Below are 243,994 nucleotides of genomic sequence, written 5' to 3'. Positions count from 1 at the left end.
GGAAACAAAGCCTGAAGGCCAGGAGGAAAGATTTATCTGAAAGGTTAAGTGGCCTGAGCATGTTTTGTGACCTCAGGCTGGCGCCTCAATTTCCCCACCTGGAAAACGCAGTGCGGCCAACCAGGTAAAAGGTCTCTTAGGAACGAATTTCCCAGTTCCCATCCCACAGCCGTTTCTGCGGCTGTGAGGATGGGCAGAATGGCAACACTGTGTTGGAGTTGGCTTGGGCAAAGGTTCCAGGGTTTGGCAATATTCGAAGACCCAGGTGGTATTTGTTTTGGCTGGTGTATCACATGAGCGTTGAAGGATCTTCTCCATTCTTTCCTTAGCGCTTTGCTTTGTGTCTATAAGCCCATTCCTGCCCTGGCCCAACGTTGCGAGCCAAAACGGCCCACTAATGGTGATTTTATACAATTCAGTCTAATAAAATTGCAGCTTTGATTGTGTGATAGGTGCTTTTTGTTGTTTTTCAGTTGAATTGAGGGCGTTCACACTGAATTACAACTGCAGATACATAAGTATATACAGATACTTATCTATATACATATATATGTATTTTTTTTTTTTGAGACACTGCCTTACTACGTAGTTTAGGCTGGCTTTGAACTCGATGTGTAGCCCAACCTGGCCTCAAGCACAGCACCCCTCCTGCCTCAGCCCCCTGAGTGCTGGGATTACAACCATGAGCCACCATGCCCAGCCTTTACATATTTTTTTGAGACAGGGTTTTTGTTAAGTCACTGTGTTGGCAAGTTGCCTGGCTAGGCTCACACAGTCCTCTTGCCTCAGCTTTGCAGAGTGCTGGGAGTACAGGCATGCACCAGGCTTGACAGGTTCTATTACGAAGAAGGCACAAGGGGCTAGAAGGCTGTGTGAGGGGCTGCTGGACAACTGGAAAGAGTGGTGGTAGTAACCATGCATTTTGGTGTGTTTTCAAAGTAGTGGGAATGACCAAAATATTTTGGGATGTGGCTGGGTTTTGGCATAATCAGATAAAATGACCATCACTTTGGAGGAAGAACTAAAGGGAGGGGGTGGGGAAACAGGGAACTAGTAAGAAGCCAATGCAGCTGTCCTTACAGATGTGACAGAGGAGTAGAGCAAGAAGCAGCTTGACCTCTGTGCCCCAGGGCCAGAAACTTGGGGAAAAGAGGCTTCAACTCTAGTTTTCAGCCCAGGGCAGGTTCCCCACTCTGGCTACACAGTCAAAGAGAACAGACAGGTAGAAAATGATTGTGTTTTTAATGATAGTCCTCAGTTTAAAAAAAAAAAAAGGCTTTGTTTTGTACACTGTACACACATTTACATCACTTTGGAGGATACCAGTGCTAGAATGCAGGCTTCAGGAACAAATGGCCTGGACATGTCTGAGGTATGTTGAGGCCTTCAGGCCTCAGGGTCTCCAGGGGACACAGCCCCACCCCGGCTGGCTGTGGACATTTTTGCCTGAACCCTGGGGAAGAGCTCTCTAGGATCAGTAGGCACAAGGTGGCAAGATCCAAGCATCAATCCAGAGTAGACTTCGCAGGAAAAGACCCGTGCTGGAGGTCCAGTGGCTTGGCCAGAGCAGAAGGTCATTGGGGACCCTGACGTCACAGCTCTAGCACCAGTACCTAACAGGAATCTCACAGTAGGGATAGAGTCAGAACATGTAGTTCCCTATCTCTGTTGAGGTCCTACCCTGAGGCACAGTGATGAAAACCCAGGTTTGGCTACGACCTACACAGGTGGGTGTAGCTGGCCCAAGACCACCCTCCTGTATATAATGTCATAGCCTCCCTGATCTGAGACATTTGCTGGCAGGTGACCACGACCTGCGTGGCCCTTCCTGCAGTTGTCATGATGATTGTACCCGTCACACCCCCCAGAGGAGACAAAGTCTCTGTCCCATGCCTGATTCCATAGCCACAAACATTGCTGTGGGCCTCTATCCTGATATATGTAGCCAGACAGGGTTCAGAGTCCCTGAAGGAATCCAAGCTGCGGTCAGCGGAAGGTGTTCGCAGGTTCAGCACAGCCAAAGAAGTCAGGACCCACAAGACGGGGGAAACCTTCTAGAACCTTCACCTTCACAGGGTCAAACTTCCAGTAGAGATGGCCGCGCAGGAAGTAGGCATAGCCTGAAGAGAGAAAAAGGTCAGACTAGGCACTCGGATGCTGGGTCTCATGTCTGCCTAGCAGGCTGTACCCACTGACAGGTACAGTGGGGAAAATGGATGAGAGGGCCTTGGCTACTGCCAAGTTTCTTGAAACCTGTAGGCTCCAGAGATGGCCTTCTAGAATGTGCTTTTCCTCCAGGCAGCCTTTATGCCTGGACCAGAGTCTACTGTAGGGTAACACCCAGCCTGACAGACATCAGGAGCTTGAGGATTTGATTCTTCAGGTACCAGGGATCGAACTCAGGACTGCCTGCTTGCAAGGCAGGTGCTTATGCCGCTGAGCTAAATCCCCAGCTCTGAGGATTTGATTCTTAAGAAAGCAGGTCCCACTTTGTCACCCTACTTCCTCTACCAATCAGACTATGAAGGTGGAATCCTGGAGTTCCAAAGCCTGAGGCCACACTGAGACGACTCTTCCAGTGGATCCCAGTGAGGGAAAGCACAGAAGCAAAGATAGGCTGGCAGGTGAGATCACCAGGCTCTGAGTTGAAGCCTGGCTTTTGGCTTCTGTGCTGGGGGTAGGCCAGGTTAGAAGGTTAGAAGAAGAGACGGTCTAATATGAGTTCTGGCTCCATCACTGTCCATCTCAGTGGCCCCATCTACGGACCTATGCCTCTCTTTGCCCCTTTGAAAACTAGGTTCATAAAAGATATTATATGGTGATATATGCCAATCATCTCAGCACTCTGGGAGGCCGAGGCAAGAAGATAACAATTTGGGGCCTAGCCCGACCTTAACAAGACCCTATCGCAAAAATAAAGAAGGAGGGGCTGGGGATTTAGCTCAGCGGCATAAGCGCCTGCCTTGCAAGCAGGCGGTCGTGAGTTCGATCCCCAGTACCAATAAAAAGGAAAAAGACAAAAAAAAAATAAAATAAAATAAAAAATAAAGAAGGAACGGGGGATGTAGTTCAGTGCAAAGACCATGGGTTCAGTCCCTAGTACTGAATAAAAGAAAAAAGAGAAAGAAAGAAAGACAAACTTTTTTAGCCCTCAATATCTTCATCTCCAGTACGGACTATAGTATCAGCTGGCTACCAGGAGAGAAGATGGTACTGGACGAAGAGCTGGGCCTTCTAAAGTGGGCGCCAAGGAACCCATGAGGACCCAGCCACCACCTGATGTGAGATGCTGCTGCTGTACCCACATCCCACCAACTCCCACCAACCCTAACACACCGTCAGCATCCTGGAAGGCGGCATCAATCTCAGGGGGCACCCCTCGCCAGTCAGTGACCCGGCGAGGCACCGGACTGTCCACGCGTTGGGTGCTGGGGTGGAAACGCCAATAGTCTCCGCCTCGGAAGAAGTAGATCTTGTTCTTCTCAGAGCCCCAGACCAAGGCAGCATGGACTGGAGATTCTGGCAGGCCCAGCTTAGAGATGGGTGCAGGACCCAGGACTGGTTTCTCACCATCGTACACCCAGTACTGAGCACCTGCCAGAGAGTGAAGGCTGCAAGTAGCTGTCAAGACACCACTGCCACTCCTGCCCCCGGGACCTGCTGGGCCACCACTGCAGACTCTCCCAGTTTCCTTGTGTATGAAACCTATGGGCTGACAATGCCTGTCCAGCACCCCCCCACCCCCAAAGGGAGTTGGAGCCAGCTGGGAAACAGCAGGCAGTGAAGGCTGTAAAGTAGCACATGAATGAGATTATTTTAAATGACACAGAACTGTTTGAGCTTCCCCCAGGATTTGGATGCCTATCAGAAATACGGATGACCACTCCCTAGCCCAGCCCCTGCCATAGAAGGTCCTTGGCTGCAATGGAACCCACATAAAGTCTCCCTTGCTGCACCTTTGTTTATGAAGTTCTGCCACCTGGAATGCTCCAGGCTCTCATCTCTGCAGCTGAGCTTGGAAAGTACAAGCTCCAGGCACCAGACCTTAGATCCCTTCTGTACCTTTCCGAGCTGCGCCCTCAAGTGAATTACTTTACCACCTCTAGAACCCCACACCCAAGGCGTGGCTTTGAGGGTAGAGAGCACCAACACATATGGTGCCTAAGTATGCAATACCTTTAGCGCTACTCTGATCTCAAGAGCTGCCTCCTTGGGAGCCTCCCAGCGGAGACTAAGGAGTGAGCCGTGCTCTTATGGCTCTGAGCTTTCAGGACAACTTCTCCATTTGCATCATGTCCCTGGAGAGCCTTGGTTTTGACCTTCCTGGCTCCAGGAAATCTCTTAAGCTACTTTCCAAAACCCACTTACCTTGGAAAAACCAAATATGGCCCTGGGCATCCTCGAATGCTGCATCCACAGGACTGGGCAGTCCCTGCCAATGGCGAGAGGCCAGTACAGGGTACCCAGGCTGTAACTGGCCACCACGCAGCCTCCACACAAAACCTGCCTTGAAGAAGAAGAGCTCGCCTCGGATGGTGGAGACGGCATCAAAGGAGGCTTCACAGACATCTGGTGGAGTTTCCGGCTTGGGTGGGAAAGAGGAGCCAGAAGAGAGGCCTCACTTGAGCCACAGAGGCCAGCAGGAGTTGAGGGTGTCACTCAGACAGGGCCTCACCTCCTGTCTTTCTACCCTCCCAAGTCTCACCTCCAATGGTGCGATCTCATTGGTGTTTATTCCATCTTGGGGTTCCACAGTTGGGGCATGGGAGGTGGGGGCCAGCCGTGGCCGGCCATATAGGTGCTGGATGCCCCTGCGGTCATCTGGGCTGAGGCTCAGTGGGTAGCGGAAGGTGTAGAAAGGGGACATAAGGGCCTTGGCTGCTGTTGTATGCTGCAGCCCCAGTACATGGCCAAATTCATGAGCTGCAACCTGCAGCAAGTCTGTGCCTGGAAAAGGGAGGCGGGTCAGCAATACCCCTCACCCCGCCACACCTCCCAAGATCCTGAGTCCAGCTCAGGGACCATGGCAAGTGCGCATTCTCTACAATCCCCAGTTGTCCCATCTGGAAATGGGTTGCCAGGCCATACCCTGGTTGTCCCCAATAGTCCAGGTCTCATCAAAGTCGAAGTGGACGTCCCCTTCTCGGTGGGTTTTGGGGAAGAAGGCGTGGGCCAGGATGCCCCCAGGCCCATCAAAAGGCAGGTTGTCCCCATGCCAGTAGCTGTGGGTGGGTGAGGGCAGAATCAGTGGCTGCTTGGCAGAGGGTTTGTTCCCAGAGGGGTCCCAGGCTGCAGGTTCACCTGGCAAAGTCGATCATGATGTCAGCACGGCCCTCATGCACCTCGGTGAAGGTGAGTGGTGTTACATCGCTCCACACCTGGAGGGCTTCTGCCACCGTCTTCCGTACCTCCTTCCGCACCAACTGCCATGGGAACCGGAGAATTCTGCAGGGAAACAAGGAGTCTGACCTTGGGGCAGGGAACCCCCTGATGATGAAAGAGCCAAGTTGCCCCTGAATGCTCAATATCTGTGTGTATGCAAGGGCCAGGGTCAGGTGTGCTCTGGGCCTCAGGAATAGCCAGGCAGTCTCCCTGGCCATGTGGGTGCAGTCTTTGTGTTGGCTTGTGTATATTGAGATGTATACAGTTCTGCATTTGGTGGAAAGCATATGGGACCGTGAGTCTTGAGACCTGACAGTTCCATTCACTGTGGGGAGACGCTGGGTCCTTAAGCTTCGTTTTTATTCCCAGTTCACCACCCAAGGAACTCCCAAGGCCCCAACAATGCTGTGTGACACTAGTCCATTCTTCTCTCCCAAGCTAAGTCTCAGCTTCTTAATCACCTGCCTAGGAGCATCCCAGGCCATCCGGTGAAGAGCAGGCTGTTCCCTACCCCTGTTCACCATGGTTTATAGCTACAAATGGCCTAAATTGGGATGGTAGATTTGATCACCATCCCTGGAGGACAGGGCTGTTTCTCACGGAATCCAGGTCTGGCCTTTACAGAAACACCTGTCTCTAGGCATATTCAGAAATACCCTGGATGATGATAGAGGATGGCCCCCATGCTTCTGGAGAGTATAGGCATGTGTTTTAGTCAGTGGTCAGGCTGTTGGTCCATGACAGCTAGAAACACAAGAATAGATCTGTTTTCTATGTAGATCAAGCCCTGGCAGTGTCTCAGGAAGGATGGGTGAGGGCATCAAGCTGTCACACAGACACACAGTCCTGCTCTGATGGCCTCTGGCCCCTACCTGTAAGTGAGGTCTGTCTTCTCCCAGTGCCCACCGGACAGCACAAAGCGCTTCTGCCGGTTGCGGGTAGTCAGCCCATCAGGTGGGTCAGGTACGCCACAGCGTGGAGGTCTGGAGCCACCAGCAGGCCTGGGGGCCTCCTGAACATCAGAAACAGATGCCAGGCTACTAGATAGAGCTGCATGCCACGGCTTCTGCCCCCTACTCACATGATGGTGGTAGTGGGTGTCCTGGGCAAGAAACAAGAGCCACGTTAGACCTCAGGTCCTCATGGCCCCAGGTTAGATACATAGCTCATCAGCACAACCACACACAGCCCCAGCCCGCTGTGTCCCTGGGCAAACTAAGAGGCTGGCAGAGGAGCCTGCATGAAGCAGGGCCTTTTGGCCCTAGGCTGACACTGGTTTCCTGATACCTTGTTCCAAGGCATCAAGCTTTCACCTCCTCCCTTCCCTGCCCATCACCAACCTTGGCTGCTCAGGCCAGTGCGGTCTGGATGAGAGACTGTGAGCCTAAGAACCCCCAGCTGTGCTCTCCACATGAACTCAAAGTGGATCCTAAAAAACCTGCCAAGGATACATCAGACAAGCTCCTCCCGCTCTCTGCACCAGCTCTCAGCAAACTTGTTTTTCCCTCCCTTTCTTTGGATGTCCACTGAGTTCAGACACACCCAGCCCCAGGTATATAAACAGCCTCCGCCCTTTCTCCTGCTCCATGCTCCACCCCCAGCATGGACAGGTTGCTCCCCTGCCATGTGGTCTTGTTTGTCACCTGACAGATGGTGGTAATAATCCCTCCTCTTGATTTGAGGATGAAATGAGATGGTGTGTATTGAACACTTAGCACAGCTCAGGCATCTGGGAAGGGAATCTGCTAACCCAGATCTGATTTCATTTCTTAGAGGGGGTGCTGGGGACTGAATCCAGGGTCTCATATTTTCTACCACTGAGTGACACCCACAGCCTCCTGAGGTCTGATTTCTAACAGAGATGGTTTTGTTCACATCCTGCCAGGCACATGGCAGGATGGGCACATGGTGGGACCTAGATCTGTGATGTACCTGCACCTTTCAGGCAGGGAGGGTGGGGTAGTCAGTTACTAGACATCCAGATCCATCCTGCCCAGGCCCCAATTCTGACCTGAGATGTTTTCTCCCAGCCTCTGCAAGTCCCCAGGGCAGAAGTCATAGTTCTCATCCATGAAAAAAGCAGAAGCTCAGAGAGGTTGCCCAGAAAGGGAACGGAAGGGCCAGGTAAGGATTCTGATGCCCCAGGTCAAAGATAGAGATAGTACACAAAAGCCAAGTGTTTTCCTAGGCTGGAGAAGAGGGATGGAGCCATGCTGTTTGCAGAGACACTTGGTACCTGTCTGGTCTGGGGCTGCCTGATCTGGGTGGTTGCAGCCTTCCCATAGCCATATTTGGGGTGGGAACTTGGCCATTCAGACTCCACCCTCAGCCTCAGCCCCTGGCAGCTCTCCCAGGCTCCAGAGTTCAGATCGGGAGCTCTAAGTTCCGGAGCTGGGGACTCAGTTTTTAGGAATGCTTCACAATGAAGGCGACTTCTAGATCATCAGGGGCACTAGAGTTACTTGGGCCGTGAGGCCCTAGACCAGTTTCCTCCTAATTCAGGGACTGCTTAATACAAGGTTTCCTGGTACAGCACAACCTCCCTAGGTTGTGCCCCTGCTGATTCTGGGCTACCTGTTAATAAGTACTTGTCACTGTGATGGGCTAGGACCCTGCCCACAGCTGTACCCACATGCTCTTAGTACCCAGGGTAGAATTTCTTGCCAATTCTTTTTTTTTTTTTTTGTCTTTTTCCTTTTTATCGGTACCGGGGATTGAACTCACGACTGCTTGCTTGCAAGGCAGGCACTTATGCCGCGGAGCTAAACCTCCAGCCCTCTCTTGCCAATTCTACCCTCACGAAGTCCATTTCTCTGATGAAGACGTGGAGCAACTTGCTCAGATATCTGGCAGAGCACAAACCCTCTGAGCTCCTAAGCTACTCACTCCCTGCTGCCTGCCTTGTTCTTGGAGATTTATCTATTCCCCGGAGGAGGAGCCCAGGCTGACCTCACCTTGGCAGAAGAGAAGGAATGGGAAATTATAAGCACCTGCTATGTCTCAAGCACCATACGGTGGGGATGATGCTTGTCTGAAATCTCACATGGAGAGTCTGGACACCAATCTGTGTAACTAAATGCAAGGGCCTGCCCACTCACTCCAGCCTACAGGATAAACAGATTCTTTCCCTGAAACCTACAAGGGATCTAGTCCCCTGGGAAGCTCTAACAACTTAGAGCCCAGCCTGTCAGCATTACTTATGCCAGAAATGTCTTTTCCCCTCTGCTTCCTGGTACAGCGCCCCATAAAGGGAGGGGAGATCATGGAAGCACACCTCACTGTGCCTTTCTCCCCTTCCTCCATGAGATTTCAAGTCCTCAGTCAGACCCCTGTATCACAATAGCATTCTCAGTGCAGCACAGACCTGAGCTCTGAGGTTCTGAAAGCCTAGTTCTATGCTACTGTGACACTGGGAATGTCACAGTATAAGTCACGGCCTTGTTTCAGCCTTGACTTCTCCATCTGTCAAATGGGGATGTTCCCATGACAAAGAGCTAAGTGATTCCTCTTGTTATGCCCACTGTGGCATCTGGCACAGAAAAGCACTCTAATGTGGCCCTGTTCCCTGCTCCTGTAGATCCTTCCTTTCCAAATTCTTGGAAACTCTCCCAAATTCTTGCACTCTCCCAAATTCTTGGCCTTCCCAGGACTACTTGCATCCAGTGAGGTGGACTGCTGGTCATGGTGGCCTTATCTACAACCCTGACAAGTTAGGGCAACAGCCATTATTCTATTTCCCAGAGCATGAAAAGCATCCAGAGATTGAGAACTTTGTCCAGGGTCACAAAGCGAGTGAAGCAAAAGCTGGGCTCAGACCTGGGCCTCATGCATCCCCTCCAGGGCTTTCCCTCACCACCACCACCACCCGCCAGCTCTTGGCTTATTTCTCAAACCTACATTCCTGAGAAGTATTTCTGCCTCTAGTGCATTCCCTCTTCTTCAACCAGTAGCCTCCCTTTGGCTGCCCCACCCTAGGTGCCTCTCCTCCCCACACTGGAGCTGGAGGCTCCCAGTGTGTTTGCAGAGACCCACAATAGACTAGCTAAGAACCCCTCCACCCCACCCAGCAGCCACCAACCTCAGTGTCTCAGACACATTCAAGGAATTTCTTGGCTGACCTAGTCTCCTGGTTAAACTCAGAGACTCAAGGTCAGCCTCTGTGCCAACTTCTAACCCAGAAAGTAGAGGGGAGAAGGGAGATATAAAGGAAGACCCAGGCTAGGAAACAACTGTGTAAAACCAGGCTAGTTATAACTCTCTGGGCCTCAGTCTGCTTTCACTCCAATGGGGACGGTTAACCAGGGCAATCCCTTTTGCTGCCAGCAAGAGGCAGCCGTAAGAGAATGAACTTTGTCAGGCTGTGAAGTCAGAGGGGCATCACCAGACGGTTCTGTGAAGCATTGTGCCCCTCTGAGGTTTAGAGAGGTCAAGTAACCCGCCCACCCGCACAAACATCTTCATCTTCTCCACACTTGTAACGGCCGCTTTCCACCCACCCCTCTGCTGGCTCCAGGAAGGAAAGCAGCTTTGTCCCACTAGGTTATGGGGCTTTCATCAACCCTGGAAGCTGGGAACTGGGCTGGATAAATATTTACAGAGCTCTTCAGGCCCCGGCTGACATAGCCTAGGGATAAACATGCTGGAGGCAAACCCAAATGCTCCCTGCATGTCTGCAGAGACAAACAATAGACCAGCTCAGAACCCCTCCACCCCAGGAAGCCCCTAATCCCAGCACTGACCCTGCACAAGCATCAGAGAGGAAGCTACAGGTGACACAGTGTCTCCAGCATACCTGGCATTGCTTCATTTCATCCTGAAGACTCAGTAGTAAGCACTGTGAGCCCCTCCTGCCCTCATCCTCTCATTACAGGTGGAGCAGATGAGGATCCCAGGGGGAAGACAGCTTACTGCTTACCTAGTGTCACATGGGTCAAACCGAGATCTCTCCAATTCCCCAACCGTAGGTTCAACAGCTACCCAGGGTGATTCCTTACTCTGGTCTAAGTTTTAGGGGACTGAGAGGAGCCATCCATTCTCCCCCACCCCTCCTTCCCAGCCAGCCCCTTCTCCTACAGCAAATGATAGGCCAAGTTGGCTGGTGAGGGCAGGCATGGCTGAGCAGGCTGTCACACTCTCTCGCTCCCATTGTCACCTGAGCTGGGGGGACACTTCAGCTGTGGGGCACAGTGGGCCAGACCTCCAGGCGCCTTCAGGCCTGCAGTGGTCCAGGCTCTGGCCCCAGGCCATGCTGAGCTGTCCCTGTGACAGTCCCTCCTCTCTTCACTCTGCTGTGCTCTCTCTTCTCCTGTTCCCCACCTTTTGCCTTCTGAGGGTCTCACCCACCCCTTTCTCTCTGACACCCACCTGATGATCACATACGCACAGTCGTGGTTCTCTGGTTCCAAGTCTCCCAAACCTGTCTCCCAGAGGTGCTGATGGGGTGGCATCTCCTACACACACACACACACCCCATTTTTCCCAAGGCTTTGGCTCTCCTCCCCAGCTCTTCCTTTATCTCCGTCCCACTGAACACCTGGAGGTAAGCTGTGTGGCCACACACCTGGAGGCTGACACCTGCCTGGGACCTGCTCGGCTTTGTCCCTGTCATGAATAAGAGGCCCTGTTACCACTCCCTCTGCTACCCCTCCCAACACACATCTCGGCATCCGTGCGGCTGGGGCACGCAGAGCAGGTCCCCAAGCTGGGAGGGGGCGTGCGTCCAGCATGGAGTCCTGCTTCATCAGCCCAAGCGATCCCCGTGCAGACTCCAATTTGCACACCTCTGGGGATGGGAAGCTCACCATCAAACCCACAAGAACCCAGAAGCCGGCTGCAGTACCAGCCGCGCCAGGCCACCCGGGGCGCCCCGGTGGGTTCAGCTCGGCCGGCGGGCGCAGCCCTCCCTCGGGGAGGAGCTGCAGGCCGGCGGCGGGCACTCACCAGTGGCCTGGCATGAGCTAGTGGCTGCGGCGGCGGCAGCAGCAGGAGCAGCGGGAGCAGGAGGGCGCGCGGGGCAGCGCCGCGGAGCCCGGCCGCCCGAGCCATCCGCCCGGGGCTGTAGGGCCTGCTGGGCCGCGCCGGGCAGCGGCCCCCTTATAGCCTCCGCCCCGCCCCCGGCCCGCCCCGGTTCCGCCCCCCGCCGCCTTTTGTTCTAAACTCTCCGGGCTGCGGTGGCCTAGGTGGGGGAGGTGGTTTAGGAGGTGCTGGACCCGCAGGGGTCCGGCTCGGAGATCAGTCCGGTCCCGAGGTGGACCAAGCTCCAATTGTCGGAGCTCTGTTGCTGGCTGTAACTCTAGCCGGCTGGTACCGCTGTGGGCCTCAGTTTCCCCGCCGTGTACAAAAGTTCCAAAGCCTTAGACCTGGTGAGTCCGAGGCGTCAGATTTCACTCTCCCTGAAACCTACGCCCACCCTTGGAGGGCTCATCACCCGTCTAGGTCTCCTTTGTGGCCTGACCTTCGACCTTCTGTTAGCTGGTGACAGGTGGTCCTTCTCTTAGGCAAGTTCTCCCAACCCTCAGAGCCAACTGATCCATGTGAGGAAAGATATTAAAATGTGTCCCAGGGGACACGGAGGCATATGGCAGTGGCTGACCAGTCCCTGACTTTGCAACAGAGACAATTTGTAGATTGGAAAAACCGAAGCTCTGAGAGGGAGGGGCCAGGCTTTTCCATACAGGAGGGAAGCAGACCTCTGGAGAACCTCTAGCTAGGAGGCTGGGGGACGGGGCTGTAGGAAGGACCTAGACAACTGTCTCAGCAGGGCACTGGAGGGCCAGGCTGTCCCCTGGCTAGGGCCCAACAGGCTCTTCTGGATCTCTCAGAAACAGACATCTGAGACATGAAGGAAAGGAGGTGAGAATCAAAGCAGTGGTAGTGTCTACTTTCTAGAAGGGATCCTCCAGTCTCTAATTGGAGGTTGTGCTCCATCCTGCTGTGCACCCCAGTGATGAAGGGCCTTTCCCCTACCCATCACACTAGACAATCTGCCCCATCACCGCAACCCTCCAGAACAGAGACCTAGGCGGTGGCTCCCTTCCACCTAGGCAAGCAACGTTGTGAGGGAGGTGAGGCTGTGGGCTTCCAGTTTGAGCCAGAGGGGTAAGGGGAGGGCACACCTCACTTCTTCTGCAAGACTCCACAGAGACTCCTAGAGGACAAGGAGGGACAAGACAGGGTGAGTTTTAGGACTTAAGAGACTGTGTTTCTCAGTGCCTCACTTTAAGTGTATGGGTTTGCAGTATTGCAGATTAAACCCATCACCCTTGCGCTGAGCCTATGTTCTTAGTCCTTATTTATTCATTCATTCATTCATTCATCTATTTTTAGTTTAAGACAGGATCCCAAACATTGCTAAGTTGTCCATCAAGGTTGGCTTCAATCCTTCTGCCTCAGCCTCCCACAGTGCTAGTTTTTTTTTTTTTTTTTTTTTTTTTTTTTTGTATCAGGAGTTGAACCCCAGACCTCATGCTTGCTAGGTAGGTACTGCACTCCTGAGCTATATCCCTGACCCCGTGATTATATTTTTTTCTTTTTCTTTTTCAAATCCATTTTATTCAAGGACAAAAAGAAAGAAAAAAAAAAACTACAAAATTTCAAAACACATCAGGGTACATTTTTTAAAGATAAGCTATCTTTACTTTTTTATTTTTTTCTTTCTTTTGTATGTGTCTTTTTTTTTTTTTTTTTTTGAGACAAGATATTGTTCTGTAATTTAGGCTGCCCTTGGACTATGTAGCCCAGGGTGGCCTTGAACTCACAGCAATCCTCCTGTCTCAGCTGGGATTACAGGTTTGTGCTACCATGCCCAGGTTATCAATGTCTGCGTCACCCTTACTTTAGTAATATTGCTCACATTTTTAAAAAAATTTAGGACTGAGTTGGGTAAGCTCTTTATACATCTTCTGATACACAAATTAAACATTCATTTGTTTAACTACTTTAAATGGCCTTGAGTGCCTCCAAGGGTACACTGCTGTGCTTTGTGGAATCTGCAGGCCACCAGCCATAGAAATCAAAGAACAAGCATCTAGATGCAGGTCCTGGGGCAGGGACACCATTACTCACCAACAGTGTCCTTAGCTAGATCGGTTAATCTCAGAATGCTTCCTGCAAGAGGAGGGTCCTGATAAGCCTGGCAGGCTGGTTCCATTTGGCCAATGGGAACCCCGAGGGTGGGAACTACAAATGCAAAACAGTGGGGTTGGAGCAGGCCTGGCACATCTGAAAGGAGGTTACACACACAGCTCAATAGGAAGCCTGTGCTTGAGAAGTACAATCACCCTCACTGCAGAGAGAATCAGAGGACTGGGGAGGGGAGGTCCCTGCTGCACAGGCTGGTTGAAAGGAGTAAGTGTAAGAACGCAGGAGTGTATGTGACTTTTGTGAACAGTGTGTAGGGGAAAAGCTTTGCACACTTATAACTGAGTGCCACCAGACATGGCCAATCCTAATAATTCAGCTTTCCACCTGTCCCTAGCACTTCCTCCCTCCCTTTCCTAGAGGGACCTCTGCTCCCCACTTGGCAGCCAAGCTCCCTCTCTCAGATGCTTTTCCTCTTGATGGTTTCCGGTGCCAGTCAGCCTCTTCTGGTACACCAGTCTGTACAGAGGAAGGGAAAGAAATCAGGGTCTCTCCCTGCCCCACTGTCATAGTATAAGCATAGCAGTTACCCAGGGTGGGTAAAAAAAGCTTCAAGTTCCTGAAAGGCAGGGAAGCATTCTAAAGTCACACCTTTGTCATCACTTTAGTTGGGAACCACGGTGGTAAAATCCTGAGGCCTCAGACCCTGGCTTGATGGCCCATGCTGTAATTCCAGCACTCAGGGAAAACAGGGCAGGAGGATCACAAGTTTGAGCGCACCTGGGCAACGTAGTGAGACCTTGTATCAAAATAATAAAGATCTGGGGATGTAGGTCAGTGTGATTGACCAAAAAAAAAAAAAAAAAAAAAAAAAAAAAGTCCCCAGACCTAAGAATTCAAACGCAGGACAAGCACGTCTAGGCACTCAGGCTAAAGGCAGCGTTTGGGATAGACACGCAGTCAGAATGCCGCGTAAACGCTGTCAGGGTCCGGCGCTGTGGTTAAGATCCCAGCGAGCGGGTCCTCTGAAGTTCTCACAAGCAGAGCCTTCTTGCATTCCCCACCGATGCTTCTCGGGTTGTTCGACCCAGGAAGAGTCAAAGAAGGGTCTGGACGCCCCCTTGCGGGAGTTCTTGGATGGATCACTCTAGTCCACCCCAAACTGAGACCACGTGGTGCGCAGGTGTAGGGAGCGAAGACCGACCTTGCATCTTCTTCCTCCGGTTGTCTCTCTCCCTGCCCCCCTGCCGTGGTCCTTCTAACAAAGACCTGGTCCTGTCGCTCCTGCTTCATTCCTCGGCGATCCGCGACAACGGCCGGTGTCCGTACGGTCCTCATAGGTCGAGCCAGACGTGGGGAGGGAGCAATGACCTCTTTGCAGCTGAGACGAGCGTGCAGAGCAGAGGGATGCCGGAAGAAGGAGAAGCCGCGGGGCGGGAACGAGGGTAGGGCTAGGAAGAGTGCCGCCTCCAGGGGGGCGTGTCCTTGAAGCCCCGCCCCGCCCCCTTGCTGGAGGAGCTGCAGTTTCTGACCGAGAGTTACAGACGCTGTCCACGCGCAGCTCGTATCGTCTGAATCCTCTACCATGCCTCGGGGAAGCCGCAGCGCGGCCGCCCGGCCAGCCAGGTGTGAGGAAGACCTGGGTCCCGTGGGGCCGGGGCTAGGGAAGCGTGGGCAGTCCTCCAAGGACGTCCACGGGGTGACCTTGGTTGCTATAGCGCCATCTTGGTGGGGGGGGAGGGGTGCCGCAACCCTTCTTCTAAGACCGAGGTCGCGCGCGTTCCCTGGAGGAGATGGATCTTTTCCGGGAGCTACAGGCGTCTCACACCCCAGGAGTCCGAAAAGGATTAACCCTGCTTCTTTCTACCCCGCAGCCGCCCGGCTGCAGCTTCTGCCCACCCTCCCGCGCATCCACCACCCTCTGCAGCCACCCCGGCTCCTGCTCCGTCGGGCCAGCCCGGCCTCATGGCACAGATGGCAACCACCGCCGCTGGGGTGGCCGTGGGCTCAGCTGTGGGACATGTCATGGGCAGTGCCCTGACCGGAGCCTTCAGTGGGGGAAGCTCGGAGCCTGCCCAACCTGCAGCCCAACAGGTGAGCAGCAGGTCCAGGACAAATGAAGCTGGACTCCTCAAGGCCACTGAAGTGTCCTGGTGTATCCCAAATGCCCTCCGGCTGGGAACTTTGACTAAGAAGGGTGCTATGCTCACTTTGCTGTTGAGCTCAGTGTCACTGGCTCACCCTGCCTCTTTCTTGAGGCAAAGGCTCCAGAAACTGACACCATCCGGTCCTTTTTTTAAAGGCAGTGTGGCTCAGAGACTTGTTCAGGGTCACTTAACTTTAGTGGGAGAGAGGAATTTTGACCTTCTCAAGTCTTTGTTGTCATGCTGAGGTCCAGTATGTGGCCACGGGGGCCAAGGGTGAAGGGTAGTGTGTGACCATGACGCCTGTTCCTTGATGACCTGTCCCTCATTGGGGCCTTGCCAGTGCTGAACCAAATCCAAATGCTGCTTAGCAGCTGGCTCAGGGTCATGAGAATCAGTGCCAGGAAGGTGCTAGAACTTGTGAGGGTGGGGCTCATACTCTTAAGACTGTATGCTTAATATAGGGTTTTCTAGAACCTTCTATTCCCCCTGCAGCTGCCTAACATGCCCATTTTGAGGCAGCAGGAAAATCCTTCTGCATCTGCTGAGTGCCTGTGAGAAGGCTGCTAGCTTACCCTGTTTCACAGATGGAGCAGCAGAGGTTAGACAGGAGCAGACAAGCCCCAAGTCATTCAAGATACCTTAGACCCGTGGGCATCCAGGCTGAGAAATTGGGGAGAGCCAGGCAGCCCTCTCGCAACCCTGAGATGACACTGTTGCTTCTTGCAATGTGCCCCTAGGCCCCTACCCGTGCTGCCCCCCAGCCACTACAGATGGGGCCCTGCTCCTACGAGATCAAGCAGTTCCTGGACTGCTCTACCACTCAGAGTGACCTGTCCCTGTGTGAAGGCTTCAGTGAAGCCCTGAAGCAGTGCAAGTACAACCACGGTGAGCAAATAGACTCTACCCCAGTACCCTTTGGGGTGGGGGGTAGACCTTCTTGCATCTGCAGGGTGATCACCAGCCTGTGTACCCCACCCCCACAGGTCTGAGCTCTCTGCCCTGAAGAGGCTGCTGTGGACTCCTGCATCAGCTGTGACATGGCTCCCAGGCCACAGCGCTGCCCCCACCCCATTCCCTCACCGACAGCCGGACCATGATGACAGATTGTACCTGGGAGTAAGGCTGGGGCTTCTTACCCCACAGAAAACCAAGACACAAACATGTAATTAATTAAAGTGTTTATTTTAGAACACAGCCCTATGTGTACCCTCTTGCTGGCCTGACTGTCAGGAGCATCCTAGCTGGTCAGGGAAATTGATGTGTCATTATGGCATGCTGGGAGGAACCCTGTTGTAATGTACACTGTGGCTAGCCATGGACAGACCACCTTGGGGAGTCCAAAGTAAGATGATAAAGGCATTAGAAGGTGACACTAAGGCCATTTGACTCTGGAGACTGCAGTCCAAGGGGGAGCCTGTTGTCTCTACCTCTAAGGTGTCCTTTCACTCTGACTGTTTCTGCCTCTGGATCCCATTATCCTCACCCACATCTTACCACCACCACCCCAGCCTCACATGTATGTGACCTTGCCCCTCTTGCTGATGCAACTTCTCAGTAATTCCAGGTTCCGCAAGAGGACTCCTGCTGGTTTGCTCTCTGTTTGCACCTGATCACATGAGACAGAGGTCAGAGCCACCAACCTTGGTGGCTTGGCTACTTGGCTAATGTGTGCTAAGTCATGGGGCATGCTGGAACAGAGGAAGAGGCCATTTGAACCCAGTGCAGCCTGCTTCATGCACTTTTTCCTGGTATTGGAGATGGAACTCAGGGCCTCACACATGCAAGTGCCCTACCACTGAGCTACATTCCCAGCACGCGTGCGCACGCACACACACAAACACACACACACAGAATGGTGCTGGGGATCTAATCCAGCCCCTTGTGCATGGTAGGCAAGTACTGTGCTGTGCATTAAGCTCCTACTATGTGTCATACCCTATTCTACATCTAAGCACTGAGGACTTTCTTGCTTCAGGGGCTCACATTCCAGCAAGGTGGACCCATCTCAAGGCACAGTGTCTTCCCTCTTAAGGGTATGTACGTAGGGTTGGTTGAGGGTCTGCCTCTGTATATACATGTCTTTCCCTTGGGCATGTCTTTCTGGGCATCCATACCTTCTTCACAGTGGATTCCTGGCCCCAGCTAGCGGGTCTTGGATGGCAGTGAGCCCACTCTTCGGGACCTTGAAGAAGTGCCTTGCTCCTGCTGGCCTCGCCGATTGCCCGTGCGTCGCCTTCTGCTGTTGCCTGTGGCTGGGAGGCCTGACAGCCAGCGCAACTCCTCTGGAAGGCCCAGGAAGCCCTGCTTATGGAGACTGGAGAGCAGAGGTGCCCTCTCCCTGGGTGCCCTCTCAGCCCTGTCACTCACCTGCTAGCTCAGGATAGCAGTCATCTAGGTTCTCCAGGAGGGACACATAGCGGGTGGGGGCTCCACCTTCTCCTGTGGATATGGAGAGACAGAGGGTCCCTGGCTAGCCTGATGGTCCCCCACCTGCCTTTTACTCTGGATCTGTGCTGGCCTGGGCAAGGGAGACAGGACAGGGTCCTGGGTAAGAATAGGTTGGAGCTAGGTCCTGGCCGCAGAGGACTAGGTAGGGTCTTGGGTTGTCTGTAAACTGCTGTTCTCTTACATTTCATGTCACTGCAGAGGACAGTCTTGAGCTGTACTTACTGATAATCTGCACGAGGACATAGGTCCCTCGCTCATGCAGCAGGGGACGATGGCCCATGGAGGGGGTTGAGGAAGTCCCCTCCACGTCCTCACCCAGACTCACTAGGTGGCCGTCCTCAGCCAAGAGGGCAATGGTTGCTGGAGAGCAAGGAGAGAAGTGGGGCAGTGCTGGCACCCCTTCCTTTGGACTTTCAGCCCCTTCACCCCGGACTGCTTCCCATCTCCTTACCATCGGGGGGTACTTGCCCCTTTTGCTTCAGGTGGGCATTGAGGGTCACCAGGCTGCACCAGGGATTGACCAACTCACAATGGCCAGCTGAGGGGCAGAGACAGAGCAGTTAGCATCCCCTACTTTTTTGTAGGTGTTTTTTTTTTTTTTTAATCGGTACCGGGGATTGAACTCACAACCGCCTGCTTGCAAGGCAGGTGCTTATGCCGCTGAGCTAAATCCCCAGCACCAGCACCCCCTACTTTACCCCCAATCGAGGTCTTTTGCTTCTCCCTCCAGCCCCACCCCCCACGGGGGGGGGGACAGGGCTGTGGCTAGGGCACAGTAGTCCAATTGTGAGTTGTGAATGATTAGGATTCATGCTTGAGGTTCACTATTTAGGTCCCCCCACTATGGCCAGGACCCAGCTATGCCCTGAGCACAAGCTTGACCTGCATTTGCCCAGCAGCCCACCCAGCCCGACGCCCTCCCCCTCCCAGAGAGCAGATCGGCCTCTTTCAGCAGACCTTAGCAATGTGGTCTGGCGCCAGGGGGGCAGGGAATATGCAACTGCAGCTTCAGGTATCTGATGCCAACTGAGGCTAGAGGACCACCGATCAAATGGCAAAGAGATGCTGCAGTTTTTAAAAGGCTGCACTGGAGCATGGCCAGTGATCACCCAGGAGGAACTCACGCAGGACTCAGCCCGGGTTTCCCGTCTCCAGGCTCTTGCTCTGTTTTTCTATAAACCTGCTTCCCCAAACTCCCATCCTTTCCTGCTCTGTACTCCTTCCACCACCACTGCCTCCTCACCACCCCTAGGAATAGCAAGGCACGCCTCAAAGAATGTCCCTTCCCGCCCACTGCAAGGGACCCCACTTACCTCCAAACATCACCGTGATAAACATGGCTGCAGCAGCAGGGAGGAGATAGGTGGCTGGGCAGAGGGTGAGGGGGGATGTTGATCCTCTACCTTTTGACTCCCCCAGCCTGAAAGGGCCTGAGATCTACTCCAGGGTGGGGTCCTGTTGGGGAGACGTGAACATGTGAAGGTTGGATAGGTGGGTAATCTCAGCCCCGAGTCCCAGCTCTGCCACCTGCACAGTTACTCCTAGACACCCCCCCCCCCCGGGCTGCCTCCTGTCCCTTTTCAGCTGGCCAGCTGGAGGAGCTCCCCCTAGCTCCTAAGCTGGTCTCCATGGCACTGGGAGCCGCTACAACCTCTAGGGAGGAAATGCCTTCGCCCCAGTGTCCGGGTAACAGAAGCTGTGGGCGTTCCCCAAGGCGGTGCTATGATCGGATGATAGTAGAGGCTCCAAGTTGGGGGTCCACGAATACTCAGATGTGGACTTCAGAGCCCACAACCTCCAAAAGGAAGAGATGGAGCCCCCGGCCTGGAAGAAGTGGCTGTGTTTGTGTCCTTACCAACCTGTGCAGACTCTACACCTAGGTATCTCCCGTGCTGGCTTTCTTTCCCTCTGTCCCTTTCTCTCTCCCAGCCCTCCACTCTTCCATCTGTATTTCTCTTTCTTACCAGTTTTATTGAGTTGAAAGTTACATACATTAAAATTCGCCCTTTTCAATGACTTGAGGGATTCTTTGGTTTGTTTTTGAAATAGTAGGAATCGAACCTACTTTTGCAATGAGGTACATTTCCGGCCCATTTATTTATTTAATTAGAGACAAGGGCTTGATAAATTACTGAGGAGGCACTCCAACTTGTGATTCTTCTGACTCAAATTCCTAGAGTGCTAGAATGATAGATGTGTGTCACTATGCCCAATGTATTTTTGAGCTTTGACAGATCTCAATATCACCAACCAGGATATAGAGCATTTGCATTACCCCCCAAATTCTTTATGCCTTCGTAGTTAAATCAAAGCAAATCAACCCTCTCCAAAATAAATAAAACCAGAGGCAAATCCCTTACACATATGCCTGACAATAAGAGCTATGCACAACAACTCTGCCGGAACCACAGTCTTGCGCAAAGGCCACCACAATCTCACACAGAAATGCGTCTGCAAGGACATCTGCCTGGCGACTGTGTGTTTAGTCTTGGACTGGCGCCACGCTTGTTATCGATACTTGTAGCCAAGGATTATTGCTGCAAAATATTTTATGATATCCATTTCATCTTTAAAAATTTCCCTTTGCCTCAACCTCCTTGAATACACTCATGGTTTATTATGTGTATGTTTATTCGCATTGCAATGTTACTTTCTCCCCAAGAGAATTTCTCGAGTTATTTAGGTTGACATAGTCAACCCTAGTCGCTGGTGTCCACTGCTCTTTTTTCTGTCCCTGCCTTTCCCAGGATGTTATATAAATGGAACCACACAGTATGGAGCCTGTTATGTCTGCCTGCTTCCATTTAGCAGGATGCATTTCAAGCTGCATGTATGAATAGTTTCCTTATTGCTGAGGAGTGTCCCTTTGTCTGAATGTACTGCAGTTTGTCAATGTATTCAGACTTAGAACCTTTTAATGAATTTTCTAAGAACTCTTAAGCTACACTAAAATTTTTTAAAAAACTACTTTTAATCATCTATAGAAATGATCCCCGAAAGTATAGTCTTACTAATTTTAAAATAAATTAATACTGCTTGTGTGATTTTTTTTACACATATTAAGTGTAATTATAGGAAATATAATTTCCTAATTATAGGAAAGCCAACTAAAGCTTGATCACATTGGGGCTGTGGATTTAGCTCATCGGTATAAGCACCTGCCTTGCAAGCAAGCGGTCGTGAGCTCAATCCCTGGTACTGATTTAAAAAAAAAAAAAAAAACTTGATCACATTAAGCACTACAAAATAAAGGCAAAAGCTAATCACCCTTTAACAGAAATAGTCTGTATGCAAAAATTCCAAGTTTCAAGTGTATGATTTAGTGGCTGACAACTGTCTGCAACAAAACATGAAACAAAATAATTTTACTGGGTTGCTTTTCACTCTTCAACCATCTATTTATCTAAAGTAAAGATTTCTGATAAAACCTGCACTTAGTTTATCCATTCAATTTCTCCTTCTATCATTCTTTTCTTTCTGTCATCCCCCAACATTATCACACCCCCACAGTGATACCACATAATTAAAAACAGAAAGTACCCGGGGTTTATGCTTCAGATCACGACATCATTTGAGTCATGTCAAATGCTGTACTGCTGTGCATGTAAAAAAAGATGTTTCGTGATCATAGTTACCTCAAAAAGTAATTATATTCAAATAATCTGATGTATCATGTGTTCGCAATTACAAAACCATGAATTTGACACATGACAATTTATAAGTTAAGAAATTATAAAATACTAAAAGATGTGAACAGCTTTTCTTCTGTTAAATGTTCTGTTGAAGAGTGCTCCACTTAGGTACTGATTTTTTCAGTTAACATAACCAGCCCACTGTATGGCATGCTAAATCATAAAGTACAAATCCAGGGAAAGTAATATCTTTATAGTTTCAAAACTTCTGGCAAACCAATACAGTATTCTAAATATAGTAACAAGCTGGGCATGGTAGCACACACCTGTAATTCCAGCACTTAGGAGGCTGAGGCAGGAGGATTTCCATGAGTTGGAAGCCAGTCTGGGCTACATAGTGAGTTCAAGGCCAGCCTGAACTACGTAGCAAGACCCTGCCTTAAAAAAGAAAACAACAATAAAAAAACATAAAAAGCCCCACTAAAATAAATAAATGCAGTAACACAATATTGCTACAGGTATTCGTGCTGCAGAGCTAAATCCCCAGCCCCTTCAGTACCAAATGAAAACACTGTAGTTTTGCGCTGAGCAAGTTATTTTTATACAAATTAGTGTCTTTTACAACTATACAGTTTCTCCTTTTAAAGTAAGTTGCCTGTGCACACTGTTCTTGTTTATAGCATCAAGGCCACTATGTGTGTGTCAGGGATGGGTCTGTCTGCTTTGTTCTAGAATTGTCCTAAATCCAGCTACAGTTCCAAGGTCCAAAAAGCTTCAACATTCTACCTTAAGAAGACTCAGGGTCATTACCAATTTCTTCTAAGTACTTTCTAAAGAATCATTGTATTATAGATAGCTAAGTTAGAAAAATAAGGCCTACATGTGTCCCCCAGGGATAAGCAATAACCTAAGATTATACTATAATTGGATCAACTAGTCCAGTAAAGCCCAGATAGGTAACAGTCACCCGGGTGGGTAACCATAGTATCCAGACCCATTCCTTCCCCAAAATGCCTTTGTTATTTCCGTGTACCCTTCTACATGACTACTTCCCTCTTGGATCAATATTAGATGACGGGGGGCTGGAGGTTTAGCTCAGCGGCATAAACGCCTGCCTTGGAAGCAGGCAGTCATGAGTTCAACCCCGGCACCGATAAAAAGGAAAAAGACAAAAAAAAAAAATATTAGATGACAGGCTATACTTGTAATACTATTGGTTGATTACCATTTGACCCATGTTGTACTCCCCTCATAGCTTTGTGCCCACTTCATGATTTTGCTCTATAAAACATTCTTAGAGAAGTAAGCTCAGTGGCAACCCGCATGCAGGTCCCCTTCTGTCTCTCAGGAGCTGTTTCCCATAAATCTTTCCCACTCTTAATCCCTATTGTTCCTTAGACTCAATTGTTCGATTTTGGGGGACACAAACTCAGCATATCTGACATCTAGGAGGTTAGGAGTTATATTTTCTCTTATGTCACACGTTCACAAAAATGTTGGACCTCTTACCGATAGGATTATTTCCAAAAGATGAAAAGTATTTCCAAAAGATGAGAAGTATAAAACAAAAAGAGGCCTTTATTCTGAGAACACGGAGAGAGATGACTGACACCCTGGCCACTGAAGTCCAGCGATCTCTCTCGCGGACACATGGCGTGGGGGAATATAAGTAGCCTAAGCTTAGGGCAGTGCCCTAGGGCCATTAGAGATGCACAGGTATTTCATTGGCACACGTTTGGCGCCAGGGGCAGATTCCTAAGGGTGGGGGGAGATAGAGTTACAGGTAAATCTCTAGGGGTGGGGGAGACAGGAGCTCCCTGATTCCGGCTGAGGTCTTTTCTGGCTACAGTGTCCCATCTGGGCCAAAACCCTTTCACTTACTATTAGTCACTTCAAGCCATACTAGCCCCAAATGATCCCTGTAATTTAGAACCCCTGTATCTTCTTGCTTTGAAGGAAACCATATAGGCTTACTCTAGATTATTAAAAAGATTCCACTTAAAATAGTTGTATTTTTAAAATAACAAATATATTGTCTGCCAGCAGAGACCTAGGGGACTTGATTTTGCATAACAAACTTCCTTATCATTTCTGTACAGAAGCTGCTGCCGCCATCCATGATATGCTTTCTCTTGCCAAAGCGATCCATTCTTCACACACAGCATGTAATTTATGTATTCCCCACTCCACTACTTGGAAGCTTTTATTAGCATTTCAAGACATCATGATTGTCATCAGACCTTCAAGTGAAAGCTGAGGCTGACTGCTTTCACTGTGAATATAGGTTCCTTTTTCAAAACAGTTTTTTCTGGGTTCTGAGGATGTAGTTCAAATATAAATCTCTCCATCCATATTTGTAAATGAAATACTGGATTTGGGTTCCATTGTTTTCTCTACAGAATCGACTACAGAGCATTTTTGCACTAATATTTTGGTTGTTCCTGCAACAATAGTAAACTTCACGATGAAAGGCAGCCCCTAGGCTGTGCTGAAAAGTGTGTAGCTGTGTAGTTTCCGGAGAGATTTACATCGGTCCAATTTGGTTCATAGGGTTTCTATATTTCTACATCAGAGCTATTTTAACAGTGTCCCATGGGTGGTTAAAGACGTATGCTTTAGACCAGGCATGGTGGCACTTGCCTGTGGTCATAGCACCTGGGAGGCTGAAGTCAGAGGATCACTGCAAGTTTGATGCCAGCCTCGGTTACATAGTGAGTTCAAGGTCAACCTGAACCACACAGCAAGACTATGTCTCTGAAAAAAAATGAAGACATATGCCCTGAAGTTCACAATTTCATGATGCCAGCAACCTACGAAACATTGAGACTGCACTAGGGGACAAATGAGAGTATACTGTTTTGATTGGTTTTATTGTTTTCTTCAGGGATGGTGAGGTCAACAGATCAGGAGACCAGTGCCCTTGATGATATTATATGTTACTCTGTTCTCAAGAGAAGGAGGTGCCTATGCTATGGGGGTTTACACCAGGTAAAACTACCATTGATCAGGAAGCAGAGGGAGAGGAAGTGTGGGGAGGAACTTTCGTTATGGTTTCTGCAGAAAGGAACGGGCAAGGCAGGGTAGGCAGGTTTAGAAATTCCTAGATTGAATAACTTTAATGGACTCAGGCATAGGAGTTTTTTCCCAACAGTATGGTAACCGACCCTGGGTGATTAACAGGTGGAGTCTGAGAGTCCAGTATCAGAGGGGATTTTTGGGCTGTGGGCTCGGAATTGGTAGGTTTGCATTTGAAAAATGCATAATAGTTTTGTATCTCTAAAGATAAGATAATCTAAGAGTTCCTTCAAGGTTGGCAAGGCCCCAGCATGGGAATGCAGAAAATAAAAGACACAGTGTATTAGTTGGCTTTCCATTACAGTGACAAATAATTGAGACCATCAACCGGATAAAAGAGGAAAGGTTTATTTGGCTCATAGTTTTGATGGCTTCAGGCCACTGCTTTTGGTCCTGTTGTGAGGCCACACATGGTGGCACAGCAGTTGATCATCCCCATGACAACTGGGAAGAAAGAGATAGAAAGTAGACAGTTTCCCACTACATCATTGAAGACATATCCCTAGTAATCTGACGTCTCTTGCTAGGCCTCCTAAAGATTCCACAATATTCCAGGAGTGCCAACCTGAGGACCAAGCCTTTAACACATGGGCTTCTGAGGAACATTTCAAATCCAAACTACAGTACTTAATATAGTGTGCCCAGCACTGAGCCGACACCTCTATTATTAGGTCTAGAATGTCTCCCTAAAGCCTCATGTGCTCAGAGGTGAGGCTTTTGGGATGCGATTGCATCATGGGTCACTACTCTCATCAGTGGATTAATTCACTGAAGAATCAATTCACAGCTAACTGTGTCCTTAGGGTACAGGGTATGACTGGAAGAAGTGGTCACTGGGGAAATGACCTAGAAAGGTGTATCTCCCTCCCCAGCTTCTCTCTTTGCTCTTTTGTGAGACGAGGTCTCACTGTGTACTTCAGGTTGAGCTTGAACTCACTATGTAACCCAGGCTGGCCTCGAACTTTCAGTGATCTATCTTCCTGCCTCAGTCTCCCAAATGCTGGAATTACAGGCAGGTGCCACCACGCCTGGCCTCCCTTTGCTCTTTGCTTCCTGACTGCCATAGGATGAGAAGTCCTCACCCAGACTCTTTCACCATACATTTTTGCCTTGGAGTCAAATGTTGACCTTGGACTGAAAATGTGAGCCAAAATAAAACTCTCCTTTAAGTTTTGGGTTTCAGCTATTGTGTCTTAGTGGCAAGAAATATCCAAGACCAAGACAATATGCTCTCTTTGCATCTTCACTCTCCTCTAGCTGCCAATGTGCTAATCTTTATTTTCCAGATGAGGAAACTAAGGTACACAAAGGAGGAGTAACTTGGCTGCAATCACACACTGAAGATAATGAGCTCGAATTCAAATCTAAGGTGTAAACCACCTCAGCTGTCCTCCATCTGGAAAATGAAAAGGACTTACATTGTCAAGGCTGGCAAGGATTTAACAGAACTACAACTGTCTTATGTTGCTGGTGTAAGTACAGGTTGGTGCAGCATGTTGGAGACCTTGGCAGTGTCCACTAAATCTAAATGTACACGTTTCTTACCTCCTGGCAGTTCCGCTGCTGGGTGGAAAATGAGAACACGGGTATACCAGAAGACACTGATAGGAGTGTTCACTGACAGGCATGTTCATTGGTCTTAGTCAGGACATAGAAAGCTCTCAGATGTCTAGTAACAAGAGAATGGATCAGCCAGTTGTGGTATCGTTACAAAATGGATTATACACAGCTGGGGAATGATTATGTATTCCCCAGCCTGTATTGTTGCCTGCATGTGGATGACTCTCATAATATTGGACAAAAGAAGCAGGCACACACCTTCACAAATATAGAACACACACTATCATTCTGATACAGAAAAACCAATATCAAATCAAATGGAAGACTTTGCACCAAGGAGCTAGAAGACAACTTGTTTATTATGCTAGCGGGCTGATGGAAATCTTAGTTCCAAATCATCAATACCAAAGCAGATCCTTGTTCAGTTTAAATACAATTTGCAAGCAGGAAGTACGAGGTGTTACTAGATTGGTTATATGGATTGAATTAAATCATACATTGTCAGGTAAACTGACTCTACATTAAAAGGAATTGTTTATCATAATGGAGGAACATTTTGGAGGTGAAGGAAGAGGATTCAAGCAAAACTAGCAGAGTTAAAAAGTATTTTTGACTGGTTACTTCATCCCAATCAAAGTCCTTGAAGCCAGTTAGGAGCAATATATTTTCTTAGGTAAGGGAAACATAAGCTGGACAAGTCAAATGGGCCCAGCATGTTATCAGAAGAAAAGCAGCTGAGCCCAGACTGTCAAGGCTGGCTGAATTCATCGGAGTGGCTATGTGACAAGGTACAGCCTAGGCAGAGGCTACTATTCATCTCTAGCTTGTGCTCTGAAATACCTGTAAGTTTGTTAGTCTACACGTGTGCCCTTACACTATAATTTTATCCCAACAATTCTATTTGTAGTAGAAATTCTGGAGTAGGTAAAATAATTCTAAAGTGATAGAAGGCAGAATAGTGGTTTCCTTGGACATTAACCTTTCCATCATTATAACGAAGGGTGTAAGACCTGAGATAAACATCTTATAAGTAGAAAAGGTTTATTTTGCTCACAGTCTGGAGGTTTCACGGTCAGTTGGCCTTTTTTCTCTTGGACCAAGTCTTTAACAATAGGCCTTTGAGAGACATTCTAGATTCAAGGTATAGTAGGGATAGAATATTACCCTAGAACAGTGAGGAAGAGTTGCCTCTGGAGACACACAAATTAACTTCTTCCTTTTTTTCCCCTTTCTTCTCTTTCTTTTGCTTCTTTTTCTTCTTTTAGTACTGGGAATGGCCTGAGCTACATCCTCAGCCCCGCCCCCCTCCCTTTTTTTTGAGGCGGGGTCTCACTAAGTCATTAAGCTGCCCGTGCTGCTCAAATTTGTAATCTTCTTGCCTCAGCCTCTCAGAGTGTGTGTGTGCCATCACGCCCGGCTGGAAATGTTCTAAGTCTTGATCCAGATGGAGATTACAGTGCTCTGTGTGTACACATGTATGTTATATAAAATCACTGACCTATTTTGTTTAAGGTTTGCATACTTCCCCATATTCTACTTGTACTTCCATACAAAAGTAGATTCTGGGGCCAGGGCTCTAGCTCAGTGGTATAGCATTTGCCCGGCATGTTTGAGACCCTGGGCTGATCCCCAGTGCTACAAAAACTAAAGCAGGTCTCAACCTCCTGCTATAATAGCTCTTAAGGATTTGCGAGTTTCTGCCCACCAGGACCTTGACATTTGGGAAGATGGGACCAGGCTATTGGCCCTAGCCACACCTCTCCTTCCTCAGTCAATGGTTAATTTGCATGCTTTTTTGTGGTCCAGCGGTCTTCTCAGTCCTGTGCCGCTACTCGCACGTGGAGCACAGTCCAGCAGAACATCTCCCTGCCTGTTTCTCTGCCTCTGGTCATGGCTTGTTCCCAGTGCCTGGTTCTCCTGCTGATGGGAGCCTTCCTGACAGGTGAGCCTTCCCATGGCCTGGCTGACCTTGGGGTGGAGTGGGGGATCGCACTGACCTGGGAAGGTCCCTGCAAAGAAGCAAATCAATAAGGACAAACAAGAAAGTCCTGGGAAAGGGACTGAGTTAGAGGGCAAACTGGCTCCAGGCAGTTCTGCCCCTGACCTAGGGCTAGTCACTTCCCTGGGTGGGCCTTGGTTTCTGCATTTGTTAATAAAATATTACTGAGGTCCTTTCAGACTCTTCCTTTGGGGTATCTAAGAAGAACAGAGCTTAACACTTTAATTTTTCACAGGGGAAACTCGCCTGGGCTGGTCCCTACTCCACAGGCCTAACCCTAAGAAAGTCCTTAGTGGCCAGTAGCCTGAGTCTGATCTGATGGGTCATACAGTCCAAGAGTCTCCTGGGGTTTTGTTAGCCTGTAGTCAGAATTTGTAAGGGTCATGAAATTCAAGGGGAAAGGTCTGCAGAGAGAGGGAGGAGGGGAGCAGGAGAATCCTGAGTGCGAATCCTATGTTTAAGTGAACATGGAGCCTTGGGAACTGGGGTCACTGACTCCAAAGCACCCACTCACAAAGGGAAACAGAGGCCTAGAAAGGGTAACCTGAGTCACATGGAACCAGATTTCCTGTGCCAATCCCATTGCATAGGGCTATGGAAGTGGGTATCCCCTTATAGTCCTTGACCAAGTCGTCCTAGGCAGGGGCAGGATGGAAAGGACCCAGGCCTGGGCTCAGTGGGTTTGTATCTCTCAATCTCCCAACCAGCCCTGGCCCAGCCGGATGCACTGCTGGTCTTTCCAGGCCAAGTGGCTCAACTCTCCTGCACACTCATCCCCCAGCATGCCAGCATTGCAGACTATGGAGTATCCTGGTACCAGCAGCGGGCAGGTAGTGCCCCCCGCTACCTTCTCTACTACAATTCGGAGGAGGACTTCCACCGGCCTGATGATATTCCTGATCGATTCTCAGCTGCCAAGGATGCAGCCCACAATGCTTGCATCCTGACCATCAGCCCAGTGCAGCCTGAGGATGACGCAGATTACTACTGCTCTGTTGGCTACAGCTCTGATCCCCAGGGGTGAAGCATGGGATAAATGTTCCAGTCTGCCTCCTATTTCTGCCCCTGAACTTGGATACCCTCTCTCTGATCCTTGCTTTTCTTCTCTGTATAGTAGGTTAATAAAATTCAACATTATTATGAAAACCATGAGTTTTTGACTGAAAAACAAAAAAAAGACTGTAGTTGGTCTGGGAGTGTGTGTGGGATTGTTGCTAAAGAGGAAGCACCTGAGACCCTTGGGGAGTGGCCCAGCCTTACTCTTGGCCCCCAGAGGCTCAGCCTACTGGTCTGTTCTTCCGGTGACCCGAGGCACTAGATGGGGAGAAAAAGGAACCAGCCCTTTTTGCCCCCAGTTCTGCATGGCTGACTGTCCAACGCTCACACAGTCTGGGGAGGCTGGTCCCCAAAAAGCCAATGTTACTCACTTATGAAGGAGCAGCCCCTGCCTCCCACATGGAGTCTGTGCAAAGGCCCCATGGGTCACTGATGCAGCAGGGAGGCAGGTGTGTGTCGGTGGCATGGGGCATGGAGGGAACTGAGAGGCACTTGAGGGCCAGGGCAGACTGTGCAGAAGAAAAGTGGGCAGATACCTGGGTAACATCCCTCTCTACCTGTGTGTTCTGTTGGTCTCGTGTGATTCGGTTGATATCTCTTGGAAGCTTTTTGACAGGATGGGTGGCCACACCTGAGCTGCCATGGGTGGAGGGGCAGAGAAATGGATGGATGGGCAAGTCTTACCCTCAGAGGTGGAGCTGTGTCTGGAACTGGGGCATGTGTGGCTTCCAAAGGCAGGAAGTCCTGGGATAGATCCCTAGAAGCACAAAAACAAAACAAGCTCCCCTTCCTTCCTTTCTGGTGTCCCTAAGAGGCGCCACATGTGTGGAGTTCAGCATCTTGACACAGAAATTAGAGGCTCCAGGGTCCAGGCTACACTCCCAGCCACACCCCCAATCTGTCTCTGTGGGAGTAGGGAGGGGAAAGAGGACTACGGTACCCTCGAGAGAAGGAGAATGCAAAGAGGACTTCTTGAGAACTCTGGGGGTCGTTTCCTCTTCTCAAAACATCAGACTCCTGGATGGGTGGCGCCTGTCTCGCACTTAGACGCCGCGCAGGGGCAGCAGGTGCCCGCTTTTCCTGGCCTCAGTTTTTCTTCTGCACTCCGGCCAACAGTGGCGCAGCTCTGTTTTTCCCACGGCGGCGAGTCACTCCTCTCATCAGAGAGCCTTTTCTGATCCGATTCCTTTGCCCTAGCTTCTGGGTTGTTAAGAGCCGTCCGCACTAAGGCGGTGGGACCACCGAGATGCCAGGACCTCCGCACGGCGTAGAGCGGTCCCGGAAGTGCCCGCAGGCCGGGGGCGGGACTCCAGGTTCTCAGCGGACCCAGGGCTGCGCGTCAGCTGCAGCCGCAGAGCGAGGCCGCGACGACCGCGGGTTGGAGCTGCTCAGGTGCAGCCCCGCCCCGCCCGTCCGCGGCCCCGCCCCAGGCCAGGTGCACCGCCCCGCCCCGGCTCAGGTGAGTGGCAGCGAGTCCGCCAGTGTGACCTGAGTACGACTGACCACCTGTCCCTCTGGTAGCCCCTCTTAGGGCTGGCTCCAATTGATGGGAAGTGTGTAGGCGCGGCGCGTCTTCAGCCAGGCAGCGTGTGCGGGTCTACGGCTGGGCGTGTCTCTAGCCAGGAGACCCTGACCACACTGAGGGTTTGCCCAGTGCCCGGGCCGTGGAGGGGCACCCTGGAAGGTGGGTGACTGATGCAGGAAGAGTTGGAGAAGGCCCCTAGAGAGATAGGAAACATAGGGTTCCAGATCTATCGGTTTTTCATTCAAAAACACCTAACACATTGGAACAGATTAAATGATTACCAGGTTTTTTATGCATAATAGAGTCTTAAGCATGTAGGGGCTACCACATATTGGACATGGAAAATCTGTAAGGAGAGAACGTGGGAAATACCCGGATGTAACAGGTGGGTGGAGGAAGATTTGCATTCTACACATACCAAGAAGGAGGGATCAGAGGGCATGAAGATTGAGAAGAAAACTTTCAGAAACCACGGGAATAAAGTGGGATCAGGGTCGGGGAGCAGTAGAGGCAAGCTCAAAACTTGTGACATCCAGGTAGGCAGTGTGGATTATTCAAAGACGTATTGTCATGTCTTCCAGTTTTTTTTTAAAGACAATGCAAGAAACCTACTGCGTTTTAAAATTGGCAACTAAGGAAAAACTCTTTGAGAACCAAACCAAACGTGTCTATGTGGCAGGATCCCCATGCTGCCAGTTTGCAATTTCTGAAATGTCCCGTGTGAAAAAGGAGATATTGGTGAGCAATGCCAAATCGATTGGGAAAGTGAGGACCAAGAAGAAAGGGATTTGGCAGTAAAGAGGTCATTGGATGCCAGCACTGCATGCTGAGGTCCAAGCTGAAATTGGAAACTTGAAATCTGTCATGATGCTGCGCATAGCGGTATGATTTGGCTGGCCAGGAATGAACATCTAGGGGGATTGGCAGAGAAGATCAGAAGTCAGTAACTGGTTGCCACAAGCAGGCACAGAACATGACACTGGCAGGCAAGTTGAAGAGAAACTCACAGTTGGACCTACTGAGAGAGAGTGTGTAGGACAACGAAGGGATGGGACTAGAAGATGAGAAGCTGGGTGAAAATGGAAGATTATTGGACTCCAAGTTGAAAAGCATAGGCTGAGCTGGGTATGGTGGTACCTGTAATTCTAGCACTTGGGAGGCTGAAGCAGGAGGATCACTGCAAGTTCAAGGCCAGCCTGGGCTACATAGTGAGTTCAAGGACAGTCTTCAACTCAGAGAGATGCTTTTCAAATAAATAAGTAAATGAGACATGCATATGAACTTCTTTTTTTAATGCATATGAACTTCTGGTGCTGCCCAGTACACAGTAGGTACTCATAAACATGACGAGTTGTTATTATGATCGTATCACTTGAGGACTTCTCTTTTATCTAGCACAGAAGCTTCTGAATGGTGCTCTGAGCACCTTCCTCAGCAGTCACTATTGCAGAATGGAGAGCTGAATAGGTTCTAGCATCTTTCCTTGCCTCTGTGAAAACAGACCCCTTTCCACTGGAACAGTGCTGTTTTTATTTTTTACATGTCCTAAACAATTAGTTGACAAAAAAGAAAAAAGTGTAAGAGTTATAGCATAGAGGGCTGGGGATTTAGCTCAGCAGCATAAGCACCTGCCTTATAAGCAGGCAGTCGTGTGTTCAATCCCCAGTACCAATAAAAAAAAAAAAGAAAGAAAAAAGAATTATAGCATAGAAACAAATGGCTTTTCCTCCCTTTGATCATTTAACAGTGCTACATTGAGATTATGCTGTTGTGTTGGGGACTGGGAATTCCACAATTGAAGGAGCACAGAATTTTCTCTTAGAGATCTGGGAGACTAATTTTGGCGACAGTCTTGTAAATATGCAGGATGGTGAGTGCTGTGACAGGGTACAACCAATACCTCACCCCACCAAGATGGCCACGAGTCTGCGAATGCAGAGGCTAAGGGACATTTGGGTCCAGTATGGAAAGATGAGCGGGCTGCAGTCTGAGAGCAGGGGGAAGAACCTTTTAGGAGAAGACAAATCAGTGGAAATGAATTATTGAGCTAGGAGATTAGTGTGTAGGGAACGGGGACTGGAGGGGTTGGGTATGAAGGAACATGGGAAGGATTTGAGCTGCTGCAAGATCCCAAGAAGGAAATACAAGATCAAGCTTGTGTTTGGGTGTTTGACTTTGGTCTCAGTTGGAGATAGGCAGCCAGTTAAGAGGTGATTTTTGAAAAAATCTTGGGGAGTTGCACTGAATCCTGAGCTGCACAGTGACAGTGAGGACAGAGCATAGACATGCCCTGCATTTGGTTTCAGGAAGCAGACAGGCCAGGTTGGGTTGGGTGAGGGTGAGAGGGTCTAGGCTGATGCTGAAGGTGGCACTGCTGTACCCTGTCTTTCCCCAAAATCCCACCACCAGCATCTTCTAGTCACCAGAGGCTTGCCCCCTTTCCACAGTGGCTCCACTTCCTGTTTCTGCCCACCTTTGTGAACACTCATTCTGAGTCTAGACTTCCTAATGTGGCACTTGATTTTGATTTTGTCTCTTTGTCTTCTGGTTGTTTCTAGTAAATGAAATTTGACTCTATTTGAGATTATATCAAGGCCAAGGCTCTTATACTATATTCTTTTGGTCTTTTTTTTTCTTTCTTACTTTTTTTTTTGTGCTGTACTGGGAATTAAACCCAGGGGCTGTGCACTAAGCTACATCCCCAGACCTTTTTATTTATTTTTTATTTTTATTTTTTTGAGACAGGGTCTCAATACAGATCAGGCTGGCCTTGAACTCACTTTGTAGCCTGGGCTGGCTTGAACTCGAGTTGATCCTCCTGCCTCCGACTCCCCAGTGCTGGGATTACAGGTGTGCGCCACCACACTTGGCTTTGTTTTGTTTTTTTGAGACGGGTTTTGCTGTGTAGCTCAGGCTGGCCTTAGATTTGCAGCGATCCACCTGCCTCAGCCTCCTGAAAGCTGGGATCATAAGCAGGTGCCACCATTCCCCATTTAGACTGTTTATTTTTTGAGACAGGTGTTGTTAAACAGCTAAATTGCTCAGACTGGGATTGAATCTGCAGTGTTCCTGCCTTAGCCTCCCTGCTGAGGTTATAGGTATACGCTACCATGTCCAATTCATGTGTTCTTTTCTGCCGTAAATTCTAACATGGAAGGAGGCATCTGTGCGATCCTTGAGTTACTGACTTGACAACATCCCTTGTTTTATTTTCAGGTTATGAGAACAGTGAATGGAGCTCAAAGAAGAGTGTTTTTAAAGACCTAGTCATTGGGATTCAGATTCACAATGGAGGTTCCCCCAGCAACCAAGTTTAGTGAGACCTTTGTGTTTGAGGACAGGTTAGAAACACAGCAAGAATTTTTCCCAGAGGAAGACCTGGGAGACCCTTTTCTTCAGGAAAGAGGTTTGGAACAAATGGCTGTTATTTACAAGGAGATCCCTCTTGGGGAGCAAGACTTGGAACGTGATGATTACGAGGGGAATTTCAGCCTCTGTTCAAGCCCTGTGCAGCCTCAGAGTATCCTACCAGGGGCCAGACTCCAGGACGAGGAGATATTTGGCCCAGCCTTTCTCGAGAAACCCGACATCAGCGTGTGTCAGATCCTCCATGGCGAAGAGTGCAGCCCACGAGCTCATGAAGAAGCAGGCAGGGAGGACGTGGGACCTAATGCACCTCACAGAACCCCACAACCAGTGAAGCCCTATGCATGTCATGAGTGTGGCAAGGCCTTCAGCCAGAGCTCACACCTTCTGCGACACTTGGTCATCCACACTGGGGAGAAGCCCTATGAGTGCTGTGAGTGTGGCAAGGCCTTCAGCCAGAGCTCTCATCTCCTGCGCCATCAGATCATCCACACCGGCGAGAAGCCCTATGAGTGCCGGGAGTGCGGGAAGGCCTTCCGCCAGAGCTCAGCTCTCTCGCAACACCAGAAAATCCACACTGGGAAGAGGCCCTATGAGTGTAGGGAGTGCGGGAAGGATTTCAGCCGGAGCTCCAGCCTCCGCAAACATGAGCGAATTCATACAGGAGAGAGACCTTATCAGTGTAAGGAATGTGGGAAATCCTTCAACCAGAGTTCAGGCCTGAGCCAGCATCGGAAAATCCACACCCTAAAGAAACCCCACGAATGTGATCTCTGTGGAAAAGCCTTTTGTCATAGGTCCCACCTCATCCGGCACCAGCGGATTCACACAGGGAAGAAACCTTACAAATGTGAAGAGTGCGGAAAAGCCTTCAGCCAGAGCTCCAACCTCATTGAACATTGGAAGACCCACACTGGTGAAAAGCCCTACAAGTGTCATAAGTGTGGGAAGGCTTTCAGCCAGAGCTCCTCGCTGATAGAGCACCAGCGGATCCACACTGGGGAGAAGCCCTATGAGTGCTCTCAGTGCGGCAAGGCTTTCTGCCACAGCTCTGCGCTGATTCAGCACCAGCGGATCCACACCGGCAAGAAGCCCTATGTCTGTGAGTGCGGCAAAGCCTTCAGGCACAGGTCAGCTCTCATCGAACATTATAAAACGCACACCAGAGAGAAGCCCTATGAGTGCAATCTGTGTGGCAAATCCTTCCGAGGGAGCTCACACCTGATCCGGCATCAAAAGATCCATGGTGAGGAAAATCTCTAGAAGGAGAAGCCCCGTCATGGAAGCTTTTGCTAGATGGAGTCCATATCCCTATCACTTTGTCACTGAGACAACACCTACTTCTCTGATAACCTTGCAGGATGGACACCCTCCAACGGGGCCCTCCTGAGCATCCCCGATACCAGGAAGCTCCGTGTGGCACTGTGGTCTCTCCCAATTTCCTGGGTAGAAGAGAAGGGGCACAGGGGGAGGGGAGCCCTTAAGAGAGCTGGCTTTGAGCTTTCTTAGTCTCCCATTTGACTCTCAAGCCTGCAGATGAGATTCTGTTTTTCTCTGTCTCTGCTCTCTTTAAGAGTCTAGAAGATGTCAAGAGGCAGAAAGTAGAGATAAACCCAGGAAATTTTAGATTTACTCTTTAAATCAGGTAGCAGACTGGCACTTTCAGAAGACAGAAAACATATTCATAGTCCAAGTCAAGTCAGTCAAAGAAAGTAAATTCAAAAGTAGATACGAAAGGGGCAAAATAGAATTCTCTGCCTGAGTTAGGCATTGATGGTAATAAGCAAAACATGTTACCAAGCCAGAGAAGGGTCCAAAAAGAATAGTTTGGGGTTGGTGAGAGTGGTGATGCCCTGGGCATGGTCTCTTAACCCTCTGGTTACCCTGAGAGTGGAGTCTTTCAATGGATCTATCGCAAGGGGGCAGAGGTTTGGCCCTGTTGCGATCACAGGATGTTTGACACCCGTGACTCAGCTGGGTGCTGGGTACTGATGCCCTCCAGGAACAACAACTCCCTGAGGCCTGGTGCTCCAAGAGCACAGTGTGCCTTGGATGCCAGCATGGCCCACTTCGGGTCCGGCAGTTACACAGATTCCTGTCTTTGCTCTTTGGTGTTGGGATTTGGGAAGCAGGTGGTACGGAGGAGGAAGCCAAGGTTCAATCAGAAAGTCTGATTTCGGGGCTGGGGATTTAGCTCAGCGGTATAAGCACCTGCCTTGCGAGCAAGCAGTTGTGAGTTCGATCCCCGGTACCGATAAAAAGGAAAAAGACAAAAAAAAAAAAAAAAAAAAAAAAAAAGAAGGTCTGATTTCAATCATTATTTTCCTAGTCTGCAAAGAGTGGGTTTCCTGTATAGAATGCTTTCCTGAGGCATTCTGACAAATGTGGTTTTTAAAACTTCCCAAGTGTGCTTTTTAGAAAAATTTCATCTGGTTATCCATAAAGCAGAGCTCAAACTAAATTTCTTTCATGGTCTCCCTACTTCATCCATGTCAATCAGATTAACATGTGTAATTCTAAAAAAAAGTCAGGGCTCAAAATCCAGTGCTGCCCTCTCCTATTCGTTTGACCTAGGCCCCACAACTTCCTAGGGCTGTTTCCCCATCGGAGTGATGAGACCTATTCTAAGGGCTTCTCTCAAGGCTTCTCTGTAGAATGGGGCCACCCTTAAAAGGGCAGCTGAGCAATCATGGGTGGCGGCTGAGAATGGAGATCCTGAGCGAGCCCTCTTCTACCCTGACGCAGGTTATCTGCAGACCATAGAAGGGTCCAACACACTGATGTGTCCTCCTAGACTCTCCCACTGCAATGGTGTCATCCATGCTCCCGTGAACTTTCCTACCTTCCTAACTGTAGCTCACCTGGGGGTTAAGAAGTGCCATGTCCCACCTTGACCAATTGAATCACCAGTGGTAGATGCCTGGTATGTTTCTGAAGCTCCCTAGGTAGTATAAGTTACAGCATGTGGCCAAGCATTGAGCCCCGCCCAAGCTGGGCTTTCACATAGCTAGCTCCTACAGCTTCCTGTGTCAGTCTGTTTACTTTGACAGAGCAGAGCTTGAAGATTGTTCTCTCACTCTCCTGACACCATCCTTGGGCCCTGGGAACAGGCTAGGCAGTGCCAATTGTCTTGCTAAGAGCATTCATCCCATGCCAGAGATCTCTTTTTGTAGTGTTGGAAATTGAACCCAGGGCCTTGCACATGCTAGGCAAGAGCTCTACAGAGCTACGTTCCCTGCCCTGTGGGGAATCTCTAGTACTGCCCAGACTCCTCAAAGGTAGGAGAGAGACAGTCAGGGATGTTTTAAAGTTTTCCAAGAGTTTATGTTTGAATCACATGACTGTATCATGGTGATATGGCCATTTCAGCTGGTCAGAAACATGGTGTGGTATATAGTTTTGATGAGTAAAACACAAAAAGCCATATTTATTCCTAAATGAGGCCCAGTAGACCAGAGATTTCGTTTTGAGGCAGGGTCTTGCTATGTAGTTCAAACTGACCTTGAATTTGTGGCAATCCTCCTGCCTCAGTCTCTTGAGTGCTGGGATTACAGATGTGTGCTACCACACCCAGTTTAGGCCTGAAATTTTGAATCATGGGCTAGAGAGATCCCAGTGGGAGTCTTGGTTTCTTCCAGCAGCCCGCTGTCCCTCAGAACCCACTGTATGGCCAGCTGGATTGTGGAATCCCAGGACAGGATAGGTGGCCCTGGGCACTGTTGCAGGCAGCTAATAAGAAGTTCTCAGTCGTGTGTCAAGAGTCAAAAGGGAATGCCACGACTCAACTGGGATAGTAGGTACCGTTAGGTAGGGCCCCCAGAACATCTACCTCTTTGGCCCTCGCCCCATTCTGTCTTGGGTAGGCCTGTCCTTATCCAGCAAGCATCTGTCACCTACCTTGGGGCTTCTCCTCCTTGCCCTTTCTGCACACCCAGTCAAATTGATTTTTTTTGGTCCTGGGGGTACAACTCAGAGGCTCTATACCATGCTGAGCAACATCCCCAACCCCTTTTAACATCTTCCTATAAGTTGCCCAGGCTGACCTCAGATTTGTGATGCTCCTGTCCTGACCTCCTGAGTTGCTGGGATTTTGGGGATGTGCCACTGTACCAGCGCAAGTTGATTTTTAAAAATTTTTTGTCACTACTATTTTTTTGTCACTACTATTTTTTTTTTTCTGTCAGTTAAACCCAAAGCCTTCTCACACACTACATCCTCATCCTTTTTATTTTGAGACAGGGTCTGACTAAGTCACTAAATTGCCCAGGCTGGACTTAAACTTGTGATCCTTGACTCTGGTTCCCAGAATGCTGAGGTTATACTGCTGTGCCATCACACCCAGCGCTGATTTTTACAGCATCACTTTGCACAGGTCAGTACTCTGCTTAAAGCCAACGTTCAGGAGTTGGCTGCGTGTAGGCTCTGCTTCGGCCAATCTGGCTCATTCCCTGTGCAGGAGGAACATGAACGTAGGGGTCGGGGCGGCCCCTGCTAGAGGCCGTGTCTGTCTGTGCCTGGCTTCTTACGATTCACTGGACGCTGTTTTCACCTTTTGCAATGTGCACTTTCTGCCTCCTCCTCTTCACCCTCTGCCTTCTCTTCCCTCCCATTTCTTCTTCTTACATAATATGGGGATAAAGACTGCTCCCTCCTCCCAGGATTAACAGATTCTTACATAAAAATTGTTAAGAGCAGGTACTTTTTTTGGGAAATATGAGCAGAGCCTACTTTTATTTAAACTCTTTCAGTCTTACTGTATATTTTTAAAAGAGATCTCATTTAGATTCAGTGTAAAATTATAAAAGATAGTCTCTGGTAATATTTTGTTTTGTTTGCAGCTCTGGGGATGGAATCCAGGGCATTAAGCATACTAGACAAGCATTCAGCCCCTGGCCTACACTCTGACTCTTTACCATCTTTTAGTTGAATTGTTTGCTTTTGTTTTTACTATTTCACATTTTTTCCTTTATCCAGCAGTGCTTTACTTAGATGCATTTGAGTTTTATAAAATGCCAACTCTTGATTTTTGTTTACTAATCTAAATGTTTTGTTAAAATGTATCTGCTTCCCCCTTTTGGTGTCATACTTTTTTATCGGTACCAGGGATTGAACTCACGGCCATGCGCTTGCAAAGCAGGCACTTATGCTGCTGAGCTGAATCCCCAGCCTCAATACTTTTTAAGATTATTTAGAAATAGTTAAGCATATTTTTAGAATTGCTAGTGAATGTAGATATTTTGGTTTATAGTTTTTTCCTTACATAGAGCTTTGTCTGGTTTTCATAAATTTTCACATGTTTTTTGCTTGTTTTTATAGTCCTAGGAATTTCCTTTTGGCCCATGTGTTGTTTTTTAATATTTACAAGGGATGAATGCTTAGGTCAATGCCGCTTACTTCTAGTACTATGGTATCAACATTTCCAGATGTCTATGGAACTTTTTTGAGCCAGGATACATTATCAACTTTGTTAACTCAATTGCTTAAATTACTTAATCATGCACTAACTTCCCTTTATTTCAAAGTTCTTAACCTGGGATCTAAAGATTGCCTTGGGTTAAGCGTATAGGGATTTTAGGGCGTGTGGATGCATAGGTGTGGAGCAAGATGTGTGAATTTATGCATGCACGAATGGGGAGGCCTGTCCCATTGATATTTTTGTAAGGGCTTTGTGACCCCAGAATGGTTAACACTTACCTGATCTAATGTCTGAGTTTATATGTTTGTCCTTTTGTTTGTTCCTATTTTATTTTTATATTATTATTGTTATGATTTTGTAGTTGGTCTTACTGTGTTGCCCAGGTTGCCCTTGAACTTCTGGGCTCAAGTGATCCTCCTGCCTCAGCCTCCTAAGTAACTGGGACTATCAGCATGAGGCCACTAGGTACGGCTTCTGTTTCACTTTCAATATCTGTTTCTCTTACTTTTTTTTGGTCCTGGGATTAAATTTATAACTTTTCGCTTGCCAGGCAGGCCACCAAGCTGAACCCCCAAACTCTCTTTTTCATACAGGTTGCTGTGTTGATACAGTTCTCGCAAAAAGTCTTTGCAAAACAGGCAGGGTATAAGTCAATGTGAAACTGTGGAACATATATATTAATAGTGATATATTGGAAGACTGTGCCTTTTGGTACCCCCTTTTGCTTCTTAATGCTTCTAGCTTAAGCTTCTCTTTTCCAAATATAATTAAAACCTCTCGCTTTTCTTGCGTTTAGCTCAGCCTCTGATTTTTTAAATTGTGTGTATATTTTGCTATTTATCTGTAACTTATAAGCAGTGAATTGTCAGATTTCATTTTCTGATTCTTTGTATTTTTCTTGTTACATAAAATTATGTTACTAATGTTATTGTTGAGCAAGGCATTTATTTTAACTTTACTATATTAACTCCTTTAACCCAAAAAAGGCCATGCTTATTTCCTACCCGTCTCTATGGGTTACTAACTACGTACGGAGCGTCATTTCTGGGTGGACTAGAGGTCTGACATTGGACTCACCTGCTCCTCCTCATCTCTGTTTCTCACTGTTTTTGGGCTCCTCACATCATAACCTGTGCTTCAGTGTCCTTAGCTGTAACTTGGAGGAATGAGGCATCTCGCAGCCTCGTGGGGCTCACAGGTGTAAGGCGTACCAACATATTTCACACTGTTGGTGTTTTGAAGTTTGTGTGTGTGTGATACTTGGGTTCAAACCCAGGATCTTATGCACGCTAAGTATACATTCTACCACTCAGCTACACCCTGAGACCTAAGGTATTTCTTAAAATTTCTGTTCTTAATCACTCTCGAAGTTCTCTCAGCGTAACGTAGAATGTTACATTATGCCCTGCTTTTTAGAAAACACTGCCAGATATAGCAAAGAACAGTGATAACAGATCCATCCCATCTTCCCTGAGTGAACATGTCGAGTCCTTTGATTTCCTGATCCCGGTGTCTGTCCCTGGCCAGTCCTCTCCATGTCAATCTCCCTCACACCCGCAAGACACTGCTTGTGTCTGCTTGGGGGGGGGGGTTGAGGGTGGGAAGAGGGCTTACCACTGCAAAGGCTCAAGATGGTCACTTTTGGCCACTATGGTTACAGATTGGGGAACTGAAGTTGGATGAGTTGCTCAAGGTCTGAAATGCATCCACCCCACAGCCAAGGGGAACAATTCTGGATATTATGCCGGAGCCTCAGCCATGTGCAACCAAGACTTCTCAATGGGGTTCAGTCATCAGGGGCCTCGGTGAAAACCAAGTGGCCCCGGTCCACTCAGAGTTGCTTGGTGCTTGGGGACAAGTGGATTTCCACCAATACCGTATAAGCAGGATGGATTGATTTTCTGGGAATGGGGAAAGAAGGCCTTTTCTTCTGGGAGGACTACCCAATCTTTAGTATCTGGTAGCAAGTAAAGTTGTCTGGTGAGTGGGAGGTTGGGGTACAAGGTGGTACAGGATCTTGTCCCAAGATGCCTTGCGGGGACTGCCCCTTCTGCACCACAAAGGCCAAACACTTGGCGTTATCTTCTGAATGCTGGGGGTGGGGCAGTGTTGGAGACCCTCTGAGGTTCCCTGGGCTCAACTGTTCTTTGCTTTTTCTGCAGTCTGTTACAGTTACTGCAGTCGGGTGGCTTTGTCATGCCTCCCTCCTGGTGGTTGGACATGAGGGGAAGTCTAGAGCGCCACCTGGTGGCGGTCTGTGACCATTTGAAAGGCACTTGGGAGATCCACACCTGAGGCTTGTTGAATTCCCTTCTCTTCTTTCTCCTCTTCTTCTCTCCTCCTTTTCTCTCAACGTCCCTCATCTTCTTTCTCTCTCCACCTCCCTCGTCTTCCTCCTCCTCCTCCTTCTTCCTTTCCTCCCTCCCCCCGCTCTTTTTCTGGCTGGCTTTAAAACCCTGCGCTCCTTTGTCACTGCCTGTAGCCAGGCTAACTTGTCCTTCCCCTGGAGATGGCCAGAAGCATCTTAATGTCTCTCTACTCATCTTCCTTTCTGCCTGACTGGGCCTGAAGGGCAAGATCTGCAGGTGTCACTGCGTACTGAATCCCTGCTGCCCTCCGCCAGGATTTGCTGTGTGAACCAGCAGCTTTTCCCTCTTCTACATCCACAGGATGCATCTCAGGTCTCCTATTGCTTGCCTTTTTCTCCAGGCTTTTGCTCTCATGCCAGAGACTAGACTCCCTTGCCTGTCTGGCCTCCTCATTTATCCTTTTCCCCCAGTCCTGCTCCTGCTTATCTCCCGGCACCACCTCCTCCTCTCATTTGTGCCCACCTTAGTTGAAGCTGCTATCATCTCTCTGCTATCATCTCTCTCAGTCTCCTCCCCAACCCAATTTTCCATCTTTTTTCCCCTTTTTGTAGCCTGAGCAATCTTCCCTTTCTGCAAGTCTGATGGGGTCACCCATCCCTCAAAACATCCCCTTAAATTTTTGGGCATCTCTGTTTCCGGATCAATCTGCAAGTCCCTTCTGGTTTGAACCTACTCTGCCCCACCCCAAGTCCTCCAAGCTCCAGCCACATAGAGGTACTGTGTTCCCTGAGCTTGCCTTCCTGTGGCGGGAAGGATGCCCTTTGAGAAGCTCCACTCTTGGCCATTGAAGGACCATGGGGTAAAAGTGGAGGTGGGGGCCCAGTCCCAGGCTCGCTACCCTGAGGAGGCCTGGTGCCCTTCACATGCACCCTCCTCTCGTCCTGTGCTGAATTCTGGGTGTCAGGTGGATTTGAACCAAGGAGGAAGCCAGTACTGTGGCTAGTGGAGAGTGGGAGAGTACAGAAGGTCCAACCCTATTTTTTTTGTATTATGCTTTTCTGTTGTCACTGAAACATTTAACACATTTACACTTTTTCTTTTTTTTTTTTTTTTCATTTACACCTTTTCTAAAAACAAATTTCCCCAAGCACTCCAAACATGATTTTCTCTGAGCCCACGTTCTCTAAAAGCTGGTTCCCAGCCACAAGACCCCAGGCCTAACCAGACCCTCACAATGGGCAAGGTTCGCCTCCCCATTGTTTTTTTCCTCACTCACGGGGTCAGGGGACCCAGAAGCCCAGCTCACAGAAGAGTAGGGTGGGAGGAGCTTGCAGTTAATTTCAAGATGACAACAGGACACCCTGTCATTTCGCTTTCTCAGTGGAAGAGGCTCAGGAGCTCACTTTCCCATACTACATGGCAAAAGGGAGTAAAAGAGAGGGAAAGGAAAGACCTGATAGATCTACTGACACAGATAAAAACAGGACAGGGGACAGTGCCCTCCCGGCCTGCCTCGGAAGGGGGTGCTGTCCCTCACGGTGTGGTTTTGACGTTAAGGCAAGAGACCAGCAGGCGGTGCCTTGAGCCTGATGGGCTGAGCTGGGGCAGCAGGATCACAAAACCCCGTCTGGTGCTCGTGTGTCTGTCTCCTTCTCCTTGTCATGGCTGTTCTGCAAACCCCAAGCCCCGTTCCACCCAGGAGAGCAAAACTCCAGCTGTTGAGACTCCAGAAAGCTGCGCTTCGGGGACTCCTGTCTGTGCATGGATGCTCCCCGATTTTTACACATCTCTGTAATTAATGACATAATCATGAGGGAAAAAAGAGAATGTTTGAACAAGGCAGTTAATTTAATGGCCTCCATGGACCAAAATAAGATCTAAGTGCAAAAGTGTACATTCTTTTCAAGCATACAGGGTATGAGCAAAATCTACAGTGAATGATTAAATTAAAAATATATTACAGTAAAATACATATCAAAGTATTTCCTGTGTCTCCTTGCTTCAGATATACATATCCCATAATTTTTGCCACTTTGTTGTTTTTTCGAGACAAGATCTTACTATGTAGTTCAGGCTGGCCTTGAACTTGAGTTCCTCCTGTCTCAGCCTCCAGAGTGCTAGGAATTATAGGCGTGTGCCACCACTCCTGGTGTGTCTGCAACTTTTGAAGCAATTCTGGAAGTTCTTTTTAATGCCTTTACAAGGTTTACTAAAAATTGGTAAATGCGGCTACCAACTGCTCTCCAACAGAAAGGAAGGCCCACAAAAGCATTACAGTGTGTCCTCACCCACCTTAGTCATCAGAGCTGGCATTGCGGGACTTCCAGTTCCTCCCCAAAGTCAAAACGACCACGAAAGGTGAACATTTTGTAATAATGCTTTTTTTTTTTTTTTTTTTTTGGTCTTTTTTGTTTTTACTGGTACCAGGGATCGAACTCATGACTGCCTGCTTACAAGGCAGGCACTTATGCCACTGAGCTAAATCCCCAGCCTCTAAGATGAACATTTTGAATTAGTTCAGGGCACCAAGGCAACCATGGCTGCGCAACTAAAGCCATGAAGATTTCCAGAGCTGCTTGAGAAAATGGTAGGAACAATGGCCTATGTCTGTGAAATGAGGAGGGTATGTGTGTGTTATGTGATAAATTTTTAAAAAGTTAAACAAGAATAAGAAGTGCACGTATGCTGGGCTGAAGGGCTGAAGTACAGATTATGCCTGGGGTGCAATGGAATGATGCTAGAAATCAGAGTGAAGACACAGCCTGACAACCATCATGCGCTGCCACTTCACCCCTAGCCAGGATTTAGGGGTCCAGAAATCCACTAGCAAGTTTGCTTCCCAACCAGGCAACTTTGGAGCCTGGTGGTTTAAATGTTTGAGTTCCTCGAAGAGGAATGCTTCCACCAGGGCATGGTAAGAGCATACGCTTTGGACCCGCTGGCTTCTCATGCCAGATAACAAGAGGTGGATGGAGCTTGACTCCCAGAGAGATGGAGCTGTCATGCAGTGGGGACTGAAGGGATACGTTGGGAGCACTGAGCACCCCAGGGGTAGTGGCTGCTGCCAATAACGACTGTTTATTTCAGGGAGGAGCAGGAGCAGTTTAGGTCCCCAGCAATCAAACAGCCCTGATCTGCAGAGCTGTCTGCTGCAGGCAGAGAGAATCCAGAGCAGCTGCGATCACAGGAGCAGTCACTGAAAGGGGATTGTAGTATTTATGGCTACTGAATCTTTGTTTCAGTATTAATACATTTACATTTGGAGTATGGAACCAGAAGTGTTTGGAATTTTAGATTTTGGAATATTTACATGCATATAGTATCTTGGGAATGGGACTCAAGTCTAAACATAAAATTCATTTATACCTCATTCAAGGGATGATGGAAAGATATAGTGTTTAAATTTAAAAAAGCAACCTTACTGTCATAAAGCCAGGTGGGCTGGGGATTTAGCTCAGTGGCACAGCACCTGCCTGGTAAGTATCAGCTCCTGAGTTCAATTTCTATACACACACAAAAAAACTACAGGTGTGGTGGTTGCATGCCTGCCACCTGTAATCCCAGCACTCAGTGTGGGAGGGGGCTAAGGCAGGAGAATTAAGTTTGAGACCAGCCTGGCCTACATAGTGAGTGTAAGGTCAGCCTGGCTACATAGAGAAACCCTGTCTCAAAAAAAAAAAAAACCCAAACAAACAAAAAATAATAAAAGACACATTACAAGCTGGGCATGGTGGTATATAACTATAATCGCAGCACTCAGGAGGTCGAGACAGGAGGACCACTCCAAATTCTGGACTACATAGTCCAAAGGCTGGACTACATAGTGTGTTCAGGACCAGTGTGAACTACAAAGCCAGATTCTTCTAAAAAACTCAGACAAAGAAACCAAAAAAACCAAAAAAGACATTACAGGAACAATGTGATAAATGTTTCAAAGTGAGAGGGAGCCAGGCATGGTAGGGAATGCCTGTAATCCCAGCACTTGGGAGGCTGAGGCAGGAGAATTGCTATGAGTTTGAGGCCAGCCTGGGCTACAAAATGAGTTCAAAGCTAGTCTGAACTGCCTAGTGAAACACTGTCTCCAAAGAAGGGGGTGGGGGTGGAGAAAGTATTATGAGGGTAATTAATGGGAATGTCTATTATTGTAATAACTGAAAATTTAACAGTACACTATATTTTATCATCATTTCTTCATTTGCTGTCAAAAAATATGATGTGTCTCATCTACCTTATTTATTGATACCATGTGACTCTTGGCTCTTCCCCAAAGTCAAAATAACCATGAATGGTCAAGAAAATTAAATACAAAGAAACCCAGCTCTGGGAGGCTGAAGCAGGAGGGTCACCGCAAGTCTGAGGCCATCCTGGGGCTACATAGTTAGTCCAGGCCAGCATGAATTACACAGGGAGACTCCGTCTCAAGAAAGCTAGGAAGGAAGGAAGGAAGGAAGGAAGGAAGGAAGGAAGGAAGGAAGTTAACTTTGGTTAGCTTTGGAGGTTCTAGTCCCTGACTGAGTAGACCCATAAAACACTGGGTTTCAACAACCCATCCCATAGTTTTCTACTCTAAATTTGTACTTTAACATAATAGTAGCCAGCTATAGTTTCAGTAGCTGTACCTGGGGGATACAGGAAGCAATGGTCACATTTACCCACTTGGTGTGATGAATGACATGTGTGCAAAAGTGTCAGACTGGGATTTCTACCCACATAGTTCTCCAACAATTTTTGTATAGGTTTACTTGAGTATTGCAGGGGTAAAATATGCCCATACCAACCTTCTGTTTTGTAAATATACATTTTAAAATAAATGGAATGTGTGTCTCACTGTATCTGCACATGGGGAAAGCAAAATCCATCTGTGAATTTACTCACTTGGCAGAGGAATGACAAGGTGTGTACAGGAGAGCTAAAGTAGCAACCAGTGAGTTTTACCCGTGAAACGCTAGCTACAAAATTTCTGTGCATTTAGGTTGTTTTAGTACATGTGCTGCTGACGCAAGCACTAGGATTTTTTAAAAAAGTTTTCTTTTGATTTTCCTGGTGGAAATAGCCTAATTCAGTACAATGGCACATAAAAAAACAGGATTTGCCAGTTTTGGAGGAGCTCAAAAGTGAATTATTACATCATTCACGCATGGGTGATATAGATGGTAATTACTTTGATGTTGGCCATGGGAACTGAGGTTCTTATGACAGTGAAATGAAGCAAGACCAGACTGATGCAGACACCAGGAATGCAGACCTCCTTGATTTAGAGGACAAAGAAAACAGCAGTACTAGTAGAAATGGAAAAAAATGGTCATACAACCAAATGGAATGATCCAATGATAGACTTAGATCTGAAAATATAGTGATTATCTTGACAGAAGTGGAAAACTATTGCTGTCCAATAGCCATTGACATTCAATGTTAAAAATTGTAACAGATGAAATGCTACAAGATGTTGTGAAATACACACATGCTGAAATGTGAGTAAAATGTTCTACATGTACCAGTAGCCATACTCAAAAATGTATTTATTGTGACACCTCACTAGCTGAACTCAAAGTGTTCATAGGTCTGCTGTACTTTGCAGGGATTTCTCATGGTAATCACAAGAATGTAAAAGATGGAAAATCGATGTGTGTAGGCTTGACATTTGAGGAGATTTTGTTTCACTCAAAATTGCCTGAGATTTAATGAGAAAACCACCCACCAAAAAAGAAAAAGAACTGATAGTCTGGCTGCTGTCCACTCATGGCTTGAGAGATTTGTAGGTAATTATCAAGCAATGTACACACCATCTAAATACATAACTATTGATGATCACCTCGCAGCATTTCATGACTGCAGTAGCTTCAGGCAGTATATATCCCCCAAAACCTTCAAAATATAGTATAAAATTCCATGTCCTTGTATATGCCAAGACTTATTATTCTTGCAGTTTAGAAACTTACACTGGAACTCATCCACCAGGTCCTTATTTGTACAATAATAAACCAAATGATGTTGTGAACAGACTTGTTGCTCTCATCTCCCAAAGTGATTGGAATGTCACATTTGACAGTTGACCTCCCAGTTTCCAGCTGATGTTACTTTTGCTAACTGAGCAAGTTGACTAGTATAGGAACTGTGCACAGGAACAAAACAGAACTTCCAAATGAAATGTTGTAATTTCAAAACAGAGAATTGCATAATATAATCTTGGGGTTTAAGAAAGATATAACACTGATGTCAGATATGGCAAAGAAAAACAAACTGGTGCTGCTGATGTCAATATTGCACCATGATGGAAATATTGTAGGGAAACTTCAACAAAACAGAAGCCTGAGATGGTAACTTTCTACAACAAAATGAAAAGCAGAGTAGCCGCTGTTAATGAGCTATACATCAACTGTGAAGTCATTCAAAACACAAAGTGTTGGCTAATGGTTGTATTTTACTTGATCCTACACATGCACGACATGGATAGTTTGATAGTTTACAAAGAAAATTACAAGTGCAAGATATCACAGAGAAATTTTCTTAGGAGACTGAAACTGGCATTCATAAGAGATCATTTACAGCAAAAGAGAAACAAAGTCTTTCTGCCCCAAGAATTACACACACAAAATATTGTGGACCACGCTGGTGAGCTAACAAGTGAACAGGCAGGCACAGCATCACAAAGAGTTAGTAGGACAACAGGAAAACCAGAAAGATTGCCCTACAGGAAAGGACAGGAAAACAAAACATATGTGCTTATAGTGTAAGCGCTACCTGTGTGGGGGGCATGCAATTGTCACATGTCAAGACAGATTTGGGGGTGACAGGTAAAACAAAGATTATTTCTCTGTTTGTATTTACACTGTAGTTCATATAGATTTTTATTTCTGATGTCAGCTTTTAGCTTTTGTAAGCAAGTACACAGCTAAAATGTGATATTTATTCTAAACGTGCAAAACATATTAAGAATACTTAGCCGGACATGGTGGCACACACCTGTAATCCCAGCACTTGGGAGGCTCAGGCAGGAGAACCACTATGAGTTTGAGGCCAGCCTGGCTTACAAAGTGAGTTCAAGGACAGCCTAAACTGAATATCAAAACCCTGTCTCAAAAAGACAAAGACAAAATGCATCAACAAAAATTCACTAAAGGATGTAATACTTTATTTTATTGATATTTTATGTTCCTGCTAACCATACACTGTATAATATATTAAGAATTTCCTGACAAAGCAGCAAGACTAGCAAGATGTCAAGTATGTCCAACAAAAAGGTTAGGAAGACTAAACTTGTGTGCTGTCAGTGTGAGCGATGTGTGTACAGACCATGGGTTTGTCGTGTGTGAAGACGGCCTTAGGTACGATCATTCAGGTAAAGTATTTTTTGGTAGAGTTCTGTTGGTATGTTTTTTTTATTTAAAGAAAAGGAAACGAAAAAAAAATACATGGAGATTAAAAAAAAAAGGGTAGAAATAATACTAAATTACAGACAAACAAAAGGTAAGAAATTGCCAGTTGATGAGTTACAAATTGTCTTCTTCGAAATGGCTGTTCAGGTTATAGAATTAAAGTATTTAGAATGACATTCAAAAAAGTGACCCTACAAACCATTCTGCTTTATGGCTGAACAAAAGCTCCGTAATATGATTATCAGTCCCACCTATTTGTTTTACATCTCTAAGAGGATAAGGTTAACCATATCAAAACAGAACAGAACATTTAAAAAAAATAAAAAACAATTTAAAGAAATACAGATTTCAAAGCAAGTCCACTGGAGATCTACCTTATCTAACTGTCTCTAGCTTCTTACAAATAGTTGTCCCTAACTTCACCCACTTTCTATACTTATTGCATATTATAGAACAAATCAAATCATTACAGGATGATGGAGTCTTTTTAGGTCCTCAAGTTTCAGATTAGGGAAGACATTTCCAACTACCATCGCATCTCTCATTCTCTTTGTGATAGCCGTCCCCATCTCTGCATATGCTGAAGTTGAGCTGAAGAAACCAGTCCAGAGTCATTTTAATCAGCAAGCAATAGATTACTAGAATTTATATTATAATGCTACAAAATAAGCCTCGGGTTTTTCAGGTCTCTTCCTCAGAGTATTTGTTCCTATCCTCTCTGTATTATAGGGAAAACCAAGTCATAACAAGACAGCGAAACAATTTCCTAGATAAACATGCAATGGATAAGACTTATAAAACTATAATATAAATGATCTTCCGTAGCTACTATGTTTTCTCTTGTTATTTTCAATAGATTTGTCCACAACACTGGCTTATTATAGTTAAATATACTATCACCTATTTTTATAAAAACTTATCTTTGACTGCATTGTAGTATTTGAGAGCTGTTACTGGTTCATACCAGTATGGATATCCTTTACATCCTGTCATGCTCAGAGTAGTTTCCTCTACTTTTAGGGTTGATTCTAACACACATACCGATTTCAAATAGGATCAGTCAATGCCAACCAATAGTCTTATGATTCAGATACAATTAAGATCAGTCATAGTAAGACAATGTAAGTAATACAGGATTTCAGCTTAAGTCAATAGGAAAATAAGGATAGTTACCATGGTATAACCTGCTATTTTTGGTTCTAGAGGTCTGTGTCCTCAAATCTGATATGAGTGGACAGACCAGAACAAATTTAATTCAATCTAAATATGGCACTAGGACTACTGTGTCTTTTAAATCGTTATACACCATTAGCAATGACCTCTGCTTTTTTTTTTTTAAATATAGTTTCAGAGCTGTCTCTACCAAAGACTAGCTTACCGTCTCTGCCTCATGTCTGCTACTCCACTTTTCTGCTATAATTTGTCCACCTTATTCCCTCATTCCATGGTCTGCCCCGTACACTGAGGCCTCTCTGCCACTGTAGCTGTAATCCTGATATCTCTTCCTCTCTTTCTCTGTAATGTCCTTCAGCGCTCTCTGTAGGGTTGGATTGGTGGCCACGAACTCCCACAGTTCCTCCTTGTCTTGAAAGTATCTTATTTCTTCATTAATTTTTAGAGAGAGTTTTGACGGATATATGAACTTAGGTTGCATATTTTTTTCCTTCAGGACTTGGAATATTTCTCCCCACTCCCTTCTTGACTTAAGAGTTTGTGTTGATAAGTCTGCTGTTATTTTGATAGATTTCCCGTTATAGGTAACCTGCATCTTTTCTCTGGCTGCTTTTAATATTCTGTTTTTTTGGTGGATTTCTGGGATCTCGATTATTATATGCCTAGGCGTAGATCTGTTTTGGTTGTAGGTAGCTGGCGTTCTGTATGCTTCTTTTATCTGGATATCATTTCTTTTTGCTATACGTGGGAAATTTTGCTTTAATATCTCTGTGAATATTTTTTGTATTTCATTTTTGGATGTTCCTGCTTCCTCACTCACATTCTTTATTCTTAGGTTATGCATCTTTTTATCATCTTCCAGTTTTAGAATTGCTTCTTTCTGGTTCCTTGTTATTTTTAAGAGGATTTTTCTTTCACGTTCATAAGCCCTAAATCTCTCTTCAAGTTTCAGAAGGTTGTCTTTAGTTTCTGTCAAGGCATTTTGCCAATATTCAATGGAGTTTTTAGTTTCCTGATATTCTCTTTGGATCTGTTTCATGTATTCTAAGTTATGCTTAAATTCTTCTTCAGATGCTTCTCTTTCTTTTCTGATTTCCTCAGTTCTTCCATCTGTGTTCTCTTGGGCGGGGCTTGTCATTTCTTTAATTAATCTTTATATCTTGCCTCACTTGGATCAGGAGTACATCTTTAAATTCCTCTATGAGATCATGTAAATACTTTTTAATTTCGGCTGATGCTGTGTCGAGCAATGGATGGTTACTGTGTTTGTTCTCTTCAGTGTTTAGTTCTCTTGGGTTTAATTTCTCCTGTTGAACAGCTGGAGATTTTTTTTTATTTTTATCTCTTGTCATGTTTCTGGTTTCTTTCAGACTGTCCTGGAGTTCTCTGGCCCTCTCCGAATTGCTTAGGGCCTTTCAGAAGCGTGCTGGCTTGAGTTTTTGCTGTCCTCCCCAATTTGCTGTTATCTGGGGTAGGCTGGGATGCAGGGGCGGTACAGTCTAGTCTCTAGCCTCTGTGTCAGTTAGTTCATAAATTAGGCTGTACTTTCTGGTTGTCACTGAGTTGTGACCATTCTGCATCCGCCCATTGGGCCCCAAGCAGAGGCCTGGTCTAGCCCCAGTAGCTCCTGCCAGTTCTCCCTGAATCAGAAGCAGCTGGGTAATGGCACAGGATTCTGCCCAGGTCCCAGCCGTTCTCTTCCAAACCTCTCTGTGATAGGTGCTCTAGAAAAGCAGATCTGCCCAAAACCAAGATGGCTCCCACTAAGTTCTCCGTGCGGAGCTGAAGCCAGCAAGCAATCAGACTCTGCCAGGACTCAAGATGTCTTCCACCAGCCCTCCCTACAGGGGGACCTGATGATGTTACCAAGCTGCGGTTTCTGCCGCCAGGCTAATATGTCTGCACCAGATTCTGTGTTATTGATTTCCCCGTGGTGGCGGGCCAGCTGTTCTCTGGTCAAACCCAGCAGCCGCGGGGTTTTCTGTACTCACCAGAGTCCGGTGCAAGTCCCCACTCCGGGACCGCCGCACACCAAGCCGTCCACGGCTGGGACCTGAGACTAGACTGTACCGCCCCTGAATCCAATCTGCCGTCCCCTCCTCTGGGACCCACCTCCCCACCACCTCAGGTCCTTCCATGTCCCCACTGTGCACACTGCAGCTTCTGCCACCAATGCCAGGCTCTCAGCCAACACGGCCACAGTCTTGGCTCCCTAGCCAGGGTCAGACCTCACTGTCCCCTTCCGTGGACACCTCCGCCCCTTCCTCCCCGCTCCTGGGACCTCCACTGGCTCCAGTGGAACATTCTTCCCCTGTGCCCAGGCCCTTCTGACGGCCCCCGTGTCAGCCACGGACACCTCCAGCCTGCCTGAGAGATTCAGCTTCTCCACCCATTTAAAAACCTTCCGTTAGATCTGGGGTCTCCGTCCAGTCCATATTTGGGGCTCCTGGTGGGTTGCAGCAGCACAGAGACTCAGACCTCCCAGTCCTCTCTAGTAGGTAGGCTCCAGCCCTGGCAGCAACCTGGCACTCCAGGCAGCCAGCCTGTCACAGCCCAACACAGGCAATGCTTGGGAGTTTTACAAACCAATTCTCTTTTATGCACCTGTACCAGTACCAAGTAGCCTCTGCTCACACTCTTTGTCTCTGGATCTGCAGCTGCTAGTGTGCCTGGTGCTGTGACTGACACTCAGCCCAATACTAGGCAGCCCTGTTCAATACTGGTGGGTTGAAGCCCCCTGAGGTCAGCAGCTTCAGTGGCACCAATGGGTTTTGTGAGGAGACGGTGCTACTGGGCCGGAGTAGCATGCTTTGGAGGAAGCTAGGTCCTGGATGCCTACCCTGCCCTGGCTGGAGAACCTCCTGGTGAAAGGACTCAGAGCTAAACATAACCCTGTGTTTGCAGGCTCCATTTTAATCCCATTCCTGGAGGCCTGCACATACATAGAAACCCCCAATTTCAATTCAAAGGCGCAGTGTCACTCCAGCTTCAAGTCCACCAGGGCTTCAAGTGCTGGTAAACTTTTGTCTTGGATGGGCACAGGAAGGATGATCCCAGCCTTTGTGACCTCTTTATCATCTCTCTGGGTGGGACAGGGAACTATGGGGCATCCACTCTGTCATTCTTTTCTGGGTTGGAATGTAATTGGTGGCTTGAGAGAAGAGTATCCCCTTCCTCCCAGACTGGCCTCATGTGGACCCTGCTTAGAGGTGAACTCCAGGTTTTGCCCTGATCTGTACAATCCTGAAGCTAACCGGAGGATCAGAGACACAGCATCCCATTTCCTCAGACTGCCTTTCAGATTTATTGGGCGTCAAGAGGTCACTCCTTTGAGGCCTCCCCACCCCAGTTTTGGTGGTAAGGGCCTTGTGACAGTAGATGGAGGCCTTTCCCATGTCTCTCCTGTGCTGGAGCAGGCAGGACATCTCCTGGTCCTTACGGTTGACTCCCCTCCCCAACACCCCGCTTAGAATTCTCATGCATCTTCTATGCAATGTGTATTGAAGCATTACTCTGGCTCCTTTATGTTGCTCTCCCCTCTGTGTCTGTGTTCTGTAGATCCAGGGTAAGGAAGCCCTGGTTGTAGGAGCTGTGACTTAGGAGACTCGAATGCTTACAGTTTCCAGGGTCTAGCTTTGGAGTGTGGGCAGTTGCAGGCCTCCATGGCTACAAGGACAGACACTTGCATATTAAAATTGTATTTTGAGTTTATAGAATGGACGCTCAGGACCAGGTGCACCCAGGGGAGAAAAGAGAGGAGTTCACCCTTACCGCTGAGTAGATGCCCACTTGTCTGACGTACAGTGGGCGCCATCCCCCCTCATGTCCCCAGATGGCCACAACTCTAGGTTTCTTCCTTCTTAATGTTGCAGTTTCTTTTTTTGACCCTTTTGACGTTAATGCATCTTGGGGTGGTCACTGAAGTAGGAACTGCATTGAGATAATATTGGCCTGGCTTTAAAGCTCCCAGGACAGGAAAGACAAGAAAACTCACTTTGCTCTGTAACTAAGGAAGCTGTTAATTCTAGGATATAACATTCTTGAATTTGGGTCATTTATTTAAGAAAGGCAGGTATATCACGTGGCTATATTTCTCCACTTTACTAAATATAAAATACTGTTAGAAGAGGATGTGAGGCTAGGAAGTGTGATCAGAGTATACTGTGAAAGTTTACATTAACAATCCATTACAACAAACTCATATTGCCATTAATCTCTCTCCAAATATTCCCCGTCCCTTTGAACATATTTATTCTATCATTTTTACCGTTTTCTGAAGTTGTTCCAGAAGTCCTTTCTCATGAGTGTTTTTACAAGGTGTGATCAAAAAGTCACTCAGTGGAAATGCAGGCTCACAAAACAGTACAATGTTTCTACCGTATTCGCAGTCATTATTCATTGAATCTGGCACCATGTGACCTCTGGCTATTCCCCAAAGTGCAAATAACTACAAAAGGCCAATGCTTTGAATAAACTCAGGATATTGAGGCAGCCTTGACACTGCAACTAAAGACACTCACAAAAGTGGACTTGCAGGACTGCCTCAGAATGTGGCAAGTGGGTTCAAACATGGGAGATCATGTCTGAGAATTAATGACTCTGATTTTTACAGCATCCCAGTTTTTAAAATTAAAAAAAAAATTCACTGTACTTTCTGATCACACCCCATAAGACTTCCACTCTGCAGTCCAATGTGTCTTAGACTTAGAAGGCATCACCTCAGCTTCACAACCTGAAGAAAGCTGAACAAACTTGCATCCTTAGGCGCATCGGAGCACTGAGATCAGAGGGCAAAGCAGGGCTTTGCAAATTGCAGAGACGGGGATGTACAGCAAGTCAGAGCCTGACTTGGCAGAGGTCTCTGCTGGAGCCAGAAATTGGGTAGAAAACTCAAACTGTAATTGACTAATTTCCAGAGGCTCAGTGTAAAACTCTAGGTAGGGAGCGGCCGTGGAGTTTTACATCGTGCACTCCACCACATTCTCAGGGTAAGGATCAGAGGGAGATTCCCTCATGCTTCCCTGGGAGGGAGACGAAGGGCAATCATTTTTTGTCTTTTATTAGTATACGTTTGCAGTACACCATGTTTACATTCATTGTGGGAAGTAGATACATGTACATAATACAACTTGTCCCCCTCCCACTCTTTTGTGTTTAGATTGTGTGACTCATTTATTTCACTCAGCATTTTCCAGATGCATCCATTTCCTATAAATGTCTCAAAATCAGCCTTTTCACAGCTGAGTAGTATTCTATTGTGTATAAATACATTTCCTTTATTCATTCATCTATTGATGGGTGCCCCAGCTATTTCCACATTTAGTTATTACGAATTGTGCTACTATAAATATTGATATGTGTGGATGGCTATAGTGTGATGTCTTTAGCTCTTCGAAGAAGATACCTAGAGAGGGAATAGCTGGATCAGATGGAATTTCTAGTTTAGTTCTTTGAGAACTCTCCACATTGATTTCCATATTGGTCATACTAGTTCAGGATGTAGGCAGGGTTCTTTTCACCACAGCCATGCCAGCATTTGTTATTTTTTGACTTCTTCATAATTGCTATTCTTTTTGGTGTAAAATGGAACTTTGTGTTGTTTTTCTTTCTTTTTTTTTATCGGTACTGAGGATCAAACTCATGACCGCGCACTTGCAAGGCAGGCGCTTATGCCGCTGAGCTAAATCCCCAGCCCCACTTTGTGGTGTTTTAATTTGCATTTCTCAAACCAGGCAAGCCTGGTAGTGCAATTAGAGAATTTAGGAAGTTGAGGCAGGAAGATCACCGTGACTTTGAGGCCAGCCTGGGCTCTATAGTGCGTTCAAGGCCAGCCTGGATTACATAGCGAGACTTTCTCAAACCCACCTCCCCAAGTTGCATTTCTCTAGTTGCCAAGGATGTTGAATATTTGTTCATATATTTGTTGGCCATTTGTAGTTCTTATTCTGTTCATTTCACTTGCCCAAAAAAAATCTAGAGAAAGTAATACTAAAATTCATGTGGAACCAGAAAAGACCCAGAGCACCAAAAGCAATTTTGGGCAATTAAGAACAAAACAGGAGGCATCACAGTACCGTGCTTCATTCTGGACTGCAAAGCAGCAGTGATTACAGGGCTGGCACTGGCACGGAGACAGATGTGTGCGTCCATGGAACAGAACGGCAGACACGGAAACATCTTCAACCATTTAACCTTTGACAAGGAGACCAAAAACATATAGTGGAGAGAAGACAGCAGATCCAGCAAATGGTGCTGGGAAACTGCATCTGTTTGCCCAAGATTTAAACAGCATAGCTTTCAAATTAAAAGTGAATCCGTGATCAAAACATTGAAACAGAAACACTGAACTATTAGAAGACAAAATAGGTAAAGGACTTGAAGTCATAGATACAACAAAAAGATTTTTGGGGCCTGGGGATTTAGCTTAGTGGCATAAGCGCCTGCCTGGCAAGCACGAGGTCATGAGTTCCATCCCTGGTACAAAAAAAAAAAAAAAAGATTTTTAAAACAGAACCCCAAGCAGACATAGTGGCACACGCCTATAATCCTAGCACTCAGAAAGCTGAAGCAGGAGGATCACTGTGAGGTTGAGGCCAGTTCCGGCTCCATAATGGGTTCCAAGGCCAGTCTGAACTATATTGAGAGACCCTGTCACAAAAAAAGGAAAGAAAAGGAAAGGAAAAGCCCAACTTGGTGGCACATGCCTATAATCCCAGCACTCGGGAGGCTGAGGCAGGAGGATTGCTGCAAGTTTGAGGCCAGCCTGGGCTACAAAGTGAGTTCAAGGCCAGCCTGAACTGCATTAGTGAAACTCTGTGTCAAAAAGACAAAAAACAAAACAAAAACCAAAAACAGAACTCCATTTGCCTGAGAAATAACAGCAAGAATCCAGAACAGAGACTACATCAAATTAAAAAGCCCCTGCAGCTACAAACGCACACTGCCTGCAGGGTGCTCCTCTCCGCCTGCACGCCTGGCTTGCCTTCCCGCCGAGGCTTCAGCAGACCTCACGGAAATGCCATCCCAAATGGAACACACCACGGAAACCATGATGTTTACACTGCACAGATTTGCTGGGAACAAAGGCTACTTAATGAAGAAGGACCCTAGAATGGACAAGGACTTCCCTGGATTTTTGGAAAATCAAAAACACCCTCCCTCTGGCAGTGGACACAATTATGATGGACGCGGACCAGAACCGAGATAGCAAAGTGGGCTTTCAGAGCTTCTTTTCACTAACTGCAGGTCTCACCACTGTGTGCGATGATTATTTTGTAATTCACGTGAAGCAGAACGGAAAGGAGGAGGCCGTGTTGAACATTTACTTCCGGCCTGATGACAGTTCTCCCAAAGGGCCACTTCGGTGGCTGTCCCTCAGTTTCCTCTTGTACACAGATTTCGTGAGCAGATCAGGACCCTTAGAAAATGCACAAATAACATCCACCTCTCATTGGGCAAGCAGAGAAAGGAAAATTAATTAAATCCTAGATAAGCTTTTGATTTTTATTTTCTTTGCATCCTCTTGCCCTCAATAAATAAGTCTTTTTTTAGTTCTGAATCTGAGACAGAAACAAAAAATTAAAGAGCTTCTGCACAGTTAAGGAATCAACTAGTAGCATGAAGAGAACTTATCGAATGGGGGGAAAATTGCAAGCTATTCTCAGACTCAGGAGTAATTTCTAGAATATAGGAAGAACTGAAAAATTTAGACTACCTAACATAAAAGACCCAATCAAGAAGTGGGCAAGTGAATTATTCAGAGTCATGAGTTTCATTTTGGTGTACTGGTACATGTGTCACCAGTCAGACTGGGGGGCCTTTTGTTCACTGTGATAGAAATCATGAATGAGTAACATGTAGCTCCCTTGATGTTAATGGCACCAGGCTTTGCTTGGCAGTGGTTCTCAGCCCTTTATGCCATAGCTCTTGGCAGCAGCTCCCAGCAGCCCATATAAGCTTGACAGCCATGACTGCTTTCTGGAGAAATCCCAGCAGCTTGTGCTGCCTCTCCAGGGTTCTCCACAGGTAAGTGACTATCAGCTAACTTCAGTCGGCACTGCTGGCCTTTACCAAAGTCTGTTGCCAGTTGCAGCCCATATCTGTCAGGTGCTGATGGCTCTGCCCTAGGACCCCAGAATTCTTCAGCCCTGGCAACCCCTACTCCTACCAATGTGAGCTGCTCTGCCTGCAGCATGGGAGATAAGAATCAGAGTCACTCACCTGAGTGAGGCTTTATTTGGATTGGAGCACAGAAGTAGCAGTGTTCCTTGAATGACCCAAGGATATGAGAGAGATGCTTATACAAAGCAACGCCATGCATGCCCACTTTTGCATACTTTGCTGACTTGCTCGGGAACTTTGGAAGTAATGACAGAGATGAAAGCTATCTGGAGGTTACAGGATGGAATCATCTGGGATTGGCTTGACTTTCTGTGGCCAAAATAAATAAATGCAGATAAAACCTGAAGGTAAGTGACTGGGTGCTTCATAAATGCTACTTGCACAAATGTTCAATGAGTTTGTGTCTGGAAGAATGAACAGAACCTGATACCAGGGCCTCCAGTGGAGGAGATGGGAAGCAAGTCAGGGAAGGTGGCCCTGTCTTTCCATCCGGCAGTGTCTCATGGCACATCTCTGGAGGTACAAGGTTAGCAGAGCAGGAGCTGGGACTCTGATTTAATGGATCAGGGCACGAACATTCAGAGAGGTTAAGTGACTTCCTCAGTGCCATCCCTGGACAGTAATGAATATAAAGCAGGGAGTGTAGTTTGTTCCCTGGAGACTGAGGTCCCTGAGGCCCTGGGACCACTAGATCCTACCCTAGACACAGAGTAGAGGACCTGCCTCAGTTCTTCCCCCAAGGCCTCCTGCTCTGTGGTGGCCACAGGGCAACCACAGATGTTACAGAGGGAGTACCTTACCCTGAAGAGTGGACTAGATCCTGACTCTGCTTTCAGTTCTACATTTTAATCTATGACCCCCAAGACAAAGCCTTTCCCCCAGATGAAGTCCCACTGGAGTCTAGGGGGTTCAAATTCTCCTCCCCAAAGCACTGGCCTCTTGTGGTCTGGTGACCCCCCCCCCCAACGATCAACATTCTGATCAACTGCCAAACCAACTGCCAACTGATGGTCGTATAAATAGCTTTGTTAGAACCAGCTAAACGTAGACGAATGGAGCAGTTGACCGGAGGCCTGGAGGTGGCCTGCTGGGCTGGGGTTTAGACTGTTGTGGGAAAATTGAGTTAACAGTAGCCAAGAGTTGAGGAGAAGACAGGAAATTTTATTGAAGCTAGCTGGTTCCAGAGGAGTAATCTCCAAATCTGAGGCACTGATTACAGACAGGTGGTCTTATTTAGAGGGTGGCAAACAGAAGTTACAAAAACAAGATGAGCTTTAGCTGAAGGCCATGGCACAGTGAAACTCTTCTGGTGAGCACAGTTGAGCAAAGTTGTTCCTAGCACATTCACAGAAGTCTCACTTTGATGAGTAGTGGTATGATTTAGCTGAGTTCGGTGGTAGAGAACAGAAGGGCTGCAGCTTCATTGAACAAAATGGCTGAGGTGAGGTCAGGATTTCTGTTTCAATACTGCGTACAAATCTTTGGGCTCCTAGTGCCTCACTGACTTAAGATCGGACTGGCTGCTGAGCAGGTAGATTGAGGTCTTCCTGAGACCAGGCGGGGGCTGCAACTACTCTGAGCCAGCACCTCCTCGCTTGTGTCCCCAAAACTTCAGTCCCTGCTATGCGAACTGCAGTCTTTGCTCTCTCCGACCTCTGCTGTGTGACTTCTTAGGCACAGAGCCTGAGGTGGGGCTCTTGGAAGGGTTCATGGCTCCCCTAATGTTGGCCAGTTGCCCACTTCCAAGCTGTATAACTTCTACTGGGCGTAGGCAGGTGATTTCCTTGACCCCGGATTCTTTTTCTGATATATTCTATATTTGAACTGCCTGTCTTTACCCTTGAGCCATGATCTTGGAAATGTTGATGTGCTAATATCTCCTCAGGTGCTGTTTCTGGTCTTCGTTCCCTAGCTACCTCAGAGGGGCTATATCCGACATAAGTTTAGGCAGAAGGTTCTTGCAGCGGGGTGCAAACTTAAAAGTGCCCACTTGGGCTGAGTATGGGGGGGCACAGCTCTATTAATAGGAGGCAAGACTGTGGGAGGATCAGGGGCTGGTATCTGGTGGCCAGGGATCAGAGCTCACCTAGATTCCCATTTTCTTTCTCATTGCTGAGACAAAGTACCCATCACCTTCAAGTTAAAAGAGGAGAGATTTATTCTGGTTCACAATCTGTAGAGGCTTCCAATAGTCAACTGGTATCATGGCGGGATGGCATTGCAGGGAGCCGTGAGGTATCAAGACAGGAGGAGAGATATATATCCTTCCAGGCCACATCCACAGTGACCCATCTCCTCCACCAGGTTTCATCTCCCAACATCACACCCAACTATAATCCCATCAGTGGACTAATCCAGTGATGAGTATCACACACCCACGACCCATCACCTCCCAGAAACCATACCTAAGGTGCATGAAGGTCGGGGTGGGGGAACTAGATATAAACCATAACATCCGTGAGCCCAGGAGAGGGACATCCCCACGTCCTGTCATCAATCCCCTTCTCTACTGTGCAGAGGGCCTGATTCTTAGTCTTATGCTGTGACTAATGGGACAGTGTCTGGTGCTTCATACAGGCACGCATGCGTTCAAATTTTAAAAGTCTAGAGAAAGGAGCCAGACATGTCGGGTGGCTCCCTCCATCCAGGAAGCTTGGCTGGCTGCAGGGAACAGCACAGAGAAGCTTACTTCCCAGCCTGTGGGTGGACTGTGCAGTGTAGCCCAGTGAGTGTGTCTGTCCTCACTCCTGCCATCTCCCATCAGCCCTGTTGGTAAAGTGACTTGTCCAGAGTGTCACCTGGACAGCAGATGAACCCAAAATGGGTCCACAGAGTTGGGGGAACCCGTGGCCTCCACATCATGCTCTGGACTCCTGAACCAGGGGCTCCCCTTATCAGTGTCTCAAATTTTGTCACCCTGATTTCACTGCAGGTAGAGAAGGGTCTTGCTTTCATGACTCACATTTCTTCACTACTATTTTTTTCTTGTCTTCTTGTTACCAAACATAAGATCAGTGACACGCCGTCTCCTCAGTCTGACTACCATGTTTCAGCATTCCACATGTATGCCTTTACTGCTCAGTAATTCACCTTGCTGTCAAATGGCCAAGCCTCCATGTCTCTGGAATATGCATAAAGGAAAATTCAAAGGCCTCATGTGGACATATTAGAACTTCTTTCTTTAATTGGTGAAAATATATAGATAGATAGATATCCATGTAAGTGTGTGCACTACATATCTCTATACATATGTGAAATTATTATAATTTATTTTAAAAGATTGGGTCTAAATAGGTTTTCTTTTGAGTTTTTGCTTATTGAACTCCTGTTGTTGACTCATTTGTTGGCTGGCCTTACTATCCTCCTGGGCCCTCATCTCTATACTACTCTTCCAATGCCAATGTCTCTTGGACAGGACGAGCTCTCTGATCTCCAGCACACGACGGGCACGCTCTCTGGTCTCCAGAACACTTCCTCTGCCTCTAGTTCCAAAACCCTCAGCAGAGGATGCATTTATCGTTCTCTTCCTCTAAGAAGCAGACGTTATGTCTATGACTTTTTCTGTGCACCATGGACTGTTTTTCTCAACCCTTCCTTCACCACCTGGTTGCTTTCTCTGAAAAATGCCTTTAATTTCCTTTTTCCTTGTCAGCCTGCAGCAGTCATAGTGTTCTGCAGTCTAAGAACCCAGGAGGATATACTAAAGAGAAACTCCAAACACTCCAAGAAATCGGGGATGCTTTCCTACATGGGGAACACTTGCTATGGACTGGGGTTCTGTTGGGCTCTGCTGGGCTCTGTGGAAGTTTATGACAACCAACTGCACACATTGAATGACTGTTTTATGCCTGGATAATTTTAGGTACTTGGGAAATAATAAATTCTCATACTGCTCACTCCTTGACATTTCCTGAGCCATTAGAAATGGTGAACACAAGTTTAGAGGGTACTGTGTTGTTCAAATCCCCTAGCTGGCAAGTTTGGGCCAGAGGACAGGACACAGGCAGGGGGCATGAAATGAAGTCGATAGGGAATCTGATTTGTTCTTTTCATGTTTAAATGACCCAACAAAAAGAAGTACCATGCCCCTCTATTCAGAGTGTGCTATATTTGTGACCATGCTTTACTCTGGTATACAAACATGTTCTTTCCCAGATGGCCAGACCTTTCCTACCTTTGTCATAGCAAGCATCAAAGTCTTGGGATGTGTTTATTAGTACCTCCTAGGAAATGTGCACAAGAGGTTTTGGTTTGGGGTTTGGGCACTGACTCACAGGAGGAGGAATCTGGTGGAATAGGACTTTTGCACTAAGTTCTGTAGCTCAGGCACCACTAGGGAAGTATGTTTTAGAGAGTAAGGATTTCCAGGGCAATCTTAGCATGAGAAGTTTGTCTGGGTGATATCGTGGGTTTGCTTTCACACCTTCACATATGTTGATCGTCCCTACCCCGAGGGGCACCAAGAGTGTGTGGCCCACTAGATAAAGATGCCTCTGCTTGTTGAGAGGCGACAGTATGGTTCCTGCGAGCCAGGGGCTGATGCCTGGTGGCCTGGGTCCAGGTCCTGCTCAGAAGCCATATGAACCTAGGAAAGGGACATTGCTCCTTAGTACTTTGTTTCCTGCCTTGTTTCTGTCCTGTGCTATGAAGCTTAAGCTAAGCAAGTACAGATGACATTTGGGGGAAATGCCTGGCGCTTCATAAGCGGACATACATGTTCAATTCCTTCTTGAGAAAGGAGTCAGATATGTGGAGTGGTTCTGTTGTCTTTGTACCGGGGAGCTGAACTTAATCTCAGGGCTCCTTCCTAGACTGTTAAAAAGTCAGACAGGAAACAAAGTAACAAGGTTTTACATTAATTAAAGGCAAGAAAAGACAAGAGAAGCACTCTGAAAAGACATGCATTGCAGAGTGAATATGGGGAACTCTGATTGGTACCAAGTGCAAGACTTGGGCACATGTCCTGGATCTCTGTGACTGACAGGTCAGACCCACTTGCCCAGCTGCTTGGCCTCAGGGAGTTATCTCCTTCAGCTCCCTCCTCCATCCAGGATCCTTGGATGGCTACAAGTCATGGAAGATGGAGAACACTGCTTTCAGCCTGCATATGAATGTGATTCCTTCCATCAGTCCTGTGGGTAAAGTGACTTGTCCAGTCTTTCACATAGTGGCCTGATGTACCCAAGACAGGACTCATAGTTGGGGTCCCTGGGGAGAGAGATTCCTGAGCCCACGCCCTCTAAATTATGCTCTGGACTCCGGGGCCAGGAGCTTTTCTCCATGTTACAAATTTTCTCAACCTGGAGTTGCTGTGGGGAGAGAGTACATGCCCTTAAGAGGCCATCTGGGAGGGCCATGAGAAAGGTAGGGAGCTCTCTTGGTGCCCTGCAGGTATCCACTTTCCAGGGTGACCTGAGACCCCTACCTATAAGGCTCCTGGGAGGATGAGCTGGGCCGGGAAGCCTGGGACAGGGCAAGATATTGAAAGACTTCTCGCATGGTGGATCCATGGCTACATAGGCCTGCGTGCACAACGCCTCCCTGTGCCTAGGCCGTCTTTCCTGCTTCTATTGTGTTTACAAGAAAATATTTAAAAATAAAACTAGTAGTAGATATGCTTGGTTTGAGGCAAAAAGGTCCAAGATAAAACAGAGGACATGTTTCTTATGTGAATCGTTAACCTGTACAAAGCCCAAGAGATGATGAATTTATTTTGATTAGTGTCATGTATGTTTGTAATATATACTAACAGTGCTCGTTTTGGGGAGAGATAGCAGACTACAGGCAGCCCGCATTCATAAATTACTATGGGTAATTTATTTATGAGCAGGAGGTGGCTCCTAGCCTTTGAATTCACTGTTTTATATGAATTGGGCTGTTTTCCCGGATTCTCTTGTGCCTCTGAGTTCCAGGGGCACGGGTTCCTGTCCACATGTGTGTTGGTGCAGGAATCCACACCACCAAGACATCTGTGGGGATACTAGGGAGACTGAGAGATAGGGAAAGAGGACCTGGCTGAGGAGGGTGTGCTAGAATCAGAAGGAAGTGCCCAGGAAGTGAAACCTCTGTCTCCAAACTAGAGAGGGCTGGGAGGTCTGAGTCTCTGTACTGCTGCAGCCCACCAGGAGCCCCAAATATGGACTGGATGGAGGCCCCAGATCTAACGGAAGGTTTTTAAATGGGTGGAGAAGCTGAATCTCTCAGGCAGGCTGGAGGTGTCCATGGCTGACACGGGGGCCGTGAGAAGGGCCTGGGCACAGGGGAAGAATGTTCCACTGGAGCCAGTGGAGGTCCCAGGAGCGGGGAGGAAGGGGCGGAGGTGTCCACGGAAGGGGACAGTGAGGTCTGACCCTGGCTAGGGAGCCAAGACTGTGGCCGTGTTGGCTGAGAGCCTGGCACTGGTGGCAGAAGCTGCAGTGTGCACAGTGGGGACATGGAAGGACCTGAGGTGGTGGGGAGGTGGGTCCCAGAGGAGGGGACGGCAGGTTGGATTCCACGCACTGTGGGTTTGGGGACTCCGTTCTGGAGGTTCTGGGGGTGGTGGGGCAGGCAGACCTGGAAGCTGCGCTGTTCTGCCTGAGGGCATGAGGCCCTGGGGTCCTTTCTTGTAGCCATATATGCGCTTCCATTTGATGGGGTGGGGCAGGGAACGGCTGCCCCAGCTGAATGGCTGCCCCAAGGCAGGAGTTGCCTCCACTATGTCATCCTTGCCGGGAGCAAGGGAAGCTGCAGGGAGTGTGAAGAGGAGCCTAGAAGAGGCTCTGAGGAGAAAAGGAGAGCAGGGGGGCTTCACTTCCTCTGAGATACAGAAGTGGTCACTGCAGTAGACTCTAGGAAGTCCTCCTGTCCTTTTTTCCTTCTAGGTATCACACTTTCTATCAGCTTTACCCCAACTCAGACATCATACGTGGTTATATGTATTGGGCTGGCAAACAGGATGCAAGTGGAGACAGGGACAATCTCTGTAAGTGTTTGAGGAGCATAGCACCCTAAAATGGAGGCTGGACTTGTAGCCATACCTGTCCAGCTCTAACTGGTACTTTCTGGGGCTATCTAATTCCCTTGACATGAGACCTTTGATTTTGTACAGAGTTCTTTCACTGGAGTTCTTGGGGAACCACATGGCCCTCTAGAGCCTGAGGAAGTCGACCGTGGACCATTTGGTTCCCTTGGAAGAAAACTGTAGCCTGTAACAGAGTTATGAGACAGCTCAGCAGAGTTAGGAGCTACACACTGCTTGTAAATCATGTCCAGAAAAGAATATATTCTGCCAAGATAACAGCTCACCTCCGTGGGCTGAAGAGCTTGGGGTTTGAAGAGACTGAGCGGCTGGTGAGACAGAAAAGCAATGAGATGCAGCCCACAGAGACCATGAAGGTAAAGAACAGTAATGAAGCCAGGATGGAGGCAGAGCCTGCTCCTGGGGCTTCAGGCCCAAATGTGGTGCCCTTGCCAGAGATAAAAACAGAATCTAAATGCAAGTCAGAGCTAGAGGTCGAGGCCACTATAAGGGAAGCAGCCCACTGGGCTGCAGACCACACACAAGAGACTGGCTTATGACAGCAGCACAGGCAACTTAGAGGGACTCCAGGGACTGCCAGAGACCTTGAGGACATGAAATAGGTGCAAATCATATGAGAGCTCCACACGGAAAGTCACTGCTTGATGAAAGTAGTTGGCCAGAGAGGCAGTTGGGAGGCACTTGATCAAGGCTGCTGGGACAACCAGAGTTGGCCCAACACCGGGAGCCAAGCGGCAAACCGAGCATTGGGAGCAAGCCCAAGGCCGGGAGGAAGAGGCAGCCACAGCACTGCTGTAAGAGACACTAAGGACAAGAGAAGGTGCCAGGAGTTTGGAAGGTGAAAATAGAAGCCGGAGCAAACACAAAATAGCCAAAAGATACACTGTTAATCCTTTAAAGATAATTACACCCTATTCAACAGTTCCAGAGGCAAAAAAAACTTCCAAGGGAACCAAATGGTCCAAACCAGGCTATAAACTTACAGGACTATACCGCCTCTGCAGATGTTGCCATGCAGGTGTTTAATTTTGACTAGAGGCAGGCTGAGGTGCCCAGTTAAGGGGCATGCTGGAGGAGCAGTGGGCTCATGTTGTACTTGCCACAAATGTATGTCTCATGCTCACAGCAATGAACATGAGACAGACTGCACATTTCCTGGTAAGGCAAACTACATAGACAGCTATGAGGGATGCACCATCAAAACAAAACTGGCAACTGTGACTCTGAGTATAGACCATCTGCCTCATAAATTTGTATCACGGACCTTCCTAGTACTTGGTGCCTCCGGGGGCTGAGTATCCTCCAGCAGTTGAAATTATAAAGATATTGCTATCTCAAAGCTGCTGAGAATCAAGAACAGTTTGCCTTCATGCAAGAAAAGAAGACAATGGACAGTCACTGTATTGCCACAGGGTTACTGCACAGCCTTATTTTGTGCCATGGGTTGCTGGCAAAGGACTTGGCTGCAAGTGAGTTCTATTGGATATGCAGTTATTTCATTGTATTGATGATATGTTAACCTCTGATTTATCAAGAACCCAACCAAGAGTCCCGATTGTCAGTCTCAAGAATGCGGTGAGAAAAATAGAAAAATAGAAAGCAGAGGCAAGTATAATATTCCAACAATGGCTGGGAAGTCCATGTCTCTCGATCTCAGCCGCTTCACTCCCAAAGCAGCCACTATTTATTCTGTGTATCCTATGATAGGTGGGGCTAGTAAAGGATAACAGTTCATCCCAAAACTCACTCAAAAGGAGGCAGATAATCTCATGCTTAGAACTATCTCGACCTTGAGTGTAGTCCTGAGATGACTCAAGAAGGCATAGATGATCTCCTGATTAGAAAAGTCAACAGGAAATTCCAGATGGGTTGTACCAACAATTCCAATTCTTCTTTTCATTACATAGGAAAATTTGCAAAACCAGTCACTGTGAATCTGTGGTCCCCAACGCTGATTTGCTTGCAGTTCAGGATTACTCTGCTGATAGCAATGAGGCAAGGTCCAGAGATCTACGCTCTCTGTGAAGCTTGTGAAAGTTGTTTGGTGGTTGAGACAGAGGCAGTATCAGAAGCCATTAATGGGAAAACACAGAATTGTGCTCACCTTACTACAGTGAAACAGTTACAGATTTTCTTAAGGCTTCTGGAGTATTGGAGGGCTTCTATTCCTCCACTTATCCCAGATATTAAAACTCCTGTACAACCCGAGCCAAAAAGATATAGCCTGAGATAGGACAGAAGACACTGAGCAGCCAGATAGTTTCAGATGCCAAGCGGACTGGGAAGGGAAGTGATGCCAAGCAGACATTCAAGGCAGCAATGTGCGGCAGGTATAAGCGCTAGGCCCTTCTATAAACTGGTTGTTCATGTAACACCTAGACATATGGTTGGTGTTTATGACAGCACACAAAACAGCTGTGCACGCTTTGAAGATTTTTGAAGGTTTTAGTCATAAGTATAGAAGGAGGTGGAGGTCCACTATTATTTCATAGAGAAACAGCTAGCGGCTGTATATGCAGCCTTGCAGGCCTGTCGGTCATTACTGAGGGCGGTGGGCCACAAAGGTGCCAACTACCTATGCAGTGGTCAGTTGGCTACCTCACAAGTAATCTGTCCCAAAGACAGAGACCATTCAAGTGCCAAGGCTGTCCAAATAGCACACTTAGAGTAATGGTACAGAGCACAAGTTCCCTTTCTGCTGAGTTACAGCAGGTGTCAGGGTGATGAAGTAGAGAGACAGTTTGTACCATGGTCCCATCCACCTGAAGAGCCAGAGAAAATGCTCCCCAAGGAGGGTCAGTTTCCTGATACTTGCAACTGCCTGGTACACAAATGGGTTGATCCGTGGGCCAACTGCATAATACAGGGCTGTAGGTATGCAGCCGGAAACAGGCCATGTTTAGTTTGACACTGGTACTGCTCAGGATGATCAATGAGCCTCAACTGAGGGCCATGAAACTAAAAGGACTCCCTTATCACATACACTGATAGGCAGTATGTAGGTCTGACTTTATATCTTTCTAACGGGCCATAGCGTAGCTAGTAGTGAGTCATTGGCATGTGGAGCCAAGCCATACGTGGCAAGGCCTGTAAGGAGGGAGGGTTTGCAGAAGAGAATAAATAGTAAGACAGGCAAGCCAGGGAACGGCCAGTACAAGACCTACAGAAAGAGTCACCTTGGATAGTTTTACTGGTTGTGCGCTACAGGAAAGTCCACAAGACAAGTTTTTACCTAGAGAGATACACTTCCTATTCCCTACAAAGGCACTGTCCAGAGCAGGGGCAGCTCAACAGGAAAAAGCTCCTGTGTTTAGCTCCTTGGAAATTCCAGGTGGCCTGGGCCCAGGAAAGGAACTACAGACGCTGACTAATAGCCAGAGAGCTAATTTGGCTCCCAGCCCTGGGCCAGCCGAGCATGTGTGCCAGCCTGGCTCTCCAAGGTGACTGTGCACATGGAGGTACAATAACCAGAGGCTCTCTTATGACCTTTGGTGTGTGCTCCTGACATTTCTGTTGTGACAAGTAGGTATAAGGATTGGTCCTGTGGACCCGAGTATACCCTAAAAAAGTCACACCCCAAAGCCTGAACGGGGTGGAATGTAGGGAATGGCAAAAACACAAGATGGTGGTATTTCAGTTCAGGCTATGAAGGAACAGGGGATCTGAGAGACCAGGGATTCTGCTGTCAGCAGGACGCTTGGACAGCAGGTGAGTCTCCTGATACCTCAGTGGAAATAACTCCTGTAGCCAAGGTCAACGCTGCCTGGTGTAAACAACTTATGTAACCCACGTTATCACTGACCGATGGGCACTGTTGTGCAGGCCTGTGTCAATCCGGGCTGCTGTGAGGCCTGGGGGGCTCCAAATTGCTGAGGACTACAGGTAATGTGCAGCGGTGGCTAAGCAGTTGAATAAAGTTGTCAGGTATTTTCACATCTCCATGTCCCTTCTTCAGACTGCCTGAACCTCAAGTGAACCTCCCCAGTCTGAACTGGCGAGGACAAGTGTACATAATGGCTGATTTTGCATGGCACATTTGTCATTCTCTTTTGCAGGGTTCGCACTCGTAGATAGGTGGTAACATCCTGCTTGTAGAAGATCCTCTTGCTTTCCTTTGCAGTTGTGGTTTCTTTGATAGGGAGGCCTTGCAAATATGATGTAAGAGACAGACGTTGGCATTTTGTGGCACAAGCCTATAGGCTTAGGAATAATTAAGAATATTTACAGTTCCAACTCTTAGAAATAACAGAGTGAGGGGAGCAGACAGCACTTATCTGGCTAGAGCAGTGGGGCTGACGGGAGCAGTGCCCTCCTGACCTCACTGCCCAGTGGGTCCATCTTGGGTCTAGTCAGTTCCAGGAGTTGACCCCAGCAGGAGCATGAGGGCTGGTGTGCAGCAAGGCCATCAGCCCCTTGCCACACAAATGTCTGGGACTCTTGACTGATGTGGAGGGCATCGCGGGACAGTTGCACACAGAATTTTTTAATGGAAGCAACGGAGATTTCATCCACAGCGCCAGGATTTGAGGATTGGGATAAGGAGCAAGGAAGAAAAAGTAGTCAAAAGTTATCATTTCCGCCACTCTTCTCTAGGCGGACCCAGCAGTATGTGAAAACCCAGAGGAATGATTCTTTAACCAACCAACCCTCTTTAACACAGGAGACAGTAAGGTCAGAAAGTGCCGCTGTAGGGCCTGGAAGCACTCTGTCTCCCTGTTTCCATAGTATATGCTGCCGAGAGGCCTTCAAGGGACACTGCAAAGAGTGTTGAGTCTCCTTCAGCTGAGAGGAGCCGAAGGAGTCCCCATTCCACTTCCCCCTGCCACGGGCTAACCTTAGTCCGCACATGGGGCTATGGGTCAGTGGAAATGTGGCTCTTGCGCTGAGTGTATAATTTTGCTTCTTCAACTTAGACATGGAGACAGTGTAGTGGCTACCGCGTTGGCTAGCACGGATTTAAGAGATCCAAAGTGAGGAAGACATGACCCCTCCCTGATGTCGTCCTGCAGAGGAATTCGCAGGTCTGCTTTATTTGCTCATTTTCTCATGTCCCCGGTGCACACATAACAGTGTCAAGCACTGCATGAGACATAAGGGACACAAGTGGCCCGAGAGCAACATACAGGCCACAGGGATTTCCAGCAGGGCCACATGCACACAGTGGTGACGAGGAGGGCCTTGCAAATACTGCCTAGGTCCTGCTCACCACAGCAGGAGTTGTGGTGCTCAGTGACACAGTACTCTCAGGATCCTCCCCGGTCAGTACTCAGGCCAGACAAAAGGCTGTGTTCACTGCCACTCAGAAGGTGCCAAGCCATGCTGGGTTATGTCAATTGATGATGTCAAGCGGAAGGTCCTGACCTGCATCCTTGGAATCTTACCTCCCATCTCATGCTGGACAGCCTGGAAGGTCCTCCTGCTGCCTTTCTACTGTTCCTCTGAAGGTCCAGCCCAATCCTAGACTTTAACTCTCATGATATCTCAGTCAGTGCTTACTAGAGAAACAGGTTTAATACGAGACACACAAATATGTAAGGATTTACAAGACTGACTTACAATGGCTGCCCACAGAGTCAGGTATGGAAAAATGCAAAAGGTTTGTCTGCCCAGGGGATGGAACCAAAGGATCCAGTGGAAGGGGGCTGAAGGCTTGAAGCTCACTGTAGTGTCCAGTGCAAGTCCCACATCAGAAGGCCAAAGGGTCTGCTAGGGGAAGCTGAGGGTTGCACTGGGAAGCCAGCAGAAGATGTCCAGGGTAAACTTGAAAACTGGAGCTCCTCCAAAGAAAGAGAAGTGGGCCTTCTTTGAGTTCCTTTTAGAGCATTCTTCTTGGGGTTTTTCTGGAAATTTGTAAATTAAGTTTATTGGTACATTTTAGATACACATAATGGTCACATTCATCATAGGGAATTTGTACCTATACACGTATTTGACTCCTATCTCCCCTTCCAGCCCCTCCCCATCCCTATTTACAAAAGCTTTGCTTGCCATTTTTCCCTTCTTTTCTCATTTTTTTCTTTTCTCTTCCTAGTTTCCCTTCCCATTGGAATATTTTCTTCCTATTTCATAATACCTATTATACACTATTTTCAGTTTCTTACACCAGACAAACTATGTGGTATTTACACAAGTGTGTCTAATTTATTTAAAAATATGTTCTTAAGGTGCATCCATGTACCTAGAAATGTCTTGAGATTATCTTTATGCCTGAGCACTCCACTCCGTATAAGAACCACGTCTTCTTTATCCATTCATCAGTTGATATTGATGGACATTTGGGCTGTTTCCAAGATTTAGCTATTACAGACTCTGCCACTATAACCATGATTGTGCCTGGATTGGTGTGGTAACCCTTTCATAGGATGCTGACAACACCCATCCCTAGAGTGGGTCTCCCACACCCAGAAGAATGCTGAGCCAATTTAGCTGGCCGTTTCTTACCCAAGGTGTAACAAGAAAGCGGCACCCATGGATATTACCGTAAAGCTGGCCATGACTTCCTGGGGCCTGTGTGGCGGGAACACTTAAATTTTATCTTGAGCTGACACAGCAGGATTTCCTTCAGAACCCTGAGGGAAACTTAGGACCCAGAGAATATGGATTTCTAGGGCAATCAATGTTGTCTCTGGCGCATAGTTTGTGGGGAAAACTGGCAACATTTTGGGGTTCATTGGCACTGGCCTATAGTATTGCCATCTCAGTCTTGGCATATCAGGCAGAACAATTGTGTCACCTTGGCTACAACAGTACAATCAGCAATAACAATAATGTCAAACAGCCCAGAAAAATGACACACTGTGGTAACCATGAATTTGTGACTTTGAACCATATGAATTAGATTTGTGGTTATATAATAAAATCTAAAACAAACCAGAAAAGTGTATACTGTACATTTAGGTCCTTGGTATGATGATTTTACTTTCGGGGGGGGGTGGAATTTAAAAGGAGTTAGGAGAAAAATAGAGACATAGAAAAGAGATTACAAGCAAGTTTGAAGGACCATCTAAAGGAAGGTTACACAAATTTTGGGAAACTGGTGAAGAAGCTCGGAGGGCAACAGAGAAGGAATAAAGAGAAGAAAACGACAGCACAAAACCCAGAAACAATGTCCATACTCATATAAAAACAAGAACAAGCATGAAAAAAGAAAAGAAAAAATAAGGAAAAATCCATTTCAAAGGGCGTCTCTGCTGTCACTGATAGAGTGGGCAGCGTCCAGATCCATGTGGATTAATCCCAGTGAGACTCACATTTAGTTCCACTGAAGTTCAGGCTGGCTTCTGGCAGTGAAGCTGGGACCCAGTTTGTTCAGCCCGTAGCGCTCCGTGTGCTTCCTGCCCGCTTGGACTCGGCTCCTTTACTTTACTGACTTTAACTCAGGTCCACCTCACCCCGACACTGAGAGCTTCTCGATGAAGCCAGCCCACAACTGCTCTGAGTTCTGAGCTCAGTTGTTCTCTCTCCAGATTGGTTTCTGGCCGGCCCATCCTCTGCTGGGGGATGTCTGAGCTGGAATAACTAACTCATCAATCACTGCAGCCCACTGCATCCACTGCTGCATTCTACTACGGCACTGCTCCCTGGAGGCATCTGGAGTCACCAGGAATCACTGATAAGGTGACCAAACCTCACGCCAAGAACCAGAACACACACTGCAAGGTCGACACGAGGGGTTTTAATCAAAGGAAGCAGAAGTGGCACTTCACCCAGCGGACCAGGGCAAGATGCCCCGGGCAGGGCTGGGCAGGACTTTTATCGACAGTTAAAAGGTGGGGGTCGGTATCGTTTAGTCACGGGCTGAGAGCTGTGGCTGGCTCTTGTACTTGCTGCGTAACATGTCTTTATCTGACAAGGTTGGCAGCAGACTCTCCGTGACAGCGGGTATTTTATTGTTCTTGCGATTAGGCTCCTGCAACATGGCGACAGACATTTTGTCCCCGTGTTGGGGGTTTTACAGTGGTGGGGGGCTGGTCACTGTCTGCCAGATCTATCAATTACCGTGTGTCTGCAGATTTGAGACACCTGTGCCGCACAGTGAGTCAAAGCTCGGGGAGAAAGCACTGCCTGTCACCTCCTCTTCATTGGCGTCTCTCTCTTCGTTCTCTCCATGGGCTTCAATTTATTTTAGGATTTTGATGAGTCTCAGGGACCCAATTCCCTCTTCCTCCGCCTCCTCCTCACATCGTTATATTCCAGTGTCCAGATGCCAAATCTCGGGAAGGCTCTTTCTCTGCCATTCACTACTCAGCATCTTCCTGGAAGTCCCACGGATATTATTTTCAAATCCAGCAGCCACCTCATTTAGTTTTGTGGAAAACATATGCATACCTCAAGGGAGATCCAATTTTATAAAAGTGTAAAGTGTTTCCACAGAAAGGATATTCCTACAGGACACTCAAAACACTTTTTGGCTTACGTGTGTTCATTTTGACCTTGTTTCCATGCAGTAGACTTCATGGGATACAAATACTTTTACACCCTTTCCCAAAATATCTTTGTCACCAATTTTCCAGTCTTGTTCCTTCCAAGTTCCTGACTATCCAGACCATTGGCTACATCTCATGAATCAATACACAGTCACATTATCTATCCACTGTGAAGCTTTCCCTTTAGCACTTGTCCTTAGGGGATGTTCTGGAAAGAGGTTGTAATGCTGTAGCTGTCCACTTGCAAGTTTGTAGTACACAGCTAAACTGAGGATTGCTGCCAACAGCATAAAAGAACTGGAAAGGAAGCTGGTATGCTGTTGATTCTCTTGGAGCAGCTTGTTACCTGGTGTTTTTGATATGAATTCAGCTGTTCTTTTCTTCAGAGGAGCTGGAGTCCTCATTGTCACTGAGGATGGCTGCAGTTCTCTTCATGGGCTCTCTGGTCCTTACCTTGAGCATCACTTCCTGGCTCCAGTGCAGATTCCTCAGCCTGCTGGCACAGATCCTTCATCCTCCTGGTGCAGACTTTCTAGCCTCCACCACTGACCTTTGGGCCCTCCCAGTGCAGATTCTTGATACAGACTTGCTTGAGACATTGTTGTGGGCTTTAGGCCTCCAGATTCACTCATGGAGGACATTGCTGTGGGCTGTGGGTCTTTAGCTGAATTTGTGCATGACATATTGCTGTGAGCTCCAGGTCCTCAGCTGGGTTCTTTGGGGCTCTAGTGCACGGAAAGATCTCTTGTGTTCTTTTGCATTTGACTTTTTGGGTAAATGTTATAAAATAAACCTATGAATTATGTGTCCTTTATTAAATATATTCCCTTGTAAACTCTACTTGCATAACTAGCAGAACCATGAATAAAGTAGACCCTAGCCTTCTCTTCCTCTGACAGCTGATCATATGGTGTACCCCATGAGTCCATGCTGGGAAATAGAAGGCAATGTAACAGGAGTAGGAGCCATGGGTATCTGGGAAATTTTTTTTCAACTTCTTTTTTTTTTTTGTACTGGGGATCGAACTCATGACCTTGTGCTTGCCAGGCAAGCGCTTATGCTGCTGAGCTAAATCCCCAGTCCAGTCCCCATTTTCTTCAACTTCGTATAAGTTACTTTTATACTCTGGGTCTGCTCCAGCTCAAATATATATATATATATATGGATGGCCATTTAATGATGGACCATTGTCATACATATTCAACCTTATGATTTGGTGGGTCAAATAATGCCCAGTTCATGATAGGCAGCTCAGGTCACACGGTAACCTCATGTCCCATAGTCAAGTGTTCAGTTTCCACTAAAGCCCCGTGGCAGGCCAAGAGCTGTTTTTCAAAAGGATAGTAGCTGTCTGCAGAGAGTGGCAGAACTGCGGTCCAAACTAAAAACCCACTGTTGCTGTTCACTCCACCTGCCAGGGACTCAACACAGCGTCCCCTACATGTCATTGACACTTCAAGTACCACTGGATCTACTGGATCGTAGGGCGCCTGTGGCAGTTCAGCATGTTGCGGAGCCTTTTCTTATTCTGGGCCCCACTCAAAATTAGCAGTTTTCTCAAGTAAATGGATCAGAGTAAAGCACCTAAATACAGAATACGTTACCTCCTAAATCCAAATATGTCCACTAGGTGTTGTGCCTCTTTTTTGTTCTAGGGGAAGTCAGATGCAACAAGTTTTACCTTATAAAGGAAACGCTACATATATCCCACACCACTGACTCCTAGAAGCTTTAGTGAGGTAGAAGGACCTTGAATTTTAGTTGAATCTATCGCCCATCCTCTAGATCTCAGACACTTCAATAACAAACCCAGAGTGGTTGCTACATTCCATTCACTTGATCCAATTAGCATAGCATCATCAATGTAATGGACCAATATGATACCTTGTGGGCAAAAAAGGCGACCAAGATCCATGTGAATTAAGTTGTGACACAGGGCTGAAGAGTGAATAGAACCCTGAGGTAGGACAGTGAAGGTATAAGACTGACACAGCCAACTGAAAGCAAACTGTTTCTGATGGGCTTTATGGATAGGAATGGAGAAGAAAACAGTTGTCAAATCAATAGCTGCATACCAAGTACCAGAAGGTGTGTTAATCCTCTCAAGCAAGGAAACCACATCTGGTTCTGCAGTTGCAATCACACTGATTCAGTGAGTGGTTGTCTACTGCCATTCTCCACGATCCGTCTCTCTCCCATACAGGCCAAATGGGAGAATTAAATGGAGGTGTAGTGGTGACCTCCCCCCGCCCCTGCATCCTTCAAGTCCTAGGTAGTGGCACTAATGCTCACAAACTTTCCAAGGAGTTCCTCTTGGTTTTTCTAACCATAACTGTTGGGAGCCGCGGCTATGCTAGGCCACCATGCATAACAGCCATGGGGCCTGTAGGAAAGAGCAAAGCCTGAGCTAGATTACCCCTCCCATCGAGGGCGCCAAGATGGCGCCTGCATCCTGCTTCCTGGGTGTCCTTGCCGCGTAAACAGCCTGCCTCACAGAATAATCTGCCTAGCAACAATTGATGTTAGCCAATTAGCTTGCATTACCCGCTTCGCTTTGATTGGGTGCTGTGACTGCATATAAGCGAGTGCCTCTCCCGCCACGAGGGAGAAGCACGGAAGGAGCCGCGGGGAGCGGACCGGTTGAGGCTTCGGCCGGGTAGGATCCCGGGGCAGACTGTGAGGAAGACAAATAAAGAAAAGCCTGACCACCGCCAGATATTGTTGCGTGTTCTTCCTGCCGGCCGGGAGCGACACCGACACATAACAACCCTCACGCTACAGGTTAAGGAATCAATGTGAGGATTCTTCCAAGTGCCGAGTAATTCTATTCCAATTATGCATTCTGGAACAGAGGAAATGACTACAAGATGGCCTCGAGGACACACTGGACTCACTGTGAGCCGGACTTTTGCTAAAACTCCATTGGATACCTGACCTCCGTAGACCTCCACTCTAATCAGAGGGCCACAATGACATTTTGGATTCCCTGGAATCAGCATTAGTTCAGAACTAGTGTCCAGTAGTCCTGAAGTACCTGGTCATTTTCCTCCCTCCAGTTTACAGTCACTTAGGCAAAAGGCCTCAGGTCCCTTTGGGGAAAGACAGGAGAAAGATTGACCACATAAATTTTTGGTGCACCGGGGTCCTTCCCCACGGGTGCCGGGCCTCCCCTTCTTATCAGGAGTTCTGGGTCTGTAAGTTGGCTAAAAGCTGGGAACCGAGAATATTCCCAGTTACTACAATTTGAAGTAAGTTTCTGCTCATTTTCTCTTAAAATTTTCCAATTACATAAATCTAGTAAAAATTCTGTAAGCTTTCCATCTATTTCACTTTTGGGAACACTGGCTAATCAGCCAGTGTCACAGGTCTATACGTGTCAGACCATTCTGATCATTGTTCCGCTTCTGCTGTCCACTAGAGTTAAGTATTGTACTCTCTGTTTGCCAATTAAGCGCTGCCACTCAACCTCTGCCATTCTGGGATCCAGTGAAACCCACTACCCTTACGTTTTCCAGTTGAATAACATGGTCCTCTCTGTAAGGTCTGGCACACAGAGAAGACTGATAACAGGGCTCTTCAGGGATGCCAGAGCTCACCTGACAAATCTGTTTCTCAAAGTGCTAATTAAGGATAAATTTGCCAAAGTACCCCACCATCAGCCATGGCAATCAACTTTCAAACTTTGTATGCATATCTAGAGCTAGGAATGTGAATCTCTGAGCTGCTTATTTTCATTTATTTATCCTCATGCAAGGCTTTAGATTTCCTATGGATGTTTTGAGATCGTTTGCCTTTACTAGTTTATCCAGAGATTCCTACTCTGCCAAAAATATTCATAGACGGAGCTACTAAATTCCTTATGTCTCATACATGGTGAATTAGGGTAGGGGACCAGACTATGCAAGGGCTTACTTTCTGACCACAAAGGGACCTCTGACTGTTGAAAGAGCTCATATGCACAGTGCTCTGAAGTCAAGATGACACCACAGCCGAGGCATGGGCTGCTGACACTCCCTATTCCAGAGCAATAAAGTATCAACCTTAGAGGCCAAACAGTTCATTTTAATTAACCAAATTGACCGCCTTCATTCTAACTTTTAAGGCTTAAGCTTTTACACTCCACTTCTGCGCCCCCCCCCCAATCTATGACATAAATATGGACTCTCAGGAGAAGTTCTCGACTCTATTCTTGGAGAATTTTGACCTTCCTGAAATCCCCAGAACCATACTACCTGTCTATTTTTATTTAGCCCTTGCCTAAACTCATTTTAGGAGGCTGGGGGTCTGCTCAGTCCCTGATAATAATCAAGTGGATCTACATTGAGTATTACATTCAAAGCATTCACGTCAAAAATTATCACTATTCCCATGGTATTAGAAAGACATGCTGTTGCATCTTTAGGTCTCATCAAATTAAGACAGCCATCTCCAGGAACCCCTACAGTCACTACAGAATTTGTGTTACAATTCTGTTTCTCTAGATCCACTCTAGGTACCAAAATCTGTATCAGTCCATGCTTATTAGAAAAACAGATTTAATAAGAGAGATACAAATATATAAGAATTTAAGGCAACACATTTGGGGTCCCTCTTGTCTCTCAGGAGCTATTCCTATTCCCCATTCCTTTTCCAAATAAATTTTCCTACACAAAAAGAAAAATAAATGACAAGATTGGCTTACAGTGGCCGCCCACAGAGTCAGGTGAGGAAGAGTGCGGAGGGTCGGTCAGTGCACACAAGATCTGAAGGACCCAGCTGAAGTCTTGGAGTGCACTGTAGTGTCCCATGTGAGTTTGTATCAGGCTGAAGGGTCTGCATTGGAAGCCAAAAGGTGACATCCAAGGTGAAGGCATAGACAAACTCCCCAGACAGAAGCAATTCGTTCACTTTGTATCAATTCTGCCACAGCCTTCCCTAAGATGGATTTTCAGAACTATAGTGAGCTCGTCTAGATAGACATTTCTTACACAACTTCACACAATCAACTATCACAGGAGGGCGTTCCAGAAGGAAGGGGACTTGAAAAGCTGAAGTGGGCACAGTCAAGCCTCCTTAATAAAGGGGATCTTCAGGTGGGCTAGAATCTGATTGGTTATTATCTCAGGCCTGGTTTTGTGGCTTTGGAGAAATCCTTATATAAGCTTGAAGGGCAATTTGATTTCTGGTTTTTTGTTTTGTTTTGTTTTTTGGTGCCGGGGATCGAACTCACGACCTCATGCTTGCCAGGTGGGCCTTAAACTGCTGAGATAAATCCCTAGCCCGGCAATCTGATTTCTTTGAGGTGATTACTTTTGTTTAGGGAGCAGTTCAGTTTTGTGAAGGCTTCACCAGAATCCAAGTTGACTGCAGATTTAAAGCAATGACCTGGGGACTTTCCCAGGGTCAATCCAAGTGGTAAACACTGAGAGCTGAAGGTTCCTGCAAACTTTTAAGCTGGGTATCTTCAGTCTTGAAGGAAGATGAGATAGGTTAGGTAAATTTAGGGCTGATAAATCTTGTTACCAGTTTTTTGTTTGTTTGTGTTTTGAGACAAGGTCTCAGTATGTAGCCCAGGCTCACCTAAGGCACACACTGATCTACCTGCCCTAGCCTCCTGGGAGCTGGGATTACAGGAGGGTGCTCCCAAGCCTGGCGTATTTATCAGTTTTTGACAGACACATCCTAAATGATAAGTGTCTCCTGCCTGCAGGGCTAAGCAGGGATCTGGCCCAAAATTACGGATAATAAAAAAGACAGATACAAAATAAAGCCAAAGGATGCCAAGCTTTATACTGTTTTAGTTACACATTGGATGTATATAGAGAAAAGTGAAGAGTTACTGCTTTTAGCAAAGAGCAGCTTTCACTCCCTGACTGCCTTGGAAGAAAACACAAACGTTTTGTAACAGGTTAAGGGCCTGGGAGTTCGTTTGTCCTCTGTCCCTCTGTGATGATCCCCAACAGTTCTTTTTCACCTAGTTTATTTCTGGACACTCGATGGCAAGGGCATCCCGGCTTTAAGGATGCACCTGAGTTTTGAGGTGGACAAGATTGTTTGGGAGGCTGACGGGCACAGGGAGGAGGAGATGTCATACTTGTAATGGGTAACAACTCCTTAGTTAAGCCCAGGAATATCTTTATCCTTTGTCATGGGAGGTCTCAACTCTTTCTCAGGCACCCACATAATTATTCTGTTTTTGAAAATAAGTTAAATGAGGATAAACTAATCCCAACATTTTTCATTGATCATGAAATTTCAGTAAAGGGAGGCAAAATTAACATTTAGGAGTAAAAGTAGCTTCCACTTCTGACTTGAAATACTACACTTATTCATTTCCACCTTTCCTGAGTCTCTAGATATTTCTGGATCAAAAAATTTAAAATTTACTCTATCTCAAATAAAACACAAAGATGATGTACTATGATGCATTTTGAGGGAAACTAGTAATACTATATTCCACTTAGTTGATATTCAAAAACAAAGGTCTTCCCTGAATTCTGTACTGGTTAATCCAGGCATGTGAATGAACCTTACCTCTTCCAAGACACCTAATGACTGGTGACTCTTTTTGCCCAAGACCTGACACCCTGAGCCATCTCAACCCATGAGAAGTCACGCTTGAAGAGAACTAAAATGGATCTTTAGAAACAAAAAAGGGGAAACTTATGTAACATGCGGTCAGTTATGAGAAAAGAAAAATAGTAAGACTATATTTAAATTGTTCAAAATTTGAAAACAAAGCTGTGGTGCTCTCGATACACAGAAGGAAATTAAAAGGAAAGCCTAGGAGGTGATTTCAAATGAGAAAACACTGTGAACAATTTAAGTACATGATCACTGTAGAAAATATTCCATGTTCTCCAATTTGGTCCTTGGGGCTCTAAATTTTTGTTACTCTAAAAAGTTTTGTTACTGTCCGTTCCTCACACTCTAAAAGAGTGCCCCAAACCACTAGGAAGTCAATGGTCATTTGTCACATTTGTTATTCAGCACCAGGTATAAGTAAATGAAAGTAAATAACAATTTAAAGTTTTTTCAATGGGATGCATGCACCTGTGATCTTTGTCGGATGTATGTAAATTTTTATTATTGAATAAAATTATAAATATGATTGAGGATTATAAACAGTGTCTGCAGTATCTAATTCATACAGAGGAATCATCCCTACTTGGAAACGGTGGGGAAAAAACCTCTAAAAGTTGTACAATTAGTATGTTAAGTGTAATCTAACATAAACTGATGGCAACGTAATAGTAGGTTTATAATAAAGAAAAATGTAGGGTTGGGAATGGAGATCAGTGGTGAAGTGCTTGCCAGCATGTGAGAGGCCTCTAGTGATCCATTCTCCCAAGCACCGGAAAAAAAAAAAAAAAAAAAAGGAAAAAAGTGCACTGTCAGCAAGGTGTGGTGGTGCACGTCTGTACTCGAGGCTGAGGCAGGAAGATCACTGTGAGTTCAAGGCTGTCCTGAGCTACATAATGAATTCAAGGCCAGCCTGGCCTACATAGATCTTGTCTCAACCCCCGCCCCCGAGAACGTACTCTCAATTAGCAAAAATTGTGCCTCAGATAAATCTTATGGGGTACGACACTGCGGCTGTGCAGAGCTCTCTCTCAAGATTATTTGACTAAGATTATTGTCAGCTGAAGAAACATCATCAATTTAAAGCTCTTCAGTTATAATTGAACAAAAAATTTAATTATATTGAGGAGGTATGGCAGGGGGTGACCAGAGAGGAGTAAGAAAACTCACAGACGACCTTCCTGTGTCCCTGACCCAGACCTCAGCTACCATGGAAGGTGCTGGAGAATGCAGTTTCTAACTAAAGAGGTGAGTGCATTATTGTTTCTTTGGTGCTCCCTTCCCAGATGTCTATAAATAGCAGGTATGACAGTGAGGTGAAAAGAATTTGATAATTGATGACTTCTTACACATGCTCTCTGCCTGTCAACCCAGCGTTCAAAACTCAGTCACACTGGATCCCTCACTCTAAAAGTTGTGAGCAGTACATTTGCATTCGATTCCAGGGTTGCAGGAAGGATGCAAACTCTTTATTTTCACAAATCAGAAATTTAGTTGGGTTATTGTAAGAGAAAGTGAGATGACACACATTGCTACTTCTAGTGATGATAAAGTTGAGACAGAATTACTGTACACATGTAAGCACTGTCACTGTCACCACTGAAGTCAAACAACTCATGGAAATTTGTTCCGTTGTACATTTTCCCCATGCGGACATGGAAGAGCTCTTACTAGAAGTAAGCAAACACCCCACCTGTACAATCCGTCTTGAAAACCAACCCATCTGAACTGTGGATTTATCTTCTGCTTCTGCTGCTGGGAGTCACTGTGGAAAGAGCCCCACTGGGAGGCCTTATGTGCTACATCTGCTCTGCAGCCTCTTGAAAGAAGGACTTCAGGACACTTCAGCAGCTGGGAAAAGTAGTTTCCAGGATCAAGGACTGGAGCCTCAAGGGAGAGCTACTATACAGTGCAGCCCAAGGGTGTGGACGTTCCCATGGGAGGCATCTGCACCTTCCTCTTTCCACCACAGGACCATGAAAAATCACTTTGGGGATTCACTCTCCATTGCCATATGGAGATAGCTCATCTCTGGCACCTGACGTTGTGACTCTTCTAACATCAGTGGCCCTCAGTCCTTATAATATATAGAATAACTTTTGGGGTTGTTTTTATAGAAAAACTTTTGATATTTAACAAAAGATACCAATGCCTGGATCGTGACTTCGGTAGGAGAGTCTCAAAAGTTAGTGAGTTAAGGTTACCTACGGATTTTATTAGAATGCATATTCTCAGCTAAGAAATTTTAGGATTGTTGATACTGTTGGATTTGGGGACCACATTTAAAATAGCAAAAATTGGTCTGAGGCTATAGCTCATCAGCACAGAGTCTGTCTGGCAAACATGAGATCATGAGTTCAATTCCTGGCACCTATAAAAGAATAAAAAGTTACAGCTACCAAATCTGAGCTTCTGTCTGGATGAGATGCCTACCTCTCATCTAATGTAAGAGGTCTTACATTAGAGCCTCAGGGAACTCTTTAACATACAGTGCATGCTGGCCCCCACTGCATGTAGCCTGGGTGCTGGCCCCCACTGTAACTGTAGCCTGGGTGCTGAGCTGGTCCCACACTGGAGTTCATGCCTCTCACCTTCTCTGCAGCTAGATGGGCTTCAGCGGTGCTGGTCACGCCCGGTGACGATACCTCCAGGCGAAATGAGTTCTGTGGCAGGCAGCATTCAGCCAACAGCGGCTACAGCAGCACCAGTTGCAGGAACTTCCAGGAGAGGTGAAACACGGAACCTGGTGCCTATCCTGACATCACTGGCCTCAGGCCTGGGAGCCTCTTGTGCCTGGGCTGAGCCTATGTTCTATCCCTACTGAGCTATGTGCTGGTCAGTCTGGCTCAGAGAACTGCACAGCTAACTTCTATACACTGCATCTCACTGATTCCAACAAGTAAAGGTGGTAGGTTTATCACTAGCAGATTGGGAAAAAAAACTATGGAAAAAGAAGTGTTTCTCTGCACATTTTAGGATAGCATCACGCCAATCGTGAAAACTGTGCCCCCTTCAGTCTCACACAGAAGGAGCCCAACTATCATCCAAGCGGTGAGCAAGACTAGGACCAGGAGAGGATGCTGTTCTCATTGTCATGAGCTTCCCACTCTGGAATCCAAGTCTCCCATGTATTTCATGGCCTGGCCACCCGTCCTGTCTTCCTTCTCACCCTCTAATTCTTGTTCTTAACGTCTATCTCAAGAGTCTCAACCTGTATTCATTCTGTTATAGACGGCGAAGCTAAGCAGAATGGTGTAGGCAGTCAGATAGGGCTAGGCCCTCAAGAGAGCCAGGACAAAGACGCCACACATCTCAGCTGTGGTCAGAGACAGGTCTATTGGAGACCAGGCCTCAGGATAAACACAAGATGCTGTGCGTGGTAGAGCACACCTGTAATCCCAGCGCTTGGGAAGCTGAGGCAGGAGGACTGCTGTGAACTTGAGAGACCAGCCTGAGTTGCAAAGTGAATTCAAGGTCAGACTGAACTAAGACCAAAGACAAAAAAGATAATGAGATGATCATGTCTGTGTACTTCCTCAAAAGATAAACAACAGCCCTAATGAAGACTAGATAGACATCGGTCACCCTAGTAGGTGATCAAGACGCATCTGGACCCACCATTTCCTAGAAAAAGTCTTTGTTCTTTCCTTGCATCCTTGTAATATGACTTAGTTTCCCCATTAGCTCACTATTACTAAGCAGCTATACTTGTAATCTTATTGATTATAGCTATAACCCACAATGTACTCACGTGGGTTTTGCTCTATAAATATTCTTATAGAGTGGGGTCCCTGAGAAACCTATTTGGGCCCCCTCCTCCCTCTCAGGGGCTACATCTCTGCTACTCAAATATCTTTCTATTCTTAACCTCCATTGTTCCTAGAATTCATTCTTTAATTTTTAGGGAACACAAACTTGGTGTATCAGATATCTAACTGGTTGGAAGTTATAACATTTTTCTTATATTTGGAAGTTCTGATATCAACCCTGTAACACTTTCCCTCACCCATGAACCCTATGGGCAGCTACTTGTGAAATCTTAGATCCTCGATATTGGTAACACTGATTTTTGGCCTTTAATCACATAGACCAGCAGTCTCCTTTTATATCACTAAGCAACTGTACAGAGAAGAATTTCTAGTACACTGTGGTCATGAGAAGATAGTAAACTAGTGAAATTTTTAAAAATAAGTGGACTCATTTTGTAGGGAAAAATACGGACATGGACAATCATATATGATTTGAATGCAATACAGTTTATACAGGATTCATTGTAATACAAGATTTATTAGTCCAAAATTTATCCAGCCCACCTCATCTACCTTCAAGCACACCAAAATAAGATGTTTTAAAGATTTTTAGGGACACTCTTTGCCATCTCTTTTTCTTTTTTTGTTTTTTGTTTCTTTGGTCTTTTTGAGTCAGGGTCTTGCTACGCAGTTCAGGCTGGCCTTGGGCTCACTTTGTAGCCCAGGCTGGTCTTGTCATTGTCATCATTTACAATGTCCTGTTCCAGACTTCTTGAACCAGTGCGTAGAAGTCTCCAGTCATTATTCTAAACCTGTAGCTACCTTGACTTCTGGGGAAAAAGCCTCACGGATCACCCCGTGATGAGTTGAGGCTGCCACCACTCCCTCAAGCAGGAGCAGTCATTCCCTGGAAACCACATTGCTTACTTGAGCCGTAAAGACTTTTTGGGAACCCATCTTGCAGAACGAGTCCTGAGATAATGACCAAAACATCATCTGTCAGTTGAGGTTTCTTTTGCTCAACTCAGACAGAAATCATGAATCAGCTATGTATACTCTGTGGGTGTCCGTGGTGCCACCAATGGACACCAGTTAATGCCAATGTTGTGGGTCAACGGTGCTGGTTGCTGATCACTGCTGCTGCTGGCCACTGCCCAATGACACTAGCTTGTGCCAGACACCATCAACCAACTCTGTCAGTTGCTGGTTAACTGCTGGTTACTGGTCTGCCTGCTGGTCTTTGTTGGCTCCTGGTTTTTGGAGCTCTTCCTGGCTAACGGCCTCCGGTGTTCACGGATTTTTCTTTTAATGCAACTTCTCTGTTCACACTACTCAGAATGAAAATTTCCAGAACATTCCAAGCACACACTGACCTGAGAAATCAGAATCAGATTTACATAGCCATTGTAAGGCTTTATTTGAAAGGACCTGTGCTGTAGCATAGGGGTGTCAGTGCACAAGGAAGAGCCCTTCTAGACCCACCCAAGGGGTACGGGGTGAGTGCTGCTTATATAGCCACAGCAGGACTGTGATTGGCCCAAATTTGAGTCTTTTGTTGTTATAAATTTGCCTAAACTCAAACCTTCTGATGTGCACTTACTAATTCCTCCAAATTTAATTCTACTCTTTAGTTTAAATTTGGGCCTGTGGGAGTCAGGGAAACAGAACAAGCTCAAAATAACCTAATTTTGATATCAGAAAATGGAAAAATATTCCGTGATCATGGATAGGGAGGACCAACATAATGAAAATGGCCATACTTTCAAAACTGTTTTAGAGATTTAATGCAATCAGTCAAAATACCATTAGTGTACCTCACAGATCAGAGAAAACATTCCTGAAATTCATATGGAACCAGAGGAGCCCTAGAATGACAAAAGCAATTTTGGACAACAAAGGCAAGGCAGGGGGCATTACAATCCTGACTTGAAATTATACTACAAAGCTACCGTGACAAACATGGTATTGACAGAAAAAGAAGGAATAAAGAAAGAAAAGAAAGAGACTTGAAGACCAGTGGAACAGAATAGAAAATGCAGATGCAGCTCCAAACACACTGAGCCACCTTATCTTTGACAGAGAACCAGACATGTTCACTGGAAGAAAGATAGCCTCTTCAATAAACGGTGCCGGAAAAACTGGCTCTCCATATGTTGAAGACTAAAACTATCCTATGTTTTACATGATTTGTAAGGACTGGAAAATGAACCTCAGATTCTCACTTTACCTTTTGACTGTGTGACTACTTCTCTCTGCAACAGTTCCATGATTTTCTGGAAAACTGATGTAACAGATCTTGCCTGGAAGGCTACTGTGAGGGTTAAATGAAATGAGGCTTGTGTTCCAGCACTGAAGCTCAGGGTTGCATCGGCCGTATCCTTATTCTCTGCCAAGACTGAGAAGTTTGCAGTTGGGCTGTGCATCTGTGTTCACATCTGTTAAGTTCGTATCCGATGACAAAGACTGTTCTGCCCCTTGTTTACAGCGTTGGGCTTGACACAGCATTAAGTGTCTTAATAATCTGGCAAAGTCAGTTCCAAAATAGAGATGTAGATTCCTAATTATATTTGAATATCAAATAAACAACAAATGTGATATTTTGTGCAATACATGGATGTACTTTTAGAAAATGTTATTGTTTATTGGAAATTTAAATTACCTGGGTGTCCTGAAACCCTGATAGCGGTTTATAATCCAGTTAGGTAAATGATGTTTAGAAGCCACCAGAATACAGGATACAAACAATCAAACATCAAATGGTCAACTCTGAGAATCTGGTGGCAGAGGGCAGGTTTAAGTCTGCATGGTCCACCGTGTTAGCAAAATCTCTACTAAAGACCCCCACATGCTGCTGTGTTTGCTGTGCTAGCTATGTTAATACATCTTCCTGCCTTGATTGGTTGTCTCCAGGTCTTACTATCAACCAATGACTTCCTCAACACTCTTCCTCCATATTCACTTAACAAGTATGTGAAGACACTGCTCTGTGCGGGGCATCATTCCAGCACCAAGGACAGAGCATCGAACCTGATACTGTCTCCAAGTTTCCAAGGAATTTGCTGTTAACGGGTGGGGCCGGGTGGACAAACAACAGAAAAACAAAACAAAAAACCCAAAATGCAGATAGTGATGATAACTACATAGCAGGGGACGCAACGCTGTGGAGAGAGTGACGGTAGGGGTTGCTCTGAGGGACTAGGAAAGAGAACTCCACGCAGAGCAGCCATTCAGGCTGAGGCTTCCTAATGTGCAGAGGCCTGCCGTGTGCAGTTGTCAAGGAAGGACACCGAAGGAAAAGGGAACAGCAAATATCCTGACTCAGGAACAGAAAGAAGGTTAAAATGCCTGGAAGCTGGCCAGGGATTTGGCTCAGCGGCATAAGTGCCTGCCTGGCAAGTGCGAGGTTGTGAGTTCAATACCTGGTACCACAAAAAAAAAAAAAAAAAAAAAAAAAAAAAAAAATGCCTGGAAGCTGATTGAGCAGAACACATTCTCTTTAAACAACCGCCACCCTCCTTGCTTTCTTTTGTACATTCTTTCACTGAAGGAAATTTGAATGTGACATAGTTAAATGTTGGGCAGCACAGAAAAAGATAAATTGAGGCATCTCAATAATCCACACGGTGTTAGACTAATGATTTCTAAGGTGCATTCCGAACACACTCTTCCAAGGCAGATTCCTCAGAATAATATAATAGCTAACATAGATCACTTAAAATGTGTGATGTAACGACATGCATTTTCTTATTCAGTTCTCTTAACAATTCACAGGCCAATTCTCTTAACATACCCATTTTGTGGATATAGGCACTGAGACTGAATGATGACGGAGTGCCAAGCAAAACTAGAGTTGGAATGCTTGTCACCATGCTCCACTATCTGCTTCTACTTTGAAACATGTAATAAACTTAGGGGCATTAGTATGAAGTGACAGACCCATCAGGAATAACTCCCAAGAGAAATTAATGTCAGGGCCCTACTCTTGTTGTTGTTGTTGATGTTAAGGAGCAGTGAATCTAGGGCCTTCAATGGAGTTACAACTCCAGCCCTTTATCATTTTCAAATTTTGAGACAGGGTCTCATTAACCATTATGTTGCCCATGCTCAGCTTGTGACTTCCTGCCTCAGCTTCCCAAAGTGCTGGGGTTGCAGGTGTGCACCACAGCACCTGATCTTGTCCACAGAGAAACAGTCTCTTTCCCCCTTCTGGAAGAACTTCTTTCAGGCTTACATTGCCCCAGTTCTCAGGGCTGGAGCTCCACAATGGGACTCCACCAGCCTGATGGAATGTGTCTCCCTGGTGTCTAAATTCAGCACTGGGTTATTATTATTCTTTATATCACCTACCACAATTTTAAGTTACCTAATTCTTTTTCTGATCATTTGTTAATTATTTGGCTTCCTAACTAGACTGGAGATTACTGAGAACAGGGGGAAGGTAGGCACTTAGTGTGCTTTTTTTTTTTTTTAAACAAATACATTCCCCTTTGGTGTCATATGTGTTTGGGTATAACTATCTGGGGTTAACAAAATGCTCTTCATGTCTTCTTTGCATTGTTCAATCACTTTGATGTGGATATTATCAATGCCCCAGCCTCTGGATTACAAACCATACTGGGTCAAATTCTAGCCCTGTCTCTCTTCATGTGTAACATTGTGCCAAACAAGTAAGCTCACTTTCCTCACTTACTCAGCAAACATTCATTGTGCGTTAACGTGCAACTATTGAGCAATCACAAAGTCCCTCGCGGACTTTACATTCTAGGATGATGGCAGATACTCAGAAAAAGACAAAATACGTTGAATGTATAAGGTAAGTGGTGCTAAATGTAAGGGTATGAGAATGAAAGGGAGATTTAGTAATAAAATGCACGGATCCGTGGGTAGGTGTGTGTGTGGGGGTTGTCCATAACTCCACAACAGACCTACGAAGGCTCCCACCAAATGAGATTCTCTTGCAGCCCAAAGGATGAGGAAACTGTTAGGGTAAACAGAGGCACAGTTGAGACCACCGAGACAGGCAGTTTAAGCAATGTGTGAGGGCTTTATTGCCGACCAAGTGCAGCCGAGCCAAGAGTTAACAGGGGTGCATGTTACGGGGCAGCAGTTTTGCAGGGGAGGGGGCCTTGCTGAGAGGCTCTCGGGCTAGCTGATAGGGTAGTGCTGGTGCGGGGGTGGGGTGCTGGCGGTCACAGCGCATCTCATGCTGTTTTCACGGAATCAGCTCTCTGCAGGTCGACTGCCGGCCGCGCTCCTGCAGGCGTGAATAACAGATCTGCTCGGGGAGTTTTTCTCTCCTATCTGGGCCGGGTCCAGTTCGGAGACCTCAAAGAAACATGGGTCACAGCGGATCGATAATCGCGGTGGCACGCGGCCCGGAAGGAACGTTAGTCGCGGCGGAACTTTAATCCGCTACAAGCTTTGTCTAGGCGTACAGTTACCAAGGCAACAACGTTGGCCCGGAAGGCGGGGGCAGAGGCGGAGCTTGCGGCGGAAGTGGCTTCTTCGCCGCTAGGGGCGGGGAAAGATGTTGCCTGCGGCGGTGTTACTGTGTCTGCGTCTGTGCGGCCTCCTGGTGGGGCTGGTGGAGGCCCCGAGCCCGGTGGAGCCGCCGGAACGGAGCCGGCCGTATGCAGTGCTGCGCGGGCAGAACCTGGGTGAGAGTCGCGGGCTGCAGGGCGCAGGGTCGGGCCTGCGTTTCTCCCGCTCTGGGCCGCGAGCGCCGGGCGGCGGGCGTGGTGGCTGCGGGGTGATGCGTGAGGCGGGCGAGAGACCTGCGACCTCTAGGAGCCTGGGGGAAAAGGCTTGAGTTTACTGCTCATCCCAAGGCCTGATTAACCGGTACGCTCCTCCGTGTGTGCTGTGCGCACCTAAATAAACGGGATTCAGCTGACCCGAGGCTCAGGGTGGAGCTACCTCCCGGCTGTGTGGTCAACAGGACACGCTATACTCCAGCCGCTCTTGTTTGCTCAGTGGACCAGTTATAAGGGTAACTGGCAGTTCTTGAGCATTTTCAATGTACCATATGTTTTGTGCTAAGCATTTTGTACGTGCGAATACTTTTGAGCTCACAGTAACACAATGCCTGCGGGTATGGATCACTTCGTACCTTCCACATTATTTTGGTTAGAACAGGGTTTCTCAACTTGTATATTACTGCTGTGTTGGATCAGATGATTTTTTTTTCTCAGATGGGGGCGGGGAGGGTAATCCCGAGCAATGTAAGAAGTTTAGCAGCACAGTTCACTTTACCAGCTATATACTACAGCACGGCCCACTGCCAGCAGAGATAATCAGAATGATGACACACATTGTCAGTGTCCTTGAGGTACAAATTCTCGTCGTTTTTGAGACCACCTCTGTAGGACAACTCTGTTTACAGGGGAGTCTGCAATCTGGACGTTTTCTGCAAACTGACTTAAGTTTTGTGACTTAAGACATTAAGAGCCTTTCAGAAATTAACAAGGTGATGTTGCAACATCCAAACAGGTGATGGTGAACTGGAATCTTTGTAGTGGAAGGGAGCTGCCAAGGAGGCATGCCCAGCAGGGCTACGCTGTGGTCTTGGACAGACTAGAAATTATAAAAACCAGTCTTCTGCCCTGAAAGTTTGAAAAGCACAGATCTAGGCAGCATATACAGTACGCATTTTTATCTCTCTCTTTAAGAGAAGGAAACAGGTTGGGTGACCTGTGTCAGGTCACGTAGCCTGTAAATGAATATGGAAACCTAGATGGTTTGGCCCTAAACCCTTAACTCTTGGCCACTATGCCGTGCTTCCTGTCTTGGCCATAATAGCGGGGCACTTATTTATCATGTGTTTGTTGTATGTGTGCTTTGTTGAACACTTTTTTTTTCTTTGAGACAGGGTCTCGCTACGTAGTTCAGGCTAGCCCTGAATTTACTGTGTAGACCAGGCTGGCGCCTGAAACGGTGGTCCTCTTGCCTCACCCTCCCAAGTGCTGGGATTATGAGTGTGAAAGTAACTATAGTTAGGCCTCAAGGAAACCCTAAGTGGGTTTCATTTGTCCCATTTGATGAGTGCAGAAAATAAGGCTTAAGTGACCATAAAGATGGACTGAAAAAGGCTGTCAAAATTCTGCCTGGGCCTGCCAACCTGGCAATTGATTCTACCTGCAAAGTGCAGGGAAAGGTAGATGATCAAGGCTCATGATTGGCAATCTAAATGAATGTGTGTTTGTAAAAACATAGTTTAAAGCACTTTTTAAAAAGTAAATTTCCATCTCCCTCATTCCTGCCTCAGAGTTTTTGCTTGGGAGTGTTTTGTTTTGCAGTAACGGGGGTTGAACCGGGGCCTTTCTATTGAACTTCGTTCTCAATCCTTTATTTTGCACTTTGAATTTTTTTTTTTTCTCTATTTTGCACTTTGAGGCAGGGTCTCACAAGATGCCCAGGCTGAGGTTAAACTTGTGATTCTCCTGCCTCAGCTTCTCATGAGAGTTTTGTTTTAAGCCCTTGCAAAATGCATGAAAACTGTTTATCTACAAGACAACTAAATTCAAATAGAGTCAGAACTTTAGAAACTTAGTATTCAAGACGTTGGAAAACAAGGGCAGATATTTAGTTAACAAGGGCTATTTTGAGATAAGACATTTAGCTCATGTCTGTTGTAGGTTTTGTTTTGTTTTAATCAGTACCAGGGATTGAACTCATGACGGCACGCTTGCAAGGCAGGCGCTTATGCCACTGAGCTAAATCCCCAGCCCCTGTAGGTTTTGTTTAACAAGACCTTAAAATTACTTCTGGCCTTTGGAGTTATGACATACCATCTTTGTCACTTTTTCTACCCTTCTCCCCCACGCACCAAAAAAAGATGATCTTTCCATATAACTAGTTTAAGTGTGACTGCTTACAGTCACACTTAAAGGAGGAGTGAATAATAGATATTCTGAAATTACTGATTAAAAATAAATTATGGCCAAATCTTGGTTTTTCAGAGAACAGCAACCAGGTTAGAAAACAACAGTTAGGCCCCAACTGGAACCTCAGATGGACCCTTGTACTTACACACATGCCTGTTTGCTTATCAAAGATACAGGCATTTTGGGTGCCATGCAAGAACTCTCAAATGAGTCACAGAAACAAGACTGCACATCATGGCTACTGTTGAAAAACCTTTCTGGCAGGTGGATAGGTCTATCAGTTTAGATCTTGGTTGTAGATTCCGTTTCTCACCTGAGCACCTTGAAATTTTTAGATGTGAACTTTACTCCCCCAGGCATAACAGGTTTGTGGTTAGTTGTCTCTCTGGTCATGAGGCCTTTGCCAGGACTCACCTAGAGAGCCAAGCAGGGTAGCGCAGGCCTGTAATCGTGGCGCTCAAGAGGCTGAGGCAGAAGGATTGCTGCAAGTTTGAAGCCAGCCTGAACTACACAATGACCTCCTGTCTCAAAAAAAAAAAAACCAGAAAAAGACAAGGGGGGAAAAAAGAGCCACGACTTAGCTAGAGCCCAAAATACTTTCTTTTTTGAAACTCCAGATTTCACTGGGGGCTTTATAGATGTAATTGGACTCACTGTCTCTATTTTTATCTATCTATAATCAGATGGTTCTCCCTCCAGACAGCAGTTGAGGGATCTTTTTTCCCAACTAAATTTCTTACCCACATGTGCCTATAGGCTCCAGAAACTTCCCTTTAAATTTAGGGGTAAAAACCCATGTTTCCTTCACAGTTGCCAGTCCCCTGCGCCAGCTGGCTCCAGCCTTCCTGTCTGGCCTCTCCTTTCACTCCTTCCTTCTCCCGTGTCCTTTCTGCTTGGTGACTGAACTGGGCTTGTTCTGGCCTCAGGGCCTTTTCTACTCCTCAGTACTGCAGGCTTATTCCAACCTTTCACTGAGGGCTTAGCTTGTGTGTGTGTGTTTAGCTGCCCTAGCCCCCAGTCTGTCACCCAGCCTTCTCCCATCACCATCACATTAGTGGGTGGTGGTGGTGGTTGTTTGCAGTACTACAGGTAAGTCTAGTGTGCTAAGCTGTGTCCCTTGCCCTTTGTATTTTTAGTTTGAGATGGACTTTGCTAAGTAAATTCCCAGGCTGGACTTGAACCTGTGATCCTCTTGCATCAGCCTCCCAAGTAGCTGAGATTACAGGAATGCACCACCACTGATAACAGGCTAGGTGAAAGGCTCTTATCTGTCTACATTTTGTTCCCCCACATACATACAGATAATTTGAGACAGGGTCTGTTCACAACTATTTCCCCTGCACCTGGCACAGTGCCTGGCAGCAGATGGCAGGTGGTAAATCATTGTCAGCAGATGGGTTAATTACAGAACCTGGAGCAGCCGTTACACACCCTGTTTTCCCTTTGCAGTGTTGATGGGAACCATTTTCAGCATTCTGCTGGTGATAGTCATCCTCATGGCATTTTGTGTCTACAAGCCCATTCGGCGTCGGTGACAGCCAAGCAAGTTCTGCCACAAGTTTTTGGAAACAGAATAAGTTGTGACGTACATGGACCAATGGAGAACTTGGAATCAGAACTTTCCTACTCAGAAATGACCTTCGGTGTGGACAGTTGGTAAATGCTAAGTGATTTAAAAGAAACATCTACTAGTAATGATGCTTTCCTAATGTCATAATGCAAATAACTGGCTGTGGAGTCTGCTTATCAGTGTCCTGTTTTGTATGGCTATACTTCAGAAGTAAAGCCTGCACTCCACCTTTAGTGTGAAGATGGATGTTCATGAGAAATAACATTCTAATCCTGCGACTGTAAGAACCACACTGGAATGCTCTAATCATTAATGCTTGAAATAGAAAAGGCAGTCTTAACATATAGATATTCCCTGCTTTAAAGCCATTCCATGACAGTGAATTAAGAAGGATACGTTTTTTATTAGCCTGAGTTGACCTAGAACAATGTGCCTAGTGGGCTAGTTGTGTCACTGAAAGCTCTACAAGTTTGCCATCACTGACCTGGAATGTCCTATTTGCAAAGCAGTGTCCACTGCATGGAACTCAGGCCACCATTCCTCCCCTGCACCTGGCTCTGTACTCAGATGCCCCCACTGTAACGTCAGCGTTGCATCAGGTAGGCCTGGTCCTGTGTGTGCCCTTGGCCTGGGGTTGCCCCGGAAATGTTCCTGGTTGGCCCATCAGGACATGGGCTCTATCCTGCTCCAGCGTTTATCTGCCTTGTACTGTATTTTGATTTATGTAGCCCTTGGCTCGAAACTTGTGGTAGCTTGTTAGATTGGGAAGCTGAGAGACTCAGCAGGATCCCTTCTCCATCCTGAATGCGGAGGGCTCAGCGAAGAAGTGCATGTGCACTGTGCTGGTTGGTGTGTTTACACAAATTTAATTTCAACTTTGAAAATGCTGCTGTTAGTTTGCACTGTTGGTAAACTGGATTTTTTCCCCCTTGTTGAAATGGTAACTGTCATATATAATAAGTTGTTAGTAATTATTTTAAAGGTGCTAGATTTTTGTAACGAAATTGAAATGCTTCTTATGCTCCTCTGAAGCACAGCACTGATTTTTTTTTTTAACATCCTGTACTCAATGTGAAGTAACTGATGAGGTCTACTGTAACTGTTTGACCCAAAGTTTTCATTTGTAAGCTTGTAACATTGAGCCATTAAAATTTTCACTGTTCTGTGCATTTGAGCAAAACGTCAATTAAAAATAAAATTCTAGGGGCTGGGGATTTAGCTTGCAAGCAGGCAGTCGTGAGTTCGATCCCTGGTACCGATAAAAAAACGAAAAAGACAAAAAAATAAAATTCTATATAGGATTTTATGCCTAATTATTATTTCCTAAGTGTGTAAAATGTGGGGATGTGTGTTTGATGCTGATCTAGTCCTTTTTAAAAAAATTTTTAAGTGTAGTTTCTTAAGCACTGTGAAGTGGAATTTCAAATATGTGAAATAATACTATTGCCATTAGACAAGGTATTGAGCCATGTCAGACTGTTGGCCTTCTGACCTGGGTTCTGTTCCTGTTTCCAATTATTAACAGGCTTAACTTCTCTAGAGCTTCATTTTCGCAACTATGGAATTGTGATATACACACTAATTGTTGTGCAGATACAGTGAAGTGAAAAAAATCATATAAATTTAAAGGATCCACCCCATGTGGACTGTCCATAGAAGTCCCCGGTTGTTTTGTTTGAGTTTTGAGACAGGGTCTCCCTACAAGGTGAAGACTGGCCTTGAGCTCACTTATTATGTAGCCTGGGCTGGCCTGGAATTCACAGGGGGTCCTCTTGCCTTAGCCTGAGTATTGGGGTTACAGGCATGCACCACCACACCTGTAGGATTTTAAAGGAACAGTAAAAAAAACAAGCCCATAAACCTTGTGACTTGCTGTCTGGTCAGTAATATAAGCCATGGTTGACTCATGTTCCAGTTTTGTGAAGTAACATTACAATAGTTATTCTGTACACAAATCTAAAACCCAGTGTAAACCTTTATTCCAATTTTACCATCTGTTCCATATAACAATTCAAGCTAGAGTACATAATCTTTGTGGAAAGAGGCTTATTACAGAGGGATGTATAAAAATAAAAAGCATCAACTCGAGAAGAGAATTATACCAACTAGTAGCTGGTCAACTAGTACTTAAGGTGGGTATTTTCCTGGTGCATCTTTGGAGGGGTATGAAGCTGATTAAACCCTAAACCTTATAACCAAACTATACTATCTGTGCAGGCAGATAGACACATGTAATTAACCTGCAGCAACTAGATGAAGTGAGTTATGTTAGAAAGCACTAAACTCTTAAAATTGAGATTAATAAGTCTCCTGGTACTGCATGAAATTTGGAGGCTCTGGAGCACTGTTAGCATATTACTGTATATTATATTGCATATTATATCCACTTGGACCTCAATCTTAAACCCACATATATTTCTAGACATAAATCTAGAGTCCAGTTAGGCTCCAGATTAGGCAGCGAGGCTAACTTTGAACTCAAGAGTCACCTGAAATTTCCATTGTGGGCTAAAGGTACAGCTCAGAGGTAGAGCACAGACCCAACTTGCACACTGCCTGGATTCCATCCCCACTACTGTAAAGAAGGAAAAACTTCCCATCATCCTCTTTATCCTTCTTGATATTAACCACGTGTTGAGCAGGAGGGTGGGAAATTTCCATTTCTTGTTATCATTTAGAGCAAATTTCTGTTTCCTTGAAACCACATTATGTATGGTGTGACAACTTTGTTTATAGAATGGAACATCTTAGCCATTTTTTTGTACTTAGTTCCTACAATATCTTTTGAGTAGAAACTGCTCAAAGCCCAGCTAAGGTTGAATGAACTTTAAGGTTAAAAAAAGATTACAGTTGTTAAATCACCTGTAGATGCTGTACCTCTTAACCGCAAGTTTTTTGCATAGTACTCTTGCAGCTCAAAGTATTGTTATTCCCACCTCCCCCACCCCCTACCAAAAAGCAAAGCAACTGTCACATGTTCCTGCGTGTCAGCCTCATTTCTGCAACTCAAAACTTCTGCTGGCCACTGCCTTTTCTGTTTCATACCAACTTATTTAGGCTTAGGGTGAGTTTGTAAGCCCTCATCATCTGGGTGTGTAAGAACAGCCTCATAAAGCACCTTGGCTTCAAAGGAGAGCGCAGAGCTGACGGGGCGCACATCTGCAGAGGTGTCATCAGCAGCCCAACACCGGACACTGGAACAAGTTGCGCGATGTGTACTGTGTAACCTGGGCAGGTAGCTAATGCGAATATGCCACTCGTAACTACATACAACTGAGCAACGTGCTGGCACTTGTAACTAGAAAATGTGCAAAGAAACATGACTCACTGTCCAGGATACGGTATATAGAGCACCCTCTAGGGAAGCAGTCTTTATTTGCATTTTAAGAGAGAACAGATGAAAAATGCTGTGACAGGTTGACATGATGGTCAGTCCCTTTTTGAGTAACTTCCTGGGACGAAGTCACAGGCCTCAGGAAGCAGAACAATGGAATGCAAACACAGAAGTTCCCTATGATTTACCTTAGTGAGTAAACATTGTGGCCTACCTGCAGCCATTCCCAAGGGACCTCACTCATAGTAAATGCCAAGTAAACAAAACGCCAAGCTGCATATAAAAATGTGGTTTTTGCCTATACTGGCCGCTTGTATACAGAAGAATTTTGGTCAGACCATGACAAAAAAAAAAAGGCAGATGGCTATGTGGAATTAAAAGCACAGTTCTTTGTGTCTAAGAATGTTTACTGGTAACACTAACTGTATGATACAGACATTAACTGGGACAGTAGTTTATGTTTCTCTCCCTATCCCAAAAGAAGTGTTAACAGGAAACAGGTGTGAAACAGAGGAGATCATTTACCAGGTTATTTCAGTGCAGCCTATGGGAATGAGTACGAGGTACCCTCGCTGTGTTCCCAGGGGTCGGTTATGTACTAAGTATTTACAGGAGGGTTAGACAAAATAGTCAACTACTAAAGGTATCCAAAAAAGGCCTGAGAAAATCTGGTTAAAATGTATAACCTCGTATTGCTACTGATGGGAATAGTTACTTTTATCTTTTAAAAATAATAAAAAGATTCTGTTAAAAAATATATTTATCCAGAAAGATGTTGATTTGAACTCTAAAAAGCAACATGGACTATCTTTTTCCCTTTTGAATGAAGTGCCACTGAGCTCCATGTTAGTTCCCTTTCTAATTGCAAATCCACCCCTTTCTCTCATGTGAAACCGGAACACGCAGCCAGGTCTTCCTGGGCTCCTTCACAGAGATCCTTCACCGGAGCAGGTGCTGAACACAGGTTTGGTTTGGTTCAGTGTCACAGCCAGCTTGCCCACTTGAAGAACAAGCCATGGGTTCCCCTGGCTATTCCTTTGGGGACAGAACTAGCTGCCTTACGTTCAGCCTGGAGGATCCTGCTCTCAGAGGAACTGCCTCTACAGATTCAAATTGGGACTCTCAATATATAGTGAGGTGGTTTAAAACGATTAATAATTTTTTTAAGGCTAAGGCAACATCCGTGGTCATCTGTATATCTTAATTTGATGCAAATAGTTAACCACAATCTAAAATAGATCCTGTATATATCTCCTCTTTAACTGCAGCTGGGGAGGGGAGGAATGGAATAAGGTGGAATAAGGTGGCGGTGGAGGAGGAATAATGACAATGTTCTAGAAACCCTATATAAAGGTAAAAATAAAGAGTAGATCGGCACAACCATTTCTTTGGTGAACAGTACAAGGTCTTAAATTCTAAACCATTCTACAAAGGCTGCTGCTGCTGCTGCTGCTCTTGTATATAAAAGCACCCTGACTCTGCAATAACTTGTCTTGTATCTCCTTGATAAAAATGTACCTATAAACCTGCGGGCATTGGGGTTTTCGTCTAAAGCTGGTAATAAAAATGTGACCTGCAAGCCTATACAGCTATGGATGATGCTCTCCTCCCCTGAGCCTGGAGATGGGACCTGCCAGGCCCCTCTTCTCCATTCTCGGGAGCATCTGGATGGGCCTGGGAGTCCCTGGTCTTGCACCTCTGTGGAAAGAAGGGGCAGCTGCCGGCGGCACCAAGGGTAGGCCCTCAGTTCCAGGGCTTCAGTTGACATAGCACTCGTGTGCAGCCCAGGGCCTCTGCTTTGTGCAGCCTGTGGGCAGAAAAGTCTACTTCTCAGTGAGTGACAGCTGTAAGACTTGCCGGAGCTCAGCCTCCTCCTCCTGCAGCCGGAGCTCCCGCTCTTCCAGCTCTTTGGCAGAGAGCTCAATGGCCAGCTGCAAATCACTGTCAAAACGGCCTGTCTCACTCAGGGTACCCGGGCACAGACCTTCGGTGCTGGTGAGGAGGCTCTCCTGGATTGCCCTGGTTGGAAAACAGGAAGAAACAAACAGTCGTTACTATTGGCATCATGGTGACAGCACAACTGCATTTTCTATTTTTCTTTTTTTCTTTTCCTTGTTCTTTCTTTCTCTCTTTCTTTCTCTCTCTCTTTCTTTCTTTCTCTTTCTTTCTTTTTCTTTCTTTCGAAACAGAGTCTGTGTGGCTTAGGCTAGCCTTGAGCTTGTGGTGCCCCTCCCGCCTCAGCCTCTTGAGTGCTGGATTACAGGTGTGCATTACTGTAGCTGGCTCTAATAACTGCACGTCTTCACTGCTTACCAAATGCACACTGTGCCAGGCACAATACCATCTACCCTGGGGAGAGGGGGGTAGGTGCTGCATGTGTGTGAAAAACAACGTTCAGAGATCTAATCAGTACTGAGGCTGCAAGCCGAAAGGTCAAACCTGGGTTCTTCATCAGCTGTTCTCCCACATGCAGCACTTCCGTCACCACTCCTGGACACACACTGTCAAGATTAGAGCCAGCTTAATGGGTAGCTGCCACCGGAGGGAGCAGGAGGGCCAACCACTTACATCTGCCCTTGTATTAAGTGGCCGTTTCAACCTCAGTTTGACGAGAGCCACATCATCAAAAGTCATATCAGTTACCTCTCATACTGGGCTTCATAGCTGTGCGTTGGGCTGATCCCTCCATTCGAAGCTGGTCCTGAAAGTTCCTAGTGAAAAGGAAAGTGATACACATGAATAGATGACACTGTTGCCACACTGATACAGAAATGAAACCAGCAAGGACAAAATGAACATCCACATGCATATTATTGACATTGCTGTGCAAAACACTAATAGGGACTTAGGAGCTGGGCATGGTGTTGCACACCTGTAATCCCAGCACTTGGCAGGCTGCGAAAGGAGGATCACAGCTGGCCACCCTGGGTTATGTAGTGAGTTCAAGGCCAGCCTGAACTACATAGCAACACTTGTCACAAAACATCAAACTAACAAACACACCAACTAATAGGCACCTGGGTTACCTTTAACATGACCCCTAAATTTCAGGTCATATTTGGTATAGGGCAGTGATGGCAAACCTTCTAGAGCTTCCAGTAATAACCAACAGCCTGCTGCGGCACATATGCTGTAGGTTCGCTACCACTGGTCTAGGGTGTGTAGGATACACCCTAACTCACGGCCAACACCTGCTTCACACCTAATCACTGCTAAGAACAGCTAACCTCGGGGAGTAAAATGATTCAGGGTTCGTCATCTTAAACTTTGACTACTCACCTTGTCAAAACTTATGGTCTGCAAGGTTTACACAGATGTGGAGGAATAAGATAAGCTCACTTCATGGGAAAGGGAGAGCACTGGGCTGACGGTGATGTCTGGGGAAGCACAAAGGGAACATGTGTAGGGCCTTCGGGCCAGCAGCCTCGGGAACGGCACAGGTCTGAGAGTGGGAAGGTGACTCTCATTACCCAAGCCCTGAGACTTAAGGGTAAAACTGGAAGGTAAGAAGCTTGAGAGTGGCAATATTGGAAGGTGGGTGCTATCCTCAAACCCTGGCCGTCCCATGAAGGAAGGCCTGGGCCTGCCTCACCAGCGAATTTGACATTCTGTGAACACCTACAGAATGAGCAGCGGAGGAGGAAACTAGTGACCAAAGAAATGGACAGCAGGCACCAAGGACACCAGAGGTGGAGAAAGCAGACCAGACACACTGGAGTAGAGCTGAGTGCCCAGAAGGAAGGGGACAGGAGAGGTATATGGTGAGGAAGAGGACCTCAAGCCTCAGACTGTTGTAGCCAGGTGGGGTCTATAAGGACAACCATTTAGGACATCAAAAGGCAACTGCCCAGGTGTGTCCTGTCTTAGCTCTACATTTTGGGAGACACTTAGTTTAAGAAGATGATAGTCCTTGCAATGAAATACCACATTTGAAGAACAGAATTTATACAATTTTTACAAGCTGGATATGGTGGTGTATGCTTGTAATCTCAGCAATTGGGAGGCTGAGACAAGAGGACAGCACTTGGGCAGTTGAGACAGGAGGATTGCTGCAAGTTCAAGGCCAGCCTAGGCTACATAGTAAATTCAAGGTCAGCCTGAACTACACAGTGAGACCCTATCTCAAAAAAAAAAAAAATTTCACAGAGAATCAATAACCATTTGCATCTCACATGATGTCTGGTCTTCACTGGGGAGGAGGGAGCTAAAGTCCACAGCACTACCTTCCTCTAAGACCACTAACATTTGTAATATTTAGGAAAATCTTCATGGTGTAAATTAGCCTGAAATCTACTTTAGTATTAGAAAATGATGGGCTGGGGATTTAGCTCAGCAGCATAAGCGCCTGCCTTGCAAGCAGGCAGTTGTAAGTTCGATCCCTGGTACCAATAAAAACGAAAAAAGACAAAAAAAAAAAAAAAAAAGATAAAGCACATCTCAAAAAATACACAATTATTAGCTGCATTGGTGAACATAAGGAAAAGAAGGTCTGTCTGAGACACTTTGTGAATGACGCTGGCTGGGGTTATGCAGGTGGTCTCAATACAGTAAGCTTTTGTTAAGAGTCCAGGTTCATAAAACATAAAATGATCTATGTAGATACCATGAATGCACCAAGCAGGCCAAAGCAGAGGGTGGCACTTCCCAAGCCCTGCTGTTTACTCTAACAGACATACTTGGTTCCTGCTGGACTCCAACAGGCTCTGCTGGATGGCAAACTGCATTATCTCATAATCTTCATCTTGCAAATGCACATTTCTTCCATTGTCTTGAATATGGTAAGACTCAGGAATTTCAAACACAGATTGATCAACCTCAAAGTTTGTGAGCTGGGAAGCTGAAGCACAGAAGACAACAGGGTCTGACCTAAGTAAAATACATTTTCACTTTCAACATTTTTGGGGAGGGCGGGTAGTGCTGGAAATTGAACCTAGGGTCTAGTACAGTGATGGCGAACCTTTTAGAGCTTTCAATGCTACAAAGAGCCGGCTGCAGCACGTGCGCCATAGGGTCACCCCCACTGGTCTACTGCATGATACACAAATGCTGTAACACTGAGCTACATCCCCAAATAGGTGGCTATTTCCTCGCCACCTCTGTGACACAGGATCTCAAGATATTCCCAAGCTGGCTGCAAACCAGCCTGGCACGTATCCATAAATCCAGCTGCTGGGGAGGCTTAGGCAGAAAGACTGCAAGTTTGAGGTATCCCCGGGTAATTTAGCGTGAACTTGTCTTAAAATAAAAAAAGTCTGGAAATGTAGCTCAGTGATAATATGCTCTGGGTTCAATTCCTCATGTCCAAGAAAAAAAATCAAAGTGGTTATAGTCGTATTATGTGAGGAAATTCTGAGAATAATCCACACAGTAAAAGGTACCAGAATATAGGTTTCCTTCTTGGTGCCTTGATTTTCTTAGTGAAAAAACACAACATAGTCAAAAATATAAGGTCATAAAATGAAAAATGAAGATTTCTCTCCCTAAGACAAATCCATTTCCAAACACCAAAGATAGCTAGTGCTTATTTGTATTCTCTGAAGACTGACATACACGGGTGTGTACTGATGTGGGTGAGTATGTATGTGCCTACACACACAGTCACACACCAATCTTTCCCTTCTATTATAAAATATAGTAAATATTTAAGCATACAACATATCTTCACACTTAAAATACAGTAATAATAAAATGTCTCTGTATCTTTCTTCTAGGCAAACACACAAAACATTACCAATACCACACCCCTTCTTACCAGTATCTCCCTTCTGTTTCTCCACAGACAAACACCTAATTAAGAATATTGGTTTTACTATCTAGCTCTTCCCTGGAATTTTGCCACACGTGCACAGACTGAAAAGTGTTTAGCTATTTTGTAACTTTACATAAATGGACTTGTAGGGAATTTACTCTTCAAATTAGATTTTTTGGTTTTGTTTTTGAGATTTACCAATTCTGATACACTAGGGTATTTTTACTACTGCAAATTATTTTATTGTATTAATGTAAAACAATTAGTAGATTTATGATCTCAGGACATGTGGCCACTTCCCAGACTGTTGCTATCATGAACAATGTTACTATATATTATTGGGGTCTCCTTATACTTCCATGCATACATTTCTTGGGGTACAAACCTAGAAATTGCTAGGCTATAGGATGCACATGTCTTTAATGCCAATTTTTTTCAAGAAATTATACCAATTACTTTTCCAACTAAGAGCAGATGAATGTTCCTTTGCTATACAACTCATGAGTGTATAGTACTATCCAACTTTCTTGCCACATTGGGGTGTAAAGTTGTAACAGAAAATGCCTGGCAGTCAGTCTGCTAGTTGCCCAGGTAACAGTTCCTGTTACTTCTGTCTCACAGAAAGCGCTGGTCACTGTGATGCACAGGTGGTCACTATGCTGCATATGGTAAGCACAAATCAAAGACAGCCAAGTACTCTACCTCTGTACTTACCCGTTGCAACAAACCCCATAAAAACCTTGCTCCCTGAGCCTTTGGGGCCTGACATTTTGTGGGATAATTGATTCCCTATCAGTGCATGTTCCATGTTAAATAAATCTGCCTCCAAATCCTGGGTGTTGTTTCAGTGTTTCTGCTTGCTGTTGCAAAATTTTGTATTATTGTTGATTCTAATTTTTTTCTTTTGGTTTTTCTGAAACAGGGTCTTACTAGAACTCACTTTGTAGCCCAGGCTGGCCTCAAACTTTTAGTGATCCCCCTGCCTCAGCCTCCCAAGCACTAGGATTACAGGTGTGTGCCATCATGCCCAGCAACTCTAATTTTTTTATTTGAAGTTTTAATTCACATACACTAAAGTATTACTTTTTAATTCATCATACTGGTAAACTGAAAGGAAGAAAACTATCATTACCATCTTGTACTCATATAAAAACCAGTGGATAAAAATTAATACTTAACAAGTGCCTGCCTGGCAAGTACAACGTCCTGAGTTTGATTCCCAGTACCAAAAAAAAAAAAAAAAAAAAAAAAAATTAAAAATGTTAAAAACTCCCAACAATGGATTTGATCTCCAGCATCACAAAAGAAAAACCAAAAAGAAAAAATTCAACAAACTAGGAGCATGGAGGAAGAGACTCCTCAATATAATGAAGGACATTTATAAAGAATCTATATCTAACACCATACTTAATGATGAAACGTAAAATCAGGAATGAGAGGACAGAGATACAGCTCAGTGGTAGAGCACTTGGCCAGTATGTATGAGATGGCCCTGGGTTCAATCCCAGCACCACCAAAAAAAATCAAAGTCAGGAACAAGGCAATGACATTCATTCTTCCTACTCCCATTCAACACTATAGTTGATGTCCTAAACAGAATAATATAGCAAGAAAAATAAAGGGCTCATATAACTTCCAAGGAAGAGTTAAAATTGTATTGACTTACAGATCACATAATTATGTAAATAGGAAATCTTAAGGACTGTATAAAAAAACTACCAGAAGTATGCAAAAATCTGTTATAGTGCAATGTACTGATTGCTAGAAAATAAATCCACTACAGTGGAATCCAAATATATGACTGGATGGATAGCAAAGGAACATGAAGAAATTTGGAGGCATCTAGAAATGCTGTCTTGACTGTGAAGGTGTTTTGACAGATGCATCTGTTTGTTAAAATGCATTGCCCTATTGCAGTTAAAATTAGACCATTTGAGTACATGTACATTACATTCAGTAGAGCAGATTTATAAGAATATGCTTTCTAATACAAGTGACACCACAGATTCTACAAGTTGTTTTCTCATTTAATCTAAACTTTTCTTATCTAACACAAAAACTTACTTCATAAAGATTCCCAATTTCAAACTAGAAAATTAGCATAATGATTGAATATATAAATTGTTAGTGTTAAGTCACAAAGCTCAACTTTTTTGTTTTTTACCTGAATCAGCCTGGGTCCCTTCCACGTTCTGAGATACAGTTTCTTCAGCAGTACTGCAGCCATTAACATTTCCAAATGTAATCCGTGCATTTAAGACATGAAATAAGGGAATTTCTAACAAAATAAAAGCTTTTATAAATAAGCTTTACTAAGAACAATAATAATAGTAATCATTTACTGAGTGCTTACTAAGCTGATGCTATGCCAAACACTTTTGATCAGTATGACTTAATTTACTCCTCCTCATGTCCCTCAGTGGAGAAAAGGGAGAGCTGAGATGCAAATTCAGACATAAGCCTTTTCTTTCAGATCACAGTAACTAAGTGTTTGAGCCTGGATTCAAGTGTCACAAACATACAACTATTCAAAATTAAAATTTCTCATAAATAACAAAACAGCAATACTGGTTTGTAACTTTATATATCAAAAGATATTGATGTCAACTGGCTTCTTTATTTTTTTAAAAAAAATTTTTTTGTCTTTTTTTCATTTTTATCGGTACTGGGGATCGAACTCACGACTGCCTGCTTGCAAGGCAGGTACTTATGCCGCTGAGCTAAATCCCCAGCCCCAACTGGCTTCTTTAAATAATTATCTAACTGAAGTTTTACTCGGGTAAGGTTTGACATTAAAGCAATGAATATGTCATACTTTCATGCTTTTTTTATCCTGTCAGCACCATCTATAGACAGAACTCATGGCTGGAGATCTCTCAATTTTGATATGCAAAACAAATGAAGATCATGATACTCCTTTAAATCAAATCAGAGGATAATTCTGATCTCTTCCACTGTGTTTATTGTATGATACCTTGTGCCTCATGAGCTGCACTTCTGTTGCCCAGAGCAATGAGCACAACTTGTACTGCTGCTATGTTTTATTTAATGGTACCTATTTTGACAGGAAATCCAGGTGGGAATTCCAGTTTGATGAAATCTCTCAGTCTTGCAAAATGAGCACTAGTTCGAGCCATGAGGTCAATTATGGGAATGACCTGCTCCACAAGGGAGAGGGGAAACTCTTCACACATCCACAGCGTTGCTTTAAACCTGCAGGGTTAGACCAAGAAAAGACAGGGACTGTAGACTCTTGCTATGGGGGAGGGCTGGCTAACACCAGCCTCCTTACTCCATACAAGTTCACATTACTGTATCTCTTAATTAAGAACGATTAAAGGACTGACACAAGAAATTCAGATCAGCCTGAAATCTGGCAACTGGATAAATGGCCTGGATTACAGCCTACCCCCGAGACAGCATTAACTGACAGGAAACAGAAACTGACAGCTGACCGAAATCATTTCATTTGATTGGTCAAGACTTCTTGGTGGTAAAGGAACCAAAATAAAAAAGAATTCTTATATCTCATCTATATACTATTTGAAAAGGGTTAATCAGAAAGACAATCTACTGTGGCTTTCATCAGATAAAGTAATTTAAAAATTCTTCTTAAAGAAAGGGGCAGAGGGGGACTGGGGAGGTAGCTCAGCTGGCAAGTGCAAGGTCCTGAGTTCAACTCCCAATACCCAAAAGGGGGAAAGGGGCGGGAATGACTGACCCTAGCAGCATAACTTCTTTTTTTTTTTTTTTTTTGTCTTTTTCCTCTCAGGGACCGCCTGCTTGCAAGGCAGGTACTTACGCCGCTGAGCTAAATCCCCAGCCCCATAACTTCTGAAATAATCCGTAAATTGAAAAATAACAACCAACTGTCTCTTACTTTTGTGTTCTAATTGTCAGCTCTTTTGGCCTCCCGATGTCTCTGTCTTTCAGATCAAAGTCTTCATCGAAGTACTCATCAGGCGTGATGGCTGTCGGGTTGTTTGCGGTAGCAAACTCCGTGGTGAGGTCCTGCTGAGCCAGAACTCAGGAGAGTCAGAAGTGGCAAATGATGCTCACAAGTGGAGGCCTATGGCACTTGGTCTCTGAGGTAGACATGTTAACCAGCTATAGATCAGGAGGTTCTAATCACTAACTCTTTAAAATAAGTTATTGCATGGAGCAAGCACATCTAAAAAGTTGTTACAAAGCCACATGGCAAGTGTAATGCATTTTCTCACTGAAAAATACTTCTCCACTCTCCTTTGCTTTTTATCCCGTTTATGGAAAAAATAGAAATTTGAAAGTGTGAGATTTAAACTTGGATTTAAGTTCTACCTCTTGTCATTGTCTACCTTAGACACTGGGAAAGAAATTTCATTTTCCTGACCTCATCCTTTGTGCCAAGAGCATATAGTTATAATAGGGATCAAGTAAAAAAATGTTCAAGTGCTCTGTTACAATACAGAGTCCTGAATTCTTTTTAAGTTTCATGTTTACAGAGAGATCTCTAGTTTATTGGGATCTCATTTGACTTTCATAAGCAATCCTCTTTCTAAAATCTTTATTTTCACACTTACTCAACTAATTCTCTTCCAAAAGAGTATCAAATTTCCTTTTTGTTTGTTGTTTTGGTACCAGGGACTGAACTCACGACCTTGCGCTTGCCAGGCAGGTGCTTAAGCCACTGAGCTAAATCTCTGGCAAGATTATAAAATTTCAACTTGAGAGTTTTCTAACTTTTCTGATACAGTGGCCTTCTTCTGACACACGTAAGCGCTATCAGAAGGACACAAAAGTTCATTCTCTTCATTACACTGCACTATAAGAACGTGGTTCCAACTTACCCCTTGAGCACCAAACTGATGTTCCACAGTTCCCAGCAGAGATTCCAGTGGGTTCCTGTCCGCTACAGATGGGAGAAAAGTTGAATGTCTCATATGGCATCTTACTTGTTGCTATTGAAAAGTTCCTTATCATATTTTTAAAATTAGTGATCCAAGCTAATTATACTAGAAAATCCTTTTAGAGACAGGCTGATAAAATTATCCACAAAATCTAATTTATTCCTTATAAATACTGTTTATTAGGAACAATTATAGAACAATAGAGGAACAATTATAAAAACTCAAACAGATTTAAGGCTATGCACCTAGGATAAAACAAAACAAAACAAAAAACCTCAAACAGAATTGCAGAGTCTAAATTTAGGAGTGAGCCAGGTCTCTATGCTTATCTCGTCTTGGCCCTTCACTGCTGTGTGTGCTGAGCTCAGTTCCCTTGTCTGTCAGCTGGAGCTGCAGTAACAGTTGCAATGGTGCTAGTGGTTACCACAGGCTGTAAGCACTATTCAAGAGGTTTACATGTGGCAACTCCTCTAATTCTCTCAGTTACACTAAGAAAAACACTGTAATCACCTCCATTTTACTGCTGAGGAAACTGAGGCACAGCGGGTCCCTACTTTCACAAGGCCACAAAGCTGACAGAGCCAGGCTATGGCCACTATGTACTGGCAACGTTTTGGCTCAGAGCCTAAGTTCCATTCCAATCTTTTATCACAATAATTTAGACTGAATCACTCATTCTAATGATAATGTTTTCCAATATTCATATCAGCTTTCTTGGTTGAATGTAACAATTGTTCATTAGAACAAATAAACAAGCCCTCATAAATGCTTTTAATTATAGCTGAACCCAACTATGGGGAAACACTCCAAGAATAAATCAGTCTAGGGAAATCTTTATCATAAGAAGTTAGGGTTAGGATTAGCATGTCCCAACCACATTATCCAAAACTTAACAGTGCAAACAAAGCCTCTCTATAGACTAAAAATATAGAAGACAAAAAAAGAAAAGAAAAATAGAGGTGGGAGGCAGTAGTGATTACCTTTGTATCTCTTTTTTTCCTCCTCAGTAAGATGCTCTGTGCGTATTTTGGTTATCACACTCACATTGTTTACTGTGTAAACCTTGAGAGATGTGTGCAAAAGAAAACAGTGACACAGGGAATCAAAACTCAAAAAGTAAGCACAGCACGAGCAAGAATGCTGAAGCAAAAAAAAAGAAAGAAAGAAAGAAAGAAAAATATCCAGCAAAATAAAAATGAGAAATGGTTAACAATCATTAGAATCCTTTAGAGGAAATACACAAACAGAAATATATCAGCAGTTTAATGCCGAGCAGCTAACAGTGACAGGCTGCATCTGCCTAGTTGCCCTTCTTGTTGCTAAATGGTCTCAAACAAATACTCGGTAGGTTTCCCACCTGGGTTCCTATTGCACTAGAAGACCCAACCCTGTCTCCAGTACTTCCACTCATCTGTGATAATCTTCTAATAGTACTAATTCAGACAGCCACCTGCTGGACAGAAGGAGAAGGAATGAACACAGGTTCTCTACACCTGTAAGGTTGAGAGAAAACCAGCAAGTCACTATTGAAAAGATGTTGGGTCTACTGGCAAAAAAAAAAAAAAAACTATTATAATTGCCAGAAGAGATCATCTGAAATACAGTGATCTGAAAGGAATACAGTGATCTGAAAGTTAAATACAACAGTTAACAGAGAATTAACTGTTTATGCCATATGTGGATTCCCAATGTTGAAAGCTGCAGAAAACATACTCAGCACTAGCAGTAATGTTTCTAAATGCATTTGCTGAGCATGATGTGAGCTCTGCTCACCCAAGGACCCTGCAAGCCATCCATCCCTGCTGTACTGCAAGACTCAGGAAAGGTCAGCAAACAGATGTCCAGCTGACAAAATGCCAGGTTACTACACAGTCATCTCCACTATGACAGCAATGTTTTAAATTCACTGATGTCATGTAAATGGGCTGTGAATCTATTGGTTACAATTTGGCTGATTTAAAAAAAAAACTTAAGAGTTAAACAAAAAAAATGTTATACAAAAGCAACTATATACATATTCTTAAAGCCATTCAAGTTATAAAAAAAAATTAACAAGCATGCTAAATCTAACCCTTTCTTTTTTCTTTCTACTTTAGCTACTTTGTCTCTTTGTACTTATTTCTTTCTACAACATTGCTTCTCTATGGCACCACTAAAGACCTCCTCAGAACAGCTATCCTATTTTTTGAAAGTCAAATAAGATAAAACATCCAAGTGAGACACACATTAGACAATACTTATTCCCCAGGGGAGCTTCATGGCACAGATGCATGAAAAAAAATCTGAACAGACTCCTCATTTGCATAGAAGCTAATAGCTATATTAAATCTTATTTTAAGAGTTTCCTTTTACCTTTGCTTCGTAACCATTAACAACTTCTGCTTTATCTGTCCTCCAGCCCCAGAATCCGGATTTAGTTCTGATAAAAAGTGAACACCACAAATTTCTACATGTACAATATGCCATTCAGATTTATTCCTGCAGCCTTTACAATTTTTCCCCCACCTTAAGTTAGTGAAGGACACTTGGAAATCATGGTCCTACTATTGTCCACAAAAGGATGCTACCAATTGACAGATGGCTTAAACATCTCCCACCCTCCTCCCACAGTTAATCAGTTTGCCTCATTCCAGGCACAGAAAGTCTCCATTCTTGGCTTCTTTATAAAAACTGCCAGCATCAGGGACAAGGGTAGTGACATTTATTGGACAGCTGTCCTAAAGTTAAGTGAGTGAAGATGACCAGCCTCCAAAGGTTCACCACAAGGAGGCATCCAGGAGGTATCACCAGAGCACTGATCTGGGTTATCTAAACTGTGGGCATGGGTATCAGATGCTCAGTTCCTATAAGCAGCCATATCTCCATCCAGCAATCCTCAGAACAATGAGGCAGGGTATTTTCCTCTTCAGAACAAAAGGGGATAGAACAGGAATTCCTCACTGTGTCTGCCAGGATAAGCTATTAAAGCCTGCAGAATGGCTTGTGATTCATACATTTTACCAAGTTTAGTGCAATAGGGAGAAATGATATTAAAATGATTTTTCAACCCAGCTGCTGATTCCAGTCTATGGAACTGCTTTTAAAGTAACGCAGCTTTCCAATGGCAGCTGCAACATTGGTTTTGTGCCCACAAGGCCCGTTAATTTAACTCTACATATTTCTGGAAAAAATATTTTTAGGACTCAAGAACAGCCAAGAGGTTCTGATTCGTTTCAAAGAACTTTCCCTGGGAAAAGCTACCACTCTAAGGGGAGCCCTGCCCAGCCCTGTCCTTTGTCTAGGACATCACATCCTAGCTCTTGTCAGCCCTGTAAAGGGCAAAAGCCTGCCTTCTGTTCTGACCCCTGAGTGAAGGCAGATGTCATAAAGAAGCTCAGGGAACACTGGCAGGTTAGCAAAGTTACAAAAACACTCATTTACATTTTGTGTTTCTAAATGCTTTGCTTCCTTTCTAACAGAATTTGGTTAATGAAATTAATCTAGATGAGACATAATGAACTTTATGTGTAATTTTTAACCTGTGAGAGAAAGAGGGAACCAGAGCTTTAATCTTCCTCTTCATTATCTACAATTCAAACAACAGGACCCACTGCCATGGAAAAGGCAAAATCTTAAAGAGATTACACCAAATGATAATTTACACTGCAGAAGCAAAATAATTAACAGCTACAGGGCTGAAAGCTAAAACAGGGCCTCACCAAAAACTTACTGATTAATAAGGCACAGACCCCACCTATCCATCAATTGAAAATAGAGATATTCCTTGTAGCTAACTAATTCAATCCTCAATTCCTTGTCTTCGCATTAAGCCCCTTTTGTTTTCTGGCATTTGATCCTCTGAGGGACCAACATATGACAAATCTGTTCCACTCTGTCTTTCCTACACACTGAAAACGAAGCTTTGTTGTTCTCCCAAGGACCCAACAGACTCTTCAGTCATCTACATCTACCTTATCACAATCCTGGCTCCTGCTGTCCTTTGCATAGCCACTCAGAGCAGTTTAGTTAGTAAACTCAGAGTGTCTACACCCTGTTTTAAAAACCAATATTTTAACAAGCCATTGGCCCCCGAGTGACGCTGCATGTACTGCCATCTAAGGGTGACAGAACAGCAAGCTTCCTCCTGCACATTTTCACCTCTACCTGTCTCCCAAGGCTACTTGGCAGGTACTATGCAGGGGCAACTGCCACACAAATTGGAGAAAAGGTCTGAAATGGCAGAGAATGTTTGATTTCAGATAAATGGAGCATAATCTTTCGAAGAGAAAAGCTTAAAGTGTAATCACAAAGTATACACTGATGACCAGACGATCATAGAAGATCATCAGGGAAGGGTAGTAATTGCAAGTATCAAGTTCTGAGTAACAGACTGGAAGAAATGGACAAAAGCAACTATGATGAACAGGAGAAAGCCACTCTTCCCACATTCAGTCAAAGAAATGCTCGTATCTTGTTAGAAGCAGCTGCGCACACATGTTGTACAAACATCCTCACATTCAAGGCTGCTCAAATCCTTGCTAGATGAAAGTCAAGCTCACTCTGATTACACATTTAATTCTGATCGTAAAAAAAAAAAGTTGTCTTCCAGAAATTCACATTCAGCAGCCTACTGTCAACTGCAAAAGGAGAGTTAACTGTAACTTTTTGAAAATTCTATGACCGTGCAAATACACAATATCCTTTCATCCTCAGTGCAAATGGAATGTGCTATCCCATCTGCACTCCACTGGGTAAAAACAGTAACTGGCACACTTACTAGCAAACAATGACTAGCAACTCTGCTAATGAACTACTTAGGGAACAATGTCTCTTTGCGTAACAAAGTCACAGACTTTAGAGTCTTCATTTTGAGACACTCATGTGTTTTCTTTCCACTAAGGAACCAGAAACCAGAGCAATCAAGCATGTGCCCAAAACCAGAGCTGTGCTGCTGGTGCGTGGCCTCTCCCACTCTCCCCTCACCTCATCTCAGGCAGTGAGCGGGCTGCCTTCTCTACCTCCTGTGCTACAGAGAGCCCTAAGCTAAAGGTGTTCACTCCGTCTGCAGAGGCTGTGCTGATGCCTGGAGATACCATCCCAAGACTCTTCCAGGTAAAGGCACCTAAACCTTATTGTCCCTGCAGGACAACAGCTGTCAACTGCTAAGACTGGTGGGAGGAGGCTGGAGAGAGGACCTCCCTGCAACAGGGAACCTTACTGTTCCTATCTAAGTAGAAGCAGCCTCTGGACACCACACCGGCTGTGGGGTTTGCTTTTTCCTCCTGTTACTAACACATACCTAATTCCACTTAGAAGAAAAGGCCACTTAAGTTACATGTTTGACTGAACAGAAATGTCAAAGTATTTTTTGTTGGTGGTGGTGTTAGTTTTTTGTTTGTTTTGTTAGTGGGAATTAAACTCAAGGCTTTTTTTTTTTTCCACCACTATACTAATGAGGAAAACTCAAGGCTTTTGCACGAGCTACATTCCCAGCCCTCTCTCTGTTTCATTTTTGTTTTAGATAGGGACTTGCTAAATTGCTCAGGCTAGGCTCAAAGTTTTAATCCTCCTTCCTCAGCCTTCCAGAGTCCTGGGATTACAGGTGTGTTCCACTACAGCCAGCTTCTCAGGTTTTCATTTTTTTTATTTTTCAGGTACTGAGAATTGAACTCAGGACCTTGCACTTGCCACGTAGTCATTGTACCACGGAGCTAAATCCCTGGCCCTTCTCAGGCTTTTAAAAACTAATTTTACCTCAAAAATAAAGAAAAGAAAAATTTTAAAAGATGACAGCATATTCATGAAGAGAAAAAGAATTTCTAAATTCAGGATAACAGTGTCCATGTCAGCTCAGTTTATGCTACTTGGTTTACAGAGAGCTAGATGTGACATCCTAGGCAAATACTAAGGACAATTATGGATTCCCCCAGTTCAGTGTGTTCCATTACAGAAATCTTATGAAAACTTCTACATTCCTGACACTTGAAGGCCCCCCACAGCCCCTGTGTAATATCCAGATAGTGTTCCCATCTGGGTTAATCCAGGTACAGAATTCTCCTCACACAGTCTGGAACAAAACTGAATCCCCCACATGTTTGTTCTGAACTATTAGACCTCATAAGTGGGAGAAAGAACCATATCTAATTATATAGTAAGAACAAATTTTACTGGTTAATATTAATACAACCAAATTCAATACAGAGTTAATTCTTGCTTCTAGAAACTAATAGCTCTACAGTTTGTGGCTAAGGAGTATTGTGGGTCCAAAAATGCCATAACAAGGATAAAATACACTAGATAGGGCCCATATTAAAAAACATGAAGACATTTATTCAAGGTTTAACCAATACTCTATAAAAACGATAGCCAATGTAAGACATCATCTATGGTTTATATTTGGTTAGAGATAAATCTTAAAACCCACTAGTGTTTATGTAACAGTAGAAAGAAATCCTAATCCACCATAATTTCTGGTTAACATATACATATCACTCAAGATGTCAGGACAGGGAATAGACATTAAAACCTGGAGTCTACATTCATACCTTTCAAAAGCAATATTTTTAGTATCAAGGCTGGTGTTAATGACTGGGTTTGTGAGCCGCCTCTCAACTTCCCTGCTCTTTGGCTTCATCAAGTCCAGTGTGAGGCGCTCCATTTCTTGGGAAAGATCAAAATGTTCCGTAGTGACCACTTTATCATCGTGGTTGACTTCCATCAACTCTGCCCAATTGTCTGTTAGCATAACGCAAGGAAGACACACAAACAAGTAAGTTTCCCGTGTTAAAACGCACCATTCACCTTTCACAGCTTTGCTTCTGGATACTGGCTGATAAAAGCTAGAGTATTATTTACTATTGATTTCCTATTTCCAAAGGGCTTATATAGCTAGGTTTCTAAACCTCATGTTTCCCAAAGATGCAGATTTTTAAAAACAAACTGCATTCTTTATTAGCAACATATTTTTCTATAACCCTTATAACATATATTATAGAGTTAATGTACCTACTTCACGAGGTGAGCAATATCATTTCTTGTCCTCCATTTGGAGGATCATGCCTAATTACAGAGGGAACATAAAGAAATCTATGACAGAGGCTTGTGTTCAAAGGCTCAGGAACATAAGGAACATAAGCCGTCTCACCTGTCACAAGGGTGGCAGTGTTGGATGGTAAATGAAATGTGCAAGACAATTAACCAGACAAAAACTAAGACAGGGATAGGGCTGAAAAACTAGTATGAATAACCAAAAACAAATACCCCAGACAGGATCAGTCAGATAAGGTGCGTGAATGTGAAACCATTTTGTTGGTTAACATTCACTCTGTAATGTAGTTTAAACTGTGATTACAACAATGGAATCCACTCACCTTCTCCTTTAAATATAAAACTACGCCTCCCTCTTATCCAGCTCATATTTTCAAATCCCAGCAATGTGATATCAACACGCAGTTTGGCGCCACTTTTCCAAATTCGACAGACATCATTTGGGCATATTCTGGAAACCAAGGGCACTGGAGGAGAGAAGTGCATAACTAAGAAAAACCCCAGGCCAAGCAGAACCCAGGCCGGAACTCAGAATTCTGACTTGAAGAGGAGGAGGGTGGCAAGACTGTGACTATCAAACACAGCTGGACTCCCACACTCGGCTCACACACTTACAATACAGGAAGCCACCCTAAATAATAAAAACGGAGGGGCCAGGGATACACGTCAGCGGCACAGTGCCTGCCTGGCAAGCATGAGGTCGAATTTGATCCCTGGTACAAAAAAAAAAAAAAAAGAAAGAAAGAAAGAAAAGAAAAGTGGAGAAGTCAGGGTGATAGTGTACATCTACAATCCCTCCTGCCTCAGGAGGCTGAAGCAGGAGGATCCCTTTGAGTTCAAGGCCAGCCCAAACTGCATAGTGAAACCTTATCTCAAAAAGGTAAACAAACAAATAAATAAAATTAAAATGGAGGAGCTACATATATGTCTCAGTGGTACAGTGTGGGCTTGACATGCTTAAGGCCCTGAGTTTCATTCTCAGCATCAAATAAATACATTTCAAAAAGTGGACCTTCTGTTCAATTTATCTAAATGAATTTCTCAAGAGTATTCTGGATCCTGAACAGAACCCACTTATTGATCCCCATGAGGGCACTGAGCGTTTGCCATCTGGCCTTTCTCATTCACGTGTGCTATTCTTGCCATATGGCTTATTGTTATATCCACCACTGAGAATATCAAATGTCTACAAGATCCTACTTTCCAACAAAACCTGAATTCAGAGCGACTATTTGCATTAGAAAAGAACTCCTTATTTTCTCAGAAAAAATGTAATGTTCTTTTTTATAGTTCTTACTTCATTTAATTAGGTATTCCATTATGTGGGGGCTTTTTGTATTTTTGTTGTTTTGGGGATAAAATTCATGACCTCGTGCTTGCCAAGCAGGCGCTTATGCCGCTGAGCTATGTGTCTGGCCAAGTATTCCATTATGAATATGACTTCTTGCCTGAAAACAGAAGTCCATAAATAAGAATGGCTGACGCTCTGGGAGCTAGGTGTTACTGTTAACTGGCTGACAAGGAAAAGTAGACCATGTATGAAAATATATTATATAACACTTTGGAGACATATATCCATTTTGTAAAAAACAAGCTATTCTTATATTTGCCTCATCTTCCCCAAAATAACAAATTTGAAAGAATCAAACTGAATCCCATAAGGAAATGGGCAAGTTATAAGTCTGCTTCCTAAGATTTTAGCAATTTAAAGGAACATTTAAAATAACATTTAAGACACATTATGGTGGCCATTGTTGATTTTTCTATTGTCTGTTTTTTTTTGTACCAGGGATCAAACTCATGACCATGAGTTTGCAAGGCAGGTGCTTATGCCACTGAGCTGAATCCCCGGCCCTATTGTCTGGTTTGAAGGCCTGTAATGCTTTCATTCTTTTGTTTTGATCAGTTTTATACTATTTTGTCTTGTTTAAATTCATTGTGTGTGACAATATGGACAACTATTTCAAAGAAAAAAGAGACATGTTGGTAGCCACTGCTGATTTCCTGTTGTCTTATATTGAAGTTCTGTGTTGTTTGCATTATTTTGTTCTGATCTTCTTTGCTCTGTTTTATTCTCTTTAAAATAAAAAAGTTAAAGTAATATTTAAGAAACAAATCCTTTTTTTTTTTTTTGTACCAGGGATCAAACTCATGACTTCGCACTTATCAGGCAAGTGCTTGCACTGCTGAGCTATATCCTCAACCCTAAAAATAATATTTAAAATATAAAAATATTTAAAATAATAAGACGGCCAGGCATGGTGATATGGCTTATATTCTTCAGCTACTCAGGAGGCCGAGAAAGGAGATTACTCGAGCCCACAAAGCCAGGTGTGCTGGTTCATGTCTATAATCCTAGCACTTGGGAGGCTGAGGCAAGAGGGCTGCTATGAGTCCAAGGATAGACCGCTACATAAGTGAGCTCCAGGCCAGCCTGCACTAAATAGCAAGACCCTGTCTCAAAAAAACCAAAACATAAGAACTAATGAAATCGGGGCTGGGGATTTAGCTCAGCGGCATAAGCGCCTGCCTTGCAAGCAGGCAGTCGTGAGTTCAATCCCTGGTACCGATACAAACGAAAAAGACAAAAAAAAAAAAAAGAACTAATGAAATGGATAAGTCGACAAAACTGTCCACACAGTGTATTTATACAGGTGGGGCAATGCCTGGGGAGAAAGACCGAAGGAAAACAAAGTGAGCCAGGAAGTGGCTTTAATTTTGTTTGTCTTCATTTTTCTCTTTGCATTTCCTAGATCTAGACTTTTTTTTAAAAATACACAAAACTTTTACAAAGCAAAATAAACTTATATGTAGGCTAAGTAAATCTGGAAACAGAAACAAATTACAAGGCTACATCCACTCACCCCAGCTGGTGAACTCCCATTTCATCTGCACATAGAAGTCTGGAGCCTGAAGGACAGACAGAGGGTTAACCTACTTGCGATATTAACATATACAGAGAAAGGATGAATACGGCTTTTTAAAAAATTAAGGGAAAACAGAGAAAATAAGAGGAAACAAAGTACCAATCCACTAAATAGATACTTATTTTATATGTAAGCAGTTATTTTACCTTGAAATAAAATATATCTAGATAGGAAGTTAACAGAAAGTGATGAGGTTGAAAAGGAATAGAATAGGATTTGGAAGCTCAGAAAGGTCCCTAAAAGTGACAGAAATGTAAGCCTTGGAAGATGGGCTTGGTGCTGCTACCCAGGGAGGTCACGGTCTGCTTTCCACAGAGTGAAGGAACATCAGTCCGTCTATTCTGTGGGACTCTCACTGTGAGCTGGGAAGTCCTGCATATTCACTGGGCCGTCAAAACTGAGTCCGCAGGACATCATGTCCTAGGAATTGAATTTTTCTTATAGTTAACAAGAATTTGCCCCAAATTTCTTTTAAACTTTTAGAAGTTGGCTTTTTTGAAGTTTTATTCTACCAGCTGTTTTGTTCCCTCGCAGCCCCAAGGATTTGCTGTGGTTTCTACAGAAGCACAAAGCAGGAAAGCCGGAAATCTACCCTGGAGTGAAACCGGCCAGAATTTCAGTGATGAACTGAAAGGACTTTCACGAAAGGCTGGTACACAGTGGGTATGGGGGTGCATACCTGTATCCCAGCACGCTAGGAGGCTGAGGCAGGGAAATCTCAAGTTCAAGCCCAGACTGGGCAACTTAGTAAGCCCCTATCTCAGGAGAAAAAAAAGAAGACGGGAGGTGTTCTCAGTACAAGGGTTCAAACTCTAGAAAAAAAGAAGGCGGAGAGGCAACTAACATGTTATAAGAAGACACTGTGGGATAAACATCAACAGCAGCCTCTGGTGCCAATAAGTTCACAAGGCATTTATAAGCATATTACTTTAAGCAGAGAATACAAATCAATGCATTCCACTGCTGTGGATCACTGCAGGTTAAAACAGAAAATCCTTTCTACCAAACTTTTTAAATAAAGGGAGACCTCATGTTACATAATATTTTTTTGGTACTGGGAATTGAACTCAGGACCTTGTGCTTGCCAGGCAGGTGCTTATGCCACTGAGCTACATCCCTGATGTCATAAATTTTTTTTTTTTTTGTCTTTTTTGAGACGGGGTCTCGCTATGCAGTTCAGGCTGGCCTTGAGCTCACTTTGTAGCCCAGGCTGGTCTCGAACTCGCAACGATCCTCCCACCTCAGCCTCCTGAGTGCTGGGATTACAAGAGTGAGCCACCACGCCCAGCTAAAAAATATTTTTTAAAGATTGCTCAAATAATGACTATTATCTTTTTTATAACAAAGTTGTTCTTTTTCTACATAGAACTATTAATGTTCTTCAAGAAATGTGCTTTAAGTAAAACTGTAGAGCTGTTTTAACTACTTAGGAATTATGTGGGGAAACTCACATTCATAGATAAGTGCAGAATAAATAATAGTGAAAATTGAACTACTGCTATTTTGTTGTCTCCTATTGCTCTTGGAATATTGCACTTGATTTACTGATAAGTTGGTTCTTTCAAATAACAAAGAGTATCAGAAGAATGCAATCCTCATCCTTGAGCCTAAAGTGCCTAGAAAGAGCCTTAAAAAGGCCTGTGAGAGTTACACAGCCTACACTTCAGTTCACAGGACAGATAAACTGCACAAGAGCCAGTAACTGCAAACAAATTAAGCCAGTGGATTAGATGTTACAAAATACTCATGGCTGGAAATGGCAAAGCTGACAAACAAAAGTCACACGCAGACCCCTGGGCCTCAGCAGGCCCTGCAGACACCTTCACAGTAAATCATGCACTGTAACTCCATTTCCTTCTGACTACCTGCGTGCAGCGTGCTGCTTTTAAGAAAACGTTCATTTTCCTTAAATTATAATTTTAAAATAGCGCTTAAAAAGGTGGCCCAATGACAAGAAACATAATTTTTTGAGAGGTCCCATATTTCAACGAAGTGGACAAGCAAGGAACAGTGCTATCTGGCAACCAAAATATATTCAGTACTGGTGAAACTCTAAGGAAGGTACCTGAGGGTGTCAATTCTAGCTAGTATACCAGCATTTAGCCTAGAAGACCGCATGCCTAGTTTTATGATACCTCAAGAATTTTATGTAGCAGCTCAGGAACCCCCTCGAGGGCCATAGACGTGTTGTGGTAGTCTCGGTGTTGCAGAACTGTGTACACCATTTCGGGATCCCCAGTGCTCACAGCCTCATGTAAAACTGGAAAACCAAAGGGGAAAGTTTAACCACCAAGTATTCTCATCGTTTCTTACCAAGCCACTCTGCAAAATATCAGCGAAGATCATAAACCAATTTGCTACAAACAGGCAGACACTACCAGGTATGACTCAACTCCTGATCTCTAGCTTGTCACTGAATAAAAACAAAACAGAGCACCGTTGGCATCTTGATCAAACCTTTTCCACCCTCTCCCACCCTCCCAGTGCTGGTTGTGAAGGACTGAAAGTGTTTCCAGAGAGCTGGATTTAACTGTGAGGTCACGCGCTGTGGCTGCATGCAAATCGGAGGGCCAGGACTTGCACTTAGGAGAATCTGCTCAGTTGACACAAAGTTAACAGTAAGAGAGTGTGCAAAACAGTGAAATGCTAGGATTTCACCAGAAGAGACTATTTCTATCAACAATTTCTTTTTTATTTTTGCCTACCCTGATGGGTTCAGTAGTGTTTCCACCATGTTCCCAGGTAAACTGGCTTCCGCACTCAAGCATGGTGTTTCTGAAAAGGAACTACCCCAGCAAGGGTTCGAGCTACTGTGCAGCAGACAAGCCAGCTCCCATCTTCCTGCCCTAACCCTTCCCAAGAGAGACACAGCTGGCTGGCAGGGAGATCACAACTGAAACTAGTCTTTCTCAGAAAGAGAAACTGAAATGAACAGCTTTAAATTATTATACAAGTGGGCCGGGATATAGGTCAGCGGCACAGTGCCTGCCTGGCAAGCGCAACATCCTGAGTTCAATTCCCCATTCCAAAAAGAAAAAAAAGAAAGAAAAAAAAGAAAAAGAAATCAATCAATCAATACATAAATTACCAGGGATTTCAGTGGCATAAGCACCTGCCTAGCAAACGTGAGTGAGGTTGTGAGTTTGATCCCCTGTACCGAAAAAACAAACAAACAAACACACAACAAAACAAAACATATATAAATCTACAAGGATACTCACCTGTCCATCCCTGGCGGTTTTCTTTAGTCACATCTGCTTTATGTCGGAGCAAGACTCGTGCAGATTCTAAATGTCCCAAAGACACTGCAAGGTGCAGTAATGTTCTGCCTCGTGGATCCAGAGCCTCCACATTCTGTGAAGGAAACATTGGCATTTATATAATTCTTATAATTATATAAGAACATGAAGATGTTATTGAGAACTACATTAAGCATAAAAAGTAAAAGGCAGTATTTTAATTAATTATGGAAACATATAGGTCTGGCAAGTGTAAGGTCCTGAGATCAATTCCCAGCACAAAAAAAGAGAAAAAAAAGGGCCAGGGATATAGCTCAGAGGCACAGTGCCTGCCAGGGAAGCATGTGGTCCTGAGTTCGACTCCAAGTACCAAAAAAAGAAAGAAAGAAAGAAAAGAAAGATGCAAAGAGGTATGTGTGCATGTGGGCATAGTTGAATTATGAAGGCCAGGAGTGATGGTGCATGCCTGTAATCCCAGTCATTGGGAGGCTGAGGCAGGAGAATTACTGTGAGTTTAAAGCCAGTCTGGGCTATAAAGTGAGTTCAAAGCCAGCCTGAGCTGCACAGCAAGACCCTGTCTAAAAAAAAAAAAAAAAAAAAAAAAAATCTAGGGTGACCAATTAAGACTGTAGTTACTGAACTCCTTTTTTTTTTTTTATTTTGAGCCAGGGTCTCACCATGCAGTTCGGACTGGCCGGGAACTCACTTTGTGCTGGCATTATAGGTGTGTGTCATCAGGCTCAGGTCTAAATCCCTTTTTTTTTTTCATTAAAAAAATGCTAAAGCTGTGAGCTCCTTCTTCTATAAAGTTAAGTACCCAATAAATACATATGGCTGCCAGGCGTGGTGGCTCACGCCTGTAATCCCAGCACTCGGGAGGCTGAGGCAGAAGAATCGTTGCGAGTTTGAGACCAGCCTGGGCTACAAAGTGAGCTCAAAGCCAGCCTGAGCTGCACAGAGAGACCCGGTCTCAAAAAGACAAAAAAAATATATATATATATATATATGGCCATATGCCTCCGATCATACGACACAACCTGAGGCTCTCAACAGCACTCTGCGCCTAGGATTTCATGACAAGCAACTGCCTTCCCACACAATATGGGGGATTTCTCAAGCACATATCAGCATTCAAGTCTAGAACAGGAAGTACAGACAGAACTTTAATCAAAACTGAAAGCACACAGAAGATAATTTGGAGCAGAATAAAAGTTACACCCTGTAGCTGGATTTGCACCAAACACCTCTTTCATGAATCCTGCTGGGTTCCAAGCCCTCTGAAGGAACATACACAGCATCTGCCTGTCTGCCTGACAAGCACACGATGGCGAGGTACATACGTGGGTACTTCTGTAGAGAAACGTAACGACACACTCTATTTCCAATCCTTCCTTCGGGGTTTCTTTCCTGCACTACACAGACAGGCTTGCTTTTATCTCTTCATTGCTATGCTGCTTTCAAGGCCTCCTTTCAGCATCGTATCTCCGCAGCCAAGCAGCAGTTTCTCTGCTGCTTTTAAGTCTCAATGGCTGGATACAACCTGAGAAACAGGTTTCTGAAGGTTCTTCCGAGGACACACTGGACTGCCACAAGGCTTTTAGAACACAAATCCTTTTACTATGCCATAACATTTCTTGTGAAATGTGTTTTATCTTGGTTTGGGATGCTAGAGGTTATGCAGGACTATCTGCAATTTGCAAAGACTGACACAACATGACACTTAAGAACATAAATGCCCATCAACTGAGAAATGGATAAAAAAGATGTGGTATTTTTATACAATGGAGTACTATTCAGCCATAAAGAAGGATAAGCTTGAGACTTTTATAGGTAAATGGATGCAACTTGAGACCATACTCATAAGTGAAATAAATCAGACACCCATGTGTAAACATCATATTGTCTCACTAATGTGAGAGGCTGAAACAATATATATATATACATAGATAGATAGATAGATACACACATATATACAAAATACGCAATGTATATATTATTGTTACCCCCTAATTTTTTTTGTCTTTTTCATTTTTATCGGTACTGGGGATCTAACTCACGACTGCCTGCTTGCAAGGCAGGCACTTATGCCGCTGAGCTAAATCCCCAGCCCCACCCCCTAATTATTGTATTTTAAAATTTTTTTTTTTTTTTGTACCAGGGATTGAACACACAACCTTGTACAGGCACTGTGCTGCTGAGCTATATCTCCAGTCCTGGGCTTCCCCCCTCGCCCTTTAAAATAAAATATATTTGAAAATAAAAAAATAAAATAAAAATACTGCATTGAGGGCCGGGGATATAACTTAGTGGCACAGTGCCTGCCTTGTAAGAATGAGATTGTGAATTTGATCCCTGGTACCAAAAAAGATTTTTTTAAAACCTTGCATTGGAACCCAATATTTTGTAAAATTAATGAATAGTAATGAAATATTTTTTTTTAAAGGGAGGTACAAGGGAGTATGGGTTAACCACCACAACCCAATAGCTATTAAACTTCCCTGTTTTGCTGAAATTTTATCAAGGCTATTATGTACTGAAGATAAGAAATGTTACCAAGGAATAACACAAGTGCTTTACAATACTCTGGTAGCTGAACACAAAGCGTCCTAGACCAGCTGAAGACCTCACTGTTCTCCTTGGTCCTGAAATCCAGCAGCTCCCCCACCCCATCCACGGAGGACACACTGCAAGACCCCCCACAGAAGCCTGAAACTAATGATAGTACTAAATCATGCACATGGACACCAAGACAAATGCTTTTTCTATGCATACACTTACGATGAAGTCAAGAATCTTCACCTTTGTATTTAAAGAAAGCACTTCACAATTTCTCACTGACATAGCTATTTCCCAACTTCAATACTCTTGTGCTGTGGGGACATTACTAAATAAGAGACACTTGGAACACAAGCAATGTGATACTCTACCAGTAGAGGTGATAACCAAAGTGACCACTATGGTAAGTGACTAAGGGGTAGTTGGCATATATAGCATGGATATATTGGACAAAGGGATGCTTCATGTCTCAACAGGACAAGGAAGGACAGTGTAAGAATTCATCATGCTACACAGAATGATGCACAATTTAAAACTTGTGAATTTAGCTCCTTCCTGTAAGTCAGCACCCTATACAGGCCACAGGGAAGAGAACTACATGCCAGCCCTTTCCTGGAGGTTGGCGCCATTTGCAGGCCATGGGGAGGAGAACCAGAAGCCAGCCCCTTCCTGTGAGTCAGTGCCATTCACAGGTCACAGGGAGGAGAACAAGAAGTCAGACCCTTTCTGTGAGTGGGTGCCATTCACAAGCTATGAGCAAGGGAACAGATGCTCGTCCTTTCCTGTGAGTTGGTATCACTCACACGCCATGAGGAAGAGAGCGAGATGCCAGCCCCTTCTGGTGCACGGATTAGGAGACAAGAGGAGCCAAGCTCCCTGCAACCCTTGCCACTGCCCTGTAAGCAACCAGCTGACTGGGAGAAACACAGGCTGAGATGACAGCTATTGAAGTAAAATACAACGTAATGCTTGTAGTGTTGTGTTTCACTGACTGCAGGCCTAAACCAATAGTCTGATCATCTATTTAGAGGATAACAATATACAATATAGTACCCATCGGGTATCTCCTTCTGAAGGTGATAACCTTTGCTAATTCCCTATTATCTTGTTTTAAAGTCCCATATTGTTTTCATTGTTTTGGTTTTATTCTATTTTGTCTTGTTTGATTTTATTATATCTGATGGCATAAGCAGCTATTTCAAAGATAACGAGATATATTGTGGACCATTTTGGATTTACTATTATCTTGTTTTGAAGTCCTATACTGTGTTCACAGTTTTGTTTTTATTGGTACTATTCTGTTCTGTTTTGGTTTCAGATTTTTTTTGTGTGTGTGTCTTTTTCTTTTTTATCGGTACCGGGGATCAAACTCACGACTGCCTGCTTGCAAGGCAGGTGCTTATGCTGCTGAGCTAAATCCCCAGCCCCTTCTGTTCTGTTTTGATTTTACTATGTCTGAAGGTATGGGTAGCTATTTTGAAGACAACAAGAGGCATTATGGTAGTCATTGTTGATTTCATATTATCTTGCTTGAAATCCTGTATCACTTACACTGTTTTGTTTTGATTGGCTTTATTTTGTTTTATTTTGCTTGGTTTTATTTTCTTTAAAATAAAAATAATTTAAAAAAATAAAACTCATGAATTCTTTAACATTTTCAGATTGTAGTTGGTCATGGTTCACCAAGTCCTCCTCTTGTCTCCTAATCCGTGCACCGTTCACCAATAGTAAGAGTAACTATTGTCTTAAGTCCTGGAACATGATCCACATTATGTCCAAATGATTCCTTGTCTCTTCCTAAGGGTATGGCTTATCTACTGCACCAAAGAGGTTGAGAATTCCAAAAGATAGGGTCCTAATATTGTAGTTTCTAGTTTCTGTTACTCTATCACTAACTTACATTAAGTAAATGTTTTCTTTAAAAGAACAAGGCTATGAAATACTATGCTTCCCAGAAGATAAGATCTACTTGGAAAATAATCAGCTTTGAAAACTAGAGAGCTAAAACATCATTCCCCATCAGCCTATCCTTGTCTTACCTGCCTTAGAGAGTACTTGCCACTGAGCAAGAGAACATTTAGGAATAAAATGGACAAAAGAAATACAAAGCTTTGTACTCTGAAAACTGTAACACTTCTTTTGTTTGTTTTTGGGTGTGTGTGTGTGTGTGTGTATGTATGTGTGTGTGTGTGTATGAGAGAGAGGGCGGGGGGGGGGACAGGAACTCAATATATACTTTCAGGCTACGTAGCCCAGGCTGGCTGAGAGGCTGTGAAATTGAGGGAATCCTCCTGCCTCAGCTTCCCAGGTGCTGGTATTACTGCCATAAAGCATGTTGCAATGAATTAAATCACAATCTAAATAAATGTAGAAATATCCTACATTCATTGTTCTGAAGACTATTAAGATGGCAATACTTTCCAAACTGAGGTTTAGATTGAATTCCCAGCCTTTTGGAAAAACTGATCCTAAAATTTATATGGAAATGCAAAGAACACAGAATCATCATCATAAAAAGCAAGGCATCTGGGCATGGTGACACACACCTGTAATCCCAGCACTTGGGAGGCTGAAGCAGGAAGATCAGGATCACTGCAAGTTCAAGGCCAGTCTGGGCTACATAGCAAGACCCTGTCTCAAAAAAACCAAAAAATAAAATAAAATAAAATGCAAGTCAAAAATCAAGGACTCACACTTCCAAATTTCAAAACTTCTTACACAAAGCTATAACAATTAAGACAGTTGTACTGGCATAAGAGTCACCTTGTCAATGGAGTAAAACTTAAAGAGTCCTGAAAAAAACTCCCACATTTGTGGATAATAAATTTTCGACAAGGGTGTCAGAACTGGGAAAAATATAGTCCTTTCAACAAATGATCCTTGAACAACTGGACATTCACATGCAAAATAATAAAGTTTCATATATATTACACATAAAAATTAGCTCAAAATATATCACAGGGGCTGAGAATTTAGCTCAGTGGCATAAGTGCCTGCCTAGTGAGCATGAGGTCCAGAGTTCGACCCCAGGTACCAAAAATAAAAAAAAAAAAAGAAAAGAAAAGAAAAAGAAAATCATAAACTCAAATGTAAAAGCCAAAATGATTAAAAACTATCAAAATAAAACAGGAGTACATTTTCATGACCACAGCGTAGGTACAGCCTTCTTAGCTATACTAGAAGATTACATAACAAAAGTAAGATAAGTTGGATTTCACCAAAATTAGAAACTTTATGTTTCAAATGATACCATGGAGAAAGCAAAAAGGTAACCCATAGAATGTGGGAAATTATTAAGATATCATACTATGGTCTAGTAACCAGAATGTATGAAAACCATTATAGTTCAATAATAAGTAAAATAACTCAACTTTAAAATTGACAAAGAATTTGTATAGCTATTTCTTCAAAAAAGGCATGCAAGTGAACAAAAAGTACCTTAAACATTTATACAAATCATTAGGGAAGTTGAGTCGGCTGGGACAGAGGAGGAGAACCAGAAACCAAGTTCCCCCAGGAGCCAGCAAAAGAGACCTTGACTAGGGGAGAACCAGGACTCCACAGCCCACCATGAACCGGCAGAAATTGCACCAGCCAGGGACCCCTGCCAGAAAGCAACCAGCTCATTTGGAAGAACACAGGCTGAGATTATAGCAACTGAAAAAACAATTTAAGGCTTGCATTAGTTGATTGACTTTGCAGGTCTAAAGCCTGCAACTATTCACAGAGAATAACGAGAAGCATTATGATTGTCACTGTTAATTTCCTTTTACCTTGTTTTGAAGTCCTGTATTGCTTTCATTATTTTATTTTGTTTGATTTTATTATGTTGGATGGTACGGACAGTTATTTTGAAGATAACAAGATATATTAGAGTAGCCATTGTTGATGTCCTACTATCTTGTTTTGAAGCCCTGTATTGTGCTCATGGTTTTGTTTTTTTTTTTTTTTTTTTTTTTTTTTTGTCTGATGGTATGGGCAGCTATTGTGAAGATAACAAGAGGCATTATGGTAACCATTGTTGATTTCCTATTATCTTGTTTTGAAGTTCTGTATCATTTTCATTGTTTTGATTGGTTTTATTCTGTTTCGTTTGGCTTGGTTTTAGTCTCTTTAAAATAAAAAATAATCATCAGGGAATTTCAAATTAAAGCCAAAGGAGGTATCATTGCAAATTCACTAGAATGGTTACAATCTAACAGAGGAACAAGTGTCGACAAGGACATGGAGAAATAGGAACCCTTGGGAATATAAAATAGTGCAGAACTAAGAAAACGATTGTTCCTCAAAAAATTAAATATACAATGACCATATGATCTAGTAATTCCTCTCCATGGCATACATACAAGAGAAATTGAAATGTATACTGGGTAAAAACTTAGTAACAAATGTGCATAGCAGCACTATTCACAAAAAATAAAATGTAGAAAAAACTCAAATGTTCACCAAGTGACAAATGGGCAAACAAAATGTAGTACATCCATACAATGGAATATTAATCAGTCACAAAAAGGAATGAAGAACTAATACATGAGGCAAAGTGAAAGAAATCAGGTATTACATGATTCTTTTCTTTTCTTTGTACTGGGAATCACTCGGGACCCCGTGCTTGCCAGACAGGCACTGTGCCGCTGAGTTACACTACCAGACCTGTACGATTCTTTTTATATGAAATGTCCAAAGTAGGCAAATCTATAAAGAAAGTATATTGGTGGCTGCCTGAGGCTGAAAGAGTTGGGGAAATGAAGAACTGCTAGGGATTTGGGATTTCTTTTTGGGGTGTTGGAAATGTTCCAGAATTTGACAGAAGTGATGGTTATATAACTCAGTGAATATATTAAAAATCATTAGTATACTTTAAGTGGGTAGATTAAATGATGAGTGAACCATGTCTTAATAAAGATGCTGGAAAAAATAGTTTTATGCAATACATAAAACTACTATCCATCTACTGTTTTACCATTTGACAGGTTGCTTAATTTCTTGTGAACTTCAATTTGCTCACATGTAAAGTGAGAACGATTAAAAAAAAAAAACCCTTCCCTTATAGTTAGTTGTTACAAGTGTGATGCCTGAACTTGGCACAATGCTTGACACCCCAGTGAGCACTAAGAAGAATTAGCTCTTATTAGCATACACCCACATATGGAGTTTCATATTAACTGTCACTCTTTCTAAAAGTTCAAATTTCATTACAGTTAATAGTGGGACTTAGGCTCACCAATTAATGCTTTGTTCAGAGGGCCCTAGGCTTTCAACACAACTGCAATTTGCTTTCCAAGTTGATCATTTAGGTTTTTTCCTTTAGGCTTCTTTAGCAATGTGCTGTAGCAAATTAAAAATGCCCTCCCCTTTACCGTAATTATGAATGTCTCAAAAGACGTCAAGGACTGAGATTTCTGCACATCTTCCTTCCTGCTTGCTGGCTTAAACTCATTTATTTTTCTTGCTCAAAAGTCTTTTTACCACCCTGCTGTCCTCTGCAGACAGCAAATGGCTGAGCTCTAAGAGCAAACTGCAGAGCCAAACAGAGCAGGTCCCATTTCCAGCTTCCTCACCAGCCTCAGGGACCACACAGTAAGTGCTCTGTAAACCGTCACTGCTACCTCTGGGGCCTCCAGCAAGAGGCTGCTAACCCGCTCTTCCTTTTGCTCAACTAATACCCTACCTCCTCTTCACTCGTAGACTGCTGTGGCCCTCTATGGCTGCGCCCCTTCCTCAAGTCAGTGGGAAAGGTATACACAGGCCAGTTTCCCAAGGAGAACCCAAGTCCCATGGCCAAGGGGAAATACCCCAAGAGGAGCCTCCAGGTGCGTCATCTTGGATGGCTCACAACTGGCTTTCAGCCAGTGAGCACCAACTTGAAAGTGTGCCCAGTGGCCTCAACTGGCCTGAAACCGTGTGCAGAACCTCAAGGTGCTTGCCTGTCAGGCCGTGGGTATTGCTGCTCCCTAGAATATACTCCTCCTCTTGCCTGGTGTGCTTTTATCTACTGGGTTTTAAAAAGGGCAGGTATAAGCCAAGCGTGGTGGCAGATGTTTGTAATCCCAGAACTTGGGAGGCTGAAGCAGGAGGATCATTGTGAGTTCAAAGCTAGCCTGGGCTACACAGTGAGTTCAAGGTCACCTTTAACCATATAATGAAATCTTGCCTCAAAAAAGATCAAATAATAATAATATAAAAAAATCAAAAAAATAAAAAGAGCCTGTGTTCCTACAGTAGTGGTGGCAGACCTATGGCACGCATTCCACAGCAGGTTGTTGGTATCACTGAAAGCTCTAAAAGGTTCAGCATCACTGGTCTAGTCAGGGCTCATCTGCCACCTCCGCCCCACTTGGTCTCAGAGTCTTCTCTGAGCTGTCTAAGACACATGGATTCATCTTGCATTTGTCCCTGTAAATGCTCATTCATTTCCCCCACATCATTAAGAAGGTCAAAGGACTTTAACAGACCTCTTCAACAAAATGACATAAGCACAACACAAATAGCTTTAACTTCAACAACTAAGTTCAAGGCCCCACTGACCATGAAAAAGCTGATGGGTTAACAGGCACTTTACCGAGTGCTTTTCTTGGGTTAAGTGTTGGAGGCTGAAATCTCATAGTTGGCAGAGTTACACCAACACTGGCTATTAGCAAGACTGCAGGCTTGGGGCTGAAACATATGCTTATCCTCTTTGTCTGGATAAATTCAATTCTTACTGTGCTGCAGCAGTTCCTGGAACAAAATTAAATTCTTACAGCTACCAGTGTGCTGCTTTAAGTCTCACACATGTGATGGAAGGAGTAAAGTGGACAGCAGAAACTCACTGGCAGACAAAACACTACCAGTTACAGTAGTTTTTTTCTTAATTATATAACCGATATATGTTCCTTATAGAAAAACTGGAGCATACATAAAAGAAGCTAAATCCCCAGATTTATAAATGATGATCATAATAAAAACAGCAGGAGCTACTGTTAGATAGTATTATGTTATCTACCATGCAACTGTACTTTCAGATAGATTACATCTTCCTGTATTTTTCACAATCCTGAAATGGAGACATTTTTACCAAAATAATAGCAGAGAGATTAAGAATACATTATTTGCAGCCAGGTATGGTGGCATGTATTTTTTTCCCAGCACTTGGGTAACTGGGAAAGAATTGGTACAAGTGGGTATCCTTGGCTACGAAACGAGTTCAGGGCCAGCCTAAACTACATAAGACTGCCAAAACCAAACAAGACACAAAAAAACTAAGGAAAAAACCCCACAGGATTTGTGTGAGTCTGACTTTCTGGGCTCAAATCACAGCTCAGGCACTAATTTACCATGCCTAGAGCTTCTCTTCACCTTGGTTTCCTCATCTGTAAGATGGATTCCAGTGGCAACTTCCCCAGAAAAGAGGTGCGAGAATTAAATCTAAGACTGCAATGTAAAGCATATTAGCACTGTACCTCATAAGAGTGAGTGTCCAGTGTCACTCACCCCAACCTCACAAGTGATAAAACAAGCAAAGGTAAGTACATCTCCAAGCTCACAACTTCAGCAGCATTAGTGCTGGCCATTAAACCCCATGGTCTCAAGGCCACAGACGTACACAGCAGAGGATCCAGATACACATGTAGGCAACAGAATGTTTCCTGCTATGTATTTTAATGTTGTTTAATGTTTTAATGATACCAAATATGAATTTCATGACCCTGAAACAGTTACATAATTGGGAGGGACCTGCAAATAATGAAAACGCAAAGTGCCCCATATTCAAAAACAGTTAAGAATTTCAAGATAATGACAGAAGAGCATCAACTAAACACAGAGTCCAGTAGAACTGCCAGATTTGGGTTTCTTCAATGGCCAAGTTTCAAGTGTGAAGTTAGATTATGTGTTCTTTTTTTTTTTTTTTTTTTTTTTTTTTATTTAAGAGGAAAAAGAGAAAAACACAAAACAGAACAAAGCAGTGTAAGGTTACACATAATACATAACTACAAAAAAAAACATAACAGTAAGAAATCACCTGTTAATAGATTATGTGTTCTGACAGCAGAAGTTTCCCCAGATGTTTTTGATGAATACACGTTACTTGTCTCCTAGGTAAATGGTATACAGTAAGATAAAGTGATCCACAGTAGTAACTCAGTAAGTCAAAGCTAAAAACTTAGCTAATATGGGCATTATGGATCTAAAATATATTCCAGAAAAGTCTGCTGCAAGATTTTAACCTCCAAACTCTAATCACAAACGTTCTTAAATTTTTCAAGGTAAAAAGCACCAACAGCTTTCAATGAATACCTTTATCTCAGTTTGCAGAAAAAAAGAACTATGTCACACTTTGGATTATAAACCAAGACTCTGTTTGTCCTTATCTTAGCAAACATTTAACCTCTACCGCCAATGAATAGAAAGTCCATTATTTTCATAAATTAGAATAGAAAGAATACAGTTTAGTGATGAAACTTTTTAATAAAGGGGATTTTAACTCGATGACTTTGTATTTTCTCTCAATGTTGCACAAACTAGTCAGACACATCACTGAGAAATATAGCTGCAAATAGCAGACAAGAACTCTACAAAACAGAACCAGTCATTTTAAAAATGTTCTGCATGAGACCCACCAATATGGCTAAGAGTAAAATGGTAGACAGTGTCTCTGAGCCATGTCTAGTAATCGGGGATTAAGTCATCAGGCATACTGGGATACCTAATGGTGAATCATTTTGTCTGTGTCATGTCTAATACTTCCTTAATTCTTAAGTAATTACATACCAGTTAATTAAGAAGAATGACACTTAAAAAACTGTTAAATCTGAAGTTCTTTTTGAAATTAAAGAAATTGATAACCAATTTAAATACAGCACGTTGCAAGCACACACTTAGCAGAAACTGTTCACACACTGGGATGCTGACCTTCCTCAATTTTTGCCAACCAAAAAGAACCAATACTCTGTTTCCTCTGACATTTCTCAACAACTACAGAGTCAATTTTGAGCTGTTTAAAAGTAGTCTTTATACACTGAATAAAATGAATGAAGCCAAGCATACAATCACACCAGATATGAAGACCAATTACAAATCCTTATTCTATTTGCTAAATCTGTTAGTTTGTAACTTGAGGGTACCAATACTTTCTAGTTGCTGGGATGTCAAAGCAAGGCTTTTCATTTCACTATGACATTTAGAGCCAAATAATTCTTTGTTGTGGGTGGCTGCCTCATCTATCATAGAATGTCAAGCTGCATCCCTGCCCTCTCTACCCACTAGATGCCAGGGCTACCCACTCCTCACTTAACACAATCAAAAATGTCTCCATGCATTGCCAGTGGAAACATGGGTAGAGGCCTCCAATTGGGAACCAAAACTTTAAAGAGATGGTAAAAAATAAAAGACAAAGAATCAAAGGACTTTAGAAAGACAGGAAGATATTTTTCAGTAGTCTGAGCATAGGCAATTCTTAATTTGACTATGTATCAGCCACCATGGAGAGCTTGTTAAACGTCGATTCCTAGAACCAAACGCAGATCTGTCAGTACCGTCAAATACTGTGCTGGGTTTACCCACATCACTACCAATATCCTCATTCCACGGAGAAGTTAATGTGGGCCCCAGAATCAAAACGTCTTACCCAAGGTCACAGAGAAGTTAGAACCCAGATTCTAAAACCAATCAAGCCCTTCTTCACAACGGTGAGGGGAGTATGAAGGTATGTGTTGGTCTTACGTTTTTGAGGTAGTGGAGCTTAATAACGAGTGTGCATTATGGAGCTGGCCTGCTTGAGTTAAAATTCCCATCTTAGTACTCATTACCAGGGCGGCCTCCCACAAAGGCAAGTGACCATCTGAGAGCCTTAGTTTCCTTCTCTGTCAAGTGGAATAATAGTACCAGCTTCCCCATACTATTGGAAAGGTTAAAGGGACGATACACAAAAAGCTCTCAGCACAGGGCCTGACATACACTCGATATACATATATCGTACTCGATACACGTCCTTTTATTAGTACTGTCCCACGATTGCACAGTCAAAGGGGTTTACCCGGGCACCGGAGCAGAGGCCTGAAAATGGGCTCAGGGACACGAAAGGACCTCGGCGACTCACCTGGCCGCGCAGCACCTTCTCAAGCTGTCGGTAGTCGTTGTTCCAGACCAAGAGGTGCAGGGGAAAGTGGCTGCTGGCGTCACGGACCGAGGACATGGCTAGGAGGTCGCGGCCGGCCCTGGCCACCCGTCTCCCGAAGCCTCAACCCCAGCGGGGTCTCCGCGGCCGGCGGGAGAGAAGACGAGGGGAGTGAGCGGGCGGACAGGCAGGCGACTTGGTTCGCGGCCGGGCCGAGGGGGCCGCGTGTGGGCGCGCTAGGTGTGGGGTCACGGCCGGGTCTGGGATGGGTCGGCCGCGCCCACCCCGGGCCCTTAAGCGCTTGCGCTAGCGCCCGTGGTGACAGCTCCCCAACCGACTTCTGCGGGCCCAACTGCCCCAAACAGGGAAGTGTGCGGAGCGAACCAATCTACGCCGCCGGAGGGGAGGATGAGTCCAAGCAATGAGAAGGTCAAAAGTCTGCCAAGTGCCACGCGAGTCCAACCCACTACAGAAAAGATATCAAAGCCCATAAAATATAGCAGTCGTTCTGTTCTTTGGTTCCATCAATTTGAAAAACTCTATCTACTCATCACCAACCTCACTCTCCCTGCTCTAACTACCTCAAATGGTTCAGGCCACAACTGAGCCTCTACCATTGGCTCCGCAGTAGGGGTGGAGGGTGATAACTGGACCAAACCATTCCAGTTATTGACTCCCTCACATCCTTTTTGGACCAGGGCAGATCCTTCACAGATTGGGCAGCTATGTTGTCTAGCTAAAGACCAATGATCCAGAATCCTGTTCTAATCCATTCTCCTCACGACTGGAAGTGGAGAGGGCCAATAGTTTTCGAAGGGGACCTTTAAACTCTGGAGAAGTGGCTTCAGATATTTGCATAAGAAGGGAAACATTTGTGTTAGGACTTCTCAGCCTTGAAACATCTGGAACTGGATAATTTTAAGTGTGAGAGATATCCGATGCTTTGTAGGATGCCGAGCAGCATCCCTATTACCGGACTCAAAACTCTACGAGTACCATTCCCTGTCTCCAAACAGTGCCAATGCCCTCTGAGAGAGAAAAACCTGCTCCAGTTGAAAACCACTGCTCTATCTGAATTCCTAACTGGATAAGATACAGAAACCCACAGTGGTGGTTTATTATATCATCTTTAAGCTAGCCATTTGGATTTGTATTTATGTCTAAAAGGATTAATATACTTGGATTTGAGCACAGTCTACAAAAATAAAGTTCATCCTTTGAGTTTGAACTTCAGGCATTATGAAAGCCTAAAGACCACTTGTCTTCAGCTGTCTGCAGCTAGACAACATGGATGGGCAAAGTTATTCAATGCATCCTGAAAACATTCCCCTTGCCTTCTCTCTCGCACATAGCCAGCTTCTCAGATGCCTTGCAACAACTGTTCAAGAATTCTGGTCAAATCCATTCTTCACATGTGTGCAAGTGGAGCCAAGAAGCTTTGTGAGTTGTACCAAAACAGGATGCAGAAGCACTAGGATGGCACACAGAGGCTCTAACTGTGGAATGTGCAGAAATTAGGTATTTATTCTCACACCGCACATTTATCACACTGGACAGATGAACCAGACACCAGTGAGGCCTCTTCTGGGACTTCTCATTCTTTCAAAAGTCTTGTTACCAGAAATCAAACTAAAGACCTTGTGCTTGCCAGGCAGGTGTTTATGTCACTGACTTATATCACCAGTCAAAAAGCCATGTTAAACTTAATCTTTTTTCCTTTCATAGCTCATTATTTGAAAACTCCACAATGTCAACAACCATATATGTATTGTTCATTTGAATACCTAAAACCAAAATAGTACCTGGCCCACAAGAAGTATCCGCTATTTGCCAGGTGGAAAATGTAGTTGTGTTTACATGTAGTATACACAATAAATACTCATTAAAATTTGGCTCACATCTTTCTTTCCCTCATGCTGGTAATGCTCATTTCATTGTTTCACACCACCCTGTAAATTACTCTATTTTAACTATTCTTATCTCAAGTTCTAAATATACGAAGAAAAGAAGTATTTAGAAAATAAGAGTAATGTGGCCAGAAATAGTGGTGCAGGCCTTTAATCCCAGCACTTGGGAGGCTGAGGCAGGAGGATTGCTGTGGTTTTTGAGGCCAACCTGGGGAACATAGTGAGTTCAAAGTCAGTCTGAACTAGATAGCAAGACCCTGTCTCAAAAAACCAAAAAGAGACAGACAAAGATAACGGACTTTTAAAAAAATAAAAGAATAGTAAAGTTTGTTGAAGACTTTTCATAGTAATCATGCCATCTTGTTCCATACTTTATCTCCTTCACCAGGTAGTGAATATTTAGGGTTGCTGGATACATAAAAATTTGTTGCATATTCTTATTCCACTTTTTCTTTTCCTCTCCCTCACCTCCTTTTTATTTTTAAATTTTAAAAAAGGTAATAGTTAAATAAAAGGCCATCAAAAAACCAGATTATTAATAGACAATACATTATCTTCATCTTGAAGGTAAAATTGAAACTACAGCTTAAAGAAAAATATCATCTCCCATAGTTTCATTTTACCTATTATAGATCTACCATCAGTAAACTATAAATTCCATAAGAACCAGAAATGCCTTCTTTGCTCGCTGCAGTTTCTTCAGAGCCTAGAACAGTGTGTGGGACACAGTAGATGATCAATTAACTTTTTTAAAATAGAAGAATGAATGAACTTCATTTGCTCATTGTTTGCCTCAGGAAGGTAGTGATTGCAAGATGTAGACGTTTCCCCTGGTATTAACCAGTGCTAGAATGAGGTAGATCTCTTCCAGAAAAGGAAACTTAAATACAAGCAAATTTTGGGATAGGACAAGACCCTGGAGCAGGCATCTGCCCTTACTTAATATGGCGATAGGAAAGTTTGCCCTTTCCGGTCACATGATCTGCCAGTCGCAGAAGGCACCTCCCTGCGCGTGCGTGCTGCGCAGCAGCTGCGAGGCGCTGAGGGGAGAGGCTCTGCTGCCAGCTCTGCCGCGGGGACCCGTTAGAGCGGAAGCACCGCCGCCGCCGCCTTCGCTTCCCCGGGGCTCCTGTTCCCGGCAGGTGAAGGCGGGAGCCATGTCGAAGCGGCTCCGGAGCAGCGATGTGTGTGCTGACTGCAGCGGGCCGGGTGAGTTGCACCGGCCGGGCCCGCTTCCCTCTGCTCCTGGACGGGACCCCTGCCCTGGGGCCGTCCCCTTGGGACAGGCGGGTTCTCGCGACCGAGTCGCGCACCTCGAGAACGAGTTCTAGCAAGGGGGTCCCTGGAACAGCATTGAGGCGAGACCCGTCCCAGGCCTGGCAGCCAGAAGGGGAGGGGGCCGCCGCCCTCTCATCCATTTCGTTCCCTCTTCGCTCCGTCTCAGGCCAGTCAGGGAGGTGGCGGGGGCCTGAGCCGCTCCCCAGACAGGAAGGGGCTTGGGCAACCCACAGGAAGGCCAATTACAGAAGTAAAATGCTAGCGTCCTCTTGGCTGCGGCTACCAGAGGCTGCAGGTGTCAGCCTTCACCAGACCCCTGTCCCCGCGAGAGAATCTTTCTTGGGTGGGCTACGCTCCCAGCTTTCTTCCTGGAGACTTGCCAAAGGATGCCGGTGAATGACTTTCCCACTCCTGACATCCTGGCAGCCACTTCATGGGGGCGCAGGGTGGAATCTCCGTGTTGGGGTGTTGCAGACACTTAGGAATCAGTGCATGTCTCAAGTTTGGGGATCTAGAGGGCCTAACTTCACATTAGATGTGACCTTACGCTGGTTGAGTTCACTTGGTCAAACTTTCATTTCCTTATTTTTTTTTTGTTTAAGTAAAGATAATCAGGAGTACCGTTTTCGGTGATTAGAGAAATTAAATGGATATTGTTATGATCATCTCTTCTAATTTCTTTTGTTTTTAATTATGTTTTTCAGTTCCGAACCTTGACATTCCCTAAAAGCTAGAGTTTCTAAATTACAGTTTTAGCAAACAAATACACTCAAAGTTAGTGACCAGTGTAAACACATGGGGACATTGAAAGGCCATAACCATTCTTACTGTGCATAGTGTTCAGACTTAAACATTAGATCTGTTTTAGCAATCGGAACTGAATTGACAGGTCTCAGCATAGATTATTATATGCTATTTTCCATCCTTCGACTAACAGCTTTCATTTTAAACTAATTCAAATGTCAGATGGGACCTCAGTCTCCAATAAATGATCTTACATGAATCATTGAACACCGGTGGCTTTGCAACTGTTCGGATCTTCATTGTCGTTTGGAAGCAGAGACTAATTTTAAATAGTACTATGATGACCCTTATGTGGTTATTTCGTGGCCTGGCTAGTGCAAGTTGTGTTATTAGTTTCCTTTGACAGTAGGGAAGGGAATAGAGGAGTTCAAAAAGAAATGTTTTACAAACCAATATTATACAGACTCTGTTGTTTTTCTCTAAAAATGTTAATTGCTGTACTTTTTTATTTTCTTGTTTGTTTTCAGTTGAATTTGTCTGTGCTGTGTTTGATTCACATGCGTCTCCCTTCATACTTCCTCTTAAGATACATGTTCTGTACTTGATGAATTATATGGGACAGAGGGAGATTGCTTCTCCTTTGCTATCCTAATTTTTTTTTCCTTTTGCCATCCTAAATATTATCTTGCACTTTTTTTGTTGTTGCTTTTTTGAGACAGGAGCTTGCTATGTAGTCCAGGCTGGCCTCGAACTCAGCCATTCTGCCTCAGCTTCCAGAGTGCTGGGAGTACAGGCACACAACACCATGCCAGGCTGTCCCCCACTTTTGCAGTGTTTTATGCATTTCAGAAGTTTTTTTCTTCCAGCGTATCATTTTAGTTGTCGTGAATGCCTCATCTACAGAGACTTGAGTCACTTCCTTCCTGTTTTAAATATAATGAGGCTACCTTAACATGTTCTGTGAATTTGAGCAGCTAGGAATTTGTGCAGTCTTTTCTACAAAGTCCTCATGAAAGTGTTACTAACAACAGTTAGGGACCGCTTTGAGATTCTGATGAATGCTACGACCCTCTCCCCAGAAAATGCATGTGAACTTACTCTTTCACACAAAATTTGTGTTAGAGTGGGGAGAGGTAGAGATTTTTGAAGTCCATTTGTGGTGTCTGTAGAATCCAGGAAGCCCTTGGAGTAAAGCTTCCAGTTAAGCTGGTAGGATTTCACCCACTTTATTCAAACTTCATTTTGATTTTTCTATGTTTTTAATATTCTTTCTGTGGGATTCTAATCCATGATGTTTAAGTGATTGATAACCTCACTTGATGTGTGGTAAACCCTTGTTTGTCTTGTTCCTGTTTAATGCCTTCCAATACTATGGATCCTTTCCATGATGTGTTAAAGCTGTACTTCCAAACAGGTTGTTTTATTTGTCTATTTATTTTTGGTCATTAATAGCAATAAAAGCAGAAAGCGATATTGTTATGCACCTTTGTAAGGATCCTTCATCTTGATTATTTCCCGTTTTTGCTCCTTAGCATGGCATAAGTAATACTGGCAAAGTTGTGCTTCACTGTTTCTAGTATACTTTCATTCCTGTTTTACTTCATTGCAAATATTTAACTTTGATCCTATGTTAAATATTTTACTTGTTTTTAATGAATCTAGTTCATTTTAAATACACTGTACTCTTTGGGGCTGGAGGTTTAGCTCAGCAGCATAAGCGCCTGCCTTGCAAGCAGGCAGTTGTGAGTTCAATCCCCCGTACCGATAAAAAAGGAAAAAGACACAAAACAAAACAAAAAATACACTGTATTCTTAAGTTCAACCATCTGAAAACTCCAGTAAGACACTAATATGGTAGTGCAGTATTCATGTGAAACATTGACAGTTTTAAGTACTGTATTTCCAATAAAAAAAACTTTTGAGTGAGGATGAATTTTAATAGGCTCTTGAAAATAACAATGATATTTAGAAAAGCTATAACAGCTAGCATTATTGAATACTTATTGCATGAAAGGTATTTTGCTGTGTCCTCACTCTGCTCAGAGGTAGTATTGTTCCCTTTTGACGCGTGGTGAGAATACTCAAAGTAACTTGCCTGAGATCCTTATTTAAGAAGTGGCAGAGTTGGGGTTCAAACCATGGATTGCTTGTCTCTAGAGCCAATCTCACAATGAATACATTCTCTGGCTCCTAAGATTTGTCTTTGATTAAAATCCTATAACTCCATTATATTGCTTGAAAGGTTTGATAAACTGTTAAAAATGCTAAAGATGATGTACTTGCATTTTAGAGATTTTTACAGACATTGAAGAATTTAAAAATACAATCCTTAGACCAGGCAGCTTGAGTGACACCTATATCACCCCCACTGTAAGGCTGATAAAATGGAAAAGGTCTGTCTTTGTTTGGGGTTTCTCAGTGCTCAGTTTCCTTACCCAGATCTAGCCTTACCAAATGTGAATTATTCCTTGTCTGAATGAATGTCTAATGAATTGCTATAGGACTTCAGAGGAAAAGTTATACACACAGCAAAAATATTACACATTTCTGCTTTGCATTTTTTGCATCTGTGAAGGAGCTTTTCTTTCCTATCATTTGCAAGGTTAAACTCTACTGAAGTTTGTGTATAGCAACTAATGGATATCACAGAACATTTCTTCATGGAGGAAGCCAGCTTTTTCTGTCCTTGGAACTATAGCTGCTGAACAATTTTATGTTTTTTTGGTTTTTTTTTTTTTTGTTCTGGGGATTGAGCTCATGACCTCATGCTTGCCAGGCAGGCGCTTGTGCCACTGAGCTATATCCCCGGCTAGTTCCGTCTCTCACAGCTTTCCGGTAGGGTATTACTTAGTCAAATTTCTATTGCTGTGACAAAACACTTGAGGTAAAGCATTTGAAGAAGGAAAAGTTTAGCTTGCCCAGGTTTTCAGGGGTTTCGCTCCACAGTTAGTCAGCTCCATGGGAAAGCAGAAGCATCATGGTGGAAAGATGTGATGCAGAAAAGCTCCTCTCATGGCAGCCAGGAAGCAGACGGGAAGAGCCAGAGCAGAAGGGACTGGCGACCAGATACAGTCGCCAGAGTCTTGCCTACTGTGATCCTCTCCCTTCATAAGGCCCAGCTTCATGTTTCTATCACCTCAAAATAATGTCATCAAGTTGTGACCTCATTTGTGGGTTGGTGCACTAACCAAGTTAAAGTCCTTATGGTCCATTCCCTTCTCTAGGCCCCGCCTCTTTAGGGGACACTTCTTATTTATTTTATTTTATTTTTTTAATCAGTACCAGGGATTGAACTCACAACCACACACTTACAAGTCAGGCTCTTATGCCACTGAGCTAAATCCCCTGCCCTGACACTTTTGTGTTTAAGGCTTACCACATACGTAATGACCCCCTAATGATTAGGACAGCAATAATTGTATTTGCTTCAGATGCTGCTTGCTGTGTGGCTAATTCACTAGCAAAATTATTTTGCTGTTTGTGGAGATGGATTTGATGTGATCCAGATCTTCTCTCAGTTTGCTTCTCTTACATTGAATGAAATAGCGTCTGAGGTGATGGATCCACGTTAAGGCTACAGAGCTCAAGAGAAGTTAACGGTTTATTTAGGATTGTTCCTCTCAGTTGACATTGTACTTCATCAGCCAAGGTAGTAGACATGGAAGACCCTCACCATCTTGATACATTGATAAGCATTAGTATCGTAAACCCAGACAGTGAGTACAGTTATCCAAGTATCGTAATCCCTTTCCTGGTTTCCTCACAATCCAAAAAGTTGTATTTGTAATCCCATTGAGATGTGATCCCATTGAGATGTTATGGAATCCCAGCAAGTTAATTCCAATCTACCACCTCCAATGCAACCCACAGCAAGAGTAAAGACACCAAGACATATTCCAAGTGAAGGGCAGCCAGGGGTCCTAAGTCCAGTCCCCATGAGGATGTGCAGACAAAGACCCTGATCCTAGCCTCTCCCAGAATTTATTATCTTGTGAAGAAGGGGGGTGGCTCAGGGATGAGTGACAGTGAGGCTAGCCAGGTGGGGAGAAAAGCATCTCTGCAAAATGCAGAGATAAGAATATGCAGAAGGGTCAATTTGCATAATCCAACTGAGGTAGCAACTGAATAGTTTTAGGAGGCTGTTGCTTCAGTTTCTGATATATAAATTTTGTGCCGTGGGGAGTCATAGTCTCTTTACCTTGAGGCTTATACCCAGTTGACATTCCTGGAGCTGATGGCTCTAACATCCAGTGGTGCTCATATCTTTTACAGAGAGCACTGTGGGAAGAAACAGGAGACTGTCTGATGGCTTTAGAGATCATATACCTGTACCTCAGTAGCCTCATTTGCAATGCTTAGAGCCAATTGCAAAGAGAAGCAAATACCATAGCCAGCTCTGTACATATCAGTATAAGGAAATAAGTCTCCATATAATCAAAGTTACAACAATTGTTTTGCATTCAAGGGGAGTCACTGGAGTTGTCTCCCACACATTAGTATATTGTTTTAGTAAACAACAAAATGTCCCGTGTTTCTGAAAACCAAATTCAGTCATCTTTTTCTATCTATGGTGAGGCAATCAGCTGCTGACTTTGCCACTGATATCTCATTCTCTTTCCAGATCCTTCCTGGGCATCAGTAAATAGGGGAACCTTTATATGTGATGAGTGTTGCAGTGTCCATCGGAGTCTTGGGCGTCATATCTCCCAAGTAAGGCATCTTAAGCATACACCATGGCCTCCAACACTTCTTCAGGTAAAGAATAAGAAGAATTCTCCCAGTTTATGATTTATGCTTTGCAGCTCATTGTTTTAGCCAGTGAAGTTTTTCCTAGTATACTTAAATCTTGTAAAAGGGATGATAATTGAAAAGAGATGCTATGCCTATCATTTCTGTGTATAAGTACATGTGTTATCCGTGTTATCCTGTATTGCATTCATCATTTAAGTTTTTTTTCTTGCTGGGCATGGTGGTGTTCTCCTGTAATCGCAGCAGTAGGAGGCTGGGGCAGTAGAATTGCTGTGAGTTTGAGGTCAGCCTGGGATGCATAGTGAATTCAAGGCCAGCCTGAACCACTAGTGAGGTCTCGATCTCTCTCTCTCTCTTTCAAAAAAAAAGTTATCACTAGAAATTGCTTTTAAATAGTTCACCTTTTGCACATACTATGATGTATGTTTCCAGCAGTTAATGCCTAAGAACCTTTTCATTGATGTACTTACTCCTCAGTACCTGCTAATATTTTAAAGAACATATTTTCCCACTTTACTGGGAGGATAGCCTGGAATCCTTCAGACATCTACGAAACACCTAGTTTAAGTTTGGTTTAAACTCTAGTTAAATTGGGTGTGGTGGTACACGCATGTAATCCCACTTTATTCAGAAGGCCAACGCAGTAGTATTGCAAGTTCAACCTCAGCCTGGGCAACATGGTGGGGTCTTACATCAAAATAAAAAGGACTAAGGCAGCAGCTCAGTGATAGATGCTTGCTACGTGTTGTGATTCCATGGGTTCAATGCCCAGTACTGTAGAACAATAATAAAAACCTCTTACTATTAATCAAGAGTCAGATTAAGTTACTATGCTGGAGTGCATGTCTAACACTGTTAAGTGGGCTCTGTGCTATTTGGGGTTCAGTGTCATGTTGTTTGTACTTCTATTTGGGGTACACATTCTTCAAGTTCTGTTGGAAATCAGGATTAAGTGTGTGTTTTGCCTTCCTTCATTTGTCTTGAGTACACACTTCACTAAATCTGTGGCAGCTGAATAGCATGCCCCTTAAACTTGTCTGAATGACTGAGGGGCCAAAAACAAGTGAGTTTGAGAGTCTGATATGAAAATATCTCTGAGATTATCAAAAGCAGATAGGGCCATTTTAGGAGTCCTACTGTATGTGTATGCACGGGTGTTACTGCACATTGAACCCAGGACCTTTGCACTGAGCTATATCACCAACCCTTTTTACTGTTTGAGACCAAGGTCTCACTGAGTTACTGAGTTGCCCAGGCTGAGCTCAAGTTTGTAATCTTCCTGTCTCCCAGAGTGCTAGGATTACTAATGTGAGCCACCATGCCCACTTAGGAGTTTGGGTTTAAAATGAAATTGAGAGATGTAGCTCATTGAAATCATTTACTTAGAAGTTTCCGATTGCTCATTCTCATGTGAATGGGGATGGGTACTACCGTGAGGTCTGTCTGTGTTTGTGAAGCCAGACTATATTATAGAATCTGAATTAACTCTAGAGATGAGTAGTTTACAGTGCCATGGTTGACCCTAAAGCAAAAATTCCCGAAGTATAGACCATAAGCCACCAGTGGTACTTAAGATATATGTAGGAAATATCAAATAATTATTTTAATTGTCATTTTAATGTGTATAAGGAACCTATAACTAGCTAAGAAACCTATAACTAGACCATAATGGTTAATAAAAGTTTTTTTAAATGGGTAGATTTAAAGAAAAATGTTGAACAAATAACATAGGTGAGTAAAATAGTATTTCTTCCATGTTCCAAAGCACTATGCTAAAAGTATCAAAATTAGTCTTCCTTCTTCCTTCAAAACAATCAAAGTGGTATCAAAGTTAACCTTCAGGAGCTGGGGATTTAGCTCAGCGGCATAAGCGCGTGCCTTGCAAGTAGGCAGTCGTGAGTTCGATCCCCAGTACCGATAAAAAGGAAAAAGACAAAAAAAAGTTAACCTTCAGTATGTAAGTACGAAACAATCAAATCTACTCAGGGATTTAGCTATCCTTCCACTAGAACTAAATTTTGCATATTCTAAAATCTTATTCTAAAATCAGAAAATAATGAGTGACATCTCAAATGTGTTGGTATTCATCATGGGGCTTTGCTTTCCTTACTCTGGTACTGTTTGTGGAAAGAGATTGAAATATGATTTCATATTGCTTGGTTTCAGATGGTTGAGACATTGTATAACAATGGTGCTAATTCTATATGGGAGCATTCTTTGCTGGACCCTGCTTCTATTATGAGTGGAAGACGAAAAGCTAATCCACAGGATAAAGTACAGTGAGTGGAATGTTTATAAATACTTCTACTTCTTTGTAACAAATGGGACTCCACTAAGAGGAGTGCAGCTATTTTTGATCAGCCTCCACAAGGCAGTGCAGGAGGTGGCTACCCCGGTTGTGCATTGGGCTTTGCTGGTACACATTCAGCATGAGGCAGATGGGATCATTTCTTTTGCATGGCCTCCAGACAGGAGTTAATGATTTCTCCAGTTAGAGACTGAGGCTTGAAGGCTGTAGATGTAATCAGATTTAAACTCAAGCACTCGAATAAGAGGCTGTCAGACCAGAAATCTAAGTTCTGGATACCAGTCTGCCTGATGCCTCACCTATGAGACTAAATGCTGCCTCTTCCCAAAGTTGCAGCCAATTAAGAAAATTACACAGAGAAGAAAGATGTTATAAAACTCAGATTTTTGCAGTCCCAGCTATTTATAATGACTAAAGTATGTTTTCAGATGTCGGGTCTTGGGCACTGCTGAAACTTATTTCAGCATTGTTCGTTTTATTCTCAAGTGGGGGATATGGGTCACTTCCTCTTCTTTTTACAGTCCAAAGAATGGGGAGTGTCGTGTCTGAACTGCAAGTGAACTGTGTTCTTTTTTGTTTTCGGCCAGTCCCACTAAAGCAGAATTCATCAGAGCCAAGTATCAGATGTTAGCATTTGTCCATCGCTTGCCTTGCCGGGATGACGATAGTGTCACTGCCAAAGATCTTAGTAAGGTGGGTCATACTTTTTAAAATCCTCCGGGGTTAGATGAGCCAATGTACTGTTTTATGTAAAAACATTTTTTAAAGAAGAAAAGCAAAGCCTGGCAATTTGGCTGAGTGGGTAGACTGATAGCCTAACGTGAGATGTCCTGGGTTTGGTCCTCGGCACCACAAACACAAGACCAGGGATTTACCTCAGTGGCATAAGTGCCTGCCTGGCAAGCATGAGGTTGTGAGTTCGATCCCTGGTACCAAAAAAAAAAAAAGAAGAAAGAGAAGGAGAAACTAATTTTCATTGATTACATTACTAATAACATCTTTTGCAGTCAGTTTCATCTTTAATCATAATTCAGATAGCAGCTATTTACGCTAGTGAGGTAGAGGACAGAAAGAAAAAGTAAGTAGCCAGAAAACTACTTTTATTTTTTCAGTATTTAAAAAATTTTTTCAGTTAATGTTTTTGTTTAGCTTTGAAATAAGCACCATGTCAGAGTATGTTCCTAGCAAGGACTAGAAAGTTTGCAGGACAGTTGTTTCTAGTAAGGACAGCTTCCAAGTTGTATAGTAAGAAAGTAGGGTGTGACACAGAGTTGTAGTACACAGGTTTATTATACATGTAAAATGAGTAGGTGGGCCTTAGCACATTCTTGAGGTGCTACAAGGAATGTACATATTTTTAAGCACTTGGGGTTTTTTTTGTCTTTTTCTTTTTTATCGGTACTGGGGATCGAACTCACGACCGCCTGCTTGCAAGGCAGGTGCTTATGCCGCTGAGCTAAATCCCCAGCCCCTTTTAAAGCACTTGTATTCACAAATTATCACGCAGAGCTTGCCCAATGTAGAATTTTTGGGGGGAGGGTACCAGATCGAACTCATGACCTTGGGCTTGCCAGGCAGATACTTATGCCGCTGAGCTAAATCCTCTGTCTCCCAATTTAGAATATTAAACTTTGTATAGATGTGTATATAATTGTGACTTCCACTAATAAATGAAACTTACCTGGTTTTCTTTTTTTTTTAACCAACTTTTTAAAAAATACAATTTGAATGTAGATGATAGAGTAGATTTCCCCATTCCTGTAACATTGCATCGTAGATAAGTCTGGGGTAGACTTGAAGGAAGGCAGGTCATCTTCTGAATGTTTGAGCTTTTCTGAGATACTACAGAATTTGGTTTCCCACCCTGAGAGACTTCAGGAAACTATTGTGGCCAGGCAAGGGATAATGTTGTTGAGAGAATAAGGTATAAGACAGAATCCTGTATCTTACACAGTGTAAAATTTGAAGCTGTAGATTCAATAACTATGACAGTAAGTGATTATTATAACAGCATTTGAATTATCTGAGCGCTTCTCGTATAGTGGGTTCAATGCCAAGTACTTAATTATATCATTGAATCCTGACAACCTTGTCCATGGGTAGCATTTTTACAAACGCAAGGTCCTGAGTTCGACTCCGATACCCCCCCCAAAAAAGAGGAGCACTATTATCACCATGTGAGAGATAATGAAGCTGAGGTTCAGCTTACTTAAAGAACTGTCCCAAAGTCGCACAGTTTGAAGAGAAAAGGTAGGGCATGGAATTCGGGTCCATCGGATTTCAGAGCCATGCACAGCCATCTTGTACTGCCTCTCATGTTCTGGTTGTGCCACTCACTTGGAAGAGTCCTGCATTCGTGCAGGTCGCTCTTCACAGTCCTAGTTTCCTTATCAGCAAAACAAGCCTGGCCCACCCCATGGGACTTCTCCATCTGCCCCACAGAAGCAAATAAAGATTGTGTGTTACTAATGTAACATATATTAAAATAGGCTATCAGCTGCTGTAGTACATCATTCCTGAGGGTTTCAACAAATGTTCCTTTTTTTTTTTTTTTTAAATGTGTGTGTGTGTGTTTTTTCCAGCAACTCCACTCAAGTGTAAGGACAGGAAATCTTGAAACCTGTCTGAGGCTGTTGTCTTTAGGAGCCCAAGCCAACTTCTTTCATCCAGTAAGAAAACGTGAATTGATTCAGATATTAAGTTGACGTTGAGTTGTGTTCATGCCTTTAGCTTATTTAATTTGCTTTTTTTGTGTATTTTTTATTAATGCTTCTTAGGAAAAAGGAAACACACCACTCCATGTTGCCTCCAAAGCAGGGCAGATTTTACAGGCTGAATTACTGGCAGTCTATGGAGCAGACCCAGGCACACAAGATTCTAGTGGGAAAACTCCTGTTGATTATGCCAGGTAAGAGTCTGGGAGACTTGCCCCTTCTCTATAGTGTTGGCTGTATGTTGTGTGGTTAGTGCTTAACCCTTTCCAAGATTTAATTTCTTTTTTTTTTTTTTGAGACAGGGTCTCACTATGTGGTTCAAGCTGACCTTGAACTCACTTTGTAGCCCAGGCTGGCCTTAAATTCACAACAGTCCTCCTGCCTCAGCCTTCCCATTACAGGTGTACATACTGGGCCACATTCTATTGTTTTGCAGATGAATACATTTCAAAAGTATATAAGCTTGGCCTATCAAAATTTAGAAAAAGGTAGAATTATAAACTAGTATGCTTAGCTTCCAAAGGATCTTTTACTTGGTCCTTTATAACACATGTGTTGGAAATATAGTCACAATACAAATCAAATATCAAGAATTATAGAACCTACTCTTGAGTTTTATAATACTCTTTTTTTTTTTTTTTTTTTTTTTTGTCTTTTTGAGGCAGGGTCTCACTATGCAGTTCAGGCTACCCTTGGGCTCACTTTGTAGCCTAAGCTGGTCTCAAACTTACAGTGATCCACCTGCCTCAGCCTTCCAAGTGCTGGGATTACAAGAGTGCACCATCGTGCTCAGCTGAGTTTTATAATATTCTTAGTCACTGCTCAAACTTAAGAGCAAATCTATAGATTTGATTAAACAACTGTGGTAAATTGTCAGTTGTAAGTTTTAGATAGTGCACATCTGTGTGTTCTTTGTATAATTTTTAAATTTTTTCCTTTTGTATGTGTTAGGTGGTTTATTTTTTGAGATGAAGTCTTACTGTGTTGCTCCAGCAAATCTCCAAGTCCCTGACTCAAGTTCCTACCTCAGCCTCTGAGAAGCTCAGGTTACTGGCATGAGCCACCATACCACCTAATTTTTCTTTATTTGAATGTTCTAATCATAAAAAATACTGGACAAATAAGTAAACTCAGATTAGTCTTCAATATCACTAAATGCCAGAGGCCAGTCATCTCTCCCCCCCCCCAACCTCTATTTACTGCAGAACTGTATCTCTGCTGCACAAAGGATAAAATGAGTGAAATGACAAACTGTCCTCCCAGAATTTATCTCTTGGAAGAAATGACTCATCTATGCCTGAAAAGGTTAAATGGGGCAAGATAACATGCGATTCAAAACAGATAGTTGGTCTTAAAAAACACATGTAAATTTTCTTTTTCTGTGGTCCAAATCATTGGGAAATTTTTTTTCTTTTCTTTGTTTTTTCTTTTTGAGACAGGATCTCGCTATGTGGTTCAGACTGGCCTTGGGCTTACTTCATAGTCCTGGCTGGTCTCAATTTGCAAAGATCCTCCTACCTCAACCTCCCTGAGTGCTGGGATTTCAGGAGTGCGCCACCATGCCCAGTGGGAAATTTCTTTAGTTCTTTTGACGAATAGGTTAGATGTGGACTGGTAAAGGAGGAGCTAAAGTATTCCAGGTGAGAAGAAAGGCAGTTAAGGTTAGGAAGTCTGTATGGACACATTAAGTTCAGCGCAGAAGGAAATCAGATTGGAGAGAGCTGAGCATGCCTGAGAATGACCACAAGAATCCAGTATCTGTCAGTCTGAGTCTGCACTGATGGTACCGTGCACCATTATTTCCTACAGCGTTAGGAAAAGTCTGTCAGTTAAATTATGATGTGCCATCGATTATGATTTCACAGATGATTTAAAAAGTTAAAAATCAAAGACCTGTGATGGTTGGCAGATAAATTGTAATGCATTGAATGGTGGGAAGAGAAGCTGGCCAAAACTCAATTTAACCTTTGAAGAGAAGAGCCCTAAGTAAACAATTTATCATTTACTTTGGAGTTTCTTCATAGGTACTTTACCTATAATAATTTCTCCACATAATCATTTCTCTATATGCCTTGTTACTAAAGGGATTCTAAGTACCTTAAGTATTTATTTCATGAATGAAGAAAGGGAAACTCTGTATTTCTGCTGTTGAAGTTGAAGATAAGATAAAGAGAGGAAGCAGACTATAATCCCAGCACTGGGAGGCCAAGACAGGAGGATCTCTATGAATTCTAAGCCAGCCTGGACATAGTGAGTTCAAGGCCAGCCTGAACTGCGTGTGGCGAGACGCAGTCTCCAAAAACCAAAAAAAAAAGCTTCTCCCCATAAAAGGAGAGAAAACATCTGCAGGTGTCAGCTCTGCAGATCGATCTGTCTCTAAACTGGGACCCGTGAAGTTCTGTAGTTTCTGAATGTACCCAGAGGCAGTCTGGCTGCAGCAGAATCATCTAGGAGAAGGGCCTTCTTCAAAATACTGATGCCTGGGCCCTCCCCATCCTTACAATGGAGGCCTGCCAAATGTGCATTTCTGGAAACATCCTCATTAACTGCCGTGGTCCTGTACCTTTATTTTTTTCACCTCATTAAACAAAGTTATTCCTTATCCTTCATAAGTGTTAGAATACCTTACAAAGTTATTAAGTTATTCTTATACATGTTTATAAGGAAAAGGGCTAATTCAGATGGTGCAAACAGTTTATAAAAGTGAGACTCAAGGTAGATCTTAACAATCTGCCTCACACAGATTATTCTAGAAACCCGTGTTTGAAATACTGCTCAAGTGTCTCAGGGGATGTCTTTGTACTTTTCTACTCTGACGCCTGTGAAATGTGAGGAGTATCAATGGTACTTTGTTCTTTCGGTAGGCAAGGAGGGCACCATGAGCTGGCAGAACGCCTTGTAGAAATACAGTACGAGCTGACTGACAGACTGGCCTTCTATCTCTGCGGCAGAAAACCAGGTGAGTGAAAGGACAATGACCGGCCACACCTCCAGTTTGGAAGGATCTGGAAAAACAAGTTGGGACACTTCTTTTTTTTTTTTCCTACATGACCTCCTCTGCTTTAACATAGCCTCAAGAAAATTGTGAGTGCTGGGCATGGTGGCACATGCCTGTAATCCCAGTACTAGGGAGGCTGAGGCAGGAAGATTGCTGTGAATTTGAGGCCAGCCTGGGCTACAAAGTGAGTTCAAGGCCAGCCTGAACTGTATAATGAAACTGTCTCAAAAAGCAATAAAAAAATTGTGACTAAGGATTAAAAGGTTAACAAAAGAACTTTCATTGTGTATAAATGTAAAGTTGATCAGATCTTGAAATTTTAGTTTTTAAGTTTTTATTGTAACTGTTGGATGTTTCATGAATCAAGGAATATAACTGACCCCAAGTTGAATGCATAGGATAGTTCCTGACTATCATAGGACTAGCAGTGGAAGAAAAGAGCAGTAATTTTTCCAGATATTTGAAGAATTTTGCTATTTAATGATGGAAAAAAATCCCAAAAGTAAACTTCGCTTATAACCAGTCTTATTTGTGATGTGGCATGAGGCTCAAAACCATGGTTGGTGAGCCAAATATAGCTTGACAACTGTTTAACTAAATAAAGTTTTATTGTAAGGTAGCTGTGCCTAATCACCTGCGTCTTGTATCTGGCTGCTTTCATACAAAAATGGCAGAGCAGAGTGGTTCAGTGGTTGCTGTGAATAGTCACAAAGCCTAAAATGTTTCCTGCTTGGCCTTATACAGAATAAATACCTTTGTCAGTCCTTGCTGAGTGATGTCCACATGTGATGGAGTTAGGAGCCCCCACTGTTCCAGTTCTCCATAAGATGGAGGAAGCAACTCAACCTGTCTCTCCTCCGAACAGAACTAAAAAACTGTAACCCAAGTGTTCTTGGAGGCCCTCTAAGCACTTTGGAGAGTAAATCCTATCTCATGAATTAAGAAACTTGAAGGCCACCAAACGGGTGGTGAATCTCCTGTTCATTTCATTTCTGATATGGATTCGGTCGGAATCTGAGACCTGGAACACTATTACAAATTAAAGAAGTCTTGGGGCTGAGCTTTAGCTCAGTGGCATAAGTGCCTGCATGACAAGCACGAGGTCGTGAGTTTGATCCCTAGTACCAAAAAAAAAAAAGCATTAAAGAAGTTTTCTCTCTAGTTTGAGGAGCAGGAAATGAGACTTCTCAGGATACAGAATAGGGGAGTTCCCCTGGGGTTTTTTCCTCCTTCCCTTTTCTGCTCATTCTCCTCCTAGACACGAGGCCAGCCTGTGGCTACAGTAGCTGCAAAACCAGTGGCAACATAGGTGGTATCTAAATGTCTGAGCACAAGCACAAGGCCCCCGGATTGCTTTTGTTTTACTGCTTATTCTCTTGCCTCCTGCCGAGCAGGCAAAACTCAACTCGTAAAACAAAAATGGCTTCTAGAACAAAAATCTTAGCATTCCCCAGATTTTAAAGGAGACCCAGTCTTAGCACATATATTCAGAATGTTCTTGGTACCTTCCATAGTGTCTCAACATATGCAGAACCAGGCAAATCTCATGGACTTGCAAGAGGAAAATAATCAATAGGTGCCAAGGTGACATGGGTGATGGAATTATCAGAGAAATATTTTAAAATAGGTAGTAAAACCAAGCTCCTACAAGTAAGAGTGAACTTTCATTTTCCTGTAGTTGTACTCAGGATTGAATCCAAAGCCTTCCACTGAGCTATATCCTCAGTCTTTTTTATTTTTAATTTGCTTTGTTTTGGTTTTTTTGAGACAAGATTTTACTGTGCAGTTCAGGCTGGCCTTCAACTCACTGTGTAAACCAGGCTGGCCTCAAACTCACAGTGATTCTCCTGCCTCAGACTCTGGAGTGCTGGGATTACAAGCATGTACCGCCTTATTTTTAATTTTGAGATATTAACTTGCTAAGTTGCCCAGGCTGGCCACAAAGTTGAAATCCTTCTACCTCAGCCACCCTTGGGGTTGAGATTACAGATGTATGCTGCCACACCCAGCTAAAAGTTAACATTGTTGAAATAAGAAGTATAGAAAATTTCAACAGAAAAATAGAAGACACAGAAAAGAAGCTAGTAAGATTATTGGAACTGAAAAAGGCAGTTATTAAAAATTTAAAAGTCAGTGAATAGGATTAATAACAGGTTAAAAATAACAAAAGTCAGTAAATTGAAAATACATCACTAGAAATCATCCAGCTTGAGCAACAGGAAAAAGAGTGGGAGGGGAAAAAACTCAACAGAGCCTCAAGAAACTGGAGAATTACCAGAAGATCTGACATTTGTATTGCTGGACTCTGAAAAAAATGAGAAAGAGTGTGATGTGCAGATAAATACTTGAAGAAATATTGGCCAAAAAATTCTAGATTTTTCAAAAGACATAAATATTCAAGAAGCTTAGCAAACACAAGAGAGAATAAATTTTTAAAAATTCACATTCGAAACTCATCGCACTACTGAAAACTAGGTAAAGGAAACATTTTAAAAGCAACCAGGAAAGCCAGGCATGGTGGTGCAAGCCTGAAATCCCAGTACGCAGGACACTGAGGCAAGAGGATTGTTGTAAGTTGGAGACCATCCTCAGCTACGAAGTGAGCTCAAAGCCAGCCTGAACTGCATAGCAAGACCCTGTCTCAACAAAACCAAAAAAAAAAAAAAAAAAACACCCAGGAAGGGGCAGGGGTATAGCTCAGTGGCACAGCATCTGCCTGGCAAGTGTGAGGTCCTGAATTTGATTCCTGGTACTAAAAAAAAAAAAAAAAAGCAATCAGTAAAAAAAGGATGACACACAATAAATGTTGAATATCCCTTATACAAAATGCCTGGGACCAGAAGTGTTTCAGATCTTAGTGATTTGGGGCTTTTGAAATATTTACATGGTTTTACCTATTAACCATTCCTAATCCAAAATTGTAAAATACTCTGAGATCTCAAACTTTTTGAGCATCCTGGTTATTCCCTGGTTCTTATCAGAAGTCATACAAATGGGAAAGATTTTGCTTCAATATTTTTAATGAACTGAAAGAAGAGAATTCTCAGTCAAAAACTTGATATCCAGTGAAAATAACTTTTGGAATGAAAGCAAAATAAAGACATTGTAGGATAAAGAAAAATAAGGGAATTCGTTGCTCTAACAGAAATTCTAGGACAAGTTCTGTGCAGAAAAATGATATTTGAGAGTATCTTGTAACTTTAGGCATTTTAGTACACATCCCAGCACACTGAGAGTTTGAGGTAGAAGGATCAAAAGTTTAAGTTCAGTCTGCAGAACTTAGTGAGCTAATGAGATCATATCTCAAAATTTAAAAAAAAAAAAAAAAAAAAAAGATTTGGGGATGTAGTTCAGTGCAGAGTTCCTGGGTTCAATCTCTAGTACTGCAAAGGAAAAAAAAATCTGACTTTAAATATAATTATAAGGATATAGGTAATTTAAATACCGGAAGATGTAAGAAGATACTCCATGCAGACACTAAGTAAAAGAGAGCGAGAGTGGCGATATTAAAACAAAGTAAACCTCAGAACAAGGAGACTTAGAGGAGAGGCATAAACCAATGGTACAAGGGCCCATTTACCAAAAGACATAGCAAGGCTGAATGTGTGCGTGCCAAGCAACAGAGCTTCAAATTACAAGGGACGATCAACGTATATGGTGAAAGTTAAATCTTAAATTTTTAGTAAACTAAAAGTCTACAACTTCCCTCAAAATACTGCCCCTGGCTTCAAACATTTTTCTGTCATCGTTCCTACTACTTTCTGAAGCAGTTCTAGAAACATTCTTTTGATAAAAAATATCAAATGGTATGATTAAAAAATACAAAGAAGAGGGCTGGGGATTTAGCTCAGCAGCATAAGCACCTGCCTTGCAAGCAAGCAGTCGTGAGTTCGATCCCCGGTACCGATAAAAAGGAAAAAGACACACACACACACACACAAATACAAACAATACTGCTGCTGAGTGCCATCCAACAGAAAGGCAGGATCATAAAAACATTCCAGTGTATTCTCATGTGCGTTATTCATCAGATAAGGAAGGGTCTGGCTCCTGTGAGTTCTTGCTCTTCCCCTCAAAATCAAAATGACCATGAAGAATAGACAATTTGAATCAATTCAGAGCATCAAGACAGCCACCAAGTGCAACTAAAGATATAGAAGCGGATTTCCAGAACTGCTTCAGAAAGTGGAAAGAATGGTGGAATAAACGTCTTCAAATCGAGGGGGAGTATTTTGAGGGGAATTAATGGTAATACATCTTTTGTAATGTTTTTAAACATTAAATGTTCACCATATTTTCAGTCACACCTCATAGATGAAACAAACTTCACTATAACTCAAAGACCAAAAGTGAAATCCACAATTGTTGGGAAAAAAGAGACCAAACACAATTATTGTTGGACACATGACATATCTCTTTTAGTAATAAATAGAACTTCCAGGTAGAAAATCAGTCAAGCTATGGAGCTAAACCAAACCAAAAACCAACTAGATGTAGTTATTTATAGATGTACTCTACCCAGCATCAGAATACATCTGCCTTTGAACTAGATCTTGAACATTCACTGGTATACCTTAGTAAAAAACAAACCATAGCAAATCAAAAGAATTAAAATCCTGCAAAATATATTTTGTGATTGTAAGGGAATTAAACTAGAAAGTGCTTGGACATTGAACAGCACACAGACAAAAATAGGGGCTGAGGAAATTGGTTAGTGGTGTAATACTTGCCTGGCATTCACAAGGTCCTGGGTTTGATCCGCAATACTATAAAAAGTAGAATAATAAGTATACACACAAATTGGAGAGCTTAGATAAATGGACTTAATTCCTTAAAAGCCATAGACTTCCAAACCCACCCAAGAAGAAAAGGAAAGAGCATGGAGTGGGAGCACATGCCTGTAATCCCAGCACCTTAGGAGGTTGAGGCAGGAGGATCACTGCAAGTTCGAGGCCAGCATGAGATATATGGTGAGTTCAAGGACAGCCTGAATTGCATAGTGAGACCCCCATACCTAAACCAAAAGGAGAGGTATTAGAAATAAGTAATCATTTGGTTATTTATTTGCCTGTTTATTTTTTTCCTTAGTGTGGTGCTGGGAATTGACCCCAGGGCCTCATGCATGCCAAGTGAATGCTCTCACACTGGCTACATCCCTGTCTTACAATCCGAGAATGTATTATTAATGTTTGAATACGATTACTCAAACCAAATCCTGCAAAGAGTGCAGAAAACAGCCCTCATAAATGTAAACTAAACCTTCATCAGATGTTAGCAGGTTGAATCTAACAATATATAAAAAGCAAAATAAAACATAATCAATAGTAGTTTCCAGATTCAGTATTTGAAAATCAGTTAATGTGATCCACCCCACTAACCGACAAAAAAAGAAAACCAAATATTCATGAAAACTGTAGTTCTAGAAAACTCACAATCATGAATGATTTTTTAAAAAACAATCTTAGCAAACTAGGAATGGACAAGACTTGCTTTTCCTGAGGGAAGATAAGGAGCAAGGCCAGAGGGTCCACTCTCTAAGCGCTTCTGTTCAGTGCCACACTGCAGATCCTAACCACTGCTGTAAAGGCAAGGGGACAAAGAAGAATAAAGATTGAAAAGAAACTTAAACTATCTCCGCTCAAAAGAGATCGTTTCCAGGTGGAAAATGCCAAAGAACTTACATGAAAATTCCTACACTAATTGATGAGTTTAGCAAGGATACAGAATACAAAGTCAGGACCCGACAATCATGTTTTTTTAGACTAGCAGTGAAAAATTGGAAACTGAAACTAGAAAAACAGTACCATTTACAATAGCTCCAAATTAAATACTTAGGTATAAATCTTACTGTCTATCTGTAGGGCCTATATGCTAAAAACTTCAAAGTACTGATAAAAGAAATCACAGAAAACCTGGATAAGTACAATCACATACTGTTTTTATAGATAAGATAGATAGTTAACACGTCAGTTTTCCACAAATTGTTATGTAAATTTATTTTAACTCAGGAATATTTTGGTAAACATAAACATACTGATTCTAAAATTTGAGGGGGAAGACACGGCAATAGACAGCCAAGACAGCTTTGCAAAATAGTGTAGAAGGAAGCATATCATCCAATTTTAAGATTTGCTAAAAAGTCAGTAATATTTGAAGAGATAAAAATAAATGAAGAGATAAACATTTGGATTACTGAAACTAATAGACTTCCATAAATATGTTCAGTTGATTTTTTGAGCAAGGTACAAAACTAATCCAAGGGAGAATAATATGTGGTATTGGAGCAACAACTGGTCATCTGTGTGCAGGAGAAAGAACTTCAACCCAAACTTTGCAGTTTACATAAAAATTAATTCAAACTGGACCATAGATCTCCATATAAAATCTAAAACTCAAACTTCTAGAATACATGGGAGAAAATGCTTATGATTTTATTAAAGTTCTTATATATGATATCAAAAGCACAAAGAAAATATCGATAAGCTATACTTAATCAAAAGTGAAACTTTGCCAGGTGTGCTGGTGCATGCCTATATCCATGCCTTCCAGCACTTGGAAGACTAAAGCAGGAGGATTGCCATGAGTTCGAGGCCAGCCTGGGCTACATAGCAAGACCCTGTCTCAAAAAAAAAAAAAAAAAAAAGTGAAGCCTCATACTCTGAGAAAACTTTGATTAACAGGATAAAAAGGGAAAAGAGAAGAGAAGGGGACTTCAAAAAAATTAAGTGATGTGACTATGCATGTACCAATTCCCCCTGATGAATGTGATCATGGACTGCAAACATTGCCTCATTTTTGTTTTAAATCGGTACCAGGGATTGAACTCAACAACTGCCTGCTTGCAAGGCAGGCACTTATGCCACTGAGCTAAATCCCCAGCACGTATTGCCTCATTTTAAAAAAAAAAAAATTTTTTTTTTTAAAAACAAGCCACAGACTAGGAGAAAATATCTGGAAATCACATAGTCAATGAAGAACTTGTATCTGGGATATTCAAAGAACTCTTAGAACTCAGCAGTAATGAAACAGCCCAGTAAAAGCTTGGGCAGAGCCAGGAATATGGGACACAAGTATAGTCCGGGCACTTGGAAGACTGAAGGCCAGGGCCATTGCTTGAGCCCTAATCAAGGGAGGTGTAGACCTAATCTTGAAAGAGAAAGAGAGGGAGGGAAGATGGAGGAAAGGGGAAAAAAAAGAATTAAAAAAATTGAACAAAGACAGTGTGTAGATGACAAAAATTAAGCACATAATGGCAAAGTCAACAGCATAATCCATTATGGAAATGCAAATTAAAACCACACCAAAGGGCTGGGAGTGTAGCTCAGTGGTAGAGCACTTGCCTACCATGTGCGAGGTCCTGCATTCAATCCCCAATACTGGGAAAACAGGACAACACACACAATGGAGTACTACAACATACCTAAAATTTTAAGACAAACCAAAGACCAACAATGTAAGTGCTAGGAAAGACATGAAGCAAATATAACCTTCATATATTAGTGTTTAGAATAGAAAATAATACAAATACTCTGGAAAAAGATCAAGCAGGGTTTTGTCTTTGTTTTTGTTTTTTACCAAGTTGAACATTTACTACATAACCCAGAAGCCTCACTCCTAGGTATTTATCCAAGAGAAATGTAGCTGATATTACCCCCAAAGTCTATATAGATGCTTATAATGGTTTTATTGATTGGATGTGGATCACTGCCCTCTAGAAACTATGCTAGGACCAGATCATGAAGCATCAATCTGCAAAGACTACCCATCCAGCCTTGATGGTTTTCTGCTAGTTGATTAATTTGAAGATGCCATCAGACCTCACTGAAGCTCCAGCAGCCCACTGAGGGAGACCAGCTCTGAGCTAATTCAGCTCCCGCAGGATAGCTGAAAATAATCAGTTATCCTGGGGTGAACAAACCACAGGGCATGGGGTCAGCAAAGATGTTTTGCTAAGTGACGTCTGGATCTTTGTGCCAGAAGAAAGCAAGGATGTGATCCTGCATACATCTTGCTCAGGCCTTTGGGATTTTGGCCAGCCTAACAATCTCTGTTTCCCAATGTGATTCATAATTATGGAAAAATAGAAATTGAGGGCTGGGGATACAGCTCAGTGGCACAGCAGTGCCTGCCCAACAAGCGTGAGATTGTGAGTTTGATCCCTGATATATTAAAAAAAAAATTGCACAACTTACATTGAGAAAATAATAGTGGTGTTTCTCAACAGATCTTATCAGTATGTATCTGTTGGTTTCTGTTTCAGATCACAAAAATGGACAGCACTTTATAATACCTCAAATGGCAGACAGGTAAGGCCATGGAGACACCATTTAATTTTACCTGTTCTCAATATTGCCATGGTTATATAGTATTTAAGTTTATTATAGTTTGTTTAACAAAGCCCATACATTTTTCTCTTTTATGGCTGTACAATTTGGAATAAGACGGCTGTAAGTAAATCATGTAAAACTTAAGTTTGAAAGAGCACAAGTAACCAATTAATTAATAAAGAAATTGGATCAGTGACGTGGTCACTGTGGTCACTGTTTTAGCCAATCGTGGTAGTAATATTGTAGCATAGGTTAATTCTCAAAATCTTTTTGTAACATAAGAGATTATATTCTTTGTCTATAGCAGGGGTCACCAATCTGTATTCAGGGGCTAGCCCATAAATGTTTCAGGGTTTGTGGGCCCTACAGCCTCTGTCACAGTTCCTCACCCTACCATTATAGATGGGCATTATGTAAGTGAATGGGAATATCTGTTCCAATAAAATTTTATTTTTGGACATTGAAATTTGAATTTTATATAATTTTAACAACTGATGGAATATTATAGTTCCCTCCATGAAGTATTATTCCCCCCACACACACCACCGTTTGAAAATACACCATTCTTAGCTCCTTGACTGAGCAATTTTAAGGCCATAATTTGCCGACCCCAGTTTGTAAAGCGGGTGAATTCCTTGATACAGGAGTGAACCTAAAACCCAGTTAGCCAATTACCTTTGCACAAATACTGTCAAAAGTTTATGAAATCATTAACTGCTGCTCCAGCACAATCTTGCCATTCTGGTTTTTCCCACTCTCCCTGTATCATATTTCCTTCTGCTTGCTCCCTGTTCTCAGTGCTGGGATAGAGCCCAAGGTCTCATGCTTGTTAGGCACACACTCTACCACTGTTTGACATCCTGGCCCCTTGATTAGTTTTTTAATACTTAAAAAATTGTGACTCCTTACAGAAGGGCCCAGAGATTCACTTGGCAGTATTTTTGTTATTTTAGTTGCGTGATGTTTTTCCTTTTATATTTCTAGACTTGTATTTCTAGGACTCACTTTGGCCAAATTGTCAGTTTCCTCACTGAGTCTCTCTGGTTGTTGAATGCTTGACTCAGATAGTGTCCCTACACTGTAACTAATATTTTCATCCCTCGGGTGTCTGAAATATCTGCAGAGCTCATGCACATGTTTGATTGATTTGCTTATGCATTTTGTACATTTTCTTAGCAGCCTGGATTTGTCTGAATTGGCAAAAGCTGCTAAGAAGAAACTTCAGTCTGTGAGTATCTCTTTACTGTGGAATCAGTATGGGAGTCGGTATATCCTGCTGGTACCTTTCTTATGCTAGTCACTATTGTGTCACAATGATTTTATTTCATACTTCGCGATGTTCAAGTAGAAGCAGACCAATGATTATGTAAGAGTGAAGCGTGAAAACACTATTAAGTTGAATATATCCAATTCACTGGCCCTGCTTTGGGTAATCCCATTTTTCTCCGTCAGGTTAAAAGTGAAGACTGTGTCTATGGCAGTAGGAGATGGTTTTTCTCCTCACGAGAGCCCTCAGTGTCTGTCTCTCGGTGTGAATGAGTGAGTGAGGCGGGCTTCCTTGGGATAACTTTGTGCGGCCACATTGGATACTAGGGAGTGATGGAGCTGATGTTGGCTTGGGGGTGAGCCTGTAGATAGATCCCTGCCACACTTCTAATTCTCTCACCCACTGTATGCCATACCTTAGAGCTTTTCAGAATTATGTTTTCAAAAGTTGTCGGTCCAGACTCATGCATGTGCCCAGAACCTTCCCAGTCCTGCAGATTACCTCCATAGTGCAGCCTTGTGTCTCTGCAGCCTTAGTCAGCACCTGGGAGGTAGGCTTCTCTGGGTTGCATTTGCCTTCGTCTAGGTCCATCCAGTGATACCTCCCCAGGGTGTTGCCACCAGATTACTTACTGTTCCCTGCATCGGAACCGAGATTCTTAGCTTGTTGTCATAAACTCTAAGGGTGTCATACAACTTAACCTTTCAAAGCTACTCTTCTGGTTCCCACTGTGTGTGTGTGTGTGTGTGTGTGTGTGTGTGTGTGTGTGTGTGTACATATACACTTGTGTGTTCAGATGTTTCTTTATGGCTAAACACTGAGGCCAAGAGCTGCCCCTTCAGTCCTCTCCAGGAGTCCACTCTTGCCTGGGCATTTGCCCTGCCCAGCTTCTGCGACTTTTCTCTTTTAAGAAGCTGAGTTCTGACCATATTCACTGTGCAGGTAGCACCTTTTCCAAAGCCCAGCTCTGAAACTGCTGCTTCTGTACCATGACTTTCTTCCCAATTCTCCCTTTTACAGAAGATCCTTTTCTAGATTTTCATCTTATATTAAATATTACATAAAAATGAATTTATCCTTACTAGGATTAACTGTACTATGAAATAAATGTGTTTTATGCAATTTGTTTGGTGTCTCTGTGTTGTATATCTATGGTTTTGTGTGTCTGTGTGTTTTATTGCCTTTCTTAAATTTACTACTCTGGTAAGATGATAAAGATAATAAGCTTTGGAGTTAGCACAAAGTGTTATATGGTTTTCTTTTTAATTACTCACTATATGTAAATGAATTTTTATTATAAATGAATTAAACCTTTAAAAAAACCAGATTTCCTTTGAGTCTCCTATACATTAGTCTGAAAGCTGCCTCAAGGCTGAGGTGCTGTGGATGTCTGGCATGTAGCTGAGATACATACCTTGGACAGGGTTGGCACAGCTTGTAAGATGGTTGAGCGATGCGTCAGACTAGTCAGCTTCACCTCTGACCCTGCCAGGCACCTTGGTCTTCCTGTGCCTTGGTATCTGGCCCCAGGACAGAAGGGCATGGTGCCGCAGGGCTGCAGCCAGAATGACTCAGAATGACTTTATGACCTGTTGGCTGCCCTGGCCTGTGGTCTCCTTGCAGATAGCTGCTCTCACGAATGCCAACTCGGCATTCATCCCCTCATATCTTCCTCCTCCCTCCTTCCTTCCTTTTTTTCTTTTCCACCCCATATCCTTCTCTTTCTTTCTGCCTCCTTCCTTCCCTAATGAAAAATTAAGAGAAATACAACAAGGGCCCTTGTATTCCTTGAATTAGTAAATGTTAACATTTGAGAGACTTAAACCTGATTCTCCGTTCCATCATTTACTAGCTTGGTGACTTTAGGCAAGCTGTTAATTTATATACCTTGATTTCCTTCGTCTGTAAAATGGGACAGTAATAAAAGTACTAAATAGGGTGCTGTTAGCACAGTGCCCAGTATATAAATGCTAGACCAGTGCTGGCTGGTGGTGTTGCTAATAAATATACCGGTGTATAGTCCCTGAGAAGGAAAACGATTTTTTTCCTCAGGGGAGGTACTGCGGATTGAACCCAGGGCCTTGACACTGAGTTACAACCCCAGTTATCTTATTTTTTATTTTGAGATAAGAGTCTTGCTGAGTTGCTCAGGCTGAGCTTAATCTTACATTCCTCCTGCCTCAGCCTCCAGAATATAAGGTTTAGAGTCACGCACCACCACTCCCAGGTAGAAAATTTGATATTTACGGAGCAAGTTAAAGCTCCCAATCCATTATCATATTTGACAGTAGGCTCTCAGGGATTTGGGGTATTTTTGTTTGTTTTTCTCTTCTGGTATTAGAGATTGAATGCAGGGCCTTGGCATCCTAGGCAAGTGCTCTACTACTGAGCTAACTCCCCAGGATTTTTTTTTCTTTTTTTTTTAGTTAACAGTCTGACTGAGTTGTCTAGGCTGGTCTTCAATTTATGATCCTCCTGACTCAGCCTCTTGAGTATCAGTATGGGCATGTGTCACCACAGCCGACTCTCAGGGTTTATTTTTCTTTATAATCTGACCACAGTAGAGAAATTGAAAATAGAGAATAATGACTAATCATCCTTAGTCATTAAACTCCTAATGGATTCAGGCTCAGTATTTTGGTATATTTCCTTCAGTTCTAATTTCATATGTATCTTACTTTTAAACTGGAAATCATAATTGTAGCATTTATATCCTGCTTTTCACACAGAAATTAGTGTACATGTTCCTATGATGTCTCCGTAGGCAGCATTTTAAAATTGTCGCGTAAAATGCCGTAGGTTAGTGTGTGAGTGGCACCCAAGTGCCTGGTACTTTTTGTGGATGTGATGAACAGAGTTGGCAGTGCAGTAAATTGAGTACCTACCTACAGCAGGGCAGCAGTCAGTTAAACTGGCCTGGCGTGGTGGTGAACGCCTATAGTCCCAGCACCCTGGAAGGTTATGAGGTAGGAGAATCTCAGGTTTAAGCCCGAGCTGGGCAACTTACTGACTTAGCAAGACTGTCTAAAAATGTAAACCAAAGTGGGGGAGCTGCTAGGGATCTAGCTCAGTTCTGGGGTTCCATTTCCCCAGTACAAAAAAAAGTCACAGCTGCCACATCTCCAGATGAATTTCATGAAGCAAAAAGCACAGAGAGAGCCTGGGTTGCCCTGGCAGCATCTTAAGCTCCTCTGAGTTGCAAAGACCTTGATTGTCCCCAGCCCTAGGCCCCAGGCCCCAGCTGCTGCTGATTAGGCCCCTCAGCATGTGTGGTGTGTCACAAGCTGACACCTCACAGTGTGCTGATGAGTCAGGTTCTGCTTTGTTAGGAACTCGGCTCTGTGGGGTAAGGGCTGCCGCTGAGGACGACAGAGGCACCTGACCACGGCCTGGGCTTGTCTTTGTGCACAGCATGTGTATCTTCACAAAGGGCGTGTTTTCACTGTATCCGACCAGGGATGTAAGAGCCCTTATGTTTCGGGGAACTGACAGATGATCTCAAGAACAGAGGTGCCTTGCAGGGTGCCAGCCCAAGCAGAGCTGGAACTGCGTTTGAGATGATAACGTGTTAGCCCCTCTTGACTTCTCAGTAGCAGCGACCCTGTCTGTGCCACAGAGCAGTGAAGCCACTGTGGGAAGCAGATGCGTCTAGAGGATTTGTACAGTTCTGGGAAAGTCATTATGTGTGTAAGAGTGGGTATTTGCTAGTCCCTGGCTTTGATGGGGCATTGGAACTAAAAGGGTGAATAAGTCACAGTGCCCTCTCATCCTCCTGGTGTTAATCCTTGTCCCTTGTGTTCCTGGTATTTTTTACTTTCAGCTAAGTAATCATTTGTTTGAAGAGCTTGCCATGGATGTGTACGATGAAGTTGACAGGCGAGAAACTGATGCAGGTGACTTAACATGTGGCTTTATTTACTAAGCTTCTGTTATCAGTGGGCAGTAACAAGCCCCGTGTTCTATTTGCCCAATTTCTACTGTCCTGATAAGGCGTGTGTCAACGTGTACCCTTGCGTGTGTTGACTTCAGAGTGTGCTTCCCCAAGTTTCCTTAGTAACGCTCCTCCCGGCACCGTGGTGGCACCCCAGGTGTGATGAGATTGTCTCTGGCTCTTTCCTCTGGCTAGTCTGGCTTGCCACGCAAAACCACAGCACCCTGGTAACCGAGACAACCGTGGTCCCCTTTCTTCCGGTCAATCCTGAGTACTCATCAACACGAAACCAGGCAAGTGGCTCAGTTTGAAGAGTAACTGGTAGTATTTGGGGAATGGCTGATGTCATGGTATGTCATTTTCCCAGGATAAGTATTTTAAGTGATTCGATTGATTAAAATTTAATACCTTTATACACACTAAACACAACTCACAGAATGATAAGAAAAGCAACAGATGTAAAATAGATTACTGGGAAAGAATAAAAGACAGTTCATAGAAAAAATATAAATGCCTTGTGAAAAAATGTTTAAACTTACTGGTAGTCAAAAAAAAGTAACCTAAGACAACAAAATATATAATAAGGCTAGCAGTGTGATAGGATAGACTTTCTCATACAGATAGGATTTTAAATGGCTATAGACTTCAGAAAAGCAAATTGTTTACCAGAAGGCTCAAAAAAACCGTCTCTTTTTATATTGAAATTTCTCATTTTGGAATAATGTTCTAGTAAAATAGTTTTATACCATTAAAGCACTATATTATATAACAGTGTTAAAAACAGCTGCAGTATACATCAAGAGGAGAAATGATAAGTAAATGCAGAAAGTGTTTTAGTTTTAATTTTTTGAATAGTCGTATATAAGGATAGAGTCCCCACATCTGAACTATAATTACGTTTACCTTGAAATTTAGAAATTTCCCTCCGTGTTAAACATTTACCATTACTGAATCTAGTTCCAAACTAAATTGTTACTAAAGAATAGAAGAAAAGCATGAAGTAGAGCCATTTTATTTTATTTAGATAGTGCAGGACTTCGTGAGTGCTAGGGAAGTGCTCCCACCACCCTGGCCAGAGCCACTTTATTTTTGCTCACAAAAATAAATGCATTCTGGGGGGCTGGGGATTTAGCTCAGCGGCATAAGCACCTGCCTTGCAAGCAGGCAGTCGTGAGTTCGATCCCTGGTACCGCCTCCCAAGTGCTTGGATTACAGGAGTGCGCCACCATGCCTGGCCAATTAAATTCTGAAAATTTTATTGTTAAGAAGTCCTCTTACATAAATGGCTTTTGGAAAACATTACTGTTTTGATTATGGCCGTGATTGATTACACTGTGATAGTGCTGGGATTATCCATAGTGTGAGAATCTTATCAATAGTTCTACTGGTTTGGCTTATGTCTGTATTTTTACATTGGGGAATGTTTTCAATTATTTTCTCTCCCTTAGGGAAGACAGAAGCTAGCTCGGTTTAATGCCCATGAGTTTGCCACACTAGTCATTGACATTCTTGGCGATGCCAAAAGGAGACAGCAGGGAAGTCCCCACTCAAGTTCAAAAGGTAAGTGTCCAACAGCTAAACGTCAGCTTGTTTGGCCTTATAAGCATTAAATTTAAAGTTGTAAATTCATTACAAGAGACCTTAGCATGATAGCTTACAGTCCTATGAATTTTATTATTGATTTGTTGGGATGAAAAGTTTACCTCTTTGGAGTCTGATCTATAATATTTCACAATTAATAACTTATTCAAATATATTTTCCGTACTTTTTTCTCCTTTTGGGTCACTTTGCCTATAAAATTGCCCCCTGAAATTAACTCAGAAATTCAATTCAGAGCTTACTAATGACATAGGAAAACAAACGCTCTTGATTGAAATCACATCTCCACCTGCTGTTGCTTACCTCCAAAACTGAGTTCTAAGTATTTAACATTTGTTTCTGTAAACTTTAGATGTGTACAGCAAGAACTATTATGAGTCAGATTACAGTCTTGAGCATCTACTTCAAAGTGGCCTGTGGAGTCTTGTTCAGTATCTCATGTTCCTGTCTCCTCCACATGGAGGGAAATACTTCCCCTGCAGCCCATTACTGGGTACCTGTTGTGGATTTTTCCTCTAATCACTATACTGTTTTATCGTAAGGCATTTAAACAAAAAACAAAGTGTACCATCAAAATTAGTACAGTCAGTATTACATTCCCCAAAGGCAAGAATCATTCTGACAGCAGTTTGTTCTTTCTTTTTCTTATTTACAAATCAATTTAATAATTTTCAACCAATTAGAAATAAAGAAAAAATGAATAAACTTCAGGGAAAATGTAGGACCAAAAATCTTTGCATAAATGTGAAGTCCCAAAATATATGTACTCTCAATTTCAGAGAAATTATCAGAGATGTTATAAGTATGTTATGTGTAATAGCAAAAACATTAAAAATAGCTAATATTTGGATGATACCCAGACATCTGTCCAGAGAATATATGATATGGAATAAATTAGTGAAACTTTAGAATTTTTAGTATAATCCAAATTTTGTAAGGAAAACATATTTATAAACACACAAGAAAGGATCCCGCATGTAATTATATACATACAGTTGATCCTTACCTGCTGATTCCATATTTGTAAATGTATCTACTTGCTAAAATGTACTTGCAACCCAGAATCAACACTCTAATCACTCTTGAAGTTATTCTCACATAGGCAGAGTGGTGAAAAATGAGTCACCCAAAGCACATTCCTGGTTGAGGTTGAACAAGGCAACTCCTTACCCCTTTCTTGTGGATCCCGTTATATGCAAGTGTCCCTTTTAAGGTCTATTTAGAACCATGGTTTTTACATGTTTGTGCTTTTTTTTTTTTTTAATTTCGGTTCTTCTTGTGCCATTTTTGTGCACTTTATTGGTGATTTTGCCATAAGCATAGTGCTGAACATCCTGTCTAGTGTTCATAAGAGCAAGAAACCTTACAGAAAAATGTCTACTGGATGAGCATTGTTCCAGCATGACTTTTAATGCTGTTGGCCAAGAGTTTCATGTTAATGGATCAATAATATATGTTAAATGAAAACACACGGCACATTTAAATGAAAACACACGGCACAAGGCTGTGCATTAGTGGGCTGATGAAAAAGTTATTACTTAATGCTGTTGGGAACTCAATCCTGTATCTCTCCTAGGAGCAGTAGTTTGGTATTGGCTCATGCAGTCTGCACAGCAACCTTTTAGACTATACCAACAATAACAAGAATTGGCTATATGTGTAATGTATGTTGGGGAAAAAAGACTAGAAAAAATAGGTCAGCAAATAACAATGACTGTGAGTGATTTCTGTCATCCTTGGTCCTTAACTTCCAAAATCTCTCAGTTGAATCTTTATTACTTCTGCATTCACATATTTACATGTTTTTAAATATTTTAAGAATTAAAATAAGACCTAGTCCTCTTAAACCGTGATTTGTCACTTAGATGTCAGTCATCAGCATATCTGGAAGAAGGGCTGGGGCTGTAACTCCTTGGGAGAGTGGTTGACTTTCATCCTCGACACTGCAGACAACAAAAACCAAAAAAACAAAAAACTCTGGGGAAAGGGACCACATTAGACACCAGAAGTCAGAGGCTACTGAGTTACCAGAAAAAAATTGGATAGGATTGGGTAGTTTGTGAATTCTTTTATTCAAAATGTGTGAGAGCCTATACAGTCACTGCCCCACACCGTGGGATAGACACTCCTAATGTTAAACACGTGTGTGTCCACTGGGTACATTTTCCGTATCTGTGCGAGTCTGTGTGTCTCTCGCTCTTGCTCTCACTCTCTTTGATGCAAGTGACTGTCAGTGTTCTTACCCTTTAAGCACGTAGTTTCTAAGCTGCAATTTGCCTCTATTCTGACTTAGTGTAATCAAATATCTTTACCTTTACACCGCATTGTCTCAGCTGTTTATGACTGCAGCTATGCAATAGGTATAAAGACCTGGGAACTTGCCTCCTCAATCTGAGCAGCTCGTTCCTAAGCCCTCCCCTTAATTTGCCCAGTAGAGCAGAAGAATGCTTGACTGTATGCAACTTTCCATTGCGTTGGTAACTTTTTCTGCGGCCATCTATTGGTGTGAATATAATATGCCTATTTCTGTCATTTTCTTTTAGGCCTTTAAGTGGCTAAGCCAAAAGTCATCCCAGTAGGTTTTTGGAAGGAAAAAAATAATGTTTAGGCCTGAAGTAAAGTTATTTGCTTCCATTGATAGACAATGTGGAGCTTATCCTGAAAACAATCAATAGCCAGCACAGTACTGAGAGTCAGGACAACGACCAGCCAGACTATGACAGTGTGGCGTCAGACGAAGACACGGACTTGGAAAGCACAGCAAGCAAGGCAAACCGGCAGAAGGTGAGCGGGTAGAGGGTGGCTGTGCCTCTTGTAAAAGTCTTCCTCCTGCAGAATTGCCTCGAGGGCCCCGCCTGGGAAAGCAGCTGGGGAGGTAACGTTGGGTTCACTTGGTAGCTCAAGTCATGCAGAGTGAAGCAAAGCAAATAGTTTCACAGTCAGGCTTTTTCTTCCCTCAGTCAAGTACTGCGTTACAGCGTGGCTTCTCTGGATGGTACCCTCCTGAACAAGGCTGCCCCCTTCCCTGGCTGGGAGGAGGAATGAGCACACTAAGAAGCACCAAGTCAAGCTGAGGGAGTGAGGAGGGAGAACTCGGTGCAGACGAGCACCCAGGAGGCCTGGTGAATGGGATGCCTCTTAGGGTGTGCTGTAAATGGCATGGGCCTTGGGCCTGAAAGAGGCGGAACAGTCTCGGCAGAGAAAGTGAAGCCAAAGCTTCTGGAGGGGCTGCTCGCATGAGTAGGGCAACTGAAAGGTGTGGGACTGTGCTAGGTGTGCTAGCACACCCCTGTAATCCCAGGACTCTGGGAAGCTGAGGCAGGAGGATCACAAGTTCAAGGCCTGCCTGCGCAACTTAGAGATTGAACAAGACCCTGATCTCACAAAAAAAAAAAAAAAAAAACAAAGTATTGGGGATGAAGCTCATTTCACAGGCCCTAAATTCAATCCCCAGCACCACCACCAAAAAAAAAGACTCAAAGCTGCAACAGGAGGAAGGTGACAGACTGAAGAGCTGAGATCTTGAGGCCACCTCAGAGAGTAGAGGGAGGAAGCCCAGTCAGCATGTTCCAAAAGAGGGCCAGACAGGCTGACACGAGCCATCTGAGGTGTCAGAGCCTAGACCAGCAGGGAGAGAGTGAGGCACCAGAGTGCGATCGGGGAGCGCGGATCCCAGCGTCCGGGGTGATCCACCCACCGGCTGCTGGATCCCTGGGACTGGCCCTCTGAGGGGCTCTGCAGCCCGCAGAAAGAGTGAGTAGCAGGCGGGCTAGGAGAATCCAGAACTTTGAAATGGAGACATGAACTTACAGGAGACGTGTGGAGTTTTCACACCTCACATTACTGAGAATGATGGTGCCGTTGGCAGCGACTGGGATGTCCCTGTCTGGACTTCCAGCGGCTGCCGGTTCCCTCAGGGAAAGCCAGACTGTTCTGCACTGCTCACTGACAGCCCCCACATCTGCTTCCTCCGGCTGAGCTCTGCTGCTGGCTGGAATGTTCTCCCTGTGCCTTAGGGCAGTTTCCTTGCCTCCTCAGCTCTACTCAAAGACTTCCCCTAACGCGTAGCCCACCTACACCCCTACTTCAGCTCCTGCACCCCCTCACCTGCTCCATTTTATCTGTTTCCACAGCACTAATCACTTTCAGTCATACTGTATATTTACTTTTTATTTTTCCCTTCTCTCATGCTCCTGGGATGTAAACACCATGGAAGTAGGAATCTTTGTTTTCTTTTCTGTTACATCCCAAGCACCTAGAAATTACTTAACACTCAATAAAAATGTTGGATAAATGAATTAATGAAAGAATAAATGAAAATGGAAAACAAGCAAGAGACAGTCATGTAAGACAGAACAAACCTCTTTTGACAGTTGTTAGCATAGACTGGTAGCCCCACGATTCCCTTAGAAAATACTGACTTTAAAAAGTTTTTAAACAACTGGGTGTGATAACACATGCCTGTAATCCCAGCACTCAGAAGATTGAGGAAGGAGAATTGCCACAAGTTTGAGGCCAGCCTGAACTACATAGTGAGTTTAAGGCCAGCCTGAACTGCATAGCAGGACCCTGTCTCAAAAAAAACATTACATCTTTAAAAAGTAATATAGTGACCCTACTTTTATGTTTCAGTTTTACGTATTCTCAGAAGCCCTGATTTGGTTTAACTTTGCAATTCAGGTGGCATGGCCGAAATTTGAAATTCTTTAGCTGTTAGTCTTTAATGTTATCATCATCTCAGATTGTGAACATTTTCCCCAATTTATTTTTAGAGCCTAGATTCAGATTTATCAGATGGACCAGTCACTGTACAGGAATTTATGGAGGTCAAAAACGCTCTAGTGGCTTCTGAGGCCAAGATACAGCAGCTAATGAAGGTGAATAACAACTTGAGTGACGAGCTGAGAATTATGCAGAAAAAGGTAACATGTTAATAAATGCCAGGATGATTGCCTCTTTAATCCCATAGTATAAGGAAGAATGTCAGGCATCATGCTGTGGTTAGAGGGAAGAAAAGCAGTTACTAATACAGACCTAGAATTCTTGGGGCCACACTGTCTTTTTGCAAGCAGGATGTCTGTGGTTATTTGAAGCAAAGTAGCTGTGGCTATAAGTAAACCCAGAATAAATTCACCAGATAGAATATTATTATTATGGGCTACCTGGGAACCTGGATGGCAGTGCATGGATGTGATTCCTTCTGCTGCCGGTTCTAAAGAAAGCTCACACCATAAAGACAGAGTGAATGAGAGTCCAGGGCAGGTATAAGCATTGGGTCAGCATGGAAGCCCCAGCCCACACCCCACAAAGAGTGCTGTCCCTGTGTGGGCTAATTCTGAGTTCTTACCCACCCTCACCCTGCGCCCTTCCCCCCACATCGTTTATTAGTTATTAGTGCTTACCACTTAAATTTGTGGTGTCCTCAGAGCCTAGCACAGAGCCTACCACTAACGGTAAATTCTGAGTAAATAAGAGAATACATCCCAGCTCTCCTAGTGAGAACTGCATGCTGTAAGAGACAAGCCCATCCATTTAGCATTTCCTGTTCATTACCCTTTAAGAGAATGAGAACCACGAGAATGCATTAGCCCCTAAAGGAGTGCGGCCATTAGCAACAAAGCATACACTTAGGGGGATTGCATGTGTGGCGCTTTATGAAAATGCTAAGAAAAGAGAGCTGACAATTCCCCAAGCTGCCTAAGACTTTGTGGATATTGCTGCCATCATTTAGTCCTCTTCAAAATTCAGATCTTTTTGCTTCTCTTAAACAGAAACCAAACAGTCTTTTGTGTCTTTAAACTATCATTGAGGAATATTGTTTCAGACCCATTTCCAAGGCCCAGGCAAGAGGTACTTTTCATTTATGCCTAGGTCTCTTCTAGTGCTGCTTTCAAAAGGAAGGCTACAGAACTAAACCATGTGCTTGCCTGAAAAGCACGCTGCATGCGTCTTCATTTGGGGTTTGCTAGGATTTTTGTATTAAACACAAGGTCTTTTTTTTAAATAGCACTTTTGAAACCAGTGAGTCTGATGCTGATAATGCAGGAAATGAGGGTGCCTGCAGGTTGGCTCTGAGCCTCCCAGCTCAACCTAGTGCTGTGTGCAGTCCCGAGCAAGGCAGAGTAAGAGCGCCTTATCACAGGACTTGCACTTCTTCTGTCTGTTCAAACAGATTATGTTTCATAGATTTTAGTTTGTCCCATTAATCAGGCGGATACTTTTCTTGAGATGATTTTCTGAAACATACTGATGTTGCCCGTTGTAAATCAGTCTGCCAGGCATCACGGTTTGAATTCTTTAACATTCCTCCCAGCATTTGTATGAATTGCCAGAGATAACTTCCGTATGTTTGGAAGCAAATGTCATAAGCTTCTGAAGAAACACAGGCCGAAACTGTTTGCCATTGTTCATTAATTAGCTCTCCAATTCTTAGAAATGCTTTTGATTTCCAAAACTGTTGTATTGTCTGTAACTTTCTGTTTCCTGCCATACAAAAAAATGTTACCTAGTTTTTATTAAGATAAGCATCATTAAAATTTATCCAACGATCTCTGTAAATACAGAGTGCTCACAGGGCTTGGTGAAGCATGGCTATAATCTCAGCACTCAGTAGGCTGAGCCAGGAGGATCACCACAAGTTCAAGGCCAACCTGGGCTATGTAGCGAGACCGTGTCTCAATCAATTAATACATACATACACACATACATAGTACTAAAATTTTTTAAAACTTGGAACCAGGAAATTGTGCTCACCTCAGAACACATTCCAACATAGTCTGGGCTATTGTTTCAGAGGCATGAACAGTGTTGGCATGAAGTTTTTAATTTGTAGTCTGACCTAAAAACTTGTTAACATACATACACTTTTTACCTAGGTAGGAAGACAAATGGAGCCCTCCAAGGGGGCTCCAAGTCGCTTAGCTCAGCATTCTGTGGACCGGATCATTTCACTTAGGCCATGGGTTCCTGATAAGTATTGTGGCAGGTGCCTTTATTTATGTATGGAATGTAGGGATTCCCCCCGGCTGCTTGTCACCTTGCAGCGCAGCTGTCCCCCTTTGGAAAGGGGGTTACTGATTTAAGCTGTGTCCTGAAAGCCTTTGTGGTATATAAGCAGCCTGTCCCTGTTCCTCTCTTTGAGGAGATGAGGCGTGGTCTCCCTGTGGAAGAGGCAGGCAGCCACACTTTCACAGAGGTTTGGCACTAATAATATGAAGAGGTGGATTTGTTTATGTAGCAAAGATGTACTGATTTTATTTCAAAGCTGAGTAAAGTTTTTTTCTTTATAAAGTTGACTAAATAGCTTGATTTATATCTGATCTTTCACATTTAACAGTTGCTTGAAAAGGATGCTAATTAATGAAGAGGAACAGCCACTATTGGTGTATTTTTCACAGATCAGTACTTTCTAAATAAAAATTGAAAATAACTCCTAACACTGCATGGGTTTGCTATTGGAAAAGTAAGGAGCTCCTGGTGCAGACATGGTTGCTTGTGGACTTAAACCCTGGCACTGGAGGGGAATCTGATCAGAGTTCACAGTCTCTGTTAAAGAACAGACAGCTGAACTCACACCACACCCCGCTTGTAAAACTGTCACGGAAGATGAAGGCGCATCAGAGGGAAGGACCCTGTGCAGAATGGACACAGTTACTTGGGTTTTAACTGCCAGATGCTTAAAGAGCCACACGATTCCTTTCTGATCTTTTAACCATCAAGGAACCTGCATGTGAGGAATGGAAAGAGCGTTCAGGGTCTCCAGTGGCAGTTCTGGCTAATACGGGTAGAGCAGGCAGATTAGCAAGTTCAGAGCCAGTACCACTGTGTTCATGCTTTCTGGGTGACAAAGCCAAAGGAGAGAAAGGCCAAATACTCCAGCCTGACCGAAAAATCACCAGAGGGAAGCAAGTGTACTACGTGGAGCATTCCTTCATATGAAGATGCTAGCATAGTTAAACAGCTTTCCAGTTTTCTTTATGATTTGTCAATATAGGAAATTTACTATGATTTAGTTCCCTCTTTTTTTTTTTTTCAAAACTGCTGAATTGTTTGGAATATCAAAAGTATCATGTAATAAAACCTTACTGGTCATACTTTTTTGGTGCCTTTTTGGAAATCAGCAGCTGATCTGCTGCTGAATTTGATATTTGATAAGCTGAACCTTTCCTTGCTTTGCAAAGCAACTCTAGTTATCTTTGTGCTGCTTCCATGGTGTCTGCTGTCACTTTTGGCATTTGCAAATTGCTCAGGGCTCATTTAAAAATCAAGTTATTCAGTGATGTTTTAATGGTCTCAAGCTTCTGCTTGAAACTGCCTTAGAATAATCCTGAGTACAGCTTGCCTGCAGACATTCCCCTGCCCCACCACAACAGAGCTTAAGTGGACATTTAATTTTTAAAAAGTCGAGACTACAACTTTCCTACATGCAGACATTAAACTACAGAATTATCCTTTGTGATAAAGTGAATTGTGTTTCACTCATTTGAGAAGGGAGACATTTTTTTAGGTGCTTTACTGTTAACCCAGCTAGCCGCTATCGTTCTTATTGTTTAAAGCTAATAGTTGTATTTGTTTTCTTGGTGTTTGCCTTGTCTGCTTGCTATGGAAAAACACAGTCCCACTGCCAAACATTTCTTTCAGCTTCAAACACTCCAGAGTGAGAATTCCAGCCTCAGGAAACAGGCCACAACCAATGTATATCAGGTGCAAACTGGTTCTGAGTATCCAGAAACTTCCAACCACTCTTCCTTAAAGCGACGTCCATCTGCCCGGGGCAGTAGGCCCATGTCCATGTACGAGACGGGATCAGGTCAGAAACCGTATCTCCCAATGGGAGAGGGGAACCACCCGGAGGAGAGCAGGACAAGACTCCAGCCCTTCCCTGCACATGTAAGTAACACCACTGGTGCTTCTGCTGTTCACTCTGTGCAGCCTGAGTCCTCTGTTCCCTGTTCTGAAGCCACAGACTACTGTGCCTCTGCTTTGCCAACCTGGGCTCTGAGCATTGCCGTGTGTTTGCTCTGTTAACGTGTCCACAGATGCTTGCAATGTTCACACAAGCACATGGGGCCGTGGATAGAACATCTTTCAGGGTACTGGGAGATTCTGGCTCATACTCAACTTCTACTCCCCTTTCTTTCTGCAGTGACTCCCTCCCCCATTCCACATGATACTTCCCAGCCATCCCGTGTTGGGCTGTTTACGTAGAGTTCCCATTTTCCCCTATTTCCAAAAACAAAAGTAAATTGTAAATGTCACTAGCAGAAGTGTCTTCTTCGAAATAGACAGGTCTGTGGCCTTTATGAACTGAAAGCCTTATAATCAGATTGCCTGTTTGCTGCTCAGGTGTGGGCAGGTAACCTTTGTGGCCCGGTACTTAGGCAAGTCCAGAATGCTGTGTCCACTGTGCTCAGTGTGCCTGCCGGGCTTAGCCTCTGCGTCCTCTACCCCTCCTCCCCGGTGGGGGTCTGGCTTTGTCAGCTCCCAGAAATGAAGAGGAAGAATGCTACATCTGCCTTTCAGGGTTAAACGCCAAAGACTGTTCTGTAATGGGTTCATATAGCTTATTTCACAATGGTGTAAGGGTTAAGTTACGAGCTTTTCAAATATTGTATGTCTTGGATTAATTTATTATAAAAATCTATGTTTTGACAAAATGTTATAAAAACTTTATGTGATGCTTTGTTCAGAGAGTGCTATTTTTCATTTTGAGTGTCAGAAAGTTATTCAATTAAATTGTATAGGAGTTTCATAAATGCAAAGTGCTTCTGTCAAATTTAAGAGTGGTAAAGTTGCAGTATTGTATGCCTGTTATTTCAACTTTCCTTTAAATTGTTTGGAGTTAACAGTCTTAAGGTAATTGATTTGGTGCATTTGATGTAATGGACATGTTGTTGAAGTAAGTGAAGAATCTTATTTTTGTATAACTAAAAACAAAATTTAGAAGAAGTACTTTTTTACAGTGTACTTTTTTATTTTAGAAAAGTTAAGAATGTAAGGATGTCATATTGCAGAAGTTCTATGATTATAGTGCTGAAGATTAGAGTACTGGGCATACCAACCAACAATCATGTGTATAGTTTCTCTTTTCATATAATCAGTCCTGATTGGAAAACATTCATTTTAGGCTACCCATTAAAAATAACTATTGGTAAACTTGACACATAGCCTATGTGTTGTCTTTTCCCATATGGAAAAGTAGCCTTTACTAAATTCAGAGTCATTTCCAGGTTTTCACCAAGGGATAAATGTCACGGGATAAATGACACCTGTTACTGGCTGTCAGTGAGATTTCAGGACTCGCCTCATACACTAGAATTCTCTTCGAGAAGCCAGGGCAAGCGGTCTGGGTTTGTTTGTGTTGTGTTTTCCCGAGTATGTTTCTCTTTCCCCTTCCAGATCGGGAGGAGTGCGCTTGTGACCTCCTCTTCATCTCTGCCTTCCTTCCCCTCCACACTTTGCTGGTCGAGGGAAGAAACCACCCGAAGGGTTAAGTACACTCCGAATGGTCTGCTCTGGAGGAGGGGCAGTGCTCCTGGGCGCTTTGTGCTGGCCCTCTTGTCCCTGTCCTTGCTAACAGCGGTCTCCCGCATGATGCAGCGCATCCCTCTCGGTCTCTCACAGCAGAGCAGATGGGTACTCACGAGCACACGCACGTAAACTGCAGAGGCGATCTCCCTTTTGTCTAACCCTACATCACTCATTTTCCTATTATATTTAACAGAGATCACAGATTCCCCCTATAACACTTACTCTGGGCATACTGTACTGTCTTTAAACAATCATAAAATTAGCTGGCTGCTGGTTAAATAATGGTATAAGGCAAATCTGTCCAGTTTGTTCAGAGCTACTATCGTATTAAAACTTGTATTTGGACTAGCATAAAAACAGGTCTTAAAAAAAACTGACCTGTTTTTATCAGCACTATACGTGTCAAGCCAACCTTTTAGAGACTTGGCACCCCAAGTGTGAATTGTAACACCTAGCAGCTGTGGAGGGTACAAGCAGCTGTCAGCATAAATCTTTTCACTGGTTGGTCCAACCCTGCTTGCTGGTATATAATTCATCTTCTTATGAACAGCCCACGGAGCCAGGAATGTAGCTCAGTGGATGTAGCTCAGCCTGGCAAACACGAGGCCCTCAGTTTGATTCCCAGTACCAAAGGGGGAAGAACAAAAAACAACAGGAGTCAGTTCCTGCTGCAGAAGACACCGCCAGTAAATGAATGAATACTTCCATCCCCTGAGACCAGGATGGAAAACCTTTTAGGACTTTCAGTGACACAAGCGATCTAAGTCTGGCTTTTTTTTTTTTTAATGAAGGATAGTAGAATAAAGGTGAGAGGAGGGAAGGTGCCGTGGATGAGGGACCGCCTTCCCAGACAAAGTGGAACCTGCACTGGGCCGCCTTCCATTCCCTCCACTCCTAGGAATGATAGAGGATCTTTCTGTCCATTGCCAAGGGACATGAGTTGCTAAGGTCTTTGGATTTTTGTACTACATTTTGAAGTAGTCTGGTAAACACAGTTCTTGATACATAGTACTTTTTTTTTTGTAGTACCAGAGATCGAACTTACGACCTTGCGCTTGCCAGGCAGGCGCTTATGCCGATGAGCTAAATCCCCAGTCCTGATATGTAGTACTTTAAAGTCTTCTGAAATTAGAGCTGAGGGTGTAGCTCAGTGGTAGAGCACCTGCCCTGGGCCCTGGTTACTCTCCTTAGCATCAAAACCAAACCAACAAAAAACTGACACTAACCTATAATATTTTCATTCCAGGAAAACTAAGGCCAGCAAAATAAAAACGAAAAGGGGCTGGGGATTTAGCTCAGCGGCATAAGTGCCTGCCTTGCAGGCAGGCAGTCGTGAGTTCGATCCCTGGTACCGATAAAAACGAAAAAGACCAAAAAATAAAAATAAAAACAAAATATCTCATTTGAAATTTTGTTACTAAGAATCAAATAAACTGCTTTTGTTCCCCTATGCATTTTTTAAATATCTTAAATAGCTTCAAAAATGATTGTAAGGCCTGTTTGCTAAGATAATTTTATACAAAACTGACAGTGGACTCATTTAAACTGATCATCCTGGCCATTCCTGACAGCTGCATCATGGTTTTAAATTTTTTATTGGCATGTCTGTACTCAGAGAAAACGTCAAAACTATCAAACTGAATGAACCAGCACCAGCTATCCAATAACTTTTCCATTAACAGCTTTGAGAGCAGCACTTTTAACTGGCAGCTCTTGGCTCTGCATGTTCACAGTAATTTTCATCAAATTAAACTCTGGCTCCATTGAACTTGTGTATGCTTTTGTTGACATCACTGAAGGACTTAATGTGTAAGTAGCTGACTTTCTGAGTGGTGACGGCTGTACATGAACATTTCGTGAGCACTGGTCGTGGGGATGTGAGCCATTACTCTTTAAAATGTTTAAATGAAACTTGATGTTTTTTTATCATTATGAATAATACATTGGATTTGTAATTACCAAATTTACAACAAGGAAGGAGAAAAGATTCATTATAAAAATGTGGAATTTTCTAGGTTTAAATGTGTTTTCTAGTTTTTTCCCCCAGTGGAGCAACTCTGGATGAACTTTCCAGTATAATTATTTAAGTGCAATTCTTTTACTATTTATGCGAGTATGTATACACAGAGAAAATAAATGTCAGGTTGTCACACATTCCCTGTGAAAGGTAAGAAGGGCTGGGGAGGTTGTGCTTTGGTTTTCTGAGATCATCTCTGAAGATGATCCTGCTTTTGTGGCACTGGGTATGTTGTCCACCTTTGGTTTTTCACCCAGCCTTTTACTCGCCAATAACCTTGAATCACTCATAAAAACAGATCAAAATTGGGCAACGAGTGAAGCAGAACTACTTATAGGTAGGAGACGGCATATAAAATTGTAGCTGGGCTGCATGTAGTTTCCTGGTAAAGCACTTGCCTAGTGTGCACAGGCCATGGATTGGATCTTCAGCGCTGGAGGGAGAAGAGACGTTTATACAACTTAGTTTTACAAACTCCCCAGATGGCTCGCACTCAGTGCTTTCGATCATTTGCAAGATGAATTTGAATGAATAAAGTAAGAGTTCGTATTGAGTTTTAGGGTCCCAGAGCAAGAATCTTTTAGTAGCGTGAGTAGGAACCAAGTAGCACATCTCACTAGCCATGGGAAAGGCCTCCGCAGACAGTCTTTACCCTAAGAGAGGCAAAGAATGAGCTGTGGGGACCAGAAGCACAAGGCAGTGTGCCTGAGGAGGCCCCCCACCTGGGCCTGGCGGTGTTGCCAACCGTGAGCAAGCAATTAGACCTTATGTATTGGCCTTCAGCTGACTACTGTGAGGTAGCCTTCTTTTGGGTATAACTGGAATGTCTCCATGTTTTAAAACGGTGCTCTTAACATGGTTATAGGCTTAGCCTCATTGAATTACAACATCAGTAAAAGTCCTTAGTCACATGTTTTGATTAAATTGGATTAAATTCAAGGTAGAGAGCCACAAATAGTTCTTGTATTTTACAAGGTTGTTTAGGTTTTGAAGCCGCTTATACCGATTTCTGTTCTAGTATAAAACAGATACTGAAAGGAAATGGTTTTCACTAAGCATTCCGGAGTAACATGTTCCCTTCATACTTTTTTTTAAGTGTTTTTTTGTTTTTAGTTTTTTAAGACAGGGTTTCACCATGTAGTTCAGGAAGGCCTTGAACTCACGATGTAACCCAGGCTGGCCCCAAACTCATGGCAGTTCTCCTGCATCAGCCTCTCAGGTGCTGGAATTACAGGCAGATGCCACCACACCCGACCTGATGTAGTCCTTCAAAGGAAGGTGGTCCTCTTCACATTTTGTTACCCTGGGAGGTCCTGTATTTAGCAGTGCTGCCATTTACTAAAAATATTTTTAAGGCCAGGCGTGGTGGCTCACGCTGTAATCCCAGACTTGGGCGGCTGAGGCAGGAGGATCGTTGCGAGTTTGAGACCAGCCTGGGCTACAAAGTGAGCTCAAGGCCAGCCTGAACTGCATAGTGAGGCCCTGTCTCAAAAAAGACCAATAATAATAATAATATTTTTAAAACTCATTGTTTACATCTATATCCTGTTTTTAAAATCCCCGCATTTGTAACAGATCCCTATTTTATAAGAGGTGGATATTTTTGGAGGCAGATGGTTTCAAACTGAGTATCAATCCAGGTTAATCCATTTTGGCTCACAACTCAGGGTATAAACTAATACTGTTAAGTTTTCCCCAGTGTTTGCTAAGAGCTGTCTCTGAAGTGGTTCTCAAAAAGCCACTGGTGCTTGGATGGCAGCGATCATCCAGGTCCAAGCCAGCTAGGGAATCCCAGGGATACCTATAGAGGAGACAGTGGGCCTGGCTTCTTGGTCTGTTTTTCTACAGATGTGTCCTGAGGTGGACACCTGGCTTTCTTGGCCCTCCATTCTCTCATCTGGTGTTAATCCAGATGACCTGCAGGTAGCTTGCAGCACTGAGTGCTGGTAAAAGTTGGAGGGTGTCTGTTCAGCGCCTCCTCTCCCCCATGCTGGGGATTGAACTCAGCCTTGCTCACCCAAGCTCTCTGCCACTGAGCTCCATTCCCATCCCCTTTTTAAAAAGTTTTATTTTGTGACAAGATTTTGCTGCTGCCCAGGCTGGCCTTGAATTTGCAGTCCTCCTGCTTCAGCCTGCTGAAAGGCTGGCATCACAGGCATGCACCACCATGCCCAGCTACATGTCTGCTTATTTAACCGGGTCTCATTATCTTATAAATTCCATATTCTTTTGAGAATGATATGAGACAGTCTTGCATGTCTTATTGGTTTCTTAATTTGTACCAAGGATCTGTTTATGGCTGCTAAGTTCAAAAGAAAACAGTGCAGAAAGAAAGAAACTATCAGGGGCTGGAGATTTAGCTCAGCGGCATAAGCACCTGCCTTGCAAGCAGGCAGTCATGAGTTCGATCCCCGGTACCGATAAAAAAGGAAAAAGACAAAAAAAAAAAAAAAAAAAAAGAAAGAAACTATTGTGTGAGTTCACTGTTCATCTTTTACTAAATTTTCAGTAAATGGTTGGCTCCTACCCCACATGAGATCTGGGTGCTTACCAGGTAATGCTTCCCTATGAGGACCCTGAAGAAGCGTCCTATGTTCTAAACTAATGTGGTCCCCTTCTCTTGCTTGTAGGCTTCCAGGCTAGAAAAACAGAACAGCACCCCTGAGAGTGACTATGACAACACTCCCAATGACACGGAGCCAGATGACATGGGGTACATCCGTGGGAAGAGTGCGGCGGGGGAGGGGGGCCTGGCAGGCCCTGACCACCTACAGCCCTTGACCCTAGTTTTAGACCTATAAAGCCTTAAAATATTCAGGCGTATGTTTGTAGTTTACACGCCTTCTCAACTCACATTATTACCACAGGACTTTTTGTACTTTTACCAGCATGTTAGACATGTTTCTCAGCATTTGCACTGCACTTAAAATGAGCATTTTACTCATAACGAAGCTGATACTAGGTTACATTCTCCACTGGTGGCCCCAAGGAATTACCTCCACCGGAGGTGGCTTTATCATGCCATACTCCTTACACTCTCTGGTTACTTGTTTTCCTCTCTTCAGCCTTTCAGTGTGAGTTCTAACTTCCAGCCCCAGGGTAGAATTCGAAAGCCTCTGGGTATGCTCTAGCTGTCAGTTGATGAAGCGGGGCCTTGCCATGAGTTTCCTGCTAGACAGGATAAGGGAAACCACAAAACCAGCCTGCTTGTATGTTCAGCCAGTGCAGAAGATATGGCTCTTAGAACCGAGGCAGCTACCAGGCACCTGTCGTGTTCAGCCAGTTCTTTACTGTTCACAGGTCAGGCCGAAAGGGCAGGCAGAGGAGTATGGTGTGGCCAACTGATAGCTTAGTATCAGAGGTGACAGAAACCCACGCATCACCGAACCCCGCCCTTCCCAGCACCGAGGATGTCATCCGGAAGACTGAACAGATCACCAAAAACATACAGGAGCTCTTAAGAGCAGCCCAGGAAAATAAACATGACAGGTAAGAGGCTGTAGTCCTATGCTGAGAGAACGGGTCATACTCCAACAGATGCTGCTTAATTCTGAATGGGACTTGTTTCTAATTTGCAGGCTTTTAGTGGAAGACCAAACATACAAGTTTTGTTTTCTTTGGAGTTTTTACATAGTAGATTTATTTTTTCCATTGTGTTAGGAAGCTCTCTGAAATAAATGCTCCTGGAAATAACACTGAAGTGTATTGGGAGGCAGTGAGAGTCCTGATTCATAGCAGACAGGGAAAGAAGCCTCCTTACAACCTGCAAGTGGTTCTGGTCACTGCTGCTGCCGGGGTTGCCCTCTGCTGGGGATATGATTCTGAGGCAGAAGCCATCCTGAGCGGACTTGATTTCTTATTTCTTACCCGTCTTCCCTTGTGTGTGCGTGCAAGCATGCATGTATAGAGTTCCAAGATTCTCAGTTGTGGAGGGAGATTCTGCATCCTTGGAGCAGAAGCATAGCCCACAGTGATTTCTTACTGAAAGGAAGGGTCTGGATCTTGCTGTACTGATCCTTTGTTCTCTGAGAATTCTGGTAAGTTATGGATATTCTGCAGGACGTCCCAATTTCCCATAATGGCTGGACCTAAATACACTCATAAAATTTTTTTACTATCACCACTTTGGGTCTGAGAAAGCAGCAGTAACTCATTACCAAGAATAACATCACAGTTAGATCAGCAAAGCTGAGGACCTCAGGGAGGCGCCCCACACCCTTTGCTCAGACAGAAGGCCTAGGAACACCACTGCTTCTGCTCTTGACTCCTCCACACTCCGCTTCATAAAGATGCAGCTGTGCCCAGTATTGTGGGACACGCTTGAAATCCCAGCTACTCGGGATACTGAAGCAGGATGATCATAAGGTCAAGCCCAGCCTGGGCGAGTTAGCCTCAAGGGCTGGGGATGCAGCTCGGGTAGAAAGCTCATGTAGCATGTATGATGTCCTGGCTCCAATTTGCAGTTCCTCAAGGGAAAGAAAAGATGTATCCATACCTGGAGTTCTCTGGGTTCCTAACATTGCCATGCCATCCTTCCATCTATACCTTTTTTCCACTTACACCACTCTGATTTGTCCCGGTATAGTTTCCCACCATAGAGGAGAGAAGTACTGTGTATTTCTTGAAGGATAAAAGTTAGTTTTCCTAGATGGGCTGCTGGAAGCTCTTCAAGGAAAAGAAGCTGCACAATTCCACAGCCTCCTTTTGCAGGAAGTTTGTAGCTGTTTCCTTTATTTCCTAGGCCTACTCTTTCTGCCAGGCTTCTTGCATCTCATGTCTTATAAACAGCTAGTAGTTTCGGCCGAGGCCACAGCCGTGACAGTGAGTGACCCCATATCTTACTGTACAGAGCAAAGTGTCCCGCAGCTTTCCACAGTAGTTGACAGTATTTTGAGTAACCTTGATGCAAGGATAATTCTTCCTGTGTACTCCCCACCCCATTTATCAGTGTGCTCAAATTTTCCTTTCTGCCAGTTTAGAAGTGCTGTGCTGGTATTTCAAACTAAAAACATGCTTATACTTTATTGCTCTCTTTGATAGTTGTCAACAATATAAATGTCTATCCTGAGACTATTTGTGGCTTGAAAGACTGCAATATGATGTGTGGTTCAACTTGGGAAGAGTCTTTTCTTTTCAAGACATAAAAATCTATTAACACATTTCAGGATCTGATTTATTTCTTTAAGGCAATGAGGGAATAATGAGATTTTAACCACTAGCTTAGATTTTTGGTTTAAAGCCAGAATTGGCCTAAGAAATTTATATTTTATAAACCATTCCAGTTCTATTAAAATCGCTGATTACTTACACATCTAAGATGCTTTCATTTATAACCTTGCACTTTACTAATGAAAGCCTTGCCTGTTTTTCTTGTTTTCTATTTTTGCTGATCTGTTGCTCACCTGCCTCCTAGATAAAACTGTATTCCATGCAGGCACCTCAAGGCTTCATCCTGGTTCCCTGAACCCAGAAAGCTCCCCTCAGCCCCCGACCGTCCTGCAGCCCTCCTCCTCAACTGCCTCACCCTTGTTGCTTTAGGGATTACAACATATTAGGCACAAAAGCTTTACTTGATGAAAGGTGGCGATTTGAAGTCATGTACTTGAATTCCCTATGACAGAGGAGACCTCCTCACTCATCGGCATGTGCTTTCCTTTGCGTTTATCCAGGACACCCCACAATCATTTGTAAAGAATAAACTTTCGAGAGATGGCCTCAGGAAAAATTCCTTCTTTGTCTAGTGGAGAAAAGTGAGTTGTAATTCTGGAAATGAAACCATAACCAGCAAGACAAAGTACAGTATGAAACGCTTGGGCATGGCTCTCTGCTATGTGATATTAATAGGAACAAGTGATTATTGTGAACATGGTCCTTTCCTCCTCTTGAGAGTTTGTGTGGCTAGGTGGCCTTCTGTCCCTTCACATCTGCAAGTTGCTTCTTGTGCATTGTCATTTTGGGTTAGTGTGTTATGAAGGGATCTAATTGCTCACAAAAGTAAAAGTTGGGATTTGCCATTTGGAGGCATTTTTACATAATTATAAGCCATTTTCTCGAAATATAATAGCTTAATGAAAATGTAAGCAGTAGTGAAATCGTTTTGATACTGGGTTTCTTTGTCTTTGTCTTTGTCTTCATCTTCGTCTTTTTTTGAGACAGTCTCACTATGCAGTTCAGGCTGGCCTTCGGCTCACTTTGTAGCCCTGGCTGGTCTCAGTCTTGCAGCATCCTCCTGTCTGAGCCTCTCAAGTGCTGGGATTACAGGCTTGCATAACCTCACCCACCTCTGATACTGAAATTCTTACAAAGATGAAGCACATGACATTAAAAAAAAAAAAGATGAAGTACAGTGATTACTTATGATAATCTTTATTCAGAATCCAACTTCATGGTTTAAAAAATGAGATAAGAATGTTTCTTGAGGGCTTTAAGTCTATAATGGATGCCGAGTGGCCTTTGGTTCAGTATCTTGGAAAAATTTTAAACACAGCCACGTGGGTCCTTGCGTCAGGGCAAACCTACAGTGTGTACAGCAGAATTTCCTAATATGCTATCGGTGGCCCCAAGAGTGCTTTTCCAGCTTTCCCACATCCTGGACTGTGGGTTAAACCTGAATACAAAGCCCAGGCTCGGCTGCAAGCTATATCTGAGAACTGTCACTTGGTACCATCACGTGACTGTTTTTTATGGTGCTGTGGATTGAGTACCTTACTCATGCCAAGCACATGCTCTGCCATGGAAAACACCCCCTCCCCAGCTGTTTTTGTGTCCTGCGTATGCCTCAGGATAAAAAGCTAACATTTTTAGGAAAGAGGAAATGTGCCTCATCCATTGAGAGTCAGAGTACTAAGAATAAGAATTGTGGGTAAAACCAGTCTTAACTCTGTCCTTTCTCATCACAAGAGATGAGATCTCATCACATGATGACCACTCATGAAAGGGAAGAGGCAATTAAGCGAGCTATGAATCTGACCACTGTGTTTAAGCTCAACTTTCCTCTTACATTTTAGAGACCCGGGCATGTCTGGGTCTGAGCCATTCTCTGGGTCAGTTTCTTATTTGAAAAACAGGTGTGATGATAGTTCAACATCACAGAACCATAGAGACGTTAATGAGTCTCTATGAAGATGATGTCACCTTGGGGGGTGGGGGAGGCTGTGAGACCACGTGGCCTGGAAGGAAGGATTCAGTGGGCTTGTCTTCTCAGAGCTCACCAACGTGAAGGGTAGTACTGACAGCGTTTAGTCATCCTCTCACAGACAAGCACATGGTGGCTTTGTGGCAAAGTGCCTAGGTGTCTGCGTGAACTTGGGAAACCCACCTCCGTGTTCTCTGTCTACCCAAGGAGAGAGTTTGATTCCCCAACATGTCACATGAATTGAATGAAAGGAATTTAGGCGTGTCCGTTGGTGAAATGACACATGGGTATTAAAAGTGTAATTTCAAGGAAATTGTCCAGCCCTTCCTTTTTCACTTTTGTGGACTTTGGCATGAAAATCCTTGTTTTTGTTTCTGGAAATTAAGGAGATGAAATACGTGAGACATCAGTGATCAGCTTGCGGTGTGAATGTCCATAAGACTGTTTGTGGCCTCACGCCATTAATAGTAAATGGTGGCACAGTTCATATATGGAGGTTGTTCTTACCAGGTTGAACTTTCAGGAGAGAAGGGGGACCCACTTTACAACTGTGAGCCTTCTCTTGGTGCGTGATACATGGTGGGCAGACTGCAGCCTTTACCCCTTCATTTAAAAAATGCTTTGCAATCATTTTGACTGTCTTTGAATAATATCTTCAATATTTTGCAGTTATATTCCCTGCTCAGAGAGGATACATGTGGCTGTTACAGAAATGGCAGCATTATTTCCTAAAGTAAGTCACTTTCTTAGATTCTTTTAAATGGATAAGAAATTTCTTTATGACCTTTATATCAACTTTTTTTTTTTTTTTTGTCTTTTTCCTTTTTATCGATACCGGGGATCGAACTCACAACTGCCTGCTTGCAAGGCAGGCGCTTATGCCGCTGAGCTAAATCCCCAGCCCCTATATCAACTGTTTTATGGCACATGGTTTTAAATATGCAATCATATATGGCATGGAAATATTTCTGTTTGACAGGATAATAGTAAGAAAAAGTAGGCCAGGAATGGTGGCTCACACATCTGTCTCAGACCTAGAAAATAATTATTATAAAACAGGGATATACAAGTCAAATACTGAAAGGCAGAACATTAATAGAATACAGTTTTATCTGAGCCATGTCAGAGCATTTCCACGTCTCTGTGCCATGGGCCTCAGAGCACTCTGTGGATAAAGGCCCCTGTTGAAAACATGTGAACAGAAATGCCTCTGGCCAGATAGAAGGACTTGAAATGTTTTCGGGAGCATGCTTGTCCCTTGCTGGTGGGTGTCCACCTTCCAGCCCCCGGTGAGCAGCTGTGTCTTTGTGTTTAGAAACCCAAGTCTGACATGGTGAGGACTTCCCTTCGTTTATTGACATCCAGTGCCTACCGGCTGCAGTCCGAGTGCAAGAAGGCCCTGCTGGGGGACTCCGGCTCACCCACCGACGTCCAGCTGGTCACACAGCAGGTCATCCAGTGTGCGTATGATATCGCCAAGGCCGCCAAACAGCTGGTCACCATCACCACCAAAGAGAACAACAACTGAGCAGCGAAGCACTGTCCCGTCTCCTTCCTAGGCTTTCAAAAGTCCAGTTTCAAATTTAGACATGGGACTCCTCAGATTTTTACAAAAAAACATTTAAAACTTTTTAAAAGAAAACTCAGTATTATTTTTGCATGTTTTCTAACAAATTTTTGACTATTAATTTAACCCACTTGCCTTATTTTGTGCCTGTTTACCAGTTTAGTTTCTGATGTCCTCTTGTGTTGTCTGTGACTGTCCAGGTCAGGATCACATACATCCAGAAGTAGTTCCATTGCTTAAAGTTTGTTAAAACTTTTCCATCCCCTGAAACTTCCTGCCTATGGGTAAAAGTATAAATGAAATATTTTAGTAAAACATTTTCTTGAGAAAGTTAGATTTTAAAAAAGTCAACAGTACCTGTTCCCTTCGAAGCGTTGTGCAATACGTAAATTTTTCAGCCTGCAAAAGTCTTAAGTTTGGGGTAACTCCAAGGTGTATGCAGAGAAAAGACTTTGCCATTTTCTAAAAAACAGTGTAACAACCTCTCTTGGAGGAAACAATGAATTGCTCTGCTTCTAATTGTTCTATCATGTTAAATGTTCTGTTAGGCTTTTTAATCTTGATTTTCCGTTTCTATGTTCCTGTCATCTTGAAGTCTCCATAGAGTCAGATAAAGATTCACCTTCCACGTCGTGTCCCATTTACCACGGTTCAGGGTAGGAGCACCCCGTCATCGCCACCCATGTCAAGCACTCTGCCTTACCCCATAAGCCGGGCAGTTCATTTGGAACACACGGCAAAGAGAAGCATCCGTCTAACAAGCCATAACTGATTGTACACCCGTTCAGGTACCACTGCCACGAACTGCCATTGCATTATACCTCTCCTCCAAAGTTCAGTTACCCCTTTAACCACTGACAGCTTCCCCACGTGAGCTCTTCGCATGTCCTGTCATCTGTAAGGACTTTAAGGTAAGATGTAAACAGTCCTTTTATTTTCTTCTGCTTGCCTTGCTGGTTCTTAGCAAGTAGACGTTAAGAGTTCTTTCAAGAGCTCCACAGAGAATGTGCCTGCCTGACCATAGCTCTCCCAAAGCGCTGAAAGAGTAGAGGTCCAGACCTAGAACCCACTGAGGCTGTGTCTTAAATTACTCAGAAGCCTTCTGTGTGCTGTGAGAGCGCTTCCTGTTCTGCTTGTTGCAGGGGTCTCCTGGAAGGCAGCTCAGTCCCTGACCTGATGATGCGCTGTGAAGTGAGCCCCGTGCACAGCAAGGGGCGCAAGTGGGGCCAGCTGGGAAGCCCTGGCCTCCCATCAGAAACAAATTTGCTCACTCATGTTGCCAGTGGAAAGTAGGACTGGGGTTGCCAAAGCTTTGATTTTTTTTTTTTTTTTTTTTTTTTTTTTTTGCAAGAGACACCAGAAATCTGAAATTTTTGGTGCTACCTCTCTAATTATAAATGTTGGCATGTTCATGGGAACCACATGGGTGAGCTGTGACCTCCAAGCGGCCTCTCACAGCTCCCACCCCAGGGCCTGTATTCCATGCAGCGGGAGGGCCTCACTTCCCCAGCCATACTGTGTTCACCCTGAGCAGGACCTGGCAGGCTGCTGTCTACCCACGTCGCCATCAGCCCTCTTTTTACCCAGATACTGTGTCCCACAGAGTCATTTGTGAAGCAGTCAAAATGATGAAAGTACAGGTCACCTCCCCATGTGTTGACCGAGCCTGTGTCTTCACAGACTGACTGTGAAAACTTTTACAGGTTAATCATACACTGTCACTGAACATAGCAGCCTCGTGGTGTTGGGTTTACTAGGTCACGGTGTGGCTTGCTACACTGTGAGGAGCATGGGACAAGGGTCCACATCTCCAGCAGACTCAGCCACTGACATGTCTGCACAGCCCTAAGTGCTGCATCCCTGTTGGATGCTCAGGAGATGACTCTTGGAAGGAGCCCCCTACCTGAAGCTCAAGCACTGCCTGACACCTTTGTGTGCATGCTTCGTGGACTTGCTGTCCCTCTTCTTCCTTGCAAACACCTGGCCCTCTGTCAGGCTCCCCAGGGTCCTCGGGGAAGACCCAGTGGCAATCCTGAGCCGGTGCCCCTGGCCTCCAGAGAAGACAGACCTCCATAGAGGCTCTGGGAAGGGATTTGTCAGCAGTACACCCAAGTGCCTGCAGCAGGGGACATTGTCTTTATGCCCCTAGACAAAGTCAAGGAATATAGGGACCAACAAAGTATTTCCAGCTGTGAGAACACCACAGAAGAGGTTGCCGGGTGAACCTGTGCAGAACTCAGGAGCTCCCACGTGGAGCAGCGGGCAGTGGGAGATCTCTGCTCCTGTTGGCAGGTCGCGCCTGGTCTGCGTGCTTGTCCCAGCCCCTTTTGCACATGGATCCCATTGCCTTGCACAAGCCTCGTCTGCAGCCCTTCATGTGTTTTGTCACCCCTTCTTCCCTGAAACTGATGGGACCGAGGTGCACTTTATGAGCTGGCACTTGGCTAATCAGAAGGAAGCAGCTCTACCCCTGAACTCCTTGGCACTGAACTCACCCTCCACTTCGGAATGCAGACAGTTCTTACTTGCCAAGAACAATGCATCGGGCCCAAAGATCAAGGACAGCATTTCATGGAATTGGAACTAGAAACGCACAACTCGGGAGCTGCTTCCCAGTCCTCAGGCGACGTGAGTCGCACAATGGAGTGAAGCTGCACGTCTCTGTGCTCAGCGGTCCCTGCGAGCCTCGGGCAGCCCGCTTTCTTTCCTTCCTCCGTCCTAGTTGAAAGGAATCCTTGTTCTTACAAAAGAAAATGCTGCATAGGAAAAATGAGATGCCTTTTATTCCAAGTGTTTTACGCGTGTCACTCATTCTGTACTTTTCCTTTTCATTGGACATCCTGTTCCTGTAAGTATTGGACCCTTCACGTGTTGTAAACTCGTTTTGGGATTTGTGCCTGCTAGTTATGCAATAAACAGGCTCTGTAAGTGTCTGTGTGGTCATGCTGTGCTTCCTGCCTGTCGGTGGATGTTTCCAGAACTCTGCAGAAGTGTGGAGAGAGTTTCTGTCACAGAACGCTGTTTCTAATGACAGTGTTTAACTTTCTCCTTCCCTTGGGGTTCTGTCAGCTGTGCAGCAATGACTAGCTTTTTCTTCCTCTCAAGTGAATACATAGATTTCTTAAAAGAAATCCTGCATCCATGTCCTTAGTGTCCCTCCCTCCCTCCATAAATCCTTTTGAGATGAAGTCCCACTAAGTTGCCAAGGCTGTCTGAACTCCTGGGCTCAGGAAATCTCTGTTCCTCAGCCTCTGAGTAGCTGGAACTACACATAGAAACTAGTTCCATGTATCTTGCTTCTTAGGTTTAATTTTTAGGTCAGCCAAAGCTGGCCAGACACAGATGCCCTCACCTCTTCCTAACAGGGAGTTAGGTCATGGGATTAGTTCATTCTTTCTGGAGAAAGGCTCATTGTACTGTTTCCCATGGAAACCAGTGTAGGTTTACACCTGGGTTCATGAGGGCCACCCACAGTCACCTGTTGTCCTCCGGAGAAGTGGCTTGGGGTTGTCCTTCAGATGGAAGGAGGACGGGAGGGGTAGGAGCTGACTGTCTTGGGAGTGTTTCTAAGTGAGAAGTCTGGGAAAGATACTCAACCTCGCTGTGCGGCCCTGCCTATTAGGGAGGGCCCAGAACCCACAGGCAGATTGGCGGATCCTGCCCAGAGCCACCTCGATGGTAGAGGTTCTCCCAGCGTCCACAGGGTGGCTAAGCACATCTTCTGCCTGCCTGGCAGGACCTCAGACTCAGCAGCTCGGGGTGGGCCGGGCTGGGCAGTCCTGTCATTCCCGGTGCCACTGACCCTCCGCGGGGATCTGCCAGGTTTGCTCCAGGCCACTGTCAGGCCCTTCCCACCACTCAGCACCTTGCCTTCTGTCTTATTTCATTTTATGATTTTATGTATTTATTTTGTACTGGAGATAGAACCAGGGCCTTTGCTCAGAGCTGCATCCCCAGACCTTTTTAAATTCTCTTCTGAGACACAGTCTCACTCATTCTTTAAATTGCCCAGACTGTGTTCGAATTTGTGATCTTCCTGCGCCAGCCTCTGAGCCAGGCTTACAGCTGGTGCCACCACCCCTGGCTTTGTCATCTGCTTTCAATGTGGTTTTATCCTGCAGTTCCTCACACATGTGGCCTCCTCCTCCTCAGACACCGGAGGAAGGAGTGCACTCTTCAGTGCTGTGGGTGAGGGGAGCCCCGCATCTAGGGATGTCAGTTACTCTACTTTGCCTTACCTCTCTTGATTGGCCATGTCATGGAACCAAGGACTGTAGGAGCCTGTGGCTTGTGTGGGACAGTGAAGCTGGCAGTGGTTGGTGGCACTGCAGTGGCCTCAGAGGCCCATTTTCATGCTCAGAGGAGCCGGGTAGGGAACAGCATTGTCAACTTGTGACCAAAGTTTGGGGTCCCTCCAGCTGGGCGCTGTCTTACTTCCCCTAGAATTCCTTGCCCCTGTCCCTCTCTAGTTTTGAGTGGCTGACAGGACTGGCCCAGCTCTTTGGCCCACACTTCTCATAACATCATGACAGCAGCAGCATAATCCACAGGGCTACACACTGAAGGCATTGCCACCCAGAGACCCTGATTCCGGACCGCGTCAGGAACCTGTCATCCAGCATCCTGGGCGTGCGAGATTATCTAGGAGTCAGTCCCTTGGCCCATGGACTTGGTCTCCAGGTCTGCCAGATGACTGTGGCCTCTTCTGTCAGCTGGAATCCAGCACCACCCTTCAGCCCACCCACTTTGTGAGTACCGGTATCGGAACACAAAGCAGCGCCCCTAGAGGTTGAGACAGGCAGAGACTTCCCTCTCCTTCCCACCCGCCCCAACTTCCCTGTCCACACTGGGCCCTTAATCAGCATACCACATCTTCCTCTCAGGTCCCCATACTGTTCTGACTCACTCAGAACTTGACCCCATTCCCACTAGCAGCAGTGTAACTTGTATCCCGACGTCCCCAGTACCTTGTGTAGTTTGGGGTTTACAAGGGAATGGATTTAATACAGGGCACATCGTTTATAGGATTATTTTACGGTATTCACCCAAAGAGTCAAATGCAAAAGAATGTAGGAAATGTGTCCACATGCTAGAGACCCAAAGAATCCAGCTGAGAGCCTGGATCCCATGGCAGTGTCCTGCAGGAGTACAGCTAAAGACTTAGAGCCCACAACAATGAATCATGTGAGTGTGTTTTAAGGATCTGCACTGGGAAGGAAGTCCCAAAGAGCCATGGGGGAAGCTAGAAAGTCTGGGGTGAAGGATCTGTGCCAGCAGGCTGAGGGATCCGCACTGGAGCCAGGAAGCAACGCTCAAAAGTATGGGCAGAGCTCCCCGCAAAAGAACTACAGCCATCCTCAGCAAAAATGAGGTCCTGAGCTGCTCCGACAGTAACAGCCAAGTTCACATCAGGAAAACCAGCCTGCAAAGCTTCTCCTGGAGAAGCAACAGCACCGCCTCTTCCTAACCAGTTCTCCTTTTTATGTTGTAGACTACAGTCCTCGGCACCATGCTGATTCAGTTCAGCTGCTCCTTACAAGTTGCCCATCAGTGGTCAATCCACCACATTCATCCTGCTTCACAATTCCTCTTCTCCCCGCTTCCTAATAGCTTCCCTTCTTGGCCTCATATTTCTCTTTCCCTGAGGTTCTCAGGCCCCTTTGGCCAGCTGTCCATTGCCCCTCCCTTTCAGAAGCCCAATTAATTACCACTCACCTGGCCTTGGCCCCCTTTGTCAGTGTGACCATGTTAACCCCATCTGTCACCTGGAACACCTTACAGACAAGACTTGAAGTCTTCATTGGTTTTGCAGTTTGCCCCTGTAGGACCTAACGTTGGCATGTGTCTCTCTCAGTGTCTTACTGTCTGTCTGTCCCCTTCTAGCTGGCCACTCCCAGGACCTCACCTTCAGTTCTTCCCCACTCCAACCTGCTGCTTTCTGACCACAGGAGCCGAGTTACTGCCAGTGCTCACTATGTGTTACCACTGGGTTAAGGGCTCTGTATACCCCCCCTGCGCGCCCCCCCCCCCCCCGTCGCATGCTACCAAAGCATTCTCATAAAGTAGGAATTGAAACCATCCCGTTTTACAGATGCAGAAGCTGAGGCTGGGCCGAGAGCTCAGCAGTGGAACAGGTCAGAGCGCAGAGCTGGTGCTCTCAACCGCAGGCTGTGCTGCACAGGTGGACATCAGGGTGAGGACGGCAGACCCCCTGAAACCAGAGAGGGTGAGGAATGACAGCCACCTTGGCAGGGGTGTAGTGGGAGAGAGGCAGCAGAGGCTCAGTGGCTCTGGCTCCTTAACATTGCTGCTGGGGGAGTGTTAGAGTAGGTGACCCAAGGTGCCAGCGCCTTCATAGCCACTGCCTTTCTCCCCTCCCCAGGAGATGCTGCTGGAGGCGGGGCCTCTTCTTGCCTTAGAAGGATGCTTAAAGGAATTGACCTGAGTGCCAAGTGTGTGTTTTATCTGCCAGTTTCTTATTTTTGCCACAAGTACTTCCCATCTTTTCTGTTTGTTGTAAACTGAGGTATTCAGAAACCACTGCACAGTTGGACTCTGATCTCTATGGAGGACACTGCCCCATTGAATAATTCCAGGACCTCACAGAATCCATAAGCACCGACTTACAGAGCAGCCTGAGCCCATGGCCCCAGGCAGGAGGGCTTCCTCCAGGGTGCAGCCCATCCACAGCAGGTGGAGGGAACTTCTGACTCAGTAACAGAGGAGGGGTTGTGTAGCCTGAGTCTGGCCTTTTTTCCTTCAATGGTGAAACTCCCGTCCAAGGCAACTGGCAGTAACCCAGGTGACTCCGCACTCACAGGAGGCATCCTTGCAGGAATAACAGTGCTTTCTTAGCTCTACGCTTCCTGTACTTTCTTGTCCTGTATCCTCACATTTAAGCTCTCTTCATTTCATAGGTAACAAACCGGTCCCCAGAGGGGTCACCCAGCTACTAGCAGAAGGCACCAGAACCAGAAATGGTCTCTACACCCGCTTCTCTGGCTTGCACGCTTGCACTCCTTTCCTGTGTCTGACCTACCTGTGTGCCACCACCAGGTAACACAATAAAACATGGCCTTTTCTGGGCCTGAGCCTCCTTCCCTAGACACCAGGGCAGTTAAAAAAATCAAAATCAGTTATAGTTTAGATCTAAAATGTGCCCCCAAAGTCTCCTGTACTCAGAGGTGGGGCCTTTGGAAGATGATTGGGTCCTAACTGAATATGCTGTAAGAAGGTAGGGCCTGGTCAGAGGAGATGGTCACTGGGGTATGACCTCTCTCTCTCCCTGCTTCCTGGTCACCATGTGGTAAACAGCTTTCCTCTACAACGCTGGTCTACTGTGCGGTTTCTGCCTTGGAGCCGGCAGGCTATGGACTGAACCCACTGAAACCGTGAGACCAAAGTAAACCTCTTCTCCTTCAAGTTGCAGTATTTTGTCTCAGTAATGGGCAAGTAATTAATTCAGAAGCCATTATGGACATCTGTAATGTTGCCAGTTTTTGAACACATAAAGGAGACCCAACTTCCTTATCTCTTCCTCAGTGAGTTCACTGTGTCATTTAATTTTAGGGTTACATGGTATTTGTTGAATGAATACACTGCAGTTTGACTCATATTTTAATGATGGGTATCAGGTCTTATGAGTAAGCCTGCTATGAAAATTCCATCAAGACTCAGACAATGCAGGTAAGACTCCCATCCCTGCAATGGTGGGCACGGGACTGGTGGCCGGAGAGGTTGCAATGTATAGCTGCTGCATTTGGATCAAAGCTATGAAGTGCCAGGCATTTGGGAAGTGGCTGCAGTGCCAGTAGAGGAGGAAACTCAGATACCAGCTTCCTAAGAACTGCATGAGTTGCTTAACAGCCCTGGATTATTCTACTTTTGAAACTGACATAATGGGAAATGAATTTGAAAGACTGGCTGCCCGACACCCAACTGAATTGCTCAGTATGAAATGAAATGAGCATCCAGACCCTTCCTCAGGACAGAAAAAGGACATTACTGCCTGGCAAGGATGTGTAAACAAGCCTATGACCCAATCAGAGCATCAAGCAGCTCGAGTTAATACAGAACTAATGTTACAGCATGGATTTAATGCCTGCAAAATATATGACAAAAATCTAGTGCATACGATTGAACACATGTAGGAAAAACTTCAGAAGTTCAGGAAACATATTCAAGATTTAAGCTGGTAGCAAAAGAACATACAGTTTACAGCTGGATCTACATTGAGAGCAGTGGAGTCAGATTGGGTGTCCTTGGTCAGTATGAATTATAAGAGTGAACAGGCTATTGTGCAACTCAAAAATGAAATCTATCAAGTTTGGCAGGAACAGGGAGAGGCAAAAAAAAATCTGGCAAGACTTCTAAAAATCTTGCTGAATAGAAGGGAAGTTTTGTTTTTGTGTTTTTGAGACAAGGTTTCGCTATGCAGTTCAGGCTGGTCTTGAATTCATTTTGTAGCCCAGGTTAGCTTCCAACTCACAGCAATCTTCCTGCCTCAGCCTCCCAAATGCTGGCATTACAGGTGTGTGCCACCACTTCCAGCTCAAAATTACTGATTTTTAAATTGCCTAAGAGCAAGTAAAGTTAGAGCACTGATTTAGCTTTTTCCCTTGTTAACAATTTTTCACTACAGGGGCTGGGGATTTAGCTCAGCGGCATAAGCACCTGCCTTGCAAGCAGGCGGTCATGAGTTTGATTCCTGGTACCGATAAAAAGTTAAAAAAAAAAAAAAGCAAACAATTTCTCACTTCATGCAAACATTCTGCTCCTTGGTTTTATCAGTTCTTGTGACAGGTCTGTTGGAAAGGGTGTGAGGACAGAGAGCAACCCACCCACCAAATGCAGCAGTGTTTCCTACACCCAGAGGCGCGCTGTGTCATTCCAGCTTTTTGTTCCACCACAATCCATGATGGCTCTGGTGACTGTCTCAGAAAGCTTCTCAGGATGGGAATCTGGTACTAGAGGTATCTCTGGGGCTGGGCAGCACAGTGGTAGAGATGTGGGAGTCAAGACGAGAGCTGCAGTCCCAGGAGGTACTGACACAGAGATGGTGCTGGAAGCCAGAGGCCTGCCGAGAAAGGAGGCCTGGGCCCGGAAGGCTGGCACCCCTTACAGAGAGGCCAAAGCGCCTGAAGTATCTGCCCAAAGACCCAGAGAACCTCCCGTGTATCACCACCAAGCCGGATGGGATCAAGCAGTGTCTGTGAACTGGATGGAACCAGTCAGTGGTGTCTGCCTCAGAAGCCACGAGGCAGGGGCGTGGACAAAGGACCGCCTGGCTCGGCACCTCCCATGGGGGAGCTACGCCTGCCAACTTCGTCCACCATGAATGCCCCTGTGCAGGGTGTTCATGGGAAATGAACCAAGGGAGCTGCCATCTTTTGGTTTGGGTAATCAAGAGAAGACGAGGGCAAAGTGCTGAGGCTGCAGCATAAAGGCAGCTTGCACCCAGAACCCAAGCCTCCCATCATTCTCAGGACTGCACAGGACGTCCACTTCCAGCTCTCACTCAAGGGCATTTGACACATGCTGGAAATCACATGCAGGGGGGTTTAGGGAAACACAATTGTTAACAGAGAAACTAGAAGCCAAGTATCAACTGTGTATAGGCGTAAAAATGTAGAGGCTGTAGCGATCTGTTTAGAAAACTCACATGAAGTAGATACTTTTTAGGTGACCATCACATTAGGTCATAAAAAAATATCCCCCAAGATGAAGACATTGCAGTGTCAGACTTCCTAAAACCAAACTCCTCATGCCTGAACTTAGCCAAGGTGATCAAGAAATGCTAATGCCTGTGTTTTTAAAGGCATTACAGTTGTCTTTAAAATGGCCTTGTATTTTAGGAACACTAAAAACAACCCAAACTCCCAGAAGGTGAAAAAAAAAAAAAGATTCACTCTTCCAAAAAAAGAAATAACGGTCACATGGACTATATTTACTGCAGAATAGGGCTTCTCGGCACCATGCGTGACAGCTGGCTGTGTGCCTGCCAGTGACACCTGCTCAGCCACAGCTGATTCATGTCTGACTCCTGTCAGCATCCCATTCAGTTCTGGAATTCGGCCAGGCCCACAACCAGCCTTCCCTCGAGATGATGCATGCTGAACTCAGAGCAGAGAGAGACAGGAGAGAGAGACAGAGAGAGAGAGATAGAGAGTATGTTTATAGTACTAAGAATTTTTTCATGTTTCTGGTCCCTTCCACACCAGCTGTTATAAAAGGAATTGACCTTGGGAAGAATTTGCGGAAGAACAATCTAGAAGTCATTATTTTTAAGTAGAAAAGGTACCTAGAAACAAGAGAACACACAGTTACACACACATAAGGTAGCAGTCAGGGACAGCGCCTGCTCCAGGGTGCGACCATTGAGCATCTCTGTTTGTGTAAATACTGGCTCCACCGTGATGACACCCTATGCAATTTTTCACAAGGAAGCCCTGTGGCCAGGCAGTGTGTACACAGCCCCAACCACGACACAATCAAAACCCATGTGTTAAGAGGTGTGAGTGGGTTGTAACGGGAGAGGTAAGAGACAGAAGCTCTAAACTGAAAAGATAAGCATTTTGGACCGATTAGGGAAAAAATAGCTAAGTATATTAGAGAAGCGGTGTAACCTAATTTTAATGCTGATAAGGAAGATTGCTGCCAGGCTTCAAAAAGTAATTATTTATTCAGTAAAATATGTAAGTGCCTATTTGCAGGCATTCTGTCCACATTGATTCTATACCACAACTCAGTGTAAGACTGCTGATAATTTTCTGTGGTTTCCATGGAAATAAGAAAAAGCACCACCTTCACAAGAAAAAAAATGGATATAACCTACAAAACATGACTTGTCAGACCTGGCATGGTGGCCCACATACCTGTAATCCAGTCCCGTGGGAAGGCTGAGGCCACAGGATCACAAGTTTGAGTCCAGCCTAAGCAGTTCTGAGAGCCCCTTATCCAAAATAATTTTAAAAGGGCTGGGGACACAGCTCATTTCAAAGGCTCTGGGTTCAGTCCCCAGTACTGGGTGTGTGGGTGGAAATACAATCCAGTCATATAAATCCAAACTTACAGGAGATGTGCACCAACTTGTAAAAATCTATCACTAGCAATCTGTTCTGCAGCACTTAGAACAGCAGGAGAGGGGCTGGGGGTTTAGCTCAGCGACATAAGCACCTGCCTTGCAAGCAGGCAGTTGTGAGTTCAATCCCTGGTACCGGTAAAAACGAAAAAGACAAAAAAAAAAAAAAAAAAAAAAAAAAAAAGAACAGCAGGAGAGCCTGGAAGTGATGCCATTAAAGCGGGACCTTTTTTGGTACTGGGAATTGATCTCAGGACCTTACCCTTGCCAGGCAGAGCTAACTCCCCAGCCCTACGACCTTGTTTTACAATCAGTGAACATCTGAAGTGGGAAACAGAGATGAGCACAGATAATGAAAGTGGGGCTTGGGACCTCATCCAAAGAACTCAAGACAGGAAACTGAGAACACATTAGGAGACAGTTTACAGCTCAATCTGCTTTTACAGCATAACGGAAGAGAAAGGTAATACTGCTCTCAGACTCGGGATTTTTTTTTTAAGACTCGGGATTTTTTAATAAACTGATTTTTAATAGTCACAGAAAAATGCCTTGTAGTTAGCAGTCATTTACTGAGATATGGAATCTTAAATACAATGTAAAGAAAACCAAATGTGATCATTGCTGTGGGAACAGCAGCTCTTTGTAGAGATGAATCTGGTACTGTATCATGGAAGAAACTGGGGGCTGCTCCGCAGTTCTGAGTCTCAGCTGCTGTTCAGGTTTAGCTCCTTCCTTTGGGCACAGACATCCCAGGATGCTATGTGCAGCTGAGACTTCCCAAGACACCACGGGTCCCTGCTGTCACATCCCTGCTTCTAAAAGGCTTGCCGACCAGGTGAGCTTCTGAGGCTCAGTGGCTGTGTGCTGGCATCACTCCTCTGCGTTCGATGCTCTATGGGGAGGCTAACAAAGTTTTTCCTGAAGGGGAAGACTCACTTCTCACCACCTCCCTTCCCACCATCAAAGTGGGGGTTCTAATGTATTCAAATCCTTCCTTTCCAGAACACAAAAGATAGGACCTTTTGGGACCACTAAATAAGTAGACTTGAAATAAACTGCAAGACTTACAAGCCTGTTTTCCACAGGAGTTTATTTTATGGTTTTTTTTTTTTTTTTTTTTTTTTTGGTACTGGGGATCGAACTCATGACCTTGCGCTTACCAGGCAAGTGCTTGAGCCATTGAGCTAAATCTCCAGCCCTTTATTTTAAAGAGTAGAAAATTTATTGAAGAAAAGGCACGGAAACTAGGAAACCTCCTAAGACACAGGAGGGGTGCTGACTGAGTTGTCCCAGAAGAGTTTAATTTAAATGGCACCTTTAAACACTAAAAACTTGGGCAGGGGATGTAGCTCAGTGGTAGAGGACTTGCCTAATAGGCACAAAGCTGTGGGTTTAATCTACAGCATTGAGAAAAAAAAAGCCAGCAAAATAAAACTTCCAGCTCTAGCCAGACTCTTCATTAAGAGGTTGAGCACTAAGGGTGAGACATTAGGCAACCACAGAGCTGTCATGGACACAACTTGTAGCTTTTAGTATCCATCTGGAACCCTGCATTATTTATAAACCCAGGACTGTCTGACAGCACTGTAACATGAGCCTGTAAGAGGCTTGTCTCGGATGAGAAAGGCAGCAAAGGGCCACTCCCGGTGCTGCACAATCACAGCGCTGTATCATCCGCTGGGCGTCGATGCCCTCGATCACGCACCTGGCCAGGCACGGCTGAACATGCCTGACCATAAGCAAACCCCGCATGACTCCGGGTGGCTTTGTGGCAGAGGGCTCAGCATCCTTCTCTGCACTTAGGGTACCAAAGCAGTCAGTCCCAAGCAATTCTGGGATGTCCATAAGGCTGAGAAAAGAAAGAAACAAAGACTGATCAGATCAGCAGCCTCTAAGCCATTGGAAATGAGCCTCATTTTAACTAGGAGCCTAACATGGGCTGGGGATACAGCTCAGGGGCACAGTGCCTGCCTGGCAAGCGCAAGGTCCTGAGTTTGATTCCTGGTACCCCCCCCCCCGCGCGCCCCAAAAGAGCCTAATGCACGGTATAAATGATGACTTTCATCCTAAGCTGTAAATGAAACTCTTTATAACTCACCCTAAGAAACATCTTCCTCCACGCTCTCTGAAACCCTGACCCCGAGACACTCACTGCTGCATGCTCAAGCGAGGTTGGAAATGCTGCTCCCTGCGCCTCTGAGCCCTCTGTGTATTAGGGTGTTAACATTCTACTGCAAACACAGGACCTGCTCTTCCTCCTGGTTCCTTGACTACCTGATCATGAAGCAGCCCCCTTTCTCTGCAGCACATTTTCCTGGAAGATGCATCCTAGAGTCCCAGGGGCCCTGGCTTAAGGTGGGCAGAGGCCCCAGTCGCCAGCACCCTCAGAGGACGGGTGACAGCCTTTGCCTCTCTTTGCCCATGATGCCCCCTGCAGGGGTCACTCAAGTACCTCAAGGTACAGGAGGGGTGGAAAGGACCAGCTGAAGGTGACTGGTCAAAAGGCAGGCACTAGGTCTCCTGGCTTCACTGATGAGCAGCCAGGACCCGGCCCACTGTCACCTCTCACTAGCTGTGGCCTCAGCTCTTAGAGCGCTGCTCTTTGTCCTCAAACAAGGTGGGTGGACACACAGCTCACTAGGCAGGACTCGGCCTTTGAGCTGCAGTAGCAGCAGAGGAAAAGCACCTTGAGGACAACTGAACCAGATCCTGTGTTAAGGCTGCCTGCCAGTCCAACGAGAGAAATACAAGCGAAGAGGGGAAGGAGGGACCAGGACACAGAGCCGAGCCAAACACACGGCTGTGGTGGCCGCCACCTGGCCAGCACCTACCTTGGGCCGGTAGCCCTGCTCAGCCATGATCTGAGCTTCCTTCTGCAGCAGAGCGTCAGAGAGCTGCTCTGCCTGCCTGGCCTCCTCCGCCTCCTCCTCTGCCTGCCGGTCCGCCTCCCAGGCCTGCAGCTGGCGCTCTGCAACCTGGGCACCAAAGAGAAAGCCCTGCCTCTGAGCAGAAGGGGTGCTGGCAGTCCTCGCTGTGCTGGAGGAAGACAGCCAAGGGACAATGATGGCAGGTACTGGAAATGGAAAGAGAACTTGGGACTAGCAAAGGTCACGTGGTAGTGTGGAAGGCGGCACGTGTCTGGGAGAACCCACTGTGGCCCAGTGACCCACCGCTTGGGGACGCAGACAGCATAAACGGCAAACTGCGATGCTGACCCAGCACTCGCCAGAAGCGAGAGCCCTGGATTGAAGCAGGACCCCCAGGGAAGAGGCCCAGCACATGGCAGCACTGGCCATGGGCTCGGACCCTGCTGTGCTGCTGCCGCCTCCGCCCTCGGGCTCAGCCCACCTGGGCCTCCAGCTCCTGCTTCCTGGCGGACTTCAGTTCTTCACCCTCCTCTTTCATCCGCCGTGCCGCCTCCCTCGCCTCCTCCAGATTTTGAATGAGCTGCTCCCTGTGTCTTAGGGATTCCTCTTGGGCCCGTCGGTTCTGCTCAATCTTCTCTTGTATTTGTTGTTGCCTCCCTGTTAGAACCTGTCCTCAGCAGACAGGAAAAGGAAGATTTCCATTTGACTCGCTGTAGCTCTATCAAGACCCAGCACAGTCCTCGACCTCAATCCGTCATCCACGGGCCAACCTGGACTACTGGACGTGGCCAGAGGATGCTGGCCACGTTTGCCAGGGTCCAAAAGGCACTCTCCCCAGTATACACTAAAGGCAGGTTGGGTACTATGGGGAGACTGCTGAGTGCCAACGATGTCAAAGGAATCAAGCTGGAATCCTCCATGCAGGCACAGAGAACCTTCGAGGAATAAAGTGAGGCTCACAAATCTGGGTTCAAAAAAAAGGGGGAAAACCCAGAAGCCTCACAGATGACAAGAGGTGGGGTGTGGGTGGTCCTCCTGACATTCTGGATTTAAGTCTATGGCTCCAAGCGGGACAGAAACATGCTGTGTTTGGGATGATGTCCCACCACCAGCCCAGACCACGGCCGGGACTTGGGAACTAGGAGGTCAACAGCTGTGTTCTCAGGAGGGGACACATAAAGTGACCATGACTGGGGGTGTGAGGTTTAAATGGGGAAAATCAAAAGCTATGGGGTAAGGTGAAAGTAAAAATCAGTTAGATGTGGTGACATAATCCTGTAGTCCCAGCACTCAGGAGGCTGAGGCAGGAGGATCACTTCTAGCTCAAGGCCGCCTACATAGCGCATTCACAGCCAGCCTGGACTACATATCGAGACCCTGTGTCACTAAACAAAAATAAAAATCCAAAGTGAGAAGTCACCAACTAGGGACCCAATGTCCTGTGGGGCACACAATGCTGTCCCCTTCTGAGCACTCTTGACAATGGCTTCCACTGCAGGGGTGACAGACACTCCCTGAAGATCACCCTGCCACGGGGCCCCTTCCACCCGTGCTCTCTGGCTCACTTCTGCTCACCCCAGAAGACTGTCCTTAGAAGGGAGAACTCTTCACACGCCAGATGCTCCCTGGAGTGTTTTTTATAATGGCTCAACATAAAAACCTGAACACCCACAAGAAGGGGCTGGAAAAGCAAACCACAGTGCGTTCCCGGGATGATGCCGCAGACGTGGTTCTTCAATGATGCACCAGTGTGTTAAGCAGCACAGTATAAGCAAGCGTACGTCAGAGAGAGGTCACGCAGAGAAAGAGGAGCAGAAGGAACGCTGGCTGTGGGAAGGGCTCCGATGACGTCTACTTTCTCTCTGCTCTTTCCTTCCCCCCTGGCTCCCTCACTTTTTTCTTTTGTGACACTAGAGATCAAACACAGCACCTTGTGCATGCTAGGCAAGTACCCTACCATTTTACTTCCTCTGTCTTCAGGATCCCTTCCTAATAAGCTTACATTCCTTTTACAATGACTTTTGTTTTGTGTATCTTTTTGAGGCAGGTCTCACTATGCAGTTCAGGCTGGCCTTGAGCTCACTTTGTAGCCCAGGCTGTTCTCAAACTCACAACGATGCTCCTGCCTCAGCCTCCTGAGTGCTGGGATCACGGCATGAGCCACCATGCCTGGCTACAGTGACTTTTAAACCTCTTTTAAAATAACCAGAGAAGGGCTGGGGATTTAGCTCAGCGGCATAAGCGCCTGCCTTGCAAGCAGGCAGTTGTGAGTTTGATCCCTGGTACTGATTAAAAATAAAAATAAAAATAAAAAAATAACCAGAGGAGACTGCTCCCAGAATGTGTGGCGGGATCTGAATGTGACCACCGACTCCCACACCCATCAGAGCCCCGCGCGGCTGGGATTACCTCGCACATCAGTCTGTCCCTCGCGCTCCGCTCCCGGGCCCACTCCGCCTCTCGCTTTTCCCACATCTCCTTGGCCTCCTCCCTGGGCAAACACAAACAGATGGCAGGGAGGGAACCAGAGAACACATGGTGCCAACGTGCACGTCTGCTGTGGGCCAAGCTTCAGGTAAACACACCCATGCTAACTTTTTAAAGACAGAGCTAAGGGTGCACTCGCAGGTACTGTTTGTTATCTGAAGTATGTTCAGTTACCTTTTCACACCTCCGCCCCTTACAAAAAGCCCGAATGCCAACTGGCCTTGCAACTGTTTAACAGAAGGGATGAAACCTGGGCAGGAGGAGAGCACCTGGGCCTGGGCCCTGTCACCACACACCTGCAGCCACTGCTAGCTCATTCTGGTGCAGGTAGGTGACCTCCTCCAGGCCCCCTGTCCCACACACCTGCCTAAAGACTGCCCAGCACTCAGCATGGTACCTGGCTCGGTGAGACTCACTGAACAGCGAGTGCCAGGGATGGAATTTCTTCAGTCTACTTGTTTAACCCTTAGGGCCCAAGCTGGGGGCTGCAGCAGCAGCAGTGTGCATCTCCAGCTCCAACTACTTGGGGTATTTCAGGGAACCAAACCCAAGGCCAGGAGCCTGTGAGCATGCGGCGGTCAGCTCTTACCGCAACAGCATCTGCAGCTCTGCCTCGCGTGCCCGCTCCAGCCGCAGCTGCTCCTCGATGACCTGCTTCATGTAGGCCACATCAGCCACCGCCTGCTCCCGCCTGGCCGCGTGGACGCGCTGCTCCTCGTCCTCCTTCTCCAGGAGCGCCTGCAGGATCTGCTTGTCTGCTTCCTATGGGGACAGTGCGGACATGCGAGCCTGCTCCTCTGGAGAAGCCCACTCCTGCACACGCCAGGAAGCACACTCAGGACCCCACGCTCTCCACGCAGGGAGGGAAGGCTCCACCTCTCTCCAGGACACACTCACAGAGGGGTGGTTCACACACTGCGAGGGCTTCAGAGCTTTTCTCCAACTAAAGGAAGAGTCCGTCTCCACCACACTATGTCCTCCCCCACCCCCCTGGACACGTCTGGTAGCACAGTTTTTTAGAACACACCTTGCAGCATTTGCACATCGAAATATATACACTGCGGCAACACAGACACATAAAGATGTGCACAAACTGCTCCCTGTAGCTTTAAGAAGGAAAAACCAGAAATGCCAACATGGCCATTCAGACTGGTCAGTTCAGACCCAACCATGTGCAGACCCACAACAGAGTAGCATGAAACAGGGAAAAGATGTGCTGGAGCAGGAGTGGGGGGCTTGAGGGGGGTGGGGGTCACACTCAGGAACAACAGTGACGCTGCCACCTGGTGGTCTGCTCTGACCAGAGCAGGCAGGGATGGCTGGAAAAATAATGGGTTGCAAGTCATGAGGTTGCTCATTAAAATAGGTAACAGGAATGCCGAGTGGGTACTTTAAAATTCCTATTTAAATATCCTGATCTTAGCTTTGCATGAAGGCACAGGCCTGTAACCCCAGCACTCTAGGAGGCCGAGGCAGGAGGGCAAAGTCCAAGCCCAGCCCGAGCAGCTCACTGACTTAGCAAGACCTTGTCTCAAAGCAAAAAATAAAAAGGGCTGAGGATATAGTGTAGCACAAAGGCCCTGGCTTCAATCCCAGGACTGTAAGACACAAACGAAAACCTAACCTTTTAAAACTATAGAGGTACTGTTAGGCACGGTGCGGAATGCAACTTCAAGTACATTTAAAAATCAAAGGGAGGGGCTGCGGATTTAGCTCAGCGGCACAAGCACCTGCCTTGCAAGTGTGTGGTCATGAGTTCGATACCTGGTACTGATAAAAAAATGAAAGACAAAAAAAAAAAAAAAAAAAAAAAAAAAAAAAAACCCAAAACTCCAAAGGGAACCAGGTATAGTGCTACAAACCTATAATCCCAACACTCAGAGGGGGCTCTGGCACTCAACCACTCTCCCAGCCTCCATTATTACTATTTTTTTTTTTTTTTTGTCTTTTTCCTTTTTATCGGTACCGGGGATCAAACTCACGACTGCCTGCTTGCAAGGCAGGCGCTTATGCCGCTGAGCTAAATCCCCAGCCCCTCATTATTATTATTATATGAGCGTCTTACTGAATTGCCCAGGCTGAGCTGGAACTTGTGATCTTCCTGCCTCAGCCTCGCATGTCGCTGGGATTACAGACATGTGCCAGCTAATTTAATGTTTTAATGCATATACATACTGTGAAATGATTGCTGCATTAGAGCTAATTAATATATGCATCAAATCAAACACCTTTTTTTGGTGGCAAGAACAGGTAAGGTCTCCTTTCTCAGCAGGTGTACTTTTTAAGCAGTGCTGGACACTGAAGCTAGGGCCCTGCACCTGGTAAACATGTCTCTACCACTGAGCCACACCTTCGCCCCACGAGTACACAATACAAATTAACTACATCAGATCTCCATATTTACTCATAACTGCAAGTCTGCACCTTTTTTGGTACCAGGGATCAAACTCACAACCACGCACTTGCCAGGCAGGCGCTTAGGCCACTGAGCTAAATCCCGGGCTCTAAAGTCTGCACCTTTGACCAGCAGCTCCCCACCCCCTACCTTTCTGTTTTAATTCTGATGAGAATGTATTACATACAGAGAAACAGAAAATGCTTCACCTCAAAAGAGGGTGGAAAAATGCCTAGAGGTTCACTCAGACTCACCAGTTCCTCTTTGATCTGCTGTGTGCGGCGGTTGAGCTGTGCATTATACTGATGTCTCAAAAAGCGCCTAAACATGAGTAAAACACAAGCCGCCTTCAGTGCCTTGCGAGGAGTAAGGTGGGGATGAGACAGCCGCTCACGGCGCTGTTTGCTCTGTAGTTCCAGGAACCCAGGGCAAGCCGGGCAAGGACAGGGGCTGCCTGCCTGAGACGCGCACCCCAGCTCCGCCTTCTGCCGGAGGGCAGCCATCTGCTTCCTCTCCTCCTCCAGCCTCTCCAGCTCCCACCGCTGCCTCAGCAGGTTCTCCTGCTCCTTTTTCAGTTTGCTTGCCTGTGATTACAAAAGTAAACCAGATGGAGATGCTGGCAACCAGATCTTCCGTTCCTCATCTCCATTTTTGGTGGGCACTATACAAGGGTGTCCTGGCCACCATGCTGCTCAGGATCCCGTCCATCTCTAGGGCTCTCAGCCCCTTCGTTGTCCCATCTCAGCTGAGCCACTTCCTCCTGCAAGATCCTTTCGTGGCCCCGTGGACCTCCACATTCCCTGTACTTGACATGTGTCTCCTTCACCCGACACAGCAACCACTGTGAGTAAGGACTGCTCATGCTCCATCTCTAGTGCCCAGAATTACTGGAAGGTACCAAGCATATAGTAGCTAAAACATTCAGGCCAAAGGGAATGAGAAGTCAAAGGATGGGGCTTCTAAAGCAAGCTTCTCGGGGAAACTGAGCAGTGTTGTCAAAAAACAGCCTCCTGGGCCAAAATCTGCTACCAGTGGAGAGTTGTGCACACAATCATCCAACTAAGTCACGCCTGCTTAGTGCACTGGAAACCCACATTCTAAGACCCTTGAAGGTTCTTACACCTAGTGGGACGGGGACTGTCTCCGGATTTTAGGGTCCTAGAACCTGGCATACAACCGAGGAGCCCGGGAGAAGCAGAGGAGAGCCCAGCTGCTGGTGCAGCTCTGGTCACCACCCAGCTACAATCTTCCTAGACAGCAGCTGAATCTGCATTTCACACTCACAGGCACCTCGAGGGCTAGAGCTTACCTCCATCTCCTTCAGCTTCAGCTCCTCCATCTGCTGCAGCAGCACCTCGGCCTGCAGCTTGTCCTCCAGCTGCCTCCTCTCCTCTTCTGCTCTCATCCGTTCCATTGCTTCCCTTCGAGCCGTTTCATACTCGTTTTCGTACCGCTTGTTCTCCTGCTCTTCGGTGGCTTCTTGCTACGAGAGGCCCCATGAACCTGGGAGGTCAATACCTGTAACCTGCAGCCAGCAAAGCCCCAGCCCTCTGTCTCCATTCGGCGTGCCGCAGGGCCCAGGCAGGCTCAGTGAGCCCCTCTCCGGTGCTGTGCGCCTGGGCAAGGGCGCACAGAGGGGCTCCAGAATGTCAGCAAAATACTTTGCAAGCTGAACCTGAAGGCAAAGCAGTAGGTGCCTGGCATGGGCTGCTGTCAAGTCAGGGGTGAGTCTACCATGCTAATTTCCTCAAACAACTCCAGGGATAAAAAATGCCCTTGAAGACATGTGTTCCACCTGTCACCTACCAGCCTAGATCACCTGGCCTTATTCTGCGTAGGGAATGATCATCTAGGATCCTAAAATGCATAACAGCAAACATCCACTTTGTTTTAGTATTTTTGTTTGCTTGTATGTTTTTGTACTGCGGGGATCAAACTCATGACTTTGCGCTTGCCAGGCAGGCGCTGTGCTGCTGAGCTACATCCCGGCCAAAGCACTCACTATGAACACATGGTGAATTAACTGAGAACAGCCTACTCCTCAACGGGGGTCAGAAACACTGCAGACAGGAAAACTCAGAAGCACAGAGACAATCTCAACCTCTGCATGTGGGATTATTTCCAGGGCCACGCATCACACCTGCTTTTTTTCTTCTTTCTGTGATTCCCAAGCGTTTACCACATGTTTCCGATGGAGGTCCATCTCAATCTGCGGATGAGAAGGGGAAGGCTGTGTCAATCTCCTGGGCCCACGTGAGACATACTCACTTGCAGGGGACAGTGCACTGCCTTCTTGCCGCCCACTAGGACATGTCTGTAACCTCCCATTCTGAGGACTCAGTGGCCCAGGTGTCCAGTGAGGGGTCGCAGAGTGACCGCCACACATGGTCTGAGCACAAGATAATCAGAAAGCCACTGGAACCTCGTGAGCTGGAACAAAGAAACGGAAACTTTTCTCCCAGTAGCCCTGGGAGTCAGCAGGAAGCGTGTCAGCAGACACTGACATGGAAATGCAGTTTCAAAAGGCCACCTCTTGTTGGTCTAATGCACCAGGATCCGGGGAGCCAGCTCGGTACAGGACAGCTCAGGGCCGAGCTTAGCTCAGCACTCGGCCTACAAAGCAGCAACTGTGACTGCTTGCACTCGCCGTGCCCATGTGGCAACAAGTCTCACGTTACTAGACCAGAAACTACTAGGAAGAGGTGTAAGCTCTGAGAATGTTTGGGATTGGAAAATGAATTGCAACACTCAACTCAAAGTGTTTCTTTGGAAAATGTTATGTTTAAAATCTGTCTAACCAAAAATGTATTTGTAACTAACTTGAGTGTTCTGAATACTTTTCTGAGTAAATGACTTTAGAGGATCCACCGGAGACCTCAGACGGCCAGGGAGAGAAGTCCTCCTTCAGGTCGGTGCCAACCACGCAACACTCAACAACACCTACATCAGGGGTGGTGAACCTATGGCATGTGTGTTTTTCTTTGAGGACAAAAGATGTTAATGAAGGAGTTTTGGTTGTTTTGAAACTAAAGCCTCAGTATTTAGATTTAGTTATAGTGTTGGCACTTTGTGATAAAAATGGGTTTGGGGTTGCAGTTTGGGCACTCGTCTCTAGAAGGGTTACTGTTACTGACCTAGATGCTCCAATTACTCAGCAACTAGCACCTTCCACATCTAACTACAAAGCAGTGGTACCAAACTCATACGAAAACCATGAAGCTGAAACAGATGACACCAGTAATGGGATCAGCTCCCTCCAGCCCATCTCTGCTGAGTGATGCCCCAAGGCAAGACACCCCTCTCCCTGTTCCCGGCTACCCCAGTTCAGCCCTCTCCCCCCCAGTCAGGCTGCTGCAGCATCTTCTCCGACACCTCAACATTCCTGCCAGAGGGCTCACCTGTGCCCTTAGCTCTTTTGTTTTTAAGATAAGGTCTTACTATGTAGCTTGGGTTGGCCTTGAACTCATGGTGCTCTTCCTGCCTCAGTCTCCCAAATGCTGGGATTTCAGGTATGTACCAACATGCCCTTACCTCCCTGTGATGTCCTTCCTCACACAGCCACTTGTCACAACTCATGCCTGAGTCTAGCAGTCACCTCTATGTAAAGGGTCCTTGCCTCACCTCGATGCTGGTGGTTCTTCCTTTCAAACTCTTCCCTGACCTGAGTTGGGGGCACTGTCCCATGCCCACCTGCTAGTACCCAGCAGTCTTCACTGGCATAGTTGCCCTTTGGCTCCCTGCCTGGATGGTGAGCTCCAGGACCATGGCCCACAGGCAGGTGCAGCAGTGTTAAATGAGCATCTGTTCACCAGCTGAATGAGCCACTGAGTCTTGTCTGTACCAGATCTGCTGCCCGGTGCTCTTTTCAGGTGCCTGGAAGTTCCCTCATGTTTCAGTCCAGCACAAGATTCATGTTTAAAAAAACCCCAAAAACCTGATTTCATCTATGCAGGAAAATCAGTAGCAGATTCTTGATTTTCACCTCCCGAAGCCTTGGGTTGTTCTGTTTCCAGTGCTCATACAAAAGCCGCTCAGCAATCTACCAAGAAAACAAAAAGGAAAGCCTAAAGTTGCCTTTCAAATCCATCCGCGGTCTGAATGATCCACAGTAGAGGTCAGTGCAGGACAAGAGCGCCTCTGCTCCCAGGCTGGCCCTACACCGCTCTTCCAGGCTGCCTGCCCTGTAACCGCAGCTCTGCAAGCCAGCGGGCCTCTGAGAAGGACGGATGGTGCTGACAAATGACTCTTGCAGTGGTGCCAAAAGGAACCAAAATCTGATGCTACAGACGGGTCCTTTGTAGGGAGTCCCCAAATACACAGCAAGCCAAAAAGCATAGGCTGGGCTCACTGTTCCACACAGCTACTTTGGAAGAGAAAATATCCCTGCCCCAGACCTTTGTGGGACCACAAAACTGCAACAGTGGTGATTTAGAGACTAAAGTGAAGACAGCTGACTCCCAAGAAACACTCCCTACCCAGGACTGGGAGGCGCTTCTGGCTGGCTCCGTAGTTAGCTGGTGTCTCATCAGGCCAGAGTGCCCAGGACATGAGCCCTGCAGGCCAGGGCTGCTCCTACTGCGGTCTCCTTAGATTCTCTGACAGTTACCAGTTTCCTTTGCTCTTCTCGGGCCGATTTCAGATCCCCATGCCGCTCCCGGATTCTCCTTTCCCTCAAGTTCATGCTAAGCCTCAGCTCCTCCAGCTCCTTGACCAGCAGGTCCTGCTCCTCCAGCATAAGCTGCCTGAGTCTCTGGCGTCGGGCCTCCAGACTCTTCCTCTTCTCCTCCTTCAGCTTCTCTCGCTGGTAGGCGTACATGCTGGGGAGAAAGAGCACGTGATGCGTCACTTGGGTTGTAGCCACAGTCCTAACAGTGACACAGAAAAGTGCCTCCCCAGCCCTGCCAAAGTGGAGAGAGCGGGTCACAGAACAGTATGCATATTAGAAAATCTTATTTTTGCAAAAAGAAAATAAGAGGCTTACATATGCATGCAGCAGCTAGTTTTTTTCAGTAATTACTGCGTGCCATGTACTATATATGGGTAGTTTTTATATAACCACTTAACCTTGCAAGTTAAGCTCCACTTCACTGCTGAGGAAACTAAGGATGATGTATGAAGAAAGTGATACAACCAGTAGCCAGGATTTCCATCTGGGTCTGACTCCAAAGCTTATGCTTTTCATCTCCATGTTTTCACATGTGTCGCTATGAAAAATCTTGTGTGTATTTAAACATAAATGCAAATAGGAGGAAAAAAGGAAGGAGGGATATGTGCCAGCCTGTGGTTCTTTTTGGAGATGTGGGGTTACAAGGATTCTGATTCTATCAAACAAACTTCTGTATCACTGCATACGTGCATGCACGTGTGTGTACACACATGTGTGATGTTTATTGGAGACTGGATCAAGGCCCTTCATAATCCCAGCCCCTTTTAACTTTATCTGAGACAGGGCCATGCTAAGTTACTAAGTTGCCCAGGCTGGGCTCAAGCTTGTGATCCTCCTGCTTCAGCCTCCCAGAGCGCTGGAATTACAGGTGCATGCCACCATGCCTGGGTTCATCTTATATTTTTCAATATAAATGCATTACTTCACTGATGCTCTTTTTTTCCAATTCCCAGCTGGGAAAACAAGACGCAGGCATGACCCTCTGTGCACGACGCTGACAGGCGAGGGTTTTGTGCAGGTACTCATGCTAGCTGGTGAATCCTTGAGAGAACGTATTGTTGAGCCATACTCACTGGACCCTTAAAGCCACACCCCCTGATCATTAGGTGGCCCCGCCACCTCCACCTCCTTGGCCGGTACTGCACAATTACCTCCGCTGGTAGGAGTTCTTGGAGCTCCACTCTGCCTGCTTGGAGCTGCAGATGTTAGACACCCTAAAGTAATGGCTGTTCTGCTCCCACTGCTGCCGAAGCCGGGCCTCCTGCTCTCGCTGTCGCTGTCGCGCTGCCTGTTGATCTGGGAGCCTCCAGCTGCACCAGTAGGAGGGCAGCGTGGGGAGTGCCATCTGGGGAGCGGGACAGTTAGGATAAGAATGACTGCAAAGCCAAGAATCACCACCAGGTGGCCTCATATCTTTAGGTTGGAAGCACAACGGAGCCACATGGAGGCACACTAATACCCACATGGGGGCTCCACTCCATATGAATCATAAAAACCTTAGACTGGGGTGGAGACATCAACATTTTTTAAATAATTGGCATCAAGGTGAAAATCATCAATTTAAATAAAACAGGACCATACCCAGCAGTGGGCCAGGTATTCTAACGGATGCCACAAACAGAGATAGGGATTGGCATAGCAATGGAGAACTAAGCATGTTGGGAATTTTTTTTTTTTTTTTTTTTTTTGGTACTGTGGATGGAACTCACAACCGTGCGCTTGCAAGGCAGACGCTTATTCCTCAGCCCGGGAATTTTTTTTTTTTTTTATGTTGGAAACTTTTATGCTGTGTTAAATAACAGGAACATTAGTATGCACTAATCACTTATTAACATATACCATATTTTCTCATTCTTTTTTGGTGGTGGTGGGGTCTTTTTTTGAGACTATGCAGTTCAGGGTAGCCTTAAATTCATTTTGTAGCCTAGGCTGGCCTGCAACTCATAGGGATCCTCCTGCCTCACCTTCCCAAGTACTGGGATTACAGGCAACCTCGACCAGGCCCAGTACTTTTCTCATTCTTAAAACCAATGCATTATTTATTAAGTGAAGAAATTCTAGTTCAGAGCTGAAATGATTTGCCCAGGATCACAAAGCCAGGAAGCAGAGCAAACAAAAGATCTGGGAACTTAGATTGGTCTAAGACGGGAGCCTAGATTACACAGCAGCAAAGGGCTGCCAGCCGGGACCAAAATGCCCAGCCACTGGAAGCTCACAAAGACCTGGCCTGGATATCACACATGAAAGTGTCCTGACCTACCCTGGGGGAAGATGGAGAAACAGTGGAGAGAAATCACATTGCCTGGAGACGCTCCCAGACCCCTGAGAACAGAATGCATTCTCTACTCCAGACACCACTTCCCCAACTTCAAAGCTGGCCCGTGTGCAAAGTATACCCAGTGCTTGTTTTATAGACAGCTAAGGTAAAATGTTATAGGCAAGCAGACAGGGTTGGGCCCTCAAGGGAGTCAGTGACTGGAGGCACATCCATTGAAGGCCAGGCCTGAAGATACAGACTGACCAGGCCTACTTGCCTTACCAAGGGATAAAAAATTAACTATAATTAGTATCACTTGCTCCAATAAAATCTAGAAAGCTATCAGTCACCCAGGTGGGTGACCAGGATCTCCTGACTCATTTCTTCCAAAAATGGCCCTTGTTCTTGTTCGAAATTTCCACGGACACTTGCTTCCCCTTTAGATCAACACTATCGAAGTGGCTGTACTTGTCATCTTATTGGCTGATCATAGTTTTGTTCCATGTTGTAACCACCTCAAGATTTTGCTCTAAAAATTCTCCTCTGAGAAGTGGGCTCATTGGCAACCCATTCGGGACCCCCTCTTGTCTCTCAGGAGCAGTCTCTCCCAATAAAGTTTTCCTATTCTTAACCTCCGCTATACCTTAGAATTCATTCTGTGATTTTTGGGGAACGCGCACTGAAGTCTGGCCGTCCCCGACATCTAGCAGATTGGGAGTTACAGTACTTCTTTTATCATATGTAAGTCTGTATCACCTGGACCGGAGTCTGGGGGATGTGTGATAGGGCTGGCTAACTTCGAAAATCTCAAACGTAGAGTACTCAAGATCCTGGGCCCAAATGTCTCATCTATGTTTTAAACTGTAGTGGGACTAACCTACTTTTTCCTTGCCCTGAAAAGCCACCAGTGGATAAATCTTTGCGCCACGAGTCAGTCCAGGATCAGTCACCAATCGGGGCTGCTTCCCCGAACCGATCGATAGAATCCTTCCCAGGTTCCAACACTCAACTGTGACAAAGAGTTTCAAAGATAGTGTCGGACCAAGGGAGTGCAGGAGCTAAGAACAGGAACCCAGGGCTCGCGTCTTCCGGTTCCCGCCAGCGCGCGGCGGCCTAAGCCAAGGCCTTGCGCGTACCTCCCCTGATGCGGGCTGCCCTGGCAGCGCAACCTCTCAACTCACGTTTCTCTGCACACTGGAGTTTTCGAAGAATCTCCTGATCGGGGCTCTGCAGGCACTCACCCAGCCAGATCAACCCCGCGTACCTCCTAGATGGCCCTACAGCAACGCCAACTGCACCCGGGCTTGTTGCCGTGGCAACGGGCCCGACGACGGTGTCCCGCGAGGGCCAAGCCATCTCCAGCGCGATACTGGCTGCGCAGAGCAGAAAAAGACTGTGGGTTTTTTTCCTAGCGCCCTCTAGAGGTCATGGTGTGAGCTTAATAGCAAACGCGTTGATCCTTGAAATAGAGACAGATAGAGGGAGAAAATTAGTTCCTACAGCAAAATTTTGGGTGGTGATAACTTGGGGAAGTATAGAGGAAGAGACGGAAGTGAGGATAAAATATAAGAGCTAGTGGTTCTCAAACATGGCGGCACAGAAGAATCACCTAAGCAGCGTCTAAAAATTGGTATACCCAAACCCCAGACAAATCCCATCAGATTTCTCTAGGTGTCTTCAATGTACAACCAAGACAGAAGAACCAACTGACCCGCATAGTCACAGCGGTTGGTAACTTTCTATTTTAGTCTTACATTGGTGATGGGTTCGAGGTTTTCCCTCTATTCATGTTTTATAACTCGTATAGGCTATATGTATTATTTTTTGTATCAACTATTTCATTAAAAAGAAATAAAATGTGACAGCGGTATCAGTGGTAGAGTGTATGCTTCGCATGCTGAGGCCCTAAGTTCAAGCTCCAGCATTAAAATAATTTTTAAAAGAGAAATATTCATTCATTCTCTCTTCTCTCATTCTCCCATTCTGTATTTTTTTTTTTTTTTTTTGTCTTTTTCATTTTTATCGGTACCGGGGATCAAACTCATGACTGCCTGCTTGCAAGGCAGGTGCTTATGCCACTGAGTTAAACCCCCAGCCCTTCCCATTCTGTATTTCTTCATCCCTGTTGTAATCGGGGTTTACAAGGGGAAAGATTTAATACAGGACACACAATTTTTAGGATTCTTTTATACTATTTACCCAAAGAGTGCAGGAAATCTGTCCAAACACTAAAGACCCAAAGAATCCAGCTGAGGGCCTGGATCCCATGGCAATGTCCTGCATGAGTCCAATTAAAGACCTAGAACCCATGACAATATCTCCACAACTGGAGGCCTAGAAACCATGATAATGTCTCATGCAAGCTTGTATCAACATTGCGCACCGGGAAGGCCCAAAGGTCAGTAGTGGAAGCCAGAAAGTGCCCTGGTGGGATGAAGGATGTGCCCCAGCAGGCTGAGGGATCTGCACCGAAGCCAGGAAGCAACACTCAGGGTAGAGACCAGAGCTCCCTCAAGGTGAACCACAGCACCCTCGACAAGAGTGAGGACTCTCACTCTCAAACTCTTCCAAAGTGAGAATAGCCAAATTCGTATCAGGAAAGCCATTGTGACATGGCTTCTGCAGAAGGATCAACCGCCCACCAGCTCCTCCTCCAGTTCCTCTTTTTATGCTGTTGGCAACAAACCTCAAGTGAGCCATCCACACCCAATACCCCATTGATTCAGTTCGGCTGGGTGTTACAACTTGCCCATTAGTTAATCCACCACAATCCCTCATCCCTTCATTCCTTTATTTCTCTTGGAAAAAGTATAATATCCTTTTGAACAAGATGGTCTGAGTCAGAAAGCCCAAGTTTCAACCCATCCCAAGTCAGATGTGTGGCTTTGAGCAGGTCATTTCATCTCTGACCTCAGCTTCTTGTTTGTGAATTGACAATAGTGACCATTCCTCTTCCAGAACTGCCCCTGTGAGGATAAATGAAAATTAAACAGAGTGCCTTCGAGAACAGAACTCCAAGAGCATCCTACGAAAGCACAACCAAGAGCTGTCTTTTTGGTTTATTTAGATGAGGGAAAGGAGTGCTATGTTTGCACTAGAATTTTAAAGTCCTATCTTAATTTGAACCCTGGCCCACAATGTGAGGGGTGGCAGGTCCAAGGGAGCGAGATGATGCATCTCCTGAACCTGGAGAGCCTCCCACCTCTAAGAGCAATAGGTCTAGTTTCAAGTCCACTGGGTGAACAGGAAGGAAAGGTTAGGAACGAAGACACTCATTTCCAAACAAGTCTCCCCTGGGAAATTCTGCCTTGCAGTGGGGACAGTTTCCACACTGCGTCATAGACTGAGCACCTTGAAGTTCAGTTCCCAAGTTATGTTGTCATTTAGAAGTTCCAGCCTCGAAATAAGGATGTCAGGGCTCTCCAGTTTTAGGAAGCCACCCTCACTGCTGGGACTCCGGCCGCAGTTGCTGGTATTTCTGGTGATGGAAGAAGTCAGGGACGTTGGTGTTCTTCACTTAGCACAGGAGAGGGGGATCCACATCCTACACAGGATGCACTCAATCATGGGGCGCCCTGCCGAGGGTTTTCAGCAGTAACGGGTGACCGGATCCCATGAGTCATTACCTGATTCTGCCATGAAGTCCTCATCCACCACCTGCATCTCGCCTCCCCTGGAGTTGGCATCTCCATCCTGGCTTGCTTCAGTGCTATCCACCTCCTTGCCTCCACTGTCTATGAGAGGGGCTCCTGCAGAGCGTTCGACAGCAGGAGGCCTCCTGGCCTCGGTCTCAGCAGGTATTTGGAGCACGGGAGCTGGGGTTTCATCCCTGATGAGGTCGCCTCCTCCTCCTCCTCCTTCTCTTCCTCCTCCTCCTCCTTCTCTTCCTCCTCCTCCTCAGAGTCTGAATCACTGGAGGGTGCCCGAGGAGGGCCAGGAGATGGGAGTCTATCCCCCTTGCCCCCCCTCTACCTTTTCAACTTCTTGCTCTTCTTAATCTGAGATTTTGCCCATCCCCAGGAGCTGGCTGAGTTTTTCATAATTCCCCAAAGCCAGCCCCACCTCCTGGTCCCAATTTTCAGTTCTTTTGGTCCTTCTTTTGAGGAGGCTGGGAGAGGTCCCCTTGGGAAAGAGGCACTGGGTGAGGGCAGCAGGGGCTGAGAGGTATGTGTTTCTGATGTAGGGGACAGCAGAGATGCCACTTTGGGCCCATCCAAATCAAAGAGAGAGTATTTGAGCTTCATCTTCTCAAGCAGGTGGCACTGTGAGGGGCCCGCAGACCAGAGAAAGTGGACCTGGGTGTCCTGGATGGGTGGGACCTGCTTGAGCTTTCTTTAAAAAAGTCTAGATGGTACCAAGATCTGAAGGGGCCGAGTCCCAGCCACCACTGTCTGCTGCATGCTTGCCGGGCCATGGAGAGCTAGAGCCCGAAGCTGACTGTCACTTTCCTCTTTGCTGGGAGAAATACGACCAGCATAAGCCAGGACAAAACTGCAGAATTTGCTGACATCCTTGGTTGTTCTCTGACATTTCTCTGGTGGCTGAGACTGTTTCAAGTGTCCCACACGCCACCGCCCCAGGCCATGGAGATCCGAGATTGCTCAGGCAGCCCTTTAGGCCTCCAGGGTCCAGCGTGACAGTACTGAGCCGCTCCCCACCCTCGGGCTCCTTCTGCCAAGAGCTTTCTTTCACACCTTCCTTTGCCTAGTAGAGGTTTTTTTTCTGGTTGCCCAACTCCATGAATAAGAATTCCCGAGGTTGCTGGGGATTTAGCTCAGCGGCATAAGCACCTGCCTTGCAAGCGGGTGGTCGTGAGTTCGATCCCCAGTACCGATTAAAAAAAATAGAATTCCCGAGTTTGCTGTGCCCCCCTGGCTACGCTTATGGCTACTGTCCTTTGTGTCCCCTCCATGGACAGAGAAGGCAGCACCCTGTGATCAGCCCAGTAACAACTAATCACCCAACAAGCCCTTGTGCGTTTGTTGACAGGACTCCCTAAGTAGGGTGGGAACTCCAGAAATGCACAAATTGATCCGGGAGACCTGGCTGAAAAGATCTTGATTTTGTGCTTCTCGGGAAAGGACCCTCCCCTTGCTGGCCTCATTTTCCTCCTCAGAGCACTTGGCTAAAGGACTAGTTGAATCAAGGGTTTAGAACTTCTGTGGAGGGTCAGAGGGAGCCATTCCCAAACAGCCCAGTCCTGGAGGCCCCGAACAGCCTCCTTTGCTACCTCAGCATTTTCCCTGTATCCGCCTCACAGTTCAACTGTATCTCCCTTACGCAGCGCATGAGCATCCTTACATGTGTCTTTTCCTTTGTTGTCCCCAGGCATCCTGTGGGAATATTCTATTATATCTTCTGGGGGGGTAGCTGGGGATTTAACCTGGGGCCTTCACACTGAGCTACATCTCTAGGTTTTTTTGTCGTTGTTTTTGGTGTGTGTGTGTGTGTGTGTGTGTGTGTGTGTGTGTTGGCTCCAATTTGTATCCTCCCGCCCCAGCCTCGCAGAGTTCTAGGATTCCAGGTGTGTACCACCATGCCAACCTTACTGGATTCATTTTAGGCCCCCCTGAGCCTCAGAGAGGTGCCAGCACTTGCCTGAAATGCCAATACTGATAGGTGGCTGAGTCAAGATTTGAATCCGACTCCTTCTGTTCCCAGAGCCTGGGTCCTCTCTCTATGTCCTCTGCTCTAGTCCCGATGTCTGGTCCATAGTGGGCACTCAGTAATATTTTACAATGAAAGAGATGATCCAATCCCCATGTTTGAGTCCTTTCTCCAAAACAAAAACTAAAATGTGGAGTTCAGTGAACAAAAAAGAAGAAGCTAATGTATATTGACTACCTACCAGATTCCAGAGACTTTTAGATATAGCACTTCATTCAAGCCTTTTTCTACCCTGGATAGGGTGCTCCCACTCCCATTTTGCAGATGAAAACACTGAGGCTTGCAGCTATGAAGTGACTTCTTGAGGTCACACAGCAAGGACACTGAAATCCAAGGTTTACTCCTAGTCCCAAAGTTTATGAGCCCTTTTTCAGTTCGTTTTTCTGGAGTTCGAAGCCAGCAGTCAGAATTGAAGCCAGTGGCACCCAGTGAACCAGATGTACCACTGGTTATTTTTTGAATTTCATTTTGAGGCATGGTCTTCCTCAATTTCTCGGGCTGGCCTCAAACTTGTGATCCTCCTGCCTCAGCCTGCATGTGCCTTCATGCCCAGCAGAGAGATGGTTGCTGTTTTTCCAGGGTCTCTCAAGGCTTTATCTTCACAGGCTGGAAAGGAAGTATCCTCAGGCCACTTCCTTGCTTGTCAGGATGCTTGCATCCACCAGGACAATTCCACCTTCCCCATCTCGAGATTTCTAACCTTAATCATAACTGCAAAGTCCCTGGGCCTGGCACAGGCTCCTCTCGCCATCCAGGGTGACAAGGGGCAGAGAGGCCCTTCTGGGAGCACAGGATTCCATTCTGGAACTTTCTATTCAGAGCCTTCAGGTACCTCAGTCCTGTTCCATCTGCTGGAATACATTCAGCTGACAGGATGGCGCTGGAGTTTTGGCTTTCCTATTATTTTTTGAGGCCAATTTGATGGGAAGGAAGGAACATCCGATTGGCTCCAAGTTAATTCCCTGTGTGAAGCTTCAGTTTTCTGGTCTATAAAATGGGGATAGTAGTACTCTGTGACTAACAGCTGTCTACAGCACAGTGCCAGGCTCACATCAGCATGGTCAGCAGGTGCTATGGGACAGCTGTCTGTATGATCATTGCCTCTAGGCTGGCAATTTTCTGCACAGCCTCTGCCGCAGTAAGGGCTGGGTTTGGGTTTCTTTCTGAGAAAGAAAGGAGCTGGGAAATCATTATTTTTTATCTCCTTACCCAGCCCTCAACATTCCTGCTCCAGTTGTGTCCCCTGGGGTGGGGTGTCTATCCTTCTCTGCTTAGGGGTCAAGCCTGATTTGTCCAAGCCAACGGTGGCAGACCCATCCCTCTGTGAATGACAGGAACTGGGCGGGGGCGGATTTGGGGCTCAGATCTACAAGGTGACACCAGAGGGTACATCTGCTTTGAATGGTTATGCTGGGTGCTGTCACAACTTCAGCGGTCCCTTGTACTGCTAGGCTGTCATGTCCCTAGGAAAAAGCCACTTGACAGAGCTGACGGAGGGAAAATTCCTGTTCTTGGAAATGAAATCAAATAGTTAGCTCACCTCAGACCCCCCCCCCCATAGCATGGGGTTCCATTTTAAAATAAAGTTTTTCACTGCTTAAATCATTTTCCAGTCACTAGGAAGAATTCTCACTGATAGATTTTTCTGGATCAGCATTGCTCAAAGTGTCACCTTTGCCCAGTGTTGTAGCAAATGCCTGGAATCTCATGGAGGTTAAGGCAGAAAGATTGCAAATTCAAGCCCAACCTGGGCAACGTAGTGACTTACTGAGACCCTGTCTCAAAAGTTAGAAGTTTAAAAAAGGCCAAGGGTGTAACGATACCAAAAAAAATGTTTAATTAAAAAACAAATTGTATTTTTTTCATGGAGGGTGGGTAAAATACACATAATACAAAAATTCACCATTTTAAATGCTCGAGTCAGTGGCATTAGGTCCACTCACAATGTTCTGCAAATATCTCAAGATGAAATTCTTTTTTTCTTTTGTTTGTCTTTTTCATTTTTATCGGTACCAGGGATCAAACTCACAACTGCCTGCTTGCAAGGCAGGCGCTTATGCTGCTGAACTAAATCCCCAGCCCCTCCATCTCCATTTAAATGAAGCCAGATAGAACTGGGGCTCAGCCAAATTCCACCTCCTCCCAGCTCCTCAGCGAGGCCAGTCCAGATATCTGCCTTCCACAGCTGCCTCCTGGTGACACCTCCCTTTGGAGCAGCTAGATGCAACCTGCTGGACTTGCCCCGTAGGTCCCCACGCCCTGCGTGGACAGCACAGATACACCACAGCAATTGCCTCGGGGAAGGCCTGTGACCTCCTAGAACTCAGGCCTGGCTGCTCTAAGCCCACCAGTTAGAAAGCCCCTCCAGCAACCTATTCAATTTTTTTTTTTTTTTTTTTGTCTTTTTCCTTTTTATCGGTACCAGGGATCTAACTCACAACTGCCTGCTTGCAAGGCAGGCGCTTATGCCGCTGAGCTAAATCCCCAGCCCCCAACCTGTTCAATTTGACGGCTTAGCAATACCGTGTCTCAAAACTAGAATGGACTGGGAATGGAGCTCAATATGGAGGCCCTGGATTTAATCTCTGGGCCAAAAAATAAGTGAGAATAAGCTGGACACAGCAAGATAAGAACCACAAGGGCAAATGCCAGGATAAGTGAGTTCCCCATTGAGCGTCTGATCCTAGATTGCAGGCTTAGGCGTTTGGCCATCCACCAAGATAAAGCAGCATCCCACGAAAGGGACGATTGTCCACTGACCTACACACACAGGTACAAGGATGAGGTGCCACTCCACTCATCCCCACTCCGCGCTGTTTATTGTATTTACCCACTTACTTATTTAACTCTGCAGTCCTGGGGATGGAGCCCAGGGCCTCCTGCACGCTAGGCAGGTGCTAACACGGAGCCACACTCCCAGCCCTACTCCGTGCTGTTGGGTTTTTTCCCCTCTCCCTGTGCTGTTTAAATGACCAAAATACTGTTTTCATTCAGGAACTGAAAAAAATGTTCCAATATTTGGCTGTCACGTGCTGCACTGTTTCCCAGGGCGGCAGCGAGTGGGGCTGTTGGCTGGTATCATCTTGGCATTGATTCGGGAGAGGTGGCAGACGGGCCCTGTGGAATAGCAAGGCGGGTTGGCATGAAGGCTCTTAACACCCAGAGGAGTTGGCTCAACACAGCCCATTTGGCACATTTAATCCTGCTGAAAACCTGGCAGCGGGAGAAGTGATATCACTGGAATCAATTACTCCACAATTGCCAGTCCTGGGTAGAAATAACTCAAGAAATCGATTCATAATAACCACACCAGCTTTGGCAGGCTTCCTGCCCGCCTGCCCACACGTCAGTTGCCAGATTTACATTAACCCATTGATTCTCCCTTCAGGCCCAAAAGTCTGCTGTCCCGAGCATCCTCAGCATGCAAATGGGACCTTGGAGGCCCAGAAGGGAGGGCTGGTGGGCTGAAGAGCGGCTCCCAAATGGGCCTAACCCCGGGGACCTCTACTTGTCACCTTGCTTGGAAAAGATGTCTTTGCAGATGTGAGTAAACCATGGGTCTTCAGATAGGGATAGATTATCCTGGATTATCTGGTGGAACCTAAACGCCATCTGCTATCATTTGGATCTCGAATGTCCCCCGAAGACCAAAGCCTTGGCTCCCAGCCTGTGTTGGTTGTTACTAGGAAGTGGTAAAAAAAAAATCTTTTTTTCAATTAGATTTTGTTGGTACATTTTAGATGTACATAAGGATCATATTCATCATAGAGAATTTCTGCCTGTACATGATGTGACATGTTTTTTTCCCATTCCTCTACCTTCCCTTCCACCCCTCCTAAAAGCTGTATTTCCACATTTTCCTGTTCTCATTTTTTCACTTTTCCTTTCTCTCCTTTCCCTTTCCCCTCTTCCTCTTTCCCTTCCTCACTTGAACATGTTCTTCCTAGTTCACAATACCTGTTATACATTTTGGTCCTTATTTACACTTTCCGTTTCTCACACCAGGAAACCCATGTGGTATTTACACGTCTGTGTCTGGTTTATTTTACTTAAAGAGTATGGACTCAGAGTGCACCCATTTTCCTGGAAATGCCTCCAGCGTATCCTCCCTTATGGCAGAATATGCTCCATTGTGTAGAAGTGATGTGGTAATAAAAATTTTAAGAGGTGTGGCCAAGCAAAAGGACTGTAGGTCATTGGGGGCACGGCTCTGTAGGAGGCTGTAGGGCCCTGGTTTCCCTTTTTAAACTCTCTTTTTCATTTCCTGGCATGAAGCAAGCAGGTGGCTCTTCCAGGCACCCCGATCACCTATGGACCCAAAGCTCTCATGAGCCCAAAGCAATGGGACCGGCAGATCCTGGACTAAAATCACAAAGCTGTAAGGACAATGAATGTTTCTCTTGATAAGCTGACTATCTTAAGTATTTAAAGGCAGAAAACTGAGTAACACCTCTTCTAGGAGACAGGAGAGGGCCTTGTGGAGAAGGAGGGGAGGTTACAGCGATGCTCCATGAGCCAAAGGATACCTGGTGCCATCAGGAACTGGCAGAGACAATGAATGGATTCACTTTCACAGCCTCCTGAGACAGGATGGTCTAGCACATCTTGATTTTGGCCCAGTCATACTGGTTTTGGACTTCTATCCTCCAGAACTGTGAGATAATAAATTCCAGTTCTTTTAAACCAGTAGGCAGTCACGGGTTCCAGAAGCTGTAGGAAATAGATAGGAAATGACTTGACCAAGGCCAGACTGCTAGGAAGTAGAAGTGCTGGGCTTTAAGTGTAGGAAGTGTTCAATAAATGTCAGTTGTGATGATGGCGATGATGACTATCCTGAAAACAGAGGTTTAATTTCTGGGATGAAATCTGAAAAAGATCTCAAACTTCATCTGACCTTTATCTATTCCAACAACTGCTGTTGGGGAAAGACAGGCTTTGGTGACTCAGTCTGGAAAGATGTTGTTCACCGTAGGTGGAGCTGGTTCAAGAAAATGATGCAATTTTGCAAATTGAACACCTCGCTCCCACTGAGTCAATTCCAAGGCTTAGAAATGATGCCACTTGTCCAACTGGTGCCTACAATCAACTTGAGAGGGAGAACTACGATGGCCCAAAGGTCCAAAAGAGGAAGGAATTTCTCTCTCAGACTATTTCTCTCCCAATGCATTATTATTATTATTATCATTATCATTATTATTATTACATTAACTTTCTGTCTGGTTCAGAGTAAATATTCAACAAATATTTGAGTATGTGAATATTTGTTGTTCTACAGAAAGCTGGGGATAGGGACTGATGGCCTAGTGTTAAAGTCAGCTTGCCCAGAGTCCGTGTGGCTCTCTCTCTTTCCCTTTTTCTCTTCCTAATCTTCCTTCATTGTTTTTAGTTTTTGTTTTTTGGGCTTTTTCTAAAGATTGAACCCAAGGCTTTTGCACTGAGCTACATCCCTACATCTTTTCACTTTTTATTTTGAAATAAGAGTCATGGTAAGTTACTTAGGCTGGATTTGAATTTGTAATCCTCCTGCCTCAGCCTCCCAGAATGCTGGGATTACAGGTATATGCTACCATACCTAGCTTGCCATATCCTCATTTTTGCCACAAATATTTCTTCTTTCTTTTCTTTTTTTTTCTTTCTTTCTTTTTTTTTTTTTTTTTTTGAGACAGAGTCGCTCTGCATAGTTCAGGCTGGCCTTGAACTCATCACATAGTCTAGACTGCCCTGAAACTCACAGTCATCCTCCTGCCTCAGCCTCCTGAGTACTGAGATTACAGATTATACCACCTCAACCGACTTTGCCAAAAACATTTCTAAAACTAGAATTAATCATGTGGAATAGACTGGAGTCAGATCTGTCACACTGAAAAACTGACTTTCAATATAGATAGATGACCCTAGAAACACAGACATAAATGTGTGTATAAAACCATGCACCAAGCAAGCACAGTGGTGCACACCTGTAATCCCTGCACTTGGGAGGCCGAGGCAGGAGGATCGCTGGGAGTTGAAGGACAGCCTGAACTACATAGTGAGTCCCTGTCTCAACTCCCCCCCCCCAAAAGAAACAAACAAAAATCCCCAAAAAACTGCACCCTCAGAGGATGGAGCAGTCGCATCCCAATAGATAAACACTTCCAGACCTGAGTTCCGAAACCACACGCCACTGAAAGAAACCAGGCATCTTTGGAGAAACGGCCAATTTTGGGACTAGGGAGGGAACGTGCGAGACAATCCTGGGTTATCCTGTGCCAGGCAGTAAAAAATACTTCTAGAGGGATGAGGATGTGCTGGCCAAACAGGGAAGCCAGTTTATAGGGCTGTCATGCACTTGTCTGGGACAATTCATACTCACACCATTACAGCCATAGATGGTGACCTGTGAAATCACAAGTCTACGCGGATGTTAACCAATGAATATGAAGGTTCCTACAGGGTGGCATGTATGCCTCCTCCCACAGCACCTCCCTTTAGGATACTGATTAATTTCACAAAGGTAGCCAGCAGCTTTACACGGGGAAGCCAGGGTGAGGACACATCATTCCAGTGAGCTAAGGTAAGAGCCTCAACAACAGAGCAACTGAAGCCATGCGTCCTGGCTGGGACACAGTAAGGACACACACGGCTTCCGTGCTATTTAGTGATGTGCAGAATCCAGCCTGTGTGTAACCCAAGGCGTACAGCCTGAATCTAGTTGTGAGGAAATGCCAGACCCATCCAAATTAAAGGATACTCTACAAAGCAACTGTCCTGTCCTCTTCAAAAGCATCAAGATCAGCTGGGTGTGGTGGGCTCACTTTGGTAATCCCAGCGCTCTGGGAAGCTGAGGCAGAAGAATCACAAGTTCAAGCTTAGCTTAGGCACCGAGGTGACTTCAGTGAGATGGTGTCCCAAAATGAAAATGAAGGGCTGAGAACGTAGTTTGGTGTGAAGTCTCTGGGTTTAGACCTCACTGTCACAAACAAACAAACAAATAACAACAAATTGTACCAAAGTCATTGGAGTCTAGGAAAGACTGAAGAATGTTCCAGACTTGAAGGATACTCAAGAGATGGGGTAACTACATGCAACATGTAATCTTTTTTTGTGTATATGTGTGTGTGTTTCCTTTTTATCGGTAACGGGGATTGAACTCACAACCGCACACTTGCAAGGAAGGCGCTTATGCCGCTGAGCTAAATCCCCAGCCCCTATTCTTCAGAGAACATTATTGGTATAAACAGCAAATCTTGGGCAGCCTGGTGGGAGTGTATCAGTGTGCATTTCCTACACTGGTGGATAAATTGATTCCGTAGATGCTTTGTTTGGAGGAAATACACATCATGGTACCCAGGGGGATCATGTACTATGTCAGGAGCTTATGCTCAAATGGCTCTAGATTTTAAAAAACTTATTCCTATGGAGCTTGTAATTCTTCCGTAAGCTTGAGATTGTGTCAAAAGAAAAGAATAAGAAATAAATATGTTATATGACTTAACATAGTTTAAAAAAATTGTTTAGTTTCCACATTTTAAAATTTCTTTAGTTTTTATAGTTTAAAAATAGACTTTTTGGGGCTGGGGTTTTAGCTCAGCGGCGTTAAGTGCCTGCTTGGCATATGCGAGGTCATGAGTTCAATCCCTGGCACAAAAAAAGAAAAAAGACTTTTTAGGGCTGAGAATTTAGCTCAGCAGCATAAGCGCCTGCTTCCCAAGTGCACAGTCATGAGTTCGATCCCCGGTACTGATAAAAAAAAAAATAGAGTTTTTTTTTTAAAACCTATGAGTCTAGGTTTCAGGCTTTTCTTTAGGAATGTGAAAAGCTAACAGCCGGGGTAAATGGGTTGGCAGGATGAAGGGCCCAAGATGAAGGACCCAATAGCATCTTTCAGATGAGTGGGCTTCAATTTCCCAAAGTCTTTCTGCTCCTTAGAACGTCATACCCAGTCTATAGGATCTACTTATGCTACCAGCCTGGTATCTGATGCCAGCCCACGCTTGTCCTTGCTATGGGCAGATGAGAACCACTCTAAAGCAGGCACTTCAAACAGGGATGATGGATGAATGGGTAGGTGGATCGATGGGTAGATGGATGAACTTTCAAAACACACCTCCAACCCAGAGCTAGGACCTGTCTTAGCACATTAACCCGTGTTTGATGTCAAGATGCCTCTTATATCAGCTGTAGTTTCTCAATAGCGTGGCTTGATGGAACAAGTTGAGAATGAGGACGTCATCCGAAGCCAGAGGTCCCTGCGTGAGCTGTGATCTCTCACCTGTGCGGTTGGGGGAGTCCTCTGAGAGGTGGATGGGGTTCTGACCCACAGTTGAGGCGCTAGGCAGGTTAGTGAGGCTCTGAGGAGGAGGAGATAGTATCTAGGTGGCCCCAGGCGGTGAGGTTGGGTGGGGTGGGAACAAGCCAAAGTTGGTGGCTTGGGATCCTACAGTAGGAGATCTGGCTTGATGGGGCATGTCGTGGTCTGGTTTTTAATGCAAGATGTAATGACAATTTTGTCTTTCCCAGGCAGGCCCTGTCTTTCCTGATTGTATCTGAGTTATGCCCTTGGTTTGAAACAAACTCTTAACTGAATCCTGAAACATTAAATTAATAAAATTTGGCACATATTTTTTCCCAGCACTGGCAGTTTCTTACTGCTTTTATCATAAAATGCAAACCCTACCATTCCCTAGCCTGCTCACCTGTCTGACCTGGTTCATACCTCATCTCTAGCCCTTGCTTACTCCCCTGGTCCCTTGGGCTCCCTGTACATACAAAGGCTTTGCCACTTTGCCTGTGCGCCTCCCTTCCTAAATCTTTGATGTATTTCCTCCTTTTTCAGATCTGGATGTCACTTCTTCAGAGGAACTGCTCCTAACCCTTATATGCCATCTCACTGAAACTCGTAGCCTTCAGTCACCCCTTGTCACTCTCCATAGCTACATTTCACTATCATCCCACTGTTTTCCTTTTTTCAGTCACAGTCGTTGGTGTCTGAAAGGTCTTATTTGCATCTTTCGTTGTATTGTGGCCCCTGGTAGAATGTCAGCTCCTCAAAGGCAGAGATTTTGCTGTATTGCTTATCCTTTTATGGTTAGCACAGCGCATGGTGCATAGTAAAGAAACAATGAATATTTATTCTGATATCAATAAGAGGCTGTGTACAACAGTATGCTGGATTTTTAGATAAACTGGGCATTGATTTTAGGACATAAGTATCTAGGGGGATTGTGGACAGATGAATGTGATTAGGTCGTGAGAAGCATGTTCTCTGGGCTGCTGGCCTGATGTTAGAGTTGGGAAATGAGCCCATCGGACAGGTGGTTAAGTTGGATGATAAACTGGGCTTGGTCCATCAGACAGGTGGTTAAATTGGATGATAAACTGGGCTTGGTCCACCAGGTAACCTCAGACCGCTGGTGTCAGACTGGACCCCAGATTTGGTGAAAGAGAAATCCAGCTGGGCAGTGGCTGAGATAGCTTGGGACCAGAGCAGTGTTCAACAGGTATGAGGTTCCTGAAAGTGAAGAATCAAGCACCTCCTCTGACTGTAGCTATGGAGAGCCATAACCCTAGTCCTGGTTGGGGTCACTAGGGGTTGTGGGAGGACGGGCCCTGTTTGGGGCCAAGCAGGACAACCCAAGGAGCGCTAGCTGGGATGGAACATAATGTGGATGCTGTGTGGGTTGTAATCGGGGACTCGGCCCGAGCCGGCCCGCCTGAGTTCGGGGCAAGCTGGAGGCGGCGGGAGTTACACCTAAGAAAAGATGCCAGTGGAGCCGCTCCCTTGGGCGGATCTAGACCCAAGAGCCGCGGGCTTCCGCATAGACCCGCCCCCTGGCCAATGGCAGCGGTGAGGCCGCCAGAAGCAGGTATGGATTGGGCGGGCTGGTGGGGCGGCGGGCGAGGATTGGGTGCATGCGGGAGGGGCGGGGCCGCGCTCCAGGCAGTTTAGGCGCTCCGCCGGCGGGCGGCGCTGAGCCCTCGGCTACGAGGGCCTGGTGCTGGCGGAAGTGGCGACGCTGGCGTCCCCGGAGCCTACGGAGGGCGGCAGTGACGGGCCGGGCGCTGACGGCAGCGACCCGGGGGGTGGCGTGGACGCCCGCGGCCCGGGCTGGGGTATCACCGCGGGCCTCGACCCCGAAATGGCGCTGCTCGCAGAACACCTGCTGAGGCCCCTGCCCGCGGACAAGCAGATCGAGACCGGGCCCTTCTTGGAGGCGGTGTCCCACCTGCCGCCCTTCTTCGGTGAGCCAGGGTGGGGGTGGGAGCTGGCCTGTTCCCTGATCATCCCCAAAACATTCCTTCCCTAGCCACCCCGAGCCCTATCCCCACGTCCCGGATCTCCTTTCCTTCCATTCACCCCAAATTCTCCCTACTCGAGACCAGCCCCAAATTCTCTCTCCTCGAAAACATCGTATTTTTTATCTCTTCCCGGACACCACTAAGTCCCCCGGATACTTCAGATTCCTCCCTGTTCCTCAGATGTACCCCAGTCCTCCACTCCTGCATGCACCCTCAGTTGCCCATATCCCTCAAACCCACTCTCGCATCTCCCCAGGCATGCTCCAATCCTCTACCCTTCCTCCTAAACACACCCTGCCCTTTTCTTCCCAAATTCTTCATGCCTCACCCCATTGGTCCTCTGTTTCCCAATGGTTCTCATCTCCTCAAGGGAAGGGCTTTTAAAATGAATGAACCCTCCCTTCCCTCTTCCAGCCCCTCCCTCACGAGACCTGTGAACATTTTTCTCAGCATTTCCACATTCTGGAGCACAGACCCACACCACCTCCTCCCTGGGTAGGGTGGGGGTTTTGAAGATGGAGTTGTGAAAGTTTAGGGCCTTTTTCTAGGGGAAGTCACCTAAAATTTTTGCACCGTGTAGGACAGGGGTCAGGGTGAGGGGAGCTGTTCTGTGGAATGATGCTATACTTGGCACAAGCCTCTTCCTCATTTTGAGCATTTGAGCTTAGGTTGAAGAGGTCATGGGAGCCCTGGGAAGGTGGACCCTAAGCCAGTTTCAAACTTCTTGCCCTCCCGTCCCATCCCCCAGCCAAGGCCAGGGCAAGGATGGAAAATGGGAAACAGAAGCCAATGCTCTCTGTCCTTGCCCCCTGCCTTTTCCTACAGTAAAGAATGCAACCTGAGCCTCTGCTTTCTTCTTGTCTATGGGACTCTCACTGTCTTACCTGTTCACTTGGTGGCCCTGCAGGGAGATACCAGCCTTCGGGGCAGAATCCTGCTGAAGCCCACAAACAGGCAGAACCTGAGATTGGCTTGGACTGCAAAGATTTGGGACCAAGGGCCAAGCCTCTTGCTGTGGCCCCAGTGGGTGACCAGGATTGTTGAGGGCAGCAGGTCCCTCAACAGCAGGGGTTGGTCTGTGGCCAGACCAAGTAATATCCTAATTTTTCTTCTCTGCTTTGTGGATCTCAGTGTCCCCATCTATGAAATGAGAATGCTGATCTTGTTAGCCAGGGGGGGAGTAAAGGAGGGGGTGTGTGTGTGTGTGTGTAAAGCATGGGCTCGTAAGGGCCAACTCCATGTTAGCTGGGCTCCTGGGAGGGGTTTTATATCTGTAAGTTCCTGGAGGCAGTTTTGTTTCCTTCCCACAATAGATGATTAATCAGTGCTAGGTAAGTGCACTTCCCTGGTTTGCATGTCTCAGACTTGGGTCAGCAACCTGAGAGCAAGTCTCTGTCATTTATATCCACTTCTATGTCCCGAGTGCCCAGGGTGGTGTCCGGGACATAGCAGGTGCTCAGTCAGTACTGTCCAATGTACAAAACTTGCTTAGTATGAAAGCTTGAGGTAATACTGCATCTGCAGGTGGGGTCAGAGAAGTATCTTGCTTTAGCATGGCTGTGTTGTTTTTGTAACTAGGTTGTGTTATTTGTTTGCTTTTTTCCTTCTTTGGGATTATGAGTGTTTGCCAGTCAGAGCCAGCTTGCCCTGGACAGGGATTCAGAGTCAATGTCTAAGTCAGTGGGTCTCAACTGAGGGAAATTTTGTCCCTTAGGGGTCATCTGGCAATGTTTGAGGACAATTCTGTGTGTCAATACAGTGGGGACTATTGGATGCTCCAGGGGGGTTGTTAAACATCCCACAATGCACAGTGCAGTGTCCCCATCACAGAGAATGACCTGGTCCCGAGTGTCAGCCGTGCTGAGGTGGAGCATCCCAGGTTGGGCTCTGTGTCCTTTTCTTCCCTTACCTTCAGCAGAGGCTCGTGGCAGTTTGGCGCTGTGTGGCACACCGTGGCTGGATGCAATGGTCTAGGAGGTGTGGGAGGACAGGGAGAGGTGACAGCTGGAGCCTGGGAAGAAGAGCATCTCTGCCTCCCTTTGCTTGGTATCTGAGGACCCTTGTTTCTGCTCTGGTCCTGTGCGGTGAGTGGCACAGCTGTGGACAGACGCGCCATTGAGACAGAAGTGGAGCTGGCTCATAAAGGGTTCATCACCCCGGGCCACTCTGTTGCCCAGAAGAGGGGAATTCTTAGCACCCCTAAAAAGAGAAAGTAATAAAAAAAAAAAAAAAAAAACCAACCAGGAAACAAAAGCTGAAAGGGATAATACACTTCCAATGCGTCTGTTCTTCCAGAAACACACCTTTTCCTGAAGGTTTAAGATGCCCGAGTTTGAGGAAGACACACCTACCCTGGGTTTTCTCCGGGACGCTGTGGTGGGTTGGTGTTTGCTGTCAGCTCCATTGCTGGGCAGATTTAGGGGTGTCCATCTGGTTGTGTGGATAATGTGGGTGAGGTGTGTGTCTCTCCAGTGGAGCTGGTCAGGAGCGATGAACCCAAGGAGTCAGAGAGGCATTGTGGTGACAGTTTCTTCCAGGTCAGGGTTTTTCTACAGTGACATTGGTGACTTTGGGGGCCAGATCATTCCTGAAGGACTGTCCGGTGCTTTGTAAGGTGCTGAGTAGCATCCCCTGTCCTAAAGTTGTGACAACTAGGACTGTCTCACCCCTCACTGAGCTATTGCTTCAGAAATACAGGTACAGCAGAAGACTGAAAGCTGTGTTTTAAAGAGGTATTTAATTCTGCCAGGAATGTCTATTCATTGAAGGAAAACTGAGCAAAAACTAATAATGTCTGCTGTTTACTGTGCACTTACTATGTGCTACTCTCCGTAATTAGTTCATTCGTCCTCCACATCCTTTGGATGTAAGGTTTTTAAGGAAAGACTGCTGAATTTCAGAGCCACGGATGTGACTGTATCTTTGAAAAAAAATACATGACCTACTTTATGTAGCAATACAGCATGACTGTCTTTCCATGTCAGTCATCATTTGTCACAGCTGCTTAGCAGTGCATTGTTCGAATGCAGTCATAACTTATTTAAACCATCCCCTACTGCTGGACACTCAGCTTCTTATTTTTCACTCTGGTAAACAGTGCTGTGCCAAACATCTCTATGCATGTTTCTTTGCACGGTTCTCTTGTATTTCTCATTTTTAGAAGTGAGATCAGACAGGGACCGGGGTGTGATGGCTTTTAACCTGTTGGAGCAGCCACATTTCTTTAGCCTTGCGGGGTGTGGTTTGTGACAGAGTCGGTTGGGCTTGACAAACGCTGATTCTCTGGGCTTCACTGGGTGTGGGCTGCCAAGCAGCCTCCTGCTCATCTGGTTTAGGAGTCTTCTCAGGCTTGCCCTTTCTCCACACCTCTAGCCTGAGTCCCTCAAGTTGTACAGGTTTTACTGCATCACTTAGAGACCAACCCTCTATCCATCTTTTTAGTCTACTTTGCCCCAGTAATTGGATCTTACCCGATTGGTCAGTTTGCAAGACTTCTGTGAAGTCTGCTTTCTCATGTTTTTTTTAAGGTCAATTATGCAGCAGTCCTGGAGCTTTAACCGTTGGTGAGCAGAGACAGGGAGCCTTAGATGTCCCTTAGTCCTGTCACTCCCTGCCTAGAAGCCTCAGTGGCTCTCTGTTACCGTAGCCTGAAGTCTGTGCTATTGGCTTTTGGAACGGCTCCCAACCCCACAAATAGCACAAGTGCCATAGTCTTTTTGCCTGGTGGATCACTCTGTGTACAGCCCACCCCTTCCATTTGTCTGGCTGGGTTCACACATCCGTTAGGGATTAACTGATCAGTCACCTCACCCAGAAAGTCATTCCTGAATCCCTGAGAGCCTGTCCCATTCTGTGACTGAGTTATTTCAGGACCTTGAACTTGGTGAGCTAGAATATTTGCTGAATGCTTTTGGTTCCTTTCTGTTCTTCTAGGTTCTTGCTGAAAATGCTTTGCCTTTCTCTCTTTCCAAATTAAAATAGATGATTTAATTAAAGTACATGACTAAGTTGAAATATATAACCCCTTTCCTATCCTGTACTCAGCAGACATTATTAACCAGTCATGATACTCTTTTCCCTTTCGAGGCTACAGACAACCTTGGAGTCTTTTCTTCTTTTCATTCTGTCTTTTTTTCCTTCTTTCTTTCTATTTTTGTGTGTGTGTGTTAGTGGGGATTGAACTGAAGAATTACAGTATTGGCTCTCCATGCCCAGCCACCCCATCTTTGCACAGGAAAGACATACAGCCACAGGACATTGCACTGAGCTACATCCCCAGACCTCTTTTATTTTTTATGTTCAGATAGGGTCTTGTTAAGTTGCCCAGGCTGGGCTCATGCCTGTAATCTCTGCACTTGGGAAGCTGAAGCAGGAAGGCAACTGTGAGTTCAAGGCCAGTGTGAAGTACATAGCAAGATCCTGTCTCAAGAACAAAAACTTGCGATCTTCCTGCCTCAGCCTCCCAGAATGCTGGGAGTAGAGATGTGCACCATCTTGCCTGGCAGCCTTGACATCTTTCTTAACACAACCATTCCAGGTCAATTAGAGTTGGTACGTGAGACGGAATCTGTTCTCTATCATTCTTTAGAAAGAAACCAGAGATAGAGGAGCTAAAGGTAATGATTTCTTGAGATCGACATTCTGGGAATGATTTTTCTTCATTCAGGCTGCTTAGCACGGTTAAAAGGATGTCAGTAGAATCTGGCCTCACAGGTGCCTGGTACTCATTACACAGGCCTACAGTGAGCCCAGGAAGAGTTTTTCCAACACTTTTGATTCATTGCTTGTTTCATTTTTTGGTAATATAGAAGTGTAAGCTTATCTTCCTGTTTTATAGCCTCCCCCACCTCCCGCAAAGAAACAAAAATGGAGGCCAGACACATTAGGTGACTTGTGAGAGTCACACAGCCAGTGAGCAGCCTCTAGTTCTAGGCAAGCTAGAACTCAGGCCTCGGGACTCCTCACGCAGTGCTCCTGTGCTGTGCCTGCCCGTTATCCTGGCTTCCTCTTCCTCACTCCTCAAGGAGCCAGCCCGATTGGCCACTGAGGAGGTTCAGCAGCTCTGCTGGCACTGTGGTGACTGCCACAGTATAGCCAGCCTGGGAGACAACTAGATGGGGTGGTTTCCTTTTAGGTGTGTGGGCCATCCTGTGCCCAGCGGGATGACTCCCTCTCATTTGTATGCAAAATAGAACGGCTAGGTGTGGAAGTCACCCTTGGCATGGGGACCCCCAAGTAGTCCAGCTTGCCTTTAACTAGGATTTGGGCTAACAAGCTGGAAGAAACACCCAGCCCTTGCTGGCCTGTAAAGGAGCCCTCAGCAAGTCTTCCCTGGGATTTGGAGCACCTGCTTATCTGTTCTGTGTTTGTTTTAAATGGAATACAAAGCTGGGCCTGGTGGCTCGTGCCTGTAATCCCAGCACTCGGGAGGCTGAGGCAGGAGGATCATTGCAAGTTGGAGACCAGCCTGGGCTACAAAGTGAGCTCAGGGCAGCTTGAGCTGCATAAGGGAGACCCTGCCTAAGAAGCAAAAAACCAAACCAAAACAACAACCACAACAAAAGTACATATGAACTACAAATAGAGGTCAAGTTTTGTCTTTGTGAAGACAGTTCCAAGAAAGACACATGCAGAGCCACCTTCACCTCCCCGACCCGGTGTAGCAGGTTAGTTCTCGTTTTGGTTGTCTACTGAGAGCAGGATTCTAGAGGAAGGGGACATAGACTGTGTATCTGAGAGGGACATTTGAAAGGAGAAGTCTGTCTTGTGGGAAGACAGCCAAAAAGACAGTTCCTGCATGGTTTGTACCATCTGGAGCTGTTAGCAGGTAGAGGTACCTTTGCAAGGCTGTAATGTAGTGAGTCATGGGCCTTTAGCGGCACCTTGTCAGTGATGCCCACTGGGATGTCACCAGGCCCAAGTAGAGTCACTTTTTTTTTTTGAGACAGTTTCACTGTGTAATCCAGGCTGGCCTCAAACTCACAGTGGCCTTCCTGCCTCAGCCTCCCAAGTGTTGGGATTACAGACATGTGCCACCACGCTTGGCAGAAATCACTTTGATTCTGACTCTTTTCCTCCGACATCCATGCCCTGTACACCCAGGACAGATGATGGAAAGACACTGGGACATTCATATCACACTGAGCCCGTCGGAACTTCACTTCTACGGCAGGGTGTTAGGGTAGAGGACTGAGCTGTGTGTCCGCTCCTCTCTGAGTCTGCTGCCCGGACCGTGAAACAATAAACAGCCCGTTGACTGGGTTGATGAAGGTGATCTCCCACGACAGCATTGGCCCCCATGCCTGGAGTCCCCCCATCCTTGCACCGGCAGGACCTGCCACATGGCACTTGGGATTTAACGGGGATCTGCCGCCTCCTGAGCCTGGCTGGCCAACCGTTGGGGTGCCGTGGCAGCCACTGGGCACTTCAGCATGAGACTCATCCCAGTACAGAGTACAGACTCTTGGTGCCTCCTTGCCCTGCCCTGATAACTGAGGGGACATTGTTCTGTGTGTGCAGAAAAGTCAGGCCCTGAGAACAGAAGGGGACCACACGACAGAAACGCCTGCTGTGCGGGCGCACTGGCTGGCTCAGCACTGGCACCCTCCTCTCCTGCTCTGTGGGGGGGCTGCTGCACTGTGGTCCCCTTAGGGACAGAGCGTGAGCCCTCTTGGGGCCCAGCGACGTGCCTGGCAGGGGCGGTGGCCAGCCAGTGTAGAGCTGAGAGGTCGGGGAGATGCAGGTGCGTGGCCAGGTCCCGGCTAGGTCAGCCACGCGCTGAGTGCCGCCTGGGCCACGCCTGGAGCAGATGTCACTGCTTGCTCTCTTTTTCAGTTAAGTTCATTGGTGCACTTTAGGGATATATAATGATCACATCATCGGGGATTTCTGTGTAAAAATAACCTGATTATTTTTTTCCCATTCCCTTTCCCTCCCTCCAACCCCTCTTCCCTCCTTATTTACAGAAGCTTCCTTTCCATTTTTTCCTTCTCTTCTCATATCTTTTTCTTTTCCCTTCCTTTCTTTCGTCCTCCCCTTCCCTCCTTTCTCTTCCCATTTGCACATTTGTTTCCCGCTTCACAACACCTATTACACGTTTTGGGCCTTCAGCTGCTCACAGCAGAGGAACCGTGTGGTATTTACACGTGTCCGGTGTCCATTGCACTGAAGCAGATGGCCTCGAGGAGATGTCGCTTCTTTCCAATCCTCCCGAGAACCTCCCGAGAGAAGAAGAGTTGGCACCATTTTAGAGAAGAGGAAACTGAGGCTCAGGGCTGTGAAGGGATATGACCAAGTGACAGAGCTCGAGGTGGCCCTTGGGGCTGTGACACGCTGAGCAGCCCCGCCATTGAGCAGTCTTCTGGGGGCAGAAATGGCCCGCGTCCCTGTCCCCCTGCCCCTGGTCTGTGCGGAAGGGAAGTTCTGGCGAGCGGCAGTGCAGTGTGCTGATTTCACCAGCCTATTGGGATGGAAATGATGGGTCTGGTCGTAGGTCTCATTGTCTCAGCTTAGAAGCCAGCTGGGAGAATGAGTGCTAATCCTTTTGTTCCATTCTTACAGTGGTGCTGGCATCAGGCTCGCTCTCTCTTTTCTTCTTTTTTATTGTCATAATGTTAACTGTATCTGAGCTTTTCAAAGTCATTACTGCGGCTCAGCCCTCTCCAGGGTGCTGTAAAACCTCAGCCTCCCTCCCTCCCGCCCCGCCGCCAGGCAGGCAGGCAGGCAGCTGCGGCCTGCAGCTCTGGGCTCTGGACGGGCCCTTCTCTGAGCGGCCCTTGCTCCGGAGCCCTGACCCATCCCCTCTGTGAGGCCCCTTTTTAATGGTGTGGACTCACTTGAAGTCATTATTTTATGACTAGGAGAGTTCTGCTGGTGTCTCCTATCTCAACCCTCAATCTGCCTCCTTCCCTTTTATATCTGTTTATTTTTGCTGGGCCAGGAATTCAGCACTGCTAGGCAGGTACTGACCACAGAGCCACATCCTCAGCCCTCTCTTCCCCTTCTTCATTCTAGGGCTCAAGCCCAGAGCGTTATGCATGCTGGGCAAGTCCTCCACCACTAAGCCATGTCTCTCTCCTTTTTGTTGGTTCGTTTGTTTGTTTTGAGACAGGGTCTCACTGTGTATCCTAGACTGGCCTTGCACTCACTGTGTAACCCAGGCTGGCTTCAAATATGCAGGTATCCTGCCTCAGCCTCCCGAGTGCTGGGATTGTAGGTGTACACCACTGTGCCCAGCTCCTGTATCTCCTTTTTAAAATCAGAATCATTATTTTGTAGATTCCTTCTGTAAAGAAAAGCTTTGCCAACAGCCAGGTATGGTGGTATACGCCGTTAATGCCAGCATTTGGGAGGCTGAGGCAGGGAGATTATTGTGAGTTCGAGACCAGCCTGGGTTATAAAGTGAGCTCAAGGCCAGCCTGAACTGCATAGTGAGACCCTGACTCAAAAAGACAAAAATAAATAAATAAATAAATAAAAGCTTTGCCTACTGCCAAATACAAAGATGATGACTTAATGTATGATAGGCATAAATGAGCATTTACCTTCTAGGCGCCAGAAATTGTATTAACTGGGGATTGAACCAGAGGCCCTCCACACTGAACATCACTCCAGCCCTTTTAAATTTTCTTATTTTGAGAAAGGCTGTCTCTAAGTCACTGAGTGCCTAGTCTGAGTTTGAACCTGTGATCTTCTAAGGTTCAGCTCCCAGAGTATTGGGACTACAGGTGTGTACCACCACGCCCAGCCCTAGTCTCTTTGTACAATTTCATTTAAACCTCACAACAACCTTGGGAAGTGGGTCATTATTAGCCTCGTTTTTTTACAAATGAGGAACTTACGGCTTAGAAAGTGAGCAGATTTCTCTCAGGCCACCTAGTAAGTCAGAGAACTAATTTTCCCAACTGCATTCCCAATTCAGCCCCCCCCCCCCCCAGAGAAGGCAGTTATGGACAGAGGGTTGGCATGCTATGAGTGACTTTTTAAAACAATATTTTGAATTGTTTTATAAACATGCTTTCCTTTTTAGGTTGTACAGTGCAGAGCAGGAACCAGTTTTAGAAACGGGGGCACCCTGCAGGTTCCTGTCCTTCAAAACGGGCCTCCCTGTGACCTGAGCGGTGACACCCCTGTCCCGTGGATAAATGATTCATCTCCCTGGGTGTAATTTGAGAGCCTCCATTATGATCTTTGTAACCCAGGCTCTGTAAAGTTAATCTGCCTTCTGTGTTTAACAACTGAACTTTATTACACAGCTATGAGAAAGAGTTGAATGTAAAACAGAACCTCCCACCTCGGGCTGCTCGAATTTTTTTTTTTTTTTTTTTTTTTTTGTCTTTTTCGTTTTTGTCGGTACCAGGGATCGAACTCACGACTGCCTGCTTGCAAGGCAGGCGCTTATGCCGCTGAGCTAAATCCCCAGCCGAGCTGCTCGAATTTTAATACGGCCCCTTGCTCCTCCTTTTTGGAAATAAATCCCTCTGGATTGGGTTGGGTGTGTTCCTTTCCCGATCATTCAGGTGGAAAGTGAACTGCGCATCTCAGAAACAGTGCTCATTTCATGTTGGTCTCGTGCCGAGGGCCGAGGCCAGGGATGTAGCTCAGTGGTATAAGTGCCTGCCTAGCAAGCGCAAGGTGCTGAGTTTGATCCCCCGCCCACACACAAAAGAAGGGAAGTGTGCCTGAGATGAAATCAGAGCGGGGCCCAGCCGGGGCAACCCCTCACTGCTGAAAGGGGCACGTCATCCATGAAAAGGGATTAAAGCATTGTGGGGCAGCCTGGAAATTTCCAGATGCGTACCGCAGGCTTCTGTTGTGATGCCAGGGGTTGGATCCGATCTGTGACGGGTGTGTGCTAAGCAGGGGCTGCACTGCTGAGCCACCTCCCAGCTGGGCTGCTGCGGTCTAGCTCAGAGCGCTGGGCCCACGAGTGCTCTCTGACTGTGGGGAGGCCTGAAAAAGAGGAAGTGAGCCTGCTGCTGGGCAGCTGACAGCAACTGCTCCTATGCCTCAGGGACTCCCCGCTGGGCACTGGAGACCCAGCCAGGAGGCCTGGTGTGGCCCCTGTCCATCCAGAGTTGTCCCAGAGGTTGTACAAGATGCTTTTGTTTTGTTGGTGGCTCTGGAATGCTTGGTTGTTGGTTTGCTTTTTTTTCCACACTGGGAATTGAACTTATGACCTTGCGCATGCCATGCAGGTGCTTGTGCCACTGAGCCAAAACCCCAGCTGGTTGTTGGCTTTTTAGGTATCTAGCAAAGCGCTGCAGACAGAACAGGCAGGTGTAGCCACCAACCAGCAGGAAGAATGTTCTTTTCCTTTTTTTTTTTTTTTTTTTTTTTTAATATGGGAACTCACTGAGTTGCCAAGACTGGCCTTGAATTTTTTATCTTCCTGCCTCAGCCTCCCAAGTAACCAAAACTGTAGGTGTGTGCCACTACACACACACACACACACACACACACACAGGCGCACACTTTTTTTTTTTTTTTTTTTGTCTTTTTGAGACAGGGTCTCCCTGTGCAGTTCAGGCTGGCCTTGAGCTCACTTTGTAGCCCAGGCTGGTCTCAAACGATCCACCCACCTCAGCCTCCCAAGTGCTGGGATCACAGGCGTGAGCCACCACGCCTGGTTCTACTACATGTATTTTTGATGATGGCCCAGTTTAGAAAGTTACAAATGGCTTGTTTATGACAGCAGGGACATTTGTACTACATTTTGGTGAATTCCATCCTAAATGGTTGGACTAGAGAAAAGTTGGTACATTCATAGAACTATTTGGTAGATGGAAAATGTTTCACTGTTCTATTTTATTTTCTTTCTATTATTGAGATTAAGCATCTTTTCATTTCTTCTGTGAACTGTCCATTGTCTTACAGGGCTGGGAGTTTTTTCCTTATCGATGCTGGAAGAAATCTTTCCATATTAGGGATAATAGCATTGTATCTATTGTATTTTTTACACCCACAACACCCCCAAACCCCAGTTTGTTATTTGGCTTTGATGGCAGGATCTTCCCTCTCTCCTGTGTAAGAAGTTTCTGGTTTTTATAATCAAGATTTGTTGGTCTTTTTCTGATGTCTTCTGAGTTGAACAGTATGTTAGAAACAAATTTTTTCCACTAAACAAAGGGGAAATTTGTCAAGTATCTTAGATAACCAGGGCTTTAGTGTATTTAGAATCTGTGTCCAAGGCTTATAAAGAAGGTGGGGTTGTACCTGATTTGTTTCTTTGTCTCTGTGGAGGGAGCCCAGAACCAGAAAGCCACGCAGGCCCCCTCCCTGCCCCTAGGCAGACAGGTTCCAGCTGGCATATTAAGTAGCCTGTTTGCTGACAACAATTAAGACAGAACAAGTTTGGGGTAACTGCCAAACTGGTAGGACGAGAAAGGCAGTTTCAGGGCAGGCTGCATCTGAAGGCAAGGTAGGGCCGGGTAACCTGCCAGAGGGCTGTCACGCTGTCTGGGAGCCAGACGAGTTTAAGTGTATTTCCTGTCGGAGTCCCTTGTTTTCCTTGAATTCCCACATGGGAACATACTAGAAAGAAGGGCCCGGGCCTAGCAGAACCAGCTTCAGCTCTGTGATGGGTTCCCAGTTCCTGGCTCTCATTCTGTGGCCTTGGCCTCTTTGGACCTGGTGTCCTCCAACTGCACTATGAACAAACAGGCCCAGGGCCTTCAGAGGGTGATACTGAGGCAGGCTTTGGCCCGCCTGTGCCTGGGATGCTTATATTTGCACAGCATCTCTGGACTGTAGGAACTGAAGGACCTGACCCCAACTCCTTATGTCACTTGGCCAAAGTCAGGATTTGAACCCAGCACCGGCTGGATTTAGAGCAGTCAGCTGCCTCTCCACCAATCACAGAGAGGCCCCTTCCGGAAGCTCCTGGTCCTCCAGGTGTAACAGGAAAGCGGATTCTAGGATCTGAATCCACACTGCTTCTGCAGGGCCCCAGCCGCTGGTATCCTTCAGCCAGCACATTCTCTCCCCACAGCCGAGCAGAAGCCACTTCGCTGTGTGGTGGCCACAGCACACAATAAGTGCTGCTGTTGGGGCCCGTGACTGCTGACCACAGCAGCCCCGTGACCCTCAGAGCACACTGTCAGGAGGACCCAAAACAAAAAGCCTTTTTCCCTGCCACCAGAACCTTGTTCAGGGCCGAGAAAGTCCAGTAACATTTTTATCTGCTTCTCTAAAATACACATCAAGGGCTGGGGGTTTAGCTCAGCAGCATAAGCGCCTGCCTTGCAAGTGCAGGGTCGTGAGTTCCATCCCTGGTACCAATTAAAAAAAAAAATTAAAATACACATCAAAGCTGGCTCGGTGGCACACGTCTGGCTACTTGGGAAGCTGAAACAGGAGGATTGCAAGGCCAACCTGAGCAACCTGGCCAAATCCTGTGTCAAAAAATAAGAAGTTAGATCCCTGGGTTAAATCCATAATACTGGGGGGGAGGGGAAGCAAATTGAAGAACCTGAGTCTTTGAGAATAGCTAGTAACACTCCTAGGGTTGTCAGTGATGTCAGCAAGCTCTGGTCCCCTCTTCCTTGTTTGAAGGGTGTGGTTGAAGATCAGTTTAAAGTGCCAAGGAGGAGATAGTCACGTAATCAGCACATAATAGCGACTCAGTCTGAGTGGCTCTGCAGGGGACTAACAGATGACAGGTCTGACTGGCCAGGATGTCCAGGGCACATCAGGCAAGGCTAAGGGCGGATGGGGTGGTGACCGCACTGATGACCTCTGCAGGCTGGCTGGGAGCCAGAGCCCCCAGGCTTAGGGGCAGCAGGTGGCCTGCATCCAGCCCAGCACCTCAGAGTCACTTGTGAAGTGATCCTGGAGAGAAGGGTCCACTGCACGGTGTCAGCTGCCTGCAGCTGGGGAGGAGGGACGGGGAGTGAGTGGCCGGGGCTGCAGGTTGAGGATGGTCCCCATGCAGCAGAGGCTCATGGACATTGACTAGACAGTGGACCCCGACCCTGGAATGATGTGAGGCCGGACAATTTAGGCCTAATTATCGCGTGTTCACTGAGCACAGGTGTTCTGCCAAGCAGGTCTGTTGCTTTATTCTTCTTGCTTATTTATCGAACCCAAGGCCTGGTACATGTTGAGAATTGAACCCAGGGCCTGGTACATTCTGAGCACATTCTGAGTTACACCCCCAGTCTGCTGCACTGTTTACTCCTGTGACATCCTTGAGTCCTGTTGCTGCTGCTCTGGACACGAAAGGAAACCACGGCACGCAGAGGTGAGGCGAACCGAGCACCTGGCTGAGCAGCGGCCAGCGCACGGTGCAGAACCCATCTCCTGCCTGCTTCCCACCATGCAGTGGGGGTTTGGTTTAAGCGGCTCATGCTGACTCCGAGTACCTCATGTCACAGCGGCAGTTAGCGCGTTCCAGCTGGCCGGAATGCAGCCTGGGGATTCCTCACATGCCCAGAGACTGCCCTCCCGGGCAGCGGCGTGTCCCTCCTGTGGGTTGGCATCGGACCTTGGCCCACCTGGGGGTCCTTGTCCCCCAGGCTCTGTGTCCAGCTTACTGAATCTGCCTCTCTGAAGCCAGCAAGGTGGCTGAGGAGGGCGAGGGGGTGTAGCTGTCCCCTGCAGGCCCCAGGCGAGGGCCACCTGGGGATCTCACAAATGTATCCTCCACTGTGTCCTGTGCAGGGAGCTTTGCCTGGTCCTCATGACGACCTGCCAGGGGGATGAAGGAGGGGACAGGGAGAGCTTTCTCATGGAGCGAGCCCAGAGTTCCAACACGGCCGGGCCATGCCTGGGGCTGCCTCTCACCTGCCAGAAGGTGTTCCGTGTGGCATCCTGCCGGGAAAGCACAGATGCTTCTGTTGAAGAACACTGTGATTCCAGAGATGTGAACAGACCACATACTGGAACTGGACTCTTTCAAGTTCTGTTCTGGGTTCTGTTGTCCCATTTACTAGCAGGGAATGTGAGGCTCAGGGAACTGAAGGCAGACACCCCGCCTGCAAGTGCTTGGCATCATGCAGGTGCCCTTCTGGACAGTGCAGAGACCGAGCGTTTTCATCACCGTAGGAAGTTCTGCTCTAAGGAAAGAGGTGTGTAGACAACGGGTTTGTCTCTTAGATATTCCATCTAGCTTTAAAGGCTCTGACAAGTCCTGCAGTAAACCCAGTTTCACCTGGAGCGCAGGATTCCCCCAATTTGCTGGCCCACAAAGCCTTCCAGTTTTCCTCCCCTGAAGTCCCCAGTCCTCAGTGGAGCATGGTGGTCTTATTACCCTTGTGGGGAATTTAATTCTGTCTTGTCATTCTGTCTCCAGATTGTCTCGGGTCCGCGGTGTTCATGCCCATCAAGGCAGACATAAGTGGCAACATCACGGTTAGTACTTGGCCTGGCAGCCAGGAACTTCCAGCAGGGGGAAGAGGAGGAAACGGCAGGGCCCCGGCTCTGCTCCTGCTCGGGTCCAGCCATCTAGGTTCAGCCTGGGTGGGACCAGAGTCTTAAGGGTCCACCCTGAGAAGGGGTCTTTTGTTCACCTTTGTCCAAAGAGAAGTAACCTCCAGCCACACACCTGTAATTCCAGCAGTCCAGGAGGCTGAGGCAGGAGGATTGCAAGTTTGAGCTGAGCTTGGACATTGTGAGACCCTGTTTTAAAATAGAAAGGGCTGGGGTGTAGCTCAGTGGAAAGCCCTGAGTTTGTCACTAGTCCTGCAAAATACAAAACCCTCCGAAGCCCATGAGCGGCCGTGGCCTGACTCACTTGCCCCTGAGTTCTGGGGGTTCCCTATGCCATCGCCCTCCTGTGAGGGCCTGCTCAGAGGCCTTCGGACCCACCCCACGGTCTCATTTCCACATCCCAGCGGCCCTGGGAGGCTGCTTCTGTTGTTCCCATGTGCTTTATTTCAGGAAATCCATTCAGCTCAAAGGGGTTGAGGTCACTCTTACTCGGGGTCACAGCAAGAAAGTGGCAGAGCTGGGATTCACACCCAGAGCCCCCCAGGTGCTTCAGAGGCCACTGAGCCTGGACATCCTTGAATCCTAAGATGATCCTGGAGTCTCCACTCCCACTTGCACCTGCTATGTGGCCTTGGGCATGTCACTGTCCCTCTCTGAGCCTCAGTGTCCTTATCTGTAGATTGGGTACCGACAGAGCAACACTTGAGCATCTTATAAGGCAGCACCCACGAAGTACTTAGTGTGCTCTGACCCACGGGAAGCACTCAACAAACACAAACATTGTCAGTTCCTGTTCCGACAGGCAGTGGGGAAGGCAGATGAGGGGCCTGTGGTTGCTCCTCCCCCTTGTATGGAGGTGCTATCTATGGGGGAAGCCCTTCCAGAAGGAAAACCCCATGTCCTGCATTTCAGAAAATCAAAGCCGTGTACGATACTGACCCAGCCAAGTTCCGGACCCTGCAGAACATCCTGGAAGTGGAGAAGGAAATGTATGGAGCAGAATGGCCCAAAGTGGGGGCCACGCTGGCGCTGATGTGGCTGAAAAGGTGCTGGGCTCGGAGACGGCCTGGAGTCGCCCTCACACTGTGGAGGGGGGAAGTGGTGGTTGCCAGTG

General features: G+C 45.2%; 10 protein-coding genes, 1 long non-coding RNA gene and 3 pseudogenes across 40 annotated transcripts in view; 8 read left to right on the top strand and 6 right to left on the bottom strand.

Annotated features, from left to right (window-relative positions):
- Positions 1–1,223: 1,223 nt before the first annotated feature.
- Mmp11 (matrix metallopeptidase 11) lies at positions 1,224–11,456 on the bottom strand. Its single transcript, XM_003477946.5, has 8 exons — positions 11,323–11,456; positions 6,255–6,484; positions 5,302–5,445; positions 5,089–5,222; positions 4,706–4,947; positions 4,369–4,585; positions 3,337–3,594; positions 1,224–2,120 (listed from the first exon to the last, which is right to left on the bottom strand). Exons 1-8 carry the CDS (start codon positions 11,425–11,427, stop codon positions 1,987–1,989), a joined length of 1,464 nt encoding a protein of 487 aa, XP_003477994.1. The 5' UTR covers positions 11,428–11,456; the 3' UTR covers positions 1,224–1,986.
- A 3,470-nt stretch (positions 11,457–14,926) lies between these two features.
- Positions 14,927–16,802, top strand: Chchd10 (coiled-coil-helix-coiled-coil-helix domain containing 10). The gene is made up of 4 exons (XM_003477943.5): positions 14,927–15,087; positions 15,336–15,555; positions 16,346–16,493; positions 16,592–16,802. Exons 1-4 carry the CDS (start codon positions 15,047–15,049, stop codon positions 16,609–16,611), a joined length of 429 nt encoding a protein of 142 aa, XP_003477991.1. The 5' UTR covers positions 14,927–15,046; the 3' UTR covers positions 16,612–16,802.
- On the bottom strand, positions 16,770–20,034 carry CUNH22orf15 (chromosome unknown C22orf15 homolog). Its single transcript, XM_063225850.1, has 6 exons — positions 19,370–20,034; positions 18,508–18,594; positions 18,279–18,416; positions 17,976–18,047; positions 17,723–17,890; positions 16,770–17,214 (listed from the first exon to the last, which is right to left on the bottom strand). Exons 1-5 carry the CDS (start codon positions 19,392–19,394, stop codon positions 17,751–17,753), a joined length of 462 nt encoding a protein of 153 aa, XP_063081920.1. The 5' UTR covers positions 19,395–20,034; the 3' UTR covers positions 16,770–17,214; positions 17,723–17,750.
- Positions 20,035–26,083: 6,049 nt separating this feature from the next.
- Positions 26,084–29,468, top strand: Vpreb3 (V-set pre-B cell surrogate light chain 3). Of its 3 annotated transcripts, none has more exons than XM_063225849.1 (3): positions 26,084–26,235; positions 28,130–28,265; positions 29,066–29,468. In XM_063225849.1, the coding sequence occupies exons 1-3, from the start codon at positions 26,110–26,112 to the stop codon at positions 29,344–29,346; spliced, it is 543 nt and encodes a 180-aa protein (XP_063081919.1). In that variant the 5' UTR covers positions 26,084–26,109; the 3' UTR covers positions 29,347–29,468. The 3 variants fall into 3 exon arrangements, 2 of the variants coding, with proteins under 2 accessions (XP_063081919.1, XP_012996985.2); XM_013141531.3 differs by having other exon boundaries at positions 26,092–26,235; positions 29,030–29,468; XR_010039692.1 differs by lacking the exon at positions 26,084–26,235 and having other exon boundaries at positions 28,131–28,265; positions 29,104–29,249.
- Positions 26,665–30,687, bottom strand: LOC106025251 (uncharacterized). Of its 2 annotated transcripts, XR_001198852.3 has the most exons (3): positions 30,319–30,683; positions 30,063–30,135; positions 26,665–28,332 (listed from the first exon to the last, which is right to left on the bottom strand). It is a non-coding gene; the product is annotated as an uncharacterized LOC106025251 (long non-coding RNA). The 2 variants fall into 2 exon arrangements; XR_010039693.1 differs by having other exon boundaries at positions 30,063–30,687.
- Positions 30,688–40,613, top strand: Znf70 (zinc finger protein 70). Of its 2 annotated transcripts, XM_063225847.1 has the most exons (3): positions 30,688–30,837; positions 34,120–35,515; positions 38,509–40,613. In XM_063225847.1, exons 2-3 carry the CDS (start codon positions 34,192–34,194, stop codon positions 38,517–38,519), a joined length of 1,335 nt encoding a protein of 444 aa, XP_063081917.1. In that variant the 5' UTR covers positions 30,688–30,837; positions 34,120–34,191; the 3' UTR covers positions 38,520–40,613. The 2 variants fall into 2 exon arrangements, with proteins under 2 accessions (XP_063081917.1, XP_023416630.1); XM_023560862.2 differs by having other exon boundaries at positions 30,689–30,837; positions 34,120–40,613.
- Positions 40,614–56,757: 16,144 nt separating this feature from the next.
- LOC134470792 (protein S100-A10-like) lies at positions 56,758–59,019 on the top strand (annotated as a pseudogene).
- Positions 59,020–89,647: 30,628 nt separating this feature from the next.
- CUNH12orf76 (chromosome unknown C12orf76 homolog) lies at positions 89,648–95,175 on the top strand. Its single transcript, XM_023560921.2, has 2 exons — positions 89,648–90,078; positions 93,754–95,175. Exons 1-2 carry the CDS (start codon positions 89,949–89,951, stop codon positions 93,837–93,839), a joined length of 216 nt encoding a protein of 71 aa, XP_023416689.2. The 5' UTR covers positions 89,648–89,948; the 3' UTR covers positions 93,840–95,175.
- Positions 95,176–97,211: 2,036 nt separating this feature from the next.
- Ankrd13a (ankyrin repeat domain 13A) lies at positions 97,212–134,042 on the bottom strand. 5 transcript variants are annotated; one of them, XM_063225846.1, is made up of 16 exons: positions 133,667–134,042; positions 126,138–126,222; positions 121,018–121,150; positions 119,932–120,056; positions 117,734–117,779; positions 115,193–115,336; positions 114,368–114,557; positions 110,196–110,262; positions 108,824–108,983; positions 107,784–107,845; positions 106,838–106,971; positions 106,013–106,170; positions 105,122–105,235; positions 101,885–102,045; positions 99,852–99,919; positions 97,212–99,227 (listed from the first exon to the last, which is right to left on the bottom strand). In XM_063225846.1, exons 4-16 carry the CDS (start codon positions 120,019–120,021, stop codon positions 99,032–99,034), a joined length of 1,590 nt encoding a protein of 529 aa, XP_063081916.1. In that variant the 5' UTR covers positions 120,022–120,056; positions 121,018–121,150; positions 126,138–126,222; positions 133,667–134,042; the 3' UTR covers positions 97,212–99,031. The 5 variants fall into 5 exon arrangements, with proteins under 5 accessions (XP_063081916.1, XP_063081913.1, XP_063081915.1 ...); XM_063225843.1 differs by lacking the exon at positions 126,138–126,222; XM_063225845.1 differs by lacking the exon at positions 126,138–126,222 and having other exon boundaries at positions 106,838–106,968.
- A 2,554-nt stretch (positions 134,043–136,596) lies between these two features.
- Git2 (GIT ArfGAP 2) lies at positions 136,597–189,689 on the top strand. 14 transcript variants are annotated; one of them, XM_013141776.3, is made up of 20 exons: positions 136,597–136,800; positions 142,235–142,368; positions 144,529–144,641; positions 145,258–145,363; positions 147,253–147,339; positions 147,448–147,578; positions 150,249–150,343; positions 158,643–158,688; positions 159,889–159,937; positions 163,797–163,869; positions 164,103–164,200; positions 165,356–165,467; positions 168,149–168,291; positions 170,280–170,429; positions 174,148–174,396; positions 175,906–175,995; positions 180,685–180,767; positions 181,355–181,543; positions 185,859–185,922; positions 186,505–189,689. In XM_013141776.3, the coding sequence occupies exons 1-20, from the start codon at positions 136,749–136,751 to the stop codon at positions 186,715–186,717; spliced, it is 2,277 nt and encodes a 758-aa protein (XP_012997230.1). In that variant the 5' UTR covers positions 136,597–136,748; the 3' UTR covers positions 186,718–189,689. The 14 variants fall into 14 exon arrangements, with proteins under 14 accessions (XP_012997230.1, XP_063081903.1, XP_063081904.1 ...); XM_063225833.1 differs by having other exon boundaries at positions 159,886–159,937; positions 170,280–170,384; XM_063225834.1 differs by having other exon boundaries at positions 159,886–159,937; positions 186,555–189,689.
- Positions 189,690–192,812: 3,123 nt separating this feature from the next.
- LOC134470661 (pre-mRNA-splicing factor SPF27-like) lies at positions 192,813–198,023 on the top strand (annotated as a pseudogene).
- Positions 198,024–198,924: 901 nt separating this feature from the next.
- Tchp (trichoplein keratin filament binding) lies at positions 198,925–213,829 on the bottom strand. Of its 7 annotated transcripts, none has more exons than XM_063225827.1 (13): positions 213,690–213,829; positions 211,403–211,596; positions 210,192–210,402; positions 209,568–209,624; positions 207,726–207,794; positions 206,895–207,068; positions 206,057–206,169; positions 205,840–205,906; positions 203,780–203,952; positions 203,113–203,194; positions 201,185–201,370; positions 200,668–200,909; positions 198,925–199,685 (listed from the first exon to the last, which is right to left on the bottom strand). In XM_063225827.1, the coding sequence occupies exons 2-13, from the start codon at positions 211,594–211,596 to the stop codon at positions 199,394–199,396; spliced, it is 1,860 nt and encodes a 619-aa protein (XP_063081897.1). In that variant the 5' UTR covers positions 213,690–213,829; the 3' UTR covers positions 198,925–199,393. The 7 variants fall into 7 exon arrangements, with proteins under 7 accessions (XP_063081897.1, XP_063081898.1, XP_063081899.1 ...); XM_063225828.1 differs by lacking the exon at positions 213,690–213,829 and adding an exon at positions 213,386–213,662; XM_003477918.5 differs by having other exon boundaries at positions 199,466–199,685; positions 200,668–200,811.
- Positions 213,830–215,920: 2,091 nt separating this feature from the next.
- LOC100715081 (PHD finger protein 23-like) lies at positions 215,921–217,049 on the bottom strand (annotated as a pseudogene).
- Positions 217,050–228,126: 11,077 nt separating this feature from the next.
- The window catches only part of Gltp (glycolipid transfer protein), a 20,378-nt gene continuing 4,510 nt past the window's right edge, over positions 228,127–243,994 (top strand). The window contains exons 1-4 of one of the 3 annotated variants that reach the window (XM_063225825.1): positions 228,127–228,396; positions 242,113–242,519; positions 242,744–242,802; positions 243,793–243,926. In XM_063225825.1, coding sequence (XP_063081895.1) covers positions 242,132–242,519; positions 242,744–242,802; positions 243,793–243,926 — 581 coding nt within the window. In that variant the 5' untranslated portion in view covers positions 228,127–228,396; positions 242,113–242,131. The remainder of the gene's footprint in view (positions 228,397–242,112; positions 242,520–242,743; positions 242,803–243,792; positions 243,927–243,994) is intronic. The other 2 variants (XM_063225824.1, XM_003477917.5) reach the window with 2 other exon arrangements.

Source organism: Cavia porcellus, unplaced genomic scaffold (genome assembly GCF_034190915.1).
Source record: "Cavia porcellus strain 051 isolate PalLab524CR breed Dunkin Hartley unplaced genomic scaffold, mCavPor4.1 scaffold_16, whole genome shotgun sequence".
In the NCBI taxonomy this organism is placed as follows: domain Eukaryota; kingdom Metazoa; phylum Chordata; class Mammalia; order Rodentia; family Caviidae; genus Cavia; species Cavia porcellus.
The sequence above is the reverse complement of the archived record's forward strand: the minus strand, read 5'-3'. Positions and strand labels throughout refer to the sequence as shown.

Excerpts from the sequence above, each read along its gene's own strand:
- Mmp11 (XM_003477946.5), bottom strand. The coding sequence starts at position 11,427 with ATGGCTCGGGCGGCCGGGCTCCGCGGCGCTGCCCCGCGCGCCCTCCTG. Across the intron at positions 4,586-4,705 it reads ATGAGATCGCACCATTGGAG|CCGGAAACTCCACCAGATGT; the intron begins GTGAGACTTGGG and ends TTCCCACCCAAG. Across the intron at positions 2,121-3,336 it reads CGCCTTCCAGGATGCTGACG|GCTATGCCTACTTCCTGCGC; the intron begins GTGTGTTAGGGT and ends TTCTCTCTTCAG.
- Chchd10 (XM_003477943.5), top strand. The coding sequence starts at position 15,047 with ATGCCTCGGGGAAGCCGCAGCGCGGCCGCCCGGCCAGCCAG. Across the intron at positions 15,088-15,335 it reads GCGGCCGCCCGGCCAGCCAG|CCGCCCGGCTGCAGCTTCTG; the intron begins GTGTGAGGAAGA and ends TCTACCCCGCAG. Across the intron at positions 15,556-16,345 it reads CCCAACCTGCAGCCCAACAG|GCCCCTACCCGTGCTGCCCC; the intron begins GTGAGCAGCAGG and ends ATGTGCCCCTAG.
- CUNH22orf15 (XM_063225850.1), bottom strand. The coding sequence starts at position 19,394 with ATGTTTATCACGGTGATGTTTGGAG. Across the intron at positions 18,595-19,369 it reads TATCACGGTGATGTTTGGAG|CTGGCCATTGTGAGTTGGTC; the intron begins GTAAGTGGGGTC and ends TCTGCCCCTCAG. Across the intron at positions 17,891-17,975 it reads CTGCTATCCTGAGCTAGCAG|AGGAGTTGCGCTGGCTGTCA; the intron begins GTGAGTGACAGG and ends TGGGCCTTCCAG.
- Vpreb3 (XM_013141531.3), top strand. The coding sequence starts at position 26,110 with ATGAGCTCGAATTCAAATCTAAGGTGTAAACCACCTCAGCTGTCCTCC. Across the intron at positions 26,236-28,129 it reads AACTGTCTTATGTTGCTGGT|CGGTCTTCTCAGTCCTGTGC; the intron begins GTAAGTACAGGT and ends TTTGTGGTCCAG. Across the intron at positions 28,266-29,029 it reads GATGGGAGCCTTCCTGACAG|CCCTGGCCCAGCCGGATGCA; the intron begins GTGAGCCTTCCC and ends TCTCCCAACCAG.
- Znf70 (XM_023560862.2), top strand. The coding sequence starts at position 34,192 with ATGGAGGTTCCCCCAGCAACCAAGTTTAGTGAGACCTTTGTGTTTGAG.
- CUNH12orf76 (XM_023560921.2), top strand. The coding sequence starts at position 89,949 with ATGTTGCCTGCGGCGGTGTTACTGTGTCTGCGTCTGTGCGGCCTCCTG. Across the intron at positions 90,079-93,753 it reads GCTGCGCGGGCAGAACCTGG|TGTTGATGGGAACCATTTTC; the intron begins GTGAGAGTCGCG and ends TTCCCTTTGCAG.
- Ankrd13a (XM_063225843.1), bottom strand. The coding sequence starts at position 133,762 with ATGTCCTCGGTCCGTGACGCCAGCAGCCACTTTCCCCTGCACCTCTTG. Across the intron at positions 120,057-121,017 it reads AAACCGCCAGGGATGGACAG|TTTTACATGAGGCTGTGAGC; the intron begins GTGAGTATCCTT and ends TTGGTTTTCCAG. Across the intron at positions 117,780-119,931 it reads TGCTACATAAAATTCTTGAG|GCTCCAGACTTCTATGTGCA; the intron begins GTATCATAAAAC and ends TCTGTCCTTCAG.
- Git2 (XM_003477919.5), top strand. The coding sequence starts at position 136,749 with ATGTCGAAGCGGCTCCGGAGCAGCGATGTGTGTGCTGACTGCAGCGGG. Across the intron at positions 147,340-147,447 it reads AAGCCAACTTCTTTCATCCA|GAAAAAGGAAACACACCACT; the intron begins GTAAGAAAACGT and ends AATGCTTCTTAG. Across the intron at positions 185,923-186,504 it reads TGGCAGCATTATTTCCTAAA|AAACCCAAGTCTGACATGGT; the intron begins GTAAGTCACTTT and ends CTTTGTGTTTAG.
- Tchp (XM_063225827.1), bottom strand. The coding sequence starts at position 211,596 with ATGGCACTCCCCACGCTGCCCTCCTACTGGTGCAGCTGGAGGCTCCCA. Across the intron at positions 201,371-203,112 it reads GGGACAGACTGATGTGCGAG|GTTCTAACAGGGAGGCAACA; the intron begins GTAATCCCAGCC and ends TGCTGAGGACAG. Across the intron at positions 200,910-201,184 it reads AGCAGGAGCTGGAGGCCCAG|TACCTGCCATCATTGTCCCT; the intron begins GTGGGCTGAGCC and ends TTCCATTTCCAG.